Source organism: Pseudophryne corroboree, chromosome 3, assembly GCF_028390025.1.
Source record: "Pseudophryne corroboree isolate aPseCor3 chromosome 3, aPseCor3.hap2, whole genome shotgun sequence".
Taxonomy (NCBI): Eukaryota; Metazoa; Chordata; class Amphibia; order Anura; family Myobatrachidae; genus Pseudophryne; species Pseudophryne corroboree.
In genome coordinates, this window is record NC_086446.1 from 62,458,314 (window position 1) to 62,746,671 (window position 288,358).

Genomic DNA, 288,358 nt, shown 5'->3' on the forward strand with positions numbered 1-288,358 from the left:
GTACACAGGGACCTGAGATGGTGGATTCCAGTGGGTACAAATTAATACTCTGTGAGGAGGGGGATGTACACAGTGAAAGGGGTGAGGCATCAGACGATGAGTAGGTGGACATCTTGCCTCTGTAGAGGCAGTTTGAGCAAGGAGAGATTGATTGCTTCTTTTTTTGGTGGGGGCCCAAACCAACCAGTCATTTCAGCCACAGTCATGTGGCAGACCCTGTCGCTGAAATGATGGGTTTGTTAAAATGTGCATGTCCTGTTTATACAACATAAGGGTGGGTGGGAGGGCCCAATGACAATTCCATCTTGCACCTCTTTTTTTCTTTGCATCATGTGCTGTTTGGGGACTATTTTTTTAAGTGACACTGCAGTGCCACTCCTAGATGTGCCAGGTGTTTGTACTGCACACTTGTGTCTCTTAGCTTAGTCATCCAGCGACCACAGTGCACCTCTTTTTCTCTTTTCTTTGCATCATGTGCTGTTTGGGGCCAATTTTTAGAAAGTGCCATCCTGTCTGACACTGCAGTGCCACTCCTAGATGGGCCAGGTGTTTGTGCCGCCCACTTGGGTCGTTTAGCTTAGTCATCCAGTGACCTCTGTGCAAATTTTAGGACTAAAAATTATTTTGTGAGGTGTGAGGTATTCAGAATAGACTGGAAATGAGTGGAAATTATGGTTATTGAGGTTAATAATACTATAGGATCAAAATTACCCCCAAATTCTATGATTTAAGCTGTTTTTGAGGGGTTTTTGAAAAAAACCACCCGAATCCAAAACACACCCGAATCCGACAAAAAAATTTCAGGGAGGTTTTGCCAAAACGCGTCCGAATCCAAAACACGGCCGCGGAACCAAATCCAAAACCAAAACACATAACCCAAAAAAATTCTGGTGCAGGGGTAAGGACGTTAACCACCTCGGAACATCCTCCCTTATACGTCACCTGCAGCGCATTGATCATAAGTCAGTGACAAGTTCAAAAACTTTGGGCGACAGCGGAAGCAGTCCACTGACCAGTAAATCCCTTCATCTTGTAACCAAGCTCCCGCAAACCACACCACCAACTCCCTCAGTGTCAATTTCCTCCTTACCCAGGAAAGCCAATAGTCCTGCAGGCTATATCACTGGCAAGTCTGACGAGTCCTCTCCTGCCTGGGATTCCTCCGATGCATCCTTGAGTGTAACGCCTACTGCTGCTGGCGCTGCTGTTGTTACTGCTGGGAGTCGATCGTCATCCCAGAGGGGAAGTCGGAAGACCACTTGTACTACTTCCAGTAAGCAATTGACTGTCCAACAGTCCTTTGCGAGGAAGATGAAATATCACAGCAGTCATCCTGCTGCAAAGTGGATAACTGAGGCCTTGGCAGCCTGGGCAGTGAGAAATGTGGTTCCGGTATCCATCGTTACTTCAGAGCCAACTATAGACTTGATTGAGGTACTTTGTCCCCGGTACCAAATACCATCTAGGTTCCATTTCTCTAGGCAGGCGATACCGAAAATGTACACAGACCTCAGAAAAAGCGTCACCAGTGTCCTAAAAAATGCAGTTGTACCCAATGTCCACTTAACCACGGACATGTGGACAAGTGGAGCAGGGCAGACTCAGGACTATATGACTGTGACAGCCCACTGGGTAGATGTATTGCCTCCCGCTGCAAGAACAGCAGCGGCAGCACCAGTAGCAGCATCTCGCAAACGCCAACTCGTTCCTAGGCAGGCTACTCTTTGTATCACCGCTTTCCAGAATACGCACACAGCTGAAAACCTCTTACGGCAACTGAGGAAGATCATCGCAGAATGGCTTACCACAATTGGACTCTCCTGGGGATTTGTGGCATCGGACAACGCCAGCAATATTGTGCGTGCACTACATGTGGCAAATTCCAGCACGTCCCATGTTTTGCACAAACCTTGAATTTGGTGGTGCAGAATAATTTAAAAAACGTCAGGGGCGTGCAAGAGATGCTGTCGGTGGCCAGAAGAATTGCGGGCCACTTTCGGCATACAGGCACCGCGTACAGAAGACTGGAGCACCACCAAAAACACCTGAACCTGCCCTGCCATCATCTGAAGCAAGAGGTGGTAACGAGGTGGAATTCAACCCTCTATATGCTTCAGAGGATGGAGGAGCAGCAAAAGGCCATTCAAGCCTATACATCTGGCCACGATATAGGCAAAGGAGGTGGAATGCACCTGTCTCAAGCGCAGTGGAGAATGATTTCAACGTTGTGCAAGGTTCTGCAATCTTTTGAACTTGCCACACGTGAAGTCAGTTCAGACACTGCCAGCCTGAGTCAGGTCATTCCCCTCATCAGGCTTTTGCAGAAGAAGCTGGAGACATTGAAGGAGTAGCTAAAACAGAGCGATTCCGCTAGGCATGTGGGACTTGTGGATGGAGCCCTTCATTCGCTTAACCAGGATTCACGGGTGGTCAATCTGTTGAAATCAGAGCACTACATTTTGGCCACCGTGCTTGATCCTAGATTTAAAACCTACGTTGTATCTCTCTTTCCGGCAGACACAAGTCTGCAGGGGTTCAAAGACCTGCTGGTGTGAAAATTGTCAAGTCAAGCGGAACGTGACCCGTCAACAGCTCCTCCTTCACATTCTCCCGCAACTGGGGGTGCGAGGAAAAGGCTAAGAATTCCGAGCCCACCCGCTGGCGGTGATGCAGGGCAGTCTGGAGCGAGTGCTGACATCTGGTCCGGACTGAAGGACCTGCCAACGATTACTGACATGTCGTCTACTGTCACTGCATATGATTCTGTCACCATTGAAAGAATGGTGGAGGATTATATGAGTGACCGCATCCAAGTAGGCACGTCAGACAGTCCGTACGTATACTGGCAGGAAAAAGAGGCAATTTGGAGGCCCTTGCACAAACTGGCTTTATTCTACCTAAGTTGCCCTCCCTCCAGTGTGTACTCCGAAAGAGTGTTTAGTGCCGCCGGTCACCTTGTCAGCAATCGGCGTACGAGGTTACTTCCAGAAAATGTGGAGAAGATGATGTTCATTAAAATTAATTATAATCAATTCCTCCGTTGAGACTTTCACCAGCAGCAATTGCCTCCAGAAAGTACACAGGGACCTGAGATGGTGGATTTCAGCAGTGGGGATGAATTAATAATCTGTGAGGAGGGGGATTTAAACAGTGAAAGGGGTGATGAATCCGACGATGATGATGAGGTGGACATCTTGGCTCTGTAGAGCCAGTTTGTGCAAGGAGAGATTGATTGCTTCTTTTTTGGTGGGGGCCCAAACCAACCAGTCATTTCAGTCACAGTCGTGTGGCAGACCCTGTCGCTGAAATGATGGGTTCGTTAAAGTGTGCATGTCCTGTTTGCGTCATGTGCTGTTTGGGGAGTATTTTTTTGAAGGGCCATACTGCGTGACACTGCAGTGCCACTCCTAGGTGGGCCAGGTGTTTGTGTCGGCCACTTGGTTCGCTTATCTTAGTCACACAGCTACCTCATTGCGCCTCTTTTTTTCTTTGCGTCATGTGCTGTTTGGGGAGTATTTTTTTGAAGGGCCATCCTGCGTGACACTGCAGTGCCACTCCTAGGTGGGCCAGGTGTTTGTGTCGGCCACTTGGGTCGCTTATCTTAGTCACACAGCTACCTCATTGCGCCTCTTTTTTTCTTTGCGTCATGTGCTGTTTGGGGAGTATTTTTTGAAGGGCCATCCTGCGTGACACTGCAGTGCCACTCCTAGATGGGCCAGGTGTTTGTGTCGGCCCCTTGGGTCACTTAGCTTAGCCATCCAGCTACCTCATTGCGCCTCTTTTTTTCTTTGCGTCATGTGCTGTTTGGGGAGTATTTTTTTGAAGGGCCATCCTGCGTGACACTGCAGTGCCACTCCTAGGTGGGCCAGGTGTTTGTGTCGGCCACTTGGGTCGCTTATCTTAGTCACACAGCTACCTCATTGCGCCTCTTTTTTTCTTTGCGTCATGTGCTGTTTGGGGAGTATTTTTTTAAAAGGGTCATCCTGCGTGACACTGCAGTGCCACTCCTAGATGGGCCAGGTGTTTGTGTCGGCCACTTGGGTCGCTTAGCTTAGCCATCCAGCGACCTCGGTGGAAATTTTAGGACTAAAAATAATATTGTGAGGTGTGAGGTGTTCAGAATAGACTGGAAATGAGTGGAAATTATGGTTATTGAGGTTAATAATACTATGGGATCAAAATGACCCCCAAATTCTATGATTTAAGCTGTTTTTGAGGGTTTTTTTAAAAAAACACCCGAATCCAAAACACACCCGAATCCGACAAAAAAATTTCGGTGAGGTTTTGTCAAAACGCGTCCGAACCCAAAACACGGCCGCTGAATCGAACCCAAAACAAAAACACAAAACCCGAAAAATTTCCAGTGCACATCACTAGTTACTACAGCCCTATGAGAATCGATTATGAGCTCTTCTGAATGTTCTGTACTAAGTAATGTTTCAATGTGCCTATCGGGCAATTAACACAAATTGTGTCCAGTTGTTCTGAAGCTACACTATTACCACTGGCATTTATATAATGGGTGCAGTGTATGCAGTGCACACGGGCCCCTGAGTCCAGAGCAGGCCCCCACCGCACACACTGCACCCATTTTTAAAATACTCCCTCCCCCCCCCCCGAAGTCCAGCGGCGGCATCCGCAGCGCTGTTAGAACACAGTGAAAATGGCTCAGCGGCCATTTTCACGGAGATCTGCGCATGCGCAGTAGAGTCAGCCCTCTAGTGCTCAAGCTCTACAGCGCTCCGGGCAGAGAGGAGGGGGCCCGAGTGGAGGAGACTAAACACGGGCCTCCTCCTCTCTTAAAACACCCCTGACTGTTACCATCCGATTAAGCCTCATTATACTGTATATGTTTTAATAAATACTTTTAATTAACCTGTCTGCAGTAATAGTTATAAAGCGCTGTTTCTTTCCTATTGTATTTGCATTTTGTGTGGAGTGACTATCCAGTGTAAACAGCTGCTAGGGAAATCAGCCCTGACAAAACGCCTGTTAGGATAAGTCCATCTGGACCCATCCTCATTTACTCATTGATCTCACAAAGGGCTACTGGCAGATTCAGTGGCGGAACTAGCGAGCGGTGGGCCCAGGTGCGACAAAATGCTTTGGGGACCCCCCCTTGTCCCATCCAAGTCCACCCCCTCACCCCTGGAGAGGATCTGGTGAGGGGGACCTGCTCAGGGCCAGAGAAATGGATACCTAGTAACAGTGCCGTAACTAGACATTTTCGCACCGTGTACAAGAAACAGCATCGGAGCCCCACCCCTGCATGCAAAACAGGGGCAGTGCGCGCCGTTGGTGCATGCAAATATACATAGGGCGTGGCTTCATGGGGAAGGGGTGTTGCCACAAAATAATACCAATTCATAAAACGGTGCACAGTAGTATCCATTATTCAAATTACGCCGCACAGTAGCACCACTACACCAGGTAGAGACCCTTTTACACCTTACGGCAGACAGATTCCCCTTTTTACACATAACGGCAGACAGTGTCCCCTTTTTACACATTACGGCAGACAGCATCCCCCTTTTTACACATTACGGCAGACAGCATCCCCCTTTTTACATATTACGGCAGACAGCGCCCCCTTTTTACACATAATGGCAGACAGCACCCCCCATTTTACACATAACGGCAGACAGCGTCCCCTTTTTACACATAACGACAGACAGCGTGCCCTTGTTACACATAACGGCAGACAGCGTGCCCTTTTTACACATAACGGCAGACAGCATCCCCCTTTTTACACATTACGGCTGACAGCGTACCCTTGTTACACAACATAACAGCAGACAGCGTGCCTTTTTACACATTACGGCAGACAGCGTGCCCTTGTTACACATAAAGGCAGACAGCGTGCCTTTTTACACATTACGGCAGACAGCGTGCCCTTGTTACACATTACAGCAGACAGCGTGCCCTTGTTACACATTACGGCAGACAGCGTGCCCTTGTTACACATTACGGCAGACAACGTGCCCTTTTTACACATTACGACAGACAGCGTGCCCTTGTTACACATAACAGCAGACAGCGTGCCCTTTTTACACATAACGGCAGACAGCATCCCCCTTTTTACACATTACAGCTGACAGCGTGCCCTTGTTACACAACATAACAGCAGACAGCGTGCCTTTTTACACATTACGGCAGACAGCGTGCCCTTGTTACACATAACGGCAGACAGCGTGCCTTTTTACACATTACGGCAGACAGCGTGCCCTTGTTACACATTACAGCAGACAGCGTGCCCTTGTTACACATTACGGCTGACAGCGTGCCCTTGTTACACATTACGGCAGACAGCGTGCCCTTTTTACACATTACGGCAGACAGCGTGTCCTTGTTACACATAACGGCAGATAGCGTGCTTTTTTACACATTACGGCAGACAGCGTGCCCTTGTTACACATTACGGCAGACATTGTGCCCTTGTTACACATTACGGCAGACAGCGTGCCCTTTTTACACATTACGGCAGACAGCATGCCCTTGTTACACATAACGGAAGACAGCGTACACTTTTTACACATTGCGGCAGACAGCGTGCCCTTGTTACACATAACGGCAGACAGCGTGCCCTTTGTACACATAACGGCAGACAGCATCCCCCTTTTTACACAGTACGGCAGACAGCATCCCCCTTTTTACACAGTATGGCAGACAGCGTGCCCTTGTAAAACAGTACGGCAGACAGCCCCCCCGCCACAAAACGCGCCCCCTGCAAATAATCAATCGTATATTGAGGTGTCATGAAATAATCGTTTCAGGGCCCATGTGACAAGCTCTAGGACAAATAGGCAGATTTGAGCATAATGAACATCTGTGCACATGTGCATATTCTGGGTGTATAACTGAACTATACCATAATGCACAGACCTATTTTATCTGGAGGCAAGGCTAAAAATATATAGTAATCCCTCCAGTATAATAGAAATATACATTTATATCTTCAGTATAATAGACATATATAGTAAAGCCCCCGATTTAATAACAATATATAGTAATGCCTCCATTATAACAGGAAAATACAGACACTGTCGCACTCCCAGTCAGTAGCGGATCTTGCCACGGGCAAGCAGGACTTTTGCCCGTGGCGCCGCCTTACGGAGGGCGCCGGCGCCATCCGGAGGGCACCGCACCATGGCAAGATCTGCTACTGCTGTGCCCTCCGCTGCCCGCTGTGTCCCCCGGCTGTGTCCCCCTGTGAAGGGAACTAGACGCTACGCGTCTAGTTTCCCTTCGTGGAGAGGACCTTTGCTGTGCTGTGCGCAATGACGTCATCGCGCACCGCTCAGCATTTCAGCAGCGCTGCTACTGTACAGGGGGCGTAACTGACCACGCCCCCTGTATGAAACCACACCCCTATGTCCTGCCCGGGGGGCGCAAAAAGGGCTCGAACCGGCCCTGCTTTCAGTAACCCTGACAAAGTGGGAGGAGCTGTCATGCTGACAAGCACCATGATCTTGTTGCTTTGTGGCACATTATAATTGTGGTAATAGCATAGTGTGTGGCAGGTGGTACTGCGTACCCACTGCCAAATTCTTATGAGTACTCTGTACCCGAGCGTACCCGCATACTTGCACCGCTGATTGTACTTCAGCAGCAAATTGTTGCTGAGGGAACAAAACTATATACTACTGTACAGAAGGAGTGCCTGGCCATAAAGTGGGCCATAGAGGCACTTCGGTACTCTTTGCTGGGGAGAGTTCTCCATAATCATAATTCCATAATTCCCATGTGGTCTTCCATCCAAGCACTAACCATGCCCAACACTGCATAGCTTTATCATCATCATTATTATTATTATTATTAGGCCAGCGTAAACATTCCAAATGCCGATGCCGGTGTTCCCTCTCAAGAGCAGTACACCTTTCACCAATCCTACTATTTAATCTGCCACCGAAAAGCAATATTTTCCCATCAATCAGTGAACAAACCTACAAACACAAAAACAACTAAAAATAATCATATATACAGTACATATACACTACACACCAGTGTTTCCCAACTCCAGACCCCAGGGATCTATAAACATTTATGATTTGCTGTTCTGCTAGTTGCTGCACAGGTGTATTCATTACTCGATGACACATTTTAGAAGATCCATAAGTGGTGCTAATTATTTCGCTTGTGCTACTGAGCATATATGGAAAACATGTACACCCTGATCGCTGGAGTTGGGAAACATTTGGCTATACACAATACCCCAGCCTATTAATGCAGGGCATATCCTAACTATAACTCCTAATAGCCCCAAGCTGTATCCTTGCCCCCAAGCCCATGAGTTTATGTGACATCAAGCTTTTATGAGAAATTACTTAACTTGCATTAGGATGAAGGACGATGATAACAAGTACGACTAAGTTTTTTTATTGCTACAAAACTTGTATTACTGGTTATTTTTGTATACACCAATAATGGCCAATTGTGAAATCTGTGGTGTTCATGAAGTATGGTAGCAATGCACGTTCCTTATTTTATTCTTGAGTTAATGGCTGTTTAAGAGGACTTTAACCTTGAAAATATTTTTCACTGTTAGTTACACGTAGGAAAGTAAACAAAATCTGTTTTGCAGATGTGTTTTGAATTGCTCAGGGAAGAACAACTTGTTGTCACTAAAATGTCTTCCTGCAGCACAGAGTATATCAGGAGATACAAATGCTTGTTACTGTATATGGAGCTGGTGATTTGTCCACTAATGTCATTTTAGTGATATTGGCCCTCATTCCGAGTTGTTCGCTCGCAAGCTGCTTTTAGCAGCATTGCACACGCTAAGCCGCCGCCTACTGGGAGTGAATCTTAGCTTAGCAAAATTGCGAACGAAAGATTCTCTAAATTGCGAATAGAAATTTCTTTGCAGTTTCTGAGTAGCTCGATACTTACTCTGCCATTGCGATCAGTTCAGTCAGTTTCGTTCCTGGTTTGACATCACAAACACACCCAGCGTTCGCCCAGACGCTCCCCCGTTTCTTCAGACACTCCCGCGTTTTTCCCAGAAACAGCAGAGTTTTTTCACACACACCCATAAAACGGCCAGTTTCCGCCCAGAAACACCCACTTCCTGTCAATCACACTCCGATCACCGGAACAAAGAAAAAACCTTGTAATGCCGTGAGTAAAATAGCAAACTTCTTAGCAAATTTACTTGGCGCAGTCACAGTGCGAACATTGCGCATGCGCAATTAGCAGAAAATCGCTGCGATGCGAAGAAAATTACCGAGCGAACAACTCGGAATGAGGGCCATTGTGGCTACATATGACAGGGGCAGTGTTATATACAGCATGGGCCTGGGGCAATTTTTGCGACCAATGATGGCATTTAAAGGTTCACCAAGTGGTATTACAGCATCTACATATGCTCAAATTGGGCCGCTCAGTCCTTGCACATTCGGACGCAGACTTTTACACCAGGGGAGGGGGATGATACTAGATAATAGAGGCGTCACTGACTTAAATGACACCTGGTGCGGCTTCTTTAAAAATGGGGGCGTGTCTTCATGGGTCATCACAGAAGTGCCATGACTTCACTGCACGGAGGCGTGGCTATGCTTCCCGACCTGCATTTCCGTTACTACGGGGGTACGGGAGATGCTGTCTGACCCTGGAGACTGCAGTGCCTGGCTTCTACATGGTGACAGAAGCCAGGCACTGCATGTACTGTTACAGTGCAGCACCCGGCTTCTGTCACTGAGCGTGAACCGACATTTTGGTGATACCCCTCAGCTGGAGACACCCGGGCGTGAGTCGCACCCCCCGTACCCCCCTTGTGACACCACTGACTATACCAATGCCTGTTTTATGTATCTGTAGGAAGACAAAATACTGTCATTAATACTGTTACATTTAAATTAATATAATTTATCAATTATTCACTCTCAATTGCACAGTACACAAATATATTGCTATATGAGCTGTTAGGGATGACATTAGAGATGGACACAGAAGCACAGCTGCAGACGCAGCTACAATATTGTGTGATAATATGCTAATGCTGCAGGAGGCACCTTGTGTAAATAGATGACTCCTGTCAGCTTCTCTGATCTGCTGCTGCATCCAAAGATGCAGCATCAGATCATCTGCATGTACATCAGTCATCGGAGTCACCCTAAGGTTATTCAGGGTGGTTGGTGTTTTTACGGGGCCAGCGAAGCTGCATTGAAAGATGCAGACCCATGGTCTAAGCATACGCAGAGAGCGGGGCTATCACGCCCTCATCTTCAGGAACGCAGTGTATTGCCACCCCTTCCCTGCCCCTAAATATCAGCAGCATATCGATCATGGTGTGGCTTAGGGGGCACGAAGACCGTCGTTGCAGACACAGATCTCCACATGCGCAGGTTAACAAACTTCGGAGATGTACTTAAATCATCATGTTTATGTACATCTCGGAATCTGACCCCGTATTGCGTTGTAATATGCGTAGTTGTGACCTTGGGGGAAAAGCAGAAAATATCTCAGGACTTCGTCCTCCTGGTGGGGATGTGGAATTTTTATTTGATTGCCTTTCTTCATTTCAGGTGTTGTAATTCTTTTTACTGCGGATTCTCTTTCAGTTTAAGCTTTACCTATTTCTGTCATATTCAGAAAATCAGAGTCAGAGCTGACCGTGCTGTCCCTCAGGTAAGACTCAGCCTTAATGTTTCTGGAGCTATATTCTAAATAGCGATCCTTTCATTGAATACCTATGTAAGGCTTTAATATTATTTTATTCACCTACTTATTTGGGACCTTATTCATCATTGGTGGCTGGGAAGTTTGCGAGGGTGGATACTTACCTATCTGTCCCCGCTATTCTTAACACTGCTAGTGAAGTAGCAGTGTTACTTACCACCTCTGTGATGGCCATCTGCATATGTATAACCTGAGTTCATGTATACAGTACACACAGCCACGGTGCACACATTGCCGAGATGGTGGAGGGATCCGATTGTATCCATTAGCGCAACCCGGACCTCCTTCCGATATGTAGAAGCCAGGATTCAGGAACCAACACCATCTGAAGGTGGCATTGGTTCCACCCGGAAAACTCCCAAAACTTTCGGTTTGCTGACAACTAGGCAGCCCCAGCGGGCCCTTTATAATGAATGAGCCCATTACTTAAAACATGCAGTATCTAGCGTTTCCACTAAGGATAATGAAAATGCCCCTTGGATTATGTCTCTAGAAGTACATCTAAGGGTCTAATTCAGACCTGATCGCAAAAGCAAAAAATTTCTCAAATGGTAAAAACCATGTGCAGTACAGGTGGGGCAGATGTAACATGTGCAGAGAGAGTTAGATTTGGGTGGGTTATTTTGTTTCTGTGCAGTGTAAATACTGGCTGCTTTATTTTTACACTGCAATTTAGATTTCAGTTTGAACACACCCCACCCAAGTCTAACTCTCTCTGCACATGTTGTATCTTCCCACCTGCAGTGCACATGGTTTTTCCCATTAGAGAAAAATGTTGCTGTTGCGATCAGATCTGCATTATGCCCCAAAATTGGTCAGTGCACAGTAAAAGTTTTGAAAAGATGCCCAGATTTATCTAGAATAATCTGCTTTGTATTTTCTACCAGGACATATAGAACCGGATTTTCTCCAGCGAGATGGCCACGTCCTCCTTACTAAGTGAGTGACAGTTTTTTAAACATTTTATTAATATTAACAAACTAGCAATTCATAACGAAGAGTCCAGCAGCCACATCAAACAGTGGAGGCCTTGGGATAAAGTTTAATAAATCTATGTTTAAATAATGTTTTCCCTGAGCGACTGGTTGTTGTAATTTCTGTGGATTTAGCTGGTCTTTTTCTTGATTTTTCCATAAAACAAGTTACTCTAATATATGAGAAATACTGTAAATTGCCAGAGCAATTATTATACAAAAAAAACAGCAAACCTTTCACCCTCTTTCTGTGGTAATCCACAACAACACACACACACACACACACACACACACACACACACACACACACACACACACACACACACACACACACACACACACACACACACACACACACACACCCCCGAGTCTTGGGTGAGACAACCAGCGACTTCTCCCCTATTGTGCAGCTACAAATTCTAATTTTATAGAACTACAGTACAAGTGCCAGCAAGACTTATGTCTTACTACAGCCTAAAAACCATAGATTGCCTAAGGCTACAATAACCAATAATACATTTACACTAGGCAGGCAATCAATTAATCAACACTGCAGCTTTTACTCTTGTTAGAAATTGTAAATATACACAAGTTCTCTGTATGGAATGACTTTGACCAAAATGTTTATCGATTGTCATTTAGTGGCTGTTTGTGCCCTCCTGCTGCTTCATTGCAAGTATCTTCCTAGTCCAGTGCTTTTCAATCCTGTGTTTATATTATAATATCAAGTAAAACTATATTTCAGGGCAATGGGATAAACGCGTAGGCTCTGATGTGGTTCTCAATGATTGCTGTGTATTATATTCGTCAGGTGGTGGGAAGGAGTATCTCTGTATAACAGTTACCAGACATTATTCTCTTCTCACCAGGGGCTCGGTGTGAGAGGAGCAGGACCCCTGGAGACATTCTTTGTGATGCTCTGGAAGATCTGATTCAATATGACTTTCAGCGATTTAAGGACAGGTTGTCTGAATTCCCCAATAGAAGACAATCACTCATCCCACGTGGGCGCCTGGAAGACGCACATTGTGTTACAACAAAAAATCTTCCCATAGATGCTTATGGGGAGGAAGCAGCTCTAGATGTGACTATAAAAGTCTTCAAGCTGATCAACCTTATGGGTCCCGCAGAGGCTCTCCATCGCAGAGTGACACAGCATGGTAAGCTCCAGTAAGGAATAAAGGTAAAGTGGGCTGCGTCTCCCATGTGGCTGATTATGACGATGAGCCTCACTCTTTCAGAATGTCCTGCAGAGGTCTGAATTTTTGGTGAGTGCCACAGACTTTTGGAAGAGTTGGGCATCCTCCAACATGCCACCCACTTCCTGCACAAATGGTTTATTGGTTAGCAGTGCTGCCGCACAAGCACTGTTGTCATGGGTTCCCATCCCGGCCTTGTGTAGAGTTATATTCTCCACGTGTTTCTGTGGGCTTCCTCCAGGATCTTGGTTTCCTCCCACAATCCCCCCAAAAATATATACTTGCAGGTTAATCGGATCCCAACGAAAAATTAACCCTAGCTTCCATGCACATGTGTTTAGATAAGACTAGATGGACCAAGTGCAAAGCAAATCTCATCCCCTGTACGCTATGTGGCAGTTCTCAGCTTTTCATCGGGGTGGGGGGGGGGGGGGGGTTGCCGCCTCAGCAGCCAACTCCATCTCACTCTCTAGGAAGTCTCGCGTAGATAGAGTTTTACAATATTGGCACGTATGTGATGAGCACAATCAGTGTTTGCACTATTAGGAATGCCAGACATTTTGGAGTATTTTGAGTATTTTTGCAATGAATTAGACAGTGGTGCTTTTGTCACAGGCACACATTACAGGATGTATAATATTCAAAAAGATGTGTCTATGTGCACTAGCTTTTATACATTCTTACAAGTTCACCATCCCATGAAGATCCCTTTTCAAATACAATCTCTGCCTATATGACTGTATTTGTTTAGGGGCGCTAATAGAAATTGACTCTGATTTCAACATAAATTCCAAAAGAGGTAAAAAAAACAATAGAGAGACTATGGGGTATATTCAATTCCTGTCTGATCCTCTCCAACTGAGAGAATACGGCAGTTCCTTATTCAATTTGTGTGCGTTTTTGACTACTTTTGTCCTGTTTTTGCCCATGCCAATCCGACTTTTTTTAAATCGGCAATTCCATCAGGAGTTGAATGTACCCCAAAGTGGGATTTGTGCATAATATTGTATTGTATTCTTACTGACTTAAAAAATAACTTTTTACATGTTTCATTATACAGTACGTAATAGTTTCTTCTTTTAATTCATGCCAGCAAAATGATTAATCAAAATAATAGATGATACTGATAAGGATTGTGAAGTAGAGTGTGAATTTAAAACAAGTGACCAGATTCACAATGTAAAATGTGTCCTTATCTTATAAATCAATTATAAAGACTGCTGTGGCTGAAATGTAAGCTGGCCATACACTACCCAACCATCCAATTCCAACTAACCAAATGTCCAACTCTGTCGAACCAAAACCCCATACACACTAGATGAGACAGTAAAAGATATTGCACAGAGGGGCCATTCTGAGCGATAACTTTTACTATCTCGTCTTGTGTGTACACTCAATGGCCCTCATTCCGAGTTGTTCGCTCGCAAGCTGCTTTTAGCAGCATTGCACACGCTAAGCCGCCGCCTACTGGGAGTGAATCTTAGCATAGTAAAATTGCGAACGAAAGATTCGCAATATAGCGAAAAGACTTCTCTGTGCAGTTTCTGAGTAGCTGTAGACTTACTCTGCCAGTGCGATCAGTTCAGTGCTTGTCGTTCCTGGTTTGACGTCACAAACACACCCAGCGTTTGCCCAGACACTCCTCCGTTTCTCCAGCCACTCCCGCGTTTTTCCCAGAAACGGTAGCGTTTTTTCACACACACCCATAAAACGGACAGTTTCCGCCCAGAAACACCCACTTCCTGTCAATCACATTACGATCATCAGAACGAAGAAAAAACCTCGTAATGCCGTGAGTAAAATTCCTAACTGCATAGCAATTTTACTTGGCGCAGTCGCACTGCGGACATTGCGCATGCGCATCAGCGACTAATCGCTCCGTTGCGAGAAAAAAATAACGACCGAACAACTCGGAATGACCCCCAATGTCATTAACTATGCACGCTCCCTCGCATCATTAACAACCTCCTCCCACATCTGAACAGTTCAGCTGCAGCATGGCCCCTATCCCCCCCATCCCTCCCCCCATCATCGGCAAGTGTGTATGTTTGGGGAGATGTCTAATCACTTGTTGGTACCCGAATCATGCAGAAAGGCATAAAGACAGAAGAAGTTTCAAGGTCCTAGCATGCTGTGGGTAGACTGGCCCAGTTTGGTCATAAATCAACTGTCTGCTGCCCTTCGCTCCATAACATCTGCTGTTCTACTTGATGATCCAGTGCTTGCACTGGATTCATCATCCTTCTTGACCCTGTCATGTTCTGTGTAGCTAGCACTTGTTTGCTGCCTCCTTCACCAGCAATGCACCAATGGACAGCAAGAGGCATTCCCTCCTTGCCTGTCCGTTACCTCTCTGACCTTTGTGAGTACTCATACCCTTTAATTCGGTTGCATTTTTGCTCAAATCATTAATGAGTTAATGAGATTTAGTGAGATCCTAAGGGTCTATGTACTAAGCCTTGGAGAGTAATAAAGTGGATGGAGACAAAGTACCAGCCAACCAGCTCGCTCCTGTCATTTTTCAAAGCACAGAAAGATTGCCACTGCGCTAATGGTGGTTTTAGTGTGTGCAGCAGCTCCGTTTATATTGAATAGCCATAGACAAGAAACAATAGGAGCCCTCGTTGTTGTTAGTAGTAATGCAATAATGTAAAAAAAAGTTTGTTGTTAAGGTATAAATGTTTGCCAGCTCTTTTAATTATTTAGTTAAAATCACAGTCCATAAAAAGTGGAAGGAACGGGGTTCCAATGTTCATTGCTGGCTTTAGCCACACTATGGAAGTCACTCGGGAGCACGCTATCTAAGCTTTCCTTGCTGCCTCCTACCTTAATTGTTTCACCGGTTCCCCTGTCGGCTGGTTTCCGCAGGTGTTTGTCTGCTTGTTGCCCATTGGAGCGGTGCAATGATGTCACCGTTAACTCCACTGGCCGAAACAAGGCCAAGCAACTCAACTATGCATGAAAACATCGGAACTGGGGTGCAGAAACATGGCAGCGGGTGTTCTGGACTGATGAGTCAAAATGTGAAATATTTGGCTGTAACAGAAGGCAGTTTGTTCATGGAGGGGCTGAAGAGTGATACAATAATGAGTGTCTGTAGGCAACAGTGAAGCATGGTTGAGGTTCCTTGCTGCATTTCAGCAAATGGAGTTGGGGATTTGGTCAGGATTAATGGTGTCCTCAAATGCTGAATACTGAGAAATACAGGCAGGTATTTATCCAACATGCAATACCATCAGTCTGATTGGCTCCAAACTTATTCTGCAGCAGGACAATGACTCCAAGCATACAGCCAATGTCACTAAGAACTATCTTCAGCATAAAGAAGAACAAGGAGTCCTGGAAGTTATGATATGGTCCCAACAGAGCCCTGATCCCAACATCATCGAGTCTATCTGGGATTACATGAAGACACAGAAAGATTTGAGCAAGCCTACATCCACAGAAGATCTGTTGCTAGCTCTTCAAGATGTTTGGAACAACCTCCCTGCCCAGTTCCTTCAAAAACTCTGTGCAAGTGTACCTAGAAGAATTGATGCTGTTTTGAAGGCAGAGTGGTCTCACCAAATACTGATTTGATTTAGATTTCTCTTCTGATCATTCACTTTGCATTTTGTTAATTGATAAGAATAAACTACTAACACTTCTATTTTTGAAAGCATTCTTACTTTGCAGCATTTTGTCTACATCTGCCTAAAACTTTTGCACAGTACTAATATACAGATGGAGCCGCACTCATCCAGTGTGGCTCCATCGCAGGCGTGCACTCCCGGCGTGACTAGGAGATCCGTCCACCTAGCCCCGCCAGGAGTGCACAGAGACGCTCTCCCATTCTAGTAACTGGGGCGCGTCTCCATCAGGAGCACGCACACCCGCCCGGACAGAGACGCTCTCTCATTCTAGTGATTGGGGCGCGTCTCCATCACGGATGCATGGATGGAGATGCCTCATCTATAGGCAATCTGTATACATATATTCTCCCTTTCTCTACAACTAACACCATACACTGACATCAGAGCATCAACAGTTCTGATGGATGTTTCACTGTATACTTGAGGCAATATACTGTATATTGTTTAGCAACAAAAGTGATTTAAAAGTGATCTAACCATTTTTGGTAACATCAAAGTATCTTGTTTTCAAATTTAGTTTCTGATCTTTCTCACTATAAGCTATTATTTTACTGGTTGAATTACAAGAATATATACAGAAAAATAATCGGAGTTCATTCTTAAGGCCCATACACACTGGGCAATTTTGAGCTCAAAGTAGGTAACTTTTGGCATTTTGAGCCACTCTGAACTCAAACTCGGCCAGTGTGTATGGCCGGGCGATGAGCGGTGTGTGCTGATGTGCGCTCCCGCATTATCGCTGGCCGCCGCTGGCCGTCGGGCTGTTTGAATATCTGAGTGAAACACTTTCCACAGTCTCCTACTATGGAAAGTAGAGATGAGCGCCTGAAATTTTTCGGGTTTTGTGTTTTGGTTTTGGGTTCGGTTCCGCGGCCGTGTTTTGGGTTCGAACGCGTTTTGGCAAAACCTCACCGAATTTTTTTTGTCGGATTCGGGTGTGTTTTGGATTCGGGTGTTTTTTTCCAAAAACACTAAAAAACAGCTTAAATCATAGAATTTGGGGGTCATTTTGATCCCAAAGTATTATTAACCTCAAAAACCATAATTTACACTCATTTTCAGTCTATTCTGAATACCTCACACCTCACAATATTATTTTTAGTCCTAAAATTTGCACCGAGGTCGCTGTGTGAGTAAGATAAGCGACCCTAGTGGCCGACACAAACACCGGGCCCATCTAGGAGTGGCACTGCAGTGTCACGCAGGATGTCCCTTCCAAAAAACCCTCCCCAAACAGCACATGACGCAAAGAAAAAAAGAGACGCAATGAGGTAGCTGTGTGAGTAAGATTAGCGACCCTAGTGGCCGACACAAACACCGGGCCCATCTAGGAGTGGCACTGCAGTGTCACGCAGGATGGCCCTTCCAAAAAACCCTCCCCAAACAGCACATGACGCAAAGAAAAAAAGAGGCGCAATGAGGTAGCTGTGTGAGTAAGATTAGCGACCCTAGTGGCCGACACAAACACCGGGCCCATCTAGGAGTGGCACTGCAGTGTCACGCAGGATGGCCCTTCCAAAAAACCCTCCCCAAACAGCACATGACGCAAAGAAAAAAAGAGGCGCAATGAGGTAGCTGACTGTGTGAGTAAGATTAGCGACCCTAGTGGCCGACACAAACACCGGGCCCATCTAGGAGTGGCACTGCAGTGTCACGCAGGATGTCCCTTCCAAAAAACCCTCCCCAAACAGCACATGACGCAAAGAAAAAAAGAGGCGCAATGAGGTAGCTGTGTGAGTAAGATTAGCGACCCTAGTGGCCGACACAAACACCGGGCCCATCTAGGAGTGGCACTGCAGTGTCACGCAGGATGTCCCTTCCAAAAAACCCTCCCCAAACAGCACATGACGCAAAGAAAAAAAGAGGCGCAATGAGGTAGCTGACTGTGTGAGTAAGATTAGCGACCCTAGTGGCCGACACAAACACCGGGCCCATCTAGGAGTGGCACTGCAGTGTCACGCAGGATGTCCCTTCCAAAAAACCCTCCCCAAACAGCACATGACGCAAAGAAAAAAAGAGGCGCAATGAGGTAGCTGACTGTGTGAGTAAGATTAGCGACCCTAGTGGCCGACACAAACACCGGGCCCATCTAGGAGTGGCACTGCAGTGTCACGCAGGATGTCCCTTCCAAAAAAACCTCCCCAATCAGCACATGATGCAAAGAAAAAGAAAAGAAAAAAGAGGTGCAAGATGGAATTGTCCTTGGGCCCTCCCACCCACCCTTATGTTGTATAAACAAAACAGGACATGCACACTTTAACCAACCCATCATTTCAGTGACAGGGTCTGCCACACGACTGTGACTGATATGACGGGTTGGTTTGGACCCCCCCCAAAAAAGAAGCAATTAATCTCTCCTTGCACAAACTGGCTCTACAGAGGCAAGATGTCCACCTCATCTTCACCCTCCGATATATCACCGTGTACATCCCCCTCCTCACAGATTATCAATTCGTCCCCACTGGAATCCACCATCTCAGCTCCCTGTGTACTTTGTGGAGGCAATTGCTGCTGGTCAATGTCTCCGCGGAGGAATTGATTATAATTCATTTTAATGAACATCATCTTCTCCACATTTTCTGGATGTAACCTCGTACGCCGATTGCTGACAAGGTGAGCGGCGGCACTAAACACTCTTTCGGAGTACACACTTGTGGGAGGGCAACTTAGGTAGAATAAAGCCAGTTTGTGCAAGGGCCTCCAAATTGCCTCTTTTTCCTGCCAGTATAAGTACGGACTGTGTGACGTGCCTACTTGGATGCGGTCACTCATATAATCCTCCACCATTCTATCAATGTTGAGAGAATCATATGCAGTGACAGTAGACGACATGTCCGTAATCGTTGTCAGGTCCTTCAGTCCGGACCAGATGTCAGCATCAGCAGTCGCTCCAGACTGCCCTGCATCACCGCCAGCGGGTGGGCTCGGAATTCTGAGCCTTTTCCTCGCACCCCCAGTTGCGGGAGAATGTGAAGGAGGAGATGTTGACAGGTCGCGTTCCGCTTGACTTGACAATTTTGTCACCAGCAGGTCTTTCAACCCCAGCAGACCTGTGTCTGCCGGAAAGAGAGATCCAAGGTAGGCTTTAAATCTAGGATCGAGCACGGTGGCCAAAATGTAGTGCTCTGATTTCAACAGATTGACCACCCGTGAATCCTTGTTAAGCGAATTAAGGGCTGCATCCACAAGTCCCACATGCCTAGCGGAATCGCTCCCTTTTAGCTCCTTCTTCAATGCCTCCAGCTTCTTCTGCAAAAGCCTGATGAGGGGAATGACCTGACTCAGGCTGGCAGTGTCTGAACTGACTTCACGTGTGGCAAGTTCAAAGGGCATCAGAACCTTGCACAACGTTGAAATCATTCTCCACTGCACTTGAGACAGGTGCATTCCACCTACTATATCGTGCTCAATTGTATAGGCTTGAATGGCCTTTTGCTGCTCCTCCAACCTCTGAAGCATATAGAGGGTTGAATTCCACCTCGTTACCACTTCTTGCTTCAGATGATGGCAGGGCAGGTTCAGTAGTTTTTGGTGGTGCTCCAGTCTTCTGTACGTGGTGCCTGTACGCCGAAAGTGTCCCGCAATTCTTCTGGCCACCGACAGCATCTCTTGCACGCCCCTGTCGTTTTTTAAAAAATTCTGCACCACCAAATTCAAGGTATGTGCAAAACATGGGACGTGCTGGAATTTGCCCATATTTAATGCACACACAATATTGCTGGCGTTGTCCGATGCCACAAATCCACAGGAGAGTCCAATTGGGGTAAGCCATTCCGCGATGATCTTCCTCAGTTGCCGTAAGAGGTTTTCAGCTGTGTGCGTATTCTGGAAAGCGGTGATACAAAGCGTAGCCTGCCTAGGAAAGAGTTGGCGTTTGCGAGATGCTGCTACTGGTGCCGCCGCTGCTGTTCTTGCGGCGGGAGTCCATACATCTACCCAGTGGGCTGTCACAGTCATATAGTCCTGACCCTGCCCTGCTCCACTTGTCCACATGTCCGTGGTTAAGTGGACATTGGGTACAACTGCATTTTTTAGGACACTGGTGAGTCTTTTTCTGACGTCCGTGTACATTCTCGGTATCGCCTGCCTAGAGAAGTGGAACCTAGATGGTATTTGGTAACGGGGGCACACTGCCTCAATAAATTGTCTAGTTCCCTGTGAACTAACGGCGGATACCGGACGCACGTCTAACACCAACATAGTTGTCAAGGACTCAGTTATCCGCTTTGCAGTAGGATGACTGCTGTGATATTTCATCTTCCTCGCAAAGGACTGTTGAACAGTCAATTGCTTACTGGAAGTAGTACAAGTGGGCTTACGACTTCCCCTCTGGGATGACCATCGACTCCCAGCGGCAACAACAGCAGCGCCAGCAGCAGTAGGCGTTACACGCAAGGATGCATCGGAGGAATCCCAGGCAGGAGAGGACTCGTCAGAATTGCCAGTGACATGGCCTGCAGGACTATTGGCATTCCTGGGGAAGGAGGAAATTGACACTGAGGGAGTTGGTGGGGTGGTTTGCGTGAGCTTGGTTACAAGAGGAAGGGATTTACTGGTCAGTGGACTGCTTCCGCTGTCACCCAAAGTTTTTGAACTTGTCACTGACTTATTATGAATGCGCTGCAGGTGACGTATAAGGGAGGATGTTCCGAGGTGGTTAACGTCCTTACCCCTACTTATTACAGCTTGACAAAGGGAACACACGGCTTGACACCTGTTGTCCGCATTTCTGGTGAAATACCTCCACACCGAAGAGCTGATTTTTTTGGTATTTTCACCTGGCATGTCAACGGCCATATTCCTCCCACGGACAACAGGTGTCTCCCCGGGTGCCTGACTTAAACAAACCACCTCACCATCAGAATCCTCCTGGTCAATTTCCTCCCCAGCGCCAGCAACACCCATATCCTCCTCATCCTGGTGTACTTCAACACTGACATCTTCAATCTGACTATCAGGAACTGGACTGCGGGTGCTCCTTCCAGCACTTGCAGGGGGCGTGCAAATGGTGGAAGGCGCATGCTCTTCACGTCCAGTGTTGGGAAGGTCAGGCATCGCAACCGACACAATTGGACTCTCCTTGTGGATTTGGGATTTCAAAGAACGCACAGTTCTTTGCGGTGCTTTTGCCAGCTTGAGTCTTTTCAGTTTTCTAGCGAGAGGCTGAGTGCTTCCATCCTCATGTGAAGCTGAACCACTAGCCATGAACATAGGCCAGGGCCTCAGCCGTTCCTTGCCACTCCGTGTGGTAAATGGCATATTGGCAAGTTTACGCTTCTCCTCCGACAATTTTATTTTAGGTTTTGGAGTCCTTTTTTTACTGATATTTGGTGTTTTGGTTTTGACATGCTCTGTACTATGCCATTGGGCATCGGCCTTGGCAGACGACGTTGCTGGCATTTCATCGTCTCGGCCATGACTAGTGGCAGCAGCTTCAGCACGAGGTGGAAGTGGATCTTGATCTTTCCCTAATTTTGGAACCTCAACATTTTTGTTCTCCATATTTTAATAGGCACAACTAAAAGGCACCTCAGGTAAACAATGGAGATGGATGGATTGGATACTAGTATACAATTATGGACGGGCTGCCGAGTGCCGACACAGAGGTAGCCACAGCCGTGAACTACCGCACTGTACTGTGTCTGCTGCTAATATATAGACTGGTTGATAAAGAGATAGTATACTCGTAACTAGTATGTATGTATAAAGAAAGAAAAAAAAACCACGGTTAGGTGGTAAATACAATTATGGACGGGCTGCCGAGTGCCGACACAGAGGTAGCCACAGCCGTGAACTACCGCACTGTACTGTGTCTGCTGCTAATATATAGACTGGTTGATAAAGAGATAGTATACTCGTAACTAGTATGTATGTATAAAGAAAGAAAAAAAAACCACGGTTAGGTGGTATATACAATTATGGACGGGCTGCCGAGTGCCGACACAGAGGTAGCCACAGCCGTGAACTACCGCACTGTACTGTGTCTGCTGCTAATATAGACTGGTTGATAAAGAGATAGTATACTCGTAACTAGTATGTATGTATAAAGAATGAAAAAAAAAACACGGTTAGGTGGTATATACAATTATGGACGGGCTGCCGAGTGCCGACACAGAGGTAGCCACAGCCGTGAACTACCGCACTGTACTGTGTCTGCTGCTAATATATAGACTGGTTGATGATAAAGAGATAGTATACTCGTAACTAGTATGTATGTATAAAGAAAGAAAAAAAAACCACGGTTAGGTGGTATATACAATTATGGACGGGCTGCCGAGTGCCGACACAGAGGTAGCCACAGCCGTGAACTACCGCACTGTACTGTGTCTGCTGCTAATATAGACTGGTTGATAAAGAGATAGTATACTCGTAACTAGTATGTATGTATAAAGAATGAAAAAAAAACCACGGTTAGGTGGTATATACAATTATGGACGGGCTGCCGAGTGCCGACACAGAGGTAGCCACAGCCGTGAACTACCGCACTGTACTGTGTCTGCTGCTAATATATAGACTGGTTGATAAAGAGATAGTATACTCGTAACTAGTATGTATGTATAAAGAAAGAAAAAAAAACCACGGTTAGGTGGTATATACAATTATGGACGGGCTGCCGAGTGCCGACACAGAGGTAGCCACAGCCGTGAACTACCGCACTGTACTGTGTCTGCTGCTAATATATAGACTGGTTGATAAAGAGATAGTATACTCGTAACTAGTATGTATGTATAAAGAAAGAAAAAAAAACCACGGTTAGGTGGTATATACAATTATGGACGGGCTGCCGAGTGCCGACACAGAGGTAGCCACAGCCGTGAACTACCGCACTGTACTGTGTCTGCTGCTAATATATAGACTGGTTGATAAAGAGATAGTATACTCGTAACTAGTATGTATGTATAAAGAAAGAAAAAAAAACCACGGTTAGGTGGTATATACAATTATGGACGGGCTGCCGAGTGCCGACACAGAGGTAGCCACAGCCGTGAACTACCGCACTGTACTGTGTCTGCTGCTAATATAGACTGGTTGATAAAGAGATAGTATACTCGTAACTAGTATGTATGTATAAAGAATGAAAAAAAAACCACGGTTAGGTGGTATATACAATTATGGACGGGCTGCCGAGTGCCGACACAGAGGTAGCCACAGCCGTGAACTACCGCACTGTACTGTGTCTGCTGCTAATATATAGACTGGTTGATAAAGAGATAGTATACTCGTAACTAGTATGTATGTATAAAGAAAGAAAAAAAAACCACGGTTAGGTGGTATATACAATTATGGACGGGCTGCCGAGTGCCGACACAGAGGTAGCCACAGCCGTGAACTACCGCACTGTACTGTGTCTGCTGCTAATATATAGACTGGTTGATAAAGAGATAGTATACTCGTAACTAGTATGTATGTATAAAGAAAGAAAAAAAAACCACGGTTAGGTGGTATATACAATTATGGACGGGCTGCCGAGTGCCGACACAGAGGTAGCCACAGCCGTGAACTACCGCACTGTACTGTGTCTGCTGCTAATATATAGACTGGTTGATAAAGAGATAGTATACTACTAATATTATATACTGGTGGTCAGGTCACTGGTCACTAGTCACACTGGCAGTGGCACTCCTGCAGCAAAAGTGTGCACTGTTTAATTTTAATATAATATTATGTACTCCTGGCTCCTGCTATAACCTATAACTGGCACTGCAGTAGTGCTCCCCAGTCTCCCCCACAATTATAAGCTGTGTGAGCTGAGCAGTCAGACAGATATATAATATATATAGATGATGCAGCACACTGGCCTGAGCCTGAGCAGTGCACACAGATATGGTATGTGACTGACTGAGTCACTGTGTGTATCGCTTTTTTCAGGCAGAGAACGGATATATTAAATAAACTGCACTGTGTGTCTGGTGGTCACTCACTATATAATATATTATGTACTCCTGGCTCCTGCTATAACCTATAACTGGCACTGCAGTAGTGCTCCCCAGTCTCCCCCACAATTATAAGCTGTGTGAGCTGAGCAGTCAGACAGATATATATAATATTATATATAGATAATAGATGATGCAGCACACTGGCCTGAGCCTGAGCAGTGCACACAGATATGGTATGTGACTGAGTCACTGTGTGCTGTGTATCGCTTTTTTCAGGCAGAGAACGGATTATATTATGTACTCCTGGCTCCTGCTATAACCTATAACTGGCACTGCAGTAGTGCTCCCCAGTCTCCCCCACAATTATAAGCTGTGTGAGCTGAGCAGTCAGACAGATATATATAATATTATATATAGATAATAGATGATGCAGCACACTGGCCTGAGCCTGAGCAGTGCACACAGATATGGTATGTGACTGAGTCACTGTGTGCTGTGTATCGCTTTTTTCAGGCAGAGAACGGATTATAAATAAAAGTGGTGGTCACTGGTCACTATCAGCAAAACTCTGCACTGTACACTACTGAGTACTCCTAATGCTCCCCAAAATTAGTAAATCAAGTGTCTCTCTAATCTATTCTAATTCTAAACGGAGAGGACGCCAGCCACGTCCTCTCCCTATCAATCTCAATGCACGTGTGAAAATGGCGGCGACGCGCGGCTCCTTATATAGAATCCGAGTCTCGCGATAGAATCCGAGCCTCGCAAGAATCCGACAGCGTCATGATGACGTTCGGGCGCTCTCGGGTTAACCGAGCAAGGCGGGAAGATCCGAGTCGCTCGGACCCGTGAAAAAAAACATGAAGTTCTGGCGGGTTCGGATTCAGAGAAACCGAACCCGCTCATCTCTAATGGAAAGTGCTTCACACCCCCATGAACATCGCTGGGCACAGGGAAAATAGCTCAGTGTGTATGCACTGAGCTATTTTCCTGCCAACGCTGTTCCCGATCATCACTGTGCATACACGCTGGGCAAAAACGTCCAGTGTGTATATGCACCTTCAATGAGAATAAAGAATACAAGGGTGCACAAATCCTAGTATGTTTCTCCTATCCAGTGTTTTTTTTTCTCTCTAATATAGATATAATATACAACTAATGCAAATCAAAGTATAATATATTTGTATAATTAATATGTTTTGATGTCATCACTTTAGTGTTCTGTAGGATAACCTGGCCTACAGCCATATGCTTTTTCCTGATCACAGGACTTCTAAGTAACTGTAGGGTGATTCAAAAGTCGCAGTACACCCTTTTGTTTCAAAAACTGTGCAGGAAATGCGAAAACTGAATACTCCAGTAAGGTATGGGTGAGTTGGGCTATCTTTTAGGGTATATACCAAACATGGACGCCATCTTGAAATCGGCCATCTTAAAACTAAGTCAGTTTTTGAAACAAAAGTGTGTACTGAACAGGGACGTGCAGTCAGGGGAGGCAGGGGAGGCAGTGCCTCCCCTGTCATTATTTAGTAAAATAATAGAAGGAAGATACTTATGACATGTTCTGTGTCATAAGTAACTTCGTAATATTATTTTAACCATTGTAAGAAATGGAAGTAGCAGGTTAGGAGGCACTGATAACAGTTCCTCCCGTTGTGAATGGGACGGAGGAGAAAGCAGGGGGCGTGGCCAAGCACTGGGCTGTAAAAGCCCATAGAAAATCAACGAGGAAGCGGCACTAATAGAAGTGCCGCGACGATAGGGCTAGATGTGATTGGACAGCGGATCCAGGGCTGGATCCGCTAGTCCAATCACCTATAAGCTGAAAAATGAGTGCTCACCTCCCCCAGCATGGCCGCTTCCTTGTCAGGCACAGTCCCCCTCCTGGCGCATGTTCCCCCTCCTTCTCTGTCCACGCCGGGCGCCGCTAAGAAGAGCCGCTGTCGCCGCTGAGCAGAGCCGCTGTCAGACCTGCTCAGCAGGAGCAGTTGGAGGGCGGAAATGAGTTAGCCGAGGTTCGTGCTGCCGCATGTCCCCCCTCCTTGTCTGTCCACGCCGGGCGTCGCAGAGAAGAGCCGCTATCAGTGGCAGGTCTGCTGAGAAGATCCCCTGCTGTCAGTGTCAGAGCTGCTCCCTCCGCCGGCAAGTGCAGCTGGAGGGCGCAAACAGATTCAATCCAGGTTTGTCTCTCTCTCTCTCTCTCTCTCTCTCTTTCTCTCTCTCCCTCTCCCCTCTCCAGTGGTGCACGCAGGGGGGGTTTCCAACTACCTGGAACCCCCCCTGATGAGCTGAATCTTCTGTTTTTGAGACGGAGACAGTGACACAGTTGTCTCCATCTCAGGTAAAAGACGCGTTCGCGATCGTGACCGCGGAGCCGCTGCACTGCAGCAGTAACAGAGAGCTACCATAGCTCTCTACTACAGACAGTCTGGAGTGAATGGGGGAGCTGCTGGCTGCGCAAGTTCCCTCCGTCTGCAAACTGCTGCTAGCGCCTGGTGGAAAGGTATGCACATACTGTAACTGTGTGTATGTTTGCATTTGTAGTAATTTATGTATGTGTGTATGTGATTGTGTGTGTGTGTGTATGTGTGTATGTATGTATGTATGTATGTATATGTATGTATGTTCGGGTGTGTGTTTGTGTATATGTGTTTGTGTGTCACTCTGTGTATATGGTGCAATAGTTCCCTGGGTGAAGACTGGCATGCACCCCTCCGTGAAGTGGAAACCAGGTGGCACTTAGTAGTCTTTGTGAGTAAATCAATGTATTAAAGTACAAAAGGCATAGTGTACTGACGTTTCAATGGCCGTTTTTTTCAAGGTGCTTTACTATAGGCTTGAAGAAAAAAAAAACGCTTTGTGTGGCGTTGAAACGTCGGTACACTATGCCTTTTGTACTTTAATACATTGATTTACTCACAGAGACCGCTGAGTGCCGCCTGGTTTCTACTGCACGGAGAGGGGCATGCCATATATTACATATAAGGAGGATATATATATATATATATATATATATATATATACACACATACGCACACACACACACACACACACACACACACACGTGCGTACGATATATATATATATATACATACATACATACACACATACACATACATACATACATACACACACACACACGCACACACACACACACACACATACATACTGTACATACATACACACATACACACACCCCCACATGGAAACCCCCCTCACTGAATCCTGCGTTTGCCCCTGCTCTCCCCTCTCTCTCTCTCTCTCTCTCTCTCTCTCTCTCTCTCTCTCTCTCTCTCTCTCTTTCCAAACTCCTAAATGCATATGCCTGAGTGTATAGGTAAGTAAGTCTGCCGAAGAACAAATTGTGTGCCCTCTCTCCTCTACAGGTACCGGCCCTATTGGATTCTACTGGACAAGTGGACGTGATCGGCGTGGGATGTAGGTAAGTAATCTGTCTCTCATTTTTACAGGTACCGGCCCTATTGGATTCTACTGGACAAGTGGACGTGACCGGCGTGGGATGTAGGTAAGTATGTGTGAGTGTGTAAGTGTGTTTTTAATAAACTTTTACTGTCACGCTGTGTGAGTTGTGTTTTTATTTGGGTATTTTTGTTGTTGTAGAATTACAGGTACCAGTGGCCCCGTTATTTCCCCGAATGCTGGTACTTGAGGTTCTCCAAGTACCAGCAAGCGGGGGAGGCTTGCTGGGCCTTGTAGTTCCACAACAACAAAAACAATATTCTTTTTTTACACACATGGCTATCAGCCTCCCATCCACCGCCCACGGATGGGGGGGACAGCCCCGGGCTTCACCCCTGGCCCTTGGGTGGCTGGAGGGGGGGACCCCTTGATTAAAGGGGTCACCACTCCTCCAGGGAACCCCGGCTAGGGGTGACTAGTTGGGGGGGTAATGCCACGGCCGCAGGGACCTACATAAATGTGTCCCCCGGCTGTGGCATTATGTCCCTGGCTAGTGGAGCCCGGTGCTGGTTTTAAAAATACGGGGGACCCCTACGTCTTTTGTCCCCCGTATTTTTGGAACCAGGACCGGACTAAGAGCCCGGTGCTGGTTGTCTAAATACGGGGAAACCCCGTCCAATTTTTTCCCAGTATTTAAACAACCAGGACCGGCTCAAAGAGCCCGAGACTGGTTATACTTAGGCGGGGGGACCTCACGCATTTCTTTTTTTAAATTTTAACCAATTCATAGCCTTTTCCACAGATAAGCATGCACGGATCTCGCTGATCCGTGCATGACTATCACAACAAGCAGCAAAAAGCAGGTCTATTTGAAAGCTCCATTTTTTTTTTACAAATTCTATGCTTTCGCGGCAGTGTTTGTCTTCTATTAACTTAATAACGCTGCATCCACGGTGCTATTAAGTTAATGGAAGCCCTGGACAACAAAATTGCATTCATGTCCTCCTCCCACCCCTTCCCAGTCCCAAACACTAATTTTTTTTTCTATAAAAATGTACAATATATCACAAGTATAATGAGCAGGCAGGCAGCGGGCATTGGCGGCAGTGGTGGTAGGGGTCATCAGCAGGATTTGGTGGACATTATGGCTGCAGTGCCTCACCAGCCACTGACCTCACCGCACGCCACTGGTACTGCAACTTTTGAATCACCCTGTACTAATATTACAATAATTTACAGTTAGGAGTTTGTTATCCCATGTATAAAATCCTTCAATATCTGTATACAGGGCTGCCAAGAGAAATCCTGGGCCCCGGTACAACAACTTCCTGGGCCCGTCCGCCCCCACTGGAGGGGGTGTGACCACAGCATGCTGGGGGAATAGCCACACCTCTTTGGGGGCATGTCTAGCACATGAAAAGCACCCACTCACAGGAGCATGGCATGGCTCTCAGCCAGGGCAGTAGAAAGCCTCAGCTGGCTGCGCCCAGGTCCTTTTCAGGGGGCGTGGTCTACTCACAGGAGGCGTGGCCATGCACCCTTAGAAGAAAATAAGGAAACAAATTGTATTTTAAGCACTTTCCAAACCACATTGCAGCCCAACACATAGCAGCATGTAACTGCTGCTTCCAGGTGCCCCACAATCAGACTTGGGCCCAGATAATTTGTACCCTTTCCCCACCTCTCACGGTGCCACTGTCTGTATAAACTGCAAGTAATTACTTGCATAATTGGTGACAAGTGATGTCATCACTTCAGCATTCATTACAAACTTGTACAGTTCTTTGTCGTTTATATATAAATCCCCCCACGTATAGGTGTGCGCAGGGGGGGTGCCTGGTGCGCACAGGCACCCCCTAATGTCTGGCACCCCGATCTCACATGCCTGATGCAGCAATCACCGAGCAGGCAGATTACTGTCCCCTCTGCGCTGCACCCTGTCAGGACTGCATTACTGACCGGATGCCTGGGTTAATCAAGGGTGCCACTGCCACCGGCTTTCAAATTCCCAGCTCCACCTCCACGTACAAAAACAGTGTGATGCTCGCACGCCCACCTGTCACACCCGTCACATGCCCACCTCTCTCCTTCTTTGCTATGCCAACGCCAGCCACTGATGAGGAGCAGCATGCAGCCAGCGTTCCTCTTAGGAAGACAAGTTCAATACTGGCAGGCGGTCTGCAGCAGCATTGACACGTCACTTGTTTTTCCAGCAGCAGCAGTAACTAGTCTGCGACTGTCAGTGTCAGTTCAGTTACCGACTTGTAAGTAAGTTGCTGCAGCTTGCAGGGGAAAGAGAGGGGGAGCCAGACCAGGCTGAGTAGGAGCAGTGTAATTGCAGTGAGTGCCATCAGGGGTGTTTGTTTGGTGCACACCACAACATCTGACAATGTATCTGCTTTATTAGGATTGGTACAAGGGTGGATATTTTATATGCGTTGATCATCAATAGATGTGCTAGACATGCCCAAAAGGCGGTGCTAGACACACCCCTCCGACAGTGCACCCCCTAATAAAATGTGCTGCGCACGCCAGTGCCCCCACGTCCTGTACAAATCTGATCACCTGCTGCCTTGTCCCTTTTATCTGGTCCTTGAAATTCTCATTGACTTTTATTATCATTATTATTTACCTGAGTAAATGTTACCTTCTATAATAATTTGTTTCTTTTTTCTGTTTTTATCTTTTCAGTTCAATCAGAGAAGATGTACTTAAATAAAACACTTGACGATTAGTAAAATATTCTCTTTACATACTTTAACAAGGAGCTACAATGTATCTATAGTAAAAAGAATACAGGATCTGGGCAGTGACAGGAGAATTGGTTGCAGACTTTGAAGACATTGTGAAAGGGCAGTGATATTGCTGGTGGTTCCTTCCTTCATGATCTTTCAGCTCTTACTTTAGTGTACAGTATATTACAATTGTATGTATTCTGCAGGGATTTTTAATAAATCTGTCTAGATTTCCTTGCAGAAAAAGTGATTTTCAGGTGAGAGTGAGAGCGGGATCATTGGTCATGGATAGGTTTTATTTCCATTGAAACACGTACCTATAGGGCCAAATGTAATGCAGTGCGATTTTGCACAAATGTGTGAGTTTAGCGCTAAACCCGCACATTTACAAACTCGACCAATGTAATGGGGTGCGGAGACATGCAAACTCGCATGTTTCCTGTAGTCCCAAAACTCGCAATGACAAAACTCACATCCAGATGTTTTGTCGTAGCAAACATACAACTCAGGCAATGTAATAGGATGCGAGTTTACAACTCACACCTAATACATTACCAAAATCTCGCCAACAAATAGACCAGCTTCTGGCTGGCAAGATTGACAGAAACATGCACAGATCAGTGAGATCCGTGCACGCTTCTGTATGTAAAAGTAAAGAAAGCGTTAAAAAGTAAAAAAAATCCTGACATGCAGGTCCCCCCCAAAAGCATAACCAGCCCTGGGGCTCTTTGAGCTGGTCCAGGTTGCTAAAATACAGGGAAAAATTGTACAGGGGGTTCCACGTAGTTTAACAACCAGCACCAGGCTCTTGAACCAGTTCTGGTTACAAAAATACGGGGGTAAAAAAGAAGTAGGGGTCCCCACGTATTTTTGGAACCAGCATCCACTAGCCAGGGAGGTAATGCCACAGCCGAGGGAAACACATTTATACAAGTCCCTGGGGCCACAGCATCACCCCCGTCCAACTAGTCACCCCTGGCCAGGGTTCCCTGGGGGAGTGGAGACCAACCCAATAAAGCACCCCCCTCCAGGCACCACTGGGCTGTGAGTAGCAACTTCATAGATTGTCTTTTACTGTGGAACTACAAGTCCCAGCAAACCTCCCCCACACGCTGGTACTTGGAGAACCACAAGTGCCAGCATGTGGGGCATTAAAAGGCTCACTGATACCTGTAGTTCCACAACAAAAGAAATATTTAAATAAAGACACACACACCGTGACTGTATAACTTTAATAAATCACACTTGCACACTCACACTTACATATACTTACCTACATCCCACGCTGCCATTCATGTCCACTTGTCCAGTAGAATCCATTAGGGTTCCTGTAAAAAAAAAAATAATATATATATATATATATATATATATATATATACTCACCTATTTACAGTGTAGTTTGGCATCCAGGGGTTAAAAAAAATGCAAACAACCCGGTACACTGCACTGTACACATGGATCCCCTTTCCCCAAATGCCGGGGCCCAGTGTCGGACCAGTGTCGGACTGGGGCATGAAGGGCCCACCGGGGAAATGCATTGGTAGGGGCCCATTCTTACAGGTTTGTCTGACCATTAGTGCTTGGTCTGGGCCCCTTGATAAATAATATATATATTAAATTATACTGCTAGTGCATGCATGATAATGTACCAGAATAATAACAGCAATGCACTGTACAAAAATACACCATTGCCCTGTGCAGTATAATTAGTGATGTGCACCGGACATTTTTCGGGTTTTGTGTTTTGGTTTTGGATTCGGTTTCCGCGGCCGTGTTTTGGATTCGGATGTGTTTTGGCAAAACCTCCCTGAAAAATTTTTGTCGGATTCAGGTGTGTTTTGGATTCGGGTTTTTTTTTTTTTTTTTCAAAAACCCCTCAAAAACAGCTTAAATCATAGAATTTTGGGGTAATTTTGATCCCATAGTATTATTAACCTCAATAACCATAATTTCCACTCATTTCCAGTCTATTCTGAACACCTCACACCTCACAATATTATTTTTAGTCATAAAATTTGCACCGAGGTCGCTGGATGACTAAGCTAAGCGACCCAAGTGGCCGACACAAACACCTGGCCCATCTAGGAGTGGCACTGCAGTGTCAAACAGGATGGCACTTAAAAAAAATGGCCCTAAACATCACAAGATGCAAAGATAAATAAAATAAAAAAGAGGTGCAAGATGGAATTGTCCTTGGGCCCTCCCACCCACACTTATGTTGTATAAACAGGACATGCACACTTTAACAAACCCATCATTTCAGCGACAGGGTCTGCCACACGACTGTGGCTGAAATAACTGGTTGGTTTGGACCCCCACCAAAAAATAAGCAGTCTCTCCTTGCACAAACTGGCTCTACAGAGGCAAGATGTCCATCTCCTCATCATCATCCGATTCCTCACCCCTTTCACTGTGTACATCCTCCTCCTCACAGAGTATTAATTCGTCCCCACTGGAATCCACCATCACAGGTCCCTGTGTACTTTCTGGAGGCAATTGCTGGTGAATGTCTCCACGGAGGAATTGATTATAATTCATGTTGATGAACATCATCTTCTCCATATTTTCTGGAAGTAACCTCGTACGCTGATTGCTGACAAGGGGACCGGCTGCACTAAACACTCTTTTGGAGTACACACTGGAGGGGGGAGGGTGGGGGTAACTTAGGTAAAATAAAGCCAGTTTGTGCAAGGGCCTCCAAATTGCCTCTTTTTCCTGCCAGTATACGTACGGACTGTCTGACATGCCTACTTGGATGCTGTCACTCACATAATCCTTTACCATTCTTTCAATGGTGACAGAATCATATGCAGTGACAGTAGCTATATGTCAGTAATCGTTGGCAGGTCCTTTTGTCCGGACCAGATGTCAGCTATCGCTCCTGACTGCCCTGCATCACCGCCAGCGTGTGGATTTGGAAATTTGATCCTTTTCCTGGCAGCTCCAGTGGCGGTAGAAAATGAAGGAGGAGCTGTTGGCGGGTCACGTTCTGCTTGACTTGACAATTGTCTCACCAGCTGGTCTTTGAACATCTGCAGACTTGTGTTTGCATGAAAGAGAGATACAATGTAGGCTTTAAACCTAGGATCGAGCATGGTGGCCAAAATGTAGTACTCTGATTTCAATAGATTGACCACCCATGAATCCTGGTTAAGTGAATAAAGGGCTCCATCCACAAGTCACACATGCTTAGCGGAATCGCTCCATTTTAGCTCCTCCTTCAATCTCTCCAGCTGCTTCTGCAAAAGCCTGATTAGGGGAATGACCTGACTTAGGCTGGCAGTGTCTGAACTGACTTCACGTGTGGCAAGGTCAAAGGGTTGCAGAGCCTTGCACAACGTCGAAATCATTCTCCACTGCACTTGAGTCAGGTGCAATCCCCCTCCTTTGCCTATATCGTAGGCAGATGTATAGGCTTGAATGGCCTTTTGCTGCTCCTCCATCCTCTGAAGCATATAGAGGGTTGAATTCCACCTCGTTACCACCTCTTGCTTCAACTGATGGCGGGGCAGGTTCAGGAGTGTTTGCTGGTGCTCCAGTCTTGGCATGCAGTGGCTGAATACCGAAAGTGGCCCGCAATTCTTCGGGCCACCGACAGCATCTCTTGCACACCCCTGTCGTTTTAAAAAAAATTCTGCACCACCAAATTAATTTTATGTGCAAAACATGGAACATGCTGGAATTTGCCCACATGTAATGCACGCACAATATTGGTGGCATTGTCCGATGTCACAAATCCCCAGGAGAGTCCAATTGGGGTAAGCCAATCTGCGATGATGTTCCTCAGTTTCCGTAACAGGTTGTCAGCTGTGTGCCTCTTATGGAAAGCGGTAATACAAAGTGTAGCCTGCCTAGGAACGAGTTGGCATTTGCGAGATGCTGCTACTGGTGCTGCCGCTGCTGCTGTTGTTGCTGCGGGAGGCAATACATCTACCCAGTGGGCTGTCACAGTCATATAGTCCTTAGTCTGCCCTGCTCCACTTGTCCACATGTCCGTGGTTAAGTGGACATTGGATACAACTGCATTTTTAGGACACTGGTGACTCTTTTTCTGACGTCTGTGTACATTCTCGGTATCGCCTGCCTAGAGAAGTGGAATCTAGATGGTATTTCGTACCGGGGACACACTACCTCAAGAAATTCTCTAAGTCCCTGTGAACTAACGGCTGATACCGGATGCACGTCTAACACCAACAAAGTAGTCAAGACCTGAGTTATCCGCTTTGCAACAGGATGACTGCTGTAATATTTAATCTTCCTCGCAAAGGACTGTTGGACAGTCAATTGCTTACTGGAAGTAGTACAAGTGGTCTTCCGACTTCCCCTCTGGGATGACGATCGACTCCCAGCAGCAACAACAGCAGCGCCAGCAGCAGTAGGCGTTACACTCAAGGATGCATCAGAGGAATCCCACTTAGGAGAGGACTCGTCAGACTTACCAGTGACATGGCCGACAGGACTATAGGCGTTCCTGTCTAAGGAGGAAATTGACACTGAGGGAGTTGGTGGTGTGGTTTGCAGGAGCTTGGGTAGAAGAGGAAGAAGGGATTTAGTTGTCACTGTCAGTGAACTGCTTCCGCTGTCACCCAAAGTTTTTGAACTTGTCAATGACTTCTGATGAATGCGCTCCAGGTGACATATAAGGGAGGCTGTTCCTAGGTGGTTAACGTCCTTGCCTCTACTTATTACAGCTTGACAAAGGCAACACACGGCTTGACACCAGTTGTCCGCATTTCTGTTGAAATAATTCCACACCGAAGAAGTGGGGTTTTTTTTGTATTTTGACCAGTCATGTCAATGGCCTTATTCATCCCATGGACAACAGGTGTCTCCGCAGATGCCTGACTTAAACAAACCACCTCTCCATCAGAATCCTCCTTGTCAATTTCCTCCTCAGCGCCAGCAACACCCATATCCTCATCCTGGTGTACTTCCACAGTGACACCTTCAATTTGAATATCAGGAACTGTACTGTGGGTGCTCCTTCCAGAACTTGCAGGGGGCGTGCAAATGGTGGAAGGAGCCACCTCTTCCCGTATAGTGTTGGGAAGGTCAGGCATCGCAACCGACACAATTGGACTCACCTTGGGGATTTGTGATTTAGAAGAACGCACAGTTCTTTGCTGTGCTTTTGCCAGCTTAACGCTTTTCATTTTTCTAGCGGGAGGATGAGTGCTTCCTACCTCCTGTGAAGCTGACCCACTAGTCATGACGAACATAGGAGAGAGCCTTAGCAGTTCCTTGCCACTACGTGTCGTAAATGGCATATTGGCAAGTTTACGCTTCTCCTCAGACACTTTTAATTTAGATTTTTGGGTCATTTTACTGAACTTTTGTTTTTTGGATTTTACATGCTCTCTACTATGACACTGGGCATCGGCCTTGGCAGACGACGTTGATGGCATTTAATTGTCTCGGCCATGACTAGTGGCAGCAGCTTCAGCACTCGGGGGAAGTGGATCTTGACCTTTCCCTATTTTACCCTCCACATTTTTGTTCTCCATTTTTTAAAGTGTGGGATTATATGCCAGTAATATATCTGGAAATAGACGGCAGTAATGTCTGGAATTAGATACCACTAGATAGATACCAGATGCCACTGTGACTGGAATGATGATGACCTATGCACAGTGACAGGACACTACCAAGGCACCCTACAGAAGCAAGATGCAGCACAAGATACTGGACTTTTAGTCACCACAATGCAGCACTGATAATAATGAGCACAGATACACTGTGCACTGTTCAGGCTAATAGAACTGAGTGACACTGGGCAGCGAGAACAGCACTGGACTACTGTACTGTACTACCATATACTGGTCAGTGGTCAACAGAATGCAGCAATGATAATAATGAGCACAGATACATTGTGCACTGTTCAGGATAATAGAACTGAGTGACACTCGGCAGCGAGAACAGCACTGAACTACTGTACTGTACTACCATATACTGGTCAGTGGTCACCACAATGCAGCAATGATAATATAATGAGCACAGATACTGAGCACTATTAATGTCCAGACAAGTCTGCATGGCGGTTCTCGCCCACTACGGCCTCTTGCACCAGCTCTGTGAATCAAGTGTGCAAGTTGGCATCCACTGTCCTGCGATGCCGCCGCCGCCATTGCTATAATTCCTCACATGGTGCAACAAGCTAGATTTCCCTCCAAAATGCTAGTATTGGCGCAGCCATGTTGGTTCTAGTCACATGACACTATCTCACCAATCCATAGCACTGCTGAACTCTGCCTGATTGACCATCCAATCCCTGCACTGCTGCAGGTATAAAGGTTCCGTTCCTGAACCAGGAAGTTGTCAGTGCTTTGGTTGTCAACCCAGTGTTACCAGTCTCCTTGCTTGTGGTTGTTTGCTATTCCAGGTATTCCAGATCCTGCTTCTAACTCCACCAGAGACCCGCACCAGTTCAACATCTAGCAGTGCAGCCTGACTCCACAGCGTCCTTACGCTGTCAGCTGCAATTGGCAGTGCCCAAACACCGGCTTCCAGCAGTGTGCTTCCAATATCATCGGTGCTCCTCCATCGACTACCAGTAATCATCGGTGCTCCGTCATCGAATCCCAACAATCATCGGTGCTTCATCATCGAACACCAGCCATCATCTGTGTTCTGTCACCATCTTCTCAGATCCAACGATCTCTAGCATCTTCTGTGTATCAAGTTGTTCACCATCTACATCTAACACTCTGTTCACATCATCATTCAGTCCGGTTCCGTCCAGCTTACCCAGCAACTAACTCATCTTCCCTACAATACTACCAGCTTCTAGGGAACCATCTGCTGGTCAGTTCCTGTTCTCTTTGCACCACTCTGCAACTGGGTGTATATCAAGGACATTCCAACTCCCAAGTCTATATAGACGTATACCTATTGTGCCACACCCAGTACCATCTGCATCTCTGTTGTATCCACAGGAACTGTGTATTGCAAATCCTTTTATCATATCTCATGTTGCTGTTGATGTACCACCTGAACAGTGCTTGAAATAAACTTTTAAACTTTACTTCTGTTGTCGTGGTCATGCCTTCGAGCTGGGATTCTGCATGTCCAAGAGTCCCATATTACCACCCAGGTTTCACTATACCTCTGCCCCTTCCTCCTCTCAGCTCCAGCCCTCAGTTGTGACAAGTACAGCATCATGGCACAGACTTGTGTCCTGAAATATTGGTCAGGAATCATTGTCCCAGAGAAGGATCCATAACGAACTGCTACTCCTGAGTAACGGGTTATGATCCAAAACACAGTATCTTCAAATTAGTGATCTCTCAGTCCAGCATACTGTTTTTCCTAGCCCAGTTCCAAGTACATATAGTGCATCTGGAAAGTATTCACAGCGCTTCACTTTTTCCACATTTTGTTATGTTACAGCCTTAGAATAAATACTAAATGCACTATGCGCTCCTTAATTGGGATGAAACGTGAAAAAAGTTTTTTTGAGATTTTTGCAAATGTATTAAAAATACAATAATAAGAAATCACATGTACATAAGTATTCACAGCCTTTGCCATGAAGCTCAAAATTGAGCTCAGGTGCATCCTGTTTCCACTGACCATCCTTGAGATGTTCCTACAGCTTAATTAGAGTCCACCGGGGGTAAACTCAGTTGATTGGGCATGATTTGAAAAGGCACAAACCTGTCTATATAAGGTCCCTCACTTGACAGTGTATGTCTGAGCACAAACCAAGCATGAAGTCAAAGGAATTGTCTGTAGACCTTCCGATACGGGATTGTCTCCAGGCACAAATCTGGGGAAGGGTACAGAAAAATATCTGCTGCTTTGACGGTCCCAATGAGCACAGTGGCCTCCATCATCCGTAAATGGAAGAAGTTTGGAACCACCAGGGCTCTTCCTGTGGAAAAAGGGAAGCGCTGTGAATACTTTCCGGATGCACTGTACAAACCAATGCCCACTTATACAATGGTCCCCATACAAAATTGCCCACTCGAGTCTGGTACTGCTGCCTTTGACACGCTCCAACTGCAGCCAGGAGACAGAGCCTGGCTATTACTGACCCTCCGTCATACACTGGGACTAGTTCAGACCTGATCGCTCGCTAGCAGTTTTTGCAGTCCTACGGTCAGATAGTCGATGCCTACAGGGGAGTGTATTTTAGCTGTGCAAGTGAACGCATGTGCAACCGAGCAGTACAAAAAATCTTTGTGCAGTTTCTGAGTTGCCCAGGACTTACTCAGCCACTGAGATCACTTCAGCCTGTCCGGGACCGGAATTAACATCAGACACCCGCCCTGCGAACGCTTGGACATGCCTGCGTTTCCCCAGCCACTCCCAGGAAATGGTCAGTTGACACCCAAAATTGCCTTCTTCCTGTCAATCTCCTTGCGATCGGTTGTGCGAATGGATTCTTCGTAAAACCCATCGCACAGCAACAATCCGCTTTGTACCTGTGTGACGCACCTGCGCATTGTGGTGCATATGCATGCGCAGTTCTGACCTGATCGCAGCGCTGCAAAAAAAGTTAACATGCGATCAGGTCTGAATTAGGCCCGCTGTCTTTAGCTAGTATTTATTTCTAATTGTTCGAAAATATTTTTGTGTATGTTGAGACCCTTTCTTAGGTTAATGTATTAGATTTGTTTTCAAATACGGTCACCCAAAGCCTCACTGTGTCAGCTGTATGGAGCCTTGGGTTGTCAAAGTATTTACATTTTAATAATAATATATACTTTTAAATCCTTTTCAGGCTGCAGATTAAAATGTATGCGTCATATTCAAAATAGATACCATCTAATTGAAGATTACAACGCAAGGTTGGGGGAATCAACCAAACTGAAGAAAAGATTCACCACTCTTTTATATATTAAGATTCATCGGGATGAAGAAGAGAGACAACATGAAATAACAGCCTCAGGCCAGAGGCATTTACAGATGATGGCAAACAGAGCTTCAGATAAATATTCCCCAACCACTATACAAATTCTCTTTGATCCTGAAGAAGATGGAGTTGTTTCTAATATTGTGGTGTTACAGGGACCTGCTGGGATAGGAAAGACTATGACATGCCAGAAGATCATGCTGGACTGGGCCTCCGGGGATCTGTATAAGAACAAGTTTCAGTTTGCGTTCTACATAAACTGTAGAGAAGTCAGCACTATCACTGGTAAAATAAGTCTTGCTGGATATCTATCCAGCTTTTGTGGTCTCAAATGTCCATCAGACTTGTTGCAATCAATCTTCCTTAACTCTGAAGGAATACTCTTTATTGTTGATGGGTTTGATGAATTAAAATGGTCATCAACGAATGACATGGAGGTTTGTGATGACCCATTTCAGGAGATCTCCAAAGAAATCCTTCTAAACAGTTTGTTTAGGAAAAAGCTGCTCTGGGACTGTTCATTAATCATTACCACAAGACCATTCTCATGGATGAAATTGAAGAACCTTCTTGAATATCCTCAATATGTGGAAATTCTGGGGTTTACAGGGCTTTATCGTGAAGAATATTTCTATAATTTCTTTGAAAGAAAAGAGCAAGCATACCTGGCTTTTAGTACAGTTAAGGACAATGATACTCTGCTTACTCTGTGTGTTGTCCCTCTAACTTGCTGGATTCTATGTACTGTAATGAAACAGCTACTGAAAGAGGGATCGTTGATAATTGAATGTAAGACTTCCACATCAATTTACCTGTTGTACCTAAAGACGTTAATAGATTTCCACAGAAGGAACTCAGCCCAGTCTACAAACACATGTATACAGAAGTTGTGTGCGTTGGCCATCGAAGGAGTTTGGGACCAGAGAACTCTATTTGAAGAATCAGATCTTGTAAGACATGGACTCTCTGTGTCAGAGCTGGAGTCTGTGTTTTTGAGTGAGAACATCTTCCAAAGGGAAGTTGGGACCTACACCTGCTACAGCTTCATCCATCTGAGTGTGCAGGAGTTCTTTGCTGCTCTCTACTATGTCCTGGATAAGAAATCAGTGAATACAATTGTTGACTTTGAAATTAGGAAAGTGAAAGACTTACTGGAGGCATCAGAAGATCAGCCACATCTAACAGTAACTGTAAGATTCTTATTTGGACTTTCAAATGAAAAAAAAATTCAGGAGATGCAGAGAACCATTGGTTGTCCAATTTCCTTCAGCGATAAAACAGACTTGGAGGAATGGCTGAAGATACATGTACCAGATATCATAATGAGATACTGTGCTGCCTATATGAGACACAGGATGAGGACTTCGTCAAGAGTATGATGTCTCACTTTCCATTTGTGGAAATTAAAGGATTCCTTAATGTTATAAAAAAGGACCAGGAGAATTTTAGTTGCTGGGCTGTAGCCTACTGCTTGGAGAGAAGTACAATAGGACATTCGGTTTATTTGGAGCTCTATACAATAGGACCAAAGGCTCGGATGGTTCTATCTAAAGCACTTTCTAAGTGTTCACAACTTTGGTACGTATTTAACATATAATTAAAAACAATGTTTCCTGTTCAGAGAGTAATTTAAAGATTTGAAGCAAATATAATTTAATAAGTGGAAGATAATATTTAAGTTGCTGTACTTTATATATGAGTGGTCAAGGGGACAAGCGGAATTGTTCTGGAGATACCTAGAAAAATCATTGAAATATTGGAAAGATGTTAGAATAAAAAGAAAGAGATGATTGAAAGAATTACTGAAACTCGAAAGTATCGTTTTGTTTACATTTCCTCTCTGGCCAACTGGACCTAGATTTAATTTGAGCAGTGTTATAATAGTCACTCTCCTGCTTAACTTATGAGCCTATAGTAAAAATCCTCCAAACTTTCCAATAAATTAGATTTTTCAAATCCATTATACAGGGTAACAACCTGCCACAAAATTCACCTTGTGCTTGTTAGCAGGGGCGCCACAAGGCAGGGTGGTGGAGCAGATACTAATTACCAGAGCATAGGCTTGTTGGAGAGGCCGGCATGTCCCCTTTTCCAGCACTGCTGAGGGAGACAAATTTCTCCAGATGTGGCTGCCCCGCCATTTCTCTCTCCTTGCCGCCTCCATTTCTCTCTCCATGCCCGCTCCATATTTCTCTCCCTGCCCCCTCCATATCTTTCTCCCTGCCCCTCCATTTCTCTCTCCCTGCCCCCTTCATATCTTTCTCCCTGCACCCTCCATATCTTTCTCCCTGACCCCTCCCTTTCTCTCTCCCTGCCCGCTCCATATCTCTCTCCCTGCCCCCTCCATATCTTTCTCCTTGCCCACTCCATATCGCTCTCCCTGCCCTCTCCATATCTTTCTCCCTGCCCACTCCATTTCTCTCTCCATGCCCGTTCCATATCTCCCTCCCTGCCCCCTCCATTTCTCTATCCATGCCCGCACCATATCTTTCTCTCTGCCCCCTCCATTTCTCTCTCCCTGCCCCCTCCATTTCTCTCTCCCTGCCCCCTCCATTTCTCTCTCCATGCCCGCTCCATATCTCTCCCTGCCCCCTCCATTTCTGTCTCCATGCCCTCTCCATATCTCTCTCCCTGCCCCCTCCATTTCTCTCTCCATGCCCGCTCCATATTTATCTCCCTGCCCCCTCCATTTCTCTCTCCATGCCCACTCCATATCTCTCTCCCTGCCCCCTCCATTTCTCTCTCCATGCCCGCTCCATATCTTTCTCCCTGCCCCCTCCATTTCTCTCTGCCTGCCCCCTCCATTTCTCCCTGCCTGCCTCCACCATATCTCTCTCCATGCCCCCTCCATTTCTCTCTCCATGCCCGCTCCATATCTTTCTCCCTGCCCTCTCCATTTCTCTCTCCATGTCCCCTCCATATCTTTCTCCCTGCACCTTCCATATTTCTCTCCCTGTCCTCTCCATATCTCTCTCCCTGCCCCTCCATTTCTCTCTCCCTGTCCTCTCCATATCTCTCTCCCTGCCCCATCCTTATCTTTCTTCATGCGCCCTTCTTACCTCTCTTCCTGCCCCATCCATATATCTCTCCCTGCCCCCTCCATATCTCGAATCCAGCCCATCCATATCTTTCTCTCTGCCACTCCATTTCTCTCTCCCTGCCCCCTCCATATCTTTTACCCTGCCCCCTACATATCAATTTCCCGGCCCCCTCCATATCTCTCTCCCTGCACCCTCCATATCTCTCTCCCTGCCCCCTCAATATCTCTTTCCCTGCCACATCCATATCTCTCTCACTGCCCCTGCTATAACTCTCGCCCTGTCCCTTCCATATCTCTCTTCCTGCGCCCTCTATATCTCTCTCACTGACCCCTCCATATCTCTCTCCCTGTCCCCTCCATATCTCTCTCACTGCCCCCTCCATAACTCTCTCCCTGTCCCCTCCATAACTCTCTCCCTGTCCCCTCCATATCTCTCTCACTGCCCCCTACATATCTCTCTCCCTGTCCCATCCATATCTCTCTCCCTGCCCCCTCCATAACTCTCTCCCTGTCCCCTACATATCTCTCTCACTGCCGCCTCCATATCTCTCTCCCTGTCCCATCCATATCTCTCTCCCTATCCCATCCATATCTCTCTCCCTGCCCTCTCCATAACTCTCTCTCTGTCCCCTCCATATCTCTCTCCCTGCCCCCTTCTTATCTCTCTGCCAGCCACCTCCATATCTCTATCCCTGCCCCTCCATATCTCTCTCCCTGCCCCATCCATATATCTCTCCCTGCACCCTCCTTATCTCTCTCCTAGCCCCCTCCATGTCTTTCTCCCTGCCCCCTTCTTATCTCTCTCCCAGCCCCTCCATATGTCTCTCACTGCCACCTCCATATCTCTCTCACTGCCCCCTCTATTTCTCTCTCCCTGTCGCCTCCATATCTCTCTCCCTGTCCCCTCCATATCTCTCTCCCAGCCCCCTCCATATCTCTCTCCCAGTCCCCTCCATATCTCTCTCCCAGCCCCCTCCATATCTCTCTCCCTGCCCCCTCCATGTCTCTCTCCCTTACCCCTCCATATCTCCCTCCCAGCCCCCTCCAGATCTCTCTCCCAGTGCCCTCCATATCTCTCTACCTGCCTCCTCCTTATCTCTCTCCCTGACCCTCCATATCTCTCTCACTGCCCCCTTCATATCTCTCTCCCAGCACCCTCCATATCTCTCTCCCTGCCCCCTCAATTTCTCTCTCCCTTACCCCTCCAAATCTGTCTCCCAGCCCCCTCCAGATCTCTTTCCCATCCCCCTCCAGATCTCTCTCCCAGCCCCCTCCAGATCTCTATCCCAGCGCCCTCCATATCTCTCTCCCTGCCCCCTCCATATCTCTCACTGCCCCTTCATATCTCTCTCACTGCCCCCACCATATCTTTCTCCTTGACCCCTCCATATCTCTCTTCCAGCCCCCTCCATATCTCTCTCACTGTCCCTTCCATATCTCTTTCCCTGTCCCCTCCATATCTCTCTCCCAGCCCCCTCCATATCTCTCTCCCAGCCCCCTCCTTATCTCTCTCCCAGCCCCCTCCATATCTCTCTCCCTGCCCCCTCCATTTCTCTCTCCCTGCCCCCTCCATTTCTCTCTCCCTTACCCCTCCATATCTCTCTCCCAGCCCCCTCCAGATCTCTCTCCCAGTACCCTCCATATCTCTCTCCCTGCCTCCTCCTTATCTCTCTCCCTGACCCTCCATATCTCTCTCACTGCCCCTTCATATCTCTCTCCCAGCACCCTCCATATCTCTCTCCCTGCCCCCTCAATTTCTCTCTCCCTTACCCCTCCATATCTGTCTCCCAGCCCCCTCCAGATCTCTTTCCCAGCCCCCTCCATATCTCTCTCCCAGCCCCCTCCATATCTCTCTCCCTGCCCCCTCCATTTCTCTCTCCCTTACCCCTCCATATCTCTCTCCCAGCCCCCTCCAGATCTCTCTCCCAGTGCCCTCCATATCTCTCTCCCTGCCTCCTCCTTATCTCTCTCCCTGACCCTCCATATCTCTCTCACTGCCCCCTTCATATCTCTCTCCCAGCACCCTCCATATCTCTCTCCCTGCCCCCTCAATTTCTCTCTTCCTTACCCCTCCATATCTGTCTCCCAGCCCCCTCCAGATCTCTTTCCCAGCCCCCTCCAGATCTCTCTCCCAGCCCCCTCCAGATCTCTATCCCAGCCCCCTGCAGATCTCTCTCCCTGCCCCCTCCATATCTCTCACTGCCCCTTCATATCTCTCTCACTGCCTCCACCATATCTTTCTCCTTGACCCCTCCATATCTCTCTTCCAGCCCCCTCCATATCTCTCTCACTGTCCCTTCCATATCTCTTTCCCTGTCCCCTCCATATCTCTCTCCCAGCCCCCTCCATATCTCTCCCAGCCCCCTCCTTATCTCTCTCCCAGCCCCCTCCATATCTCTCTCCCTGCCCCCTCCATTTCTCTCTCCCTGCCCCCTCCATTTCTCTCTCCCTTACCCCTCCATATCTCTCTCCCAGCCCTCTCCAGATCTCTCTCCCAGTACCCTCCATATCTCTCTCCCTGCCTCCTCCTTATCTCTCTCCCTGACCCTTCATATCTCTCTCACTGCCCCTTCATATCTCTCTCCCAGCACCCTCCATATCTCTCTCCCTGCCCCCTCAATTTCTCTCTCCCTTACCCCTCCATATCTGTCTCCCAGCCCCCTCCAGATCTCTTTCCCAGCCCCCTCCATATCTCTCTCCCAGCCCCCTCCATATCTCTCTCCCTGCCCCCTCCATTTCTCTCTCCCTTACCCCTCCATATCTCTCCCAGCCCCCTCCAGATCTCTCTCCCAGTGCCCTCCATATCTCTCTCCCTGCCTCCTCCTTATCTCTCTCCCTGACCCTCCATATCTCTCTCACTGCCCCCTTCATATCTCTCTCCCAGCACCCTCCATATCTCTCTCCCTGCCCCCTCAATTTCTCTCTTCCTTACCCCTCCATATCTGTCTCCCAGCCCCCTCCAGATCTCTTTCCCAGCCCCCTCCAGATCTCTCTCCCAGCCCCCTCCAGATCTCTATCCCAGCCCCCTGCAGATCTCTCTCCCTGCCCCCTCCATATCTCTCACTGCCCCTTCATATCTCTCTCACTGCCTCCACCATATCTTTCTCCTTGACCCCTCAATATCTCTCTTCCAGCCCCCTCCATATCTCTCTCACTGCCCCCTCCATATCTCTCTCCCAGTCCCATCCACATCTCTCTCCCTGCCCTCTCCATTTATCTCTCCCTGTCCCATCCACATCTCTCTCCCTGCCCTCTCCATTTATCTCTCCTTGTCCCATCCATATCTCTCTCCCTGCCCCCTCCATATCTCTCTCACTGCCCCTTCCATATCTCTCTCACTGCCCCTCCATATCTCTTTCCCAGCCCCATCCACATATCTCTCCCTGCCCTCTCCATTTATCTCTCCCTGACCCCTCCTTATCTCTATCCCTGCCCTCTCCATTTCTCTCTCCCTGACCCCTCCATATCTCTCTCACTGCCCCCTCCATATCTCTCTCACTGCCCCCTCCATATCTCTCTCCCAGCCCCATCCACAACTCTCTCACTGCCCCTTCATATCTCTCTCCCTGCCCCATCCATATATCTCTCCCTGCCCCCTTCTTATCTCTATCCCATCCCCCTCCATATCTCTGTCCTTACCCTCTCCATAGCTCCCTCTTTGCCTCCTCCATAGCTATGTCACTGCCCCCTCCATATCTCTGTCCTTACCCTCTCCATAGCTCCCTCTTTGCCTCCTCCATAGCTATGTCACTGCCCCCTCCATGTCTCTCTCCCTGCCCCATCCATATATCTCTCCCTGCCCCCTTCTTATCTCTATCCCATCCCCCTCCATATCTCTGTCCCTACCCTCTCCATAGCTCCCTCTTTGCCTCCTCCATAGCTATGTCACTGCCCTTCCCTTTACTGTATAACTTCACCCTCCACAGAATCAATATATGTATAGTTTATTACCTTTAAAATGTAATATATATATATGTTGGCATGTGCTTTATGGTTTTATGGTTTTGTATAAGTAAATGCTAATAAATGATTTAATTACATTGTTACAGTAAATATTGCTTGTGTTTTATCGACTTTTCTGTAGTTTCAAGACCTGTGGATTCCCAGATACAGAAGACGACATAGATGAGAGTGAAACCAGTTTATCTGGTTTGTTTAAAGACTGTCAGATGGACGAATTGCTGTAAGTCGATTGAGCTATAAAATAAGGTGAAAAACAAAAGATTTCACAGCAAGCCCAGTAACTAGCAAAGTGCTGTATATTATACCGTGACCCATAATGCACCAGTCCTGATACTGAGGAGGACACAAAGCCAATGTTGGGTAGAGCACTACGGTGCATGTGTCCCATGTGTTCCACAAAGGAGCAGTTGCCATTGATGGTATCAGAAATGTGGGAAATTTCAGGGGCATTCATGACGCACACACAGACATGGTCCATTTCATGGGCTTACTTTGGGAGAGTCGCAGGTGTGTCAGTGAAAGCGGCTGCACACACAGATACAGATGTAGGAGGCCGTAGCCAGATGGAGTCACTGCCCCTGCCATAGGGCTGCAGCAAGTTTCGATGGTGTGACCGATGGTGGTCAATAAAGCATACACATAGTTATTACAGCACGTACAGATGCTCAAATTGGATTCCTCAGTCCTTGGCAGAAAGTCGCAGACACAACAGATGCTAAAGAGGTCGCTGCTGCGTCCGCCTCTGAGGCCCTATATATGCTATAACACTCATAAAGGCTCCCAGCAAGCTCTAATTCACTGCAACTAGATTTGTCTGTGGCTACCAAGGGGGCATAGCAAGGATTTCTTTCACTCAGGTCAAAAGCTCACCATGATGCCACCCCCTCTCTCATTGCTCTTTCCATATTATCTCACTGGCTCTCCATATCTCCCTCATTTCCTCCTCCATATACAATATTCTTCAATGTCCCCACAGTATCACTCACTGCACCTCCATATCTCTCTTACTGCTCCTCCATAGTTCTTTTACTGCCTACTTGATATCACTCTCACTACCCCCTCCATTTCTCTTTCCACAGCCGTCTCACTGCCAGTGGAGGGCTGGGCCAGGGGGCAGGATGCCATCTGCCCACCAAGCTGGTACAATTCAGCAGAAATAGGGCCACCTGTGTGCTGTGTCAGCATATACCTGATAGCCGTGAAGGATGCGGCTGCTACACACACTGCTATGTCAGGCAACTAGCATGAGAAGTGGCCGGGCAGATTCAGATGGGGCCACAATAAGGGGGGAGGGGGGCTACAGAACTCTGCTGCAGGGACAGATTATGATGCAGGAACCTCTCATGGGAAACCCCTCTCATAGACCAGTTTCCCCCCTCAGGCACGCTCTCCACCAGATCAGCTTTCCTTCCCAGGATCTGCAGTAGCCCCGACCGCAACTCTCTTCCTCTTGTGGAGAGACTGAGCTGACGATGGCGGGGTGCGGTGCCAGGGCAGTTGAGAGCCCCTCTGAGCGTGCAGTCACACCTTAGTGTCTGCGGGCAGCAGTAATAGAGGCAGCCGGGGTGCAGTGTTTTATCCCTTCAGACCACTGACACCTACCCCACACAGCCAGCGGGGTCTCCATCAGTCCCCCCTTATCCAACTCCGGAGCAGCATTGTATTTAACCAAACAAGAGGTGAAATCACTCTCTGAGATTGGCATTTGGCTTTATTCACAGCTACCTCCATAGTGGTGCTCATTATCAGAAGGGGTAAGATAGAATTTCTGTAGTGCAGTGATTGCAGTATCCTGTAGTGCTACTGCTGCTGGTAAATATATATTCCCTGTGCCAGCTGTAGAAAAAAACCTGCACTTTTGACCGTGTTTGTGTGGCACCCTGGAAAATGGTGTGTATGCCCCTTTAAGAAAGTCTTGCTTGCAGCTCCGCAGCAGCAGAAGAGGTGCTGGCATAGGAAGAGTTAAGTGTAACCCATGGTTTCAGGGTGAGAGCAGCGCTGCTGAAGGAGAACAGTGGGGTGTTGTCTTAGATGCTAAGTGCTGAAGAGCAGGTATTGACATGCCGCAACCGGGTACTGGACACCGCCAGGCCTGTTGAGAAGCGCGGACATTGCAGCCATCTTGAGACATTGAGTAGCCATTTTTAGCAGGTGCATCCAGCTTATACCTCCGTTGCCTGGGTCAGAGTGAGTACTGTAAGAAATTGACAGCCCAGCCACAGGCAAAGTGTGCCCTTCAGCCTCCTCCACCCTTGTTACAGACTGAGCAGTGTTTAAAGGGTGCGTCTAGCAGTGCCATATTTTGCAAGTTAAAACCCACGCAAGGGGTGCTTAAAAGACTGAGTTTTATGTGAAATCCAAGGGAGATATTTGTTCTGAAAGTTACTTATGCAAATACACTTCAAGCCCTGTAACTGAGACTGAGTGTGTTCTACCCCAAAACCCCTCATTGTGAGTTTCTGTTGCTAGGGGACCCTACCATTCCTTCGCTAGCTACAACCTCTTTGAATAAAAGAACTGAGTATCTTTGACATTTTGCCTATTCCAGGATTCCCCCATTGTGCCCATTCTCCCATTAACACGCTGTGGCACAGTAGTCTTCAACCTAAGCTCCAGCGATATTTGCCGGTGAAGATATTTGTTACCTTGGCTAGGGAAAACTAGAAAGTTATTATTTAGGATTACTGAGTGCATTTCTATCATTCTGCTTGTCATCACATTAGAGAATGGAATGCACAGTGTCGGATATTATTCCGTCATGCCAATGATTTTATGTTAATTTGTGATTCCAATTGTTCTTCATCTTGATTCCAATTACTGTTAATACATGATTTAAATTACTTGTTTTTTTTGTACACTGGCTGATCTTTCATGGTGGGAACTGTAGTGAATTGTATATTCCTGTTCTTCTGGCATGCCAAATTCTTCTTTCTGTGATTTCAAACAAAAGTACTGTCATTTAATCACTCACTTCTGATTCTTATCAATCTCTCCTACCACTCTGAGCAAGGTACTACAAGACAAGGTATGGGGAACAATGTTTCAGGGGAAAGGTCCATCACATAGCCATACCGGGTGGTCTTCTGTTTGCCAGCGACTGGGTTCCCGACGAGCAGCATACCGATGCCGGAATCCCAACCACTGGCATGCCGACATCTTTTCTCCCTGTTGAGGGTCCACGCTCCCCTGGAGGGAGAGTAGATAGCGTGGCGCGCGTAGCGCTCCACCATGCCCGCAGCTTGGCGAGCACAGCGAGCCCGCAAGGGGCTCATTTGCGCTCGCCCAGCTGTCAGTATGCTGGCAGTCGGGATTCCAGCGCCGATATGCTGGTCGCCGGGAGCCCGGCCGCCAGCATACCCTACTACACCCGCCATACCACAACTGTGATTCCTCTCTCAACCACTTATACCCCTTTTCCACTAGCTCAAAAAACACAGGTAAATGCACGGGGGCACACATTCACCCGTGTTTTTTGCAAGTGGAAAAGGGTCCCCCCGCAAAAAACCCGGTTCAAGCGACCCGTGAATCCTACCCGGGTAGCTGCTACCTGGGTAGGACACGGGAATTATCCGGGTAGGGTTGTAGTGTAAACGGGATCCGTGTCGATGCGACACGGCTCCCGTTTACATTGTATGGAAGGGCGGCACTGGGAGATCATGTGATCTCCCAGCACCGCACCTGCCACGTCACTAGAAGCGTCACCAACCCGGCAATATGCCGGGTTGGTGACTGCTGGTGGGAAAGGGGCTGAGCACGGGTCGCAGCAGGGCAGCTCCCGTGTCAGGCTCCCAGCTGCGACTCGTGCTCATAGGTGGAAAAGGGGTACTAGCCATACCCTGCCAACCCAGGGGGTGTTATATTTACGGCTAAAATTTAAAAGGACAATTACTTTATTAGCCATGTTTCGCTAGTAAAATCATTGCCCTTTTAAATTTCAGGCATAAACAACAACTGAAGTGCCAAGTTTTAAAATGCAATGCTTAGTAAATAATCCCCCTAGAGTATAATATATCTGATATATTCATTAATAATTGTATCTACTTTCACACTTCATTCTGTCAGTAACAATGTCATGCTGAGTGCGGTCTTAATCAGAATCTCTCATCTCTCGTCAGGTTTCTGGACTGTGCTCTGACCTCCTCCTGCTGTAATGATCTCCGCTCTGTTATTACTACAAACCGCTCTCTGACCACACTGGCCCTCTCTAGGAATGCTCTGGAGGACTCTGGAATAAAACTTCTGAGTGAGGGTCTAAGATCTTCAGCCTGTGCCATAGAAGAGGTTTGGTAAGTTCTGTCCTCTACACTGGCAAAATTAAAATAATGGGTGCAAGGTGTATGGTGCACGGGATCCGGTCTCTAGGTCGACAGTAACTAGGTCGACACTATCTAGGTCGACCACTGTTGGTCGACAGTAACTAGGTTGACAGGGTTTCTAAGTCAACAGGGTCTCTAGGTCGACATGTTCTAGGTCGACAGGTCAAAAGGTCGACATGAGTTTTTCACAATTTTTTTCTTTGTTTGAACCTTTTCATACTTAACGATCAACGCGGACTATGATTGGGAATAGTAACCTGTGTCGAGCACAGCGAGGAACTTTGCCCGAAGCATGGCAAGCGAAGCGAGCCATGCGAAGTGACACGGTGCACTAATTGGGGTTCCCGGTCACTCTACGAAGAAAACGACACCAAAAAGCCATAAAAACTCATGTCGACCTTTTGACCTGTTGACCTGGAACATGTTGTCCTAGAGACCCTGTTGACCTAGCATCCCTGTCAACCTAGTACTGTCGACCAATAGTGGTCAACCTAGACACTGTCGACCTAGATGCTATCTACCTTCCATACCACACCCATGGTGCACACAGGCCCCTGGGTCCAGGGGGGCCACACACCGCACACCCTTCACCTATTATATTATAATTACTGCTCTGTCTGCCTGGCGCTGGCTGCAGATCGGCAGATATCACTAGGAAAATGGTGACTGCAACCATTTTACGTTGATTTGCGCATGTGCAGTAGAGATGTCCCCGGGAACGCAGCAAGGGCGCTATGTTCTCGGAGACCTGCACATGCACAGTAGACTCTGGCACAATGCACTGCTGGAGTGGCCGATGAGGGCAAACAAGTGGGCCACCTCCTCTCTTAAAGTGCCTCTGGTCGTCTCTATACAAGAAATAGATATCACAGGGGGAAAAACATTGAAACATGTACATTTTATGTCTAATAATAATAAAAATAATAATAATGTTCAAGTATATATGTAACGCTTACCATTATTTTATTAAATTACAACCAATGTTTTATTATAAACTGTCAATCTAACGAATCATGTGGACATTTTTCATCTCGTTAGAGTCACGATATCCAGGCCGATGGCAAACACTCCCACACCAGATTAACATTGACTAGGCTCCCTTTCATCTACCATCTGCGGCATCACTAGGGAGGTGCGGGGGGTGCAGGCTGCTCCCAGATGTCACCCTACGAGTGGTGACATCAAAATGCCAGCTCCTACTCAGTGACAGGATGTGGGTGCTGCACTGTAACATTAAATGCAGCACATAGCTTCTGTAACAGTGCACAGGGGCAGACCGACATCTTACGGACGCCTGGAGTGATGAAAGCGGGGGGTCGGGCCGTATCCAATGCAGGCTTGGTCTAATGCTGCATAGAGTTCTTGTCTCTTGCACTGCACCCTACTATACTTCCCTCTCTGCAGAGTCATCCACAGATATCCTTGTAAAATGATGCAGGCGCCATATTCTCAGAGACCTGCACATGTGCAGTAGAGAGATCACTTAATAGTATGGGCGCCATGTTCCCAGAGATCTGTGTGAGTGCTCTAGTCTATGGCACTAAGCCAGAGTATACTCAGAGAATGGAGAGAGGTAGGGGAGTGCCCCCTCCTCTCTTAAACTGCCCTGTTGCTGGCATGCAAATAACCCAGACCTGCAGGTATTACAGATCCAGAAAGTAGACTTGCTGATTCTTGTAGTCCTTCAGTAACACTCATATGTTTCAGTCAGTCCAGCAGAAGCCATAATCCCTCACCAGCCCCTAACCTATCCGGAACCTACGCAAGATACTGTTTTGTGGTCCCCACTACTTCATTCAATAACCATTAGCTATGGCGCCTGACCTCCTTTCAGCAGGACAGGACAGATGTGTAGAGTCATGAAGCGTGGACCAATGTTAGCAGAGCTGCAGAAACTTATCGTGAAGCTTTGTGTGTAGCTGCATGCAGTTCAATAGTAAATCTGGTGTAACCCCCACATACAAACATTAAACATCCTAGTGATATTTGGTGGACCCCCTTCTTTAAAGTAAAACCTTCATTACCTTCACAACCAGAAATAAAGACACGGAGACTAGAATTTTGGCAGAAAAATTGCTAGCTATTTATTTGTCCCTAACCAATAGCAAACCTGTAATAGAAATTTTTATTAAGATGCTGATCCAGCCGGCATATGGTGGCAGCAAAAAGAACGGCTCTATTAACCTAAATGAACCTTAAATTACTAAAACTTCGAAACGATCCTAATTTTAATACAACTATCACACACCGGTAATAGGTGACAACTCAACCCCCACAGTGACTACCCACCGCTCCTGGGTGCCCTGCCGCTGCCTTCCCGGACGGGTGGTCAAGCGGCCAATAAGTCGATGGAGGTGAGTGCACCTAAACCACACTAAACTGTAAAACACTACAGTTTACCATACAAATAGAAAACTGCCGTTCTTTTCCGCCAATAAATAGCCAACGATAAAACCAGCCAACAACTTAACGCCAAGGCACCACGTGCCAGGATCTCTGACCACAAGGGCGGGAGGGTGGGAAGGCAAATCACCACAAGAGAGAGCTAAAATGGCCTCACCTTTCTTATATATAACAAACCCTCCCCTTCAAAAAAGGCTGTACTTTCCTCACAGCTAGGTCCACCCCTCACCAGATGTTTAACTCTTTCCTTTCCTATGCAGTCAATTCTCTCTCCTAAACATCCTAGTGATATTTGGTGGACCCCCTTCTTTAAAGTAAAACCTTCATTACCTTCACAACCAGAAATAAAGACACGGAGACTTGAATTTTGGCAGAAAAATTGCTAGCTATTTATTTGTCCCTAACCAATAGCAAACCTGTAATAGAAATTTTTATTAAGATGCCGATCCAGCCGGCATATGGTGGCAGCAAAAAGAACGGCTCTATTAACCTAAATTAACCTTAAATGACTAAAACTTCGAAACGATCCTAATTTTAATACAACAATCACACACCGGTAATAGGTGACAACTCAACCCCCACAGTGACTACCCACCGCTCCTGGGTGCCCTGCCGCTGCCTTCCCGGACGGGTGGTCAAGCGGCCAATAAGTCGATGGAGGTGAGTGCACCTAAACCACACTAAACTGTAAAACACTACAGTTTACCATACAAATAGAAAACTGCCGTTCTTTTCCGCCAACAGCGAAAGACTCATCCCCAAAGTCTTCGCACCGCCACCATAACCTACCCTAACTCCTGCAAAACGAAACCCAGATCCTCCAGAAAAAACATCATCCCCTCATTGGATAGATGTACCCCATCAGGCCGGAAAAGGTGGCTGTCTCTGAACCGAATCCTAGGGTGGCGAACCACCCTACCCCCGTGGGACAGCACCCACTTCGCCACCGCCCCGTTCACCTTTTTCCGGGCCTCATCAATCTGGCGACCATCCGCCACACCCCTCCACCTCAACCTTGGCACCATCAAGGAGAAAACCAATACGCAATTGGTCCATGCTGCGGCCACACTTGCCAGATCTTGTATCATGGCCCACCGCAGATCCAAGGATGTCCTCTTCCCCAGGTCGTTGCCACCTAAATGGACAACCAAAACCCTAGGGACTCCATGCTTGCTGGCCTGACTGACTAGCCTACTCTTCAGCTCGCTCCACATCATCCCTCGCCAGCCAAGCCATCTAACACGCCATGCTCCAGGCAACGCCTGAGCCCCTTCCGATGCCACAAACTTGGCTGCCCAGTATACATAAGAGTGGCCGACCACCCAAATAGCCAAATCGTCTTCAAACCAACCTGAAGGGGAAAAGAGGGGTGAAATTGATTACTAAAAGGCTCCCTTAATTGCTTACACCTGAAGGATCTGCCAAAAAGAAAAAACTTTAGATCTCGCCATTGCAGCAGTCACGGCCTAGCCGATCTGCACCATGCTTCGTTGCCAATTTGAAGCGAACATAGACAGACAAAGGGGAAGTTCAAATAAAATCAAACGAAATTAAAACAGGGGGGGGGGTATAAAATGGGAAACACATGTAATAACTCAGCTGGAAGTGAAAGCGTAAAGACCTGCTGAGGGACTCTGATTAGAACAGATTAGCCGAATTGTAGATTAGAATTCAGTCCGTCAAGTCAGGCAAAAAATCGCAAAATAACTCCAGACCCCCGCTGCCGACTCATGCCAGCAACGACGAGTAGCTAATCCCTGAGTAGGATAAAAAGGGGGAACACCAACAGACGCACAATACCATACTGACAGAACTGTAACAACATAATACAAACGCAAATAAACACAGCACCACGCGCAATCCGACCTCTCATGCAACGGGGCGAATATATCGTCTGTAACTTGACGACTTCCATCGCCCCACCGCCTGGATTTCAGTTCTGGACAAACCCGCCGCCGCAGCCGACGTCGCAGCGCCTATTCGGAAGGAATGGGTACCGAACGCAGCGGGTGGGAGGCCCAAGCTCGCCAAACAACGGCTCAGCATCCAACGAAACTGGTATTTCGTCACCGGCAGCCCGTCATAGTGCAATAGCCATGACCCCCTCCTAATGGGTCGCACCGCCACATATTGCACAGCTAGACCTACTGGGCAAACGCTCTCCTCCTGCGCCGGAACCAAAGTGACCCAGCGTCCTCTCCCCACTTGGTCCGTCTTAGAGCGCCGCAATCTGCACAGCAAGGACCTCTCACCCACTACCACGTCTCCGACCAGCATGCGCGAATCCGCTCTCTTGGAAGGCGCTACCAACTCCGAAACACTAAAGGCCCCGTGGTAGGCCATTGAGAACGCCAAACTGAACAAAAGCGTCTCAAACCTGGACGACGCGACTCGCCCCACCGCCGCGATGACGGCCGGCAACAAAGCCGCATCGATGGGCCGCCTCCTATCCGGTGGCGTCGGCGCTACTCGCGCCCACCCTTTCATTGCCTTCCGAAGAACATCGCTTTTTGTCACATCTGGGACGCCCCGCAGCTTACAGAAAAACGAGACCCCAGCCAAGTACCGGGATACCACCGCTCGGGACCTACCCGAAACATACAGCTGCCAAATAAAAGAAAGCATCAGCCGATGCCTGCTCTTACCTTGTTGCTGACGACCTTGGACAAACTCCTCCCACTCGCTCCAAGCTTGTCCGTAAGCCCTGAGCGTGGCTGGCGCGACTGACCGCAACGCTATACCCTCGAGTCCGGCCCGATCACCTGCCAAACATAACCGGGACAATGAAAACCTTGCTCGTCGGCCTCGGGTACCAACAACCAAAACCTCTCCCACTGTCCTCGCGACAAAGCGTCGGCAATCCCATTCTCCAAACCGGGCACATGCTGCGCGCGGAACCACAGGTTCCTACGCAAGCATGTCAAAAGCAATTGCCCGAGCACTCGCAGAACCACCAACGACTTTGCCCTCTGGTTATTAATCGCATGTACCAATCCCAGATTATCGCATCTAAACAATATGCTGCGATTAGCCAGCCGATCGCCCCAGACCTCCAACGCCACCATAATGGGAAAAAGCTCCAGAAGCACCAGATCTTTAGTTAGACCCTCGCTATGCCATTTTGCCGGCCAGGATGCCGCGCACCAAGATCCCTCCAGAAAGCACCCGAATCCAGAGGCACCCGCTGCGTCGGTGAACAGCTGCAACCGTTTGCTGTCCACCGCTGGTGCTTGCCATATACACACCCCGTTGAAATCCTCCAGGAACGAGGCCCATATGGCCAAATCCCTTTTTATTTCGGAGGACAAACGCACAAAATGATGTGGCCTGGCACACCCCGCCGTCGCCCTTTCAAGCTTCCGGCAGAAAACCCTGCCCATCGGTATTACCCGACAAGCAAAGTTCAACATGCCCAGCAAGGACTGCGCCTGCCGCAGCGTGACTTTACGCGAACCTTCGAACCGGCAAATGGTCTCACGGAGCTTCGAAACCTTGTCCCGGGGCAGCCGACACTCTCCCGCCACCGTGTCGATTTCAATCCCCAAAAATGACAAGCAGGAGGCCGGACCCTCTGTTTTGTCCACGGCCACGGGAACACCGAAGTGGTAAAAGAGAGCTCGTATGCTAAAAAGCAAGTCACCGCACCTTGTAGCATTAGCCGGACCTGCACACAGAGAGTCATCGAGGTAATGGGCAACCCCATGACCCCCTGACGAAGACTCAACGCACCAATGAAGAAACGTGCTAAAGCGCTCGAAAAATGAGCATGAAACGGAGCATCCCATCGGCAAGCATTTGTCGATGAAATACTCCGCCCCAATCCGGAAACCCATAAAACGAAATGAGTCCGGATGCAACGGCAATAACCTAAAAGCTGATTCAACATCAATCTTAGCCATAAGGGCCCCGGTCCCGTAGCTGCGGACCATCTCTAGCGCCTCATCGAATGACTGATACACCACCGAGCAATAAGCCGGTGGTATTGCGTCATTGACCGACGCCCCTAACGGGTAAGAAAGATGCTGGATGAGCCGGAAAGCGCCTGGAGTCTTCTTAGGAACCACCCCGACCGGAGAGATGACCAAATCATCGACCGGGGGTGCCATAAACGGTCCCTCCATCCTGCCCAACCTGACCTCCTTATCCACTTTCTCCCGTAGCACTCCCGGCAAGGCTCGGGCAGATTGGAGGTTCCTCTGTGCCCGCACGGACACCTCACTCGCAACAGGCAAGCGAAAGCCAAACTTAAAACCGTCAAGCAAAAAATTTGCATCCTCTCTATTCGGATACAATTCCAACCACCGGCCCATAGTCCCCAACTTAATTGGTGTTGGAGCTCTGCGGAGCGGTCCCGCTCGCGGCCTGCCTGGGGTACGCTTGCTTAACCCGCGCCCCCTGTCTACTGCCTTTGAAACAGGAGGAGGCTGGGTGGGCTCCGCCACACTGCTGGCAGGAGTGTCGAAAACGACACTGCTTGCCAAAGGAACATGTTCCGCTGTTAAACGCGAAACACTTTCCTCTCGTGGCGGAACGCCCACCTGCACGGACGGCCGATCCACCAGCTTTGGCAAATCCGCCGTCCGCGCCGGACCCCTGGGCTGCTGACCCTGCGCGTCGCCCGTCCGTCCCCTGTTTCCGGGGTTCCTCCTCCTGTTGCGAGGCCCGGGTTACTTTGAGCCAGACCTCCACATCCTTGAATCCGAAGTCCATGACCCGCAAGCCATCCTGCTTCTCCCGAAACTCCTGATCATACCGACGCCACTCCGAGCCGGAGGATGTGCGCTGCATGTCGTGTACGAGATGCAGATACCGGATTACATTCATGTGCTCTTCCGGCCTATCCTCCAAGTAGCACGCCGCAAATACGCAGAACCCGGCCAGCCAATTATCGAAGGACCGGAAAGCCTCAGCCCCCATGCCCTTCTTTGCGGCCGCTGCCTTATAATCCTTCTTCATGGCCTTTGTTAAAACGAAAACGTCCACGAAGTCACCCCTACGAATCTTCGTGCGGCAGCTATCCCGCAGCCCCCGCATTACTGCGGTGTAGTCGCAGCGAACGACCCCGGGCAAATCGCGGCGCTTCTTGGCCCTACGAGCTTCCTCGCTAACCCGCTTGCGCCGCTTACGCCTCTTCTGCTGCTTTGCCGCCCGCTTGGCAAATTTCGCCGCCCTCTTTTTCGCCCTAGTAGTGCTACTTACTTCGGACGCCTGCGACGACAAAGAAGATGAAGAGGAGGAAGAAGAAGAGCTGCGAAAACTAGAGCTCGCGGAGGACCCCGATACCGACTGCACCACCTCACCAGATGCCGTCGACCGCTCTGACATGGAATCCTCTGGCGCGTCAACCTCGACGTCTTCATCCATGAAGCCTGCCATCCCTTCGTCCTCGTGTTCTACAAAAGACAAAGAAGAGGGGGACCCAGCTCGCACTCGCGGCGCATGCCGAGCCCTACGAGCGGGGGGCGCTGCGGCCGCGCGCCCCTACCCATCCCGTCCTTGCCCTAGCTCCAATTCCGCAGTGGCTGCTCCAAGCTCCCGGCAGGCGCGTGCCACCCGCGGCGCCGCTGAGGCCCTCCGCCTGCCGAACCCGCCTGCCTCCGCAGACGCGCCGGAACTTGCTGCCGCCCTCGGGGAGGCCACCGCGGCAAGCGGCCCCAACGCCTCCACCACTGTGGCCAGGGCCGACGCCAGTGCCCCGGGAGGGTTCCGACCGCCGCGAAAACCGGTAACTTACCCCGAAGGACCCCCGGCCAGCGCCCGGGCGCGATCCCGCGCCCGCCGCCCGACGGTCGTGCTCCGGGCACTCGACGTCGGCCGCCCAGGCGGGAAAGCGGGGGCACCCCTGTCGGAACCCCCACTCTCCCCATCAGAAAACACCTCCTCCCCTTGGAACTCAGAGCTATCCCCCGAACCTGGGGAGGAGCCGCCGTCCTGCCACGCAGCGCGTGCTGTGGCCCTCCGGCCGCCAACCCATTCCCTGTCGCCCCTCCTCCCCCGGAAGCCACTGTATTCTGGCTCCGGTGGAGTATTTTGGGTAGACAGGGAGGACCGCGGTCGCGCGCGCACAGCCCCGCCCGCGGTGGGCACGCGCGCACTCCGTGTACGCACCCCAGCACCGCTCACTGAAATGTCCTCGTGCCCCTGCCTTGGCCTCTCCTGCCCAGCGCTGCCTTCAGCTGACACGCGCTGCACCCCCTTGTCCTTCTCCCTCCCCCGGCCCCTGCCAGCCTCCGGCTGCCGGGGAGCTATGAGAGGGGACAGAAGCGTTGGCGGCGCCCCTGCGCGCCCCCGTGCGCGGTTGAGGCCACTTGCGGTGAGCGCGGGCGCACCTCGTGCGCGCGTCCCACTGCCGCCCGCCGTGAAGATCCCAGCCGCCGCACCAACTGCTGCTGCCGCGCGAGGCTCAGATACAGGCCCCGCGCGGCGAACAGGCGCCCTCCGTCCGGCCCTCTCCCCCCACCCGGCACTTCCACCCGGCCGCGGCAAGGGGGGAGAGATAGAGGCCGGGTCTGCCCGCACAACCTGGCGCCCGCCGCGGCGCGCGTGCGTGCGCCTGCGTGCGCCCGACGCCGACACTGACTCCGCCGCACCCGGGCGTCCTGGACGGACCTCCGGCACTCCCCGCCGCCCGAACCTAGCCGGCAACGCCGGCCCGGCCCCAAGCGGCGAGGCCGATCCGGCCCGCCGAGTCGCTCTCCTACCCGCGCCCGTGGAGGCTCCGGGGGACGGGGCCCTGTCCTCCAGGCCAACCACCCCTTCCCCTGGCCCAGCTCCACCGCTAGAAACGCGGTACCGAGCTGGAGGCCCAGCGGAACGGTGAGGGCGGGTAGACATGGCTGAATACTGAAAGATGGCACAGGCAGGGGGGGACACAGCAGAATTGCACCCAAAAAGTTTACACAAAATATGTGTGGACAAAGTAATGTCTGCACAGCAGCACTCACCAAACCAAGGCAAATCACCACAAGAGAGAGCTAAAATGGCCTCACCTTTCTTATATATAACAAACCCTCCCCTTCAAAAAAGGCTGTACTTTCCTCACAGCTAGGTCCACCCCTCACCAGATGTTTAACTCTTTCCTTTCCTATGCAGTCAATTCTCTCTCCAAACGTAAATTGCTCTCACTCACATATCCCCAAATCCTAATTTTGCACCAAAACACCTCCCATTTTCCACCTGCACAGACCCCGTTCCTGCTCTTGTGCCCACACCTGGTCAGTGATTTGAGGTCAATGTCTGAGGAGACACTGGCTAATACCAAAGACAGATTTACTGTATACACCGCCATATGTACAGCTCATCCCCCGGCAAACAGCACAGTAATGGAGAACAATCACAGGCTTTTAGGCAGACAGTCTTGAGATGACGTTACATGCTCCTCATAGATCACACTGTTTCCACACAGTGCCCCCTCATATCACACTGCTTTCACACATCCCCGCTCCCTCATATCTCACTACCGCCACACAGCCCCCCTCCTCACAAATTACACTGCCTCCACACAGCCCCAATCAGATCACACTGCTTTTACACAGTGCCCCCTCATATCACACTGCCTCCAAACAGCCCCCCTCCTCACAGATAGCACTGCCTCCACACAGCCCCCTCGTATCACACCACCTCCACACTGCCCCCCTCCCCTCATATCACACTGCCTCCACACATCCCCCCTCCTCACAAATTACACTGCCTCCACACAGCCCCCTCGTATCACACCACCTCCACACTGCCCCACTCCCCTCATATCACACTGCCTCCAAACAGCCCCCCTCCTCACAGATAACACTGCCTCCACACAGCCCCCTCGTATCACACCACCTCCACACTGCCCCCCTCCCCTCATATCACACTGCCTCCAAACAGTCCCCCTCCTCACAGATAACACTGCCTCCACACAGCCCCCTCGTATCACACCACCTCCACACTGCCCCCTCCCCTCATATCACACTGCCTCCACACAGCCCCCCTCCTCACAAATTACACTGCCTCCACACAGCCCCCTCGTATCACACCACCTCCACACTGCCCCCCACCCCTCATATCACACTGCCTCCAAACAGCCCCCCTCCTCACAGATAACACTGCCTCCACACAGCCCCCTCGTATCACACCATCTCCACACTGCCCCCTCCCCTCATATCACACTGCCTCCACACAGCCCCCCTCCTCACAAATTACACTGCCTCCACACAGCCCCCATCAGATCACACTGCTTTTACACAGTGCCCCCTCATCTCACACTGTCTCCAAACAGCCCCCCTCCTCAGAGATAGCACTGCCTCCACACAGCCCCCTCATATCACACCACCTCCACACTGCCCCCCTCCCCTCATATCACACTGCCTCCACACATCCCCCCTCCTCACAAATTACACTGCCTCCACACAGCCCCCTCGTATCACACCACCTCCACACTGCCCCACTCCCCTCATATCACACTGCCTCCAAACAGCCCCCCTCCTCACAGATAACACTGCCTCCACACAGCCCCCTCGTATCACACCACCTCCACACTGCCCCCCTCCCCTCATATCACACTGCCTCCACACAGCCCCCCTCCTCACAAATTACACTGCCTCCACACAGCCCCCATCAGATCACACTGCTTTTACACAGTGCCCCCTCATCTCACACTGTCTCCAAACAGCCCCCCTCCTCAGAGACAGCACTGCCTCCACACAGCCCCCTCATATCACACCACCTCCACACAGCCCTCCTCCCCTCATATCACACCACCTCCACACAGCCCTCCTCCCCTCATATCACACCACCTCCACACAGCCCTCCTCCCCTCATATCACACTGCCTCCTAGGGTTGCCACCTCATGCATCATTGATTCCTGGAGATCCACCCCCCCCCAATCCCACCCACTCACCCCATGACCCCACCCCACCCCCACGACACCAAGCAATGTTCATGTAAATAAAATGATGTACCATATTTATAAAATATTTTACGTACAATCTAAATGAAAGTGTATCTATATAAATAGGAATATAATAGTCGTCACTTGGATAAATTACAGTCATTTGGTGCCTTAAAACTAGATTGTGTGAAAGAGGGAAGAACCATGGAAGTGGAAGTGTTGCACACAACCTAATCAATATCAAGCTTCAACAGGTTAAATAAACAAATGCACTACTAAAAGGTGTCTGTTAGTGATTACAAAATATACATATATCTATGTGTAACGCGAGCCTCTATTTGTTTCATGCATGCTCATTATATTATAAATATATGTGTGACATGCCGGTCAGCTCTCGTTGCTCTTCTCACAGGAGCCGGGCCACCGTTACTTCACCACCGCAGCCCGGGAAACTGCTGAGGAAGAGCTGCTGATGGCAGCATCACGGCAGCTTCGGCTCAGTCTGCGGTCAACAGGCGCAGCCCGGGGAAACGCTGAGGAAGAGCTGCCGATGGCAGCATCACGGCAGCTTCGGCTCAGTCTGGGCTGAACACAGACTCGTGAGATTTGATGTCATCATCTCGCGAGACAGTCACTGTAGTTCACTGAGTTCCTCGGCTGCCAAGGAGCACTGCTGGTGCTCCCAGGGATGAATACTTGAAGAAGCAATCAATGGTAATCGATAGCAGTTGATTCGCAGCAATACCGATGAACTAGAAGATATTGGAAAAGCACTTAATGCCGACTGATGGCACTCAGTTCCTTGAAACACTGAGAGCTAGAAGATAATTGAATAAGCAATCGATGTTGACCGATGTCACTCAGTTCCTTGAAACACTGGAGAGCTAGAAGATAATTGAATAAGCAATCGATGTTGACCGATGTCACTCAGTTCCTTGAAACACTGGAGAACTAGAAGATAATTGAATAAGCAATCGATGTTGACCGATGGCACTCAGTTCCTTGAAACACTGGAGAACTAGAAGACAATACAATAAACAATCGATGTTGCATCAATGTTGTGTCAATGTTGAATAACTGAGCGATGATCAATGTGAGATCAATGTTGCACCGATGCTCTACCAATGTTGAATAACTGAGCAATAATCAATATAGAAACACTCTGGGAGACACTTGGAGACATGGGGGCTAATTCAGACCTGATCGCTGCTGTGTGTTTTCACACAGCGGGCAATCAGGTCTGTACTGCACATGCATATGCACCACAATGCACAGGCGCGACAGTCCGCAGTGACGGGGAACGCAGGTCAGCGACGGGATGGTGCGAAAAATCCGATCGCACCAGCGAATGCAAGGAGATTGACAGGAACAGGGCGTTTGTGGGTGGCAACTGACCATTTCTAGGGAGTGTCCGGAAAAATGTAGAAGGGACCCAGTGTTTTGTGGGAAGATTCCTGACGTCAGCTCCGGCCCCGATCATCGCAGCAGGTGAGTAAGTCCTGGGATGTGCAGAGATTGCACAAACTGCTATTTGTGCAGCTCTCCAGCACAAGCGTTCGCACACCTGCCCACAGCTAATACCCTCCCCCTGTAGGCGGCGACTACCTGATCGCAGGGATGCAAAAAATGCACCCTAGCGATCAGGTCTGAATTACCCCCACAGAGTGGAACCTGGAGCAGCATACCTAACAGCATGCACTGAAGGATCACAATTATATACCCTGAGGTAGTCTGCTATTGGCGAGAGTGGTCAGCTGAGCAATTCCAGGACTCTCATTGGAAATTGCTGTGGTCAGCTGACTCAGTAACATGGCTGCCCAGCATCCTGTATACTCTATGTCAGTGGTTCCCAAACTTTTTTGAATCATAGCGCCCTAGATTATCAGAATTTTTTTCACGGCGCCCCTAGGCCAATAGTTTCTAAACGAGAAATTTAGAATGAAATAAGGAGTGTTATGGTAGACTTAGCATGGTTAGCACTCTTTCTGAGAGGTACATTGGGTTCCACAGGGAAACATCGGGGTGTAGAGTGGATCTTGATCCAGAGGCACCAACAGGCTAAAGCTTTAGGTTGTCCCAGGATACAACAGGGGGGCCTCCTTTATAACCCGCCTCCAGGCACTAAGAGCTCAGTTTCATTAACCAGTCCATTGCAGGAGCAGGCAAGAGAGAAGGCAGATGTTAGTCACATAGAACCACATTCTCAGAAGGTACAAGTGGCTAATGCCATACAACCCAAAGAAGCTAGGTGCGTCAGGGTGGGAGCCCTGTGGAACCCAATGTACCTCGCAGAAAGAGAGTTAACAATGGTAAGTCAACCATATCTCTCCTTTTCTGCAGCAGGTTACATTGGTTTCCACAAGGAAAACATTGGTGATGTCCTAAAGCACTTCCTCAAGGGAGGGGATGCGCCTTAGCGGATGTGAGAATCTGGCGTCCAAAGGAAGCATCCTGGGAGGCGAAAGTATCAAAGGCATAGAACCTAAGAAATGTATTCACTGAGGACCACATAGCCGCCTTGCACAATTGTTCTGCGGACGCTCCACGGCGGTCCACCCAAAAAGGTCCAACAGACTGAGTAGAATGGGCTACAATAGCAGCAGGAGCTGGGAGTCCAGCCTGCACATAAGCTTGTGTAATTACCATTCTAATCCATCTGGTACAGAATAAAAAATAGTGTATTAACAGTAGCGCTCTCCAGCCACCAAGTTTGAATTAAAACACCAGGAGTGAAAAAAACAAGGAAACTGATTCACCCTGAGGGAATGGAGGGATCCTTCACCCTCCCTTTGCTTAGGTCTGTGTAAACAGCAGCAAAACACTTCTCTCTCTCGATCACAGACCAAATAGGAAAATTCTCCAAAGCCTCAGAGAAAATCCGTAACGGATGACAATGGGTTCACTTCTTAAAAAGCATCCTGAAACACTTTAAAGAGAGAGATACATAGTGTAGCAGTCCTTTAAGATAAAAGGTTGTTTTATTCCACAGACCGCACTTACAAGACAATGATTAAAAAGAGGCACATAAAATCAACTCCTATGGACATATCACCAAGATGACATCTTTCCTCCTCGGGAAACTCCTGCAACACCAGCTGGACACGGTGTATGGGGAAGCCTGGTTCCGGATCCACAACTTCCACCAAAGCCAAGAAGATCCTTCAGAGTGAATGGAGAAACGTCCACGGGTTGTAACAACAAGTGAAGCTCAACGCGTATCGGACATACCGTCCTTCATCAGGAGCATCTAATCCATCTGGCCAAGGTTTGCTTATTTGCAGGCCACCCACATTTGTGGAAACCAAACAGGACAAAAAGGGCATTTGACCTCCTGATAGAGGCAGTCCTCTCCACATAGAGACGGAGAGACCTAACCACATCCAAAGAACGTTCTTTGGGAGACAAGTCTGAAGAGATAAAGGCCGGAACCACAATCTCTTGCTAAAGGTGAAAAGATGACACCACCTTATGTAAATAACCCGGTCGAGTTCGTAGAACTGCCCGGTCACAGATAAATATCAAAAAGGATGTACGACAGGACAAGGCACCCAAGTCCGATACCAGTCTTGCAGAGGCAATAGCCAGCAAGAACAGGACCTTAGCCGTGGGCCATTTAAGGTCCACCAACTCAAAAAGTTCAAATGTAGACTCTTGCAGGGCCTTAAGTACAACAGTTAGATCCCATGGAGCCACAGGAGGGACATAGGGAGGCTGAACCCGAAGGACACCCTGAGTGAAGGTATGAACGTCAGGTATAGATGCAATTTTTCACTGAAATCATACCAACAAGTCAGATATGTGAACCTTGAGGGAGGCCAGACGAAGACCTAAGTCAAGGCCTCATTGCAGAAAAGCAATAATTCTAGAAGTTCTGAACCTAGAGACATCATAATTCTTATCAGCACAGCAGGTGAAGTAAGAATTCCAAACCCTGTAATAAATCCAGGCAGAGGCCGGTTTGCAGGCTTTCAACATAGTCTGAATAACCGCCTCAGAAAAACCTTTGGCCCTCAGGAGTGATGCTTCAAGAGCCATGCCGTCAAAGCAAGTCTGGCCAGGTCTGGGTAGACAAGAGGGCCCTGTACGAGGAGGTCTGGCCACTGAGGAAGTAGAAGGGGACGCCCTGTCGACATACCCTACAAGTTGGAAAACCAATGCCATCTGGGCCATGCTGGAGCAACTAGAAGAAACATTCCTCCTTCTTGCTTGAACTTCCATAAGACCCTGGGCAGGAGCGACACTGGAGGAAACACATAGGGCAGCCAAAAGTTCCATGGAATTGCCATTGCGTCCACGAACACTGCTTGAGGATTCCTGTTCCTTGATCCGAAGACTGGAATCTTGTGATTGTGTTGAGACGCCATGAGGTCTACGTCCGGTGTCCACTAGGAGTTGAAAGACTTCTGGATGAAGACTCCACTCTCCGGCTTGCACGTCCTGGCGACTGAGGAAGTCCGCTTCTCAGTTCAGGACACCCGGAATGAACACTGCCGATATGGCTGGCAGATGGCGTTCCACCCAACAAAGGATTTTTGACACTTCCATCATTGCCATGCGGCTTTGAGTGCCATCTTGGTGGTTTATGTATGCCACCGTAGTGGCATTGTCTGATCGTACTTGAACAGGCCTGTTCTGTACTAGAGGCAGTGTGAGAGATTGAGTGTGCATTGAACACTGCCATCAGCTCTAGGATGTTTATCGGGAGGAATGATTCCTCCTTGGTCCACTCCCCATCCCCTCAGACTGGCATCCATTGTCAGCAGGACCCATCGGGGATCCAGAGGGGATGGCTCCTGCTTAATTGCTGGTCCTGGAGCCACCAGGTCAGCGACAGACGAACCTCCGGAGTCAAAGTAATCATGTGAGATCTGATCCACTGAGGTAGGCCGTCCCACTTGGAAAGAATTAACTTCTGTAGAGGGCAGGAATGAAATTGAGCGTACTCTACCATGTCGAATGTCGACACCATCAGACCAAGTACTTGCATCGCCGAGTATATCAACCCTCTGGGGCGACAAAGGAAGCATCTTATCCTGTCCTGAAGCTTCAGGACTTTTTCCAGAGACAGAAACAGCCACTGGCTGTGTGTGTCCAAGAGTGCCCCCAGGTGCACCATGCTCTGAGCTGGGACCAGCGAGGACTTCATCCAATTGATAAGCCACCCGTGGGCTTGCAGTAAGGTTATCGTCAGTTGCAGATGACTGAGGTGGACATTGTGGGAATTTGCCAGAATCAGCAGGTTATACAGATACGGCAGGATTCTGACACCCTGACGACGGAGATGAGCCGTCATCAAGGGCATGTGACCTTGGTGAAGATCCGAGGCCCGCCCCATCATGCAGCAGGCTTGTCTTGTTTAGAAGCAGGCTGATGGCCCGCCCCAGCTTGTTTTGCCTCGGGCTTGGTGGTTTTGTGAGCACGAGACTGTCTCGGATATGCCTGACCTTTTGCTTTCCCTTAGGGCCGAAAGGAATGAAAGATGGTACCTTTTGCCTTCTGTGCAGAAGGATTAGTATTTGTGAGAAAGGCAGTCTTAGCAGCCGCTAATTCAGACACAATTTTATTTTGGTCTTCTCAAAAAAAATGTCACCAGTGAAGGGGAGTACCTCCAAGGTCTTTTTGGAGTCCAGGTCCACCTTCCATGACCTCAACCACAGAATACGGCAAGTCAAGACAGATGTAGTCGACACCTTGGCTGCCAACACACCGCCCTCAGAGGACGCCTCCTGAATGTAATTGGCGGCCGTGGAAATGTGAAACAGGAATTGTCTGGTAGTGTCATAGATATCCTCAGACAGCTCCTCCTCTACTGCCTGAACCCATGCTTCAATACCTTTTGCAGCCCAAGAAGCAACAATAGTGGGCCTATGTAAGGGAGTAAATAGATTTCAGGCATTCCTCCACACGCTTATCTGTCGAATCCTTCACTGAAGTGACAGTGGATACAGGCAGAGTGGACGACACCACAAGGCGGTTGACGTGAGAATCAACCAGTGGTGAATTTTCCCACTTGTTACATAACTCTGCAGGGAGAGGATAGCGAGCTAAGGCCCATTTAGACAGGGGGAATTTCTTCCCTGGATTAGACCAGGGTTCCCGACTGATGTCCACTAAATGGTCTGAATGGGGTAACAGATTTATAACCACCTTCTGCCATTTAAACATATCAGTGTTCTTAGCCACAGTAGTGGAATCCTCATCATCAGTGATTTGTAGGATTTGCTTAATAGCAACCACTAGGGCAGGGACATCGATTTGCAAGGGAGAATCCTCATCAGAAGCATCTGATTCAGTGTCTGACAGGACAGTATGTTCCCCCTCCTCTTCAGATGAAACATCAGAGAGGTATGTGGATTGTGAGGAGGAAGCAGCCCGCTTAGATGACCCAGAGACACGGGAGCAGGGCCGGACTGGCCATCTGGCACTTCTGGCAGATGCCAGAAGGGCCGATGGCCACGTGGGCCGGTCCAGCGGTCACTGAGACGCGCTGCCGCTCAGTACGACGGCAGCGCGTCTCAGCTGACAGGATAGGAGAGCTGTGAGGGACGGGGGTGAGAGCGCCGGGCGCCCGCCAGCACGGCTGTGTCTGGCGCGGCGCGTATAGCAGACTTCAAAGCAGCCGCCGGTTCGTGAGCCAATCAGAGCTCGCGGACCGGCAGCCAATCAGAAGCCGCCGGTCCGCGAGCTCTGATTGGCTCACGAACCGGCGGCTGCTTTGAATGCTATACGCTGCCGCACCAGAAACAGCCGCGCTGGCGGGCGCCCGGCGCTCTCACCCCCGTCCCTCACAGCCCGGAGGAGGAGGAGGAGCAGCAGCAGCAGCAGCAGTGCAGCAGCGGTAAGTAGCTGCAGCACTGGCTGCTGTGGGGGCAATTGTATACCTGGCACTGTGGGGGCAATTGTATACCTGGCACTGTGGGGGCAATTGTATACCTGGCACTGTGGGGGCAATTTGCTGGCACTGTGGGGCATTTGTATACCTGGCACTGTGGGGGCAATTGGCTGGCACTGTGGGGCATTTGTATACCTGGCACTGTGGGGGCAATTGTATACCTGGCAGTGTGGGGGCATCTGTATACATGGCACTGTGGGGGCAATTGTATACCTGGCAGTGTGGGGGCATCTGTATACATGGCACTGTGGGGGAATCTGTATAACTGGCACTGTGGGGGCATCTGTATACCTGGCACTGTGGGGGCATTTGTATACCTTGCACTGTGGGGGCATTTGTATATCTGGCACTGTGGGGGCATTTGTATATCTGGCACTGTGGGGGCATTTGTGGATCTGGCACTGTGGGGGCATCTGTATACCTGGCACTGTGGGGGCATTTGTTTACCTGGCACTGTGAGGGGCATTTGTTTACCTGGCACTGTGGGGGAATCTGTATACCTGGCACTGTGGGGGCATTTGTATACCTGGCACTGTGGGGGCATTTGTATACCTGGCACTGTGTGGGCATTTGTATACCTGGCACTGTGTGGGCATTTGTATACCTGGCACTGTGGGGGGCATTTGTGGATCTGGCACTGTGGGGGCATTTGTATACCTGGCACTGTGGGGGCATCTGTATACCTGGCACTGTGGGGGCATTTGTATACCTGGCACTGTGGGGGCATTTGTATACCTGGCACTGCACTATCGGGGGCATATAATGTAAATTTCAGCTCATACCGGGTGCTGTAATGTGAATTTTGGCTCATACTGTGTGGTATAATGTGAAAGGGGCAGCAGTACTAGATAGTATAAGGGGTCCTACTATCGTGGTGCATAATGCGTATAAGGGGTGTATGGTGTGGTAAACTACACTGAAGACCACGCCCCTTTTGAGTGACCATGCCCCCTTTAAGTGGCCACGCCCCCTTTTCCGGAGCGCGCGCCTTCGGCGCGCGCTTAATTACAAACCTCACATTTCCTTGCCCCCACTTACAAATTTCCACTTCAACCACTGGTTGAGTATATTTTAATAGAGAATGATGTACGCCTGTATGTTGTTAGAATATTAATTATATTTGCAAGAACATAGACGACTAAGTGGGAGGAGTCAGGAATAGTAAGGGGAGGAGTCACAGAGGTGGGCCTGTGTGCTTCAAAAATGCCAGGGCCTATTTTTTGTCCCAGTCCGGCCCTGCACGGGAGTGACCTGAGGTGGATTTCTGTCTAACCAATGACTTGATTTAATTGCTGCAGCTGGTTAGATAAATTTTCCGCCCGAGGCAAATTAACCAAAGGGTCAATTTGGGGATAACCTTAACTGGTTATCCCCTGATGAAGGAGACACACCGAAAACGGCTGTTTGGGATTTTGCCAGTGGTCTACATTTGTCACGATGAGTATTTGCTGAGCCTAAATGTTTGTACATTTTTGTCGCATGGAGTAAAAAAAGCTATTTGAATATTGAGCAGTGTGCTGGTCCTGTCTATACCCTAACCTGTGAGTTGCGGATGGACATGTGATAGTATATCATTAACTTTAACCGGACACCTGCAACCAGTTACATGAGAGTGTCAGTGCGGCTTACCGGGACTTTGTTCTGTGACTATATATATATATATATATATATATATATATATATATATTTACATATATCACAGCGCGGTCAGTGACCAGAGGATATATCAGAATACTCGTACAGTATATTCTAGAAACAGTACACTCTCTCAATTAATGCTGTCTGTATAAAGACGGGATGCGGTCAAGATCCCGCCGGACGGGATCCCGGTGGTCGGAATACCGACACCGGGATCCCGACCGGCACAATCCGACATATTCTCTCTCTGTGGGTGTCCACGACACACATAGAGGGAGAATAAATTAGTGTGCCGAGCGTAGCGAGGAGCCGTGCCTGCAGCGTGGCGAGGCACTAAGTCCGCAAGGGGCTGCATTGCGCTCGCACCCCTTTTGGGATTGTCTGGTCGGTATCCCGGTGTCGGTATTCCGACCACCGGGATCCCGTCCGGCGGGATCTCGTACTGATTCCTTAAAGACATGTAGGATACTTAAGTGTTTGTTAAGTCACAATGCTGTATACAGGCGGCTTTACAAGGGAGACCTTGCCCTGCAGTCCCAGAGACCAGCTGCAGCTATGCTCAGAAGATGGCGCCCAACATCTCAGTCAGAGAATGAGGGAGAGTGTGAGGCAGCTCCAGGGTGGGAAATCTGCTAGGAGATGGCGCCTTGGGCCGTGGGAGTGGCTAAAGGTCAAGCGCCAAATCCCCTATGCTGGACTTTCACCCTGGGTACTGTGAGCCTTATTAAAGGGGTGTTAGTACACCCGACCTGTACTCAGACAGGTCTAGTGGGGTCCCTGCTTGGTCACAGTGTCCATGCCAGCACTGTAGCCCATCTCCCTAGGTCGCAGACAGAACGCAATTTAATGGCAGGTCCCGTCTGGGGCACCCTCTTACCTCCTCCGCGTAGCAGCCATGCGAACCATACTGTAGAGTAATTTGTAGTTCTCAAATATTTGCATGGGTCATTACTGTAATAGTGTTCCCACTATAAATAACACAGGACAGGTGGCCTCCTGCCAGAAAAAGGAATGTAGTTGTCATGAGATTATATTTGTATACGACTTAGGAGGAGATTTATCAAATCTTGGAGGGAGACAAAGCAGAGCAGTTGCCCATAGCAACCAATAAGCTTCTGTCATTTTACAGGCTGTGCTACAGTAAACCAAATAAAACAAATATTTGAAAAGCGCTGATATTCAGCAGAAACTCCATACACATTTATATACTAATGTTTTATTAAAACAACTGTATTCAAAAACAATGCATATCGCATATATAAAAAAAAAGATTCACCGGACAGTGATCCCAAAAATAAAATTATATTAGCATTATTCTAATTCAAAAAATAGATAGTAAAAGCTGATTCCTAAATGTCAGCTAGAGACAATGGGGGTCATTCCGACTCGTTTGCACGCTTCTTTTTTTTCGCAGCCATGCGAACAGGTCGGAACTGCAGCAACGGCAGCTACGATGGAGAATGCTGGAAGATTGAAAGCAGGAAGGCATAACTGGGAAGCAACTGACCGTTTTCTGGGAGTGTTGAGGCAAACACAGGCGTGTCGCGGCGTTTGCAAGTTGGGCGTCTGACGTCAATTCCAGGACCGGACAGGCAGAAGTGACCACAGTGACTGAGTAAGTTCAGAGCTACTCAGAAACTGCACAAACAGTTTGTGCACAGCTCCCCTTCAAAAGCGTTCGCACCCATGCTAAGCTAAAGTACACTTCCCCATAGGCGGCGACTATCTGATTGCACGGCTGCAAAAAACTGCTACCATGCGATCATAGGCGTGCGCAGCTAATTTTATTAGGGGGTGCACTGCTGGAAGGGCGTGTGTAGCACCGCCTTTTTGGGGCATGTCTAGCACCGCCCTTTGGGCATATCTAGCACCACCCAGGGACATGTCTAGCACTATTTTACATTCTCTCAGTAAAATCACATAGCTTAATCTAATTTCTACCTAGCTCCTAATAATAAAGTAGATAAAATACACCAGAGATATAAAATTAAACATAGTGGTGCGACCACCAGCTGGTACTGCCTGCCAATATGGCATAATCCTGAGTCCTAGCTGCTGCTTACACTTTCTCAACTTATCCCTGACCCAGTGGCGGAACAAGAGAGTGGTGGGCCTAGGTGCAAAATTCACATTACGCCACACAGTATGAGCCGAAATTCACAATATGCCACACAGTATGAGCCGAAATTCACAATACGCCACACGGTATGAGCCGAAATTCACAATACGCCACACGGTATGAGCCGAAATTCACAATACGCCACACAGTATGAGCCGAAATTCACAATATGCCACACAGTATGAGCCGAAATTCACAATACGCCACACGGTATGAGCCGAAATTCACAATACGCCACACAGTATGAGCCGAAATTCACAATATGCCACACAGTATAAGCCGAAATTCACAATATGCCACACAGTATGAGCCGAAATTCACAATACGCCACACGGTATGAGCCGAAATTCACAATACGCCACACAGTATGAGCCGAAATTCACAATATGCCACACAGTATAAGCCGAAATTCACAATATGCCACACAGTATGAGCCGAAATTCACAATATGCCACACAGTATGAGCCGAAATTCACATTACACCACATGGTATGAGCCGAAATTCACAATATGCTACATAGTATGAGCCGAAATTCACGTTACGCCACACAGTATGAGCCGAAATTCACAATATGCCACACAGTATAAGCCGAAATTCACAATATGCCACACAGTATGAGCCGAAATTCACAATACGCCACACGGTATGAGCCGAAATTCACAATACGCCACACAGTATGAGCCGAAATTCACAATATGCCACACAGTATAAGCCGAAATTCACAATATGCCACACAGTATGAGCCGAAATTCACAATATGCCACACAGTATGAGCCGAAATTCACATTACACCACATGGTATGAGCCGAAATTCACAATATGCTACATAGTATGAGCCGAAATTCACGTTACACCACACAGTATGAGCTGTCACTACTGTTGAACAACTGCTGGCTGATTCATTAAGTCAATGAATTTGATTGAATTTGTGCTCCTCTGGCTCCATCCTAGGAGGAACGCTGTATGCTGCTCCTCCACAGTGGCGTTGGTGTGGCACACGTGGAGTGAGAGCGTGGGTGGACGGGAGGACGCAAGGTGTGACAGCATTACTTCACATTGCGCAGTTAGAGGTGGAGCCAAGAGGTTTACATGCACCCATGATTAACCCGGGCGTCTGGCCATCCGTCGGCCAGTAATACAGTACTGACTGTGAGGACCGGCAACAGAAATCTTAGAGCCCTATACACACATCGTTTTGGGGATCCCATCCCTTCCTTGCAGATACATGTGAATACTATAGCACCAAAGATAACATGCTCAGATTATTCACGCTGTAACTCATACAATGTGTCAACTACACGTTATATGCCACACAGCGCCCCCCAAACACATTATGTGCCACACAGCACCCTCCAGACACATTATATGCCACACAGCGCCCCCCAAACACATTACGTGCCACACAGCACCCTCCAGACACATTATATGCCACACAGCGCCTCCAAACACATTATGTGCCACACAGCGCCCCCAACACATTATGTGCCACACAGTGCCCCACAAACACATTGTGCCACACAGCGCCCCCCAAACACATTGTGCCACACAGCACCCTCCAAACACATTATATGCCACACAGCGCTCCCCAAACACATTATATGCCACACAGCACACCCAAACACATTATATGCCACACAGCGCGCCCCAAACACATTATAAGCATCAAAGTGCCCCCAAACACATTATGTGGCAATTAATGCTCCACAAACACTTTATATAATACACATTATAAAGTACAAATATAATACATTAGTTCTGTGTGGCTCACCGCTGAGCGCTTCTCAGCTCCGGCCACTTCATATAGACAACACCTCCCTCCTTCCTGGATGGCTTGTTTATAGGTCGCGTCGGTTCCTCCTGTATAGAGACTGAGAGTGCAGCGCTACATCTGTCCTCCTGTCGCCGGGCCTGCTGACCAGGTGGCATAGTGAGGGAGAGTTGGCGGTAGCGAGTGGGTGGGAGGGCGGCCGGGGGAACACAGGAATAGATTGGCACGCTCGCTGATCACTTGCAGCTGCCGACGTCTGTGAGGGGTACCGCACATTAGGGGGTGCCTGTGCGCACCAGGCACCCCCCGTGCGCACGCCTATGCATGCGATCAACTCTGAATGACCCCCTATGGGCCTAATTCAGAGTTGATCACAGCAGCAAATTTGTTAGCAGTTGGGCAAAACCATGTGCACTGCAGGGGGGGCAGATATAACATGTGCAGAGAGAGTTAGATTTGGGTGGGGTGTGTTCAAACTGAAATGTAAATTGCAGTGTAAAAATAAAGCAGCCAGTATTTACCCTGCACAGAAACAAAATAACCCACCCAAATCTAACTCTCTCTGCGCATGTTTTATCTGCCCCCCCCCCTGCAGTGCACATAGTTTTGCCCAACTGCTAACAAATTTGCTGCTGCGATAAACTCTGAATTACCCCCAATGTTATACTTTGTTGCAGCTGTGCAAAAATTGTTTGCATATTAACATTGCTCTAATCCAAAAGGTAATGACTGATTCCTGTGTGTCAACTGGAAACAATATTATACTTTGTTGCAGCTGTGCAAAGTTATTTGTACTTCAAAAACAGTTCCAATAGTCTGTTACCTTAATGGTATGCAGTGACTCCAAGGTGTGTGGAGCTTCTATGAGCCAAATGATGGCATACCAATGATTAGCTGCTCTATTGTGCTTGCAAATATATTTAGACTTAGCCAGTGGCGCCGAGAGAGGGGTGAGAGGGTACAAATTACCAGGGCCCAGTTCTGATGGAGGGGCCCAGTGAGGGCCCAGTGGAGAGCCCCTGGGCTTCCTTCCCCTTAACTGACAGCAGCACCTGCAGCTTTTCTCCTCAGCCCAGCACACGCTGCTGTGTGCTGGGCAGGAGTGTGGCCATGGTGGCAGTTAAAAAACAATTTTTTTCGGTATTTTTCTAAGGATGCCTGGCCACACCTCCTGTGATTAGGCCATGCCCCCTGAAAAGTGCCTGGGCCCAACCAGGCTCTCGACTGCCCTGGACTTATATATATATATGTATATATAAATAAAAGGGGTTACCCTTAGTTATGATTCACCCCACATTCCTCTAGCCGTTTATGAATGTATGCAGAATGAACTTATCCAAGAGATATTCACTACTGAGGCGGTTTCCTCTGTGTCCAGGAGGATGACCGCCACTCCTCAGTTTAAAGCACTTAGTAGTAATCACTGTAAAATATGTTATATATGGGCTCATTCATCCCCACAAAAGATCCAATTCTTAGAAGTCCTTACACACTGCTGCCAGTAAATATGTACTTGGGTTGTTTCCGTTCACAGAGTGCACAGCGTGCATACAGCGGGATTACCTCCTGCAACAGCACAGAGCTTACACGGGCTCCCTCTCACTGCTGCACGGTGATGGGTACAGTACCTCCATCCCCCCATTCCTCCTGATGGTATCCCGTGAGAGTGGATGGAGCCAAAGATAGCTCGGATAGCCCTTCCAATCTGCCATGATGACCTGCCAAACATAAGAAGGGCAGGGCAAACTCGCTGAATCAGCCTCCGGGGCCAACAAACGGAACCTATCCCACTGCTCCCTGGACAATGCATCGGCGATCCCATTATCAACCCCGGGGACGTGCTGAGCCCGAAACATAATATTACATTGCATACAAGTCAGCACGAGCCGCGACAACACCCGGAGGACCCGCAGGGCCATAGCCCTCTGGTTGTTAACAGCGTGCACAACCCCTAAATTGTCGCAGCGAAAAAGAATACTGCGATCGCGAAGCCGCTCCCCCCAAACCTCCAAGGCCACCATGATGGGAAAGAGCTCCAGCAACAACAGGTCGCTGGTCAGCCCCTCCCGCGACCAAGACTCGGGCCACGAAGCCGCGCACCAAGCCCCGTCGAGATAACAACCGAACCCCGACGAGCCCGCCGCGTCCGTGAACAACTGCAGGTCGAAATTGTCAACGAACGGGGCCATCCAGATCAGCACACCATTGAAGTCCGCCAGAAACGAAACCCACACAGAGAGGTCTCTCCTAATCTCAGCCGAGAAACAGACAAAATGGTGCGGTCTGGACACCCCAGCCGTGGACCACTCCAACTTCCGACAAAAAACCCTGCCCATGGGAATCATCTGACAGGCAAAGTTCAACAGCTCTAGGAGGGATTGAGCCTCCCTCAACGTCACCTTACGCCGCTCCAAGCACCACGCTATGGACTCCTGAAGCTTCGCAACCTTGTCCCGAGGCAGTCGGCAAGCCCCTGCGACAGTATCAATCTCGATACCCAAAAAGGACAAACAGGAGAGAGGCCCCTCCGTCTTGTCCTCGGCCACAGGTACGCCAAAATGCCCCAACAAGGCACGCAGCGAAAACAACAGGAAACCGCAGCAAGGAGAATGTGCGGGCCCCATACACAAAAAGTCGTCAAGGTAATGCGCGATCCCGCTACCTCCGCAAGAAAACTCCACACACCAATGTAAAAAGGTGCTGAACTTTTCGAAAAAGGCACACGAAACGGAACACCCCATAGGCAGACACTTGTCTACAAAATATTCCTCCCCGACGCGGAAATCCATGAATCGAAACGACTCCGGGTGCAAAGGGAGCAAGCGAAAGGCCGATTCAACATCAAGCTTAGCCATGAGGGCCCCAGGGCTGCAGCCCCGTATCATGCCCAGAGCATCCTCGTAAGACTGATACACCACCGAACAACACTCCGCGGGAATTGCATCGTTAACCGAGGACCCTGATGGGTAAGACAAATGCTGAATGAGCCGGAACTTACCCGGGGCTTTTTTGGGCACGACCCCCACCGGGGAAATAATCAAATCCTCAACAGGCGGCAGCGCAAAGGGGCCCGCCATTCTCCCCATGCGAACCTCCTGCTCAACCTTCTCCCGAAGAACGTCGGTGAAATCCCGGGCAGACTGCAGGTTCCTGGCGGACCGAACTAAAACTTCCCCCTCCACCGGCAATCGAAAATGCGACGCAAACCCATCATGCAGAAATTTAGCGTCGTCCCTGTTTGGGTACCACCCCAACCATTTGAGCATGGCCCCCAAATGAACCGGGGACGGCGCCCTAACTAGCTGCAACCCTCCCAGTTGCTTTTCCGGCCGTGCCCCCGGCCGCCTTAGCTCCCGGCCGCCCTGCGCGAAAGCAATTGGAAGCCGGGTGGGATCCATTACATCGCAAGCAGAGGTGTCGAAAACGACACCGTTGACCGAGGGGGCACGCGGAATTGTTGAACGCGAAGCACTTCCCTTTCGATGGCGCCTGCTACGCAGAACAGGCCGCGCTCCAAGGGCAGCGTGGCGCAGCCTCAAAGGCTGGCCGTAACTGACCCGCCACTGCGGTCTGAGCCACGGACCCCCCTTTAGCCACCATTTTCATATCCTGCGCCCGCGTGACCCGAAGCCATACCTCCACATCCTTGCACCCGAAGTCAATGATGTGCAGGCAATTGTGCTTCTGACGGAACTGCTTATCATAATGCAGCCACGTATTGTCCTTAGACTGACGCTGCATGTCATGCACGAGGGGAATGTACCTGACGACGTTGATGTGCTCATCAGGGTGATCCTCCAAGTAGCACGCCGCGAACACGCAGAAACCCGCCAACCAATTGTCGTACGAGTGAAAGGCCTCCGCCCCAACACCGCCCTTCACAAGCGCTTCCTTACCTTCCCTCTTGGTGTCCTCCGTCAACGTTAAAAGGTCGACGTATTCCCCCCGCCTAATCTTCCTGCAACCCCCGCAACACTGCCGTGTAATCGCAGCGAACTACACCCGGCAAATTACGGCGCCTCCTTTCCCTACGGGAACTACTACCGCTCTTCCTAGACCGCTTATCCTGGTGCTACGCCTCACGCCGTGCGTACTTGCAAGCCCTCTTTTTAGCCTTTGTGGAGCTACTAGCTGCCGACTGCAACGAGGAAGAAGAGGAAGAAGACCTACTGGACCTACTGCCGGAAGAGGATTAAGAAGACCCACGAGACACAGCAACTGTATCAGTGTCCCACTAACCGGTTGGCCCGCTTCCTGAAGGCGAAAAGTCCGCCACGACCGGCTCCTCTTCCCGATCATCACCCGCATTCTAAAACTGAAAAAGAAGGGAAAGCCGCCACGGGTGCCGAAGCCCCCCCAGCGGGGATGAAAGCAGACGCCCCTGCAGGCGACAGGGCAGCGCCACCCAGCAACGCAGCCGCTGAGCCCATAGAGCGACACACCTGGAGAAACTGCGCCATGGCGGGGACAGAAGCACCAGTGAGAGCGGCCGCATCGACCGAAGCGGGAGCCACGGAAACACCACCCGGGGACAAAGCCGACAAAAATGGAGCAAACACCGCCATCATCGCCGACATTGCTGCCGCAACGGCAGAGGGATACGGATCCGCAGCCGCAGCCCCAACGGTCCCCCTGCTCCCCGGGTCTGCAGCAGGGACGGCCCTCTCTTCGCTGCCGCGACGTCCCAGTCAGCCCCGACTGGGACCGGCGCCAGACAGCCTCCGCAGACCCGCAATCTCCTGCGATGCGCCAGCCGCCCCCACCCTGCCCTGGCCCCTTTTTTACACATTACGGCAGAGAGCGACCCCCTTTTTACCCATTATGGCAGACAGCGTCCCCCTTTATTACACATTACGGCAGACAGCGTCCCCTTTGTTACATGCTACGGCAGACAACGTCCCCTTTGTTACATGCTACGACAAACAACGTCCCCTTTGTTACACGTTACGGCAGAAAGCGTCCCCTCAGTTACACATTGCGGCAGACAGCGTCCCCCTTTTTATTTTTTTTACACATTACATCAGCAGACGAGAGAGAAAGAGAGAGTGAGTGAGAGACAGTGAGAGTGAGTGTGTGTGTTGTTGGTAATCGCCTTGAGGGGGGGTCACGATCCACCATCCACAAACACTCTCCTCGTGTACTGGCAGCTGCGGCGACGCTCCGGACCAGATAGCCGGCGGCAGCAGGAAGCAGGTCTCAGGGGCTGAGTAGGGACGGCGGCGGCGGGACTCAGGTACGGCGGCGGCGGCGGGACAAGTCAAGAGGAAGGCGCGCCGCACAGTCGTAACGGCGGCGGGACAGAGACTTGGGCAGAGACCGGGACTCGCAGCTCCCCTCCTGCTCTGCGGATCCCGGCCTGACAGAGGCACCGCTGCTGCTGCTGTTGTGGTCAGTCTTAGCGACAGGGGCATGCTATGGGTTTAAAGCACGCCCCTGTCACTCCCCTGTCAAAGCGGCACTTCCACTAAGTGCCGCTTCAGCTTCATTTTTTAATGGGCTTTCACTGCCCAATTCTTGGTCCCGCCTCCCCGCTTCCTGCCCTCTGCACTGACAGCGGGAGGCACCGACAGCGGTGCCTCCTAACCTCATTTAAACAAGTATTTTACACACTAGGAATCATTAAAATAATATAAAGCCTAACGCACATACTTATGACACAGAATATGTGTCATAAGTATTTTCTTTATATTATTTTAATGATTATGACAGGGGAGGCACTGCCTCCCCTGACTGCACGTCCCTGGCGTATGGGCTGCAATGCGCACGCGTGACGTACTTTCACAAAAAACTATGCAGTTTTACACAAGGTCGAACGACTCTTTTCCGTTGCTATGTTGATCGGTGAGTGATTGAGAGGAAGTGGGTGTTTCAGGGTGGTAACTGACCGTTTTCCGGGAGTGTGCTAAAAAACGCAGGCGTGTCAGGTAAAAACGCGGGAGTGGCTGGCCGAACGCAGGGCGTGTTTGTGACGTCAAACCAGGAACTAAACAGTCTGAAGTGATCGCAAGGTAGGAGTAAGTTTCGAGCTGCTCAGAAACTGCAATATTTTTTTTAGTAGCAGAGCTGCGATCCTTTCGTTCGCACTTCTGCTAAGCTAAGATACACTCCCAGAGGGCGGCGGCTTAGAGTTTGCACTGCTGCTAAAAGCAGCTAGCGAGCGAACAACTCGGAATGAGGGCCATTGTCTCTAGCTGACATTTAGGAATCAGCTTTTACTACATACTTGCCTACCTGACCCTCTCCATGAGGGAGAAAATGTTCTGTTCCTGGACTTTCCTGGTAATGTATGATTGCCATCACCTGTGGTGAAACACCTTTCTTATCAATTAACTAGCTCACCACAGGTGATGCCAGTACCATAACTACGTGTGTGCCTGGTGTACTGGGAGCGCAATGGCCAGCGGCTTGTAATGAGTCAATTTGACTCATTACAAGCCGCCTGTGCCGGAGGAGTGGGAGCAGGGAGCCGCAGCAGCGCTATGTAACTGGTAGCGGCGCCGCTGCAGCAGACTCCTCTCCTTCCACATCTCACTGCACCCAATAGGAATCCTCAGGCTCGTCTCCCACCCAATCAGTGCTGCATCCCATCCAAACTGTTCCCCACGCTCCCATTAGGCCCCGACCCCTCACGGATAGGCCGATGCTGGGCACTGACTGAGTCCCGTGGATGTGGAGGCCACTGTAGCTTCTGCCGCCGCCGATCCTTGGCCTTGACACCTCCCGCATGGGGGAGACTCCTTCTTTCCACAGACCGGGGAGACGCCGGAGGGATCAGAGTGGACTGGGCACCCTCCTCCCCCCGCCCACCTCCAGCAGCGCACACAGTCTCCACAGCATACGGAACTGCCAAGAGTGACTCAGTCTCCGGTGAGTGAATCATGTAGCAGTGGTGACTGCCGTATATCCGCGGGTGAGTCCTAATGCTGTGGCAGTGAGCGGCTCACAAACGGGTGGGGGTTCCCGCGGCATCTGGGGGTCTGGGGAGGTGGCTGGGCCTGCTGTAATGCGTCTGGGAGTTCCTGCGGGAGTGGTGTGGTTGGACTTGCTGGGGGGTTCGCTGAATGCCAATAATTTGCATGCCAATGAGGGGTCTGGGTCATTTCAGGCTGTGCACCTTGCTGTGGATTGTGGAGCTGCCTGCTGGTATCCTGATAAGAGCACAGACCTCATTGTTTGCCCAAATAACCCACTCACCAGTTGCTCTTGACAATCCATTGTTACTATGGGAACCCTGCAACCATCCAGTGGGAGTTATGACCCCCGCCCCCTGGATTTTCTCACTAACCCCTCCAATGCCGCTCTCCCTGATACTGAGATGTAATGCGACCTGCAAGCGAGATTCCTTTGTCAGCACAGTTAATGTGAATGATCCCGTCATGTATCCCAAACAATATATAAATACCCTTCTGTTTGCATTGCTGTATGTTACGTGTAGCTATTAGTGCTTCTCTGTGTAGTGAAGTTATGAAGTAGGCAATTTATACATAACTAATAAGTGCTCTACCTGGCGCAGTGTGTATAACGTGCTCTACCTGGTGCAGTGTGTATAATGTGCTCTACCTTGCGCAATGTGTATAATGTGCTCTACCTGGCGCAATGTGTATAATGTGCTCTACCTGGCGCAGTGTGTATAATGTGCTCTACCTGGCGCAATGTGTATAATGTGCTCTACCTGGCGCAATGTGTATAACGGGCTCTACCTGGCGCAATGTGTATAATGTGCTCTACCTGGCGCAGTGTGTATAATGTGCTCTACCTGGCGCAATGTGTATAATGTGCTCTACCTGGCGCAATGTGTATAATGTGCTCTACCTGGCGCAGTGTGTTTAATGTGCTCTACCTGGCGCAATGTGTATAAGTAGCACTGCTGTGTGGTGTAATGTGAATTGGTTCTATTATGTGACCACGCCCCATGAATATCCATCTATTGTTTAAAAAAGGGGACGCTGTCTGCTGTAATGTGTAAAAAGGGGGACTCTGTCTGCCATAATGTGTAAAGAGGGGGATGCTGTCTGCCGTAATGTGGAAAAAGGGGGATGCTGTCTGCCGTAATGTGTAAAAAGGGGGACGCTGTCTGCCGTAATGTGTAAAAAGAGGACGCTGTCTGCCGTAATGTGTAAAAAGGGGACGCTGTCTGCCGTAATGTGTATAAAGGGGGGACGCTGTCTGCCGTAATGTGTAAAAAGGGGACTCTGTCTGCCGTAATGTGTAAAAAGGGGACGCTGTCTGCCGTAATGTTTAAAAAGGGAACGCTGTCTGCCATAATGTGTAAAAAGGGGACGCTGTCTGCCGTAATGTGTAAAAAGGGAGACTGGCTGCCGTAATGTGTAAAAAGGGGAAGCTGTCTGCAGTAATGTGTAAAAAGGGGAATCTGTCCACCGTAATGTGTAAGAGGGGCTGTACCTGGTGTAGTGGTGCTACTGTGTGGCGTAATTTGAATAATGGAGACTACTATAATATGTAATGTGAATTGGTATTATTTTGTTGCCACACCCATTCCCCATGAAGCCATGCCCATACGGCGCACACTGCCCCTTTTTTACATAGAGGGGGGGCGCCGATGCCCTATCTTGCACACAGCGCTAAAATGTCTAGTTACAGCACTGGGTGATGGCAATCATACATTACCAGGAAAGTCCAGGAACAGAGCATTTTCTCCCTCATGGAGAGGGTCAGGTAGGCAAGTATGTTTTACTATCTATCTTTTGAATTAGAATAATGCTAATATAATTGTATTTTTGAGATCACTGTCCGTTTTTTTTTTTTTTTATATACAGTATATGCGATATACATTGTTTGTGAATACAGTTGTTTTAATAAAACATTAGTACAGTGGTTTCCAAACTTTTTTGAATCACGGCGCCCTAGAATATCAGAATTTTTTTCAAGGCACCCCTAGGCCAAAAATTTCTTATTGAGAAATTTAGAAAGAAATATTACATTAAGTAGATTGCGTTTATATGTCATCCTTAGGGTCAGTTGTGTGGTGAGGGACAAGATTTGCTTCTGTTTGGCCACATATTTTATGACTGGCAGCCACCAGAACTGGTTTTACCTATTATATTGACCATGAATAATTTGAATTGGTCCGGGACCACCAAACCAAGGCACCCCTGCAAGTGTCCCGAGGCACCCCAGGGAGCCATGGCACACAGTTTGGGAACCTCTGCATTAGTATATAAATGTGTATGGTGTTTGTGCTAAACATCAGCACTTTTCATATATTTGTTTTATTTGGTTTGCTTCTTCTGGGCTGAGTATACCCACTGAAAAGCAGCAGCTATTCAGTCACTAATAGGCGCTGGGTTATTTATTTATTTTTTTTCTTATCTGTGTGCTACAGTAGTATCTCTCACCAAGTTTCGAAAATATCTCCAGAAAAATCTTATGTTTTCAGTGAATAAAAGCAGAGTTGTCTTTTGGGAAGATTTTGGCAGATCTGGCTGAAACTGGGGTAGCCTTCTTCATGGATATTCAGTAAAATATCATTCACTGACTACAGCTACAGCCTAATGGCTGATATAGTACATACAGTACATTAGTGATGTGCACCGGACATTTTTAGAGTTTTGTGTTTTGGTATTGGATTTGGTTTCGCGGACGCGTTTTGGCAAAACCTCCCTGAAAATTTTTGGGCGGATTCGGGTGTGTTTTGGATTCGGGTGTTTTTTTACAAAAAACCTTCAAAAACAGCTTAAATCATAGAATTTGGGGGTCATTTTGATCCCATAGTATTATTAACCTCAATAACCATAATTTCCACTCATTTCCAGTCTATTCTGAACACCTCACACCTCACAATATTATTTTTAGTACTAAAATTTGCACCGAGGTCGCTGGATGGCTAAGCTAAGCGACCCAAGTGGCCGACACAAACACCTGGCCCATCTAGTAGTGTTACTGCAGTCTCAGACAGGATGGCAGATGAAAAAAAATTGTCCCCAAACAGCACATGATGCAAAGAAAAAAAGAGGCGCAATGAGGTAGCTGTGTGACTAAGCTAAGTGACCCAAGTGGCCGACACAAACACCTGGCGCATCTAGGAGTGGCACTGCAGTGTCAGACAGGATGGCACTTCAAAAAAATAGTCCCCAAACAGCACATGATGCAAAGAAAAATTAAAGAAAAAAGAGGTGCAAGATGGAATTGTCCTTGGGCCCTCCCACCCATCCTTATGTTGTATAAACAGGACATGCACACTTTAACAAACCCATCATTTCAGCCACAGGGTCTGCCACACGACTGTGACTGAAATGACTGGTTGGTTTGGGCCCCCACCAAAAAAGAAGCAATCAATCTCTCCTTGCACAAACTGGCTCTACAGAGGCAAGATGTCCACCTCCTCCTCATCCTCCGATTCCTCACCCCTTTCACTGTGTACATCCCCCTCCTCACAGATTATTAATTCGTCCCCACTGGAATCCACCATCTCAGGTCCCTGTGTACTTTCTGGAGGCAATTGCTGGTGAATGTCTCCACGGAGGAATTGATTATAATTCCTTTTGATGAACATCATCTTCTCCACATTTTGTGGAAGTAACCTCGTACGCCGATTGCTGACAAGGTGAGCGGCTGCACTAAACACTCTTTCGGAGTACACACTGGAGGGGGGGCAACTTAGGTAAAATAAAGCCAGTTTCTGCAAGGGCCTCCAAATTGCCTCTTTTTCCTGCCAGTACAAGTACGGACTGTCTGACGTGCCTACTTGGATGCGGTCACTCATATAATCCTCCACCATTCTTTCAATGGTGACAGAATCATATGCAGTGACAGTAGACGACATGTCAGTAATCGTTGGCAGGTCCTTCAGTCCGGACCAGATGTCAGCACTCGCTCCAGACTGCGCTGCATCACCGCCAGCGGGTGGACTTGGAATTCTTAGCCTTTTCCTCGCACCCCCAGTTGCGGGAGAATGTGAAGGATGAGCTGTTGACGGGTCACGTTCCGCTTGACTTGACAATTTTCTCACCAACAGGTCTTTGAACCTCTGCAGACTTGTGTCTGCCGGAAAGAAAGATACAACGTAGGTTTTAAATCTAGGATCGAGCACGGTGGCCAAAATGTAGTGCTCTGATTTCAACAGATTACCCGTGAATCCTGGTTAAGTGAATTAAGGGCTCCATCCACAAGTCCCACATGCCTAGCGGAATCGCTCTGTTTTAGCTCCTCCTTCAATGTCTCCAGCTTCTTCTGCAAAAGCCTGATGAGGGGAATGACCTGACTCAGGCTGGCAGTGTCTGAACTGACTTGTGTGGCAAGTTCAAAGGGTTGCAGAACCTTGCACAACGTTGAAATCATTCTCCACTGCGCTTGATTCAGGTGCATTCCCCCTCCTTTGCCTATATCGTAGGTAGCTGTATAGGTTTGAATGGCCTTTTGCTGCTCCTCCATCCTCTGAAGCATATAGAGGGTTGAATTCCACCTCGTTACCACCTCTTGCTTCAGATGATGGCAGGGCAGGTTCAGGACTGTTTGCTGGTGCTCCAGTCTTCGGCACGTGGTGGCTGAATGCCGAAAGCGGCCCGCAATTCTTCGGGCCACCGACAGCATCTCTTGCATGCCTCTGTCATTTTTTAAATAATTCTGCACCACCAAATTCAATGTATGTACAAAACATGGGGCGTGCTGGAATTTGCCCACATATAATGCACGCACAATATTGGTGGCGTTGTCTGATGTCACAAATCCCCAGGAGAATCCAATTGGGGTAAGCCATTCTGCGATGATGTTCCTCAGTTTCCGTAATAGGTTGTCAGCTGTGTGCCTCTTATGGAAAGTGGTGATACAAAGTGTAGCCTGCCTAGGAACGAGTTGGCGTTTGCGAGATGCTGCTACTGGTGCCGCCGCTGCTGTTCTTGCTGTGGGAGGCAGAACATCAACCCAGTGTGCTGTCACACTCATATAGTCCTGAGTCTGCCCTGCTCCACTTGTCCACATGTCCGTGGTTAAGTGGACATTGGGTACAACTGCATTTTTTAGGACACTGGTGACTCTTTTTCTGAGGTCTGTGTACATTTTCGGTATCGCTTGCCTAGAGAAATGGAACCTAGATGGTATTTGGTACCGGGGACACAGTACCTCAATCAAGTCTCTAGTTGCCTGTGAATTAACGGTGGATACCGGAAACACGTTTCTCACCGCCCAGGCTGCCACGGCCTGAGTTATCCGCTTAGCAGCAGGATGACTGCTGTGATATTTCATCATCCTCGCAAAGGACTGTTGGACAGTCAGTTGTTTACTGGAAGTAGTACAAGTGGTCTTCCGACTTCCCCTCTGGGATGCCGATCGACTCCCAGCAGCAACAACAGCAGTGCCAGCAGCAGTAGGCGTTACACTCAAGGATGCATCAAAGGAATCCCAGGCAGGAGAGGACTCGTCAGACTTGACAGTGACATGGCCTGCAGGACTATTGGCTTTCCTGTGTAAGGAGGAAATTGACACTGAGGGAGTTGGTGTGGTTTGCAGGAGCTTGGTTACAAGAGGGAGGGATTTAGTGGTCAGTGGACTGCTTCCGCTGTCATCCAAAGTTTTTGAACTTGTCACTGACTTCTGATGAATGCGGTCCAGGTGACGTATAAGGGAGGATGTTCCTAGGTGGTTAACGTCCTTACCCCTACTTATTACAGCTTGACAAAGGCAACACACGGCTTGACACCAGTTGTCCGCATTTCTGTTTAAATAATTCCACACCGAAGAGGTGATTTTTTTTGTATTTTCACCAGGCATGTCAATGTCCATATTCGTCCCACGGACAACAGGTGTCTCCCCGGGTGCCTGACTTAAACAAACCACATCACCATCAGAATCCTCCTTGTCAATTTCCTCCCCAGCGCCAGCAACACCCATATCCTCATCCTGGTGTACTTCAACAGTGACATCTTCAATTTGACTATCAGGAACTGGACTGCGGGTGCTCCTTCCAGCACTTGCAGGGGGCGTGCAAATGGTGGCAGGCGCAACCTCTTCCCGTCCAGTGTTGGGAAGGTCAGGCATCGCAACCGACACAATTGGACTCTCCTTGGGGATTTGTGATTTAGAAGAATGCACAGTTCTTTGCTGTGCTTTTGCCATCTTAACTCTTTTAAGTTTTCTAGCAGGAGGATGACTGCTTCCATCCTCAGGTGAAGCTGAACCACTAGCCTTGAACATAGGCCAGGGCCTCAGCCGTTCCTTGCCACTCCGTGTCGTAAATGGCACATTGGCAAGTTTACGCTTCTCAGACGATTTTGATTTAGATTTTTGGGTCATTTTACAGAGCTTTATTTTTGGGGGGGATTTTACATGCTCTCTACTATGACATTGTGCATCGGCCTTGGCAGACGACATTGATCGCATTTCATCGTCTCGGCCATGACTAGTGGCATCAGCTTCAGCACGAGGTGGAAGTGGATCTTGATCTTTCCCTATTTTACCCTCCACATTTTTGTTCTCCATTTTTTAATGTGTGGAATTATCTGCCAGTAATAGATCAACGTATAATACTGGTGGACACTGGTCAGCAAAACTCTGCACTGTACTCCTCCTATATAATATACTGTTGTTAACCAGTCCCCACAATAAAGCAGTGTGAACACAGATATATGCAGCACACTGAGCACAGATATGGAGTGTTTTTCAGGCAGACAATGTATACTGGTGGTCACTGGTCAGCAAAACTCTGCACTGTACACCTCCTATATAATATACTGGTGGTCCCCAGTCCCCACAATAAAGCAGTGTGAGCACAGATATATGCAGCACACTGAGCACAGATATGGAGTTTTTTTCAGGCAGACAACGTATACTGGTGGTCACTGGTCAGCAAAACTCTGCACTGTACTCCTCCTATATAATATACTGGTGGTCCCCAGTCCCCACAATAAAGCAGTGTGAGCACAGATATATGCAGCACACTGAGCACAGATATGGAGTGTTTTTCAGGCAACAACGTATACGGTGGTCACTGGTCAGCAAAACTCTGCACTGTACTCCTCCTATATAAAATATACTGGTGGTTCCCAGTCCCCACAATAAAGCAGTGTGAGCACAGATATATGCAGCACACTGTGCACAGATATGGAGCATTTTTCAGGCAGACAACGTATACTGGTGGTCACTGGTCAGCAAAACTCTGCACTGTACTCCTCCTATATAATATACTGGTGGTCCCCAGTCCCCACAATAAAGCAGTGTGAGCACAGATATATGCAGCACACTGTGCACAGATATGGAGCGCTTTTCAGGCAGACAACGTATACTGGTGGTCACTGGTCAGCAAAACTCTGCACTGTACTCCTCCTATAATACTGCTGGCCCCGGAATAAAGATATTTTTGCAGCCCCCTGAAACAAAGTGAGAGGACGCCAGCCACATCCTCTCACTATCATTTCAAATGCACAAGTGAAAAATGCCGGCGACGCGCGGCTTTATATAGAATCCGAATTTCGCGAGAATCCGACAGCGGGATGATGACGTTCGGGCGCGCTCGGGTTAGCCGAGCAAGGCGGGAGGATCCGAGTCTGCTCGGAACCGTGTAAAAAAGGGTGAAGTTCGGGGGGGGGTCGGATTCCGAGGATCCGAACCCGCTCATCTCTACAGTACATCAACAATTAGATCTACTACACAGTTTTATTCTTTCGGTTATGACTTCATGTAAATGTGAATCTGATAAAATTATAACAATCTAACGCAAATCCCTCATCTCTCATCAGTTTTGATGGCTGTGGTCTGACCTCGTCCAGCTGCAATGATCTCTGTTCTGTTCTTATTGCAAACCGCTCTCTGACCAGACTGGACTTGTCAGAGAACAATCTAAGGGACTACGGAGTAAAACTTCTGTGTCAGGGACTGAGACACCCAGCGTGTACCTTAGAAGAACTTAGGTAAAAACGGACTCGGAATTGATATAGAATAATTGACCCTTCATTACAAGACATACAGTACGGGCACAAATGAACAAATCACAGAGCAGTTACACTATACGTTGATATTTTGGGGGGCCCATTAATCAAGAAATATTTGTAGAATATCCAACACAAATATAAACGAGCACTGTCCGCACAGCCAGGCGCACCCATGCCTAGCCGCACCGAGCTGCAGCAATTGCCACTCCCATTCATGAGCATGTGGCGAGTGCGCATCTAAGACGCACATGTGCCCCAGACGTACACGTGGTCACCCCTAACAAGGCGCGATCGCGGCAAGATGTAACCATGACAAGCATGGCTACGTCTCTATCCCTGGGATGTATGTATAAGGGACCACAATCTGAGATACTAATTGTTGCGATCAACCTTTACAATCACAAAAGCAGCCCCCATAATTTCTATGGGGGCTGCTTACTTGCCGAGTTTACCAAGTTCCAGAGCCCCTACCTTTCATTTCTTAATACATTAAGGCAATCTTTAATTTCTTATTGTTAATCCCTACACGGACCCTGAATTTAATGTGAAATGCAACTTGGAGTGTATTTAGGTGAGTGCAGAGCACGTTAACTGCTAGGTCACATAAAACACATCTATATGTACAGTATTATGAAACATCATATAACATACCTTATACTCTGTTTCGTTATATAGTAGAGGCATCCTGTCAAGTCTGCCAGGGGCGCTTTAAGAGAGGAGGAGGCCAGCATTCAGCCTCCTCCGTTCGGGCCCCCTCCTCTCTATCGGCAGCAGCACAGTAATGAGATTCTGAGCACTAGAGGGATCAGACTCTACTGCGCATGCTCAGATCTCCGGGAAAATGGCGCAGTGGCCATTCTCCCAGTGATTTCTCTACTGCACATGCGCAATTTTCTCAGTGATTTAACGGCACTGCTGATGTCGGCATAGGACTCCGGAGGTGTTAGAATTATAAAACAAATGGGTGCAGCGTGTGCGGTGTGGGCTCCCCCAGACTCAGCACACATTGCACTCATTATAAATACACCAGTAAAGTAGAGATGAGCGCCTGAAATTTTTCGGGTTTTGTGTTTTGGTTTTGGGTTCGGTTCCGCGGCCGTGTTTTGGGTTCGAACGCGTTTTGGCAAAACCTCACCGAATTTTTTTTGTCGGATTCGGGTGTGTTTTGGATTCGGGTGTTTTTTTCCAAAAACACTAAAAAACAGCTTAAATCATAGAATTTGGGGGTCATTTTGATCCCAAAGTATTATTAACCTCAAAAACCATAATTTACACTCATTTTCAGTCTATTCTGAATACCTCACACCTCACAATATTATTTTTAGTCCTAAAATTTGCACCGAGGTCGCTGTGTGAGTAAGATAAGCGACCCTAGTGGCCGACACAAACACCGGGCCCATCTAGGAGTGGCACTGCAGTGTCACGCAGGATGTCCCTTCCAAAAAACCCTCCCCAAACAGCACATGACGCAAAGAAAAAAAGAGGCGCAATGAGGTAGCTGTGTGAGTAAGATTAGCGACCCTAGTGGCCGACACAAACACCGGGCCCATCTAGGAGTGGCACTGCAGTGTCACGCAGGATGGCCCTTCCAAAAAACCCTCCCCAAACAGCACATGACGCAAAGAAAAAAAGAGGCGCAATGAGGTAGCTGTGTGAGTAAGATTAGCGACCCTAGTGGCCGACACAAACACCGGGCCCATCTAGGAGTGGCACTGCAGTGTCACGCAGGATGGCCCTTCCAAAAAACCCTCCCCAAACAGCACATGACGCAAAGAAAAAAAGAGGCGCAATGAGGTAGCTGACTGTGTGAGTAAGATTAGCGACCCTAGTGGCCGACACAAACACCGGGCCCATCTAGGAGTGGCACTGCAGTGTCACGCAGGATGTCCCTTCCAAAAAACCCTCCCCAAACAGCACATGACGCAAAGAAAAAAAGAGGCGCAATGAGGTAGCTGTGTGAGTAAGATTAGCGACCCTAGTGGCCGACACAAACACCGGGCCCATCTAGGAGTGGCACTGCAGTGTCACGCAGGATGTCCCTTCCAAAAAACCCTCCCCAAACAGCACATGACGCAAAGAAAAAAAGAGGCGCAATGAGGTAGCTGTGTGAGTAAGATTAGCGACCCTAGTGGCCGACACAAACACCGGGCCCATCTAGGAGTGGCACTGCAGTGTCACGCAGGATGGCCCTTCCAAAAAACCCTCCCCAAACAGCACATGACGCAAAGAAAAAAAAGAGGCACAATGAGGTAGCTGTGTGAGTAAGATTAGCGACCCTAGTGGCCGACACAAACACCGGGCACATCTAGGAGTGGCACTGCAGTGTCACGCAGGATGTCCCTTCCAAAAAAACCTCCCCAAACAGCACATGATGCAAAGAAAAAGAAAAGAAAAAAGAGGTGCAAGATGGAATTGTCCTTGGGCCCTCCCACCCACCCTTATGTTGTATAAACAAAACAGGACATGCACACTTTAACCAACCCATCATTTCAGTGACAGGGTCTGCCACACGACAGTGACTGATATGACGGGTTGGTTTGGACCCCCCCCAAAAAAGAAGCAATTAATCTCTCCTTGCACAAACTGGCTCTACAGAGGCAAGATGTCCACCTCATCTTCACCCTCCGATATATCACCGTGTACATCCCCCTCCTCACAGATTATCAATTCGTCCCCACTGGAATCCACCATCTCAGCTCCCTGTGTACTTTGTGGAGGCAATTGCTGCTGGTCAATGTCTCCGCGGAGGAATTGATTATAATTCATTTTAATGAACATCATCTTCTCCACATTTTCTGGATGTAACCTCGTACGCCGATTGCTGACAAGGTGAGCGGCGGCACTAAACACTCTTTCGGAGTACACACTTGTGGGAGGGCAACTTAGGTAGAATAAAGCCAGTTTGTGCAAGGGCCTCCAAATTGCCTCTTTTTCCTGCCAGTATAAGTACGGACTGTGTGACGTGCCTACTTGGATGCGGTCACTCATATAATCCTCCACCATTCTATCAATGTTGAGAGAATCATATGCAGTGACAGTAGACGACATGTCCGTAATCGTTGTCAGGTCCTTCAGTCCGGACCAGATGTCAGCATCAGCAGTCGCTCCAGACAGCCCTGCATCACCGCCAGCGGGTGGGCTCGGAATTCTGAGCCTTTTCCTCGCACCCCCAGTTGCGGGAGAATGTGAAGGAGGAGATGTTGACAGGTCGCGTTCCGCTTGACTTGACAATTTTGTCACCAGCAGGTCTTTCAACCCCAGCAGACCTGTGTCTGCCGGAAAGAGAGATCCAAGGTAGGCTTTAAATCTAGGATCGAGCACGGTGGCCAAAATGTAGTGCTCTGATTTCAACAGATTGACCACCCGTGAATCCTTGTTAAGCGAATTAAGGGCTGCATCCACAAGTCCCACATGCCTAGCGGAATCGCTCCCTTTTAGCTCCTTCTTCAATGCCTCCAGCTTCTTCTGCAAAAGCCTGATGAGGAGAATGACCTGACTCAGGCTGGCAGTGTCTGAACTGACTTCACGTGTGGCAAGTTCAAAGGGCATCAGAACCTTGCACAACGTTGAAATCATTCTCCACTGCACTTGAGACAGGTGCATTCCACCTACTATATCGTGCTCAATTGTATAGGCTTGAATGGCCTTTTGCTGCTCCTCCAACCTCTGAAGCATATAGAGGGTTGAATTCCACCTCGTTACCACTTCTTGCTTCAGATGATGGCAGGGCAGGTTCAGTAGTTTTTGGTGGTGCTCCAGTCTTCTGTACGTGGTGCCTGTACGCCGAAAGTGTCCCGCAATTTTTCTGGCCACCGACAGCATCTCTTGCACGCCCCTGTCGTTTTTTAAAAAATTCTGCACCACCAAATTCAAGGTATGTGCAAAACATGGGACGTGCTGGAATTTGCCCATATTTAATGCACACACAATATTGCTGGCGTTGTCCGATGCCACAAATCCACAGGAGAGTCCAATTGGGGTAAGCCATTCCGCGATGATCTTCCTCAGTTGCCGTAAGAGGTTTTCAGCTGTGTGCGTATTCTGGAAAGCGGTGATACAAAGCGTAGCCTGCCTAGGAAAGAGTTGGCGTTTGCGAGATGCTGCTACTGGTGCCGCCGCTGCTGTTCTTGCGGCGGGAGTCCATACATCTACCCAGTGGGCTGTCACAGTCATATAGTCCTGACCCTGCCCTGCTCCACTTGTCCACATGTCCGTGGTTAAGTGGACATTGGGTACAACTGCATTTTTTAGGACACTGGTGAGTCTTTTTCTGACGTCCGTGTACATTCTCGGTATCGCCTGCCTAGAGAAGTGGAACCTAGATGGTATTTGGTAACGGGGGCACACTGCCTCAATAAATTGTCTAGTTCCCTGTGAACTAACGGCGGATACCGGACGCACGTCTAACACCAACATAGTTGTCAAGGACTCAGTTATCCGCTTTGCAGTAGGATGACTGCTGTGATATTTCATCTTCCTCGCAAAGGACTGTTGAACAGTCAATTGCTTACTGGAAGTAGTACAAGTGGGCTTACGACTTCCCCTCTGGGATGACCATCGACTCCCAGCGGCAACAACAGCAGCGCCAGCAGCAGTAGGCGTTACACGCAAGGATGCATCGGAGGAATCCCAGGCAGGAGAGGACTCGTCAGAATTGCCAGTGACATGGCCTGCAGGACTATTGGCATTCCTGGGGAAGGAGGAAATTGACACTGAGGGAGTTGGTGGGGTGGTTTGCGTGAGCTTGGTTACAAGAGGAAGGGATTTACTGGTCAGTGGACTGCTTCCGCTGTCACCCAAAGTTTTTGAACTTGTCACTGACTTATTATGAATGCGCTGCAGGTGACGTATAAGGGAGGATGTTCCGAGGTGGTTAACGTCCTTACCCCTACTTATTACAGCTTGACAAAGGGAACACACGGCTTGACACCTGTTGTCCGCATTTCTGGTGAAATACCTCCACACCGAAGAGCTGATTTTTTTGGTATTTTCACCTGGCATGTCAACGGCCATATTCCTCCCACGGACAACAGGTGTCTCCCCGGGTGCCTGACTTAAACAAACCACCTCACCATCAGAATCCTCCTGGTCAATTTCCTCCCCAGCGCCAGCAACACCCATATCCTCCTCATCCTGGTGTACTTCAACACTGACATCTTCAATCTGACTATCAGGAACTGGACTGCGGGTGCTCCTTCCAGCACTTGCAGGGGGCGTGCAAATGGTGGAAGGCGCATGCTCTTCACGTCCAGTGTTGGGAAGGTCAGGCATCGCAACCGACACAATTGGACTCTCCTTGTGGATTTGGGATTTCAAAGAACGCACAGTTCTTTGCGGTGCTTTTGCCAGCTTGAGTCTTTTCAGTTTTCTAGCGAGAGGCTGAGTGCTTCCATCCTCATGTGAAGCTGAACCACTAGCCATGAACATAGGCCAGGGCCTCAGCCGTTCCTTGCCACTCCGTGTGGTAAATGGCATATTGGCAAGTTTACGCTTCTCCTCCGACAATTTTATTTTAGGTTTTGGAGTCCTTTTTTTACTGATATTTGGTGTTTTGGTTTTGACATGCTCTGTACTATGCCATTGGGCATCGGCCTTGGCAGACGACGTTGCTGGCATTTCATCGTCTCGGCCATGACTAGTGGCAGCAGCTTCAGCACGAGGTGGAAGTGGATCTTGATCTTTCCCTAATTTTGGAACCTCAACATTTTTGTTCTCCATATTTTAATAGGCACAACTAAAAGGCACCTCAGGTAAACAATGGAGATGGATGGATTGGATACTAGTATACAATTATGGACGGGCTGCCGAGTGCCGACACAGAGGTAGCTACAGCCGTGAACTACCGCACTGTACTGTGTCTGCTGCTAATATATAGACTGGTTGATAAAGAGATAGTATACTCGTAACTAGTATGTATGTATAAAGAAAGAAAAAAAAACCACGGTTAGGTGGTATATACAATTATGGACGGGCTGCCGAGTGCCGACACAGAGGTAGCCACAGCCGTGAACTACCGCACTGTACTGTGTCTGCTGCTAATATATAGACTGGTTGATAAAGAGATAGTATACTCGTAACTAGTATGTATGTATAAAGAAAGAAAAAAAAACCACGGTTAGGTGGTATATACAATTATGGACGGGCTGCCGAATGCCGACACAGAGGTAGCCACAGCCGTGAACTACCGCACTGTACTGTGTCTGCTGCTAATATATAGACTGGTTGATAAAGAGATAGTATACTCGTAACTAGTATGTATGTATAAAGAAAGAAAAAAAAACCACGGTTAGGTGGTATATACAATTATGGACGGGCTGCCGAGTGCCGACACAGAGGTAGCCACAGCCGTGAACTACCGCACTGTACTGTGTCTGCTGCTAATATATAGACTGGTTGATAAAGAGATAGTATACTCGTAACTAGTATGTATGTATAAAGAAAGAAAAAAAAACCACGGTTAGGTCACTGGTATATACAATTATGGACGGGCTGCCGAGTGCCGACACAGAGGTAGCCACAGCCGTGAACTACCGCACTGTACTGTGTCTGCTGCTAATATAGACTGGTTGATAAAGAGATAGTATACTACTAATATTATATACTGGTGGTCAGGTCACTGGTCACTAGTCACACTGGCAGTGGCACTCCTGCAGCAAAAGTGTGCACTGTTTAATTTTAATATAATATTATGTACTCCTGGCTCCTACTATAACCTATAACTGGCACTGCAGTAGTGCTCCCCAGTCTCCCCCACAATTATAAGCTGTGTGAGCTGAGCAGTCAGACAGATATATAATATATATAGATGATGCAGCACACTGGCCTGAGCCTGAGCAGTGCACACAGATATGGTATGTGACTGACTGAGTCACTGTGTGTATCGCTTTTTTCAGGCAGAGAACGGATATATTAAATAAACTGCACTGTGTGTCTGGTGGTCACTCACTATATAATATATTATGTACTCCTGGCTCCTGCTATAACCTATAACTGGCACTGCAGTAGTGCTCCCCAGTCTCCCCCACAATTATAAGCTGTGTGAGCTGAGCAGTCAGACAGATATATATAATATTATTTATATATAGATAATAGATGATGCAGCACACTGGCCTGAGCCTGAGCAGTGCACACAGATATGGTATGTGACTGAGTCACTGTGTGCTGTGTATCGCTTTTTTCAGGCAGAGAACGGATTATATTATGTACTCCTGGCTCCTGCTATAACCTATAACTGGCACTGCAGTAGTGCTCCCCAGTCTCCCCCACAATTATAAGCTGTGTGAGCTGAGCAGTCAGACAGATATATATAATATTATATATAGATAATAGATGATGCAGCACACTGGCCTGAGCCTGAGCAGTGCACACAGATATGGTATGTGACTGAGTCACTGTGTGCTGTGTATCGCTTTTTTCAGGCAGAGAACGGATTATAAATAAAAGTGGTGGTCACTGGTCACTATCAGCAAAACTCTGCACTGTACACTACTGAGTACTCCTAATGCTCCCCAAAATTAGTAAATCAAGTGTCTCTCTAATCTATTCTAATTCTAAACGGAGAGGACGCCAGCCACGTCCTCTCCCTATCAATCTCAATGCACGTGTGAAAATGGCGGCGACGCGCGGCTCCTTATATAGAATCCGAGTCTCGCGATAGAATCCGAGCCTCGCGAGAATCCGACAGCGTCATGATGACGTTCGGGCGCGCTCGGGTTAACCGAGCAAGGCGGGAAGATCCGAGTCGCTCGGACCCGTGAAAAAAAACATGAAGTTCTGGCGGGTTCGGATTCAGAGAAACCGAACCCGCTCATCTCTACAGTAAAGTCCGCCCTCCTTTGAGTATTACTATATTTTCTGTTTATTATATTGTCACTCTGCTGCTTTGTGATTGGATTTAGAGTCTCTGTATATTGTTATTACCAATTTTATTAGGGAGTGCACCATCAGAGGGGTGTGTCTAACATCACCTACTAGGCATGTCTAGCTCCGACTATTGGCATTCCTTTCCAATCCATATGCACATTACATATATGGTGGTTTCTTACAACGGGAATCCTCTGAAGAAATGTATCTTTCCTGTAGGATATCACATAGTCCGGAAGATACCTGTTTCTGAAGGAATATAACCAATGTCATCATCATACGACCGAGGTGCAACCCGACTCGTGTCACCTTCATCCCTCTGCATCTCTCAGCCATACATACCATCATCCACTCCCTGCATCTCTCAGCCACACTGTCATCTCCTCCCTTTGTCATCTCTCAGCCACACCATCACCTCCCACCTGCGTTGTCTCTCATCCAAACCATCATAAGCCGCCTGTGTCTATCTGCCATACCATCATCTCCCATCTGCATCACTCACCATCCCCCTCACTTTGAGTTTCTCAGCCTTTCCCCTTCACTGTGCCACTCGGCCTCCCACCTTTCAATCTGTGTCTCTCAGCCTGCCCCCTTCACTTTTTGCCTCTCAGCCTTCCCCTCCTTCACTCTGTGCCTCTCATCCTCCCCATTCACTCTTTGCCTCAGCCTGCCACCTTTCACTCTTTGCCTCTCAGTCTCACCCCTTCACTCTGTGCCTCTCAGCCCTTTCTGTGCCTTTTGCATCCCAGCCTTCCCTCTGTGCCTCTAGTCTCAGCCACCCACCTTTCACTCTGTCTCACAGCCTCCCACCCTTCACACTGTGCCTCTAAGCCTCCCCCTTCACTCTGTGCCTCTCAGCATCACCCCTTCACTCTGTGCCTCTCAGCTTCACCCAGTGGCGTCACAAGGGGGGTGCGGGGGGTGCGGCCCGCTCCCAGGTGTCACCCGCCGAGGGGTGACACCAAAATGCCGGCTCCTGCAGAGTGACAGACACTGTTATATTATGTGCAGCACTCGGCTCCTGTCACTGTGTAGGAGCCGGCACTGCAGGGACAGCACCTCCCGGGAGTCAGCCCTCACCTCCCACACCCCCCAGTGAAAAAAAAAAACGGGTGTCAGGACGCGAAGCCACGTTTCTCTGCAAAGCCCCGCACCCTTTGCGTGCCTGCAATGGTCTAAAAACGGGTTCCGCCCGCGAAGCCCCGCCCCTATATTTAAGCCACGCCCATTCCCGTGAAGCCCCACCCCCTTTATCCTCGCTGCCGCACCGGGTGTCACAGAGGTGAGTGACGCCTCTGGCTTCACCCCTTCACTCTGTGCATCCCATCCTTCACTCTGTGTCTCTCAGCCTACCCTCCCCTTCACTTTGTGCCTCTCAGCCTGCCCTCCTATTTACTCTGTGCCTCTCAGACTTCAATATGTGTCTCTAAGCCTGCCCCTTCACTCTGTGCCTCTCAGGCTCCCATCCTTCACTCTGTGTCTCTCAGCCTACCCTCCCCTTCACTTTGTGCCTCTCAGCCTGCCCTCCCATTTACTCTGTGCCTCTCAGACTTCACTATGTGTCTCTAAGCCTGCCCCTTCACTCTGTGCCTCTCAGGCTCCCATCCTTCACTCTGTGTCTCTCAGCCTACCCTCCCTTTCACTTTGTGCCTCTCAGCCTCCCCTCCCATTTACTCTGTGCCTCTCAGACTTCACTATGTGTCTCTAAGCCTGCCCCTTCACTCTGTGCCTCTCAGGCTCCCATCCTTCACTCTGTGTCTCTCAGCCTACCCTCCCCTTCACTTTGTGCCTCTCAGCCTGCCCTCCCATTTACTCTGTGCCTCTCAGACTTCACTATGTGTCTCTAAGCCTGCCCCTTCACTCTGTGCCTCTCAGGCTCGCATCTTTCACTCTGTGTCTCTCAGCCTACCCTTCCCTTCACTTTGTGCCTCTCAGCCTGCCCTCCCATTTACTCTGTGCATCTCAGACTTCACTATGTGTCTCTAAGCCTGCCCCTTCACTCTGTGCCTCTCAGGCTCCCATCCTTCACTCTGTGTCTCTCAGCCTACCCTCCCCTTCACTTTGTGCCTCTCAGCCTGCCCTCCCATTTACTCTGTTTTTCTCAGACTTCACTATGTGTCTCTAAGCCTGCCCCTTCACTCTGTGCCTCTCAGTCTCCCATCCTTCACTCTGTGTCTCTCAGCCTACCCTCCCCTTCACTTTGTGCCTCTCAGCCTGCCCTCCCATTTACTCTGTGCCTCTCAGACTTCACTATGTGTCTCTAAGCCTGCCCCTTCACTCTGTGCCTCTCAGGCTCCCCTCCCATTTACTCTGTGCATCCCATCCTTCGCTCTGTGTCTCTCAGCCTACCCTCTTCACTCTGTGCCTCTCATCCTACCATCCTTCACTATGTCTCTCAGCCTGCACCCCCCCCCCCCCCCTTCACTCGGTGTCTTTCAGCCTTCACCTCCCTTGTCTCTCAGCCTCCCCCCTTCATTCTGAGTCTTTCAGCCTGCATCTCCCTTTGATCTGTGTCTTTCAACATCCTGCCCCACTTCTTTCCTATCTGTTCACTGCAGGGCAGGGAGTGTGGCTATGATGTAATATTGTCATTACACTCCCGCCTCTCTGCATCCCTTGCAAGTTGGGAAGCAGTAGTAAGGTGGATCACAGGGTACAAAGTGTGTGCGGACGGTACCCACATACTTGCACCACTGGCGGGTGGCTTTCTTTTTCTGAACAATGAGGGAGACCTGATCGCTGGGCTGCTAACTTTGCTGTCCTGTGATCATATAGTAGCCGCCCAAGCGGGAGAGTGTAAATTCACAGTGCAAGTGTGCGCTCGCATGTGTATGCCGAGCTGCAAAACACTTGGGAACTAGAAATTTACTTTTCGTGTTTTGTGTTTTGGTTTTGGATCTGTATCCCAGTTCATGTTTTGGATCTTGATTGGTTTTGCCAAAACCACCCTTTCATGTTTTGGTTTTGGATCTGGATGATTTAAAAAAAAACACAAACACAAAAACAGCTAAAATCACAGAATTTGGGGGTAATTTTAATCCTACGGTATTATTAACCTCAATAACATTCATTTCCAGTCTATTCTGAACAGAAAAAAAGAAGTGCACCGAGGTTGCTGGATAACTAAGCTAAGCGACACAAGTGTGCGGCACAAACACCTGGCCCATCTAGGAGTGGCACTCCAGTGTCAGACAAGATGGCACTCTTAAAAACTAGGCTCCAAACAGCACATCATGCAAAGAAAAAAAGAGGTGCACCAAGGTAGCTGGATGACTTTGCTAAGTGATACAAGTGTGCGGCACAAACACCTGGCCCATCTAGGAGTGATAAAGCTAAATATTTATTTTATAACATTCACTATATGTGGGTAAGAGACTCAGTACGCAATTGGCGTATGGGGTACCGTAAGGGTATGCAATTAGCGTAGCAGATGCTTAGCCGTGGTCGAGACGCACATGCGGCACGCTCGCTCACAGCTTAACGCTTTACGTCGAGCACGCTATAGGCGGCCGACTACCGTAATGCTACGCTACCAGCGTAGCGGACGCTCGTGACCACGAGGGGAACACGAGCGGCGCAGATGCTCACGGGATGACACTCAGTAAACCTTGTATGCAACACAATGAAAGGCTGAGCCTATACTGTAAACCTTGGTTTTGTAATGTGAGCACAATGCAATGCTAATTAACCTCTATTGTATGAAAGCCTCTTGAGCGATTGAGACGCTCTGAATACTCTCAGCAATGTAATAAACACACAATACCTTGCTAAGGTTCCAACACCTTTACTAACAATATCTAGCTATGTAAAAAAAAGGAAAACAGTTAACAGTTCATACACTACAGGCTAACATCAATATCTAAACATAATAACTACACATATACAATATACAACAGTTTAACAATAACAGAGAGAGGGAGATAGTATGGCAAATACAAACAGAGAATAAGTTGGTTACAGAGAGTACTTACACACTGGGGAATGATTCGCAGGCGCAATCTGGTTACCAGCTCCTGGTTAGTCAATGATGATAACCTTGTGGAGAGTAATGTCTTGTGTCCCCAAGCCTATTGCAAACTATATTTATGTACTAGCTCAAGACATACTACAATAGATACTGTTGTGCCCTCTTTCCATTGGTTAGGGGGTGGGACATGTACTGCATCTGGGATCATTGGTTAGTTCAAGAAGTGGGCGCTGGCTAGGACTTTTTAGTATTCTAAATTCCTCTCTGGTTGTATTGTGGAAACCTATTGTTTGGATCTTCCAAACAAACTCTGTCTCTGGGCTTTGTTTACCCCACGGTCACCTCTTTCAGTTGAGACAATGACATCTCAGCACTCATTATTCTGGAGAGAAACCTGGACCTATTCATAAACAAAGGTGTAAGCCCTCTTCATAGAATCTCAAAGCTTAGTGTAAATAAGGCTATTTGTTTTCAGTCTGTGGGAAAGAGGTGACTGAATTCTAGTCACCCACCCTGCATTTATGTGTAATTTATTCTGAATGCAATTAATCTTATGTTCTACTTCTGTGCATAACCATGAGCAGGAACTATGCGAATCCCTCCCAACTGTCATAGACACAACACCTCTTCAATACCCCACAGCTGGACACCATACACTACCCTCCAACCTTTGTCTGAGCCCTCCCAGCATGCAAAGAGGAATCTCTCTGTCTAAGAGGTTTTAAACTTACCATACTTGCTGACATTATGAAGGGGAATATTAACTATAAAACGCATTATATTGGTTAAATATGTAGCGATCGAGTCGCTCGCTAGTCGCACACAAACACCGCCGTAAATACCCATCTCCATGCGCAGGCGATGTCAGAGCGTCCCCTACGCAACCTGAGGGGATGCGTACGCACGGGGTAGTCGGTGCGCGAGCAGCGGGCACATGCATTGGGGTTAGTACAAGGCATCATAGGTCGCTATATTTTTCGACTTTGACAGTCGACCCCTTGGCAGTCATCAATAACTGCCACTTAACAATTCAAACAGAAAAATATATGTCATCATGGAATACCTTTTTATGATTGGGTAGAGGGAGGAGAGGAGAAGGTGGGAAAGGTATGACCTAGTGAGATAGTAGAAGCATGTGTGTATGGATCCATGTTTGAGGGGTCATGTATCATCGTGCCGTACGTGTTTTAAATCAAGCTTCGAGGTATTGCAAAGTATACATTTGAATTCCTTCTTATCCCGTATTAAGGGTCTGTGGATGGGCTATCAAACTTTACCGAGCTCTTTTCGGCTTTTGGTTGCAACAAATGGGGAGCACATTTAGTTGATGATACATGAATGGGGGGGTATGTGAGTGCTGATATCTGTGTCTATATTCCCTATCGACTATGTGTGTCATTACCTGAAGGTTGTAGAAATGAAGGTAAGAAGCAATTATTATAAATGCAGTCATAAACTATGTGAGTTTAATATGCATTTGCCGATTGAGGTCTTGTCTGATGTCTTGTCTTGATGTATTTGTTGTCTGATGTCTCTCGGTGCTTTTGCTATAAATAGCGAGCAAAAGTTGTTCCATTGTCCATAAAGTTACAGTCTCTAAAGTATTTGGGCTATCGTAAAAATTTAAAGTCACTAGGGATATTGGGGGTTTGTGGCATAGTTCATCAATGGTCTGTATAAAAGAGGTTGTCAAATTCTTCTTCCAAGCGGATGTCTTTGTACCTTGGAGGAAAACAAAGGAGAAACGGGTGAAAGAAACGGACCGTGGATTCACATTTTCATCACAACATTGTCTCTATCGTTGGGTCATAAATCATATTAGTTGTTGTTATTACAGTGTCTTCGCTCCTTAAACTCATCACTCTGGTATTACCTTTACACTTCGTTAAAGTCCGAACGCATCTAAATATCAGTCCAACCAATATGACGACTCCCAGAATACACAAGAGAAATTTCCCTACGTCCATTATAATACCTTGGGTCCATTCTCCTAAACCAGAGAACCATTTTCGTGGGTTCAACCATGACACCCAACTGGTCAGCTCATTACCCACAGCAGCGAGTGTGAGATTGTGTTTCCTTCGAAACTTCAATTGCAAAATGTCATCCATCTTTTGGTCTATGACCTCGGCCGGGTCCTCAGTGCTGTTTGTAATATACTTTATTCCATATTGAGTTGCTAGGGTAACACAATACCCGCCTGTCACTGCTGTGACAGGCGGGTATTGTGTTACCCTAGCAACTCAATATGGAATAAAGTAATAAAGTATATTACAAACACTGCTGCAACTTTATTCCATATTGAGTTGCTAGGGTAACACAATACCCGCCTGTCACTGCTGTGAGGTAATTGAGAATCATCTGTTCTGTTTTGTAGGCTTGTAACTCTCTCCCAGTATATCTGAATGTGTCGTCATACATTTCGGTGATATTGTCTAATAAATTTGCAAGCGCAGATATATATCTATAATTTATCACTCCTCTGGCGGTACGAGTGATATCTAACGCGAGTAGGAAATGAATCCCGGTGGATTCATGGATCAGATCAGAGGCCGAATGCTCTGTCCTCTCTATCAGGTGCCGTTTAACGACGTGCTCGTAATGAGTGTGAGTATAAGGAGCTTGGGCACCATGGTGAATGTCTTTCATCTTGATATGGGACACAGTCATTACTTCAGGCAGTACTTTTCCAATATAGCACAATCCCTCTGAGTTTGGGGCAAGCCACTTATACGCCTTCCTCCCGCATATGAAATATGCATCATCGGGGAGAACATATGGGACGGAGTATGACATAACCATGTTACAAATTTTCCATGTGAAATCTCCTAACCCTAATTCTCCCATCTGTTTAGTACACGTATCTGTTTGTACGATATGTGCACAGTATCCTGGTGATACTTCTCCAACTCGCATGGTCCTACTTCCTAGAGTGTACCTATACCGGAAAAATTTTCTATTGTCGACTATCTGGCGTATAAGCTCTGTGTCTATGGGCATTTTGTCGGCTCTATGTGAGAATGTCATGGTTTGATTACTCCATGACACTTCCCAATTTCCCGGCTTTCGGGGATTGGAAATGTTAAAGCATGCTAAGGACCTATCCACATGATATTGGTGGAGCTTCAAACTAGGAGGACTAGAGATATTAAACCTCTTGTCCACTGGCCTCCCACCACTTAGCTCAAGTACCTCTCCTATAGTTAAAGGGAATGGTACTAGTCCTGATTTGCTATGACCTTGAGGTACTTGAGAGCATACCCAACAGTCTGTCTGGTTTAACACTTTACCCACTAAGGAGTGATAGTCACTCAATGGATGCCGGTCCATGTGGACATTAAAACTGTACTGACATTTCTTGATGCACCCATCCTCAACTATATTGTCACAATGCCTACAGATGCAGTTCTCTTTAGCTAACAATCCTTCACAATGTCTACAAATAACATGGCTGCTAGATCGTTTACTGTAACCTCAGGCTTACTATCAGTCCTAATGATCACCTTTCATGATTGCATATTACAGGTGCGGCCCAAACTCCTTCCTATATGATCCCTGATTAAAATTTTGTGTGTCATAACTTTGCTCATGTCTTTGTCTAGGGGGTTTATATACCTTCTGTGGTTCTTTAAACCTACAATCTCGTGCATAATGACCTTCCTTCTGGCAATTATAACACCTTATCACCTTTGACTTACCCACAGGGATCTGAGGCCTCTTACCTCTCTGTGCTTCCCTGTGCTTGCTGATGTTTTGCTCATGCCCAACAGCGGACTTTCTTAATGCAGTCACCGAGATATTCCTCCAGTTTGGGTTAGTGGTCTGTACCCTTGTTTTCAATACTTCCTTTAAACCATGCATTAATACCTTAACCGCTATCTCTCTATGCGGTGCATTTGTTTTGATGTCTGTGATCCCAGTGTCTCTAGCCATTACTTGCAGTGCTCGATTGAAGTAATCAGAAGTACTTTCCCCTTCTCCTTGTCTTATGGAGAGGATTTTGTTCCACTTGACAATGGCTGGGAAATATACTCCTAACTGCCGGTTGATCTGCTTAATACATTCCTGATTGTGTTCCTCCGTACGAGGTACCTCTGTGTCTAATTTACAATCAGCAATAAATTTCGCAGGGTCAACGCTGGAGGGCAAACATGCCCTCAGCACTGTCCGCCAATCTTTGTTGGTGGGTTCCGTGGAGTTTCCTAGTTCTTTAAAAAATCTCTGACATGCAACTAGATCTTTCCTAGGATCAGGGAATTCAGACCTGATTGCTCTCAATTCCATCCGGGACCAGGGACGGCGCATTGCACTGTCCCTGGCGGAAATGATTCCCTGAGCGTCAGTTTTCCCATTGGGGACTGTGATCACCCTTACAGTATTAAGTTCAACTACATCATCTTGTGTTGGCTCTACAATATGAGGTACATTTGTTTGTGCGTGATATATAACACCGTACGTACCTGTGGACACGACCTCACCTGACCCTCCGTTAGGGGGTTTGATTACTGCCTTTACCGATTTGGTCGCGTCCACCTGGATGTCTTGTGTGATGGCTGCTGGAAACGGTGCCGACATCGTGCTGGGCTCACTTTCTTGCTTGTAATCCTGAGGGAAGTTTAACATGGAGTGCGACTTGCACAGGTTAACAGTTGTACATTTAACAGTTTTACTTTTATCATTGTTACATTTGTTACAATTACTCTTATCGTCTATAATACAGTTGCTATGTGCATTTTTATCATACACCAGTGTGCCACTCTCTATAACCACCTTCTCTCTTGTTGCCATATTTTCCTTACCAACATGAGAGTCAGCTAATCCTCCTTGTATTTCACCTTCCCGTTGCCATAACTGTAAATAATCATAATGTTTGATCCGTCTCTTTGCAGATTTAATGAGACATATCCTTCTCCTTAGATTTTGTAACACCTCGGGACTAAAACTGCCTACCCGTGGGAACTTTTCCCCATCATGCACAGTCATTCTTTCCCATTCATCGCACAAAACCTCTGTGTGTGAACAGTATTTCTCACCCATGATATACCTTGCCGACCCGATTGGTCGGTTTACTAAGTCAACCTGAACCGAGGTTGATCGCCCCCTACCTGAACAACTGGCCCCCATCTTTGCAGGTGTTGCTTTCACTACCTCTGACCTTCAAATCAGGGTCTTCAGCGAACCTTTACAAAAACCAAGATGTCCGGGGTAGGCCGGCGGCGGAAGTTTACCGAGTACCTCCACTCACTCCTCGCCCACGTTGGCCAGTACTGCAATCACTGACTCAGAGCTGCTGTACCCAACCTAGGGCCCCTATAAACCTTTATTTACTGGGGCGTGTTGGACCTACCAGTCCCCAGCAAGTATCGGTTGTTAGAGAATTCCCGAGTGACCAGCGAACCTCCCTTAAAATAAAAAAAATTACACAAATCACGTTAGAATGTACAAATAGCGCTTATGACCCCTCTAGCGTACGCAAATGGTACTGGGTCAAGTTACTAACTAATGCACACAATTACGTGCGGTACAATCATTCTGCACATAAGCAACTAATCTTATGTGCGGAGCGACCAGTGGAATCGAAAATTGTGGCTGCGAATTCCTTCAGCCAGAGCTTAATGGCCTATATGGGTACCGCACCAACCCTTCCTGGTGTTGTGCTCCTTTACTCTTTATCTATAGCGGACTTCCTAGTCTGCTGTACCTAGACCTCCTGGTCTGTTTCTGGACCTCCTGGTCCGTGACCTCCTGGTCTGTGTCTACAGTGGACCTCCTAATCTGCTATACTCTAATGCTCTTATTTCAATATTTAACAAGGGATGCCTCCCAAGCCACCACGCGCCGTCACTTTCACGGGTGTACATTGAAGGGTTAAACATGCTATATGAATTGTTATGTGTTTGAATAGACACGTACGCACTCTCTACAAGATGCCTTTGTCTGTTCATATAATATAAGGCTTGTGTGTGTCTTATCTTCAAGGACAATTACATACTAGATCAAAACTGTTACTTCTTTGTGTTACTAAAATATCCCGCATGTAATGTCGTATGCTACTTCTATTTATCCAATCATATGCTTGCACATATTGTATACACCCATGTTTCTCTTCTATATAGTACGCTGTAATTTATTAAATAAACAGAGTGATTCTTAACTACATGGTGTCGTGTATTATCTGTAACGTTAAGGATTGCTCTCACTGACGTCAGTGGCCATCACATCGAGGTAATCAAAGAGAGGTAGGGATCCTTTCATACCTCACGAGAACTCGATGATTTCCTGTGGTTCAACCCAAAAATTAGAAACTTATATATATGTATATACACTCTTTCACCTCATATACTCTTTACTTTCGTTTCTGCGCAGAAATCCCTTTCATTCAGTATCGCAGGCTAATCCCGAGGAGTTGCAACTAGAGAAGGATCTATTAGCTTAAAATTTTGGACACTGGGATTGATTTGCGCTATTATCGTGTTGCCTCCGTATCGCCTACTAAAAACAATACTATCGTGTGATTTGTATCATGTGGGTGTACCCAGACGCTCCGTTGCGTAATATACGCTCCGTGCGTCGGCCCTCGCGTCGCGTACACTAGTCCCACCCCTTGTTAGAGACACGTGTACGCAAGCCAGGTATATCCACAGAAATACAACTAACACGTTTATATCAATGTAAATGATTTTTAACTGTAATCATCTACCAAACACCACACAGATCTTTCCTTGTATCTTTAGGCAAAGCCGTGTGCGTGTTTTACATTTTACTCCTTAACGTATTAATATTACTTTTAACTACCAATAGCAACAAATCTTTCTCAGCACGTTATCAATGATAAATGGCAAACAGGAAAGTGAGATGTGAAAATTACACAAATGAAAATGCAATTCTAAATTAATCTAATAACATACATTGATGTAAGCATGCACATATAGATATTACATATATGTACTAATCACTATTACATATATGAGACCCTATTCAGTGCTTCTAATTTGCATATGAATGTGTGATTTCTTTCACTCCTGGGAGAGGGAAAAAAAAACAAAACCTAGTTATACAGGTTAATTTGCACTTCAATGGCTATCCTACACCAAGCAGAGAATCCTAGAATAGGGAGGTAAAGAAACAAAAAAAAACAAAAAAAAAAAACTTTGTTTTATCTGTGTATCGTTTTTAAATCAAATACTCATTCCACTATTAACTTATATCAAACTCTATCTGAACCACTCATGATTGACTATGATATGGATTAAACAAATGCATTAAAAACTCATTAAATGATGATTTCTTTTTGACAATGGATGGCTGATTATTTCCTGAGTCAACTGAAAATCAACCGCTTAGACAAAAAAAAAATTGACCTTCCCAAAATGGCCGCTGCTCCTCCCCCTTCCATATCCATGAGGGTTACACAAAATGGAGGACAGACCATGCGGCTCCTTTTGTCACAAAGAAAATCATCATGCCAGCTCCTGAAGTTATTTTTAAGCCTGGGTAAAAACTATCACGCTATGCAGAGCGATTAAAAATACTTTTAAACCTATTTAAAGAGACAAGCCATCCAATCTGCGTGTGCAGTTGGCACCAAATAGAAATAAAAACCAGATTTACAAAGACAATAGCTTAATGTTCCTACCTTCTCCGGTTTCCACCAGCATCCCTACAAGCCAAAAGAATCAGACGCAGACTCTCATCTGATCAGCACTACAAGATACTACCTTTCCTCCCTTTGCTGATCGATAAAGTCTGCGCATTTTCGCCTGACTGCGGATATGAGATGGACCGGACTTGCCCCCAATTGATAAAGCTAAATATTTATCTTATAACATTCACTATATGTGGGTAAGAGACTCAGTACGCAATTGGCGTATGGGGTACCGTAAGGGTACGCAATTAGCGTAGCAGATGCTTAGCCGTGGTCGAGACGCACATGCGGCACGCTCGCTCACAGCTTAACGCTTGGTGTCGAGCACGCTATAGGCGGCCAACTACCGTAATGCTACGCTACCAGCGTAGCGGACGCTCGTGACCACGAGGGGAACACGAGCGGCGCAGGCGCTCACGGGATGACACTCAGTAAACCTTGTATGCAACACAATGAAAGGCTGAGCCTATACTGTAAACCTTGGTTTTGTAATGTGAGCACAATGCAATGCTAATTAACCTCTATTGTATGAAAGCCTCTTGAGCGATTGAGACGCTCTGAATACTCTCAGCAATGTAATAAACACACAATACCTTGCTAAGGTTCCAACACCTTTACTAACAATATCTAGCTATGTAAAAAAAAAGGAAAACAGTTAACAGTTCATACACTACAGGCTAACATCAATATCTAAACATAATAACTACACATATACAATATACAACAGTTTAACAATAACAGAGAGAGGGAGATAGTATGGCAAATACAAACAGAGAATAAGTTGGTTACAGAGAGTACTTACACACTGGGGAATGATTCGCAGGCGCAATCTGGTTACCAGCTCCTGGTTAGTCAATGATGAAAACCTTGTGGAGAGTAGAGTCTTGTGTCCCCAAGCCTATTGCAAACTATTTTTATGTACTAGCTCAAGACATACTACAATAGATACTGTTGTGCCCTCTTTCCATTGGTTAGGGGGTGGGACATGTACTGCACCTGGGATCATTGGTTAGTTCAAGAAGTGGGCGCTGGCTAGGACTTTTTAGTATTCTAAATTCCTCTCTGGTTGTATTGTGGAAACCTATTGTTTGGATCTTCCAAACAAACTCTGTCTCTTGGCTTTATTTACCCCACGGTCACCTCTTTCAGTTGAGACAATGACATCTCAGCACTCATTATTCTGGAGAGAAACCTGGACCTACTCATAAACAAAGGTGTAAGCCCTCTTCATAGAATCTCAAAGCTTAGTGTAAATAAGGCTATTTGTTTTCAGTCTGTGGGAAAGAGGTGACTGAATTCCAGTCACCCACCCTGCATTTATGTGTAATTTATTCTGAATGCAATTAATCTTATGTTCTACTTCTGTGCATAACCATGAGCAGGAACTATGCGAATCCCTCCCAACTGTCATAGACACAACACCTCTTCAATACCCCACAGCTGGACACCATACACTACCCTCCAACCTTTGTCTGAGCCCTCCCAGCATGCAAAGAGGAATCTCTCTGTCTAAGAGGTTTTAAACTTACCATACTTGCTGACATTATGAAGGGGAATATTAACTATGAAACGCATTATATTGGTTAAATATGTAGCGATCGAGTCGCTCGCTAGTCGCACACAAACACCGCCGTAAATACCCATCTCCTTGCACAGGCGACGTCAGAGCGTCCCCTACGCAACCTGAGGGGATGCGTACGCACGGGGGAGTCGGTGCGCGAGCAGTGGGCACGTGCATTGGGGTTAGTACAAGGCATCATAGGTCGCTATATTTTTCGACTTTGACAGGAGTGGCACTGCAGTGACAGACAGGATGGCACTTTTAAAAACTAGGCTCCTAAAACAGCACATGATGCAAAGAAAAAAAGAGGTGCACCAATGTTGCTGGATGACTAAGCTAAGCAACACAAGTGTGCGGCACAAACACCTGGTCCATCTAGGAGTGGCAATGCAGTGTCAGACAGGATGGCACTGTTAAACACTAGGCCCCAAACAGTACATGATCCAAATAAAAAAAGAGGTGCAATAAGGTAGCTGGATGACTAAGCTAAGCGACACAAGTATGCGGCACAAACACCTGGCCCATATAGGAGTGACACTGCAGTGTCAGACAGGATGGCACGTTTCAAAAACTGGGCCCCGAACAGCACATCATGCAAAGAAGAAAAAGAGGTGCAATGAGGTAACTGGATGACTAAGCTAAGCGACACAAGTGTGTGGCACAAACACCTGGCCCATCTAGGAGTGGCACGCAGTGGATGAATGTCGAAAGTGGCCCGCAAATTTTTGGGCCACTGACAGCATCTCCTGCACGCCCCTGTCATTTTTTTTTAAATGCTGCACTACCAAATTAATTGTATGTGCAAAACATGGGACATGCTGGAATTTTCCCAGATGTAATGCACGCACAATATTGGTGGCGTTGTCTGATATCACAAATCCCCTAGGATTATGTGCTGTGTGTGGAATCTATGTATGTGCTGGGAGTGGGGGAGACTACTACTACATGCTAAGGGCAGACTACAATTATGTGCTGGGAGGGGGATGGGGACTATGGCTATGTGCTTGGGGAGGTGATGGGCTATGTGCAGGGAGGGGGACTATGGCTGTCTATGTTGGCAGGGAACTATTGTTATGTGATGAGAGGGAGGTGGGGACTACTGTATGACTGTGTTGGGAGAGGTGGAGACCACAGCTATGTGCTGGGTGGACTATGGCTATTGCTTGGGGAAGTGGGGGCTATGGCTATTTACTGGGAGGGGACTAGGTCTATGTGCTGGGAGAGGGATGGGGACTATAACTATATGACTGTGGGGGCATATCTGGCACCATGGGGGCATGTGTATCTGGCAAATTGGGGGCATATCTGGCAACATGGGGGAATATGGGTATTTGGCACTGTGGGGGCATATCTAGCACTGTGGGGGCATATCTGGCACTGTGGAGGCATATCTGGCACTGTGGGGGCATGTGTTTCTGGCACTATTGGGGACATATGTGTATCTGGTACTACACTATTGGGGTCATATGTGTATCATGCCCCCATTTTCATTGGCCACGCCCCATGTGGCATGTGGCCACACCCATTTTTTGGTGCACGCACACAGTATCACTAACAAAAAAAATTCTACTTGCACCACTGGGTAGTGCGTTGCACTGTACTTTGCACTACTATTTGATTATACTACCTGGCCTTGGGGTGGCATTGCCTCCTCAGCCAGAGCAGGCACTGCTGATGTCTCCTCAGTGTTATAAGAATGACTGTGTGGGCATAAAGTGTAAAAGGAACTGCTACTGTGTGGGCATGATGTGTATAAGCGTTACTACTATGTAGCGTAATTTGAATTGTGGGAACTATTGTATGGTCATGCCCCTTTCAAACAAGATCATGTCCCTTTTTTGTACATGCACCTTCCCTATTTCAAACATGGGGGGCACCAGTCTGTTACTTTGCCAGGGGCACTCGGATCCCTAGATACACCCCTGGTCAGCGGTGTGCCTCTTATGGAAACCGATACACAGCGTAGCATGCCTAGCAACGAGCTGGTGTTTGTGAGATACTGCTACTGTTGCCGCTGCTGCTGCTGCTGTTGTTGCTTCGGGAGGCAATACATCTACCCAGTGGGCTGTCACAGGCGTATAGTCCTTATTCTGCCCTGTTCCACTTGTCCACATGTCCGTGGTTTAGTGGACAGTGGCTACAACTGCATTTTTTAGGACACTGAGGACACTTTTTCTGACGTCTCTGTACATTCTCGGTATCGCCTGCCTAGTGAAGTTGAACCTAGATGGGATTTGATACCAGGGAGACAATACCTCAAACAGTTCTCTAAGTCCCACAGAACTAATGGCGGATACCGGCCGCACGTCTAACACCAACATAGCTGTCTGGGCCTCAGTTATCCACTTTGCAAAAGGGTGACTGCTGTGATATTTCATCTTCCTCACAAAGGACTGTTGGACAGTCATTTGCTTAGTTGAAGTAGTATAAGTGGTCTTCCAACTTCCCCTCTGGGATGACGATCAACTCCCAGCAGCAACAACATCAGCGGCAGCAGCATCAGTAGGAGGAAGTGGTTCTTGATCTTTCCCTATTTTATCCTCCAAAAAAATTTTTCTCCATTATTTTTCTGGAGTTATATAACAATATGCGGCACAGGAGAGCGTACCCCTAAACCACACACACACGGCAAACCCTGTAAAAAATATTTGGATAATAATATAACCCTTTAATTTGGAGTTATTTTTATAATAATATGCAGCACAGGAGAGCATACCCCTAAACCACACATGGCAAACCCTGTAAAAATTATTTGGATAATAATATAAATATATAACCCTTTTATTTGGAGTAAATAATGTAGAGCACAGGACACTACCACTGGACTGATGCAGCACATGACACCACCACTGGACTGATGCAGCACATGACACCACCACTGGACTGGACTTATACAGCAGCACTGGACTTATGGCAGCACAGTGACACCACCACTGGACTGATGCAGCACATGACACCACCACTGGACTGATGCAGCACATGACACCACCACTGGACTGGACTTATACAGCAGCACTGGACTTATGGCAGCACAGTGACACCACCACTGGACTGATGCAGCACATGACACCACCACTGGACTGATGCAGCACATGACACCACCACTGGACTGGACTTATACAGCAGCACTGGACTTATGGCAGCACAGTGACACCACCACTGGACTGATGCAGCACAAGACACCACCACTGGACTGGACTTATAAAGCAGCACTGGACTTATGGCAGTACAGGACACCACCGCTGTGACTGGACTGATGCAGCACAAGACAGCACCACTGGAATGATACAAAAGAGCAGGTCGCCACCCCACACCACACTCCACTTTCACACACAGACACTGAGGAGACACATCCTCTCGCTACACTCTCCAGGACTGGAGTGAAAATGGCGGCGACGCGCGGCTCCTTATATGGAATCCAAAACCCGCGAGAATCCGACAGCGGGATGATGATGTTTTACCTTGTTCTGGTTTCCGAGTCGATCGGGACGTGATGTTTAGTAGGGTTCGGTTCTCAGTAAACCGAACCCGCTCATCCCTATTGGGCAGGGACGGATCTAGACTTTTCATTAGGGGGGCGGTTTACTGTTTAATATTGACTCCTCCCTCTACAGGCCCAACTCCTCCCATCTGCAATCCTAACTCCTCCTCCTCCTCCTCTCAATTCTGACTGAACTTTTTGAGTGCGACTGAGATAGAGCTTTGTGATTGTTCTATGTACATGTGACTGTGCTATGGTGTAATTGTATTTATTAGCCCTAGTACCCACACACCAGCAAGTGAGGGGCAAATGCTCTGTAACCCTTGCTCTCCTGGCTTCTCTGTGCTGCTGTGGTATAAGCTGCAGCACATCGTTCTGTCTCAGGCTCTCCCCGGAGAGCTCTCTTCTGCTCAAAAGTGGGCATGGCTATGACTGTGTTAGGGGGGGCGGTCGCCCCCTTCGCCCCCCCTAGATCCGGCCCTGCTATTGGGAACGTCTGCGTTTTTCCAGACACTCTCAATAAACGACCAGTTACCACCCACAAATGGCTCCTTCCTGTCAATCACCTTGCGAATGCCCATGTAATTGGAATTTTCGCACCATCCTGTCACTGCCCGGCGATGTCCGTTGTTGTTGGCCAACACTCATGCACTTTGCAGTGCATACGCATGCAAAGCTATTACCTGATCACCCGCTGTGCAAGAACTCACAGCAGCAATCAGGACTGAATCACCCCCAATGTTGTATGTGTGTAATTACTTGCAATTGTATGTGAAAATATAAAGTATGTGTCTCTCTAATCAATTCAGTGGTAATGTTGAAGAACATCTGTTAAGGGTGAAGAAATGTGTTTTTTTGAATTTTTCAAATTATGTATCTATGGTCCCATGAAATATTTTTATTTTATTTGAGTTTTTTTATTTTTTTATCCAATATTAAAAGTGTCAGGCTTAGCAACAAATCTATGACTACACACTGGCCCTCATTTAGATGTGGTTGGAGTTGCTATTGCTGCTGCTCACATGGAAACAGCAGCAATATCACTTATATGGTAATGAAGCGTGTGACATCACGCCTCCTGCTGCATTACTGACCCGAACTGTATCCAAGGACACAGTATCGGATCTTCCCCGACACCATCAGGTGGCTTGTGGCACTTATGGAGACATGCAAGCGCCCATCACACAGAGACCAGAAAATCTCTATGCAACGACGGAGATCCCTGGCCTCTTCACTCACCCTAAACAGTGGCGACATACCTCCGTTTTCACAAATGGAGGCAGTTGCTGCCCCCTCCCTGTCCCCAAATGGGTCTTGTGACACAGGATGCAGGGACGGCATCAGACTGTCACAGTCTAATACCGTCTTTGCATCCTGTGTCCCAGGACCCATTTGCACAGAACGGGTCCTGCGCATGTGCAATTTTTACTTTGTGCATCAGAGCGCACCTCCAACCACATCTGCAGAGCTGTCCTAACCAATATGATGCCTTAGGCAAGATTTTGGCTAGTGCCCCCTAGCACTGGCGCAAATTCCCCCTCTTACCCTGCACCCCTTTCCAGCACCATCACCCCTCACCCATAGTAGACCTCCTTTTGGTGCCCTGTGCCAGCAAGAGCACTGGTGCCCCCAACTTCTATATTTTAAAAAGGAGAGGTGTGTTCTAGCTGGGAAGGGGCATGGCCACACTATAGTACCCTAAATTCAAATGATGCCACACAGTAGTGCCAACCTTATTCACATTTTATCATCCAATAGTGTCTCTTATACATGTTACTCCTCACAGCAGTGCTCCTTACACACATTACACTGAATCGCTTCTTATACACATTACACCACACTGTATCTCTCCTTATTCACCTTACACCCCACCATATTGTTCCTTATTCACATTACACTGCACCGTGTTGCTCCTTATACACATTACACCTCACCGTGTTGCTCCTTATACACATTACACCACACCGCATTGTTCCTTATTCACATTACACTGCACCGTAAAACTTCTTATTCATATTACACCGCACCATATCACTCCTTATACACATTACACCACACTGTATCTCTTCTTATTCACATTACTCCATACCGTATCTCTTCTTCTACACATTGCACCACACCGTATTGCTACTTATACACATTACACCACACTGTACCACTCCTTATACACATTACACCACACCGTATCGCTCCTTATTCACATTACACCGCACCCTATTGCTACTTATTCACATAATTATCTCCAGGAATGACCGAGCAACTGCCATTGCTTGTCTGCTTGTGTGTGAGAGGCATTGAATGGGAGCAGTATTTGGAAGGCATGATGTTCCTTGTAGTGCCAATGGAAGATCCTGGGGCTGGCTCCCGGGTAAGTTAGCTCTCTGTCTGGAGGTGTTTTAGTAATAGCCTTTATCATGAGTCCTACTGTGACAAATTACATGGTCCTATGTAGGCACTGCTATTATGTAGTGTTAGGACTGCTTATATTGGAGAAGCCATGAAGCGGCTCAGCAGCTAAACATGCATTTGCAAACATGCGTGACTAATTCTCTGAATTTCTATTACCAGATAGGTTCAGGTATGGTTACAGGTAATTTTTTGTGTGCTGGGGGGAAATCCAGGGGTGGGGATTTGCCCCCCCCCCCTCTCTGTCTGTTGTTTGTCTGTGACCCCCTCCCCCTTTCTAGCACCTGATATATAATTATCTCCAGGAATGACCGAGCAACTGCCATTGTTTGTCTGCTTGTGTGTGAGAGGCATTGAATGGGAGCAGTATTTGGAAGGCATGCTGTTCCTTGTAGTGCAAATGGGAGATCCTGGGGGTGGCTCCCGGGTAAGTTAGCTCTCTGTCTGGATGTGTTTTAGTAATAGCCTTTATCATGAGGCCTACTGTGACAAATTACATCCCCGTATGTGGGCACTGCTATTATGTAGTGTCAGGACTGCTTATATCGGAGAAGCTGTGAAGTGGCTAAGCAGCTAAACATGCGTTTGCAAACATGTGTGACTAATTTTCTGAATTTCTATTACCAGACAGGTTCAGGTATGGTTACAGGTCATTTTTAGTGTACTGGGGGGAAATCCAGGGATGGGGATTTGCCCTCATTCCGAGTTGATCGCTAGCTGCTTTCGGTCGCAGCGCAGCAATTAGGTCGCAGCGCAGCAATTAGGTGAAAAAGCGGCATTTCTGCGCATGCGTACGGGCCGTAGTACGCATGCGCGAAGTACTTTTACACAAAACTATGCAGTTTTACACAAGGGTGAGCGACGCTTTTCTGTTGATCGTGAGTGATTGGCAGGAAGGGGGTGTTTCTAGGTGGTAACTGACCGTTTTCAGGGAGAGTGCTAAAAAGCGCAGGCGTGACAGGTAAAAACGCAGACGTGCCTGGGGAAACAGGGGAGTGGCTGGCCGAATGCAGGGCGTGTTTGTGACGTCAAAGCAGGAACTAAACTGAGTGAAGTGATCGCAAGGTAGAAGTAGGTCTGGAGCTGCTCAGAAACTGCATGAAAATATTTACGAGCAGTTCTGCTAACCTTTCGTTCGCACTTCTGCTAAGCTAAGATACACTCCCCAAGGGCGGTGGCCTAGCGTTTGCACTGCTGCTAACAGCAGCTAGCGAGCGATCAACTCGGAATGAGGGCCAAAGTACGCTTGTGAACCCACATACACAGATTTTGCATAGGACGCCGCAGCACAAACCCTCCAAATGCCCATATTTATGAAGCCTATGTTGTGGTTTGTGCAACAGCTTAAGTGATTGCCCTTCTCCCTGCACTGTGCTTTTCACATATGCGCAGTAAGGAATTCTTCAGCTTTGGCGCATGTGCAGCCGCAAAAAGAGTGCTCCACTGCCTCCAACAATGCAATTGCATGCACCTCTGAATCACACTCATAATGAGAGATTTCTGGGGCCATGTTCTTTTACTGATCAATCATCTAACGAGAGGTTACCCGATACACATCCAATTACCCTCATCTATAGTGAGTAAATAAATAACATATACAGATGTGGCCAGCCTCATCTTTGCCGCAAATGGGTCACAGGTGCATTTCATTGTAATTATTCGCACCTGCCAGTTACCCGTTCGTGGCGGACATCCGCACGATGCAATCCTATGAATCGCAGGTGCGTGCTAGGACTATAGTCTTATAGCTGAAATACACACTGTGAACTGTAACTACTTCACAGTTGCAGTCTTTAGCTCATGATGTCATACTGAGTGTTGGACTGGAAATGATAAGAAATTACCTAATGCAATCCCTCCTCTCTCATCAGGTTACGGTGTTGTGGTCTGACCTCCTCCTGCTGTGATGATCTCCACTCTGTTCTTATTACAAACCACTCTCTGACTAGGCTGGAGCTGTCATGGAACATTCTGGAAGACCGTGGATTTAAACGTCTGTGTGATGCTTTACAATGGCCCTCATTCCGAGTTGTTCGCTCGTTCTTTTTCATCGCATCGCAGTGAAAATCCGCTTAGTACGCATGCGCAAAGTTCGCACTGCGACTGCGCCAAGTAACTTTACTATGAAGAAAGTATTTTTACTCACGGCTTTTTCTTCGCTCCGGCGATCGTAATGTGATTGACAGGAAATGGGTGTTACTGGGCGGAAACACGGCGTTTCAGGGGCGTGTGGCTGAAAACGCTACCGTTTACGGAAAAAACGCTGGAGTGGCCGGAGAAACGGTGGGAGTGCCTGGGCGAACGCTGGGTGTGTTTGTGACGTCAACCAGGAACGACAAGCACTGAACTGATCGCACAGGCAGAGTAAGTCTGGAGCTACTCTGAAACTGCTAAGTAGTTAGTAATCGCAATATTGCGAATACATCGGTCGCAATTTTAAGAAGCTAAGATTCACTCCCAGTAGGCGGCGGCTTAGCGTGTGTAACTCTGCTAAATTCGCCTTGCGACCGATCAACTCGGAATGAGGGCCAATATCCAGACTGTACCCTACAAGAATTTAGGTAACAACTGTCTTAAACTGGACGTACACTACTAACTTTTTTTTAATCAAATTAACCAATTGTTATTCAAAAAATTCTGGGGTCTATTCATGAAGCAGTGAAAACAGTGGAGAAGTGAGCCAGTGGAGAAGTTGCCCATGGCAACCAATCAGCTGCTCCGTACAATTGTATAGTATGCAAATTATAAATGTTACTTCAATGCTGAATGGTTGCCATGGGCAACTTCTCCACTGGCTCACTTCTCCACACTGTTCACTGCTTCATGAATAGTCCCCTCTGCCTCTCGAAGTTGTTTGTCACAGATCTTTGCCCCATACATTCATTAGATTATTGTTTGAATCCTAGCAAAATTTAAATAAAGCGCTGGATAGTATGAACTTGATAAGAAGTAAGCGCAAACTCATGTATGAGGATTTTCCTACTCCCACCTAGTGATGAGCACCGGAAATTTTTCAGGTTTTGTGTTTTGGTTTTGGGTTCGGTTCCGCGGCCGTGTTTTGGGTTCGAACGCGTTTTGGCAAAACCTCACCGAATTTTTTTTGTCGGATTCAGGTGTGTTTTGGATTCGGGTGTTTTTTTCAAAAAACCCTAAAAAACAGCTTAAATCATAGAATTTGGGGGTCATTTTGATCCCAAAGTATTATTAACCTCAATAACCATAATTTCCACTCATTTTCAGTCTATTCTGAACACCTCACACCTCACAATATTATTTTTAGTCCTAAAATTTGCACCGAGGTCGCTGGATGGCTAAGCTAAGCGACCCAAGTGGCCGACACAAACACCTGGCCCATCTAGGAGTGGCACTGCAGTGTCACGCAGGATGGCCCTTCCAAAAAACACTCCCCAAACAGCACATGACGCAAAGAAAAAAAGAGGCGCAACGAGGTAGCTGTGTGAGTAAGCTAAGCGACCCTAGTGGCCGACACAAACACCTGGCCCATCTAGGAGTGGCACTGCAGTGTCACGCAGGATGGCCCTTCCAAAAAACACTCCCCAAACAGCACATGACGCAAAGAAAAAAAGAGGCGCAATGAGGTAGCTGTGTGAGTAAGCTAAGCGAGCCTAGTGGCCGACACAAACACCTGGCCCATCTAGGAGTGGCACTGCAGTGTCACGCAGGATGGCCCTTCCAAAAAACACCCCCCAAACAGCACATGACGCAAAGAAAAATGAAAGAAAAAAGAGGTGCAAGATGGAATTGTCCTTGGGCCCTCCCACCCACCCTTATGTTGTATAAACAGGACATGCACACTTTAACCAACCCATCATTTCAGTGACAGGGTCTGCCACACGACTGTGACTGAAATGATGGGTTGGTTTGGACCCCCACCAAAAAAGAAGCAATTAATCTCTCCTTGCACAAACTGGCTCTACAGAGGCAAGATGTCCACCTCATCATCATCCTCCGATATATCACCGTGTACATCCCCCTCCTCACAGATTATCAATTCTACCCCACTGGAATCCACCATCTCAGCTCCCTGTGTACTTTGTGGAGGCAATTGCTGCTGGTCAATGTCTCCACGGAGGAATTGATTATAATTCATTTTAATGAACATCATCTTCTCCACATTTTCTGGATGTAACCTCGTACGCCGATTGCTGACAAGGTGAGCGGCGGCACTAAACACTCTTTCGGAGTACACACTTGTGGGAGGGCAACTTAGGTAGAATAAAGCCAGTTTGTGCAAGGGCCTCCAAATTGCCTCTTTGTCCTGCCAGTATAAGTACGGACTGTCTGACGTGCCTACTTGGATGCGGTCACTCATATAATCCTCCACCATTCTTTCAATGGGGAGAGAATCATATGCAGTGACAGTAGACGACATGTCCGTAATCGTTGTCAGGTCCTTCAGTCCGGACCAGATGTCAGCATCAGCAGTCGCTCCAGACTGCCCTGCATCACCGCCAGCGGGTGGGCTCAGAATTCTGAGCCTTTTCCTCGCACCCCCAGTTGCGGGAGAATGTGAAGGAGGAGATGTTGACAGGTCGCGTTCCGCTTGACTTGACAATTTTGTCACCAGCAGTTCTTTGAACCCCAGCAGACTTGTGTCTGCCGGAAAGAGAGATCCAAGGTAGGTTTTAAATCTAGGATCGAGCACGGTGGACAAAATGTAGTGCTCTGATTTCAACAGATTGACCACCCGTGAATCCTTGTTAAGCGAATTAAGGGCTCCATCCACAAGTCCCACATGCCTAGCGGAATCGCTCTGTGTTAGCTCCTCCTTCAATATCTCCAGCTTCTTCTGCAAAAGCCTGATGAGGGGAATGACCTGACTCAGGCTGGCAGTGTCTGAACTGACTTCACGTGTGGCAAGTTCAAAAGGTTGCAGAACCTTGCACAACGTTGAAATCATTCTCCACTGCGCTTGAGACAGGTGCATTCCACCTCCTATATCGTGCTCAGTTGTATAGGCTTGAATGGCCTTTTGCTGCTCCTCCAACCTCTGAAGCATATAGAGGGTTGAATTCCACCTCGTTACCACTTCTTGCTTCAGATGATGGCAGGGCAGGTTCAGGCGTTTTTGGTGGTGTTCCAGTCTTCTGTACGTGGTGCCTGTATGCCAAAAGTGTCCCGCAATTCTTCTGGCCACCGACAGCATCTCTTGCACGCCCCTCTCGTTTTTTAAATAATTCTGCACCACCAAATTCAAGGTATGTGCAAAACATGGGACGTGCTGGAATTTGCCCAGATTTAATGCACACACAATATTGCTGGCGTTGTCCGATGCCACAAATCCACAGGAGAGTCCAATTGGGGTAAGCCATTCTGCGATGATCTTCCTCAGTTGCCGTAAGAGGTTTTTAGCTGTGTGCGTATTCTGGAAAGCGGTGATACAAAGCGAAGCCTGCCTAGGAAAGAGTTGGCGTTTGCAAGATGCTGCTACTGGTTCCGCTTCTGCTGTTCTTGCGGCGGGAGTCCATACATCTACCCAGTGGGCTGTCACAGTCATATAGTCCTGAGCCTGCCCTGCTCCACTTGTCCACATGTCCGTGGTTAAGTGGACATTGGGTACAACTGCATTTTTTAGGACACTGGTGAGTCTTTTTCTGAGGTCTGTGTACATTTTCGGTATCGCCTGCCTAGAGAAATGGAACCTAGATGGTATTTGGTACCGGGGACACAGTACCTCCAACAAGTCTCTAGTTGCCTCTGCAGTAATGATGGATACCGGAACCACGTTTCTCACCGCCCAGGATGCCAAGGCCTTAGTTATCCGCTTTGCAGCAGGATGACTGCTGTGATATTTCATCTTCCTCGCAAAGGACTGTTGGACAGTCAATTGCTTGGTGGAAGTAGTAAAAGTGGTCTTACGAGTACGACTTCCCCTCTGGGATGACCATCGACTCCCAGCAGCAACAACAGCAGCGCCAGCAGCAGTAGGCGTTACACGCAAGGATGCATCGGAGGAATCCCAGGCAGGAGAGGACTCGTCATAATTGCCAGTGACATGGCCTGCAGGACTATTGGCATTCCTGGGGAAGGAGGAAATTGACACTGAGGGAGTTGGTGGGGTGGTTTGCGTGAGCTTGGTTACAAGAGGAAGGGATTTACTGGTCAGTGGACTGCTTCCGCTGTCGCCCAAAGTTTTTGAACTTGTCACTGACTTATGATGAATGCGCTGCAGGTGACGTATAAGGGAGGATGTTCCGAGGTGGTTAACGTCCTTACCCCTACTTATTACAGCTTGACAAAGGCAACACACGGCTTGACAAATGTTGTCCGCATTTCTGTTGAAATACTTCCACACCGAAGAGCTGATTTTTTTGGTATTTTCACCAGGCATGTCAATGGCCCTATTCCTCCCACGGACAACAGGTGTCTCCCCGGGTGCCTGACTTAAACAAACCACCTCACCATCAGAATCCTCCTGGTCAATTTCCTCCCCAGCGCCAGCAACACCCATATCCTCCTCATCCTGGTGTACTTCAACACTGACATCTTCAATCTGACTATCAGGAACTGGACTGCGGGTGCTCCTTCCAGCACTTGCAGGGGGCGTGCAAATGGTGGAAGGCGCATGCTCTTCACGTCCAGTGTTGGGAAGGTCAGGCATCGCAAACGACACAATTGGACTCTCCTTGTGGATTTGTGATTTCGAAGAACGCTCAGTTCTTTGCTGTGCTTTTGCCAGCTTGAGTCTTTTCATTTTTCTAGCGAGAGGCTGAGTGCTTCCATCCTCATGTGAAGCTGAACCACTAGCCATGAACATAGGCCAGGGCCTCAGCCGTTCCTTGCCACTCCGTGTGGTAAATGGCATATTGGCAAGTTTACGCTTCTCCGACGACAATTTTATTTTAGATTTTTGAGTCCTTTTTTTACTGATATTTGGTGTTTTGGATTTTACATGCTCTGTACTATGACATTGGGCATCGGCCTTGGCAGACGACGTTGCTGGCATTTCATCGTCTCGGCCATGACTAGTGGCAGCAGCTTCAGCACGAGGTGGAAGTCGATCTTGATCTTTCCCTATTTTTGGAACCTCAACATTTTTGTTCTCCATATTTTAATAGGCACAACTAAAAGGCACCTCAGGTAAACAATGGAGATGGATGGATACTAGTATACTTATGGATTGACGAGCGACTGCCGACACAGAGGTAGCTACAGCCGTGGACTACCGTACTGCGTCTGCTGCTAATATAGACTGGATGATAATGATATAAAAAATATATATATATATCACTACTGCAGCCGGACAGTATATATTATATAATGACGGACCTGCTGGACACTGTCAGCTCAGCACAGCAGACTCCTAAAGTAAGCTACTAGTAGTATCAAGAAGATAGAAAAAAAAAAAACACCACAGGTAGGTGGTATACAATTATGGATGGACTAGCGACTGCCGACACAGAGGTAGCTACAGCCGTGGACTACCGTACTGCGTCTGCTGCTAATATAGACTGGATGATAATGATATAAAAAATATATATATCACTACTGCAGCCGGACAGGTATATATTATATAATGACGGACCTGCTGGACACTGTCAGCTCAGCACTGCAGACTCCTAAAGTAAGCTACTAGTATCAAGAAGATAGAAAAAAAAAAAACACCACGGGTAGGTGGTATACAATTATGGATGGACCAGCGACTGCCGACACAGAGGTAGCTACAGCCGTGGACTACCGTACTGCGTCTGCTGCTAATATAGACTGGATGATAATGATATAAAAAATATATATCTATATCACTACTGCAGCCTGACAGGTATATATTATATAATGACAGACCTGCTGGACACTGTCAGCTCAGCACTGCAGACTCCTAAAGTAAGCTTCTAGTAGTATCAAGAAGATAGAAAAAAAAAAAAACACCACAGGTAGGTGGTATACAATTATGGATGGACTAGTGACTGTCGACACAGAGGTAGCAACAGCCGTGGACTACCGTACTGCGTCTGCTGCTAATATAGACTGGATGATAATGAGATATAAAATATATATATATCACTACTGCAGCCGGACAGGTATATATTATATAATGACGGACCTGCTGGACACTGTCAGCTCAGCACTGCAGACTCCTAAAGTAAGCTACTAGTATCAAGAAGATAGAAAAAAAAAAAAACCACCACGGGTAGGTGGTATACAATTATGGATAGACGAGCGACTGCCGACACAGAGGTAGCTACAGCCGTGGACTACCGTACTGCATCTGCTGCTAATATAGACTGGATGATAATGATATAAAAATATATATATATATATCACTACTGCAGCCGGACAGGTATATATTATATAATGACGGACCTGCTGGACACTGTCAGCTCAGCACTGCAGACTCCTAAAGTAAGCTACTAGTAGTATCAAGAAGATAGAAAAAAAAACACCACAGGTAGGTGGTATACAATTATGGATGGACTAGCGACTGCCGACACAGAGGTAGCTACAGCCGTGGACTACCGTACTGCGTCTGCTGCTAATATAGTGTTATGCACACCAGTGCCTGCAGGAAAGTACTGGTGTCAGAACTGTTATGCACTCCAGTGTCTGCAGGAATGTACTGGTGTTTGAACTGTTATGCAAAACAAATGGACTCACAGACAAACTGGGGAATATGACATAACGTACACAGAAGGTAATAGGGTAAAAAAATACACACAAAGTGAACAGAGAAGCCCAGAGGCTAAGGAACTGGGTATCTCCTTTGTATTAGAACTGCACAGATGGAAAAAGCAAGATGTTGTGTTTTAATACATAGAGAACCCGAAATGCTGTTGCTAAGGGCAACAGCAAAACCCTAAAGGGTTACCAACGGGTGTGGCAGTAAACTCCTTGGTCAGAGATGGAATGATAGACACAAGGAGAGTCTCCACAATCCTATTTCTCACTTGCAGTGCACAGGTTTTAGCTTACTGCCACTAAACTGACCCCTGACACCTAGCACAGTGAGACAGGATTAGACAGGCAAGTCTTAGAATACAGCCGCAAACTTGCTAAGTTCACAGAGTGGTAACAGAACCCCAGCAAGCTAAACGACTGACTCCAGTCTTACTGCTAGGTCTGGATTGGCAGAGTGTAATACCAAATCCCCAGGCCTATTTGCAGTAAGCAACAAACAAATACAAAGCTACACAGTACTGGCTAACTTTCATGAACTGACTAACCAACAAAGATTCAGCAGCATCTGCTTACCCTGAAAAGAGGCCTTATAAAGCAGGTGCTGTCCACGCCCCACTCAGACCTCACAGACTGTGAGCACAAAAACCAGCACCGGATCCCCTGCCGTGCACAGAGCCTATAACCACTGCACAGCAAAAGACCCGAACCGGAGTATCAGCTGCGCTCAGGTTACTCCACTAGCACTTGTCTCCCGGTTGCCATGACGGCGTGGCAGCACAGGGCAGGAGACCCTAACAGTACCCCCCCTCTGACGAGGGGTCAAAGAACCCCTACCACCGGGTTTATCGGGGAACTGCGAGAAGAAAGAGCGTATCAGTCTGGGGGCATGAAGATCACAACTGCGCACCCACGACCGCTCCTCCGGGCCATACCCCTTCCAGTGCACCAAAAATGACAGCCGACCCCGAACCACCTTGGAGTCAAGAATCCTTTCAACAACAAACTCCCTCTGGCCACGTATCAGAAGAGGGGAAGGTCTTCCACTGGAAGAAGGATTACTAATTGCCCGTTTTAAAAGGGAACAATGAAATGTTTTATTGATACCCAAAGAACGGGGCAGATCTAACTGAAATGCCACCGGATTGATAACCCTGGTGATCTTATAAGGGCCGATGAACCGGGGCCCTAACTTATGAGATGGCTGTCTCAACTTCAAATTCTTGGTAGACAACCAGACGAAGTCTCCTAATTTGAAGCTGCAGGGTCTTTTCCACTTATCAAAAACCCTTTTGGTCACTAATGACACAGACACAAGGGCTTTCTTCACTTTCCGCCAAATACCTCTAAGGACCGAAACCACAGAGGAACCACCAGGCGTGGAGTCCAGGGGGTCAAAAGAATTGGCCTTAGGATGATGCCCATACACACAAAGGAAGGGAGAGATCCCTGTAGCAGAGTGAGCCGCGTTGTTATAGGCAAACTCCGCCATGGACAGATGAGCAACCCAGTCAGTCTGACACTTGGAGACATAACACCTGAGGAACTGCTCCAAGGACTGGTTCACCCTTTCAGTCTGCCCATTAGACTGCGGATGGTAGCCTGACGACAAGCTGACAGAAATCTGGAGATCGGAACAAAATGCCCTCCAGAATTTGGCCACAAACTGGGATCCGCGGTCAGAGACCACATCAAGTGGCAACCCGTGGAGACGCACAACATGCAGCATAAATAATTCAGACAGGCGTCTGGCTGATGGCAGCCCAACCAGTGGAACGAAGTGCGCCATCTTCGAAAACCTGTCAACGACAACCCAGATGGCTGTCATCCCCGAGGATTTGGGCAAGTCCACCACAAAATCCATTGAAATGTGGGTCCATGGCTTAGATGGGATAGAGAGTGGATGTAATGGGCCAACAGGAACCCCTCTAGGAGTCTTATTTCGGGCACAGATGTCACATGCCCGAACCCACTGATCCACATCCTTAGCCACCGAGGGCCACCACACCGCCATAGATAGCAACTCCCGAGTTCTGGCAATACCCGGGTGACCTGCCGACTTCTTGGCATGGAATTCCAGGAACACTCGCTGTCTTAACCTAGGAGGCACAAACAAAAGACCTACCGGAAGGTCTGGAGGAGCCTGCTCCTGTGCTCTAAGGACTAATGATAAGAGGTCCTGGGTAATGCCCACTTTAATACATGATGGGGAAACAATGGGCAACGGCTCCTCGTTGGTCTCCTGGATTGGAGCAAAACTCCGCGAGAGCGCATCAGCCTTGATGTTTTTTGACCCAGGGCGATATGTTATCAAAAAATTAAAGCGAGCAAAAAACAAAGCCCATCGTGCCTGCCTGGCATTGAGACGCTTCGCTGACTCTAAATATGCCAGATTCTTATGGTCAGTGAGAATTGAGACCACAAACTTAGCCCCCTCAAGCCAGTGTCTCCACTCCTCGAGTGCATCCTTAATAGCCAACAATTCCCGGTTACCCACGTCATAATTCATCTCGGCAGGCGAAAATTTACAGGAAAAGTAAGCACAGGGATGAAGGCGATTATCAGACACTCCCATCTGAGAAAGCACTGCCCCAATACCCATCTCAGAGGCATCCACCTCCACCACAAAAGGACGCTCTGGATCTGGGTGTCGCAGCACCTTGGCCGAAACAAATGCCCTTTTGAGACGGGCAAAAGCCGCTTTAGCCTCACAAGACCAGTGAGCAACATCCGCCCCTTTCTTAGTGAGTGCCACCAAGGGCGCCACTATAGACGAAAATCCAGCGATAAATCGTCTATAAAAATTCGCAAAGCCCAGGAAATGCTGAAGCGCCTTCAAACTAGTGGGCTGCACCCAATCCAGGACTGCCTGTACCTTGGAACCCTCCATTTGGAAACCTTCTGGGGAGATAATATATCCTAGAAATGCGATTTGCTGAACTTCAAATTCGCACTTCTCCAGCTTCGCCCCAAGCCGGTGGTCTCTGAGTTTCTGGAGGACTAAGCGTACATGCTTCCGATGTTCCTCCAGGGAATGGGAGAAGATTATGATGTCATCTAAGTATACAACTAAGAATCTATCCAAATATTCCCTGAGCACATCATTCATGAAATCCTGGAAGACTGCCGGGGCATTACAGAGCCCAAAAGGCATCACCAAATATTCATAATGCCCTGAGTGGGTATTAAAGGCAGTCTTCCATTCATCCCCCTCTCTTATTCGGATTAGATTGTACGCACCGCGTAGGTCAATCTTAGAAAAAATGGTGGCAGTACGAAGCTGGTCAAACAAGACCGAAATGAGAGGCAGTGGGTATGAGTTTTTAATCGTGATACGGTTCAATTCCCTGAAGTCGATGCAGGGTCGCAACGAACCGTCCATTTTACCCACGAAGAAGAACCCCGACCCAACTGGAGACTGTGAAGGTCTGATAAATCCCTTAGCCAAGTTCTCCTGAATGTACTCTGCCATAGCCTGAGTCTCAGGACGTGACAGGGAGTACAACCTGCTCTTGGGAAGCTTAGCATTTGGCAACAAATCAATGGCACAGTCATAGGGGCGATGGGGAGGTAGTACCTCTGCAACTTTTTTGGAGAACACGTCCGCAAAATCTGCATAACACCCTGGCAATCCTGGCAAACTTAGCTGCGAGAGCCTGACTGGAAGGCTCAAGCAACTCCTGAAACAATCAGTACCCCAACTAAGAATCTCCCTAGAGACCCAGTCAAATTGAGGATTGTGGGCCCTTAACCAGGGTAACCCCAACACCAATGGGGCAAAAGTACAGACAGTCACATAAAAGGACAATTTTTCAGAGTGTGTGGCTCCAATAAACAAAGAAATCTGGCTAGTGCAAGAGGTAATTTTACCTTGGGATAATGGTTCCCCGTTTAACCCACAAATCTCAATTTCCGATGCCAAGGGTACTAAGGGAACAGAGTGTTTCAGGGCGAATTGGCGGTCCATAAAAACCCCGTCGGCCCCACTGTCCACAAAGGCCTCAGTCTTGACAGTTTGACCGAGGATCTTCAAGGTCACCGGAATGATAAAAGTCTTCTTGGGAAATTCTGACTTCTGGCCTGACAGGATATTTCCCATCACCCTCAGGCCCTGAAGTTTTCCGGCTTTTCTGGGCATGATACTACCACATGACCTTTATTCCCACAGTACAAACACAACCCCTGCTGTCTCCTCCGCGTCTTCTCACGCGAGGAGAGGCGGGTAGCCCCAATCTGCATAGGCTCCTCAGAAAATTCCTCAGAGTCTGAGGTTCCCTTGGGAAGGAAGGAAATCTCAGTCTCCCTTTCAAGCCTACGCTCTCTCAGCCGTCTATCCACCCGGATGGATAACTGCATGAGCTGATCCAAGCTATCAGGCAAGGGATATTGTACCAGTTGGTCCTTTATCTGGTTAGAAAGACCTCTTCGGTACTGGTGTCTCAGGGCTGGGTCATTCCACTGGGTATCATGGGCCAACCTCCGAAACTCCGTACAGTAAACCTCAACTGGCCTTCGCCCTTGCTTAAGGATCGAAATCTGAGCCTCGGCTGAGGCCGTCTTGTCAGGGTCATCATACAACATGCCCAGTGCCGTAAAAAAAGCATCAACACTTTTAAGCGACGGACAGTCAGGCTGCAACCCATATGCCCAGACCTGTGGGTCTCCTTGTAGCAAGGAAATCACTATGCCCACCCGCTGAATCTCCGACCCAGAAGACTGAGGCCTAAGCCGGAAGTATAGCTTGCAGCTCTCCTTGAAACAAAAGAACTGAGAGCGATCTCCAGAAAAACGATCCGGGAGATTTACTTTCGGCTCCTTAACCCCTGCAGGTGCTGCTGCTGCGGGAGCTCCACCAGCAGCCTGGGAGGTGTGCATTTTAATGGACAAATCATTAAATTGTCGAGTCAGGACCTGCACCTGATCGACCACCTGTTGCAACGTATTTTGAGGGGTATGCTCCATATTCCCACAAAATTTCAACAGGAGTATTAGGCTGCTGAATATGTTATGCACACCAGTGCCTGCAGGAAAGTACTGGTGTCAGAACTGTTATGCACTCCAGTGTCTGCAGGAATGTACTGGTGTTTGAACTGTTATGCAAAACAAATGGACTCACAGACAAACTGGGGAATATGACATAACGTACACAGAAGGTAATAGGGTAACAAAATACACACAAAGTGAACAGAGAAGCCCAGAGGCTAAGGAACTGGGTATCTCCTTTGTATTAGAACTGCACAGATGGAAAAAGCAAGATGTTGTGTTTTAATACATAGAGAACCCGAAATGCTGTTGCTAAGGGCAACAGCAAAACCCTAAAGGGTTACCAACGGGTGTGGCAGTAAACTCCTTGGTCAGAGATGGAATGATAGACACAAGGAGAGTCTCCACAATCCTATTTCTCACTTGCAGTGCACAGGTTTTAGCTTACTGCCACTAAACTGACCCCTGACACCTAGCACAGTGAGACAGGATTAGACAGGCAAGTCTTAGAATACAGCCGCAAACTTGCTAAGTTCACAGAGTGGTAACAGAACCCCAGCAAGCTAAACGACTGACTCCAGTCTTACTGCTAGGTCTGGATTGGCAGAGTGTAATACCAAATCCCCAGGCCTATTTGCAGTAAGCAACAAACAAATACAAAGCTACACAGTACTGGCTAACTTTCATGAACTGACTAACCAACAAAGATTCAGCAGCATCTGCTTACCCTGAAAAGAGGCCTTATAAAGCAGGTGCTGTCCACGCCCCACTCAGACCTCACAGACTGTGAGCACAAAAACCAGCACCGGATCCCCTGCCGTGCACAGAGCCTATAACCACTGCACAGCAAAAGACCCGAACCGGAGTATCAGCTGCGCTCAGGTTACTCCACTAGCACTTGTCTCCCGGTTGCCATGACGACGTGGCAGCACAGGGCAGGAGACCCTAACATATAGACTGGATGATAATGAGATATAAAATATATATATATCACTACTGCAGCCGGACAGGTATATATTATATAATGACGGACCTGCTGGACACTGTCAGCTCAGCACTGCAGACTCCTAAAGTAAGCTACTAGTATCAAGAAGATAGGAAAAAAAAAACACCACAGGTAGGTGGTATACAATTATGGATGGACGAGCGACTGCCGACACAGAGGTAGCTACAGCCGTGGACTACCGTACTGCGTCTGCTGCAGTGCTAATATAGACTGGATGATAATGATATAAAAAATATATATATATCACTACTGCAGCCGGACAGGTATATATTATATAATGACGGACCTGCTGGACACTGTCAGCAGAATGCGTTTATAGAATAAAAACACCACACGACGAGTGTTTAACTTTTTCAGGCAGACAATCACAATATACTGGTGGTCAGTGGTCACTGGTCAGTCACACTGGCACTGGCAGTGGCACTCTGGCAGCAAAAGTGTGCACTGTTAAAATATGTACTCCTGCTATAACTGCTCCCCAGTCTCCCCCACAATTAAGCTGTGTGAGCAGTGAGCACTCAGCACAGTCAGATATACAGTATTACATAGATGATGCAGCACACTGAGGGCACACTGAGGCTGAGCACAGATATGGTATGTGACTGTGTCACACTGTATCGTTTTTTTTCAGGCAGAGAACGGATTAATTAAACTGGTGGTCACTGGTCACACTATCAGCAAGTAGTACTCCGTCCTAATATGCTCCCCAAAATTAGTAAATCAAGTGTCTCTACTCTCTACTACTCTCTAGTCTACTCTAAACGGAGAGGACGCCAGCCACGTCCTCTCCCTATCAATCTCAATGCACGTGTGAAAATGGCGGCGACGCGCGGCTCCTTATATAGAATCTGAGTCTCGCGATAGAATACGAGCCTCGCGAGAATCCGACAGCGGGATGATGACGTTCGGGCGCGCTCGGGTTAGCCGAGCAAGGCGGGAAGATCCGAGTCTGCCTCGGACCCGTGTAAAAAGCGTGAAGTTCGGGGGGGTTCGGTTTCCGAGAAACCGAACCCGCTCATCACTACTCCCACCCCATAACTCTTAACCAGCACCACTACCATTTCAGCCTCTTGCTGGTTACGCAAATATTAGTGGACAAACCAATGTGGGGTCCACTCTGATTTTCAGGTGCCCAAAAATAGGCCTTGAAATCCTGGGCTGGTGGAGACCATAGAGTGGAGACCCACAAGGTTTCCTTCAGGGCTTGCACCCCCAAGGGAATTGAGCATGAGAAAATACATGTGGGCTCCCCCTCCTTGGTATAACCAGTCCTTGCGCCAATAGTACTAGGGCTCTTCACGTATCTGTAAGTAGGGAGTCACATGTGGTTAAAAATTAGATTTATGGAACTGCCTTTGGCGCACTACAGATACCAGAATGGGTGGGTGCCAAAAATGGCTACTGGAGCATGCTGGCACTTGGAGAGCCACACGTGCCAGCATGCCCTGAGCCTCCTGGCTTTAATATTTATCAACAGACTCATAAATGCTAATAAAAACAGACACAACTTTAATGAAAAAAAGGACCCCAACAACTGCAATAGACCTCGGAGACCCCTCTTAGCACAGTCATGTTCTATTTGTTTAATGAGGAGACTGCTGTCTAATGTGATATGTGACACTTGTATGTATGCTTTTTTCCAATACAAGTTCTGTTGTGCCCTGTATACAGACCAGTGATGTGTGGTGAGGTGAGGCAGAGCCTTTCCTGTCATACTAACGTATACACCAGAGTTTTAACTATATAAAAAATATGAAAAATACAAATAATATATTAGAAATATCTTCTTTGTATTATTCTAATCTTTGTATTATTCTAATTATCTAATCTTCTTTGTATTATATAACTCTGGAGTAAAAAGTATATGACAGGTGAGGCAGTGCCTCCTGTGTATCTTTTCTGCACATCTCTGATCAAAACTCACCAAATTTCCTTCAGTATATACTGCTGCACCTGTGTATAATGCCCACATGAACCCTTTGGCTGGGTTGGGTATGTGTGACCAGCGGTCAGGAGACCGCCAGTCACCATACCAATGCTTCGAGATGGCCGGCAGGGGGAGGAGGGGCATGAACGCATCGAAGCCCCTTGCAGGCTCACTGCGCTCGCCACGCTGCCGGCTTGGTGGCGAGCTGCACCGTGGCGAGCGCAGGTTCTATGGGTGCCGTGGACACCCACGAGTGGGAATAGTCCCTGTTAGTCGACTATCGGGATTGTTAGGGGGCGGGATCCCGACATCGGTATTGTGACCAGCGGACTCCTGACCGCCAGTCACATAACTACATCCCCTTTGGCTCATATATTGGGCGGGATGTACTAATGTACATCGCCGCCCTGCGCCACGATGCTGATCGTTTATGTACTAACATATGCGATCAGCATTGCGGAGGACAGCTCTTCCGATAAGAGCTGTCCTCCGCGATGCACAGCGGCAGCTTGACTTCCGGGATTCGGACCCAGGAGTCAGTCTGCGCATGCGCGGGGTGATGGAAGCAGCCGCAGGGCATGCTGGGAGGGATCCGATCGGATCCCTCACACAGCGCCGTGGAGAGTAGCCCATAGGCTTCTATGGACTATCGCCAACTAAAGCTGGTGAACCCCGCCGTGGCGCTGACCTACCGGACGTGGGTTAGTACATCAGGAAAATGCGGTAAACAGGGGGTCTACCGCATTTTCCGCTTAGTACATCCCACCCACTGTGTGTAAATCTAGCTCTTGTACTAGTCCGTGCCTCCTGAGACATTTACCTCACCGCACGTCCCTGATACAGACTCAGACACACACACACACACACACACACACACACACACACACACACACACACACACACACACACACACGTGTCACATATCAATTTACTCAGCACAGTCCCCTGGTGCTACCTAGTCAGATCAAGTTGTGACTAAGATGCACTTCTGACAAAAAAAAATGCAAAAAAGACACCAGACGCTAGCAGAGTTGCACGGGACACAGTATTGAGGCTAAATATATGAAGACACATCTGTAGATTTTGTTCCGCGGACTCAGCAAGTCCTACCTGTTTTTTAATCGCTTCACGTACTTCTATCTGGTGATAGCCTCTCTTCGTGAAGTTCTGCTTCATTTGATTCAAGGGCCCGTGGGAGTTTGCTTTTGTCCAAGGTAATCCTCACCACTCTGATCAATAGTGAATAGGGAAAACCTCTCTTAAGAGGTTGCGGATGAAAACTGCTATTGGCCAGCATTAAGGGAGTGTCAGCACTGCTCTGTCATTGTTGCTGTGAATGATCACATGTTACTAAAGGGGGTTACTCACGGAGCGACAATCTAAGCAATCTGACTAAATTGCTTAGATTTTAAGCATGATCTCTCCGTGTGTACCCCCCACAGCGATAGCGATGGGCGGCACCACGCGTCGCTATCGCTGGTGCTAGATTGGCCTGCAGGCTCAATCTAGCTGGTCGCTCATTCCACCCGCCGGGTGAAATGAGCGCCCCCCCCCCCTCCCCCCCGCACGCTCAGCACACATCGCGCTGTGCAGAGCGGGGGGGAAGATATGTGCTGAGCGGTTCGCTCAGCGCACATCTCTCCCCACATCTGCCCGTGAATACGGCCCTTCACAGTGTTATTTAATCCTTTTATCCTGTGAGAGATGTATGCTTTCTACAGTCTGATATATTTATTTGTGACATTTGCACATAATCACTTGGAGATCCTGTTCTCAAGTGGCCCTACCTAGGTCAGTATTTAAGTGCAGCACTTCTAAACAAGGCATGGATCAATTTCTAACAATAGTGGTTACCATGAGCAACAGTTGCTATTAACCTATATGTGTGTGCAGAGCCATTTATAGACAATTTGGCTCCCAGTGTGAACAGTAAAAAATGTGCCCCCGCCCCATGCGCATTACTAAAAGTAAACATTAGTGTGCATCTTTGAAGGGGTGTGGCCTCACTGCAAGGGGTGTGACCTTGCAGAGAAGGACTAATATGCATCTTAGTTTTGCACCCTACACATTGGCTACCACAGAAAAAATAAAAGTTCCTGATTCATGCCTCTTACATTATATGTAATTTTTCCTCCTCATTGTATTGCCTCTTACATGTTCTGCACCACACTGTAATGCCCCTTACACAATGTTTGCCATGAATAGACCTTAAGATGAAACTGGAAACATCTGTACATGAACAGGTTTGCATATGACCGTACCATATTAGACCCCATTGCAGATCTCCTGATCTGTAAATAAAATGAACTGTCAAATAAAAAATAATTTTTGTGAAAAATAATTAAAAAAGCAAGAACTCTATTGGAGGGCCATTATGGTGAGTGCTAGTAGAATTTACCTTCCTTACAGCTTCCATCCCATCACAGTGATTAATGTCAGTATATAGGCTGTTAATATCAAAGGCTAAATGTAATAGGGTGCGATTTCGGAAAACGTGCTATTTTTACCACAAATTTGCACATTTTCCGAAGATTGCAAATGTTATAGCTTGCGATTTTGCTAAAAATCACAAGTTTTAACATATACCAAAAATTGCAAGTGAAAAATTGCATCCAGATATTTTCCCATTGAAAACAATAAAAATTGCAAATGTAATAGGATGCAATTTTTTCACTTGCATACAAAACCTTACCAAAAATCACGAGAATAATAGACCAGGCTTTTAGACTGGCGATTTTTGGAGAAGCAGTGTGATCCGTGTATGTTTCTGTCTTTAAAAGTAAAGAAAGTGTTAAAATATAAAAAAAAAACGACGTGCAAGTCCCCCCCAAAAGCATAACCAGCGTCTGGCTTTTTGAGCCGGTCCTGGTTGCGGAAATACAGGGAAAAAATTGATTGGGGGTTCCCCATATTTAAAATAGAGATGTGCGGCTGGCACTTTTCGTGTTTTGTGTTTTGGTTTTGGTTCTAATTCCACTTTCGTGTTCTGGTTTTGGCTTGGTTTTGCCAAAACCACCCTTTCGTGTTTTGGTATTGGTTTTGGATCTTGATGATTTTTGAAAAAAACATAAAAACAGCTAAAATCACAGAATTTGAGGGCAAATTTGCTCCTACAGTATTATTAACCTCAATAACAATCATTTCCACTCATTTCCAGTCTATTCTGAACACCTCACACCTCACAATATTGTTATTAGGCCAAAAGGTTGCACCGAGGTTGCTGGATGACTAAGCTAAGTGACACAAGAGGACAACACAAACACCTGGCCCATCTAGGTGTGGCACTGCAGTGGCAGACAGGAGGGCAGATAAAAAAAAAGGCCCCAAACAGCACATCATGCAAAGAAGAAAAAGAATTGCAATGAGGTAGTTGTATGACTTACCAAGCAACACAAACAATTGGCCCATCTAGGCGTGGCACTGCAGTGGCAGACAGGAGGGCAGATAATAAAAAAGGCTCCAAACAGCACATCATGCAAAGATGTAGAAGAGGTGCAATGAGGTAGCTGTATGACTAAGCCAAGCGACACAAACAATTGGCCCATCTAGGAGTGGCACTGCAGTGGCAGAGAGGAGGGCAGATATCAAAAAAGGCCCCTGAGTAACAACACATGATGCAAAGAAGAAAAAAAGGTGCACTGAGGTTGCTGTATGACTAAGCTAAGCGACACAACAACCTGGCCCATCTAGTAGTGTCACGCAGTGGCTGAATGTCGAGAGTGGGCCGCAATTGTTCGGTCCACTGACAGCATCTCCAGCACGCTCCAGTCATTTTTAAAAAATTCTGCAATTGGTGGACTTATACGGCAGTACCCCAGGACTAATACAGCAGTACCCCTTGACTCATACGGCAGTGTCACACAGGATGGCACTTTTCAAAAACTAGGCCCCAAACAGCACCTCATGCAAAGATATCGAAGAGGTGCAATGAGGTAGCTGTATGACTAAGCCAAGCGACACAAACAATTCCAACTGGAATTATACGTCCAAATCACCGGAATTAATTGGCAAAATCACTGGAATTATACATCTAAATCACTGGAATTAATTGGCAAGATCACTGTAATTAATAATTATACGTCCAAATCACTGGAATTAATTTTGCGAAATCACTGTAATTATACATCCAAATCATTGGAATTAATTGGCAAAATCACTGTAAATAATAATCATACGTCCAAATCACTGGAATTAATTGGCAAAATCACTGTAATTATACATCCAAATCACTGGACTTAATTGGCAAAATCACTGTAATTATTAATTATACTTCCAAATCACTGGAATTAATTGGCAAACTCACTGTAATTAATAATTATACTTCCAAATCACTGGGATTAATTGGCTAAATCACTGTAATTATACGTCCAAATCACTGGAATTAATTGGCAAAATCACTGTAATTAATAATTATACGTCCAAATCTCTGGAATTAATTGGCAAAATCACTGTAATTAATAATTATACGTCCAAATCACTGGAATTAATTTTGCGAAATCACTGTAATTATAAATCCAAATCATTGGAATTAATTGGCAAAATCACTGTAAATAATAATCATACGTCCAAATCACTGGAATTAATTGGCAAAATCACTGTAATTATACATCCAAATCACTGGAATTAATTGGCAAAATCACTGTAATTAATAATTATACTTCCAAATCACTGGAATTAATTGGCAAGATCACTGTAATTAATAGTTGTATGTCCAAATCACTGGAATTAATTGGCAAAATCACTGTAATTATACATCCAAATCACTGGAATTAATTGGCAAAATCGCTGTAATTAATAATTATACGTCCAAATCACTGGAATTAATTGGCAAGATCACTGTAATTAATAATTATACGTCCAAATCACTGGAATTAATTGGCAAAATCACTGTGATTATTAATTATACTTCCAAATCACTGGAATTAATTGGCAAACTCACTGTAATTAATAATTATACTTCCAAATCACTGGGATTAATTGGCTAAATCACTGTAATTATACGTCCAAATCACTGGAATTAATTGGCAAAATCACTGTAATTAATAATTATACGTCCAAATCTCTGGAATTAATTGGCAAAATCACTGTAATTATACGTCCAAATCACTGGAATTAATTGGCAAAATCACTGTAATTAATATATTATACGTCCAAATCACTGGAATTAATAGGCAAAATCACTGTAATTATATGTCCAAATCACTGGAATTAAATGTCAAAATCTTGTTATCGCCTGCTTAGTGAAGTGGAATCTAGATGGGATTTGGTATCGGGTACACAATACCTCCATCAATTGTCTAAATCCCACTGCACTAATGGCGGATACCGGATGCATGTCTTACACGAACATAAGTGTCAAGGCCTCAGTTATGAGGGCTTCCATCGTCATGTGAAGCTGAACCACTAGTCATGAACATAGGCCAGGGCCTTAGCCGTTACTTGCCACTCCGTGTCGTAAATGGCATATTGGCAAGTTTACGTTTCTCCTCAGACCACTTAAATTTATTTTTTGGGGGTCTTTTTACTGAACTTTGGCTTTTTGAATTTTACATGCCCTCTACTATCACAATGGGCATTGGATTTTGATGACGACGTTGATGGCATTTCATCGTCTATGTCATGGCTAGTGGCATCAGCTTCAGCACTAGGAGGAAGTGGTTATTGATCTTTCCCTATTCTATCCTCCAAATGTTTGTTCTCCATTATTTTTCTGGAGTTATATAACACAATATGCGGCACAAGAGAGCGTACCCCTACACTTCACAGGGCAAACCCTGTAAAAATTATTTGGATTAAATATTAATAACCACTTTATTTGGAGTAAATAATATACAACACAGGACAGCACCACTGAATTTATATGGCTGCTCCACTGGACTGTATTTATACGGAATTATATGGATTTATATGGAATTATACAGCAGGATAACTGGAATTATACGGCAGTATTCTGAGAATTATACGGCAATATCACAGGAATTATACGCCAGTATTCCGAGAATTATATGGCAATATCACATGAATTGTACGCCAATATCATTGGAATTATACGCCAATATTCCGAGAATTATACAGCAATATTACAGGAATTATACGCCATTATCACAGGAATTATACCCCAGTATTCCGAGAATTATATGGCAATGTCACAGGAATTATACGCCAGTACTCCGAGAATTATACGGTAATATCACAGAAATTATATGCCAGTATTCCGAGAATTATATAGCAATATCACAGGAATTATATGGCAATATCATAGGAATTATACGCCAATGTCACAGGAATTAAATGCCTTTATCACGGGAATTATACGGCAATATCACAGGAAATATACGCCAGTATCACAGGAATTATACGGCAGTAGCACTGGATATATGGCAGCAGAGGACACTACCACTGTGACTGGTCACTGGACTGATGCTGCACAAGACACTTCCCCATGTCTAATGCAGGACAACACTGCACCACTGAAAGGGATTTATACAGCTACACTGGATATATGGCAGCAGAGGACACCACCACTGTGACTGGTCACTGGACGGATTCTGCACAAGACACTACCCCTGGTCTGATGCAAGACAACACAGCACAGCTGAAAGGTACTTATACAGCTACACTGGATATATGGCAGCAGAGGACACCACCACTGTGACTAGTCACTGGACTGATGCTGCACAAGACACTACCCCTGGTCTGATGCAAGACAACACAGCACCGCTGAAAGGTACTTATACAGCTACACTGGATATATGGCAGCAGAGGACACCACCACTGTGACTGGTCACTGGACTGATGCAGCACAAGACACTTTCCCTGGTCTAATGCAGGACAACACAGCAAAAATGCAAGGGACTTATACTGCAGCCAGCAGCACTGGGGACATATAGCAGCAGGGGACACCAACACTGTGACTGGCTGGACTGATGCAGCATAAGACACTGACTACACTGGACTAGACTGAGCAGCACAAGACTCGACACCCCACTTTCCCGCCCCCACACAGACACTGAGGATGGAGACACGTTCTTTCACTACACTCTCCGAGACTGGAGTGAAAATGGCCGCGACACGCGGCTCCTTATATGGAATCCAAATCCCGTGAGAATCCGACCGCGGGATGTTGACGTTTTGCCTGGCTCGGAACCGGACTCTAATGGTGAAGTTCGGTACGGTTCGGTTCTCTGAGAACCAAACCCGCTCATCTCTAATTTAAACAACCAGCATCGGACTCTTGAACCGGTCCTGGTTCCAAAAATACAGGGGACAAAAGAAGTAGAAGTCCCCTGTATTTTTGAAACCAGCACCAGGCTCCACTAGCCAGGAAGGTGATGCCGCAGCCGGGGGACACTTTTATATAGGTCCCTGTGGCCGCAGCATCCCTCCCCCCAACTAGTCATCCCTGGCCAGGGTTCCCTGGGGGAGTGGGGACTACTAAAACAAAGGGTTCCCCCCCTCCAGGCACCCAAGGGCCAGGGATGAAACCTGGGGCTGTCCCCAGCACCCCTGGGTGGTGGGTGCTGGGCTGATAGCCGTGAAAGTGTTAAAAAACAATATTGTCTTTTGCTGTGGAACTATAAGTCTCAGAAAGCCTCCCCCGCATGCTGGTACTCGGAGAACCACAAGTACCAGCATGCAGGATTTAACGGGCCCGCTGGTATCTGTAGTTCTACAACAAAAGAAATATTAAAATAAACACACAGAAACCGTGATAGTAAAACTTTAATAAAACAAACTTGCACACTCACATACATACACACACTTACACATACTTACCTACATCCAACGTAGCCATTCATGTCCACTTGTCCCGTAGCATCCACAATCTCTGTAAAGAAAAATAAAATACTCACCTACTCCTTGTATCTAGTCCTCTTCTTTTCAGTAGGCATCCCAGGGATTAACACAAAAACCAAGAAACTCGAACCCGCAAACTAAAGGGGGTCCATGTTTACACATGGATCCCCTTTATGCGAATGCCAGGACCCCCGTGACTCCTGTCACTTCAGGGCCGCCAGCCAATCAGGGAGCATCCTAGTGCTCTCCTGATTGGCTGGCGGATCCCAGCCTGTCAGTCAAGCGGAGGCCATAGTGTCTAATGGAGGAGCGCACTATCCATTATGCTCTATGGTGGGAATCCTGCAGTCTGCGGTAGACTGCAGGGTTAATTGAGGTCACCCACAAGAGACCCACCTTTACATTATTTTATCTGGGAGAAGTCCAAAGGAGAGATGCAGGTGATGGGGGTGGGTGGGGCTGGAAACTTTGTGTCATTAGGCTCCACCCCTTGCACTGAAATGTCATGAATCACATGTCATGCCCATGAAGTCTCCTGGATGTATTATCCATCTCCATATACCATCATATATATTCAATAAATTATCCGGGCCATAACTAGGGTGGTGCTGATGTGCTTGGAACACAGCGCGTATGCTTTGTGGATAGAGAACCCAGTGGCAGCACCTGCAATGGCACCAGTGCTACTCATGCCCCACCACCACTAGATGCTGCGATGCACACTTCCCTGCTGGGTGCACATTGCTACATACATTACAGTGGACAGAACTGCAGCTGCCCATCCATATGCTCCGCCCTCTCCCGGCTCCCCTGTCTCTGGACGCAGCATCTCCTGGGTTATTCAGCCCTGGGGTCAGTCAAGTGACTGAGAAGTGACCAGGGGCTGAGGGCTGTGGAAGTTGATCAGAGGCTGAGGGCTGAGGAACATGATTAGGGGCTGAGGGCTATGGAAAGTGATCAGGGGCTGAGGGCTGTGGAAAGTGATCAGGGGCTGAAAGCTGTGGAAGGTAATCAGGGGCTGAAGGCTGTGGAAGTTGATCAAAGGCTGAGGGCTGAGGGACATGATCAGGGGCTGAGGCCTATGGAAAGTGATTGAGGGCTGAGGGCTGTGGAAGGTGATCAGGGGCTAAAAGCTGTGGAAGGTGATATGGGGCTGAGGGCTGTGGAAGGTGATATGGGGCTGAGGGCTGTGGAAGGTGATATGGGGCTGAGGGCTTTGGAAGGTGATCAGGGGCCGATGGCTGTGGAAGGTGATCAGGGGCTGAGGGCTGTCGAAGGTGATCAGGGGCTGAGGGCTGTAGAAAGTGATCACGGGCTGAGGGCTGTAGAATGTGATCAGGGGCCGATGGCTGTGGAAGGTGATCAGGGGCTGAGGGCTGTCGAAGGTGATCAGGGGCTGAGGGCTGTAGAAAGTGATCACGGGCTGAGGGCTGTGGAATGTGATCAGGGGCTGAGGAAGGTGATGAGGTAATGAGGGATTGGGAGGGTGAGTGCTTTACAATGAGTGTTATTTAATATAAAATGTATTATCAGTGCAGTCATTTAAACCATGACATCCTTGAGTGGAGGGGATGGGGATAACAATGCTCTTTCTTGCATAGAGATGAGCGGGTTCGGATCTCAGAGAACTGAACCCCCCCAAACTTCATGATCTGAGCCAGGAACCGAGTCCAGCTCGGGACTTCCTGCCAGACTCGGATCCCAGAACGAGGCAAAATGTCATCATCCCGCTGTCAGATTCTTGTGGGTTTTGGATTCCATATAAACAGTCGCGAATCGCCACCATTTTCACTCTGCACTTGGAGAGTCAGGGAGACAGACCTCTGTCTCTCTGTGGGTGGTGGCATTGGGTGGGGTCAGTGTGTGCTCTCTTGGGGGGCTGTCCTGTCACTGTGGTGTCCTGTGCTGTTAGGGGTGCTGTCCTGTCACTGTGGTGTCCTGTGCTGTTAGGGGTGCTGTCCTGTCACTGTGGTGCCCTGTGCTGTTAGGGGTGCTGTCCTGTCACTGTGGTGCACTGTGCTGTTAGGGGTGCTGTCCTGTCACTGTGGTGTCCTGTGCTGTTAGGGGTGCTGTCCTGTCACTGTGGTGCCCTGTGCTGTTAGGGGTGCTGTCCTGTCACTGTGGTGCCCTGTGCTGTTATGGGTGCTGTCCTGTCACTGTGGTGTCCTGTGCTGTTAGGGGTGCTGTCCTGTCACTGTGGTGCCATGTGCTTTTAGGGGTGCTGTCCTGTCACTGTAGTGTCCTGTGCTCTTAAGGGTGCTGCAGCTGTACATGGATGTTGCTGTCCTGTTACTGTGCTAGACAAGGGCACTGTCCTGTATGCTGTGAAAATACAGGGGTGTGGTGAAAATACAAGGGTGCTGGTTCTGTCCTGTATTCTGTAAAACATTCAGGGGTGTTGTAAAGGTACACTGGCCCTGTCTTGTATGCTGTAAAATTACAGGGGTGCTGTTGTTAAAATAAAGGTACACTGGCCCTGTCTTGTATGCTGAAAATTTCAGGGGTGTTGATAAAATACAGGGGTGCTGGCCCTGTCCTGTATGCTGTAAAATTACAGGGGTGCTGTTGTTAAAATAAAGGTATACTGGACCTGTCTTGTATGCTGTAAAATTACTGTGGTGTTGTTAAAATACAGGGGCGCTGGCCCTGTCCTGTATGCTGTAAAAATACAGGGGTGCTGTTGTTAAAATTAAGGTACACTGGCCTTGTCCTGTATGCTGTAAAAATACAGGGGTGCTGTTGTTAAAATAAAGGTACACTGTCCCTGTCTTGTATCCTGTTAAATTACAGAGGTTTCATTAAAATACAAGGGTGCTGGCCCTGTCCCATATGCTGTAAAAATACATCTGTGCTGTGGTTAAAATAAAGGTACACTGGCCCTGTCTTGTATGCTGTAAACTTACTGGGGTGTTGTTAAAATACAGGGGTGCTGGCCCTGTCCTGTATGCTGTAAAAATACAGGGGTGCTGTTATTAAAATAAAGCACTGGCATTGTCCTGAGTAGAGAAAGACCACCTTTCTGTTAAAGTGACAGTTGCCACACCCCTTTCTCCTCCTTTCTCCTAGGGAAAGCCCCCTTTAATATTAAATGATAGTGTTTGATATCGCTTTTATATAAAATTTAATATAAAATTTATAGAGTTCGATATTAAACTGTATTAAAAGATAATGGCTTTGAAAAGAGTGTTTGATATCGCTTTTATATAAAATTTTATTTAAAATTTATAGAGTTCGATATTAAACCATATTAAAAGATAATGGCTTTGAAAAGAGTGTCACGTAACACCAGTCGCAGAATGTCAAGCAACGCACGCGTCAAATCAAGTGGCTGAAAGACGCATATTACACAGTGTTAAAACCAGGTAGTTTTAGCGGCATTGATAAATATTATGGGTCAGTTAAAAATAAATTTAAAAGATCCGACGTAAGAAAGTGGTTACAAGAACAAGACGCATACACGTTGCACAAACCAGCAAGAGAAAACTATAAAAGGAACATGATTTGTGTATCGGGTGTAAATCAACAGTGGCAATGCGATTTGGTTTCGCTGATAGACCTGTCAAAATACAACAATGGTATTAAATACATATTAACAGTCATCGATATATTCAGTAAGAGGGCCTTGGCTGAAAGTCTGACTGCTAAGAACGCCGCAACAGTCGCTAATGCTTTTGAAAAAATATTCCAGCGGGATGCTGTGCCGATGAAGCTACAAACCGATAACGGTAAAGAGTTTCTAAACTGAAAACTAAAAAAGGTGTTAGAAAAATACGTTATAAATCATTTCACCGCCAATAACGATGTGAAAGCGGCTGTTATAGAGTGCTTCAATAGGACTTTAAAAACACGAATATGGCGCTATTTCACGGCAATGAATACCTACAGATATATAGACGTTTTACAAGACTTTATACGCAGCTATAATGACACATACCATAGAACGATTAAGTGCGCTCCAAACGATGTGAATGACTCTAATGCATTGAGTGTCTTCAAAACGACCTACGGTGATTACTTTAGAAGTAAGAAAGCCCCCGTTTGTTTAGGAATCGGTGACCACGTCCGTATTTCTAAATATAAGGACATATTTCAGAAAGGCTATGAACAGAGTTTTTCTGAGGAGATATTTGTTGTACATAGTGTGAACACTAATGGGCTTAAGCCGCTTTATAAGTTGACAGATCTGTACGGTGAAGTTATAACCGGTAGTTTTTACCCCGAAGAGCTTCAAAGCATACCAAAAAACTATAACAGGGTTTACAAAGTAGAAAAGATTTTAAAAAATAAGATGGTCAGAGGCCGAAAATATGCGTTAGTCAAGTGGCGCGGGTACCCCGCAAAATTTAACAGTTGGGTCGCGGCATCGGTGATAAAAGACATATAAAGCTCATCACTATCTAAACAAGACGAGCGATGGATGACAAGTCGTTCTACATAACCTTGCCCAGCAACGCCTCGGCGGTTACTTTCCCGCAAAATAAGATTTCTAACTATACGACAAAATTGGCTAAACCGATAGACTTAAATGGCGAATGGGAAGTAGCACTTACTGAGATACAATATCCGCACATGTGGAATACATTGGATTTACAAGATTGTAGACTGCAATTATCATGGGATGGAATGGCAGATCAGCCGGTGGCGAGAGTTGCGAGTTTGTGCATTAAACCAGGTTTTTATGAAACAATCGAAGCGTTACTGAACGTAATCAACGCTGAAATTGTACAACTGAAACTGGACGTTGGATTAAGACTAACGTACGATCCATTTGCACGCGTTGTAACATGCGACTGTAAGCTGTTGTATCAAATCCACGCCGGTTCTAAGCTGACATGGATACTGGGTTTACAACCTAAAACTAAGATTTCTAAACCATGCGCCGACATCAAAGGCGGCCAATATACGATGTACGTGTACACAGACATTATCGAACACCAACGGGTCGGGGATAGTTATGTACCGCTACTTCGCACTGTTGAAATGAAGGGTTATAACAATGAGGTGGTCAAAATACGATACGAGAAGCCCGATTATGTACCATTGTGCAAAACACATTTTGACACGATAGCCAGAGGCGGAACTACCGGCAGTGCAAGCAGTGCACTGCACTGGGGCCCGCCTCTGTCCAGGGGCCCAAGCATGTAATGAGTCAAACTGACTCATTACATGCCGCTGTGCGCTGCGGGCAACCGCTGCCCGCAGCGCACAGCCGCCCGCAGATGAGAGGAGAGGAGCAGCGGCACGGATGTAGGACGGGGAAGGAGGAGGAGGGAGGCGGAGAAGGGAGCCGCAGCAGCGCTTTGTTACTGGTGGAGGCGCTGCTGCTGCTGCCCCTCTGCTTCCCTATAGGATGTCTTCCGAGAACAGCCTATAGGGAAGCAGAGGGGCAGCAGCAGCAGCGCCTCCACCAGTAACAAAGCGCTGCTGCGGCTCCCTCCTTCACCTCCGTCCACCACCTCCTCTGCTGCCCGGGAATCGTCTCTGACGCTGCACCGAGGAGCCTGAGGCGGAGAGGGTAAGTATAATTCTTCTTTCTTTCTTTCTCTTTCTTTCTTTTTCTTTCCTTCTTTCTTGCTTGTGCCTGGCTGCCTGCCGCAATGTGTAAAAAGGGGGGACTACCTGCCGCAATATGTAAAAAGGGGGGACTACCTGCCGCAATGTGTAAAAAGGGGGGACTGCCTGCCGCAATGTGTAAAAAGGGGGGACTGCCTGCCGCAATGTGTAAAAAGGGGGGACTGCCTGCCGCAATGTGTAAAAAGGGGGGACTGGCTGCCGCAATGTGTAAAAAGGGGGGACTGCCTGCCGCAATGTGTAAAAAGGGGGGACTGCCTGCCACCATGTGTAAAAAGGGGGAATCAGCCTGCCGCAATGTGCAAAAATGGGGGACTGCCTGCCGCTATGTGTAAAAAGGGGTAATCTGCCCGACGCAATGTGTAAAAATGGGGGACTGCCTGCCGCTATGTGTAAAAAGGGGAATCTGCCTGCCGTAATGTGTAAAAAAGGGGGACTGCCTGACGCTATGTGTAAAAATGGGGAATCTGCCTGCTGCTATGTGTAAAAAGGAGGAATCTGCCTGCCGTAATGTGTAAATATGGGGACGCTGTCTGCCGTAATGTGTAACAAGGGCACGCTGTCTGCCGTAATGTGTAAAAAGGGCACGCTGTCTGCCGTAATGTGTAACAAGGGCACGCGGTCTGCCGTTATGTGTAAAAAAGGGTAATCTGCCCGTCGCTATGTGTAAAAATGGGGAATCTGCCTGCTGTAATGTGTAAAAAAGGGGGACTGCCTGACGCTATGTGTAAAAATGGGGAATCTGCCTGCTGCTATGTGTAAAAAGGAGGAATCTGCCTGCCGTAATGTGTAAAAATGGGCACGCTGTCTGCCGTAATGTGTAACAAGGGCACGCTGTCTGCCGTAATGTGTAAAAAGGGCACGCTGTCTGCCGTAATGTGTAACAAGGGCACGCGGTCTGCCGTTATGTGTAAAAAGGGTACGCTGTCTGCCGTTATGTGTAAAAAGGGCACGCTGTCTGCTGTAATGTGTAAAAAGAGGAATCTGTTCGCTGTAAGGTGTAAAAGGGTCTCTACCTGGTGTAGTGGTGCTACTGTGCGGCGTAATTTGAATAATGGAGACTACTGTGTTGGTATTATTTTGTGGCCACACCCCTTCCCCACGAAGCCACGCCACTATGTATTTTTGCGCGCGCCTACGGCGCGCACTGCCCCTGGGGTGGACTTGGATGGGGGGGGGGGCCCCAAAGCATTTTGTCGCACCTGGGCCCACCGCTTGCTTGTTCCGCCACTGACGATAGCCATAGAGATAAAGAACCTCCAGAACGAGAACATGGCATTTAAGTTTGGGAAAGCGATCGTGAAGCTACACTTCAGACGCCGCAAAACTGAATTTTATTAACTAAGCAGAATGGTCGCTGTTAAAAATTATGGCGATCCGGTTCTCTACGCGCAATATTATAAAGCTCAAGCCGGTAATGGATTACCAGGTTTTCACGGCAGCGCATACATGTACGGCTGCGGTTTAGGCAGTATGTTTCGAAGTCTTTTCAGAAAAGCTGTTCCTCTTTTCCGGAGAGGTTTAGAGTTAGCTAAACCGCATATGAAGACCGCGGCACGTAATATAGCGAAAGATGTTACAGGTTGAGTATCCCTTATCCAAAATACTTGGGACCAGAGGTATTTTGGATAACGGATTTTTCCGTATTTTGGAATAATTAGATACCATAAGGAGATATCATGGTAATGGGACCTAAATCTGAGCACAGAATGCATTTATGTTTCATATACACCTTATACACACAGCCTGAAGGTAATTTTTGCCAATATTTTTTATAACTTTGTGCATTAAGCAAAGTGTGTGTACATACACACAATTCATTTATGTTTCATATACACCTTGTACACACAGCCTGAAGGTCATTTAATACAATATTATTAATAACTTTGTGTATTAAACAAAGTTTGTGTACATTGAGCCATCAAAAAACAAAGGTTTCACTATCTCACTCTCACTCAAAAAAGTCCGTATTTCAGAATATTCCGTATTTCGGAATATATGGATATGGGATACTCAACCTGTATCGGGCAAGCCACAACGGCCGTGGTGAATAAGATACACGAGGCGAACCAAGCAAAGCAAGACGGTTCAGGACTAATATATGCAAGAAAAGGCGTGTCTAAAAGAAAACGGAAGCGTATGATAGCGCTTCCGCCTTGGGACATACCCTTTTTAAATAAAAAACAGAGACGACGCAACTCAAAGAAGAAGAGAAAGCCGAAGCGCTCCATTGGCGATATTTTTTAAACATGTCTTTCATACACCACGAGTCCATTGAATGTGCAAAAACAGAGCTGGATCTTTTTGACGTGCCCCCGACACAAACTAGCATAGAGAAAAGTCTATACGTCGAAGTTCAACCTTTAGCGGCGTTATCCGACACAGCTCCGCTTGAATTTTATATAGCAGTCAGCGGTGAACACTACTACGATCTGAACAACACGCTGTTGTACGTGACGTGCAAGATCGTACGAACCGATAACACACCGATACCGCAAGGTGCGCGGGTCGCACTTATTAATTACCCAATAGCAACTTTATTCAACCAAGTGGATGTAACTTTGGGCGACAGGCTCATATCACAATCCAACAATCTTTACGCATACCGCGCGTACATTGAGACTATATTGAATTACAGCTCGGATGCATTGTCAACAAAACACACAACAGGATTGTTTTACAAAGATTCGGATGGTGAATTTAACAACACGGCGCTGGACGGTCCGAATACGGGGTTCAAAAAACGAGCAGGAGCAACAGAGCAGAGTCGCACGGTTGAATTGCTAGGACCGCTTCACTGCGACCTTTTCCATCAACATAAACTAATTTTAAACGCCGTTGATCTGAAGATTAAACTAACCAGAAACAAAGACGCATTCTGCTTAATGTTGTCTGAAGCGGATGCCTTTAAAATACAGATCACAGCGGCGTCCCTGTTCGTGAAAAGAGTTCAGGTCTCACCAGCCGTGCGGATTGGGCACGCGCAGGCCCTGTTAAACGGTAACACGAAATACGCGATTGACCGCGTTGGGATGAAAATCTACAGCGTACCAACAGGCAGTAGAGTATTTAATCTAGAAAATCTATTTTTAGGTCAAGTGCCGAAAACAGTTATAGCCCGTTCGTTAAGATAAGCGGCCAACCAGTGCTCACTCGGCTGCCCGCTGCTATGCGTATTGATTACAAATGCACAGGGGTATTGCGCCAGTTTACTGACCGGTAACATATCGCACGGATACGTTCCTTTAAAAATATGCCGTGTGCTTTGCACAGCGTACAGAATACAGTTTATCTGTAATGTGTTCATTTTTTCAGCAGCGTAGTGATAGTTTATTTCATTTATAGATAATCGTACAGCACATCGCGCCTTTGATTAATCTTGATGATGTTATCAAATAGAGCATATATTATCACATTGACTGTCCGGTCCAACGCTTCTGCAAAGCGGAATTCGGCACGTAGATTGCCTGTTCTTATCAGGGAAAGGTGTTTTCCACACTCCTGTTCTGGTGAAAGGTCAAAAGCAAATAGCGTGTAGCCTCTGAGGTACTCTTCGCGGTCAATCAGTATACCATTGTCAGATTTCTGTTTATTTGTGATCTGTATGAGTGACATATACTCTCTTACAGCATTATCGCGTTCAAAGTCGGGTTGAAATGGTTTGGCGGGGTGCGGTGTTCCATCCAGATAAAGGGACGCAAAACTTACATTTTTATGTTCAAAGCAAAGGGGATTCCGGTTATGGATTCCTGAAAATGATTCGATATCCACAAAACAGGCTATAACTGTTTTCGGCACTTGACCTAAAAATTGATTTTCTAGATTAAATACTCTACTGCCTGTTGGTACGCAGTAGATTTTCATCCCAACGCGGTCAATCGCGTATTTCGCGTTACCGTTTAACAGGGCCTGCGCGTGCCCAATCCGCACGGCTGGTGAGACCTGAACTCTTTTCATGAACAGGGACGCCGCTGTGATCTGTATTTTAAAGGCATCCGCTTCAGACGACATTAAGCAGAATGCGTCTTTGTTTCTGGTTAGTTTAATCTTCAGATCAACGGCGTTTAAAATTAGTTTATGTTGATGGAAAAGGTCGCAGTGAAGCGGTCCTAGCAATTCAACCGTGCGACTCTGCTCTGTTGCTCCTGCTCGTTTTTTGAACCCCGTATTCGGACCGTCCAGCGCCGTGTTGTTAAATTCACCAGCCGAATCTTGTAAAATAATCCTGTTGTGTGTTTTGTTGACAATGTATCCGAGCTGTAATTCAATATAGTCTCAATGTACGCGCGGTATGCGTAAAGATTGTTGGATTGTGATATGAGCCTGCCGCCAAAAGTTACATCCACTTGGTTGAATAAAGTCGCTATTGGGTAATTAATAAGTGCGACCCGCGCACCTTGCGGTATCGGTGTGTTATCGGTTCGTACGATCTTGCATGTCACGTACAACAGCGTGTTGTTCAGATCGTAGTAGTGTTCACCGCTGGCTGCTATATAAAATTCAAGCGGAGCTGTGTCGGATAACGCCGCTAAAGGTTGAACTTCGACGTATAGACTTTTCTCTATGCTAGTTTGTGTCGGGGGCACGTCAAAAAGATCCAGCTCTGTTTTTGCACATTCAATGGACTCGTGGTGTATGAAAGACATGTTTAAAAAATATCGCCAACGGAGCGCTTCGGCTTTCTCTTCTTCTTTGAGTTGCGTTGTCTCTGTTTTTTATTTAAAAAGGGTATGTCCCAAGGCGGAAGCACTATCATACGCTTCCGTTTTCTTTTAGACATGCCTTTTCTTGTATATATTAGTCCTGAACCGTCTTGCTTTGCTTGGTTCGCCTCATGTATCTTATTCAACACGCCCATTGATGCTTGCCCGATAACATCTTTCGCTATATTACGTGCCGCGGTCTTCATATGCGGTTTAACTAACTCTAAACCTCTCCGGAAAAGAGGAACAGCTTTTCTGAAAAGACTTCGAAAAATACCGCCTAAACTGCAGCCGTACATGTACGCGCTGCCGTGAAAACCTGGTAATCCATTACCGGCTTGAGATTTATAATATTGCGCGTAGAGACCCGGATCGCCATAATTTTTAACAGCGACCATTCTGCTTAGTTAATAAAATTCAGTTTTGCGGCGTCTGAAGTGTAGCTTCATGATCGCTTTCCCAAACTTAAATGCCATGTTCTCGTTCTGGTCGTTCTTTATCTCTATGGCTATCGTGTCAAAATGTGTTTTGCACAATGGCACATAATCAGGCTTCTCGTATCGTATTGTGACCACCTCATTGTTATAACCCTTCATTTCAACAGTGCGAAGTAGCGGTACATAACTATCCCCGACCCGTTGGTGTTCGATAATGTCTGTGTACACGTACATCGTATATTGGCCACCTTTGATGTCAGCACAAGGTTTAGAAATCTTAGTTTTAGGTTGTAAACCCAGTTTCCATGTCAGCTTAGAACCGGCGTGGATTTGATACAACAGCTTACTGTCGCATGTTACAACACGTGCAAATGGATCGTACGTTAGTCTTAATCCAACATCCAGTTTCAGTTGTACAATTTCAGCGTTGATTACGTTCAGTAACGCTTTGATTGTTTCATAAAAACCCGGTTTAATGCACAAACTCGTGACTCTCGCCACCGGCTGATCCGCCGTTCCATCCCATGATAATTGCAGTCTACAATCTTGTAAATCCAATTTATTCCATGTGTGCGGATATTGTATCTCAGTAAGTGCTACTTCCTATTCGCCATTTAAGTCTATCGGTTTAGCCAATTTTGTCGTATAGTTAGAAATCTTATTTTGCGGGAAAGTAACCGCCGAGGCGTTTCTGGGTAAGGTTATGTAGAACGACTTGTCATCCATCGCTCGTCTTGTTTAGATAGTGATGAGCTTTATATGTCTTTTATCACCGATGCCGCGACCCAACTGTTACATTTTGCGGGGTACCTGCGCCACTTGACTAACGCGTATTTTCGGCCTCTGACCGTCTTATTTTTTTAAATCTTTTCCACTTTGTAAACCCTGTTATAGTTTTTTGGTATGCTTTGAAGCTCTTCGGGGTAAAAACTACCGGTTATAACTTCACCGTACAGATCTGTCAACTTATAAAGCGGCTTAAGCCCATTAGTGTTCACACTATGTACAACAAATATCTCCTCAGAAAAACTCTGTTCGTAGCCTTTCCGAAATATGTCCTTATATTTAGAAATACGGACGTGGTCACCGATTCCTAAACAAACGGGGGCTTTCTTACTTCTAAAGTAATCACCGTAGGTCGTTTTGAAGACACTCAATGCATTAGAGTCATTCACATCGTTTGGAGCGCACTTAATCGTTCTATGGTATGTGTCATTATAGCTGCGTATAAAGTCTTGTAAAACGTCTATATATCTGTAGGTATTCTTTGCCGTGAAATAGCGCCATATTCGTGTTTTTAAAGTCCTATTGAAGCGCTCTATAACAGCCGCTTTCACATCGTTATTGGTGGTGAAATGATTTATAATGTATTTTTGTAACACCTTTTATAGTTTTCTGTTTAGAAACTCTTTACCGTTATCGGTTTGTAGCTTCATCGGCACAGCACCCCGCTGGAATATTTTTTCAAAAGCATTAGCGACTGTTGCGGCGTTCTTAGCGGTCAGACTTTCAGCCAAGGCCCTCTTACTGAATATATCGATGACTGTTAATATGTATTTAATACCATCGTTGTATTTTGACAGGTCTATCAGTGAAACCAAATCGCATTGCCACTGTTGATTTACACCCGATACACAAATCATGTTCCTTTTATCGTTTTTTCTTGCCGGTTTGTGCAACGTGTATGCGTCTTGTTCTTGTAACCACTTTCTTACGTCGGATCTTTTAAATTTATTTTTAACCGACCCATAATATTTATCAATGCCGCTAAAACCACCTGGTTTTAACACTGTGTAATATGCGTCTTTCAGCCGCTTGATTTGACGCGCTGCATTGCGTGACATTCTGCGACTGGTGTTACGTTACACTCTTTTCAAAGCCATTATCTTTTAATACGGTTTAATATCGAACTCAATAAATTTTATATTAAATTTTATATAAAAGCGATATCAAACACTAACATTTAATATTAAAGGAGGCGTTCCCCAGGAGAAAGGAGGAGAAAGGGGTGTGGCAACTGTCACTTTGACAGAAAGGTGGTCTTTCTCTACTACTGTCCTGTATGCTGTAAATATACAAGGGTGCTGTTGTTAAAATAAACGTACAGTGGCCCTGTCTTGTATGCTGTAAAATTAAAGGGGTGTCTATTAAAATATGGGGGTGCTGGCCCTGTCCTGTTTGCCGTTAAATTACAGGAGTGCTGTTGTTAAAATAAAGGTACACTGACCCTGTCCTGTATGCTGTAAAATTACAGGGGTGCATTTGTTAAAATAAAGGTACGCTGGCCCTGTCTTGTATGCTGTAAAATTACAGGGGTGTTGCTAAAATAAAGGGGAGCTGGCCCTGTCTTGTGTGCTGTAAAAATACAGGGGTGCTGTTGGTAAAATAAGGGAACACTGGCCCCGTCTTGTATGCTGTAAAATTACAGGGGTGCTGTTGAAATACAGGGATGCTGGCTCTGTTTTTGTGCTGTAAATATACAGGGGTGTTGTTAAAATACAGGGGTGCTGGCCCTGTAATGTATGCTGTAAAAATATAGGGGTGCTGTTGTCAAAATAAAGGAACACTGGCCCCGTCTTGTATGCTGTAAAATTACAGGGGTGTTGTTAAAATACAGGGGTGCTGGCCCTGTCCTGTGTGCTGTAAAAATACAGGGGTGTTGTTAAAATACAGGGGTGCTGGCCCTGTCCTGTATGCTGTAAAAATACAGGGGTGTTGTTATTAAAATAAATTTACACTGGCCCTGTCTTGTATGCTGTAAAAATACTGGGGTGCTGTGAAAATATATGTTCACTAGCCCTGTCCTGTATGCTGTAAAAGTACAGGGGTGCTGTGGTTAAAATAAAGGTACACTGGCCCTGTCTTGTATGCTGCACAATTACAGGGGTGCTGTGAAAATAAAGGGGAACTGTTCTTTGTGCTGTAATAATAAAGGAGTGCTGTCCTGTGAAATGGAGAACAAAAATGTGGAGGAAAAAATAGTGAAAGATCAGTAACTACTTCCAGTTCCTAGTACTATTGCTGAAGCTGCTGCTGCCACCAGTCATGACATTGACGAAGCAATTCCATCCACTTTGTCTGCTAAGGCTGATGCCCAATGTCATAGAGGGCATGTAAAATCCAAGAAGCAAGAATTAATAATCAGGGGGAAAAAGGAAATTATCTGATGAAAAACATAAAATTGCCAATTTGCCATTCATGACACGAAGTGGCAAGGAAAGGCTAAGGCCTAGGCTTATGTTCATGACTGGTGGTTCAGCTTCTCATGAAGATGGAAGCCTTCCTCCCTCTCAAAAAAAAAAAAAAATAAGCTTGATAAAGCACAGGAAATAACAACTGTGCGTTCAGAGAGATCACAAATCCCCAAGGAGAGTCCAAGTGTGTCCGCGGTTGTGATATCTAGGCCTGACTTTCCCAAGACTGTATGGGAAGAAGAGGCTCCTACCATCATTTGCAAGCCCCCTGCAAGTGCTGGGAGGAGCACCGCCAGTCCAGTTGCTGATATTGAGATTGAGGATGTCACTGTAGAAGTACAGCAGGATGAGGAGGATATTGGTGTAGCTGGCGCTGCAAAGGAAGTTGACGATGAGGATTCTGATGGTGATGTGGTTTGTTTGAATAAGGCACCAGTGGAGACAGTTGTTGGCCATGGGATGAAAAAGCCCATTGTCATGCCTGGGAAAATACCAAAACATCCACCTCTATGGTGTGGAATTATTTCTCCACAAATCCGGACAACAGGTGTCAAGCCATGTGTTGCCTTCGTCAATCCATAATAAGTAGGGGTAAGGATGTTAACCACCAAGGAACATCCTCCCTTATACGTCAAAATAATTCTCAATACAAGAACAGAGGAAGCGCATACAGTATAAAACTTTGATTTTTAAAAAGAAAATACACACATAGTCAGCGGCAGGACGCGGCCACCCTCCGCCGTCCTCACAGCAGCATGATGCGGCCACCGCCGCTTTCATACCCTCACTGCACGGGACACGGGACTGTGAGCCTCTCGAAGCCAGCGCTGCCACTGCCTGCTGTCATCTCAAGGGCGGCCAATCGGGGACAAGGCACACAATGCGCTCCAAGTAGAAGTGCGCTGTGTGCAATGCACACAGCGCACACATGTAGTTACGGCTCTGTTGGCATGACTGATGAGTCCTCTCCTAACTGGGATTCCTCCGGAGGATCCTTGAGTGGTACGCCTAACTGAAGGCGGAACCAGTTCCGCTCTGTCCGGCCAGTAACATCTGGTCCCGGCTACAGTGCACTTTAAAGCTAGCAGCGGCCGCCAGCCAATCCTGGATCATGGGCGGGCCGACTGACAATTAAAAGACAGCAAGGCTTTTCTTTTTTTAAACTGTGTAAGCCAATCACGGCTCATGCACCGCCAACCATTGAGAAGCTGCCAAGTGGCAGCTTCTCATTGGCTGGCGGTCTGCCAGCCATGATTGGCGCGTGGATTCAAAGAGCGGCCTCTTCTTCTGATCAGCAGCACCGGTCTACAGAAATGGCTGGCAGCCACTGACAACTTAAACTGAACTGCAGCTGTGACCCAGCTGATGCTCCCTGCTCCACTTCCGTACCACTCCTAGAGAGACTGTGTCTCATCTAAATGCTAGGAGCAGGAGGTGATATGGGGGGAGGTGAGGCACAGGGGGAGTGATGCATAGGAGATGATATGGGTGACTGAGGCAGAGGAGGTGATATGGGGAGTGTTGCATAGGAGATGATATGGGGGACTGAGGCAGAGGAGGTGATATGGGGGAGTGGGGCAGAGGAGGTGATATGGGGGAGTGGGGCACAGGAGGTGAGATGGAGGAGTGAGGCACAGGAAGTGAGATGGGGGAATAAGAGGAGCAGGGAGTGAGGCACAGGAGTGAGAGGTGCAGGGGTTAAGATAGAAGCAGAGGCTGAAGTGGTAGCAGGGAGTGAGAGGAGAAGTGGGTGAGATGGAGTGAGGCACAGGGAGTGAGATGGGTAAGTGAGGCACAGGGGTGAGATAGGGATATGAGAGGAGCAGGGGGTGAGGTAGGAGAGTGAGGCACAGTAGTGAGATGTGCAGGATTTAAGATGGAAGCAGAGGCTGAAGGTATAGCAGGGAGGGAGAGGTGTAGGGGGTAAGTAAAGGAGAAAAATATGCAGGTGATCAGACACAAAGGAGAGTATATAGGGAGTGAGAGGGTTGCCTAGGATGAAGATATGGACACATGAGGAAAGTGACAGACAAAGGAAACAGAACGGACACATTGAAGACAGAAGATCAGTGAGCAAAGGTTGTTCAACATATCCTGCTACATTGCAAATCACATCTAAAATTGTGTGTGTGGGGGGAGAACTGCTGTGGGCTTAAGTGGCACTGCTACTGTGGGCATTGTGTGTGTAAGCAGCACTGCTACTGTGGGCATTGTGTGTGTAAGCGGCACTTCTACTGTGGCAATGTGAATACAATTGTGCTACTGTGAGGCGTTATTTTGAATTGGGGGTACTATTGTGTTGCCACGCCCCTTCCTAGTGATGCCACACACCCTTTTGCAGCACGCACGGCTGGTGAGGGAGATGAGTTCTCCCACCTCTCCAGGATCACTTGAAGCCTTTGGCGAGGAAGATGAAATATGACAGTAGTCACCTTGTTGCAAAGCGGATTACTGAGGCCATAACAACTATGCTGGTGTTAGTCGTGCATCCGGTATCCACCATTAGTGCAGTGGGATTTAGACAGTTGAGGGACGCACTGTGTCCCCGGTACCGATTCCACTAGGCAAGCGATTCCCGGACTGTACAGGGACATTAAGAAAAGTGTCCTCTGTGTCCTGAAAAATGCGGTTGTACCCAGGGTCCAGTTAACCACGGACATGTGGACAAGTGGAACAGAGCAGACTAAGGACTATATGACTGTGACAGCACACTGGGTAGATGTATTGCCTTCCGCAGCAACAACAGCAGCGGCACCAGTAGCAGCATCTCACAAACACCAGCTCGTTCCTAGGCAGGCTACGCTGTGTATCACCACTTTCCGTAAGAAGCACACTGCTGACAACCTCTTACGGAAACTGAGGGACATCATCGCACAATGGCTTACTCCACTTAGAATCTCCTGGGGATTTGTAATATCTGACAATGCCACCAATATTGTGCATGCATTACATCTGGGCAAATTCCAGCATGTCCCATGATTTGCATATACAATTTATTTGGTGGTGCAGAATTTTACAAAAATGACAGGGGCATGCAGGAGATGCTGTTGGTGGCCTAAAAAATTGATTTCTGTGTTGTGCAAGGTTCTCCAACCTTCGAACTTGCCACACATGAAGTCAGTTCAGACACTGCCAGCTTGAGTCAGGTCATTCCCCTCATCAGGCTTTTGCAGAAGCAGCTGGAGAAATTGAAGGAGGAGCTAAGGTGGAGCGATTCCGCTAAGTATGTGGGACTTGTGGATGGAACCATTCATTCGCTTTGCCAGGATTCAAGGGTGGTCAATCTGTTGAAATCAGAGCACTACATTTTGGCCACTGTGCTTGATCCTAGGTTTAAAGCCTACATTGTATCTCTCTTTCCAGCAGACACAAGTCTGCAGAGGTGCAAAGACCTGCTGGTGAGAAAATTGTCAACTCAAGCGGAACGTGACCCGTCAACAGCTCCTCCTTCATTTTCTCCTGCAACTGGGGCTGCGAGGAAAATAATAAAATTTAGGGCAGTCAGGAGCAAGTGTTGACATCTGGTCCGGACTGAAGGAGCTGCCAACAATTACTGACATGTCTACTGTCACTGCATAGGATGCTGTCACCATTGAAAGAATGGTGGAGGATTATATATCGGTGACAGTATCCAAGTAGGCATGTCAGACAGTCCGTATGTATACTGGCAGGAAAAATAGGCAATTTGGAGGACCTTGCACAAACTGGCTTTATTTTACCTAAGTTGTCTCCCCTCCAGTGTGTACTCCGAAAGAGTAGTGCAGCCGGTAACCTTGTCAGCGATCAGCGTAGGAGGTTACTTCCACAAAATGTGGAGAAGATGATGTTCATCAAAATGAATGATAAATCCCTCCAGGGAGACCTTTACCAGCAATTGCCTCCACAAAGTACACAGGGACCTGTGATGGTGGATTCCCGTGGGGATGAATTAATACTCTGTGAAGATGAGGATGTACACACTGAAAGGGGTGAGGAATTGGAGGAGGAGGATAAGGACGACATCTTGCCTCTGTAGAGCCAGTTTGTCCAAGGAGAGATTAATTGCTTATTTTTTGGTGGGGGCCCAAACAAACCAATCAATTCAGCCACAGTCATGTGGCAGACCCTGTCACATAAATGATTGGTTTGTTAAAGTGTGCATGTCCTGTTTATACAACATAAGGGTGGGTGGGAGGGCCCAAGGACTATTCCATCTTGCACCTCTTTTTTTCTTTGCATTATGTGCTCTTTGGGGCCTAGTTTTTAAAACTGCCATCCTATCTGACACTGCAATTCCACTCCTAGATGGGCCAGGTGCAGAGCCGGATTAAGGGGGGGGCCCGGGGGATACTTTCCAAAAGGGCCCCCTGCTACACCGCAGATCGGATCTCTCTTCCGATCCGATCTGCGGTGCTGTGCTCCGCTCCCCGGCTCCAGAACAGATTGACATGCGGACGAGCGTCCGCATGTCAATCTGCGGTCTCCTCTCCCTCCCTGCTGTGTTGGAGGGACACGGAGCGCATCGCGCGTCTCTCCTGTGTCCCTCCCTGGCTCTCCCCCAGCCGGTCTAAGGAAGTGCCGTTCGTGAGCTCTGATTGGCTCACGAACCGGCACTTCCTGTATTAGACCAGCCAGGGGAGAGCCAGGAGGGACATAGGAGAGACGCGCGATGCGCTCCGTGTCCCTCCAACACATGGGGGGGTTGGGAAGCAGGCACTGTGGGGGGGGGGAGAGATCTGGCACTGGGGGCATATACCTGGCACTGTGGGGGGCAGATCTGGCACTGGGGGCATATACCTGGCACTGGGGGGAAGATCTGGCACTGGGGGCATATACCTGGCACTGTGGGGGGCAGATCTGGCACTGGGGGTATATACCTGGCACTGTGGGGGCAGATCTGGCACTGGGGGCATATACCTGGCACTGTGGGGGGAAGATCTGGCACTGGAGGCATATACCTGGCACTGTGGGGGAATATCTGGCACTGGGGGCATATACCTGGCACTGTGGGGGAATATTTGGCACTGGGGGGAGCAGGCACTGAGGGGGCATATGTGGCACTGGGGGGGGGGGTATATGTGGCACTGGGGGCATGTACCTGGCACTGTGGGGGAATATCTGGCACTAGGGGCATATACCTGGCACTGTAGGGGAATATCTGGCACCGGGGGCATATGTGGCACTGGGAGCATGGCCCTAGCAACAAGCACTACCCCTAGCAACGAGCATGACAGCCAGTGCATGAAACCCCTTGCAACGAGCATGACACCCTGATCATAAAAACCCCTGGCACCGTGCATGGAACCAAGAGCATGAAACCCCTGGCAACGAGCAGGTAATTTAAAAGTAATTAGAAGCCTTACTGTAGAACTTAATGTGTAATGGGCATTACGGTGTGTGGCATAATGTATCACGGACATTGCGGTGTGTGTCATAATGTATCAGGCATTACGGTGTGTTGTATACTATATCACGGGCATTGTGGTATGTGGTATAATGTCTCAGGATCATTGTGGTGTGTGTCATACTGTGTCACAGACATTGTATGTGCTATAATGTATCAGGGGCATTGCAGTGTGTAGCATAATGTATAACGGGCATTGCGATTCCTGTCATAATGTGTCACAGGCATTATGGTGTGTGGCATAATGTGTCGGGGGCATTACGGTGTGTGCATTATTGTGTGTGGCATAATGTCTAAGGGCCATTGCAGTATGTGGCATAATGTATACTGGGCATTACTATAAGGAGGAAAAATGACAAATAATGTAAGGGGCATGAATCAGGATTATTTTTCTTTCCTGTGGTGGCCAACGTCTGGGCGTGCAGGTTGCAAAACTGGGGTATAAGGTAGTCTTTTCCTGCAATGCCACGCCCTCCACGCAAAGCCACGCCCATTTCGACAAAGCCACACACCCTTTTTGCCGGCGCGCGCCTGCGTCGTGCACATTTTTCTACCTTTGCTAGTGCCAATTACGGGGGGTATGGGGGGGGGGGGGCGCCGAAGGATTTTTTGGCTTGAGGGAGAAAAATTTCTAGTTACGCCACTGGGCTCAGCTGTCCAATAATGTATCAATGAAACAGCCTGCGTGCCCAGCCAATGACTGAGCGGCAGGCTGCTTCATTCATACTTTATTGGACAGCTGAGCCGTCGCTCAGCTCAGCTGTCCTGTCTGTGCGCCCGCTGCTGCAGTGAGGACGGGATCCGGGGAGCACAGCACCGCAGATTGGATCGGAAGAGAGATCCGATCTGCGGTGTGGCAGGGGGTGTGCTGCTTGGGGAGGCAAATATATATATATATATATATGTGTGTGTGTATATATATATATGTATATGTGTGTGTATATATATATATGTATATATATATATATATATATATATATATATATTTTCTGCCTTCTCTATTAGGGGCCCCACTCTCTTAAGTGCCCCGGGCCCCCCATGGTCTTAATCCGGCTCTGGCCAGGTGTTTGTGCCGCCAACTTGTGTCGCATAGCTTAGTCATACAGCGACCTCAGTGCAACCTTTAGGCATAAAAACAATATTGTGAGGTGTTTAGAATAGACTGGAAATGAGTGGAAATGAATGTTATTGAGGTTAATAATACCGTAGGATCAAAATGACCCCCAAATTCTGTGATGTTAGCTGTTTTTATGTTTGTTTGTTTGTTTGTTTGTTTGTTTGTTTGTTTGTTTGTTTTGGTTTTTTTTAAATCCAGATCCAAAACCAAAACCCCGAAAGGGTGGTTTTGTCAAAACCAATCCAGATCCAAAACATGAATCGAGATCCAGATCCAAAACACAAAACCTGAAAAGAGTCCGCACATCTCTATTCTTGCACATGGCACTAAAATGTCTAGTTATGGCTCTGCAAATTATTAGCAACATTCAGCCTAATAGGTGTATATGTACAATACAGTACAGTAACAGTATATGAACAATTTTACTGTGTATACTGTATTCAGTTTTATATTGTGGTTATGACGTCATGCTGAGTGTGAGGCTTACAATGACAATAAATGAATTAATCCAAATCCCTCATCTCTCATCAGGTTACAGCACTGTGCTCTGACCTCCTCCTGCTGTAATGATCTCCGCTCTGTTCTTATTACAAACCGCTCTCTGACCAGACTGGAGCTGGCATGGAACAAACTGATGGACTCTGGAGTAAAACTTCTGTGTGAGGGCCTAATGCATCCAGACTGTACCCTGGAGGAACTAATGTAAGACCTGCCTTAGCATTTATGTACAGTAATCACTGGCGGCTGCAGCGCCGACCACACAGTGCGTCGAGGGGAGGGGGCGCTGGCTGGTTATCCCGGGGATGGACGGTGCTGTGTGTATTACAGCTGGGACTCGGCGTTAGGCTTCTCTTCTCCTTATAGGTCTGCCCCCAGACTCCCATTGGTTAGTTTCACAGGAGTACATTTTTAAGGAACCCTTCATTCATACTTTTTGTTTCAATAATTGCTTGTTTTATTATATGTTGTTTTTTTGGTCATTAATTTTCTTGTATTAGATATAATTAAGTTAGTCATTAAATTATAAGCCCTGGACGACATGGGCAGTAGTTGGTTTCAGCAGCAGCTCTGACTCTGTGCTCCATTAATACAGTCAATGGGCCAATCACACTATATTGGTTGATCAGCCCAATCATTGTATATGTGTGCATGCACGAGCATTAGCCAATGAATGCTCCCGCAAATGGTCCGATCTGGAGGTCACATCTTATGCGCAGTTTAATATTCATCCATTGGTGAACGTACACACTGAGCCAGAAATATCTTGGTGTGTACGGAGCTCCAAGTACCGGAATGTTTGTCTAATCTGCCGACTGGTCTGCATAGAATGGAAGCCTGAATGAAAGCCACTGGTTTCCACATCATGGGAACTTTTCTGCACACTGCTGTTAAACACCAAAGTGGATTATGAGGAGGTAGTGCAGTGGGGATCATATGAATGACCGATGGACGGAATGCCGACACTGGCATCCCGCCCATCATAATCCCAACAGTCCCCTAGTAAGTCCGATAACCCTCACCCTTTCCCTACCCTAACCCTCCCTTGTGGGTGCCTAACCCTAACCCTCCCTTCCCTACTGCCTAAACCTAACCCTCCCCGCTTGATGCCTATCCATAACCCTCCCTCCCCGGTCCCTAACCGTAACCTTCCCTAAGCTTCCCCCTAATCCTAGTCCCCCGTCCTCATACTAAACCTAACTCCCCCCCCCCCCCCCGCGTCAGGATGCCAGCGCGTCCCACTGTCAGGACGTTCGGGATGCCGGCATTGTGATGCCGGCATTCCGTTTGGCATCAGTATGTAGATGTCGAGATAGCGTCCTTTATCGGGATGCCGGCGTCGGTATAGTGACCGCCGGTATCCCGGGAGTCAGTTAGGTAACTGCTTCACGTGCAGTGTGCTCTCTATACTTTGTCTACAGGCGCTGGCTGGGAAGGAAAACATGTTAGGCTTGGTGAGTAAAGAACATGTGAGAAGATGTGAATGGCATGTGTCTTGACCAATTGGCGGACCTTGGAAGGGTTCCATGTAAATGAGAGGGATTTATCTTGCCCCAGTATTACCTTTACACATTTTAAGAAGTATATGAGTGGCATGCGGGGGGTCTGAGCTGCTGTATGCTCCATTCAAAGAGGGTAATTCAGACCTGATCTCTCCTCTGCGAATTTGCAGAGGCTTGCAATCAGATAGTCGCCGCCCAGACAAAGTGAAAAACCGCCCCGTGCAAGTCTGCGTACACCGTGCAAAAAGCTTTGCAAACGCCGGTCAGCTGCAAATCCTTTCGCAAATCACTCACCATCGAATGATTGTTCCATACTTGCCGACTTTTGGGCTGCTCTCTCTGGGAGAGAGTAGCCGGTTGGCTCAGCAGGGCAGGCGGGCAGTGAGGTGACGTGCAGAGGGGGCGGGCCAGAGGCTTGATGGGGGCGTGGCTGCTGGATCGCATCATGTAAGCCACGCCCTCCACTGTGCAATGCCGCTATTACAGCAGGAGGCGTGGCTATGATGACGCGATTCATCAAGAATCGCGTCATCGCCTGCCCGGACCGCCCACTTTACTCGCTAAGTGGGCGGCCGGGCAGTGGTGACCCCTGAAATCGGGAGACTTGCCTGCTCTTCCGGGGGGCCGGGAGGGTCACCCGATTTTCGGGAGCCTCCCGGCCATTCCGGGAGGGTCGGCAAGTATGGATTGTTCCAGTCTGTGCAGACTGTGCGTAGTCCAGGACTTACTCCTCCAGTGCCATACAAACTGGCTGATTGGGTCCGGAGCTGACGTCACACACCCTCCCTGAAAACACTTGGGCAGCCTGCATTTTACCTGACACTCCCAGAAAACAGCCAGTTACCTGGTGATTGACAGGAAGCGGCCAAACGGCCGCTTCCTGTCAATCACCTTGCGATCAAAAGAGTTGCTGGATTTTTTTTACAGTTTGGCCTCTCGCATGTGCACTACAATCCGTACGCATGCACAGTCGATCGATAATCCTCAGCCTTGCAAATTCGCACAACAGCGAACAGGTCTGAATCGGGCCCAATCTCTGCTCAATGCTGTATAAACAACTGTGAGTACGGCTGTACAAATCCCATTACTACTGAATAAACCAGCCCATTGTTTACTGGGCTGTTTGTTGACTCCGCTGGTGTGTACCTACACTCTGCCATAACCCTGCAAGTCATACACACATAATCCAACAGCTACACATACAGCCTAATAGCATTGGACCTGCTTTATATAGTGTTAGTCTTTCTGTTATGACATCATGCTGCATGTGAGGCTGGTTATTATAAGATATAAACTAAACAAGAGGTCTCATATTTCATCAGGTTAAAGTTCTGTGGTCTGACCTCCTCCTGCTGTGATGATCTCCGCTCTGTTCTTATTACAAACCGCTCTCTGATCTCATTGAATATGTCATGGAACCACCTGCAGAACAATGGAATAAAACTTCTGTGTGAGGGACTGAAACATCCAAACTGTACACTACTGGAACTTAAGTAAGAAGTATCTACTGTATACAGTGGCGTAAGCTCGCCCCAGTCGCCCGGAGGCATGATAAAATGTTGGTGCCCCCCTTCCCCCCCCCCACACACATATATGCCATATGTAGATATCTGGTACTCAGGGTGAACAGTAGCAGTGTACTCAGATGCCTTTCACAATAGTAGTATAGACATACACACACACATCTTTCACTTACACACACATATGCCTCTTTTCCTTGAACACACACATGCTTTTTTCACTTAAAACACACACATCTTTCACTTACACATGCCTTTTTCACTTAAAACACACATACCTCTTTCACTTACACAAACATACCTTTTTCACTAACTCACATGCCTCTTTTACTTGCGCACACACACTTCTTTTACTTACACACACACACGCCTTTATCATTTACACACATGCCTTTTTCAGTTACACACACATGCCTTTTTCACTTACACGTGCCTTTTTCACTTACACACACACACACACACACACACACACCTTTTCACTTACACAAACCTTTTTCACTTACACACATGTGCCTGTTTCACTTAGACACGCACACACACCTTTTTCACTTACACACACGCCGCTTTCACTTACACACACACACCTTTTTCACTTACACACACACACGTCACTTTCACTTACACACACAATTACACACACACACATGCCACTTTCAGTTACACACACATGCCACTTTCACTTACACACAATTACACACACGTCACTTTCACTTACACACAAACACACGTGCCACTTTCACTTACATACAATTACACCCACACACACACACACACACGTCACTTTCACATGCACAATTACACACACACATGCCTCTTTCACTTACACACACAATTACACGCACGCCACTTTCACTTACACACACACGTGCCACTTTCACTTACACACAATTACACACGTCACTTTCACACAAACACACGTGCCACTTTCACTTACATACAATTACACCCACACACACACGTCACTTTCACATGCACAATTATACACACACACATGCCTCTTTCACTTACACACACAATTACATGCACGCCACTTTCACTTACACACACACGTGCCACTTTCACTTACACACAATTACACCCTCACACACGTCACTTTCACTTACACATGCACAATTACACACACACATGCCTCTTTCACTTACACACACACAATTACACGCATGCCACTTTCACATGCCACTTTCACTTACAAACAATTACACACACATCACTTACACACACACACATGCCTATTTCATTTATACACACACACAATTACACGCACATGACACTTTCACTTAGACACGCACAATTACACACACACATGCCACTTTCACTTACACACACACACACACACACGCCTCTTTTACTTAAACACACAACTTTCTTTTAAAAAACACAGACATACACACCTCACTTAAAACCATTCACACACATAAACACATTGCTGCCAACATTTATTAAAGATACCCTCGGTAATTACCCCCCCTCCCCACACAAACACACACACACACACACACACACACACACACACACACACACACACACAATGCAACAGGTGGTGCCAGTGCCTACCTGTTGCTATCACCAGGACGGAGGAAGAGAGAGCTTCAGCCGGCCAGCTCAATTGGAAGTCTCTGTGAGCAGCTGTGTGCTGGAGCTCCCCCTAGCTGCAGCCAGCTGTCAGCTCATTACTCTGCATACGAGGAGGCAGCTGCTGCTGTCGTGTCATGACATTGACACGCTCCTCCGCCCAGTCAGATGCAGGGATGGATTGTCGGGCAGTGGGAGGCAATGGAGAAGTGCCCCCTGCAGGTCAGGAGCCCAGCGGCAGCCGACTCCATTGCCTCCCACAATTCAGCCTCTGACTGTATATATAGTTGATGTAATCACTTACAGGTGGAGCTCCACACACTGCTACAGAGAGTATGTGAGGAATGCACAGTATGAATAGATACTGATAGCTGCAGACTAAAGTGCACCATGAGGAATGGTTATTTGTGCTAGCAGACTAGTTAGTACATAGGCCCTCATTCCGAGTTGATCGCTCGCTAGCTGCTTTTAGCAGCAGTGCAAACGCTAGGCCGCCGCCCTCTGGGAGTGTATCTTAGCTTAGCAGAAGTGCGAACGAAAGGTTAGCAGAACTGCTCATAAAAATTTTCATGCAGTTTCTGAGCAGCTCCAAACCTACTTCTGCCTTGCGATCACTTCAGTCAGTTTAGTTCCTGCTTTGACATCACAAACACGCCCTGCGTTTGGCCTGCCACTCCCCCATTTCCTCAGGCACGCCTGCGTTTTTGCCTGACACACCTGCGTTTTTTAGCACACTCCCGGAAAACGGCCAGTTACCACCCAGAAACACCCACTTCCTGTCAATCACTCCCCAATCAACAGAGCGACAGCAAAGCGTCGCTCGCCCTTGTGTAAAACTGCATAGTTTTGTGTGAAAGTATTTAGTGCGTGCATACTGCGGCCCGTACGCATGAGCAGAAATGCAGATTATTAGCCTGATCGCTGTGCTGCGAACAACAGCTCCTAGCGATCAACTCGGAATGAGGGCCACTGTGTGGAATGGATACTGGAGCTTGAAAAGTGAGTGCACTGTGAGGAATAGATACTGATAATAGCAGACTGAAGTGCACTGTGTAGAATGAATACAGATGATTGCAGACTGAGGTGCACTGTGTAGAATGAATACCGATGAATGCAGACTGAAATGCACTGTTTAGAATTAATACCAACAGGGGTTAAAGTGGGGGGGAACGAGGTGGAACTGAGTTCCCCCACCTGTAATGGAAGGGGGAACTAGTTCCACCACCTTCATTGACCTGAACAGTAATTCCAACAGAAAAACCTGGCCCATCACCTACATCAATAAATGATGCAGGTTGTAATAGTGTTATTGATGAGCTGCAGCCCCTCCCCCTTCCTCAGGTTCTGGTGGCTCCATGGTCCTCCTCCATTTACAGCTCACCCCTCTTGGTACTTACACACGCTGTGTCTGTTGGACAGTATTCATCCCCTTTCAGGTCCTAGTGGCTTCCTATTCCTGCATAACGTATATGTTATGTCATGCTATTACCTTTGCTGAAGTGAAGAGGAGCCATGAAGAGGAGCAGGCTCTGTGTATCTTGAAGATGAGAGAGGGCTGGAAGAAAACAGAGGCAGGGAAGCTGCTGGAGGGATACAGGGTATGGAGCTGCTGGAGGGACACAGGCAGTGAGCTGCTGGAGTGGCAGAAGCAGAGATGTGTATAAGGGGCACTACTGTGGTCATTATGTGTAAGGGGCACTACTATTGTGGGCATTATGTGTAATGGGCACTACTACTGTGGGCATTCTGTACATAAGCAGCACTACTACTGTGGGCATTTTTTGTATAAGTAGCACTACTGTGGTCATTATGTGTAAGGGGCACTACAAATGTGCGCATTATGTGTAAGGGGCACTATTTTGTGGGATTTGTGAATAAGGGCACTACTGTGGGCATTGTATATAAGGGGCACTACTGTGTGGCATAACATGCATAGAGGGTCATTACTATGTGGTGTAATATGAATCAAGGGCACTACATGCGGTGTAATGTGACTAAGATTGTGCTACTGTGTGGTGTAATTTGAATTGGGGGTACTATTACTGTATGTGACCATGTTGCATCTTTGTGAGATCAATGTCCCTTTATAAAGTATGGGAAGCAGGGCACAAATTTATAGTTTGCAGGGGGGTACCGAAAACACTAGCACTGGCCCTGGCCCCTCTAAATGTGAGAGAAGGGGGGATGGGGTGGTTACGGGTATATGAGTTCCACCACCTCTCTAGGACCACTTAAAGCCCTGAATACCAATGATTGCAGACTGAAGTCCTCTGTGTAGAATGAATGCCGATGATTGCAGACTAAAGTGCACTGTGTAGAATGAATACAGATGATTGCAGACTGAAGTGCACTGTGTAGAATGAATACCGATGATTGCACACTGAAGTGCACTGTGTAGAATGAATACAGATGATTGCAGACTGAAGTGCACTGTGTAGAATGAATACCGATGATTGCAGACTGAGGTGCACTGTGTAGAATGAATACTGATGATTGTAGACTGAGGTGCACTGTGTAGAATGAATACCAATGATTGCAGACTGAAGTGCACTGTGTAGAATGAATACAGATGATTACAGACTGAGGTGCACTGGGTAGAATGAATACCGATGATTGCAGACTGAAGTGCACTCTGTAGAATTAATACAGATGATTACAGACTGAGGTGCACTGTGTAGAATGAATACCGATGATTGCAGACTTAGGTGCACTGTGCAGAATGAATACCGATGATTGCAGACTGAAGTGCACTGGGTAGAATGAATACTGATGATTGCAGACTGAAGTGCACTGTGTAGAATGAATACAGATGATTGCAGACTGAGGTGCACTGTCTAGAATGAATACTGATGAATGCAGACTGAAGTACACTGTGTAGAATGAATGCCGATGATTGCAGACTAAAGTGCACTGTGTAGAATGAATACAGATGATTGCAGACTGAAGTACACTGTGTAGAATGAATACAGATGATTGCAGACTGAGGTGCATTGGGTAGAATGAATACCGATGATTGCAGACTGAAGTGCACTGTGTAGAATGAATACCAATGATTGCAGACTGAAGTGCATTGTGTAGAATGAATACCGATGATTGCAGACTGAGGTGCACTGTGTAGAATGAATACCGATGATTGCAGACTAAAGTGCACTGTGTAGAATGAATACAGATGATTGCAGACTGAGGTGCACTGTGTAGAATGAATACCGATGATTGCAGACTGAGGTGCACTGTGTAGAATGAATCCAGATGATTGCAGACTGAAGTGCACTGTGTAGAATGAATACAGATGATTGCAGACTGAGGTGCACTGTGTGGAATGAATACTGATGATTGCAGACTGAAGTGCACTCTGTATGATGAATACCGATGATTGCAGACTGAAGTGCACTGCGTAAAATGAATACAGATGATTGAAGACTGACGTGCACGGTGTATAATGAATACTGATGATTGCAGCTGAAGTTCACTGTGTAGAATGAATACTAATGATTGCAGACTGAAGTGCACTGCGTCGAATGAATACCGATGACTAAAGACTGAAGTGCACAGTGTAGAATGAATACCGATGATTGCAGACTGAGGTGCACTGTGTAGAATAAATACTGATGATTGCAGACTGAGTTGCACTGTGTAGAATGAATACAGATGATTGCAGACTGAAGTGCACTGTGTAGAATGAATACAGATGATTGCAGACTGAAGTGAACTGTGTAGAATGAATACAGATGATTGCAAACTGAAGTGCACTGCGTAGAATGAATACCTATGATTGCAGACTGAGGTGCACTGTGTGTAGTGAATACTGATTATTGCAGACTGAAGTGCACTGTGTAGAATGAATACAGATGATTGAAGACTGAAGTGCACTGTGTAGAATGAATACCGATGATTGCAGACTGAGGTGCACTGTGTAGAATAAATACTGATGATTGCAGACTGAGGTGCACTGTGTAGAATGAATACAGATGATTGCAGACTGAAGTGCACTGTGTAGAATGAATACTGATGATTGCAGACTGAGGAGCACTGTGTAGAATGAATACAGATGATTGCAGACTGAAGTGCACTGTGTAGAATGAATACAGATGATTGCAGACTGAAGTGCACTGTGTATAATGAATACAAATGATTGGAGACTGAGGTGCACTGTGTAGAATGAATTCTGATGATTGCAGACTGAGGTGCACTGTGTAGAATGTATACTGATGATTGCAGACTGAGGTGCACTGCGTAGAATGAATACCGATGATTGCAGACTGAAGTGCACTGTGTAGAATGAATACAGATGATTGCAGACTGAGGTGCACTGTGTAGAATGAAGTCCGATGATTGCAGACTGAAGTGCACTGTGTAGAATGAAAACCGATGATTGCAGACTGAGGTGCACTGTGTAGAATGAATACCGATGATTGCAGACTGAAGTGCACTGTGTAGAATGAATACCGATGATTGCAGACTGAAGTGCACTCTGTAGAATGAATACAGATGATTGAAGACTGAAGTGCACTGTGTAGAATGAATACAGATGATTGCAGACTGAGGTGCACTGTCTAGAATGAATACAGATGAATGCAGACTGAAGTTCACTGTGTAGAATGAATGCCAATGATTGCAGACTAAAGTGCACTGTGTAGAATGAATACAGATGATTGCAGACTGAAGTACACTGTGTAGAATGAATACAGATGATTGCAGACTGAGGTGCATTGGGTAGAATGAATACAGATGAATGCAGACTGAAGTACACTGTGTAGAATGAATGCCGATGATTGCAGACTAAAGTGCACTGTGTAGAATGAATACAGATGATTGCAGACTGAAGTACACTGTGTAGAATTAATACAGATGATTGCAGACTGAGGTGCACTGTCTAGAATGAATACAGATGAATGCAGACTGAAGTACACTGTGTAGAATGAATACCGATGATTGCAGACTAAAGTGCACTGTGTAGAATGAATACAGATGATTGCAGACTGAAGTACACTGTGTAGAATGAATACAGATGATTGCAGACTGAGGTGCACAGTGTAGAATGAATACCGATGATTGCAGACTGAGGTGCACTGTGTAGAATAAATACTGATGATTGCAGACTGAGGTGCACAGTGTAGAATGAATACCGATGACTGCAGACTGAAGTGCACAGTGTAGAATGAATACCGATGATTGCAGACTGAGGTGCACTGTGTAGAATAAATACTGATGATTGCAGACTGAGGTGCACTGTGTAGAATGAATACAGATGATTGCAGACTGAAGTGCACTGTGTAAGAATGAATACAGATGATTGCAGACTGAAGTGAACTGTGTAGAATGAATACCGATGATTGCAGACTGAAGTGCACTGCGTAGAATGAATACCTATGATTGCAGACTGAAGTGCACTGTGTGTAGTGAATACTGATTATTGCAGACTGAAGTGCACTGTGTAGAATGAATACAGATGATTGAAGACTGAAGTGCACTGTGTAGAATGAATACCGATGATTGCAGACTGAGGTGCACTGTGTAGAATAAATACTGATGATTGCAGACTGAGGTGCACTGTGTAGAATGAATACAGATGATTGCAGACTGAAGTGCACTGTGTAGAATGAATACTGATGATTGCAGACTGAGGAGCACTGTGTAGAATGAATACAGATGATTGCAGACTAAAGTGCACTGTGTAGAATGAATACAGATGATTGCAGACTGAAGTGCACTGTGTAGAATAAATACAAATGATTGGAGACTGAGGTGCACTGTGTAGAATGAATTCTGATGATTGCAGACTGAGGTGCACTGTGTAGAATGAATACTGATGATTGCAGACTGAGGTGCACTGCGTAGAATGAATACAGATGATTGCAGACTGAAGTGCACTGTGTAGAATGAATACAGATGATTGCAGACTGAGGTGCACTGTGTAGAATGAAGTCCGATGATTGCAGACTGAAGTGCACTGTGTAGAATGAATACCGATGATTGCAGACTGAGGTGCACTGTGTAGAATGAATACCGATGATTGCAGACTGAAGTGCACTGTGTAGAATGAATACCGATGATTGCAGACTGAAGTGCACTGTGTAGAATGAATACAGATGATTGCAGACTGAAGTGCACTGTGTAGAATGAATACAGATGATTGAAGACTGAAGTGCACTGTGCAGAATGAATACAGAAGATTGCAGACTGAGGTGCACTGCGTAGAATGAATACTGATGATTGCAGACTGAAGTGCACTGTGTAGAATGAATACAGATGATTGCAGATGGAAGTGCACTGTGTAGAATGAATACAGATGATTGCAGACTGAGGTGCACTGTGTAGAATGAATACAGATGATTGCAGACTATAGTACTCTGTGTAGAATGAATACCGATGATTGCAGACTGAAGTGCACTGTGTAGAATGAATACCAGTGATTGCAGACTGAGGTGCACTGTGTAGAATGAATACAGATGATTGCAGACTGAAGTGCACTGTGTAGAATGAATACAGATGATTGCAGACTGAGGTGCACTGTGTAGAATGTACACCGATGATTACAGACTGAGGTGCACTGTGTAGAATGAATACTGATGATTGCAGACTGAGGTGCACTGCGTAGAATGAATACAGTTGATTGCAGACTGAAGTGCACTGCGTAGAATGAATACCGATGATTGCAGACTGAAGTGCACTGCGTAGAATGAATACCGATGATTGCAGACTGAAGTGCACTGCGTAGAATGAATACCTATGATTGCAGACTGAGGTGCACTGTGTGTAGTATATACTGATTATTGCAGACTGAAGTGCACTGTGTAGAATGAATACAGATGATTGAAGACTGAAGTGCACTGTGTAGAATGAATACAGATGATTGCAGACTGAGGTGCACTGTGTAGAATGAATACTGATGATTGCAGACTAAAGTGTACTGTGTAGAATGAATACCGATGATTGCAGACTGAGGTGCACTGTGTAGAATGAATACAGATGATTGCAGACTGACGTGCACTGTGTAGAATGAATACAGATGATTGCAGACTGAGGTGCACTGTGTAGAATGAACACTGATGATTGCAGACTGAGGTGCACTGTGTAGAATGAATACAGATGATTGCAGACTGAAGTGCACTGTGTAGAATGAATACAGATGATTGCAGACTGAGGTGCACTGTGTAGAATGAATACCGATGATTACAGACTGAGGTGCACTGCGTAGAATGAATTCAGATGATTGCAGACTGAAGTGCACTGTGTAAAATGAATACAGATGATTGCAGACTGAGGTGCACTGTGTGGAATGAATACTGATGATTGCAGACTGAAGTGCACTCTGTATAATGAATACAGATGATTGCAGACTGAAGTGCACTGCGTAGAATGAATACAGATGATTGAAGACTGAAGTGCACGGTGTATAATGAATACTGATGATTGCAGCTGAAGTTCACTGTGTAGAATGAATACTGATGATTGCAGACTGAAGTGCACTGCTTAGAATGAATACCGATGACTGAAGACTGAAGTGCACAGTGTAGAATGAATACCGATGATTGCAGACTGAGGTGCACTGTGTAGAATGAATACAGATAATTGCAGACTGAGGTGCACTGTGTAGAATAAATACTGATGATTGCAGACTGAGGTGCACTGTGTAGAATGAATACAGATGATTGCAGACTGAAGTGCATTGTGTAGAATGAATACCGATGATTGCAGACTGAGGTGCACTGTGTAGAATGAATACCGATGATTGCAGACTAAAGTGCACTGTGTAGAATGAATACAGATGATTGCAGACTGACGTGCACTGTGTAGAATGAATACAGATGATTGCAGACTGAGGTGCACTGTGTAGAATGAATACCGATGATTGCAGACTGAGGTGCACTGTGTAGAATGAATACAGATGATTGCATACTGAGGTGCACTGTGTGGAATGAATACTGATGATTGCAGACTGAAGTGCACTCTGTATAATGAATACAGATGATTGCAGACTGAAGTGCACTGCGTAGAATGAATACTGATAATTACAGACTGAGGTGCACTGTGTAGAATGAATACCGATGATTGCAGACTGAGGTGCACTGTGTAGAATGAATACAGATGATTGCATACTGAAGTGCACTGTGTGGAATGAATACTGATGATTGCAGACTGAAGTGCACTCTGTATAATGAATACTGATTCTTGCAGCTGAAGTGCACTGTGTAGAATGAATACTAATAATTGCAGACTGAGGTGCACTGTGTAGAATAAATACTGATGATTGCAGACTGAGGTGCACTGTGTAGAATGAATACAGATGATTGCAGATTGAAGTGCATTGTGTAGAATGAATACCGATGATTGCAGACTGAGGTGCACTGTGTAGAATGAATACCGATGATTGCAGACTGAAGTGCACTGCGTAGAATGAATACAGATGATTGAAGACTGAAGTGCACGGTGTATAATGAATACTGATGATTGCAGCTGAAGTTCACTGTGTAGAATGAATACTGATGATTGCAGACTGAAGTGCACTGCGTAGAATGAATACTGATGACTAAAGACTGAAGTGCACAGTGTAGAATGAATACCGATGATTGCAGACTGAGGTGCACTGTGTAGAATAAATACTGATGATTGCAGACTCAGGTGCACTGTGTAGAATGAATACAGATGATTGCAGACTGAAGTGCACTGTGTAGAATGAATACAGATGATTGCAGACTGAAGTGCACTGTGTAGAATGAATACCGATGATTGCAGACTGAAGTGCACTGCGTAGAATGAATACCTATGATTGCAGACTGAGGTGCACTGTGTGTAGTGAATACTGATTATTGCAGACTGAAGTGCACTGTGTAGAATGAATACAGATGATTGAAGACTGAAGTGCACTGTGTAGAATGAATACAGATGATTGCAGACTGAGGTGCACTGTGTAGAATAAATACTGATGATTGCAGACTGAGGTGCACTGTGTAGAATGAATACAGATGATTGCAGACTGAAGTGCACTGTGTAGAATGAATACTGATGATTGCAGACTGAGGTGCACTGTCTAGAATGAATACAGATGATTGCAGACTGAAGTGCACTGTGTAGAATGAATACAGATGATTGCAGACTGAGGTGCACTGTGTAGAATGAATTCCGATGATTGCAGACTGAAGTGCACTGTGTAGAATGAATACCGATGATTGCAGACTGAGGTGCACTGTGTAGAATGAATACCGATGATTGCAGACTGAAGTGCACTGTGTAGAATGAATACCGATGATTGCAGACTGAAGTGCACTGTGTAGAATGAATACAGATGATTGCAGACTGAAGTGCACTGTGTAGAATGAATACAGATGATTGAAGACTGAAGTGCACTGTGTAGAATGAATACAGAAGATTGCAGACTGAGGTGCACTGTGTAGAATGAATACTGATGATTGCAGACTGAAGTGCACTGTGTAGAATGAATACAGATGATTGCAGATGGAAGTGCACTGTGTAGAATGAATACAGATGATTGCAGACTGAGGTGCACTGTGTAGAATGAATACAGATGATTGCAGACTGAAGTGCTCTGTGTAGAATGAATACCGATGATTGCAGACTGAAGTGCACTGTGTAGAATGAATACCAGTGATTGCAGACTGAGGTGCACTGTGTAGAATGAATACAGATGATTGCAGACTGAAGTGCACTGTGTAGAATGAATACAGATGATTGCAGACTGAGGTGCACTGTGTAGAATGAATACCGATGATTACAGACTGAGGTGCACTGTGTAGTATGAATACTGATGATTGCAGACTGAGGTGCACTGCGTAGAATGAAATCAGATGATTGCAGACTGAAGTGCACTGCGTAGAATGAATACTGATGATTGCAGACTGAAGTGCACTGCTTAGAATGAATACCGATGATTGCAGACTGAAGTGCACTGCGTAGAATTAATACCTATGATTGCAGACTGAGGTGCACTGGATGTAGTGAATACTGATTATTGCAGACTGAAGTGCACTGTGTAGAATGAATACAGATGATTGAAGACTGAAGTGCACTGTGTAAAATGAATACAGATGATTGCAGACTGAGGTGCACTGTGTAGAATGAATACTGATGATTGCAGACTAAAGTGCACTGTGTAGAATGAATACCGATGATTGCAGACTGAGGTGCACTGTGTAGAATGAATACAGATGATTGCAGACTGACGTGCACTGTGTAGAATGAATACCGATGATTGCAGACTGAAGTGCACTGCGTAGAATGAATACCGATGACTGAAGACTGAAGTGCACAGTGTAGAATGAATACCGATGATTGCAGACTGAGGTGCACTGTGTAGAATGAATACTGATTATTGCAGCTGAAGTGCACTGTGTAGAATGAATACTGATAATTGCAGACTGAGGTGCACTGTGTAGAATAAATACAGATGATTGCAGACTGAGGTGCATTGTGTAGAATGTATACCGATGATTGCAGACTGAGGTGCACTGTGTAGAATGAATACCGATGATTGCAGACTAAAGTGCACTGTGTAGAATGAATACAGATGATTGCAGACTGACGTGCACTGTGTAGAATGAATACAGATGATTGCAGACTGAGGTGCACTGTGTAGAATGAATACCGATGATTACAGACTGAGGTGCACTGTGTAGAATGAATACTGATGATTGCAGACTGAGGTGCACTGCGTAGAATGAATACAGATGATTGCAGACTGAAGTGCACTGCGTAGAATGAATACCGATGATTGCAGACTGAAGTGCACTGCGTAGAATGAATACCGATAATTGCAGACTGAAGTGCACTGCGTAGAATGAATACCTATGATTGCAGACTGAGGTGCACTGGATGTAGTGAATACTGATTATTGCAGACTGAAGTGCACTGTGTAGAATGAATACAGATGATTGAAGACTGAAGTGCACTGTGTAAAATGAATACAGATGATTGCAGACTGAGGTGCACTGTGTAGAATGAATTCCGATGATTGCAGACTGAAGTGCACTGTGTAGAATGAATACCGATGATTGCAGACTGAGGTGCACTGTGTAGAATGAATACCGATGATTGCAGACTGAGGTGCACTGTGTAGAATGAATACAGATGATTGCAGACTGAAGTGCACTGTGTAGAATGAATACAGATGATTGCAGACTGAAGTGCACTGTGTAGAATGAATACAAATGATTGGAGACTGAGGTGCACTGTGTAGAATGAATTCTGATGATTGCAGAATGAGGTGCACTGTGTAGAATGAATACTGATGATTGCAGACTGAGGTGCACTGCGTAGAATGAATACCGATGATTGCAGACTGAGGTGCACTGTGTAGAATGAATACCGATGATTGCAGACTGAAATGCACTGTGTAGAATGAATACAGATGATTGCAAACTGAAGTGCACTGTGTTGAATGAATACAGATGATTGCAGACTGAACTGCTCTGTGTAGAATGAATACCGATGATTGCAGACTGAAGTGCACTGTGTAGAATGAATACCGATGATTACAGACTGAGGTACACTGTGTAGAATGAATACTGATGATTGCAGACTGAGGTGCACTGCGTAGAATGAATACAGATGATTGCAGACTGAAGTGCACTGCGTAGAAAGAATACCGATGATTGCAGACTGAAGTGCACTGCGTAGAATGAATACCGATGATTGCAGACTGAAGTGCACTGCGTAGAATGAATACCTATGATTGCAGACTGAGGTGCACTGTGTGTAGTGAATACTGATTATTGCAGACTGAAGTGCACTGTGTAGAATGAATACGGATGATTGAAGACTGAAGTGCACTGTGTAGAATGAATACAGATGATTGCAGACTGAGGTGCACTGTGCAGAATGAATACTGATGATTGCAGACTAAAGTGTACTGTGTAGAATAAATACCGATGATTGCAAACTAAAGTGCACTGTGTAGAATGAATACAGATGATTGCAGACTGACGTGCACTGTGTAGAATGAATACAGATGATTGCAGACTGAGGTGCACTGTGTAGAATGAATACCGATGATTGCAGACTGAGGTGCACTGTGTAGAATGAATACAGATGATTGCAGACTGAAGTGCACTGTGTAGAATGAATACAGATGATTGCAGACTGAGGTGCACTGTGTAGAATGAATACCGATGATTGCAGACTAAAGTGCACTGTGTAGAATGAATACCGATGATTGCAGACTAAAGTGCACTGTGTAGAATGAATACAGATGATTGCAGACTGAGGTGCACTGTGTAGAATGAATACAGATGATTGCAGACTGAAGTGCTCTGTGTAGAATGAATACCGATGATTGCAGATTGAAGTGCACTGTGTAGAATGAATACCAGTGATTGCAGACTGAGGTGCACTGTGTAGAATGAATACAGATGATTGCAGACTGTAGTGCACTGTGTAGAATGAATACAGATGATTGCAGACTGAGGTGCACTGTGTAGAATGAATACCAGTGATTGCAGACTGAGGTGCACTGTGTAGAATGAATACAGATGATTGCAGACTGTAGTGCACTGTGTAGAATGAATACCGATGATTACAGACTGAGGTGCACTGTGTAGAATGAATACTGATGATTGCAGACTGAGGTGCACTGCGTAGAATGAATACAGATGATTGCAGACTGAAGTGCACTGCGTAGAATGAATACCGATGATTGCAGACTGAAGTGCACTGCGTAGAATGAATACCGATGATTGCAGACTGAAGTGCACTGCGTAGAATGAATACCTATGATTGCAGACTGAGGTGCACTGTGTGTAGTGAATACTGATTATTGCAGACTGAAGTGCACTGTGTAGAATGAATACAGATGATTGAAGACTGAAGTGCACTGTGTAAAATGAATACCGATGATTGCAGACTGCGGTGCACTGTGTAGAATAAATACTGATGATTGCAGACTGAGGTGCACTGTGTAGAATGAATACAGATGATTGCAGACTGAAGTGCACTGTATAGAATGAATACAGATGATTGCAGACTGAAGTGCACTGTGTAGAATGAATACCGATGATTGCAGACTGAAGTGCACTGCGTAGAATGAATACCTATGATTGCAGACTAAGGTGCACTGTGTGTAGTGAATACTGATTATTGCAGACTGAAGTGCACTGTGTAGAATGAATACAGATGATTGAAGACTGAAGTGCACTGTGTAGAATGAATACAGAAGATTGCAGACTGAGGTGCACTGCGTAGAATGAATACTGATGATTGCAGACTGAAGTGCACTGTGTAGAATGAATACAGATGATTGCAGATGGAAGTGCACTGTGTAGAATGAATACAGATGATTGCAGACTGAGGTGCACTGTGTAGAATGAATACAGATGATTGCAGACTGAAGTGCTCTGTGTAGAATGAATACCGATGATTGCAGATTGAAGTGCACTGTGTAGAATGAATACCAGTGATTGCAGACTGAGGTGCACTGTGTAGAATGAATACAGATGATTGCAGACTGTAGTGCACTGTGTAGAATGAATACAGATGATTGCAGACTGAGGTGCACTGTGTAGAATGAGTACCAGAGATTGCAGACTGAGGTGCACTGTGTAGAATGAATACAGATGATTGCAGACTGTAGTGCACTGTGTAGAATGAATACCGATGATTACAGACTGAGGTGCACTGTGTAGAATGAATACAGATGATTGCAGACTGAGGTGCACTGTGTAGAATGAATACTGATGATTGCAGACTGAGGTGCACTGTGTAGAATGAATACAGATGATTGCAGACTGAAGTGCACTGTGTAGAATGAATACAGATGATTAAAGACTGAAGTGCACTGTGTAGAATGAATACAAATGATTGGAGACTGAGGTACACTGTGTAGAATGAATACTGATGATTGCAGACTGAGGTGCACTGTGTAGAATGAATACAGATGATTGCAGACTGTAGTGCACTGTGTAGAATGAATACAGATGATTAAAGACTGAAGTGCACTGTGTAGAATGAATACAAATGATTGCAGACTGAGGTTCACTGTGTAGAATGAATTCCGATGATTGCAGACTGAAGTGCACTGTGTAGAATGAATACCGATGATTGCAGACTGAGGTGCACTGTGTAGAATGAATACCGATGATTGCAGACTGAAGTGCACTGTGTAGAATGAATACCGATGATTGCAGACTGAAGTGCACTGTGTAGAATGAATACAGATGATTGCAGACTGAAGTGCACTGTGTAGAATGAATACAGATGATTGAAGACTGAAGTGCACTGTGTAGAATGAATACAGAAGATTGCAGACTGAGGTGCACTGCGTAGAATGAATACTGATGATTGCAGACTGAAGTGCACTGTGAAGAATGAATACAGATGATTGCAGACTGAGGAGCACTGTGCAGAATGAATACAGATGATTGCAGACTGAAGTGCTCTGTGTAGAATGAATACCGATGATTGCAGACTGAAGTGCACTGTGTAGAATGAATACCAGTGATTGCAGACTGAGGTGCACTGTGTAGAATGAATACAGATGATTGCAGACTAAGTGCACTGTGTAGAATGAATACAGATGATTGCAGACTGATGTGCACTGTGTAGAATGAATACCGATGATTACAGACTGAGGTGCACTGTGTAGAATGAATACTGATGATTGCAGACTGAGGTGCACTGCGAAGAATGAATACAGATGATTGCAGACTGAAGTGCACTGCGTAGAATGAATACCGATGATTGCAGACTGAAGTGCACTGCGTAGAATGAATACCGATGATTGCAGACTGAAGTGCACTGCGTAGAATGAATACCTATGATTGCAGACTGAGGTGCACTGTGTGTAGTGAATACTGATTATTGCAGACTGAAGTGCACTGTGTAGAATGAATGCAGATGATTGAAGACTGAAGTGCACTGTGTAAAATGAATACAGATGATTGCAGACTAAAGTGTACTGTGTAGAATGAATACCGATGATTGCAGACTGAGGTGCACTGTGTAGAATGAATACTGATGATTGCAGACTGACGTGCACTGTGTAGAATGAATACAGATGATTGCAGACTGAGGTGCACTGTGTAGAATGAATACAGATGATTGCAGACTGAGGTGCACTGTGTAGAATGAATACAGATGATTGCAGATGGAAGTGCACTGTGTAGAATGAATACAGATGATTGCAGACTGAGGTGCACTGTGTAGAATGAATACAGATGATTGCAGACTGAAGTGCTCTGTGTAGAATGAATACAGATGATTGCAGACTGAAGTGCACTGTGTAGAATGAATACAGATGATTGCAGACTGAGGTGCACTGTGTAGAATGAATACAGATGATTGCAGACTAAAGTGTACTGTGTAGAATGAATACCGATGATTGCAGACTGAGGTGCACTGTGTAGAATGAATACTGATGATTGCAGACTGACGTGCACTGTGTAGAATGAATACAGATGATTGCAGACTGAGGTGCACTGTGTAGAAAGAATACCGATGATTGCAGACTGAGGTGCACTGTGTAGAATGAATACAGATGATTGCAGACTGAAGTGCACTGTGTAGAATGAATACAGATGATTGCAGACTGAGGTGCACTGTGTAGAATGAATACCGATGATTACAGACTGAGGTGCACTGCGTAGAATGAATTCATATGATTGCAGACTGAAGTGCACTGTGTAGAATGAATACAGATGATTGCAGACGGCGGTGCACTGTGTGGAATAAATACTGATGATTGCAGACTGAGGTGCACTGTGTAGAATGAATACAGATGATTGCAGACTGAAGTGCTCTGTGTAGAATGAATACCGATGATTGCAGACTGAAGTGCACTGTGTAGAATGAATACCAGTGATTGCAGACTGAGGTGCACTGTGTAGAATGAATACAGATGATTGCAGACTGAAGTGCACTGTGTAGAATGAATACTGATGATTGCAGACTGAAGTGCACTGCGTAGAATGAATACCGATGACTGAAGACTGAAGTGCACAGTGTATAATGAATACCGATGATTGCAGACTGAGGTGCACTGTGTAGAATGAATACTGATAATTGCAGACTGAGGTGCACTGTGTAGAATAAATACTGATGATTGCAGACTGAGGTGCACTGTGTAGAATGAATACAGATGATTGCAGACTGAAGTGCACTGCGTATAATGAATACAGATGATTGAAGACTGAAGTGCACGGTGTATAATGAATACTGATGATTGCAGCTGAAGCTCACTGTGTAGAATGAATACTGATGATTGCAGACTGAAGTGCACTGCGTAGAATGAATACCGATGACTGAAGACTGAAGTGCACAGTGTAGAATGAATACCGATGATTGCAGACTGAGGTGCACTGTGTAGAATGAATACTGATTCTTGCAGCTGAAGTGCACTGTGTAGAATGAATACTGATAATTGCAGACTGAGGTGCACTGTGTAGAATAAATACTGATGATTGCAGACTGAGGTGCACTGTGTAGAATGAATACCGATGATTGCAGACTAAAGTGCACTATGTAGAATGAATACAGATAATTGCAGACTGACGTGCACTGTGTAGAATGAATACAGATGATTGCAGACTGAGGTGCACTGTGTAGAATGAATACCGATGATTGCAGACTGAGGTGCACTGTGTAGAATGAATACAGATGATTGCATACTGAGGTGCACTGTGTGGAATGAATACTGATGATTGCAGACTGAAGTGTACTCTGTATAATGAATACAGATGATTGCAGACTGAAGTGCACTGCGTAGAATGAATACAGATGATTGAAGACTGAAGTGCACGGTGTATAATGAATACTGATGATTGCAGCTGAAGTTCACTGTGTAGAATGAATACTGATGATTGCAGACTGAAGTGCACTGCGTAGAATGAATACCGATGACTAAAGACTGATGTGCACAGTGTAGAATGAATACCGATGATTGCAGACTGAGGTGTACTGTGTAGAATAAATACTGATGATTGCAGACTCAGGTGCACTGTGTAGAATGAATACAGATGATTGCAGACTGAAGTGCACTGTGTAGAATGAATACAGATGATTGCAGACTGAAGCGCACTGTGTAGAATGAATACTTATGATTGCAGACTGAAGTGCACTGCGTAGAATGAATACCTATGATTGCAGACTGAGGTGCACTGTGTGTTGTGAACACTGATTATTGCAGACTGAAGTGCACTGTGTAGAATGAATACAGATGATTGAAGACTGAAGTGCACTGTGTAGAATGAATACAGATGATTGCAGACTGAGGTGCACTGTGTAGAATAAATACTGATGATTGCAGACTGAGGTGCACTGTGTAGAATGAATACATATGATTGCAGACTGAAGTGCACTGTGTAGAATGAATACTGATGATTGCAGACTGAGGTGCACTGTATAGAATGAATACAGATGATTGCAGACTGAAGTGCACTGTAGAATGAATACAGATGATTAAAGACTGAAGTGCACTGTGTAGAATGAATACAAATGATTGGAGACTGAGGTACACTGTGTAGAATGAATTCTGATGATTGCAGACTGAGGTGCACTGTGTAGAATGAATACAGATGATTGCAGACTGAGGTGCACTGTGTAGAATAAATACCGATGATTGCAGACTGAGGTGCACTGTGTAGAATGAATACCGATGATTGCAGACTGAAGTGCACTGTGTAGAATGAATACAGATGATTGAAGACTGAAGTGCACTGTGTAGAATGAATACAGAAGATTGCAGACTGAGGTGCACTGCGTAGAATGAATACTAATGATTGCAGACTGAAGTGCACTGTGTAGAATGAATACAGATGATTGCAGATGGAAGTGCACTGTGTAGAATGAATACAGATGATTGCAGACTGAGGTGCACTGTGTAGAATGAATACAGATGATTGCAGACTGAAGTGCTCTGTGTAGAATGAATACCGATGATTGCAGATTGAAGTGCACTGTGTAGAATGAATACCAGTGATTGCAGACTGAGGTGCACTGTGTAGAATGAATACAGATGATTGCAGAATGTAGTGCACTGTGTAGAATGAATACAGATGATTGCAGACTGAGGTGCACTGTGTAGAATGAATACCAGTGATTGCAGACTGAGGTGCACTGTGTAGAATGAATACAGATGATTGCAGACTGTAGTGCACTGTGTAGAATGAATACCGATGATTACAGACTGAGGTGCACTGTGTAGAATGAATACTGATGATTGCAGTCTGAGGTGCACTGCGTAGAATGAATACAGATGATTGCAGACTGAAGTGCACTGCGTAGAATGAATACCGATGATTGCAGACTGAAGTGCACTGCGTAGAATGAATACCGATGATTGCAGACTGAAGTGCACTGCGTAGAATGAATACCTATGATTGCAGACTGAGGTGCACTGTGTGTAGTGAATACTGATTATTGCAGACTGAAGTGCACTGTGTAAAATGAATACCGATGATTGCAGACTGCGGTGCACTGTGTAGAATAAATACTGATGATTGCAGACTGAGGTGCACTGTGTAGAATGAATACAGATGATTGCAGACTGAAGTGCACTGTATAGAATGAATACAGATGATTGCAGACTGAAGTGCACTGTGTAGAATGAATACCGATGATTGCAGACTGAAGTGCACTGCGTAGAATGAATACCTATGATTGCAGACTAAGGTGCACTGTGTGTAGTGAATACTGATTATTGCAGACTGAAGTGCACTGTGTAGAATGAATACAGATGATTGAAGACTGAAGTGCACTGTGTAGAATGAATACAGAAGATTGCAGACTGAGGTGCACTGCGTAGAATGAATACAGATGATTGCAGATGGAAGTGCACTGTGTAGAATGAATACAGATGATTGCAGACTGAGGTGCACTGTGTAGAATGAATACAGATGATTGCAGACTGAAGTGCTCTGTGTAGAATGAATACCGATGATTGCAGATTGAAGTGCACTGTGTAGAATGAATACCAGTGATTGCAGACTGAGGTGCACTGTGTAGAATGAATACAGATGATTGCAGACTGTAGTGCACTGTGTAGAATGAATACAGATGATTGCAGACTGAGGTGCACTGTGTAGAATGAATACCAGAGATTGCAGACTGAGGTGCACTGTGTAGAATGAATACAGATGATTGCAGACTGTAGTGCACTGTGTAGAATGAATACCGATGATTACAGACTGAGGTGCACTGTGTAGAATGAATACAGATGATTGCAGACTGAGGTGCACTGTGTAGAATGAATATTGATGATTGCAGACTGAGGTGCACTGTGTAGAATGAATACAGATGATTGCAGACTGAAGTGCACTGTGTAGAATGAATACAGATGATTAAAGACTGAAGTGCACTGTGTAGAATGAATACAAATGATTGGAGACTGAGGTACACTGTGTAGAATGAATACTGATGATTGCAGACTGAGGTGCACTGTGTAGAATGAATACAGATGATTGCAGACTGTAGTGCACTGTGTAGAATGAATACAGATGATTAAAGACTGAAGTGCACTGTGTACAATGAATACAAATGATTGCAGACTGAGGTTCACTGTGTAGAATGAATTCCGATGATTGCAGACTGAAGTGCACTGTGTAGAATGAATACCGATGATTGCAGACTGAGGTGCACTGTGTAGAATGAATACCGATGATTGCAGACTGAAGTGCACTGTGTAGAATGAATACCGATGATTGCAGACTGAAGTGCACTGTGTAGAATGAATACAGATGATTGCAGACTGAAGTGCACTGTGTAGAATGAATACAGATGATTGAAGACTGAAGTGCACTGTGTAGAATGAATACAGAAGATTGCAGACTGAGGTGCACTGTGTAGAATGAATACCGATGATTACAGACTGAGGTGCACTGTGTAGAATGAATACTGATGATTGCAGACTGAGGTGCACTGCGAAGAATGAATACAGATGATTGCAGACTGAAGTGCACTGCGTAGAATGAATACCGATGATTGCAGACTGAAGTGCACTGCGTAGAATGAATACCGATGATTGCAGACTGAAGTGCACTGCGTAGAATGAATACCTATGATTGCAGACTGAGGTGCACTGTGTGTAGTGAATACTGATTATTGCAGACTGAAGTGCACTGTGTAGAATGAATGCAGATGATTGAAAACTGAAGTGCACTGTGTAAAATGAATACAGATGATTGCAGACTTAAGTGTACTGTGTAGAATGAATACCGATGATTGCAGACTGAGGTGCACTGTGTAGAATGAATACTGATGATTGCAGACTGACCTGCACTGTGTAGAATGAATACCGATGATTGCAGACTGAAGTGCACTGTGTAGAATGAATACAGATGATTGCAGACTGAGGTGCACTGTGTAGAATGAATACAGATGATTGCAGATGGAAGTGCACTGTGTAGAATGAATACAGATGATTGCAGACTGAGGTGCACTGTGTAGAATGAATACAGATGATTGCAGACTGAAGTGCTCTGTGTAGAATGAATACCGATGATTGCAGACTGAAGTGCACTGTGTAGAATGAATACCAGTGATTGCAGACTGAGGTGCACTGTGTAGAATGAATACAGATGATTGCAGACTGAGGTGCACTGTGTAGAATGAATACAGATGATTGCAGACTAAAGTGTACTGTGTAGAATGAATACAGAAGATTGCAGACTGAGGTGCACTGCGTAGAATGAATACTGATGATTGCAGACTGAAGTGCACTGTGTAGAATGAATACAGATGATTGCAGATGGAAGTGCACTGTGTAGAATGAATACAGATGATTGCAGACTGAGGTGCACTGTGTAGAATGAATACAGATGATTGCAGACTGAAGTGCTCTGTGTAGAATGAATACCGATGATTGCAGATTGAAGTGCACTGTGTAGAATGAATACCAGTGATTGCAGACTGAAGTGCTCTGTGTAGAATGAATACCGATGATTGCAGATTGAAGTGCACTGTGTAGAATGAATACCAGTGATTGCAGACTGAGGTGCACTGTGTAGAATGAATACAGATGATTGCAGACTGTAGTGCACTGTGTAGAATGAATACCGATGATTACAGACTGAGGTGCACTGTGTAGAATGAATACTGATGATTGCAGACTGAGGTGCACTGCGTAGAATGAATACAGATGATTGCAGACTGAAGTGCACTGCGTAGAATGAATACCGATGATTGCAGACTGAAGTGCACTGCGTAGAATGAATACCGATGATTGCAGACTGAAGTGCACTGCGTAGAATGAATACCTATGATTGCAGACTGAGGTGCACTGTGTGTAGTGAATACTGATTATTGCAGACTGAAGTGCACTGTGTAAAATGAATACCGATGATTGCAGACTGCGGTGCACTGTGTAGAATAAATACTGATGATTGCAGACTGAGGTGCACTGTGTAGAATGAATACAGATGATTGCAGACTGAAGTGCACTGTATAGAATGAATACAGATGATTGCAGACTGAAGTGCACTGTGTAGAATGAATACCGATGATTGCAGACTGAAGTGCACTGCGTAGAATGAATACCTATGATTGCAGACTAAGGTGCACTGTGTGTAGTGAATACTGATTATTGCAGACTGAAGTGCACTGTGTAGAATGAATACAGATGATTGAAGACTGAAGTGCACTGTGTAGAATGAATACAGATGATTGCAGACTGAGGTGCACTGTGTAGAATAAATACTGATGATTGCAGACTGAGGTGCACTGTGTAGAATGAATACAGATGATTGCAGACTGAAGTGCACTGTGTAGAATGAATACCGATGATTGCAGACTGAAGTGCACTGTGTAGAATAAATACAGATGATTGCAGACTGAAGTGCACTGTGTAGAATGAATACAGATGATTGAAGACTGAAGTGCACTGTGTAGAATGAATACAGAAGATTGCAGACTGAGGTGCACTGCGTAGAATGAATACAGATGATTGCAGATGGAAGTGCACTGTGTAGAATGAATACAGATGATTGCAGACTGAGGTGCACTGTGTAGAATGAATACAGATGATTGCAGACTGAAGTGCTCTGTGTAGAATGAATACCGATGATTGCAGATTGAAGTGCACTGTGTAGAATGAATACCAGTGATTGCAGACTGAGGTGCACTGTGTAGAATGAATACAGATGATTGCAGACTGTAGTGCACTGTGTAGAATGAATACAGATGATTGCAGACTGAGGTGCACTGTGTAGAATGAATACCAGAGATTGCAGACTGAGGTGCACTGTGTAGAATGAATACAGATGATTGCAGACTGTAGTGCACTGTGTAGAATGAATACCGATGATTACAGACTGAGGTGCACTGTGTAGAATGAATACAGATGATTGCAGACTGAGGTGCACTGTGTAGAATGAATACTGATGATTGCAGACTGAGGTGCACTGTGTAGAATGAATACAGATGATTGCAGACTGAAGTGCACTGTGTAGAATGAATACAGATGATTAAAGACTGAAGTGCACTGTGTAGAATGAATACAAATGATTGGAGACTGAGGTACACTGTGTGGAATGAATACTGATGATTGCAGACTGAGGTGCACTGTGTAGAATGAATACAGATGATTGCAGACTGTAGTGCACTGTGTAGAATGAATACAGATGATTAAAGACTGAAGTGCACTGTGTACAATGAATACAAATGATTGCAGACTGAGGTTCACTGTGTAGAATGAATTCCGATGATTGCAGACTGAAGTGCACTGTGTAGAATGAATACCGATGATTGCAGACTGAGGTGCACTGTGTAGAATGAATACCGATGATTGCAGACTGAAGTGCACTGTGTAGAATGAATACCGATGATTGCAGACTGAAGTGCACTGTGTAGAATGAATACAGATGATTGCAGACTGAAGTGCACTGTGTAGAATGAATACAGATGATTGAAGACTGAAGTGCACTGCGTAAAATGAATACCGATGACTAAAGACTGAAGTGCACAGTGTAGAATGAATACCGATGATTGCAGACTGCGGTGCACTGTGTAGAATAAATACTGATGATTGCAGACTGAGGTGCACTGTGTAGAATGAATACAGATGATTGCAGACTGAAGTGCACTGTATAGAATGAATACAGATGCTTGCAGACTGAAGTGCACTGTGTAGAATGAATACCGATGATTGCAGACTGAAGTGCACTGCGTAGAATGAATACCTATGATTGCAGACTGAGGTGCACTGTGTGTAGTGAATACTGATTATTGCAGACTGAAGTGCACTGTGTAGAATGAATACAGATGATTGAAGACTGAAGTGCACTGTGTAGAATGAATACAGATGATTGCAGACTGAGGTGCACTGTGTAGAATAAATACTGATGATTGCAGACTGAGGTGCACTGTGTAGAATGAATACAGATGATTGCAGACTGAAGTGCACTGTGTAGAATGAATACTGATGATTGCAGACTGAGGTGCACTGTGTAGAATGAATACAGATGATTGCAGACTGAAGTGCACTGTGTAGAATGAATACAGATGATTAAAGACTGAAGTGCACTGTGTAGAATGAATACAAATGATTGGAGACTGAGGTACACTGTGTAGAATGAATACTGATGATTGCAGACTGAGGTGCACTGTGTAGAATGAATACAGATGATTGCAGACTGTAGTGCACTGTGTAGAATGAATACAGATGATTAAAGACTGAAGTGCACTGTGTAGAATGAATACAAATGATTGCAGACTGAGGTTCACTGTGTAGAATGAATTCCGATGATTGCAGACTGAAGTGCACTGTGTAGAATGAATACCGATGATTGCAGACTGAGGTGCACTGTGTAGAATGAATAACGATGATTGCAGACTGAAGTGCACTGTGTAGAATGAATACCGATGATTGCAGACTGAAGTGCACTGTGTAGAATGAATACAGATGATTGCAGACTGAAGTGCACTGTGTAGAATGAATACAGATGATTGAAGACTGAAGTGCACTGTGTAGAATGAATACAGAAGATTGCAGACTGAGGTGCACTGCGTAGAATGAATACTGATGATTGCAGACTGAAGTGCACTGTGAAGAATGAATACAGATGATTGCAGACTGAGGAGCACTGTGCAGAATGAATACAGATGATTGCAGACTGAAGTGCTCTGTGTAGAATGAATACCGATGATTGCAGACTGAAGTGCACTGTGTAGAATGAATACCAGTGATTGCAGACTGAGGTGCACTGTGTAGAATGAATACAGATGATTGCAGACTAAGTGCACTGTGTAGAATGAATACAGATGATTGCAGACTGATGTGCACTGTGTAGAATGAATACCGATGATTACAGACTGAGGTGCACTGTGTAGAATGAATACTGATGATTGCAGACTGAGGTGCACTGCGAAGAATGAATACAGATGATTGCAGACTGAAGTGCACTGCGTAGAATGAATACCGATGATTGCAGACTGAAGTGCACTGCGTAGAATGAATACCGATGATTGCAGACTGAAGTGCACTGCGTAGAATGAATACCTATGATTGCAGACTGAGGTGCACTGTGTGTAGTGAATACTGATTATTGCAGACTGAAGTGCACTGTGTAGAATGAATGCAGATGATTGAAGACTGAAGTGCACTGTGTAAAATGAATACAGATGATTGCAGACTAAAGTGTACTGTGTAGAATGAATACCGATGATTGCAGACTGAGGTGCACTGTGTAGAATGAATACTGATGATTGCAGACTGACGTGCACTGTGTAGAATGAATACAGATGATTGCAGACTGAGGTGCACTGTGTAGAATGAATACAGATGATTGCAGACTGAGGTGCACTGTGTAGAATGAATACAGATGATTGCAGATGGAAGTGCACTGTGTAGAATGAATACAGATGATTGCAGACTGAGGTGCACTGTGTAGAATGAATACAGATGATTGCAGACTGAAGTGCTCTGTGTAGAATGAATACCGATGATTGCAGACTGAAGTGCACTGTGTAGAATGAATACAGATGATTGCAGACTGAGGTGCACTGTGTAGAATGAATACAGATGATTGCAGACTAAAGTGTACTGTGTAGAATGAATACCGATGATTGCAGACTGAGGTGCACTGTGTAGAATGAATACTGATGATTGCAGACTGACGTGCACTGTGTAGAATGAATACAGATGATTGCAGACTGAGGTGCACTGTGTAGAAAGAATACCGATGATTGCAGACTGAGGTGCACTGTGTAGAATGAATACAGATGATTGCAGACTGAAGTGCACTGTGTAGAATGAATACAGATGATTGCAGACTGAGGTGCACTGTGTAGAATGAATACCGATGATTACAGACTGAGGTGCACTGCGTAGAATGAATTCATATGATTGCAGACTGAAGTGCACTGTGTAGAATGAATACAGATGATTGCAGACGGAGGTGCACTGTGTGGAATAAATACTGATGATTGCAGACTGAGGTGCACTGTGTAGAATGAATACAGATGATTGCAGACTGAAGTGCTCTGTGTAGAATGAATACCGATGATTGCAGACTGAAGTGCACTGTGTAGAATGAATACCAGTGATTGCAGACTGAGGTGCACTGTGTAGAATGAATACAGATGATTGCAGACTGAAGTGCACTGTGTAGAATGAATACTGATGATTGCAGACTGAAGTGCACTGCGTAGAATGAATACCGATGACTGAAGACTGAAGTGCACAGTGTATAATGAATACCGATGATTGCAGACTGAGGTGCACTGTGTAGAATGAATACTGATAATTGCAGACTGAGGTGCACTGTGTAGAATAAATACTGATGATTGCAGACTGAGGTGCACTGTGTAGAATGAATACAGATGATTGCAGACTGAAGTGCACTGCGTATAATGAATACAGATGATTGAAGACTGAAGTGCACGGTGTATAATGAATACTGATGATTGCAGCTGAAGCTCACTGTGTAGAATGAATACTGATGATTGCAGACTGAAGTGCACTGCGTAGAATGAATACCGATGACTGAAGACTGAAGTGCACAGTGTAGAATGAATACCGATGATTGCAGACTGAGGTGCACTGTGTAGAATGAATACTGATTCTTGCAGCTGAAGTGCACTGTGTAGAATGAATACTGATAATTGCAGACTGAGGTGCACTGTGTAGAATAAATACTGATGATTGCAGACTGAGGTGCACTGTGTAGAATGAATACCGATGATTGCAGACTAAAGTGCACTATGTAGAATGAATACAGATGATTGCAGACTGACGTGCACTGTGTAGAATGAATACAGATGATTGCAGACTGAGGTGCACTGTGTAGAATGAATACCGATGATTGCAGACTGAGGTGCACTGTGTAGAATGAATACAGATGATTGCATACTGAGGTGCACTGTGTGGAATGAATACTGATGATTGCAGACTGAAGTGTACTCTGTATAATGAATACAGATGATTGCAGACTGAAGTGCACTGCGTAGAATGAATACAGATGATTGAAGACTGAAGTGCACGGTGTATAATGAATACTGATGATTGCAGCTGAAGTTCACTGTGTAGAATGAATACTGATGATTGCAGACTGAAGTGCACTGCGTAGAATGAATACCGATGACTAAAGACTGATGTGCACAGTGTAGAATGAATACCGATGATTGCAGACTGAGGTGTACTGTGTAGAATAAATACTGATGATTGCAGACTCAGGTGCACTGTGTAGAATGAATACAGATGATTGCAGACTGAAGTGCACTGTGTAGAATGAATACAGATGATTGCAGACTGAAGCGCACTGTGTAGAATGAATACTTATGATTGCAGACTGAAGTGCACTGCGTAGAATGAATACCTATGATTGCAGACTGAGGTGCACTGTGTGTTGTGAACACTGATTATTGCAGACTGAAGTGCACTGTGTAGAATGAATACAGATGATTGAAGACTGAAGTGCACTGTGTAGAATGAATACAGATGATTGCAGACTGAGGTGCACTGTGTAGAATAAATACTGATGATTGCAGACTGAGGTGCACTGTGTAGAATGAATACAGATGATTGCAGACTGAAGTGCACTGTGTAGAATGAATACTGATGATTGCAGACTGAGGTGCACTGTATAGAATGAATACAGATGATTGCAGACTGAAGTGCACTGTAGAATGAATACAGATGATTAAAGACTGAAGTGCACTGTGTAGAATGAATACAAATGATTGGAGACTGAGGTACACTGTGTAGAATGAATTCTGATGATTGCAGACTGAGGTGCACTGTGTAGAATGAATACAGATGATTGCAGACTGAGGTGCACTGTGTAGAATAAATACCGATGATTGCAGACTGAGGTGCACTGTGTAGAATGAATACCGATGATTGCAGACTGAAGTGCACTGTGTAGAATGAATACAGATGATTGAAGACTGAAGTGCACTGTGTAGAATGAATACAGAAGATTGCAGACTGAGGTGCACTGCGTAGAATGAATACTGATGATTGCAGACTGAAGTGCACTGTGTAGAATGAATACAGATGATTGCAGATGGAAGTGCACTGTGTAGAATGAATACAGATGATTGCAGACTGAGGTGCACTGTGTAGAATGAATACAGATGATTGCAGACTGAAGTGCTCTGTGTAGAATGAATACCGATGATTGCAGATTGAAGTGCACTGTGTAGAATGAATACCAGTGATTGCAGACTGAGGTGCACTGTGTAGAATGAATACAGATGATTGCAGACTGTAGTGCACTGTGTAGAATGAATACCGATGATTACAGACTGAGGTGCACTGTGTAGAATGAATACTGATGATTGCAGACTGAGGTGCACTGCGTAGAATGAATACAGATGATTGCAGACTGAAGTGCACTGCGTAGAATGAATACCGATGATTGCAGACTGAAGTGCACTGCGTAGAATGAATACCGATGATTGCAGACTGAAGTGCACTGCGTAGAATGAATACCTATGATTGCAGACTGAGGTGCACTGTGTGTAGTGAATACTGATTATTGCAGACTGAAGTGCACTGTGTAAAATGAATACCGATGATTGCAGACTGCGGTGCACTGTGTAGAATAAATACTGATGATTGCAGACTGAGGTGCACTGTGTAGAATGAATACAGATGATTGCAGACTGAAGTGCACTGTATAGAATGAATACAGATGATTGCAGACTGAAGTGCACTGTGTAGAATGAATACCGATGATTGCAGACTGAAGTGCACTGCGTAGAATGAATACCTATGATTGCAGACTAAGGTGCACTGTGTGTAGTGAATACTGATTATTGCAGACTGAAGTGCACTGTGTAGAATGAATACAGATGATTGAAGACTGAAGTGCACTGTGTAGAATGAATACAGATGATTGCAGACTGAGGTGCACTGTGTAGAATAAATACTGATGATTGCAGACTGAGGTGCACTGTGTAGAATGAATACAGATGATTGCAGACTGAAGTGCACTGTGTAGAATGAATACCGATGATTGCAGACTGAAGTGCACTGTGTAGAATAAATACAGATGATTGCAGACTGAAGTGCACTGTGTAGAATGAATACAGATGATTGAAGACTAAAGTGCACTGTGTAGAATGAATACAGAAGATTGCAGACTGAGGTGCACTGCGTAGAATGAATACAGATGATTGCAGATGGAAGTGCACTGTGTAGAATGAATACAGATGATTGCAGACTGAGGTGCACTGTGTAGAATGAATACAGATGATTGCAGACTGAAGTGCTCTGTGTAGAATGAATACCGATGATTGCAGATTGAAGTGCACTGTGTAGAATGAATACCAGTGATTGCAGACTGAGGTGCACTGTGTAGAATGAATACAGATGATTGCAGACTGTAGTGCACTGTGTAGAATGAATACAGATGATTGCAGACTGAGGTGCACTGTGTAGAATGAATACCAGAGATTGCAGACTGAGGTGCACTGTGTAGAATGAATACAGATGATTGCAGACTGTAGTGCACTGTGTAGAATGAATACCGATGATTACAGACTGAGGTGCACTGTGTAGAATGAATACAGATGATTGCAGACTGAGGTGCACTGTGTAGAATGAATATTGATGATTGCAGACTGAGGTGCACTGTGTAGAATGAATACAGATGATTGCAGACTGAAGTGCACTGTGTAGAATGAATACAGATGATTAAAGACTGAAGTGCACTGTGTAGAATGAATACAAATGATTGGAGACTGAGGTACACTGTGTAGAATGAATACTGATGATTGCAGACTGAGGTGCACTGTGTAGAATGAATACAGATGATTGCAGACTGTAGTGCACTGTGTAGAATGAATACAGATGATTAAAGACTGAAGTGCACTGTGTACAATGAATACAAATGATTGCAGACTGAGGTTCACTGTGTAGAATGAATTCCGATGATTGCAGACTGAAGTGCACTGTGTAGAATGAATACCGATGATTGCAGACTGAGGTGCACTGTGTAGAATGAATACCGATGATTGCAGACTGAAGTGCACTGTGTAGAATGAATACCGATGATTGCAGACTGAAGTGCACTGTGTAGAATGAATACAGATGATTGCAGACTGAAGTGCACTGTGTAGAATGAATACAGATGATTGAAGACTGAAGTGCACTGTGTAGAATGAATACAGAAGATTGCAGACTGAGGTGCACTGTGTAGAATGAATACCGATGATTACAGACTGAGGTGCACTGTGTAGAATGAATACTGATGATTGCAGACTGAGGTGCACTGCGAAGAATGAATACAGATGATTGCAGACTGAAGTGCACTGCGTAGAATGAATACCGATGATTGCAGACTGAAGTGCACTGCGTAGAATGAATACCGATGATTGCAGACTGAAGTGCACTGCGTAGAATGAATACCTATGATTGCAGACTGAGGTGCACTGTGTGTAGTGAATACTGATTATTGCAGACTGAAGTGCACTGTGTAGAATGAATGCAGATGATTGAAAACTGAAGTGCACTGTGTAAAATGAATACAGATGATTGCAGACTTAAGTGTACTGTGTAGAATGAATACCGATGATTGCAGACTGAGGTGCACTGTGTAGAATGAATACTGATGATTGCAGACTGACCTGCACTGTGTAGAATGAATACAGATGATTGCAGACTGAGGTGCACTGTGTAGAATGAATACAGATGATTGCAGACTGAGGTGCACTGTGTAGAATGAATACAGATGATTGCAGATGGAAGTGCACTGTGTAGAATGAATACAGATGATTGCAGACTGAGGTGCACTGTGTAGAATGAATACAGATGATTGCAGACTGAAGTGCTCTGTGTAGAATGAATACCGATGATTGCAGACTGAAGTGCACTGTGTAGAATGAATACCAGTGATTGCAGACTGAGGTGCACTGTGTAGAATGAATACAGATGATTGCAGACTGAGGTGCACTGTGTAGAATGAATACAGATGATTGCAGACTAAAGTGTACTGTGTAGAATGAATACAGAAGATTGCAGACTGAGGTGCACTGTGTAGAATGAATACAGATGATTGCAGACTGAAGTGCTCTGTGTTGAATGAATACCGATGATTGCAGATTGAAGTGCACTGTGTAGAATGAATACCAGTGATTGCAGACTGAAGTGCTCTGTGTAGAATGAATACCGATGATTGCAGATTGAAGTGCACTGTGTAGAATGAATACCAGTGATTGCAGACTGAGGTGCACTGTGTAAAATGAATACAGATGATTGCAGACTGTAGTGCACTGTGTAGAATAAATACCGATGATTACAGACTGAGGTGCACTGTGTAGAATGAATACTGATGATTGCAGACTGAGGTGCACTGCGTAGAATGAATACAGATGATTGCAGACTGAAGTGCACTGCGTAGAATGAATACCGATGATTGCAGACTGAAGTGCACTGCGTAGAATGAATACCGATGATTGCAGACTGAAGTGCACTGCGTAGAATGAATACCTATGATTGCAGACTGAGGTGCACTGTGTGTAGTGAATACTGATTATTGCAGACTGAAGTGCACTGTGTAAAATGAATACCGATGATTGCAGACTGCGGTGCACTGTGTAGAATAAATACTGATGATTGCAGACTGAGGTGCACTGTGTAGAATGAATACAGATGATTGCAGACTGAAGTGCACTGTATAGAATGAATACAGATGATTGCAGACTGAAGTGCACTGTGTAGAATGAATACCGATGATTGCAGACTGAAGTGCACTGCGTAGAATGAATACCTATGATTGCAGACTAAGGTGCACTGTGTGTAGTGAATACTGATTATTGCAGACTGAAGTGCACTGTGTAGAATGAATACAGATGATTGAAGACTGAAGTGCACTGTGTAGAATGAATACAGATGATTGCAGACTGAGGTGCACTGTGTAGAATAAATACTGATGATTGCAGACTGAGGTGCACTGTGTAGAATGAATACAGATGATTGCAGACTGAAGTGCACTGTGTAGAATGAATACCGATGATTGCAGACTGAAGTGCACTGTGTAGAATAAATACAGATGATTGCAGACTGAAGTGCACTGTGTAGAATGAATACAGATGATTGAAGACTGAAGTGCACTGTGTAGAATGAATACAGAAGATTGCAGACTGAGGTGCACTGCGTAGAATGAATACAGATGATTGCAGATGGAAGTGCACTGTGTAGAATGAATACAGATGATTGCAGACTGAGGTGCACTGTGTAGAATGAATACAGATGATTGCAGACTGAAGTGCTCTGTGTAGAATGAATACCGATGATTGCAGATTGAAGTGCACTGTGTAGAATGAATACCAGTGATTGCAGACTGAGGTGCACTGTGTAGAATGAATACAGATGATTGCAGACTGTAGTGCACTGTGTAGAATGAATACAGATGATTGCAGACTGAGGTGCACTGTGTAGAATGAATACCAGAGATTGCAGACTGAGGTGCACTGTGTAGAATGAATACAGATGATTGCAGACTGTAGTGCACTGTGTAGAATGAATACCGATGATTACAGACTGAGGTGCACTGTGTAGAATGAATACAGATGATTGCAGACTGAGGTGCACTGTGTAGAATGAATACTGATGATTGCAGACTGAGGTGCACTGTGTAGAATGAATACAGATGATTGCAGACTGAAGTGCACTGTGTAGAATGAATACAGATGATTAAAGACTGAAGTGCACTGTGTAGAATGAATACAAATGATTGGAGACTGAGGTACACTGTGTAGAATGAATACTGATGATTGCAGACTGAGGTGCACTGTGTAGAATGAATACAGATGATTGCAGACTGTAGTGCACTGTGTAGAATGAATACAGATGATTAAAGACTGAAGTGCACTGTGTACAATGAATACAAATGATTGCAGACTGAGGTTCACTGTGTAGAATGAATTCCGATGATTGCAGACTGAAGTGCACTGTGTAGAATGAATACCGATGATTGCAGACTGAGGTGCACTGTGTAGAATGAATACCGATGATTGCAGACTGAAGTGCACTGTGTAGAATGAATACCGATGATTGCAGACTGAAGTGCACTGTGTAGAATGAATACAGATGATTGCAGACTGAAGTGCACTGTGTAGAATGAATACAGATGATTGAAGACTGAAGTGCACTGTGTAGAATGAATACAGAAGATTGCAGACTGAGGTGCACTGTGTAGAATGAATACCGATGATTACAGACTGAGGTGCACTGTGTAGAATGAATACTGATGATTGCAGACTGAGGTGCACTGCGAAGAATGAATACAGATGATTGCAGACTGAAGTGCACTGCGTAGAATGAATACCGATGATTGCAGACTGAAGTGCACTGCGTAGAATGAATACCGATGATTGCAGACTGAAGTGCACTGCGTAGAATGAATACCTATGATTGCAGACTGAGGTGCACTGTGTGTAGTGAATACTGATTATTGCAGACTGAAGTGCACTGTGTAGAATGAATGCAGATGATTGAAAACTGAAGTGCACTGTGTAAAATGAATACAGATGATTGCAGACTTAAGTGTACTGTGTAGAATGAATACCGATGATTGCAGACTGAGGTGCACTGTGTAGAATGAATACTGATGATTGCAGACTGACCTGCACTGTGTAGAATGAATACAGATGATTGCAGACTGAGGTGCACTGTGTAGAATGAATACAGATGATTGCAGACTGAGGTGCACTGTGTAGAATGAATACAGATGATTGCAGATGGAAGTGCACTGTGTAGAATGAATACAGATGATTGCAGACTGAGGTGCACTGTGTAGAATGAATACAGATGATTGCAGACTGAAGTGCTCTGTGTAGAATGAATACCGATGATTGCAGACTGAAGTGCACTGTGTAGAATGAATACCAGTGATTGCAGACTGAGGTGCACTGTGTAGAATGAATACAGATGATTGCAGACTGAGGTGCACTGTGTAGAATGAATACAGATGATTGCAGACTAAAGTGTACTGTGTAGAATGAATACAGATGATTGCAGACTGAGGTGCACTGTGTAGAATGAATACCGATGATTGCAGACTGAGGTGCACTGTGTAGAATGAATACAGATGATTGCAGACTGAAGTGCACTGTGTAGAATGAATACAGATGATTGCAGACTGAGGTGCACTGTGTAGAATGAATACCGATGATTACAGACTGAGGTGCACTGCGTAGAATGAATTCATATGATTGCAGACTGAAGTGCACTGTGTAGAATGAATACAGATGATTGCAGACTGAGGTGCACTGTGTGGAATAAATACTGATGATTGCAGACTGAAGTGCACTCTGTATAATGAATACCGATGATTGCAGACTGAAGTGCACTGCGTAGAATGAATACAGATGATTGAAGACTGAAGAGCACGGTGTATAATGAATACTGATTATTGCAGCTGAAGTGCACTGTGTAGAATGAATACTGATAATTGCAGACTGAGGTGCACTGTGTAGAAAAAATACTGATGATTGCAGACTGAGGTGCACTGTGTAGAATGAATACAGATGATTGCAGACTGAAGTGCACTGTGTAGAATGAATACTGATGATTGCAGACTGAAGTGCACTGCGTAGAATGAATACCGATGACTGAAGACTGAAGTGCACAGTGTAGAATGAATACCGATGATTGCAGACTGAGGTGCACTGTGTATAATGAATACTGATTATTGCAGCTGAAGTGCACTGTGTAGAATGAATACTGATAATTGCAGACTGAGGTGCACTGTGTAGAATAAATACTGATGATTGCAGACTGAGGTGCACTGTGTAGAATGAATACAGATGATTGCAGACTGAAGTGCACTGTGTAGAATGAATACTGATGATTGCAGACTGAAGTGCACTGCGTAGAATGAAAACCGATGACTGAAGACTGAAGTGCACAGTGTAGAATGAATACCGATGATTGGAGACTGAGGTGCACTGTGTAGAATGAATTCTGATGATTGCAGACTGAAGTGCACTGTGTAGAATGAATACAGATGATTGCAGACTAAGGTGCACTGTGTAGAATGAATTCCGATGATTGAATACTGAAGTGCACTGTGTAAAATGAATACCGATGATTGCAGACTGAGGTGCACTGTGTAGAATGAATACCGATTATTGCAGACTGAAGTGCACTGTGTAGAATGAATACAGATGATTGCAAACTGAAGTGCACTGTGTAGAATGAATACAGATGATTGCAGACTGAAGTGCACTGTGTAGAATGAATACAGAAGATTGCAGACTGAGGTGCACTGCGTAGAATGAATACTGATGATTGCAGACTAAAGTGCACTGTGTAGAATGAATACAGATGATTGCAGATGGAAGTGCACTGTGTAGAATGAATACAGATGATTGCAGACTGAAGTGCTCTGTGTAGAATGAATACCGATGATTGCAGACTGAAGTGCACTGTGTAGAATGAATACCGATGATTGCAGACTGAAGTGCACTGTGTAGAATGAATACAGATGATTGCAGACTGAAGTGCACTGTGTTGAATGAATACTGATGATTGCAGACTAAAGTGTACTGTGTAGAATGAATACCGATGATTGCAGACTGAGGTGCACTGTGTAGAATGAATACTGATGATTGCAGACTAAAGTGTACTGTGTAGAATGAATACCGATTATTGCAGACTGAAGTGCACTGTGTAGAATGAATACAGATGATTGCAGACTGACGTGCACTGTGTAGAATGAATACAGATGATTGCAGACTGAGGTGCACTGTGTAGAATGAATACCGATGATTACATACTGAGGTGCACTGTGTAGAATGAATACAGATGATTGCAGACTGAAGTGCACTGTGTAGAATGAATACAGATGATTGCAGACTGAGGTGCACTGTGTAGAATGAATACCGATGATTACAGACTGAGGTGCACTGCGTAGAATGAATTCAGATGATTGCAGACTGAAGTGCACTGTGTAGAATGAATACAGATGATTGCAGACTGAGGTGCACTGTGTGGAATGAATACTGATGATTGCAGACTGAAGTGCACTCTGTATAATGAATACCGATGATTGCAGACTGAAGTGCACTGCGTAGAATGAATACAGATGATTGAAGACTGAATAGCATGGTGTATAATGAATACTGATTATTGCAGCTGAAGTGCACTGTGTAGAATGAATACTGATAATTGCAGACTGAGGTGCACTGTGTAGAATGAATACTGATGATTGCAGACTGAGGTGCACTGTGTAGAATGAATACAGATGATTGCAGACTGAAGTGCACTGTGTAGAATGAATACTGATGATTGCAGACTGAAGTGCACTGCGTAGAATGAATACCGATGACTGAAGACTGAAGTGCACAGTGTAGAATGAATACCGATGATTGCAGACTGAGGTGCACTGTGTAGAATGAATACTGATTATTGCAGCTGAAGTGCACTGTGTAGAATGAATACTGATAATTGCAGACTGAGGTGCACTGTGTAGAATAGATACTGATGATTGCAGACTGAGGTGCACTGTGTAGAATGAATACAGATGATTGCAGACTGAAGTGCACTGTGTAGAATGAATACTGATGATTGCAGACTGAGGTGCACTGTGTAGAATGAATACAGGTGATTGCAGACTGAAGTGCACTGTGTAGAATGAATACAGATGATTCAGACTGAAGTGCACTGTGTAGAATGAATACAGATGATTGCAGACTGAGGTGCACTGTGTGGAATGAATACTGATGATTGCAGACTGAAGTGCACTCTGTATAATGAATACCGATGATTGCAGACTGAAGTGCACTGCGTAGAATGAATACAGATGATTGAAGACTGAAGAGCACGGTGTATAATGAATACTGATTATTGCAGCTGAAGTGCACTGTGTAGAATGAATACTGATGATTGCAGACTGAGGTGCACTGTATAGAATGAATACAGATGATTGCAGACTGAAGTGCACTGTGTAGAATGAATACTGATGATTGCAGACTGAAGTGCACTGTGTAGAATGAATACCGATGACTGAAGACTGAAGTGCACAGTGTAGAATGATTACCGATGATTGCAGACTGAGGTGCACTGTGTAGAATGAATACTGATTATTGCAGCTGAAGTGCACTGCGTAGAATGAATACAGATGATTGAAGACTGAAGAGCACGGTGTATAATGAATACTGATTATTGCAGCTGAAGTGCACTGTGTAGAATGAATACAGATGATTGCAGACTGAGGTGCACTGTATAGAATGAATACAGATGATTGCAGACTGAAGTGCACTGTGTAGAATGAATACTGATGATTGCAGACTGAAGTGCACTGTGTAGAATGAATACAGATGATTGCAGACTGAAGTGCACTGTGTAGAAATGATTGGAGACTGAGGTGCACTGTGTAGAATGAATTCTGATGATTGCAGACTGAGGTGCACTGTGTAGAATGAATACTGATGATTGCAGACTGAGGTGCACTGTGTAGAATGAATACTGATGATTGCAGACTAAAGTGTACTGTGTAGAATGAATACCGATGATTGCAGACTGAGGTGCACTGTGTAGAATGAATACTGATGATTGCAGACTAAAGTGTACTGTGTAGAATGAATACCGATTATTGCAGACTGAAGTGCACTGTGTAGAATGAATACAGATGATTGCAGACTGACGTGCACTGTGTAGAATGAATACAGATGATTGCAGACTGAGGTGCACTGTGTAGAATGAATACCGATGATTACATACTGAGGTGCACTGTGTAGAATGAATACAGATGATTGCAGACTGAAGTGCACTGTGTAGAATGAATACAGATGATTGCAGACTGAGGTGCACTGTGTAGAATGAATACCGATGATTACAGACTGAGGTGCACTGCGTAGAATGAATTCAGATGATTGCAGACTGAAGTGCACTATGTAGAATGAATACAGATGATTGCAGACTGAGGTGCACTGTGTGGAATGAATACTGATGATTGCAGACTGAAGTGCACTCTGTATAATGAATACCGATGATTGCAGACTGAAGTGCACTGCGTAGAATGAATACAGATGATTGAAGACTGAATAGCATGGTGTATAATGAATACTGATTATTGCAGCTGAAGTGCACTGTGTAGAATGAATACTGATAATTGCAGACTGAGGTGCACTGTGTAGAATGAATACTGATGATTGCAGACTGAGGTGCACTGTGTAGAATGAATACAGATGATTGCAGACTGAAGTGCACTGTGTAGAATGAATACTGATGATTGCAGACTGAAGTGCACTGCGTAGAATGAATACCGATGACTGAAGACTGAAGTGCACAGTGTAGAATGAATACCGATGATTGCAGACTGAGGTGCACTGTGTAGAATGAATACTGATTATTGCAGCTGAAGTGCACTGTGTAGAATGAATACTGATAATTGCAGACTGAGGTGCACTGTGTAGAATAGATACTGATGATTGCAGACTGATGTGCACTGTGTAGAATGAATACAGATGATTGCAGACTGAAGTGCACTGTGTAGAATGAATACTGATGATTGCAGACTGAGGTGCACTGTGTAGAATGAATACAGATGATTGCAGACTGAAGTGCACTGTGTAGAATGAATACAGATGATTCAGACTGAAGTGCACTGTGTAGAATGAATACAAATGATTGGAGACTGAGGTGCACTGTGTAGAATGAATTCTGATGATTGCATGGTGAGGTGCACTGTGTAGAATGAATACTGATGATTGCAGACTGAGGTGCACTGCGTAGAATGAATACCGATGATTGCAGACTGAAGTGCACTGTGTAGAATGAGTACAGATGATTGCAGACTGAGGTGCACTGTGTAGAATGAATTCCGATGATTGCAGACTGAAGTGCACTGTGTAGAATGAATACCGATGATTGCAGACTGAGGTGCACTGTGTAGAATAAATACCGATGATTGCAGACTGAAGTGCACTGTGTGGAATGAATACAGATGATTGCAAAGAGAAGTGCACTGTGTAGAATGAATACAGATGATTGCAGACTGAAGTGCACTGTGTAGAATGAATACAGAAGATTGCAGACTGAGGTGCACTGCGTAGAATGAATACTGATGATTGAAGACTAAAGTGCACTGTGTAGAATGAATACAGATGATTGCAGATGGAAGTGCACTGTGTAGAATGAATACAGATGATTGCAGACTGCAGTGCTCTGTGTAGAATGAATACCGATGATTGCAGACTGAAGTGCACTGTGTAGAATGAATACCGATGATTGCAGACTGAAGTGCACTGTGTAGAATGAATACAGATGATTGCAGACTGAAGTGCACTGTGTAGAATGAATACCGATGATTGCAGACTGAAGTGCACTGTGTAGAATGAATACAGATGATTGCAAACTGAAGTGCACTGTGTAGAATGAATACAGATGATTGCAGACTGAAGTGCACTGTGTAGAATGAATACAGAAGATTGCTGACTGAGGTGCACTGCGTAGAATGAATACTGATGATTGCAGACTGAAGTGCACTGTGTAGAATGAATACAGATGATTGCAGATGGAAGTGCACTGTGTAGAATGAATACAGATGATTGCAGACTGAGGTGCACTGTGTAGAATGAATACAGATGATTGCAGACTGAAGTGCTCTGTGTAGAATGAATACCGATAATTGCAGACTGAAGTGCACTGTGTAGAATGAATACCAGTGATTGCAGACTGAGGTGCACTGTGTAGAATGAATACAGATGATTGCAGACTGAAGTGCACTGTGTAGAATGAATACAGATGATTGCAGACTGAGGTGCACTGTGTAGAATGAATACCGATGATTACAGACTGAGGTGCACTGTGTAGAATGAATACTGATGATTGCAGACTGAGGTGCACTGCGTAGAATGAATACAGATGATTGCAGACTGAAGTGCACTGCGTAGAATGAATACAGATGATTGCAGACTGAAGTGCATTGCGTAGAATGAATACCAATGATTGCAGACTGAAGTGCACTGCGTAGAATGAATACTTATGATTGCAGACTGAGGTGCACTGTATGTAGTGAATACTGATTATTGCAGACTGAGGTGCACTGTGTAGAATGAATACAGATGATTGAAGACTGTAGTGCACTGTGTAGAATGAATACAGATGATTGGAGACTGAGGTGCACTGTGTAGAATGAATACTGATGATTGCAGACTAAAGTGTACTGTGTAGAATGAATACCGATGATTGCAGACTGAAGTGCACTGTGTAGAATGAATACAGATGATTGCAAACTGAAGTGCACTGTGTAGAATGAATACAGATGATTGCAGACTGAAGTGCACTGTGTAGAATGAATACAGAAGATTGCTGACTGAGGTGCACTGCGTAGAATGAATACTGATGATTGCAGACTGAAGTGCACTGTGTAGAATGAATACAGATGATTGCAGATGGAAGTGCACTGTGTAGAATGAATACAGATGATTGCAGACTGAGGTGCACTGTGTAGAATGAATACAGATGATTGCAGACTGAAGTGCTCTGTGTAGAATGAATACCGATAATTGCAGACTGAAGTGCACTGTGTAGAATGAATACCAGTGATTGCAGACTGAGGTGCACTGTGTAGAATGAATACAGATGATTGCAGACTGAAGTGCACTGTGTAGAATGAATACAGATGATTGCAGACTGAGGTGCACTGTGTAGAATGAATACCGATGATTACAGACTGAGGTGCACTGTGTAGAATGAATACTGATGATTGCAGACTGAGGTGCACTGCGTAGAATGAATACAGATGATTGCAGACTGAAGTGCACTGCGTAGAATGAATACAGATGATTGCAGACTGAAGTGCATTGCGTAGAATGAATACCAATGATTGCAGACTGAAGTGCACTGCGTAGAATGAATACTTATGATTGCAGACTGAGGTGCACTGTATGTAGTGAATACTGATTATTGCAGACTGAAGTGCACTGTGTAGAATGAATACAGATGATTGAAGACTGTAGTGCACTGTGTAGAATGAATACAGATGATTGGAGACTGAGGTGCACTGTGTAGAATGAATACTGATGATTGCAGACTAAAGTGTACTGTGTAGAATGAATACCGATGATTGCAGACTGAGGTGCACTGTGTAGAATGAATACAGATGATTGCAGACTGACGTGCACTGTGTAGAATGAATACAGATGATTGCAGACTGAGGTGCACTGTGTAGAATGAATACTGATGATTACAGACTGAGGTGCACTGCGAAGAATGAATTCAGATGATTGCAGACTGAAGTGCACTGTGTAGAATGAATACAGATGATTGCAGACTGAGGTGCACTGTGTGGAATGAATACTGATGATTGCAGACTGAAGTGCACTCTGTATAATGAATACAGATGATTGCAGACTGAAGTGCACTGCGTAGAATGAATACAGATGATTGAAGACTGAAGAGCACGGTGTATAATGAATACTGATTATTGCAGCTGAAGTGCACTGTGTAGAATGAATACTGATGATTGCAGACTGAGGTGCACTGTGTAGAATAAATACTGATGATTGCAGACTGAGGTGCACTGTGTAGAATGAATACAGATGATTGCAGACTGAAGTGCACTGTGTAGAATGAATACTGATGATTACAGACTGAAGTGCACTGCGTAGAATGAATACCGATGACTGAAGTCTGAAGTGCACAGTGTAGAATGAATACCGATGATTGCGGACTGAGGTGCACTGTGTAGAATCAATACTGATTATTGCAGCTGAAGTGCACTGTGTAGAATGAATACTGATAATTGCAGACTGAGGTGCACTGTGTAGAATAAATACTGATGATTGCAGACTGAGGTGCACTGTGTAGAATGAATACAGATGATTGCAGACTGAAGTGCACTGTGTAGAATGAATACTGATGATTGCAGACTGAGGTGCACTGTGTAGAATGAATACAGATGATTGCAGACTGAAGTGCACTGTGTAGAATGAATACAGATGATTGCAGACTGAAGTGCACTGTGTAGAATGAATACAAATGATTGGAGACTGAGGTGCACTGTGTAGAATGAATTCTGATGATTGCAGAATGAGGTGCACTGTGTAGAATGAATACTGATGATTGCAGACTGAGGTGCACTGCGTAGAATGAATACCGATGATTGCAGACTGAGGTGCACTGTGTAGAATGAATACCGATGATTGCAGACTGAAATGCACTGTGTAGAATGAATACAGATGATTGCAAACTGAAGTGCACTGTGTTGAATGAATACAGATGATTGCAGACTGAAGTGCACTGTGTAGAATGAATACCGATGATTGCAGACTGAAGTGCACTGTGTAGAATGAATACCGATGATTACAGACTGAGGTACACTGTGTAGAATGAATACTGATGATTGCAGACTGAAGTGCACTGTGTAGAATGAATACAGAAGATTGCAGACTGAGGTGCACTGCGTAGAATGAATACTGATGATTGCAGACTAAAGTGCACTGTGTAGAATGAATACAGATGATTGCAGATGGAAGTGCACTGTGTAGAATGAATACGGATGATTGAAGACTGAAGTGCACTGTGTAGAATGAATACAGATGATTGCAGTGCACTGCGCAGACTGAGGTGCACTGTGCAGAATGAATACTGATGATTGCAGACTAAAGTGTACTGTGTAGAATGAATACCGATGATTGCAGACTAAAGTGCACTGTGTAGAATGAATACAGATGATTGCAGACTGAGGTGCACTGTGTAGAATGAATACCGATGATTGCAGACTGAGGTGCACTGTGTAGAATGAATACAGATGATTGCAGACTGAAGTGCACTGTGTAGAATGAATACAGATGATTGCAGACTGAATTGCACTGCGTAGAATGAATACCGATGACTAAAGACTGAAGTGCACAGTGTAGAATGAATACCGATGATTGCAGACTGAGGTGCACTGTGTAGAATAAATACTGATGATTGCACACTGAGGTGCACTGTGTAGAATGAATACAGATGATTGCAGACTGAAGTGTACTGTGTAAAATGAATACAGATGATTGCAGACTGAAGTGCACTGTGTAGAATGAATACCGATGATTGCAGACTGAAGTGCACTGCGTAGAATGAATACCTATGATTGCAGACTGAGGTGCACTGTGTGTAGTGAATACTGATTATTGCAGACTGAAGTGCACTGTGTAGAATGAATACAGATGATTGAAGACTGAAGTGCACTGTGTAGAATGAATACAGATGATTGCAGACTGAGGTGCACTGTGTAGAATGAATTCCGATGATTGCAGACTGAAGTGCACTGTGTAGAATGAATACCGATGATTGCAGACTGAGGTGCACTGTGTAGAATGAATACCGATGATTGCAGACTGAGGTGCACTGTGTAGAATGAATACAGATGATTGCAGACTGAAGTGCACTGTGTAGAATGAATACAGATGATTGCAGACTGAAGTGCACTGTGTAGAATGAATACAAATGATTGGAGACTGAGGTGCACTGTGTAGAATGAATTCTGATGATTGCAGAATGAGGTGCACTGTGTAGAATGCATACTGATGATTGCAGACTGAGGTGCACTGCGTAGAATGAATACCGATGATTGCAGACTGAGGTGCACTGTGTAGAATGAATACCGATGATTGCAGACTGAAATGCACTGTGTAGAATGAATACAGATGATTGCAAACTGAAGTGCACTGTGTTGAATGAATACAGATGATTGCAGACTGAAGTGCTCTGTGTAGAATGAATACCGATGATTGCAGACTGAAGTGCACTGTGTAGAATGAATACCGATGATTACAGACTGAGGTACACTGTGTAGAATGAATACTGATGATTGCAGACTGAGGTGCACTGCGTAGAATGAATACAGATGATTGCAGACTGAAGTGCACTGCGTAGAAAGAATACCGATGATTGCAGACTGAAGTGCACTGCGTAGAATGAATACCGATGATTGCAGACTGAAGTGCACTGCGTAGAATGAATACCTATGATTGCAGACTGAGGTGCACTGTGTGTAGTGAATACTGATTATTGCAGACTGAAGTGCACTGTGTAGAATGAATACGGATGATTGAAGACTGAAGTGCACTGTGTAGAATGAATACAGATGATTGCAGACTGAGGTGCACTGTGCAGAATGAATACTGATGATTGCAGACTAAAGTGTACTGTGTAGAATAAATACCGATGATTGCAGACTAAAGTGCACTGTGTAGAATGAATACAGATGATTGCAGACTGACGTGCACTGTGTAGAATGAATACAGATGATTGCAGACTGAGGTGCACTGTGTAGAATGAATACCGATGATTGCAGACTGAGGTGCACTGTGTAGAATGAATACAGATGATTGCAGACTGAAGTGCACTGTGTAGAATGAATACAGATGATTGCAGACTGAGGTGCACTGTGTAGAATGAATACCGATGATTGCAGACTAAAGTGCACTGTGTAGAATGAATACCGATGATTGCAGACTAAAGTGCACTGTGTAGAATGAATACAGATGATTGCAGACTGAGGTGCACTGTGTAGAATGAATACCGATGATTGCAGACTGAAGTGCACTGTGTAGAATGAATACAGATGATTGCATACTGAGGTGCACTGTGTGGAATGAATACTGATGATTGCAGACTGAAGTGCACTCTGTATAATGAATACAGATGATTGCAGACTGAAGTGCACTGCGTAGAATGAATACAGATGATTGAAGACTGAAGTGCACGGTGTAGAATGAATACTGATGATTGCAGCTGAAGTTCACTGTGTAGAATGAATACTGATGATTGCAGACTGAAGTGCACTGCGTAGAATGAATACCGATGACTAAAGACTGAAGTGCACAGTGTAGAATGAATACCGATGATTGCAGACTGAGGTGCACTGTGTAGAATAAATACTGATGATTGCAGACTGAGGTGCACTGTGTAGAATGAATACAGATGATTGCAGACTGAAGTGTACTGTGTAGAATGAATACAGATGATTGCAGACTGAAGTGCACTGTGTAGAATGAATACCGATGATTGCAGACTGAAGTGCACTGTGTAGAATGAATACAGATGATTGCAGACTGAAGTGCACTGTGTAGAATGAACACAAATGATTGGAGACTGAGGTGCACTGTGTAGAATGAATTCTGATGATTGCAGAATGAGGTGCACTGTGTAGAATGAATACTGATGATTGCAGACTGAGGTGCACTGCGTAGAATGAATACCGATGATTGCAGACTGAGGTGCACTGTGTAGAATGAATACCGATGATTGCAGACTGAAATGCACTGTGTAGAATGAATACAGATGATTGCAAACTGAAGTGCACTGTGTTGAATGAATACAGATGATTGCAGACTGAAGTGCACTGTGTAGAATGAATACCGATGATTGCAGACTGAAGTGCACTGTGTAGAATGAATACCGATGATTACAGACTGAGGTACACTGTGTAGAATGAATACTGATGATTGCAGACTGAAGTGCACTGTGTAGAATGAATACAGAAGATTGCAGACTGAGGTGCACTGCGTAGAATGAATACTGATGATTGCAGACTAAAGTGCACTGTGTAGAATGAATACAGATGATTGCAGATGGAAGTGCACTGTGTAGAATGAATACGGATGATTGAAGACTGAAGTGCACTGTGTAGAATGAATACAGATGATTGCAGTGCACTGTGCAGACTGAGGTGCACTGTGCAGAATGAATACTGATGATTGCAGACTAAAGTGTACTGTGTAGAATGAATACCGATGATTGCAGACTAAAGTGCACTGTGTAGAATGAATACAGATGATTGCAGACTGACGTGCACTGTGTAGAATGAATACAGATGATTGCAGACTGAGGTGCACTGTGTAGAATGAATACCGATGATTGCAGACTGAGGTGCACTGTGTAGAATGAATACAGATGATTGCAGACTGAAGTGCACTGTGTAGAATGAATACAGATGATTGCAGACTGAGGTGCACTGTGTAGAATGAATACCGATGATTGCAGACTAAAGTGCACTGTGTAGAATGAATACCGATGATTGCAGACTAAAGTGCACTGTGTAGAATGAATACAGATGATTGCAGACTGAGGTGCACTGTGTAGAATGAATACCGATGATTGCAGACTGAGGTGCACTGTGTAGAATGAATACAGATGATTGCAGACTGAAGTGCACTGTGTAGAATGAATACAAATGATTGCATACTGAGGTGCACTGTGTGGAATGAATACTGATGATTGCAGACTGAAGTGCACTCTGTATAATGAATACAGATGATTGCAGACTGAAGTGCACTGCGTAGAATGAATACAGATGATTGAAGACTGAAGTGCACGGTGTATAATGAATACTGATGATTGCAGCTGAAGTTCACTGTGTAGAATGAATACTGATGATTGCAGACTGAAGTGCACTGCGTAGAATGAATACCGATGACTGAAGACTGAAGTGCACAGTGTAGAATGAATACCGATGATTGCAGACTGAGGTGCACTGTGTAGAATAAACACTGATGATTGCAGACTGAGGTGCACTGTGTAGAATGAATACAGATGATTGCAGACTGAAGTGTACTGTGTAGAATGAATACAGATGATTGCAGACTGAAGTGCACTGTGTAGAATGAATACCGATGATTGCAGACTGAAGTGCACTGCGTAGAATGAATACCTATGATTGCAGACTGAGGTGCACTGTGTGTAGTGAATACTGATTATTGCAGACTGAAGTGCACTGTGTAGAATGAATACAGATGATTGAAGACTGAAGTGCACTGTGTAGAATGAATACAGATGATTGCAGACTGAGGTGCACTGTGTAGAATGAATTCCGATGATTGCAGACTGAAGTGCACTGTGTAGAATGAATACCGATGATTGCAGACTGAGGTGCACTGTGTAGAATGAATACCGATGATTGCAGACTGAGGTGCACTGTGTAGAATGAATACAGATGATTGCAGACTGAAGTGCACTGTGTAGAATGAATACAGATGATTGCAGACTGAAGTGCACTGTGTAGAATGAATACAAATGATTGGAGACTGAGGTGCACTGTGTAGAATGAATTCTGATGATTGCAGAATGAGGTGCACTGTGTAGAATGAATACTGATGATTGCAGACTGAGGTGCACTGCGTAGAATGAATACCGATGATTGCAGACTGAGGTGCACTGTGTAGAATGAATACCGATGATTGCAGACTGAAATGCACTGTGTAGAATGAATACCGATGACTAAAGACTGAAGTGCACAGTGTAGAATGAATACCGATGATTGCAGACTGAGGTGCACTGTGTAGAATAAATACTGATGATTGCACACTGAGGTGCACTGTGTAGAATGAATACAGATGATTGCAGACTGAAGTGTACTGTGTAAAATGAATACAGATGATTGCAGACTGAAGTGCACTGTGTAGAATGAATACCGATGATTGCAGACTGAAGTGCACTGCGTAGAATGAATACCTATGATTGCAGACTGAGGTGCACTGTGTGTAGTGAATACTGATTATTGCAGACTGAAGTGCACTGTGTAGAATGAATACAGATGATTGAAGACTGAAGTGCACTGTGTAGAATGAATACAGATGATTGCAGACTGAGGTGCACTGTGTAGAATGAATTCCGATGATTGCAGACTGAAGTGCACTGTGTAGAATGAATACCGATGATTGCAGACTGAGGTGCACTGTGTAGAATGAATACCGATGATTGCAGACTGAGGTGCACTGTGTAGAATGAATACAGATGATTGCAGACTGAAGTGCACTGTGTAGAATGAATACAGATGATTGCAGACTGAAGTGCACTGTGTAGAATGAATACAAATGATTGGAGACTGAGGTGCACTGTGTAGAATGAATTCTGATGATTGCAGAATGAGGTGCACTGTGTAGAATGAATACTGATGATTGCAGACTGAGGTGCACTGCGTAGAATGAATACCGATGATTGCAGACTGAGGTGCACTGTGTAGAATGAATACCGATGATTGCAGACTGAAATGCACTGTGTAGAATGAATACAGATGATTGCAAACTGAAGTGCACTGTGTTGAATGAATACAGATGATTGCAGACTGAAGTGCTCTGTGTAGAATGAATACCGATGATTGCAGACTGAAGTGCACTGTGTAGAATGAATACCGATGATTACAGACTGAGGTACACTGTGTAGAATGAATACTGATGATTGCAGACTGAGGTGCACTGCGTAGAATGAATACAGATGATTGCAGACTGAAGTGCACTGCGTAGAAAGAATACCGATGATTGCAGACTGAAGTGCACTGCGTAGAATGAATACCGATGATTGCAGACTGAAGTGCACTGCGTAGAATGAATACCTATGATTGCAGACTGAGGTGCACTGTGTGTAGTGAATACTGATTATTGCAGACTGAAGTGCACTGTGTAGAATGAATACGGATGATTGAAGACTGAAGTGCACTGTGTAGAATGAATACAGATGATTGCAGACTGAGGTGCACTGTGCAGAATGAATACTGATGATTGCAGACTAAAGTGTACTGTGTAGAATAAATACCGATGATTGCAAACTAAAGTGCACTGTGTAGAATGAATACAGATGATTGCAGACTGACGTGCACTGTGTAGAATGAATACAGATGATTGCAGACTGAGGTGCACTGTGTAGAATGAATACCGATGATTGCAGACTGAGGTGCACTGTGTAGAATGAATACAGATGATTGCAGACTGAAGTGCACTGTGTAGAATGAATACAGATGATTGCAGACTGAGGTGCACTGTGTAGAATGAATACCGATGATTGCAGACTAAAGTGCACTGTGTAGAATGAATACCGATGATTGCAGACTAAAGTGCACTGTGTAGAATGAATACAGATGATTGCAGACTGAGGTGCACTGTGTAGAATGAATACCGATGATTGCAGACTGAAGTGCACTGTGTAGAATGAATACAGATGATTGCATACTGAGGTGCACTGTGTGGAATGAATACTGATGATTGCAGACTGAAGTGCACTCTGTATAATGAATACAGATGATTGCAGACTGAAGTGCACTGCGTAGAATGAATACAGATGATTGAAGACTGAAGTGCACGGTGTAGAATGAATACTGATGATTGCAGCTGAAGTTCACTGTGTAGAATGAATACTGATGATTGCAGACTGAAGTGCACTGCGTAGAATGAATACCGATGACTAAAGACTGAAGTGCACAGTGTAGAATGAATACCGATGATTGCAGACTGAGGTGCACTGTGTAGAATAAATACTGATGATTGCAGACTGAGGTGCACTGTGTAGAATGAATACAGATGATTGCAGACTGAAGTGTACTGTGTAGAATGAATACAGATGATTGCAGACTGAAGTGCACTGTGTAGAATGAATACCGATGATTGCAGACTGAAGTGCACTGTGTAGAATGAATACAGATGATTGCAGACTGAAGTGCACTGTGTAGAATGAACACAAATGATTGGAGACTGAGGTGCACTGTGTAGAATGAATTCTGATGATTGCAGAATGAGGTGCACTGTGTAGAATGAATACTGATGATTGCAGACTGAGGTGCACTGCGTAGAATGAATACCGATGATTGCAGACTGAGGTGCACTGTGTAGAATGAATACCGATGATTGCAGACTGAAATGCACTGTGTAGAATGAATACAGATGATTGCAAACTGAAGTGCACTGTGTTGAATGAATACAGATGATTGCAGACTGAAGTGCACTGTGTAGAATGAATACCGATGATTGCAGACTGAAGTGCACTGTGTAGAATGAATACCGATGATTACAGACTGAGGTACACTGTGTAGAATGAATACTGATGATTGCAGACTGAAGTGCACTGTGTAGAATGAATACAGAAGATTGCAGACTGAGGTGCACTGCGTAGAATGAATACTGATGATTGCAGACTAAAGTGCACTGTGTAGAATGAATACAGATGATTGCAGATGGAAGTGCACTGTGTAGAATGAATACGGATGATTGAAGACTGAAGTGCACTGTGTAGAATGAATACAGATGATTGCAGTGCACTGTGCAGACTGAGGTGCACTGTGCAGAATGAATACTGATGATTGCAGACTAAAGTGTACTGTGTAGAATGAATACCGATGATTGCAGACTAAAGTGCACTGTGTAGAATGAATACAGATGATTGCAGACTGACGTGCACTGTGTAGAATGAATACAGATGATTGCAGACTGAGGTGCACTGTGTAGAATGAATACCGATGATTGCAGACAGAGGTGCACTGTGTAGAATGAATACAGATGATTGCAGACTGAAGTGCACTGTGTAGAATGAATACAGATGATTGCAGACTGAGGTGCACTGTGTAGAATGAATACCGATGATTGCAGACTAAAGTGCACTGTGTAGAATGAATACCGATGATTGCAGACTAAAGTGCACTGTGTAGAATGAATACAGATGATTGCAGACTGAGGTGCACTGTGTAGAATGAATACCGATGATTGCAGACTGAGGTGCACTGTGTAGAATGAATACAGATGATTGCAGACTGAAGTGCACTGTGTAGAATGAATACAAATGATTGCATACTGAGGTGCACTGTGTGGAATGAATACTGATGATTGCAGACTGAAGTGCACTCTGTATAATGAATACAGATGATTGCAGACTGAAGTGCACTGCGTAGAATGAATACAGATGATTGAAGACTGAAGTGCACGGTGTATAATGAATACTGATGATTGCAGCTGAAGTTCACTGTGTAGAATGAATACTGATGATTGCAGACTGAAGTGCACTGCGTAGAATGAATACCGATGACTAAAGACTGAAGTGCACAGTGTAGAATGAATACCGATGATTGCAGACTGAGGTGCACTGTGTAGAATAAACACTGATGATTGCAGACTGAGGTGCACTGTGTAGAATGAATACAGATGATTGCAGACTGAAGTGTACTGTGTAGAATGAATACAGATGATTGCAGACTGAAGTGCACTGTGTAGAATGAATACCGATGATTGCAGACTGAAGTGCACTGCGTAGAATGAATACCTATGATTGCAGACTGAGGTGCACTGTGTGTAGTGAATACTGATTATTGCAGACTGAAGTGCACTGTGTAGAATGAATACAGATGATTGAAGACTGAAGTGCACTGTGTAGAATGAATACAGATGATTGCAGACTGAGGTGCACTGTGTAGAATGAATTCCGATGATTGCAGACTGAAGTGCACTGTGTAGAATGAATACCGATGATTGCAGACTGAGGTGCACTGTGTGTAGTGAATACTGATTATTGCAGACTGAAGTGCACTGTGTAGAATGAATACAGATGATTGAAGACTGAAGTGCACTGTGTAGAATGAATACAGATGATTGCAGACTGAGGTGCTCTGTGTAGAATGAATACCGATAATTGCAGACTGAAGTGCACTGTGTAGAATGAATACCAGTGATTGCAGACTGAGGTGCACTGTGTAGAATGAATACAGATGATTGCAGACTGAAGTGCACTGTGTAGAATGAATACAGATGATTGCAGACTGAGGTGCACTGTGTAGAATGAATACCGATGATTACAGACTGAGGTGCACTGTGTAGAATGAATACTGATGATTGCAGACTGAGGTGCACTGCGTAGAATGAATACAGATGATTGCAGACTGAAGTGCACTGCGTAGAATGAATACAGATGATTGCAGACTGAAGTGCATTGCGTAGAATGAATACCAATGATTGCAGACTGAAGTGCACTGCGTAGAATGAATACTTATGATTGCAGACTGAGGTGCACTGTATGTAGTGAATACTGATTATTGCAGACTGAAGTGCACTGTGTAGAATGAATACAGATGATTGAAGACTGTAGTGCACTGTGTAGAATGAATACAGATGATTGGAGACTGAGGTGCACTGTGTAGAATGAATACTGATGATTGCAGACTAAAGTGTACTGTGTAGAATGAATACCGATGATTGCAGACTGAGGTGCACTGTGTAGAATGAATACAGATGATTGCAGACTGACGTGCACTGTGTAGAATGAATACAGATGATTGCAGACTGAGGTGCACTGTGTAGAATGAATACTGATGATTACAGACTGAGGTGCACTGCGAAGAATGAATTCAGATGATTGCAGACTGAAGTGCACTGTGTAGAATGAATACAGATGATTGCAGACTGAGGTGCACTGTGTGGAATGAATACTGATGATTGCAGACTGAAGTGCACTCTGTATAATGAATACCGATGATTGCAGACTGAAGTGCACTGCGTAGAATGAATACAGATGATTGAAGACTGAAGAGCACGGTGTATAATGAATACTGATTATTGCAGCTGAAGTGCACTGTGTAGAATGAATACTGATGATTGCAGACTGAGGTGCACTGTGTAGAATAAATACTGATGATTGCAGACTGAGGTGCACTGTGTAGAATGAATACAGATGATTGCAGACTGAAGTGCACTGTGTAGAATGAATACTGATGATTACAGACTGAAGTGCACTGCGTAGAATGAATACCGATGACTGAAGTCTGAAGTGCACAGTGTAGAATGAATACCGATGATTGCGGACTGAGGTGCACTGTGTAGAATCAATACTGATTATTGCAGCTGAAGTGCACTGTGTAGAATGAATACTGATAATTGCAGACTGAGGTGCACTGTGTAGAATAAATACTGATGATTGCAGACTGAGGTGCACTGTGTAGAATGAATACAGATGATTGCAGACTGAAGTGCACTGTGTAGAATGAATACTGATGATTGCAGACTGAGGTGCACTGTGTAGAATGAATACAGATGATTGCAGACTGAAGTGCACTGTGTAGAATGAATACAGATGATTGCAGACTGAAGTGCACTGTGTAGAATGAATACAAATGATTGGAGACTGAGGTGCACTGTGTAGAATGAATTCTGATGATTGCAGAATGAGGTGCACTGTGTAGAATGAATACTGATGATTGCAGACTGAGGTGCACTGCGTAGAATGAATACCGATGATTGCAGACTGAGGTGCACTGTGTAGAATGAATACCGATGATTGCAGACTGAAATGCACTGTGTAGAATGAATACAGATGATTGCAAACTGAAGTGCACTGTGTTGAATGAATACAGATGATTGCAGACTGAAGTGCACTGTGTAGAATGAATACCGATGATTGCAGACTGAAGTGCACTGTGTAGAATGAATACCGATGATTACAGACTGAGGTACACTGTGTAGAATGAATACTGATGATTGCAGACTGAAGTGCACTGTGTAGAATGAATACAGAAGATTGCAGACTGAGGTGCACTGCGTAGAATGAATACTGATGATTGCAGACTAAAGTGCACTGTGTAGAATGAATACAGATGATTGCAGATGGAAGTGCACTGTGTAGAATGAATACGGATGATTGAAGACTGAAGTGCACTGTGTAGAATGAATACAGATGATTGCAGTGCACTGCGCAGACTGAGGTGCACTGTGCAGAATGAATACTGATGATTGCAGACTAAAGTGTACTGTGTAGAATGAATACCGATGATTGCAGACTAAAGTGCACTGTGTAGAATGAATACAGATGATTGCAGACTGACGTGCACTGTGTAGAATGAATACAGATGATTGCAGACTGAGGTGCACTGTGTAGAATGAATACCGATGATTGCAGACTGAGGTGCACTGTGTAGAATGAATACAGATGATTGCAGACTGAAGTGCACTGTGTAGAATGAATACAGATGATTGCAGACTGAGGTGCACTGTGTAGAATGAATACCGATGATTGCAGACTAAAGTGCACTGTGTAGAATGAATACCGATGATTGCAGACTAAAGTGCACTGTGTAGAATGAATACAGATGATGGCAGACTGAGGTGCACTGTGTAGAATGAATACCGATGATTGCAGACTGAGGTGCACTGTGTAGAATGAATACAGATGATTGCAGACTGAAGTGCACTGTGTAGAATGAATACAAATGATTGCATACTGAGGTGCACTGTGTGGAATGAATACTGATGATTGCAGACTGAAGTGCACTCTGTATAATGAATACAGATGATTGCAGACTGAAGTGCACTGCGTAGAATGAATACAGATGATTGAAGACTGAAGTGCACGGTGTATAATGAATACTGATGATTGCAGCTGAAGTTCACTGTGTAGAATGAATACTGATGATTGCAGACTGAATTGCACTGCGTAGAATGAATACCGATGACTAAAGACTGAAGTGCACAGTGTAGAATGAATACCGATGATTGCAGACTGAGGTGCACTGTGTAGAATAAATACTGATGATTGCACACTGAGGTGCACTGTGTAGAATGAATACAGATGATTGCAGACTGAAGTGTACTGTGTAAAATGAATACAGATGATTGCAGACTGAAGTGCACTGTGTAGAATGAATACCGATGATTGCAGACTGAAGTGCACTGCGTAGAATGAATACCTATGATTGCAGACTGAGGTGCACTGTGTGTAGTGAATACTGATTATTGCAGACTGAAGTGCACTGTGTAGAATGAATACAGATGATTGAAGACTGAAGTGCACTGTGTAGAATGAATACAGATGATTGCAGACTGAGGTGCACTGTGTAGAATGAATTCCGATGATTGCAGACTGAAGTGCACTGTGTAGAATGAATACCGATGATTGCAGACTGAGGTGCACTATGTAGAATGAATACCGATGATTGCAGACTGAGGTGCACTGTGTAGAATGAATACAGATGATTGCAGACTGAAGTGCACTGTGTAGAATGAATACAGATGATTGCAGACTGAAGTGCACTGTGTAGAATGAATACAAATGATTGGAGACTGAGGTGCACTGTGTAGAATGAATTCTGATGATTGCAGAATGAGGTGCACTGTGTAGAATGAATACTGATGATTGCAGACTGAGGTGCACTGCGTAGAATGAATACCGATGATTGCAGACTGAGGTGCACTGTGTAGAATGAATACCGATGATTGCAGACTGAAATGCACTGTGTAGAATGAATACAGATGATTGCAAACTGAAGTGCACTGTGTTGAATGAATACAGATGATTGCAGACTGAAGTGCTCTGTGTAGAATGAATACCGATGATTGCAGACTGAAGTGCACTGTGTAGAATGAATACCGATGATTACAGACTGAGGTACACTGTGTAGAATGAATACTGATGATTGCAGACTGAGGTGCACTGCGTAGAATGAATACAGATGATTGCAGACTGAAGTGCACTGCGTAGAAAGAATACCGATGATTGCAGACTGAAGTGCACTGCGTAGAATGAATACCGATGATTGCAGACTGAAGTGCACTGCGTAGAATGAATACCTATGATTGCAGACTGAGGTGCACTGTGTGTAGTGAATACTGATTATTGCAGACTGAAGTGCACTGTGTAGAATGAATACGGATGATTGAAGACTGAAGTGCACTGTGTAGAATGAATACAGATGATTGCAGACTGAGGTGCACTGTGCAGAATGAATACTGATGATTGCAGACTAAAGTGTACTGTGTAGAATAAATACCGATGATTGCAGACTAAAGTGCACTGTGTAGAATGAATACAGATGATTGCAGACTGACGTGCACTGTGTAGAATGAATACAGATGATTGCAGACTGAGGTGCACTGTGTAGAATGAATACCGATGATTGCAGACTGAGGTGCACTGTGTAGAATGAATACAGATGATTGCAGACTGAAGTGCACTGTGTAGAATGAATACAGATGATTGCAGACTGAGGTGCACTGTGTAGAATGAATACCGATGATTGCAGACTAAAGTGCACTGTGTAGAATGAATACCGATGATTGCAGACTAAAGTGCACTGTGTAGAATGAATACAGATGATTGCAGACTGAGGTGCACTGTGTAGAATGAATACCGATGATTGCAGACTGAAGTGCACTGTGTAGAATGAATACAGATGATTGCATACTGAGGTGCACTGTGTGGAATGAATACTGATGATTGCAGACTGAAGTGCACTCTGTATAATGAATACAGATGATTGCAGACTGAAGTGCACTGCGTAGAATGAATACAGATGATTGAAGACTGAAGTGCACGGTGTAGAATGAATACTGATGATTGCAGCTGAAGTTCACTGTGTAGAATGAATACTGATGATTGCAGACTGAGGTGCACTGTGTAGAATGAATACCGATGATTGCAGACTGAGGTGCACTGTGTAGAATAAATACTGATGATTGCAGACTGAGGTGCACTGTGTAGAATGAATACAGATGATTGCAGACTGAAGTGTACTGTGTAGAATGAATACAGATGATTGCAGACTGAAGTGCACTGTGTAGAATGAATACCGATGATTGCAGACTGAAGTGCACTGTGTAGAATGAATACAGATGATTGCAGACTGAAGTGCACTGTGTAGAATGAACACAAATGATTGGAGACTGAGGTGCACTGTGTAGAATGAATTCTGATGATTGCAGAATGAGGTGCACTGTGTAGAATGAATACTGATGATTGCAGACTGAGGTGCACTGCGTAGAATGAATACCGATGATTGCAGACTGAGGTGCACTGTGTAGAATGAATACCGATGATTGCAGACTGAAATGCACTGTGTAGAATGAATACAGATGATTGCAAACTGAAGTGCACTGTGTTGAATGAATACAGATGATTGCAGACTGAAGTGCACTGTGTAGAATGAATACCGATGATTGCAGACTGAAGTGCACTGTGTAGAATGAATACCGATGATTACAGACTGAGGTACACTGTGTAGAATGAATACTGATGATTGCAGACTGAAGTGCACTGTGTAGAATGAATACAGAAGATTGCAGACTGAGGTGCACTGCGTAGAATGAATACTGATGATTGCAGACTAAAGTGCACTGTGTAGAATGAATACAGATGATTGCAGATGGAAGTGCACTGTGTAGAATGAATACGGATGATTGAAGACTGAAGTGCACTGTGTAGAATGAATACAGATGATTGCAGTGCACTGTGCAGACTGAGGTGCACTGTGCAGAATGAATACTGATGATTGCAGACTAAAGTGTACTGTGTCGAATGAATACCGATGATTGCAGACTAAAGTGCACTGTGTAGAATGAATACAGATGATTGCAGACTGACGTGCACTGTGTAGAATGAATACAGATGATTGCAGACTGAGGTGCACTGTGTAGAATGAATACCGATGATTGCAGACTGAGGTGCACTGTGTAGAATGAATACAGATGATTGCAGACTGAAGTGCACTGTGTAGAATGAATACAGATGATTGCAGACTGAGGTGCACTGTGTAGAATGAATACCGATGATTGCAGACTAAAGTGCACTGTGTAGAATGAATACCGATGATTGCAGACTAAAGTGCACTGTGTAGAATGAATACAGATGATTGCAGACTGAGGTGCACTGTGTAGAATGAATACCGATGATTGCAGACTGAGGTGCACTGTGTAGAATGAATACAGATGATTGCAGACTGAAGTGCACTGTGTAGAATGAATACAAATGATTGCATACTGAGGTGCTCTGTGTGGAATGAATACTGATGATTGCAGACTGAAGTGCACTCTGTATAATGAATACAGATGATTGCAGACTGAAGTGCACTGCGTAGAATGAATACAGATGATTGAAGACTGAAGTGCACGGTGTATAATGAATACTGATGATTGCAGCTGAAGTTCACTGTGTAGAATGAATACTGATGATTGCAGACTGAAGTGCACTGCGTAGAATGAATACCGATGACTAAAGACTGAAGTGCACAGTGTAGAATGAATACCGATGATTGCAGACTGAGGTGCACTGTGTAGAATAAACACTGATGATTGCAGACTGAGGTGCACTGTGTAGAATGAATACAGATGATTGCAGACTGAAGTGTACTGTGTAGAATGAATACAGATGATTGCAGACTGAAGTGCACTGTGTAGAATGAATACCGATGATTGCAGACTGAAGTGCACTGCGTAGAATGAATACCTATGATTGCAGACTGAGGTGCACTGTGTGTAGTGAATACTGATTATTGCAGACTGAAGTGCACTGTGTAGAATGAATACAGATGATTGAAGACTGAAGTGCACTGTGTAGAATGAATACAGATGATTGCAGACTGAGGTGCACTGTGTAGAATGAATTCCGATGATTGCAGACTGAAGTGCACTGTGTAGAATGAATACCGATGATTGCAGACTGAGGTGCACTGTGTAGAATGAATACCGATGATTGCTGACTGAGGTGCACTGTGTAGAATGAATACAGATGATTGCAGACTGAAGTGCACTGTGTAGAATGAATACAGATGATTGCAGACTGAAGTGCACTGTGTAGAATGAATACAAATGATTGGAGACTGAGGTGCACTGTGTAGAATGAATTCTGATGATTGCAGAATGAGGTGCACTGTGTAGAATGAATACTGATGATTGCAGACTGAGGTGCACTGCGTAGAATGAATACCGATGATTGCAGACTGAGGTGCACTGTGTAGAATGAATACCGATGATTGCAGACTGAAATGCACTGTGTAGAATGAATACCGATGACTAAAGACTGAAGTGCACAGTGTAGAATGAATACCGATGATTGCAGACTGAGGTGCACTGTGTAGAATAAATACTGATGATTGCACACTGAGGTGCACTGTGTAGAATGAATACAGATGATTGCAGACTGAAGTGTACTGTGTAAAATGAATACAGATGATTGCAGACTGAAGTGCACTGTGTAGAATGAATACCGATGATTGCAGACTGAAGTGCACTGCGTAGAATGAATACCTATGATTGCAGACTGAGGTGCACTGTGTGTAGTGAATACTGATTATTGCAGACTGAAGTGCACTGTGTAGAATGAATACAGATGATTGAAGACTGAAGTGCACTGTGTAGAATGAATACAGATGATTGCAGACTGAGGTGCACTGTGTAGAATGAATTCCGATGATTGCAGACTGAAGTGCACTGTGTAGAATGAATACCGATGATTGCAGACTGAGGTGCACTGTGTAGAATGAATACCGATGATTGCAGACTGAGGTGCACTGTGTAGAATGAATACAGATGATTGCAGACTGAAGTGCACTGTGTAGAATGAATACAGATGATTGCAGACTGAAGTGCACTGTGTAGAATGAATACAAATGATTGGAGACTGAGGTGCACTGTGTAGAATGAATTCTGATGATTGCAGAATGAGGTGCACTGTGTAGAATGAATACTGATGATTGCAGACTGAGGTGCACTGCGTAGAATGAATACCGATGATTGCAGACTGAGGTGCACTGTGTAGAATGAATACCGATGATTGCAGACTGAAATGCACTGTGTAGAATGAATACAGATGATTGCAAACTGAAGTGCACTGTGTTGAATGAATACAGATGATTGCAGACTGAAGTGCTCTGTGTAGAATGAATACCGATGATTGCAGACTGAAGTGCACTGTGTAGAATGAATACCGATGATTACAGACTGAGGTACACTGTGTAGAATGAATACTGATGATTGCAGACTGAGGTGCACTGCGTAGAATGAATACAGATGATTGCAGACTGAAGTGCACTGCGTAGAAAGAATACCGATGATTGCAGACTGAAGTGCACTGCGTAGAATGAATACCGATGATTGCAGACTGAAGTGCACTGCGTAGAATGAATACCTATGATTGCAGACTGAGGTGCACTGTGTGTAGTGAATACTGATTATTGCAGACTGAAGTGCACTGTGTAGAATGAATACGGATGATTGAAGACTGAAGTGCACTGTGTAGAATGAATACAGATGATTGCAGACTGAGGTGCACTGTGCAGAATGAATACTGATGATTGCAGACTAAAGTGTACTGTGTAGAATAAATACCGATGATTGCAGACTAAAGTGCACTGTGTAGAATGAATACAGATGATTGCAGACTGACGTGCACTGTGTAGAATGAATACAGATGATTGCAGACTGAGGTGCACTGTGTAGAATGAATACCGATGATTGCAGACTGAGGTGCACTGTGTAGAATGAATACAGATGATTGCAGACTGAAGTGCACTGTGTAGAATGAATACAGATGATTGCAGACTGAGGTGCACTGTGTAGAATGAATACCGATGATTGCAGACTAAAGTGCACTGTGTAGAATGAATACCGATGATTGCAGACTAAAGTGCACTGTGTAGAATGAATACAGATGATTGCAGACTGAGGTGCACTGTGTAGAATGAATACCGATGATTGCAGACTGAAGTGCACTGTGTAGAATGAATACAGATGATTGCATACTGAGGTGCACTGTGTGGAATGAATACTGATGATTGCAGACTGAAGTGCACTCTGTATAATGAATACAGATGATTGCAGACTGAAGTGCACTGCGTAGAATGAATACAGATGATTGAAGACTGAAGTGCACGGTGTAGAATGAATACTGATGATTGCAGCTGAAGTTCACTGTGTAGAATGAATACTGATGATTGCAGACTGAAGTGCACTGCGTAGAATGAATACCGATGACTAAAGACTGAAGTGCACAGTGTAGAATGAATACCGATGATTGCAGACTGAGGTGCACTGTGTAGAATAAATACTGATGATTGCAGACTGAGGTGCACTGTGTAGAATGAATACAGATGATTGCAGACTGAAGTGTACTGTGTAGAATGAATACAGATGATTGCAGACTGAAGTGCACTGTGTAGAATGAATACCGATGATTGCAGACTGAAGTGCACTGTGTAGAATGAATACAGATGATTGCAGACTGAAGTGCACTGTGTAGAATGAACACAAATGATTGGAGACTGAGGTGCACTGTGTAGAATGAATTCTGATGATTGCAGAATGAGGTGCACTGTGTAGAATGAATACTGATGATTGCAGACTGAGGTGCACTGCGTAGAATGAATACCGATGATTGCAGACTGAGGTGCACTGTGTAGAATGAATACCGATGATTGCAGACTGAAATGCACTGTGTAGAATGAATACAGATGATTGCAAACTGAAGTGCACTGTGTTGAATGAATACAGATGATTGCAGACTGAAGTGCACTGTGTAGAATGAATACCGATGATTGCAGACTGAAGTGCACTGTGTAGAATGAATACCGATGATTACAGACTGAGGTACACTGTGTAGAATGAATACTGATGATTGCAGACTGAAGTGCACTGTGTAGAATGAATACAGAAGATTGCAGACTGAGGTGCACTGCGTAGAATGAATACTGATGATTGCAGACTAAAGTGCACTGTGTAGAATGAATACAGATGATTGCAGATGGAAGTGCACTGTGTAGAATGAATACGGATGATTGAAGACTGAAGTGCACTGTGTAGAATGAATACAGATGATTGCAGTGCACTGTGCAGACTGAGGTGCACTGTGCAGAATGAATACTGATGATTGCAGACTAAAGTGTACTGTGTAGAATGAATACCGATGATTGCAGACTAAAGTGCACTGTGTAGAATGAATACAGATGATTGCAGACTGACGTGCACTGTGTAGAATGAATACAGATGATTGCAGACTGAGGTGCACTGTGTAGAATGAATACCGATGATTGCAGACTGAGGTGCACTGTGTAGAATGAATACAGATGATTGCAGACTGAAGTGCACTGTGTAGAATGAATACAGATGATTGCAGACTGAGGTGCACTGTGTAGAATGAATACCGATGATTGCAGACTAAAGTGCACTGTGTAGAATGAATACCGATGATTGCAGACTAAAGTGCACTGTGTAGAATGAATACAGATGATTGCAGACTGAGGTGCACTGTGTAGAATGAATACCGATGATTGCAGACTGAGGTGCACTGTGTAGAATGAATACAGATGATTGCAGACTGAAGTGCACTGTGTAGAATGAATACAAATGATTGCATACTGAGGTGCACTGTGTGGAATGAATAATGATGATTGCAGACTGAAGTGCACTCTGTATAATGAATACAGATGATTGCAGACTGAAGTGCACTGCGTAGAATGAATACAGATGATTGAAGACTGAAGTGCACGGTGTATAATGAATACTGATGATTGCAGCTGAAGTTCACTGTGTAGAATGAATACTGATGATTGCAGACTGAAGTGCACTGCGTAGAATGAATACCGATGACTAAAGACTGAAGTGCACAGTGTAGAATGAATACCGATGATTGCAGACTGAGGTGCACTGTGTAGAATAAACACTGATGATTGCAGACTGAGGTGCACTGTGTAGAATGAATACAGATGATTGCAGACTGAAGTGTACTGTGTAGAATGAATACAGATGATTGCAGACTGAAGTGCACTGTGTAGAATGAATACCGATGATTGCAGACTGAAGTGCACTGCGTAGAATGAATACCTATGATTGCAGACTGAGGTGCACTGTGTGTAGTGAATACTGATTATTGCAGACTGAAGTGCACTGTGTAGAATGAATACAGATGATTGAAGACTGAAGTGCACTGTGTAGAATGAATACAGATGATTGCAGACTGAGGTGCACTGTGTAGAATGAATTCCGATGATTGCAGACTGAAGTGCACTGTGTAGAATGAATACCGATGATTGCAGACTGAGGTGCACTGTGTAGAATGAATACCGATGATTGCAGACTGAGGTGCACTGTGTAGAATGAATACAGATGATTGCAGACTGAAGTGCACTGTGTAGAATGAATACAAATGATTGGAGACTGAGGTGCACTGTGTAGAATGAATTCTGATGATTGCAGAATGAGGTGCACTGTGTAGAATGAATACTGATGATTGCAGACTGAGGTGCACTGCGTAGAATGAATACCGATGATTGCAGACTGAGGTGCACTGTGTAGAATGAATACCGATGATTGCAGACTGAAATGCACTGTGTAGAATGAATACAGATGATTGCAAACTGAAGTGCACTGTGTTGAATGAATACAGATGATTGCAGACTGAAGTGCACTGTGTAGAATGAATACCGATGATTGCAGACTGAAGTGCACTGTGTAGAATGAATACCGATGATTACAGACTGAGGTACACTGTGTAGAATGAATACTGATGATTGCAGACTGAGGTGCACTGCGTAGAATTAATACAGATGATTGCAGACTGAAGTGCACTGCGTAGAAAGAATACCGATGATTGCAGACTGAAGTGCACTGCATAGAATGAATACCGATGATTGCAGACTGAAGTGCACTGCGTAGAATGAATACCTATGATTGCAGACTGAGGTGCACTGTGTGTAGTGAATACTGATTATTGCAGACTGAAGTGCACTGTGTAGAATGAATACGGATGATTGAAGACTGAAGTGCACTGTGTAGAATGAATACAGATGATTGCAGACTGAGGTGCACTGTGCAGAATGAATACTGATGATTGCAGACTAAAGTGTACTGTGTAGAATAAATACAGATAATTGCAGACTAAAGTGCACTGTGTAGAATGAATACAGATGATTGCAGACTGACGTACACTGTGTAGAATGAATACAGATGATTGCAGACTGAGGTGCACTGTGTAGAATGAATACCGATGATTGCAGACTGAGGTGCACTGTGTAGAATGAATACAGATGATTGCAGACTGAAGTGCACTGTGTAGAATGAATACAGATGATTGCAGACTGAGGTGCACTGTGTAGAATGAATACCGATGATTGCAGACTAAAGTGCACTGTGTAGAATGAATACCGATGATTGCAGACTAAAGTGCACTGTGTAGAATGAATACAGATGATTGCAGACTGAGGTGCACTGTGTAGAATGAATACCGATGATTGCAGACTGAGGTGCACTGTGTAGAATGAATACAGATGATTGCAGACTGAAGTGCACTGTGTAGAATGAATACAGATGATTGCATACTGAGGTGCACTGTGTGGAATGAATACTGATGATTGCAGACTGAAGTGCACTCTGTATAATGAATACAGATGATTGCAGACTGAAGTGCACTGCGTAGAATGAATACAGATGATTGAAGACTGAAGTGCACGGTGTAGAATGAATACTGATGATTGCAGCTGAAGTTCACTGTGTAGAATGAATACTGATGATTGCAGACTGAAGTGCACTGCGTAGAATGAATACCGATGACTAAAGACTGAAGTGCACAGTGTAGAATGAATACCGATGATTGCAGACTGAGGTGCACTGTGTAGAATAAATACTGATGATTGCAGACTGAGGTGCACTGTGTAGAATGAATACAGATGATTGCAGACTGAAGTGCACTGTGTAGAATGAATACAGATGATTGCAGACTGAAGTGCACTGTGTAGAATGAATACCGATGATTGCAGACTGAAGTGCACTGCGTAGAATGAATACCTATGATTGCAGACTGAGGTGCACTGTGTGTAGTGAATACTGATTATTGCAGACTGAAGTGCACTGTGTAGAATGAATACAGATGATTGAAGACTGAAGTGCACTGTGTAGAATGAATACAGATGATTGCAGACTGAGGTGCACTGTGTAGAATGAATTCCGATGATTGCAGACTGAAGCGCACTGTGTAGAATAAATACCGATGATTGCAGACTGAGGTGCACTGTGTAGAATGAATACCGATGATTGCAGACTGAAATGCACTGTGTAGAATGAATACAGATGATTGCAAACTGAAGTGCACTGTGTAGAATGAATACAGATGATTGCAGACTGAAGTGCACTGTGTAGAATGAATACCGATTATTGCAGACTGAAGTGCACTGTGTAGAATGAATACCAGTGATTACAGACTGAGGTACACTGTGTAGAATGAATACTGATGATTGCAGACTGAGGTGCACTGCGTAGAATGAATACCGATGATTGCAGACTGAAGTGCACTGCGTAGAATGAATACCTATGATTGCAGACTGAGGTGCACTGTGTGTAGTGAATACTGATTATTGCAGACTGAAGTGCACTGTGTAGAATGAATACGGATGATTGAAGACTGAAGTGCACTGTGTAGAATGAATACAGATGATTGCAGACTGAGGTGCACTGTGCAGAATGAATACTGATGATTGCAGACTAAAGTGTACTGTGTAGAATGAATACTGATGATTGCAGACTAAAGTGCACTGTGTAGAATGAATACAGATGATTGCAGACTGACGTGCACTGTGTAGAATGAATACAGATGATTGCAGACTGAGGTGCACTGTGTAGAATGAATACCGATGATTGCAGACTGAGGTGCACTGTGTAGAATGAATACAGATGATTGCAGACTGAAGTGCACTGTGTAGAATGAATACAGATGATTGCAGACTGAGGTGCACTGTGTAGAATGAATACCGATGATTGCAGACTAAAGTGCACTTTGTAGAATGAATACCGATGATTGCAGACTGATGTGCACTGTGTAGAATGAATACAGATGATTGCAGACTGAAGTGCACTGTGTAGAATGAATACAGATGATTGCAGACTGAGGTGCACTGTGTAGAATGAATAACGATGATTGCAGACTGAGGTGCACTGTGTAGAATGAATACAGATGATTGCAGACTGAAGTGCACTGTGTAGAATGAATACAGATGATTGTATACTGAGGTGCACTGTGTGGAATGAATACTGATGATTGCAGAATGAAGTGCACTCTGTATAATGAATACAGATGATTGCAGACTGAAGTGCACTGCGTAGAATGAATACAGATGATTGAAGACTGAAGTGCACGGTGTATAATGAATACTGATGATTGCAGCTGAAGTTCACTGTGTAGAATGAATACTGATGATTGCAGACTGAAGTGCACTGCGTAGAATGAATACAGATGACTAAAGACTGAAGTGCACAGTGTAGAATGAATACTGATGATTGCAGACTGAGGTGCACTGTGTAGAATAAATACTGATGATTGCAGACTGAGGTGCACTGTGTAGAATGAATACAGATGATTGCAGACTGAAGTGTACTGTGTAGAATGAATACCTATGATTGCAGACTGAGGTGCACTGTGTGTAGTGAATACTGATTATTGCAGACTGAAGTGCACTGTGTAGAATGAATACAGATGATTGAACACTGAAGTGCACTGTGTAGAATGAATACAGATGATTACAGACTGAGGTGCACTGTGTAGAATAAATACTGATGATTGCAGACTGAGGTGCACTGTGTAGAATGAATACAGATGATTGCAGACTGAAGTGCACTGTGTAGAATGAATACTGATGATTGCAGACTGAGGTGCACTGTGTAGAATGAATACAGATGATTGCAGACTGAAGTGCACTGTGTAGAATGAATACAGATGATTAAAGACTGAAGTGCACTGTGTAGAATGAATACAAATGATTGGAGACTGAGGTACACTGTGTAGAATGAATTCTGATGATTGCAGACTAAGGTGCACTGTGTAGAATGAATACTGATGATTGCAGACTGAGGTGCACTGCGTAGAATGAATACCGATGATTGCAGACTGAAGTGCACTGTGTAGCATGAATACAGATGATTGCAGACTGAGGTGCACTGTGTAGAATGAATTCCAATGATTGCAGACTGAAGTGCACTGTGTAGAATGAATACCGATGATTGCAGACTGAGGTGCACTGTGTAGAATGAATACCGATGATTGCAGACTGAAGTGCACTGTGTAGAATGAATACAGATGATTGCAGACTGAAGTGCACTGTGTAGAATGAATACAGATGATTGAAGACTGAAGTGCACTGTGTAGAATGAATACAGAAGATTGCAGACTGAGGTGCACTGCGTTGAATGAATACTGATGATTGCAGACTGAAGTGCACTGTGTAGAATGAATACAGATGATTGCAGATGGAAGTGCACTGTGTAGAATGAATACAGATGATTGCAGACTGAGGTGCACTGTGTAGAATGAATACAGATGATTGCAGACTGAAGTGCTCTGTGTAGAATGAATACAGATGATTGCAGACTGAAGTGCACTGTGTAGAATGAATAACGATGATTGCAGACTGAGGTGCACTGTGTAGAATGAATACAGATGATTGCAGACTGAAGTGCACTGTGTAGAATGAATACAGATGATTGCATACTGAGGTGCACTGTGTGGAATGAATACTGATGATTGCAGACTGAAGTGCACTCTGTATAATGAATACAGATGATTGCAGACTGAAGTGCACTGCGTAGAATGAATACAGATGATTGAAGACTGAAGTGCACTGTGTAGAATGAATACAGAAGATTGCAGACTGAGGTGCACTGCGTTGAATGAATACTGATGATTGCAGACTGAAGTGCACTGTGTAGAATGAATACAGATGATTGCAGATGGAAGTGCACTGTGTAGAATGAATACAGATGATTGCAGACTGAGGTGCACTGTGTAGAATGAATACAGATGATTGCAGACTGAAGTGCTCTGTGTAGAATGAATACAGATGATTGCAGACTGAAGTGCACTGTGTAGAATGAATAACGATGATTGCAGACTGAGGTGCACTGTGTAGAATGAATACAGATGATTGCAGACTGAAGTGCACTGTGTAGAATGAATACAGATGATTGCATACTGAGGTGCACTGTGTGGAATGAATACTGATGATTGCAGACTGAAGTGCACTCTGTATAATGAATACAGATGATTGCAGACTGAAGTGCACTGCGTAGAATGAATACAGATGATTGAAGACTGAAGCGCACGGTGTATAATGAATACTGATGATTGCAGCTGAAGTTCACTGTGTAGAATGAATACTGATGATTGCAGACTGAAGTGCACTGCGTAGAATGAATACAGATGACTAAAGACTGAAGTGCACAGTGTAGAATGAATACCGATGATTGCAGACTGAGGTGCACTGTGTAGAATAAATACTGATGATTGCAGACTGAGGTGCACTGTGTAGAATGAATACAGATGATTGCAGACTGAAGTGTACTGTGTAGAATGAATACCTATGATTGCAGACTGAGGTGCACTGTGTGTAGTGAATACTGATTATTGCAGACTGAAGTGCACTGTGTAGAATGAATACAGATGATTGAACACTGAAGTGCACTGTGTAGAATGAATACAGATGATTACAGACTGAGGTGCACTGTGTAGAATAAATACTGATGATTGCAGACTGAGGTGCACTGTGTAGAATGAATACAGATGATTGCAGACTGAAGTGCACTGTGTAGAATGAATACTGATGATTGCAGACTGAGGTGCACTGTGTAGAATGAATACAGATGATTGCAGACTGAAGTGCACTGTGTAGAATGAATACAGATGATTAAAGACTGAAGTGCACTGTGTAGAATGAATACAAATGATTGGAGACTGAGGTACACTGTGTAGAATGAATTCTGATGATTGCAGACTAAGGTGCACTGTGTAGAATGAATACTGATGATTGCAGACTGAGGTGCACTGCGTAGAATGAATACCGATGATTGCAGACTGAAGTGCACTGTGTAGCATGAATACAGATGATTGCAGACTGAGGTGCACTGTGTAGAATGAATTCCAATGATTGCAGACTGAAGTGCACTGTGTAGAATGAATACCGATGATTGCAGACTGAGGTGCACTGTGTAGAATGAATACCGATGATTGCAGACTGAAGTGCACTGTGTAGAATGAATACCGATGATTGCAGACTGAAGTGCACTGTGTAGAATGAATACAGATGATTGCAGACTGAAGTGCACTGTGTAGAATGAATACAGATGATTGAAGACTGAAGTGCACTGTGTAGAATGAATACTGAAGATTGCAGACTGAGGTGCACTGCGTTGAATGAATACTGATGATTGCAGACTGAAGTGCACTGTGTAGAATGAATACAGATGATTGCAGATGGAAGTGCACTGTGTAGAATGAATACAGATGATTGCAGACTGAGGTGCACTGTGTAGAATGAATACAGATGATTGCAGACTGAAGTGCTCTGTGTAGAATGAATACAGATGATTGCAGACTGAAGTGCACTGTGTAGAATGAATACCAGTGATTGCAGACTGAGGTGCACTGTGTAGAATGAATACAGATGATTGCAGACTGAAGTGCACTGTGTTGAATGAATACAGATGATTGCAGACTGAGGTGCACTGTGTAGAATGAATACCGATGATTACAGACTGAGGTGCACTGTGTAGAATGAATACTGATGATTGCAGACTGAGGTGCACTGCGTAGAATGAATACAGATGATTGCAGACTGAAGTGCACTGCGTAGAATGAATACCGATGATTGCAGACTGAAGTGCACTGCGTAGAATGAATACCGATGATTGCAGAATGAAGTGCACTGCGTAGAATAAATACCTATGATTGCAGACTGAGGTGCACTGTCTGTAGTGAATACTGATTATTGCAGACTGAAGTGCACTGTGTAGAATGAATACCAGTGATTGCAGACTGAGGTGCACTGTGTAGAATGAATACAGATGATTGCAGACTAAAGTGCACTGTGTAGAATGAATACAGATGATTGCAGACTGAGGTGCACTGTTTAGAATGAATACAGATGATTGCAGACTGAGGTGCACTGTGTAGAATGAATACCGATGATTGCAGACTGAGGTGCACTGTGTAGAATGAATACAGATGATTGCAGACTGAAGTGCACTGTGTAGAATGAATACAGATGATTGCAGACTGAGGTGCACTGTGTAGAATGAATACCGATGATTGCAGACTAAAGTGCACTGTGTAGAATGAATACCGATGATTGCAGACTAAAGTGCACTGTGTAGAATGAATACAGATGATTGCAGACTGAGGTGCACTGTGTAGAATGAATACCGATGATTGCAGACTGAGGTGCACTGTGTAGAATGAATACAGATGATTGCAGACTGAAGTGCACTGTGTAGAATGAATACAAATGATTGCATACTGAGGTACACTGTGTGGAATGAATACTGATGATTGCAGACTGAAGTGCACTCTGTATAATGAATACAGATGATTGCAGACTGAAGTGCACTGCGTAGAATGAATACAGATGATTGAAGACTGAAGTACACGGTGTATAATGAATACTGATGATTGCAGCTGAAGTTCACTGTGTAGAATGAATACTGATGATTGCAGACTGAAGTGCACTGCGTAGAATGAATACCGATGACTAAAGACTGAAGTGCACAGTGTAGAATGAATACCGATGATTGCAGACTGAGGTGCACTGTGTAGAATAAATACTGATGATTGCAGACTGAGGTGCACTGTGTAGAATGAATACAGATGATTGCAGACTGAAGTGTACTGTGTAGAATGAATACAGATGATTGCAGACTGAAGTGCACTGTGTAGAATGAATACCGATGATTGCAGACTGAAGTGCACTGTGTAGAATGAATACAGATGATTGCAGACTGACGTGCACTGTGTAGAATGAATACAGATGATTGCAGACTGAGGTGCACTGTGTAGAATGAATACCGATGATTGCAGACTGAGGTGCACTGTGTAGAATGAATACAGATGATTGCAGACTGAAGTGCACTGTGTAGAATGAATACAGATGATTGCAGACTGAGGTGCACTGTGTAGAATGAATACCGATGATTGCAGACTAAAGTGCACTGTGTAGAATGAATACAGATGATTGCAGACTGAGGTGCACTGTGTAGAATGAATACCGATGATTGCAGACTGAGGTGCACTGTGTAGAATGAATACAGATGATTGCAGACTGAAGTGCACTGTGTAGAATGAATACAAATGATTGCATACTGAGGTGCACTGTGTGGAATGAATACTGATGATTGCAGACTGAAGTGCACTCTGTATAATGAATACAGATGATTGCAGACTGAAGTGCACTGCGTAGAATGAATACAGATGATTGAAGACTGAAGTGCACGGTGTATAATGAATACTGATGATTGCAGCTGAAGTTCACTGTGTAGAATGAATACTGATGATTGCAGACTGAAGTGCACTGTGTAGAATGAATACCGATGACTAAAGACTGAAGTGCACAGTGTAGAATGAATACCGATGATTGCAGACTGAGGTGCACTGTGTAGAATAAATACTGATGATTGCAGACTGAGGTGCACTGTGTAGAATGAATACAGATGATTGCAGACTGAAGTGCACTGTGTAGAATGAATACAGATGATTGCAGACTGAAGTGCACTGTGTAGAATGAATACAGATGATTGAAGACTGAAGTGCACTGTGTAGAATGAATACAGATGATTGCAGACTGAGGTGCACTGTGTAGAATGAATTCCGATGATTGCAGACTGAAGTGCACTGTGTAGAATGAATACCGATGATTGCAGACTGAGGTGCACTGTGTAGAATGAATACCGATGATTGCAGACTGAGGTGCACTGTGTAGAATGAATACAGATGATTGCAGACTGAGGTGCACTGTGTAGAATGAATACAGATGATTGCAGACTGAAGTGCACTGTGTAGAATGAATACAAATGATTGGAGACTGAGGTGCACTGTGTAGAATGAATTCTGATGATTGCAGAATGAGGTGCACTGTGTAGAATGAATACTGATGATTGCAGACTGAGGTGCACTGCGTAGAATGAATACCGATGATTGCAGACTGAGGTGCACTGTGTAGAATGAATACAGATGATTGCAGACTGAAATGCACTGTGTAGAATGAATACAGATGATTGCAAACTAAAGTGCACTGTGTTGAATGAATACAGATGATTGCAGACTGAAGTGCACTGTGTAGAATGAATACCGATGATTGCAGACTGAAGTGCACTGTGTAGAATGAATACCGATGATTACAGACTGAGGTACACTGTGTAGAATGAATACTGATGATTGCAGACTGAGGTGCACTGCGTAGAATGAATACAGATGATTGCAGACTGAAGTGCACTGCGTAGAAAGAATACCGATGAGTGCAGACTGAAGTGCACTGCGTAGAATGAATACCGATGATTGCAGACTGAAGTGCACTGCGTAGAATGAATACCTATGATTGCAGACTGAGGTGCACTGTGTGTAGTGAATACTGATTATTGCAGACTGAAGTGCACTGTGTAGAATGAATATGGATGATTGAAGACTGAAGTGCACTGTGTAGAATGAATACAGATGATTGCAGACTGAGGTGCACTGTGCAGAATGAATACTGATGATTGCAGACTAAAGTGTACTGTGTAGAATAAATACCGATGATTGCAGACTAAAGTGCACTGTGTAGAATGAATACAGATGATTGCAGACTTACGTGCACTGTGTAGAATGAATACAGATGATTGCAGACTGAGGTGCACTGTGTAGAATGAATACCGATGATTGCAGACTGAGGTGCACTGTGTAGAATGAATACAGATGATTGCAGACTGAAGTGCACTGTGTAGAATGAATACAGATGATTGCAGACTGAGGTGCACTGTGTAGAATGAATACCGATGATTGCAGACTAAAGTGCACTGTGTAGAATGAATACCGATGATTGCAGACTAAAGTGCACTGTGTAGAATGAATACAGATGATTGCAGACTGAGGTGCACTGTGTAGAATGAATACCGATGATTGCAGACTGAGGTGCACTGTGTAGAATGAATACAGATGATTGCAGACTGAAGTGCACTGTGTAGAATGAATACAGATGATTGCATACTGAGGTGCACTGTGTGGAATGAATACTGATGATTGCAGACTGAAGTGCACTCTGTATAATGAATACAGATGATTGCAGACTGAAGTGCACTGCGTAGAATGAATACAGATGATTGAAGACTGAAGTTCACTGTGTAGAATGAATACTGATGATTGCAGACTGAAGTGCACTGCGTAGAATGAATACCGATGACTAAAGACTGAAGTGCACAGTGTAGAATGAATACCGATGATTGCAGACTGAGGTGCACTGTGTAGAATAAATACTGATGATTGCAGACTGAGGTGCACTGTGTAGAATGAATACAGATGATTGCAGACTGAAGTGTACTGTGTAGAATGAATACAGATGATTGCAGACTGAAGTGCACTGTGTAGAATGAATACCGATGATTGCAGACTGAAGTGCACTGCGTAGAATGAATACCTATGATTGCAGACTGAGGTGCACTGTGTGTAGTGAATACTGATTATTGCAGACTGAAGTGCACTGTGTAGAATGAATACAGATGATTGAAGACTGAAGTGCACTGTGTAGAATGAATACAGATGATTGCAGACTGAGGTGCACTGTGTAGAATGAATTCCGATGATTGCAGACTGAAGTGCACTGTGTAGAATGAATACCGATGATTGCAGACTGAGGTGCACTGTGTAGAATGAATACTGATGATTGCAGACTGAGGTGCACTGTGTAGAATGAATACAGATGATTGCAGACTGAAGTGTACTGTGTAGAATGAATACAGATGATTGCAGACTGAAGTGCACTGTGTAGAATGAATACCGATGATTGCAGACTGAAGTGCACTGCGTAGAATGAATACCTATGATTGCAGACTGAGGTGCACTGTGTGTAGTGAATACTGATTATTGCAGACTGAAGTGCACTGTGTAGAATGAATACAGATGATTGAAGACTGAAGTGCACTGTGTAGAATGAATACAGATGATTGCAGACTGAGGTGCACTGTGTAGAATGAATTCCGATGATTGCAGACTGAAGTGCACTGTGTAGAATGAATACCGATGATTGCAGACTGAGGTGCACTGTGTAGAATGAATAAAGATGATTGCAAACTGAAGTGCACTGTGTAGAATGAATACAGATGATTGCAGACTGAAGTGCACTGTGTAGAATGAATACCGATTATTGCAGACTGAAGTGCACTGTGTAGAATGAATACCAGTGATTACAGACTGAGGTACACTGTGTAGAATGAATACTGATGATTGCAGACTGAGGTGCACTGCGTAGAATGAATACCGATGATTGCAGACTGAAGTGCACTGCGTAGAATGAATACCTATGATTGCAGACTGAGGTGCACTGTGTGTAGTGAATACTGATTATTGCAGACTGAAGTGCACTGTGTAGAATGAATACGGATGATTGAAGACTGAAGTGCACTGTGTAGAATGAATACAGATGATTGCAGACTGAGGTGCACTGTGTAGAATGAATACCGATGATTGCAGACTAAAGTGCACTGTGTAGAATGAATACAGATGATTGCAGACTGACGTGCACTGTGTAGAATGAATACAGATGATTGCAGACTGAGGTGCACTGTGTAGAATGAATACCGATGATTGCAGACTGAGGTGCACTGTGTAGAATGAATACAGGTGATTGCAGACTGAAGTGCACTGTGTAGAATGAATACAGATGATTGCAGACTGAGGTGCACTGTGTAGAATGAATACCGATGATTGCAGACTAAAGTGCACTGTGTAGAATGAATACCGATGATTGCAGACTGATGTGCACTGTGTAGAATGAATACAGATGATTGCAGACTGAAGTGCACTGTGTAGAATGAATACAGATGATTGCAGACTGAGGTGCACTGTGTAGAATGAATAACGATGATTGCAGACTGAGGTGCACTGTGTAGAATGAATACAGATGATTGCAGACTGAAGTGCACTGTGTAGAATGAATACAGATGATTGCATACTGAGGTGCACTGTGTGGAATGAATACTGATGATTGCAGACTGAAGTGCACTCTGTATAATGAATACAGATGATTGCAGACTGAAGTGCACTGCGTAGAATGAATACAGATGATTGAAGACTGAAGTGCACGGTGTATAATGAATACTGATGATTGCAGCTGAAGTTCACTGTGTAGAATGAATACTGATGATTGCAGACTGAAGTGCACTGCTTAGAATGAATACAGATGACTAAAGACTGAAGTGCACAGTGTAGAATGAATACCGATGATTGCAGACTGAGGTGCACTGTGTAGAATAAATACTGATGATTGCAGACTGAGGTGCACTGTGTAGAATGAATACAGATGATTGCAGACTGAAGTGTACTGTGTAGAATGAATACCTATGATTGCAGACTGAGGTGCACTGTGTGTAGTGAATACTGATTATTGCAGACTGAAGTGCACTGTGTAGAATGAATACAGATGATTGAACACTGAAGTGCACTGTGTAGAATGAATACAGATGATTACAGACTGAGGTGCACTGTGTAGAATAAATACTGATGATTGCAGACTGAGGTGCACTGTGTAGAATGAATACAGATGATTGCAGACTGAGGTGCACTGTGTAGAATGAATACAGATGATTGCAGACTGAAGTGCACTGTGTAGAATGAATACAGATGATTAAAGACTGAAGTGCACTGTGTAGAATGAATACAAATGATTGGAGACTGAGGTACACTGTGTAGAATGAATTCTGATGATTGCAGACTAAGGTGCACTGTGTAGAATGAATACTGATGATTGCAGACTGAGGTGCACTGCGTAGAATGAATACCGATGATTGCAGACTGAAGTGCACTGTGTAGCATGAATACAGATGATTGCAGACTGAGGTGCACTGTGTAGAATGAATTCCGATGATTGCAGACTGAAGTGCACTGTGTAGAATGAATACCGATGATTGCAGACTGAGGTGCACTGTGTAGAATGAATACCGATGATTGCAGACTGAAGTGCACTGTGTAGAATGAATACCGATGATTGCAGACTGAAGTGCACTGTGTAGAATGAATACAGATGATTGCAGACTGAAGTGCACTGTGTAGAATGAATACAGATGATTGAAGACTGAAGTGCACTGTGTAGAATGAATACAGAAGATTGCAGACTGAGGTGCACTGCGTTGAATGAATACTGATGATTGCAGACTGAAGTGCACTGTGTAGAATGAATACAGATGATTGCAGATGGAAGTGCACTGTGTAGAATGAATACAGATGATTGCAGACTGAGGTGCACTGTGTAGAATGAATACAGATGATTGCAGACTGAAGTGCTCTGTGTAGAATGAATACAGATGATTGCAGACTGAAGTGTACTGTGTAGAATGAATACCAGTGATTGCAGACTGAGGTGCACTGTGTAGAATGAATACAGATGATTGCAGACTGAAGTGCACTGTGTAGAATGAATACAGATGATTGCAGACTGAGGTGCACTGTGTAGAATGAATACCGATGATTACAGACTGAGGTGCACTGTGTAGAATGAATACTGATGATTGCAGACTGAGGTGCACTGCGTAGAATGAATACAGATGATTGCAGACTGAAGTGCACTGCGTAGAATGAATACCGATGATTGCAGACTGAAGTGCACTGCGTAGAATGAATACCGATGATTGCAGACTGAAGTGCACTGCGTAGAATGAATACCTATGATTGCAGACTGAGGTGCACTGTCTGTAGTGAATACTGATTATTGCAGACTGAAGTGCACTGTGTAGAATGAATACCAGTGATTGCAGACTGAGGTGCACTGTGTAGAATGAATACAGATGATTGCAGACTGAAGTGCACTGTGTAGAATGAATACAGATGATTGCAGACTGAGGTGCACTGTTTAGAATGAATACCGATGATTACAGACTGAGGTGCACTGTGTAGAATGAATACTGATGATTGCAGACTGAGGTGCACTGCGTAGAATGAATACAGATGATTGCAGACTGAAGTGCACTGCGTAGAATGAATACTGATGATTGCAGACTGAAGTGCACTGTGTAGAATGAATACCGATGATTGCAGACTGAAGTGCACTGCGTAGAATGAATACCTATGATTGCAGACTGAGGTGCACTGTGTGTAGTGAATACTGATTATTGCAGACTGAAGTGCACTGTGTAGAATGAATACAGATGATTGAAGACTGAAGTGCACTGTGTAAAATGAATACAGATGATTGCAGACTGAGGTGCACTGTGTAGAATGAATACTGATGATTGCAGACTAAAGTGTACTGTGTAGAATGAATACCGATGATTGCGGACTGAGGTGCACTTTGTAGAATGAATACAGATGATTGCAAACTGACGTGCACTGTGTAAAATGAATACAGATGATTGCAGACTGAGGTGCACTGTGTAGAATGAATACAGATGATTGCAGACTGAGGTGCACTGTGTAGAATGAATACCGATGATTGCAGACTGAGGTGCACTGTGTAGAATGAATACAGATGATTGCAGACTGAAGTGCACTGTGTAGAATGAATACAGATGATTGCAGACTGAGGTGCACTGTGTAGAATGAATACCGATGATTACAGACTGAGGTGCACTGCGTAGAATGAATTCAGATGATTGCAGACTGAAGTGCACTGTGTAGAATGAATACAGATGATTGCAGACTGAGGTGCACTGTGTGGAATGAATACTGATGATTGCAGACTGAAGTGCACTGCGTAGAATGAATACAGATGATTGAAGACTGAAGAGCACGGTGTATAATGAATACTGATTATTGCAGCTGAAGTGCACTGTGTAGAATGAATACTGATAATTGCAGACTGAGGTGCACTGTGTAGAATAAATACTGATGATTGCAGACTAAGGTGCACTGTGTAGAATGAATACAGATGATTGCAGACTGAAGTGCACTGTGTAGAATGAATACTGATGATTACAGACTGAAGTGCACTGCGTAGAATGAATACCGATGACTGAAGACTGAAGTGCACAGTGTAGAATGAATACCGAAGATTGCAGACTGAGGTGCACTGTGTAGAATGAATACTGATTAATGCAGCTGAAGTGCACTGTGTAGAATGAATACTGATAATTGCAGACTGAGGTGCACTGTGTAGAATAAATACTGATGATTGCAGACTGAGGTGCACTGTGTAGAATGAATACAGATGATTGCAGACTGAAGTGCACTGTGTAGAATGAATACAGATGATTGCATACTGAGGTGCACTGTGTGGAATGAATACTGATGATTGGAGACTGAAGTGCACTCTGTATAATGAATACAGATGATTGCAGACTGAAGTGCACTGCGTAGAATGAATACAGATGATTGAAGACTGAAGTGCACATTGTATAATGAATACTGATGATTGCAGCTGAAGTTCACTGTGTAGAATGAATACTGATGATTGCAGACTGAAGTGCACTGCGTAGAATGAATACCGATGACTAAAGACTGAAGTGCACAGTGTAGAATGAATACCGATGATTGCAGACTGAGGTGCACTGTGTAGAATAAATACTGATGATTGCAGACTGAGGTGCACTGTGTAGAATGAATACAGATGATTGCAGACTGAAGTGTACTGTGTATAATGAATACAGATGATTGCAGACTGAAGTGCACTTTGTAGAATGAATACTGATGATTGCAGACTGAAGTGCACTGCGTAGAATGAATACCTATGATTGCAGACTGAGGTGCACTGTGTGTAGTGAATACTGTTTATTGCAGACTGAAGTGCACTGTGTAGAATGAATACAGATGATTGAAGACTGAGGTGCACTGTGTAGAATAAATACTGATGATTGCAGACTGAGGTGCACTGTGTAGAATGAATACAGATGATTGCAGACTGAAGTGCACTGTGTAGAATGAATACTGATGATTGCAGACTGAGGTGCACTGTGTAGAATGAATACAGATGATTGCAGACTGAAGTGCACTGTGTAGAATGAATACAGATGATTAAAGACTGAAGTGCACTGTGTTGAATGAATACAAATGATTGGAGACTGAGGTACACTGTGAAGAATGAATTCTGATGATTGCAGACTGAGGTGCACTGTGTAGAATGAATACTGATGATTGCAGACTGAGGTGCACTGCGTAGAATGAATACCGATGATTGCAGACTGAAGTGCACTGTGTAGAATGAATACAGATGATTGCAGACTGAGGTGCACTGTGTAGAATGAATACCGATGATTGCAGACTGAAGTGCACTGTGTAGAATGAATACCGATGATTGCAGACTGAAGTGCACTGTGTAGAATGAATACAGATGATTGCAGACTGAAGTGCACTGTGTAGAATGAATACAGATGATTTAAGACTGAAGTGCACTGTGTAGAATGAATACAGAAGATTGCAGACTGAGGTGCACTGCGTAGAATGAATACTGATGATTGCAGACTGAAGTGCACTGTGTAGAATGAATACAGATGATTGGAGGTGGAAGTGCACTGTGTAGAATGAATACAGATGATTGCAGACTGAGGTGCACTGTGTAGAATGAATACAGATGATTGCAGACTGAAGTGCTCTGTGTAGAATAAATACAGATGATTGCAGACTGAAGTGCACTGTGTAGAATGAATACCAGTGATTGCAGACTGAGGTGCACTGTGTAGAATGAATACAGATGATTGCAGACTGAAGTGCACTGTGTAGAATGAATACAGATGATTGCAGACTGAAGTGCACTGTGTAGAATGAATACAGATGATTGCAGACTGAAGTGCACTGTGTAGAATGAATACCGATGATTACAGACTGAGGTGCACTGTGTAGAATGAATACTGATGATTGCAGACTGAGGTGCACTGCGTAGAATGAATACAGATGATTGCAGACTGAAGTGCACTGTGTAGAATGAATACAGATGATTGCATACTGAGGTGCACTGTGTGGAATGAATACTGATGATTGCAGACTGAAGTGCACTCTGTATAATGAATACAGATGATTGCAGACTGAAGTGCACTGCGTAGAATGAATACAGATGATTGAAGACTGAAGTGCACATTGTATAATGAATACTGATGATTGCAGCTGAAGTTCACTGTGTAGAATGAATACTGATGATTGCAGACTGAAGTGCACTGCGTAGAATGAATACCGATGACTAAAGACTGAAGTGCACAGTGTAGAATGAATACCGATGATTGCAGACTGAGGTGCACTGTGTAGAATAAATACTGATGATTGCAGACTGAGGTGCACTGTGTAGAATGAATACAGATGATTGCAGACTGAAGTGTACTGTGTATAATGAATACAGATGATTGCAGACTGAAGTGCACTTTGTAGAATGAATACTGATGATTGCAGACTGAAGTGCACTGCGTAGAATGAATACCTATGATTGCAGACTGAGGTGCACTGTGTGTAGTGAATACTGTTTATTGCAGACTGAAGTGCACTGTGTAGAATGAATACAGATGATTGAAGACTGAGGTGCACTGTGTAGAATAAATACTGATGATTGCAGACTGAGGTGCACTGTGTAGAATGAATACAGATGATTGCAGACTGAAGTGCACTGTGTAGAATGAATACTGATGATTGCAGACTGAGGTGCACTGTGTAGAATGAATACAGATGATTGCAGACTGAAGTGCACTGTGTAGAATGAATACAGATGATTAAAGACTGAAGTGCACTGTGTAGAATGAATACAAATGATTGGAGACTGAGGTACACTGTGAAGAATGAATTCTGATGATTGCAGACTGAGGTGCACTGTGTAGAATGAATACTGATGATTGCAGACTGAGGTGCACTGCGTAGAATGAATACCGATGATTGCAGACTGAAGTGCACTGTGTAGAATGAATACAGATGATTGCAGACTGAGGTGCACTGTGTAGAATGAATACCGATGATTGCAGACTGAAGTGCACTGTGTAGAATGAATACCGATGATTGCAGACTGAAGTGCACTGTGTAGAATGAATACAGATGATTGCAGACTGAAGTGCACTGTGTAGAATGAATACAGATGATTTAAGACTGAAGTGCACTGTGTAGAATGAATACAGAAGATTGCAGACTGAGGTGCACTGCGTAGAATGAATACTGATGATTGCAGACTGAAGTGCACTGTGTAGAATGAATACAGATGATTGGAGGTGGAAGTGCACTGTGTAGAATGAATACAGATGATTGCAGACTGAGGTGCACTGTGTAGAATGAATACAGATGATTGCAGACTGAAGTGCTCTGTGTAGAATAAATACAGATGATTGCAGACTGAAGTGCACTGTGTAGAATGAATACCAGTGATTGCAGACTGAGGTGCACTGTGTAGAATGAATACAGATGATTGCAGACTGAAGTGCACTGTGTAGAATGAATACAGATGATTGCAGACTGAAGTGCACTGTGTAGAATGAATACAGATGATTGCAGACTGAAGTGCACTGTGTAGAATGAATACCGATGATTACAGACTGAGGTGCACTGTGTAGAATGAATACTGATGATTGCAGACTGAGGTGCACTGCGTAGAATGAATACACATGATTGCATACTGAAGTGCACTGCGTAGAATGAATACCGATGATTGCAGACTGAAGTGCACTGCGTAGAATGAATACCGATGATTGCAGACTGAAGTGCACTGCGTAGAATGAATACCTATGATTGCAGACTGAGGTGCACTGTGTGTAGTGAATACTGATTATTGCAGACTGAAGTGCACTGTGTAGAATGAATACCAGTGATTGCAGACTGAGGTGCACTGTGTAGAATGAATACAGATGATTGCAGACTGAAGTGCACTGTGTAGAATGAATACAGATGATTGCAGACTGAGGTGCACTGTGTAGAATGAATACCGATGATTACAGACTGAGGTGCACTGTGTAGAATGAATACTGATGATTGCAGACTGAGGTGCACTGCGTAAAATGAATACAGATGATTGCAGACTGAAGTGCACTGCGTAGAATGAATACCGATGATTGCAGACTGAAGTGCACTGCGTAGAATGAATACCGATGATTGCAGACTGAAGTGCACTGCATAGAATGAATACCTATGATTGCAGACTGAGGTGCACTGTGTGTAGTGAATACTGATTATTGCAGACTGAAGTGCACTGTGTAGAATGAATACAGATGATTGCAGACTGAAGTGCACTGTGTAAAATGAATACAGATGATTGCAGACTGAGGTGCACTGTGTAGAATGAATACTGATGATTGCAGACTAAAGTGTATTGTGTAGAATGAATACCGATGATTGCGGACTGAGGTGCACTGTGTAGAATGAATACAGATGATTGCAGACTGACGTGCACTGTTTAGAATGAATACAGATGATTGCAGACTGAGGTGAACTGTGTAGAATGAATACAGATGATTGCAGACTGAGGTGCACTGTGTAGAATGAATACCGATGATTGCAGACTGAGGTGCACTGTGTAGAATGAATACAGATGATTGCAGACAGAAGTGCACTGTGTAGAATGAATACAGATGATTGCAGACTGAGGTGCACTGTGTAGAATGAATACCGATGATTACTGACTGAGGTGCACTGCGTAGAATGAATTCAGATGATTGCAGACTGAAGTGCACTGTGTAGAATGAATATAGATGATTGCAGACTGAGGTGCACTGTGTGGAATGAATACTGATGATTGCAGACTGAAGTGCACTGCGTAGAATGAATACAGATGATTGAAGACTGAAGAGCACGGTGTATAATGAATACTGATTATTACAGCTGAAGTGCACTGTGTAGAATGAATACTGATAATTGCAGACTGAGGTGCACTGTGTAGAATAAATACTTATGATTGCAGACTGAGGTGCACTGTGTAGAATGAATACAGATGATTGCAGACTGAAGTGCACTGTATAGAATGAATACAGATGATTGCAGACTGAGGTGCACTGTGTAGAATGAATACCAATGATTACAGACTGAGGTGCACTGTGTAGAATGAATACTGATGATTGCAGACTGAGGTGCACTGCGTAAAATGAATACAGATGATTGCAGACTGAAGTGCACTGCGTAGAATGAATACCGATGATTGCAGACTGAAGTGCACTGCGTAGAATGAATACCGATGATTGCAGACTGAAGTGCACTGCGTAGAATGAATACCTATGATTGCAGACTGAGGTGCACTGTGTGTAGTGAATACTGATTATTGCAGACTGAAGTGCACTGTGTAGAATGAATACAGATGATTGCAGGCTGAAGTGCACTGTGTAAAATGAATACAGATGATTGCAGACTGAGGTGCACTGTGTAGAATGAATACTGATGATTGCAGACTAAAGAGTATTGTGTAGAATGAATACCGATGATTGCGGACTGAGGTGCACTGTGTAGAATGAATACAGATGATTGCAGACTGACGTGCACTGTTTAGAATGAATACAGATGATTGCAGACTGAGGTGCACTGTGTAGAATGAATACAGATGATTGCAGACTGAGGTGCACTGTGTAGAATGAATACCGATGATTGCAGACTGAGGTGCACTGTGTAGAATGAATACAGATGATTGCAGACAGAAGTGCACTGTGTAGAATGAATACAGATGATTGCAGACTGAGGTGCACTGTGTAGAATGAATACCGATGATTGCAGACTGAGGTGCACTGTGTAGAATGAATACAGATGATTGCAGACTGAAGTGCACTGTGTAGAATGAATACAGATGATTGCAGACTGAGGTGCACTGTGTAGAATGAATACCGATGATTACAGACTGAGGTGCACTGCGTAGAATGAATTCAGATGATTGCAGACTGAAGTGCACTGTGTAGAATGAATACAGATGATTGCAGACTGAGGTGCACTGTGTGGAATGAATACTGATGATTGCAGACTGAAGTGCACTGCGTAGAATGAATACAGATGATTGAAGACTGAAGAGCACGGTGTATAATGAATACTGATTATTGCAGCTGAAGTGCACTGTGTAGAATGAATACTGATAATTGCAGACTGAGGTGCACTGTGTAGAATAAATACTGATGATTGCAGACTAAGGTGCACTGTGTAGAATGAATACAGATGATTGCAGACTGAAGTGCACTGTGTAGAATGAATACTGATGATTACAGACTGAAGTGCACTGCGTAGAATGAATACCGATGACTGAAGACTGAAGTGCACAGTGTAGAATGAATACCGAAGATTGCAGACTGAGGTGCACTGTGTAGAATGAATACTGATTAATGCAGCTGAAGTGCACTGTGTAGAATGAATACTGATAATTGCAGACTGAGGTGCACTGTGTAGAATAAATACTGATGATTGCAGACTGAGGTGCACTGTGTAGAATGAATACAGATGATTGCAGACTGAAGTGCACTGTGTAGAATGAATACAGATGATTGCATACTGAGGTGCACTGTGTGGAATGAATACTGATGATTGCAGACTGAAGTGCACTCTGTATAATGAATACAGATGATTGCAGACTGAAGTGCACTGCGTAGAATGAATACAGATGATTGAAGACTGAAGTGCACATTGTATAATGAATACTGATGATTGCAGCTGAAGTTCACTGTGTAGAATGAATACTGATGATTGCAGACTGAAGTGCACTGCGTAGAATGAATACCGATGACTAAAGACTGAAGTGCACAGTGTAGAATGAATACCGATGATTGCAGACTGAGGTGCACTGTGTAGAATAAATACTGATGATTGCAGACTGAGGTGCACTGTGTAGAATGAATACAGATGATTGCAGACTGAAGTGTACTGTGTATAATGAATACAGATGATTGCAGACTGAAGTGCACTTTGTAGAATGAATACTGATGATTGCAGACTGAAGTGCACTGCGTAGAATGAATACCTATGATTGCAGACTGAGGTGCACTGTGTGTAGTGAATACTGTTTATTGCAGACTGAAGTGCACTGTGTAGAATGAATACAGATGATTGAAGACTGAGGTGCACTGTGTAGAATAAATACTGATGATTGCAGACTGAGGTGCACAGTGTAGAATGAATACAGATGATTGCAGACTGAAGTGCACTGTGTAGAATGAATACTGTTGATTGCAGACTGAGGTGCACTGTGTAGAATGAATACAGATGATTGCAGACTGAAGTGCACTGTGTAGAATGAATACAGATGATTAAAGACTGAAGTGCACTGTGTAGAATGAATACAAATGATTGGAGACTGAGGTACACTGTGAAGAATGAATTCTGATGATTGCAGACTGAGGTGCACTGTGTAGAATGAATACTGATGATTGCAGACTGAGGTGCACTGCGTAGAATGAATACCGATGATTGCAGACTGAAGTGCACTGTGTAGAATGAATACAGATGATTGCAGACTGAGGTGCACTGTGTAGAATGAATTCCGATGATTGCAGACTGAAGTGCACTGTGTAGAATGAATACCGATGATTGCAGACTGAGGTGCACTGTGTAGAATGAATACCGATGATTGCAGACTGAAGTGCACTGTGTAGAATGAATACCGATGATTGCAGACTGAAGTGCACTGTGTAGAATGAATACAGATGATTGCAGACTGAAGTGCACTGTGTAGAATGAATACAGATGATTTAAGACTGAAGTGCACTGTGTAGAATGAATACAGAAGATTGCAGACTGAGGTGCACTGCGTAGAATGAATACTGATGATTGCAGACTGAAGTGCACTGTGTAGAATGAATACAGATGATTGGAGGTGGAAGTGCACTGTGTAGAATGAATACAGATGATTGCAGACTGAGGTGCACTGTGTAGAATGAATACAGATGATTGCAGACTGAAGTGCTCTGTGTAGAATAAATACAGATGATTGCAGACTGAAGTGCACTGTGTAGAATGAATACCAGTGATTGCAGACTGAGGTGCACTGTGTAGAATGAATACAGATGATTGCAGACTGAAGTGCACTGTGTAGAATGAATACAGATGATTGCAGACTGAAGTGCACTGTGTAGAATGAATACAGATGATTGCAGACTGAAGTGCACTGTGTAGAATGAATACCGATGATTACAGACTGAGGTGCACTGTGTAGAATGAATACTGATGATTGCAGACTGAGGTGCACTGCGTAGAATGAATACACATGATTGCATACTGAAGTGCACTGCGTAGAATGAATACCGATGATTGCAGACTGAAGTGCACTGCGTAGAATGAATACCGATGATTGCAGACTGAAGTGCACTGCGTAGAATGAATACCTATGATTGCAGACTGAGGTGCACTGTGTGTAGTGAATACTGATTATTGCAGACTGAAGTGCACTGTGTAGAATGAATACCAGTGATTGCAGACTGAGGTGCACTGTGTAGAATGAATACAGATGATTGCAGACTGAAGTGCACTGTGTAGAATGAATACAGATGATTGCAGACTGAGGTGCACTGTGTAGAATGAATACCGATGATTACAGACTGAGGTGCACTGTGTAGAATGAATACTGATGATTGCAGACTGAGGTGCACTGCGTAAAATGAATACAGATGATTGCAGACTGAAGTGCACTGCGTAGAATGAATACCGATGATTGCAGACTGAAGTGCACTGCGTAGAATGAATACCGATGATTGCAGACTGAAGTGCACTGCGTAGAATGAATACCTATGATTGCAGACTGAGGTGCACTGTGTGTAGTGAATACTGATTATTGCAGACTGAAGTGCACTGTGTAGAATGAATACAGATGATTGCAGACTGAAGTGCACTGTGTAAAATGAATACAGATGATTGCAGACTGAGGTGCACTGTGTAGAATGAATACTGATGATTGCAGACTAAAGTGTATTGTGTAGAATGAATACCGATGATTGCGGACTGAGGTGCACTGTGTAGAATGAATACAGATGATTGCAGACTGACGTGCACTGTTTAGAATGAATACAGATGATTGCAGACTGAGGTGCACTGTGTAGAATGAATACAGATGATTGCAGACTGAGGTGCACTGTGTAGAATGAATACCGATGATTGCAGACTGAGGTGCACTGTGTAGAATGAATACAGATGATTGCAGACAGAAGTGCACTGTGTAGAATGAATACAGATGATTGCAGACTGAGGTGCACTGTGTAGAATGAATACCGATGATTACAGACTGAGGTGCACTGCGTAGAATGAATTCAGATGATTGCAGACTGAAGTGCACTGTGTAGAATGAATATAGATGATTGCAGACTGAGGTGCACTGTGTGGAATGAATACTGATGATTGCAGACTGAAGTGCACTGCGTAGAATGAATACAGATGATTGAAGACTGAAGAGCACGGTGTATAATGAATACTGATTATTACAGCTGAAGTGCACTGTGTAGAATGAAAACTGATAATTGCAGACTGAGGTGCACTGTGTAGAATAAATACTGATGATTGCAGACTGAGGTGCACTGTGTAGAATGAATACAGATGATTGCAGACTGAAGTGCACTGTATAGAATGAATACAGATGATTGCAGACTGAGGTGCACTGTGTAGAATGAATACCAATGATTACAGACTGAGGTGCACTGTGTAGAATGAATACTGATGATTGCAGACTGAGGTGCACTGCGTAAAATGAATACAGATGATTGCAGACTGAAGTGCACTGCGTAGAATGAATACCGATGATTGCAGACTGAAGTGCACTGCGTAGAATGAATACCGATGATTGCAGACTGAAGTGCACTGCGTAGAATGAATACCTATGATTGCAGACTGAGGTGCACTGTGTGTAGTGAATACTGATTATTGCAGACTGAAGTGCACTGTGTAGAATGAATACAGATGATTGCAGGCTGAAGTGCACTGTGTAAAATGAATACAGATGATTGCAGACTGAGGTGCACTGTGTAGAATGAATACTGATGATTGCAGACTAAAGAGTATTGTGTAGAATGAATACCGATGATTGCGGACTGAGGTGCACTGTGTAGAATGAATACAGATGATTGCAGACTGACGTGCACTGTTTAGAATGAATACAGATGATTGCAGACTGAGGTGCACTGTGTAGAATGAATACAGATGATTGCAGACTGAGGTGCACTGTGTAGAATGAATACCGATGATTGCAGACTGAGGTGCACTGTGTAGAATGAATACAGATGATTGCAGACAGAAGTGCACTGTGTAGAATGAATACAGATGATTGCAGACTGAGGTGCACTGTGTAGAATGAATACCGAAGATTACAGACTGAGGTGCACTGCGTAGAATGAATTCAGATGATTGCAGACTGAAGTGCACTGTGTAGAATGAATATAGATGATTGCAGACTGAGGTGCACTGTTTGGAATGAATACTGATGATTGCAGACTGAATTGCACTGCGTAGAATGAATACAGATGATTGAAGACTGAAGAGCACGGTGTATAATGAATACTGATTATTACAGCTGAAGTACACTGTGTAGAATGAATACTGATAATTGCAGACTGAGGTGCACTGTGTAGAATAAATACTGATGATTGCAGACTGAGGTGCACTGTGTAGAATGAATACAGATGATTGCAGACTGAAGTGCACTGTGTAGAATGAATACTGATGATTACAGACTGAAGTGCACTGCGTAGAATGAATACCGATGACTGAAGACTGAAATGCACAGTGTAGAATGAATACCGATGATTGCAGACTGAGGTGCACTGTGTAGAATGAATACTGATTATTGCAGCTGAAGTGCACTGTGTAGAATGAATACTGATAATTGCAGACTGAGGTGCACTGTGTAGAATAAATACTGATGATTGCAGACTGAGGTGCACTGTGTAGAATGAATACAGATGATTGCAGACTGAAGTGCACTGTGTAGAATGAATACTGATGATTGCAGACTGAGGTGCACTGTGTAGAATGAATACAGATGATTGCAGACTGAAGTGCACTGTGTAGAATGAATACAGATGATTCAGACTGAAGTGCACTGTGTAGAATGAATACAAATTATTGGAGACTGAGGTGCACTGTGTAGAATGAATTCTGATGATTGCAGACTGAGGTGCACTGTGTAGAATGAATACTGATGATTGCAGACTGAGGTGCACTGCGTAGAATGAATACCGATGATTGCAGACTGAAGTGCACTGTGTAGAATGAATACAGATGATTGCAGACTGAGGTGCACTGTGTAGAATGAATACTGATGATTGCAGACTAAAGTGTACTGTGTAGAATGAATACCGATGATTGCAGACTGAGGTGCACTGTGTAGAATAAATACAGATGATTGCAGACTGACGTGCACTGTGTAGAATGAATACAGATGATTGCAGACTGAGGTGCACTGTGTAGAATGAATACAGATGATTGCAGACTGAGGTGCACTGTGTAGAATGAATACCGATGATTGCAGACTGAGGTGCACTGTGTAGAATGAATACAGATGATTGCAGACTGAAGTGCACTGTGTAGAATGAATACAGATGATTGCAGACTGAGGTGCACTGTGTAGAATGAATACCGATGATTACAGACTGAGGTGCACTGCGTAGAATGAATTCAGATGATTGCAGACTGAAGTGCACTGTGTAAAATGAATACAGATAATTGCAGACTGAGGTGCACTGTGTGGAATGAATACTGATGATTGCAGACTGAAGTGCACTCTGTATAATGAATACCGATGATTGCAGACTGAAGTGCACTGCGTAGAATGAATACAGATGATTGAAGACTGAAGAGCACGGTGTACAATGAATACTGATTATTGCAGCTGAAGTGCACTGTGTAGAATGAATACTGATAATTGCAGACTGAGGTGCACTGTGTAGAATAAATACTGATGATTGCAGACTGAGGTGCACTGTGTAGAATGAATACAGATGATTGCAGACTGAAGTGCACTGTGTAGAATGAATACTGATGATTGCAGACTGAAGTGCACTGCGTAGAATGAATACCAATGACTAAAGACTGAAGTGCACAGTGTAGAATGAATACCGATGATTGCAGACTGAGGTGCACTGTGTAGAATGAATACTGATTATTGCAGCTGAAGTGCACTGTGTAGAATGAATACTGATAATTGCAGACTGAGGTGCACTGTGTAGAATAAATACTGATGATTGCAGACTGAGGTGCACTGTGTAGAATGAATACAGATGATTGCAGACTGAAGTGCACTGTGTAGAATGAATACAGATTATTCAGACTGAAGTGCACTGTGTAGAATGAATACAAATGATTGGAGACTGAGGTGCACTGTGTAGAATGAATTCTGATGATTGCAGACTGAGGTGCACTGTGTAGAATGAATACTGATGATTGCAGACTGAGGTGCACTGCGTAGAATGAATACCGATGATTGCAGACTGAAGTGCACTGTGTAGAATGAATACCGATGATTGCAGACTGAGGTGCACTGTGTAGAATGAATTCCGATGATTGCAGACTGAAGTGCACTGTGTAGAATGAATACCGATGATTGCAGACTGAGGTGCACTGTGTAGAATGAATACCGATGATTGCAGACTGAAGTGCACTGTGTAGAATGAATACAGATGATTGCAGACTGAGGTGCACTGTGTAGAATGAATACCGATGATTGCAGACTGAAGTGCACTGTGTAGAATGAATACAGATGATTGCAAACTGAAGTGCACTGTGTAGAATGAATACAGATGATTGCAGACTGAAGTGCACTGCGTAGAATGAATACTGATGACTGAAGACTGAAGTGCACAGTGTAGAATGAATACCGATGATTGCAGACTGAGGTGCACTGTGTACAATGAATACTGATTATTGCAGCTGAAGTGCACTGTGTAGAATGAATACTGATAATTGCAGACTGAGGTGCACTGTGTAGAATGAATTCCGATGATTGCAGACTGAAGTGCACTGTGTAGAATGAATACCGATGATTGCAGACTGAGGTGCACTGTGTAGAATGAATACCGATGATTGCAGACTGAAGTGCACTGTGTAGAATGAATACAGATGATTGCAAACTGAAGTGCACTGTGTAGAATGAATACAGATGATTGCAGACTGAAGTGCACTGTGTAGAATGAATACAGAAGATTGCAGACTGAGGAGCACTGCATAGAATGAATACTGATGATTGCAGACTAAAGTGCACTGTGTAGAATGAATACAGATGATTGCAGATGGAAGTGCACTGTGTAGAATGAATACAGATGATTGCAGACTGAGGTGCACTGTGTAGAATGAATACAGATGATTGCAGACTGAAGTGCACTGTGTAGAATGAATACAGATGATTGCAGACTGAGGTGCACTGTGTAGAATGAATACCGATGATTACAGACTGAGGTGCACTGTGTAGAATGAATACTGATGATTGCAGACTGAGGTGCACTGCGTAGAATGAATACAGATGATTGCAGACTGAAGTGCACTGCGTAGAATGAATACCGATGATTGCAGACTGAAGTGCACTGCGTAGAATGAATACCGATGATTGCAGACTGAAGTGCACTGCGTAGAATGAATACAAATGATTGCAGACTGAGGTGCACTGTGTAGAATGAATACTGATGATTGCAGACTAAAGTGTACTGTGTAGAATGAATACCGATGATTGCAGACTGAGGTGCACTGTGTAGAAGAAGAGAGTATTGACTGCATAGGAGAGAAAAGAGTTAAACATCTGGGGAGGGGTGGACCTAGCTGTGAGGAAAGTACAGCCTTCTTTAAGGGTAGGGCTTGATATATATAGGGAAGGTGAAGCCATCTTAAGTCTCTTGGTGATCTGGTTTTGGTGAGTGCTGCAGTGCCAGCAAATCTTATTATTGTGGTACGCTTGCTGTGTCACTAGGATATACTGCCCCCTCTCTTTGGTACTCTCCTCTCCAGTATCCCAGGGGTCCCTTACTATTTTAATTATAACTAAAGTATTTGTGGCTGCTGGTATGGCCGCTCGCCCCCAGCGCGTGCTAAGGGCCCCGGCTCGGTTCCGTGGGTCGGACGGCCGAGCGGGCCCTGAGGCGGCGGTGGGCGGTGTGGGGGACGGGGCTCCGTCCCCTAGGGCCTCATCAGATGCGCCCACAGGCAGCGCTGGCGGGGCCCGGGCGGACTCGCCGCCGGGTGCCGAGTCGGGCACTCCGGCCAGACGAGGGCGGCGTGGGGGACCAGGGGTCCATGCAGGCCGCTCGAGTGTCGGCGGGCGGCGGCCGTCCCCGCCGGGAGCCGCCGAGCCCGGGTTCATGGCGGGCGCCTGCGGGCGCGCGCGTGCGCGCCGCGGGGGGCGCCAGTGTGCAGCAGGCACAGTCTCTCCTTCCCCGCCACGGTCGGCTGTTCGGGCCGGGCGGGGGGAGAGGACGTTGCAGGGAGCTGGCGGTCGCCGCGCGGGGACTATTCAGGAGCCTCGCGCGGCGGCCGAACAGGAGGAGCAGTCCGGGAGGCCGTTGGCGGGTGGACGTGGGGCGCGCGCTCGAGGTGCGCGCGCGCCCACGCTCGCTCCGGGCGCCGCTGGCCGCGCAGCGGCGCCAGCATTGCAGGATCAACGGGGGCAGAGATCAACCTCTTCTTCTCCCCGGATGCCGGAGTTCGGCGGGGGGGGAGAGACAGGTTGAGGGGGGTGCAGCGTGTGCCTCAAGGAGGCAGCGCTGGGAGCATGGTCAGCAATATAAATGACGGGGGCACAGCAGGACCGGCAAGGGGTGGCAGCCAGCAGCATGCGGGTGCACCCTCCGCTGGTCAGGTGACACGCGGGGGAGCACCGTCGCAGGACGCAGCGGGGCCCGCGGCAGGAGGGGTGACAGAGAATGGGTCAGCGGCCGCAGGGCCGCGGCCCGGGCCGATGCGCGCGTCAGCAGGTCCTCCCCAGGATCAGGGGATTCTTCTCCTTCCCTGGATAGGGAAGGGGAAGGATCGGAGAGGGAGAGCCACTGGGCCGGCCGGGGGGCTCTTGCCTTCGGGTTGGAGCATGAAGGGCGGGACCCCCGGGGCGCGTCGGGCGGTCAGGGGGCGCGGGCTCGCGCCCAACCAAGGTCCGGTCGTCCTTTGGGCGGCGCTTCCGGGGGTCGTGCCGCATGGGATCCTCCTGGGTCCATAGCGTCGGCGCTGGCCACGGTGGTGCAGGCTCTTGGGCCATTGGCTGCAGTGGCCTCCCCCAGGGCAACGGCGGATTCCGGCCAAGCTGCGGGACGCAGGGGGTCAGGCAATGTCAGGGCATCAGCGGCGCAGCGAGTGGCACGAGCCTGCCGAGAGCTGGGGGCTGCCGCGGCGGAGCTGGAGCTAGGATCAGACCGTGAGCGGCAGGGAGGCTCGGCCACTGCGCATTCCACACGGGGTGCCCGGCGTGCGCCGCATGCGCGGGCCGGGCCCTCTTTTGTTTTGTCTTCCACAGAGGAACAAGGTGAAAGGGACTCGGCAGACTTCGCGGTGGACGATGATTGGAATAAAGACGACGAACAATCCGAGTCGGAGAGGTCGACGGCATCCGGTGAGTTGGTGCAGTCTTTATCAAATTCCACCGCGAGCTCGAGTTCGCGTAGCTCTTCGTCCTCCTCCTCATCCTCCTCTTTCGCGTCGCAAGCGTCCGACGCTGATAGTACTGCTAGGGCAAGGAAGGAGGCCGAGAAACTTGCCAAAAGGGCGGCAAAGCAGCAGAAGAGGCGTAAGCGGCGCAGGCGAATTAGTGAAGAGGAGCGTAGGGCTAAGAAGAGGCGAGATCTTCCGGGGGTAGTGCGCTGCGAGTACACCGCAGTGATGCGGGGCCTGCGAGATAGCTGCCGCAAAAAGATACGTAGGGGTGACTTTGTAGACTTATTTGGTTTGACTAAGGCCATGAAGAAGGATTACAAAGCGGCGGCCGCTACGAAGGGCATGGGGGCGGAAGCTTTCAGGTCTTTTGATAACTGGCTGGCCGGATTTTGGGTGTTTGCGGCTTGCTATTTGGAGGACAGGCCGGAAGAGCACATGAATATCATCCGGCACCTTCATCTCGTGCACGACATGCAGCGCACATCCTCGGGTTCGGAATGGCGGCGATATGACCAGGAGTTTCGGGAGAAGCAGGACGGGTTACGGCCCGGGTCATGGACTTTGGGTTCAAAGACGTGGAGGTCTGGCTCAAAGTGACCCGGGCATCCCAGCGGGAGGATGAGACCCTGAAACAAGGAACGGGGGGGCGCCGCGGGGGGTCGTCAGCGCAGGGAGCGGGCGCGGACGGGGGATTCGCCAAGACAGGCGGATTGGCCGTTCGCATGGGCGGGCGGTCTGCCCCTCGGGGGAAATGCTTCGCTTTTAACAGCGGAACATGTTCATTTGGCAAACAGTGCCGTTTTCGCCACTCTTGCCAGCAGTGCGGTGGAACCCACCCAGCCTCCTCTTGTTTCAAAGGGGGACGACAAGGCAATCGGGGGAAACAACCCTACCCTAAGCAGGCCGCGAGCGGGACCGCTCAGCAGGGCACCAACGCCAGTTAAGTTGGAAACTATGGGTAAATGGTTGGGTCTTTATCCTAATAAAAGGGATGCAAAGTTTTTGTTAGACGGTTTTAAGTTCGGTTTCCGCTTGCCTGTTGCAAGCGAAGTGTCCGTGCGTGCGCACAAGAACCTTCAATCCGCCCGAGCCTTGCCGACTGTGTTACGGGAAAAAGTAGATAAGGAGGTCAGGTTGGGCAGGATGGAGGGGCCGTTTAAGTCACCCCCGGTGGATGACTTGGTCATCTCCCCGGTTGGGGTGGTACCAAAGAAGACTCCGGGCGCCTTCCGGCTCATTCAGCATCTTTCTTACCCGCCAGGGGCATCGGTCAACGACGCAATACCACCGGCTCATTGCTCGGTGGTGTATCAGTCATTTGACGAGGCGCTAGGGATGGTCCGCAGCTACGGGAGCGGGGCCCTCATGGCTAAGATTGATGTTGAGTCAGCTTTTAGATTACTGCCATTGCATCCGGACTCATTTCGTTTTATGGGTTTCCGGATTGGGGCGGAGTATTTCATCGACAAATGTCTGCCGATGGGATGTTCCGTTTCATGCTCGTTTTTCGAGCGCTTTAGCACTTTTCTTCATTGGTGCGTGGAGTCTGCGTCAGGCGGTCACGGGGTTGCGCATTACCTCGATGATTTCCTGTGCGCGGGGCCGGCTACTGGCACAAGATGCGGCGACTTGCTGTTTAGCACACGAGCCCTTTTTTACCACTTCGGTGTTCCGGTAGCCAGGGATAAAACGGAGGGTCCGGCCTCCTGTCTATCATTTTTGGGGATTGAAATTGACACCGTGGCGGGAGAGTGTCGCCTGCCCCAGGACAAAGTGTCAAAGCTCCGCGAAACTATTGGCCGTTTCAACGGCTCGCGTAAAGTCACGCTGCGGCAGGCTCAGTCCTTGCTGGGCATGCTGAACTTTGCTTGTCGGGTGATACCGATGGGCAGGGTTTTCTGCCGGAAGCTCGAAAGGGCAACAGCGGGGTGTGCCAGGCCGCATCATTTCGTTCGATTGTCCTCTGAGTTAAAAAGGGATTTGGCCGTCTGGGCTTCATTCCTGGAGGATTTCAACGGGGTGAGCATATGGCAAGCGCCAGCCGTTGACAGCGAGAGTTTGCAGCTTTTTACCGATGCTGCAGGTTCCTCTGGATTCGGCTGTTTTCTGGAGGGATCGTGGTGTGCGGCATCTTGGCCGGCGAGTTGGCATAGCGAGGGTCTTACAAGGGATCTGGTGCTGCTGGAGCTTTTTCCCATTATGGTAGCGTTGGAAGTTTGGGGCGATCGGTTGGCTAACCGCAGCATAGTGTTCAGGTGCGATAATCTGGGCGTGGTACATGCGATTAATAACCAAAGGGCGAAATCGCTGGTGGTACTACGGGTTCTTGGACAATTGCTTTTGACTTGCTTGCGTAGGAACCTATGGTTCCGGGCGCAGCACGTGCCCGGGTTGGAAAACGAAATCGCAGACGCGTTGTCGCGTGGACAGTGGGAGAGATTTTGGGGTTTGGCACCTGAGGCCGAAGAACAAGGTTTTCACTGTCCCGGTTATGTTTGGCAGGTGATCGGACCGGACTGGAGGGTTTAGCGTTGCGGTCAATCGCGCCGGCCACGCTCAAGGCGTACGGACAAGCTTGGAGTGAATGGGAGGAGTTTGTCCGGGGGCGTCGGCATCAAGGTAAGAGCAGGCATCGGCTGATGCTTTCTTTTATGTGGCAGCTTTACGTCTCCGGTAGGTCACGAGCAGTGGTTTCGCGGTATTTAGCAGGCATTTCGTTTTTCTGCAAGCTGCGAGGCGTCCCGGACGTAACAAAAAGCGAAGTTCTGCGGAAAGCAATGAAAGGGTGGGCGCGAGTTGCGCCGTCGCCACCAGATAGGAGGCGGCCCATCGATGCGGCGTTGTTGCCGGCCGTCATCGAGGCAGTAGGGCGAGTCGCGTCGTCCAGGTTTGAGACGCTTTTGTTTAGTTTGGCGTTCTCAATGGCTTTCCACGGAGCCTTTCGGGTTTCTGAGTTGGTAGCGCCTTCCAAGAGAGTAGATTCGCGTATGCTGGTCGAGGACGTGGTAGTGGGTGAGAGGTCCTTGCTGTGCAGGTTACGACGCTCCAAAACGGATCAAGTGGGGAGAGGGCGCTGGGTTACAATGGTTACAGCGCTGGAGGAGAGCGTTTGCCCGGTGAGGCTGGCAATGCAATACGTGGTGGTGCGACCCGTTAAGGAGGGGTCTTGGCTGTTGCATTATGATGGGCTGCCAGTCACAAAATACCAGTTTCGATGGATGCTGAGTCGCTGTTTGGCGGGCCTGGGCCTCCCACCCACTGCTTTCGGTACCCATTCCTTTCGAATAGGCGCAGCGACGTCGGCTGCTGCGGCGGGTTGCTCCAGAACTGAAATACAGGCGGTGGGGCGATGGAAATCAGCAAGTTATAGACGATATATTCGCCCCATCACATGAGAGGTCGGTTTGCGCTTGGTGCTTTGTTTAGATTGCAATGTTGTTACAGTTCTGTTGAATTTATGGTGTTGTGCGTCTGTTGGTGTTACCCCCCTTTTTTCTCCTACTCAGGGATTAGCTACTCGCCGTTGCTGGCATGAGCCGGCAGCGGGGGTCTGGAGTTATTTGCGATTTTTTGCCTGACTTGACGGACTGAATTCTAATCCATAATTCGGCTAATTTGATCTAATCAGAGTCCCTCAGCAGGTCTTTACGTTTCACCTCCAGCTGAGTTATTACATGTGTTTCCCATTTTATACCCCCCCCCCCCCTGTTTTTATTTCGTTTAATTTTATTTGATCTTCCCCCTTTGTGTCTTTAATTGCACTTCTAAATTGGCGACAAAACATGGTGCAGTCGGCTAGGCCGTGACTGCTGCAACAGCGAGTCCTAAAGTTTTCTTTTTTGGCAGATCCTTCAGTATAAACAATGAATAAGCCTCTTAGTAATCAATTCTACCCCTCTTTTTCCCTTCAGGTTGGTTTGAAGACAATTTGACCATTTGGGTGGTTGGCCACTCTTACATTTACTGGGCGGCCAGGTTTGTGGCCTCGGAAGGGTCTCAGGCATTGTTTGGAAAACAGGGTGTCAGATGGCTTGGCTGGCGCGGAATGATGTGGGGTGAGCTGAGGAGTAGGTTAGTGAGTCAGGCCAGCAAGCATGGAGTCCCTAAGGTTTTGGTTGTCCATCTAGGTGGCAACGACCTGGGGAAGAGGACATCCTTGGATCTGCGGTGGGCCATGATACAGGATCTGGCAAGTGTGACCGCGGCATGGACCGATTGTGTGTTGGTTTTTTCCATGATGGTGCCAAGATTGTGTTGGAGGGGTGTGGCGGATGGTCGCCAGATTGATGAGGCCCGGAAAAAGGTGAACGGAGCGGTGGCAAAGTGGGTGCTGTCCCACGGTGGGAGGGTGGTTCGCCACCCGAGGATACGGTTCAGAGACAGCCACCTTTTCCGGCGCGATGGAGTACATCTATCCGATGAGGGGATGATGTTTTTTCTGGAGGATCTAGGTTTCGCTTTGCAGGAGTTAGGGTAGGTTTATGGTGGCGGTGCGAAAGACTGTGGGGATGAGTCTTTAGCTGTTGGCGGAAAAGAACAGCAGTTTCGTATTGTAGTGAAAACTGTAGTGTTTTACAGTTTGTTGTGGTTTAGGTGCACTCACCTCCATCGACTTATGGCCGCTTGACCACCCGTCCGGGAAGGCAGCGGCAGGGCACCCAGGAGCGGTGGGTAGTCACTGTGGGGGTTGAGTTGTCACCTATTACCGGTTTATGGTAAGTTTTTAGTAAATTTATAGGGTTGAGTTATTTAAGTTTAATTTAGATTAAGTGAGCCGTTCTTTTGGGCCGCCACCATATGCCAGCTGGAGCGGCATATTAAATTAATCTCTTTATTACAGGTTTCCCAATGGTTAGGGACAAATAAATAGCTAGCAATTTTCTGCCAAAATTCAAGTCTCAGTGTCGTTATTTCTGGTATGGTTATGAATGCTTTACTTTCAAAGAAAGGGGTCCACCAAATATCACTAAGATGTTTAGAAGAGAGTATTGACTGCATAGGAGAGAAAAGAGTTAAACATCTGGGGAGGGGTGGACCTAGCTGTGAGGAAAGTACAGCCTTCTTTAAGGGTAGGGCTTGATATATATAGGGAAGGTGAAGCCATCTTAAGTCTCTTGGTGATCTGGTTTCCCACCCTCCCGCCCTGGTAGTTGGAAATTGTGGCACGTGGTGCTTTGGCTCTAAATTGTTGGCTGTTTTCGTTGGCTATTTATTGGCGGAAAAGAACGGCAGTTTCGTATTGTAGAGAAAACTGTAGTGTTTTACAGTTTGTTGTGGTTTAGGTGCACTCACCTCCATCGACTTATGGCCGCTTGACCACCCGTCCGGGAAGGCAGCGGCAGGGCACCCAGGAGCGGTGGGTAGTCACTGTGGGGGTTGAGTTGTCACCTATTACCGGTTTATGGTAAGTTTTTAGTAAATTTATAGGGTTGAGTTATTTAAGTTTAATTTAGATTAAGTGAGCCGTTCTTTTGGGCCGCCACCATATGCCAGCTGGAGCGGCATATTAAATTAATCTCTTTATTACAGGTTTCCAAATGGTTAGGGACAAATAAATAGCTAGCAATTTTCTGCCAAAATTCAAGTCTCAGTGTCGTTATTTCTGGTATGGTTATGAATGCTTTACTTTCAAAGAAAGGGGTCCACCAAATATCACTAAGATGTTTATGAATAAAGATGATTGCAGACTGACGTGCACTGTGTAGAATGAATACAGATGATTGCAGACTGAGGTGCACTGTGTAGAATGAATACCGATGATTGCAGACTGAGGTGCACTGTGTAGAATGAATACAGATGATTGCAGACTGAAGTGCACTGTGTAGAATGAATACAGATGATTGCAGACTGAGGGGCACTGTGTAGAATGAATACCGATGATTACAGACTGAGGTGCACTGCGTAGAATGAATACAGATGATTGCAGACTGAGGTGCACTGTGTAGAATGAATACAGATGATTGCAGACTGAGGTGCACTGTGTGGAATGAATACTGATGATTGCAGACTGAAGTGCACTCTGTATAATGAATACCGATGATTGCAGACTGAAGTGCACTGCGTAGAATGAATACAGATGATTGAAGACTGAAGAGCACGGTGTATAATGAATACTGATTATTGCAGCTGAAGTGCACTGTGTAGAATGAATACTGATAATTGCATACTGAGGATCACTGTGTAGAATAAATACTGAAGATTGCAGACTGAGGTGCACTGTGTAGAATGAATACAGATGATTGCAGACTGAAGTGCACTGTGTAGAATGAATACCGATGATTGCAGACTGAAGTGCACTGCGTAGAATGAATACCGATGACTGAAGACTGAAGTGCACAGTGTAGAATGAATACCGATGATTGCAGACTGAGGTGCACTGTGTAGAATGAATACTGATTATTGCAGCTGAAGTGCACTGTGTAGAATGAATACTGATAATTGCAGACTGAGGTGCACTGTGTAGAATAAATACTGATGATTGCAGACTGAGGTGCACTGTGTAGAATGAATACAGATGATTGCAGACTGAAGTGCACTGTGTAGAATGAATACTGATGATTGCAGACTAAGGTGCACTGTGTAGAATGAATACAGATGATTGCAGACTGAAGTGCACTGTGTAGAATTAATACAGATGATTGCAGACTGAAGTGCACTGTGTAGAATTAATACAAATGATTGGAGACTGAGGTGCACTGTGTAGAATGAATTCTGATGATTGCAGACTGAGGTGCACTGTGTAGAATGAATACTGATGATTGCAGACTGAGGTGCACTGTGTAGAATGAATACTGATGATTACAGACTAAAGTGTACTGTGTAGAATGAATACCGATGATTGCAGACTGAGGTGCACTGTGTAGAATGAATACTGATGATTGCAGACTAAAGTGTACTGTGTAGAATGAATACCGATGATTGCAGACTGAGGTGCACTGTGTAGAATGAATACAGATGATTGCAGACTGAGGTGCACTGTGTGGAATGAATACAGATGATTACAGACTGAGGTGCACTGTGTGGAATGAATACCGATGATTGCAGACTGAGGTGCACTGTGTAGAATTAATACAGATGATTGCAGACTGAAGTGCACTGTGTAGAATGAATACAGATGATTGCAGACTGAGGTGCACTGTGTAGAATGAATACCGATGATTACAGACTGAGGTGCACTGCGTAGAATGAATTCAGATGATTGCAGACTGAAGTGCACTGTGTAGAATGAATACAGATGATTGCAGACTGAGGTGCACTGTGTGGAATGAATTCTGATGATTGCAGAGTGAAGTGCACTCTGTATAATGAATACCGATGATTGCAGACTGAAGTGCACTGCGTAGAATGAATACAGATGATTACAGACTGAGGTGCACTGTGTAGAATGAATACTGATGATTGCAGACTGAGGTGCACTGCGTAGAATGAATACAGATGATTGCAGACTGAAGTGCACTGCGTAGAAAGAATACCGATGATTGCAGACTGAAGTGCACTGCGTAGAATGAATACCGATGATTGCAGACTGAAGTGCACTGCGTAGAATGAATACCTATGATTGCAGACTGAGGTGCACTGTGTGTAGTGAATACTGATTATTGCAGACTGAAGTGCACTGTGTAAAATGAATACAGATGATTGAAGACTGAAGTGCACTGTGTAGAATGAATACAGATGATTGCAGACTGAGATGCACTGTGTAGAATGAATACTGATGATTGCAGACTAAAGTGTACTGTGTAGAATGAATACCGATGATTGCAGACTAAAGTGCACTGTGTAGAATGAATACAGATGATTGCAGACTGACGTGCACTGTGTAGAATGAATACAGATGATTGCAGACTGAGGTGCACTGTGTAGAATGAATACCGATGATTGCAGACTGAGGTGCACTGTGTAGAATGAATACAGATGATTGCAGACTGAAGTGCACTGTTTAGAATGAATACAGATGATTGCAGACTGAGGTGCACTGTGTAGAATGAATACCGATGATTACAGACTGAGGTGCACTGCGTAGAATGAATTCAGATGATTGCAGACTGAAGTGCACTGTGTAGAATGAATACAGATGATTGCAGACTGAGGTGCACTGTGTGGAATGAATACTGATGATTGCAGACTGAAGTGCACTCTGTATAATGAATACCGATGATTGCAGACTGAAGTGCACTGCGTAGAATGAATACAGATGATTGAAGACTGAAGTGCACGGTGTATAATGAATACTGATGACTGCAGCTGAAGTTCACTGTGTAGAATGAATACTGATGATTGCAGACTGAAGTGTACTGCGTAGAATGGATACCGATGACTGAAGACTGAAGTGCACAGTGTAGAATGAATACCGATGATTGCAGACTGAGGTGCACTGTGTAGAATGAATACTGATTATTGCAGCTGAAGTGCACTGTGTAGAATAAATACTAATGATTGCAGACTGAGGTGCACTGTGTAGAATGAATACAGATGATTGCAGACTGAAGTGCACTGTGTAGAATGAATACAGATGATTGCAGACTGAGGTGCACTGTGTAGAATGAATACAGATGATTGCAGACTGAAGTGCACTGTGTAGAATTAATACAGAAGATTGCAGACTGAAGTGCACTGTGTAGAATGAATACAAATGATTGGAGACTGAGGTGCACTGTGTAGAATGAATTCTGGTGATTGCAGACTGAGGTGCACTGTGTAGAATGAATACAGATGATTGCAGACTGAAGTGCACTGCGTAGAATGAATACCGATGATTGCAGACTGAAGTGCACTGTGTAGAATGAATACAGATGATTGCAGACTGAGGTGCACTGTGTAGAATGAATTCCGATGATTGCAGACTGAAGTGCACTGTGTAGAATGAATACAGATGATTGCAGATGGAAGTGCACTGTGTAGAATGAATACAGATGATTGCAGACTGAGGTGCACTGTGTAGAATGAATAGAGATGATTGCAGACTTAAGTGCTCTGTGTAGAATGAATACCGATGATTGCAGACTGAAGTGCACTGTGTAGAATGAATACCGATAATTGCAGACTGAGGTGCACTGTGTAGAATTAATGCCGATGATTGCAGACTGAGGTGCATTGTGTAGAATGAATACCGATGATTACAGACTGAGGTGCACTGTGTAGAATGAATACCGATGATTGCAGACTGAGGTGCACTGTGTAGAATGAATACCGATGATTGCAGACTGAAGTGCACTGGATGGAATGAATACCGATGATTGCAGACTGAAGTGCACTGCGTAGAATGAATACCGATTATTGCAGACAGAGGTGCACTGTGTGGAGTGAATACTGATGATTGCAGACTGAAGTGCACTGTGTAGAATGAATACAGATGATTGCAGACTGAGGTGCACTGTGTAGAATGAATACTGATGATTGCAGACTGAGGTGCACTGTGTAGAATGAATACCGATGATTGCAGACTGAGGTGCACTGTGTTGAATGAATACCGATGATTGCAGACTGAAGTGCACTGCATGGAATGAATACCGATGATTGCAGACTGAAGTGCACTGCGCAGAATGAATACCGATTATTGCAGACAGAGGTGCACTGTGTGGAGTGAATACTGATGATTGCAGACTGAAGTGCACTGTGTAGAATGAATACAGATGATTGCAGACTGAGGTGCACTGTGTAGAATGAATACAGATGATTGCAGACTGAAGTGCACTGTGTAGAATGAATACAGAAGATTGCAGACTGAAGTGCACTGTGTAGAATGAATACAAATGATTGGAGACTGAGGTGCACTGTGTAGAATGAATTCTGATGATTGCAGACTGAGGTGCACTGTGTAGAATGAATACTTATGATTGCAGACTGAGGTGCACTGCGTAGAATGAATACCGATGATTGCAGACTGAAGTGCACTGTGTAGAATGAATACAGATGATTGCAGACTGAGGTGCACTGTGTAGAATGAATACCGATGATTGCAGACTGAAGTGCACTGTGTAGAATTAATGCCGATGATTGCAGACTGAGGTGCATTGTGTAGAATGAATACCGATGATTACAGACTGAGGTGCCATGTGTAGAATGAATACCGATGATTACAGACTGAGGTGCACTGTGTAGAATGAATACCGATGATTGCAGACTGAGGTGCACTGTGTAGAATGAATACCGATGATTGCAGACTGAAGTGCACTGCATGGAATGAATACCGATGATTGCAGACTGAAGTGCACTGCGTAGAATGAATACCGATTATTGCAGACAGAGGTGCACTGTGTGGAGTGAATACTGATGATTGCAGACTGAAGTGCACTGTGTAGAATGAATACAGATGATTGCAGACTGAGGTGCACTGTGTAGAATGAATACTGATGATTGCAGACTGAGGTGCACTGTGTAGAATGAATACCGATGATTGCAGACTGAGGTGCACTGTGTTGAATGAATACCGATGATTGCAGACTGAAGTGCACTGCATGGAATGAATACCGATGATTGCAGACTGAAGTGCACTGCGTAGAATGAATACCGATTATTGCAGACAGAGGTGCACTGTGTGGAGTGAATACTGATGATTGCAGACTGAAGTGCACTGTGTAGAATGAATACAGATGATTGCAGACTGAGGTGCACTGTGTAGAATGAATACAGATGATTGCAGACTGAAGTGCACTGTGTTGAATGAATACAGAAGATTGCAGACTGAAGTGCACTGTGTAGAATGAATACAAATGATTGGAGACTGAGGTGCACTGTGTAGAATGAATTCTGATGATTGCAGACTGAGGTGCACTGTGTAGAATGAATACTTATGATTGCAGACTGAGGTGCACTGCGTAGAATGAATACCGATGATTGCAGACAGAGGTGCACTGTGTGGAGTGAATACTGATGATTGCAGACTGAAGTGCACTGTGTAGAATGAATACAGATGATTGCAGACTGAGGTGCACTGTGTAGAATGAATACAGATGATTGCAGACTGAAGTGCACTGTGTTGAATGAATACAGAAGATTGCAGACTGAAGTGCACTGTGTAGAATGAATACCGATGATTGCAGACTGAGGTGCACTGTGTTGAATGAATACCGATGATTGCAGACTGAAGTGCACTGCATGGAATGAATACCGATGATTGCAGACTGAAGTGCACTGCGTAGAATGAATACCGATTATTGCAGACAGAGGTGCACTGTGTGGAGTGAATACTGATGATTGCAGACTGAAGTGCACTGTGTAGAAAGACTGCGTAGGGAACATACTGTGACCGCAGCAGCATAAACGCACCGTCAGGGATTCCGCAGCGCCGCTCTGTGCATCACCTTGGCTTGGAAGGGGTTAATGTTTTGTGGTGGGAGGAACGTGGACAGAGTGTCCGAGGGGCTGATTGGCTGGATCATGTATAGGGGCTGGCCTGTCATACATATAGGCTGCTGACAGGGTACTTCCTCCCTCTTTTCAGCTCTTCTCGTGACACTGATAAGTAACCCTCTTTTGTTATCAAGTGAATTACTAAAAGTCTTTCCTTTTCCATTCACTTTATTCCTTTTTCTCCCTATATTATTCCTTCTACCCTCTCTCTGCTTTCCTTTTATCTCACCTTCTCCTACTTCTATCCCTGTCCTTGTATGTTCAGGCTCCCCTACCCCCCCTGCATTTCTCATCATGAATTCCTCTCAAGGCGCAGCGCAGGGCTCCCCGCACGGCTTATGGACGCTGATGGTGTCCGGCCGTCACGGGGTAGACCTGGGCGCCCTGCTGTGCTGGAGCTCCGGCGCGCGCGGCTGTGCACGGCACCCGCCCGCGCTCCCTGAGGCCTCACTCTCCTCTCCGTCACCGCCGCTGGCTGCGGCGCTAGACGGAGCGACGGGGGGTCCGCGGCTGTCTGATGCACGGCACCCGCCCGCGCTCCCTGAGGCCTCACTCTCCTCTCCGTCACCGCTGCTGGCTGCGGCGCTAGACGGAGCGACGGGGGGTCCGCGGCTGTCTGATGCACGGCACCCGCCCGCGCTCCCTGAGGCCTCACTCTCCTCTCCGTCACCGCCGCTGGCTGCGGCGCTAGACGGAGCGACGGGGGTCCGCGGCTGTCTGATGCGGCCTGCCAGGGACGGTGTCCTGCCGTCCCTGGATCCGCTCGAGGCTGCTGCTGGACGGGCTGGCCACGTGGGCGCCGGGAAACAGTCTCCCACCCTGCGCTCCGGCTGCCCGGGGGGGGGGGGGGGGGGGGGGGGGTGTTGTGGTAAGCGAGGGGGGACCCATGCGGCAATATATGGTTTCAGCAGGAGGGAGGGGGGACCGCGCGGCTGCCAGACGCCAGGGGTCTGGCCAGCGCGCGCGTGCCACTACCTCCACGGGGACTACTGGGACCCATATGAGGCCTGTTGCTGCGCCACGGGTGACACGCTCGCTGGCAGGCTCCCTCCTGTGGCAGGGCGGCGCAACACACGCTCTGCGGCTTCGGATGGCCTGCTGCTGGCGACGGCCATTGTAACAATCTGTCGCCCAGGGGCGTGCCGCGTCCGCCCGCGGTGTGACGGGCTGCCTGGCCTCTCCTGGCGCAGGCCGCTTCGTACTACCGCCAGCCGTGACCGTGTGGCCGCTACCGGTCTCATACGGGGACGGCGGGAGGCGTGCGTTCTGTCCCGCCCCGCGTCTGGTTGTCGGCTTCCGTCGCTGCAACGGATAGCCCTCAGTCCGACGTGGACATGCCTCTTTCTAGTGCTGGCGATTCTCCGGTTTCTCCTCCTGGGGCTACTGCTCGGGATGGGAGGAGGTCGCGGCGCGGGCTTTTCGATCGGGGGTTATCACAGCGGAGCGGACGTGCCATTGTACCTGACAGTGAGGGATCATCGGAGTCCTTGCTCCCGATGGGAGGTTTGCAATCATCCCGTGGGGCGCGCGACTCGCGTCCGGGTCTGATCTTCGAGCCATTTGTGCCTTTGTCGTGTCGGCGGTGGCTCCCTTGTTATCCTCCGTACCCGGGGGACCGTGTCTGGCCACCGCTTCTTTGGAGGATAGCATTGCGCAATCTCTTATCCCGCCCCTGTCCCCTGGCTCGTCGGTCGCCCCGCCTACCCCACTCCCGGCGGCTGCTGGTTCGATTAGGGAACAGGGGAACATTGTCTCTCTTTTGCTTCCCCAGCCGCGTACGTTGGGCCAGGAATGTAGTCAGTCGGCGCATCCACAAGTCGTACGTCAGCTGCTGGGAAGGATGATTTCCCCCTCGTACTGGTGAGTCTTCCTCGGACCCTGACTGGTCCAAGGGGAGCGCACTTTCCCCCCATAGTGGGGGGGGGGAAGCTAGTACTCAGTCCCGCTCCTATAGCAGCGCGTAAGGGTAACGGCAGGCGCGATAGGCGCAGGCATCGGGTCACGGACCCTTCCCTTGCCGCCACGTCCTCAGAGGGTGTCCTCCTAAGACGATGGTTGGGACAGGGTCAAGCGCCAAAAAACGGCGGCAGCGACGGCATTCCGCCTCGCACGTGTTGGCAGTGTCGGACTCCGTTACTGCGCCAACATGGCAATGCACAGTGGTCTCCGGCCCCGGGTCCAAGACTGGATCCGTAAGGGCCTATCTGTATATTTTGCCATTACTAGCGATGATCGTATAGCCTTGCTTTCAACTAAGCAAAGGACCGGGGCAGCGAGGACGCTTTGCGCTTCTACCCGACTTGAGTTAGATCATGTCGATCTTTGCGGCGTGTTAATCAGAGACGCGCCCGGACGAACACATGAACATCATGCGCCATCAATTCCATATACATGTGCGGTACCATCCTTGGCGGCGTTACTACAAGGACTTCCGTCGCGAACGGCATGGGCGGCAGATCTATACCTTCGGTTAGAAGTTGGTGGTATTGTGCTCGTAGCTGCCGAAGGGTTTAGGCGGTACAGCAGGAACGACGGGTTCCACGACCTGCCTCTCATTCTGCTGGCTTTGGAGGGGGTTCATGGCGCACGGGGCATGGTTAATGCTTCACTTTCAATCCTGCCCAATGCGGTTCTGGGCGGTGGTGTCACATTCGTCACTCCTGATCAGCTGTGGTGTAGGCCTCGGGATCAAGGACTGCCCCAGTACACGGCGCAGGGGTAATTCCGGCCCCCACCACAATTAGACTTGGGGTGGGGGCCGCGACGGTTTCCCGCGGCCAGTGGACGCCCTATTTTTACACTCGGGTTTGCGCACCACCTCGTTTTCTCTTGCCAATACATGGACTGGCGGGTCCCGGGGCTAGTACGAACTTGCATTCGGCTCGGGAGTTTCCGGACGTCCTCCGGCAGAAGGTTGCTGCCGCATTGTCGTTGGCCGGTATGATAGGCTTTCTCATCCATCTTTCCTGTCCTCTCGGGTCATCGGTTTATAGGCTGTCCCTATTATCAGGTAGGGTCGGTTACCTATCGGTATGTTTTGATTCGGCCATAGATGCCATTCGGTCGTTTGGTCCGGGGGCGGTGATGTGTGAATTGGACATCGAGTCAGCATTTTGCTCCTCCCGCTGCACCCTTTCGCCTTTCGATTTATGGGTTTTCAACTGGATGATGGCTAATACATCCATCGCTGCCTCCCTGTGGGGTTTTTCTCTCTCGTGTGCTGACTTTGCAAGGTGCAGTTCTTTCCTCCGCTGGGGCCTGCAGCAGGCGACGGGCGAGCGGGGTATGTCGCACTACTTGGGGGATTTTCTTTTGCTCGGCCCACCTGGCTTTGTTCGCTGCATCGTCTTACTGCGGTGACCATTGGCAGGTCCCTCCGCCTCCTTGTTTACCTCGAGATTCAGATGATGGTCTCTGTAGGCTCCTTGGGGACAAGGTGTTGCGTCTTCCTGATGGTTTCCTCTATGAGCTTGCCGCGGACAAGCTTACTCTACAACAGGCTCAATCCTTCTTGGGCCCGCTTCTTTTTGTTTGGAAGGTTATCCCAATGAGTAGAGTCTTTCTTTGGAAAATTGGAACGGGCGACAGTTGGGATTATACGCCCTCATCATTTTCTTAGTTTAGCACTCGAGGGGCTTACGTAGGTGGGACGGATTTCTAGTTCGTTTCACCTCCTCTTGGAATTTTTCACGGACACCTCTGTTGCTTGCGATTCTTGCGGTTGCTGTAAATTTTTCCCATGCTGGGCGCAGTGGCGCTTTGGCGCTATGCCCTGCGTAACAAACAGGTGGTCTTCTGGTGCGACAATTTAGGCTTGGTTTTTTGCCATCATTAGGCAGGGGTCCACATCCTTGCTGGACTGCGGGTCTTCGCGAGATAGTGTTGCTATGCTGGTTGACCAACATTACGTTGCGAGACAAGCATGTCCCGGCCGAGCGCAACAAACTTGATGATACCCTTTCGCGCGGCGACTTGCAGTGGTTTAGGCAGTTAGCTCCTGCAGCTCTAATCCAAGGGGATTTCCGTCCTGCGTCTGCGTGCGGATTGGACGATTTAGCCCAAAGGTCTTTGGTTCCTGCAACTTTTACGGACAGTTGGACCATAGTTGCATTGGATTCGGGATGTCTGGGATGGTGGCAGAAGGCCGATCCCATAACATCTGGGTAGCAGGCCCTCAGGGATGGTGGCAGAAGGCCGATCCCACAACATCTGGGTAGCAGGCCCTCAGGGATGGTGGCAGAAGGCCGATCCCATAACATCTGGGTAGCAGGCCCTCAGGGATGGTGGCAGAAGGCCGATCCCACAACATCTGGGTAGCAGGCCCTCAGGGATGGTGGCAGAAGGCCGATCCCATAACATCTGGGTAGCAGGCCCTCAGGGATGGTGGCAGAAGGCCGATCCCACACCATCTGGGTAGCAGGCCCTCAGGGATGGTGGCAGAAGGCCGATCCCATAACATCTGGGTAGCAGGCCCTCAGGGATGGTGGCAGAAGGCCGATCCCATAACATCGGGGTAGCAGGCCCTCAGGGATGGTGGCAGGAGGCCGATCCCAGAACATCGGGGCAGACGGCCCTCCAACATTTAGGATATTATTTAAATTATAATTCTGAGATATTTTATTTTCATGAGCTGTCTGCTTTCGGCTTAGTGGGACAGGGAGTATTTTCATTCGAGTTTAGATTTAATAGGCCTTCCTTTCAGTCAATAACGGCCGTCGACGTACGCCCCGAAGGTTTGGGGTGTTGGATTCAGCGCTCACGATACAAGGATACGGGGATACGATATGGGGATTCAAGGTTCGCCTCTACATGGTGGCCTTTCCGATGGCCTTCCACGGTGCCCTCAGGGGTGGGTGAGCTGGGGTCCGTCTCTCGGACTTCAGCCTCGCCCATGCTGGCGGCCCGCGTCGTCGTATGCCCCGTCGGTTTGTGGTGTCGGATTCAGCGCTCCAAGACGGACGTAGTCGGCAGGGGGCAGTGGGTTCGAGTGGGTCAGACTCGTGCGCGGGGCATTTGTCCAGAGCCGCGGCCCAGGCTTATTCGTCCCTACGGCCTCCACCGCCAACCGGGTGGCTCGTCCATCGTGACGGTTCCCCGTTGTCCAGATATCTCTCCCGGTCGGTTTTGGATCGTTGTCTTTTGTACCTGGGTCTATCTCCGGCCGACACTGGGACTCACTCTTTCCGCATCGGCGCTGCGTCAGCAGCCGCTGCGGCGGGTCGGTCCGAAGTCGAAGTCCGGGCACTGGGTAGCTGGGGGTCTGATATGCTATATCAGGCTCTTTCCTACCAGTGCGCCCCTTTGAGGACTAGCCGCTCGTCGCAGTTGCACTTTGCGATTGCGGGGGCCTTGAGGAATTTTTGTTTTATCGTTGGTTTTAATTACGGCTTTTGCCGGCTAACGAAGTTTTGTGTTTTTGCCTCAAGTCAAATTGGGCGACCCTTCCCCCCAAAACCCCCTCCCCGTTAGGGAAGCAGTTAGGTTGCCCATCTACCACTCATTTTATCTTTAGCTGGTTTATTAACCTGCGTCACACCCTTCCATTGCAGGACGGCGGTTAGATCCGCACTTTATATGATTTGACGGCCATTCATACATCTACGGGCTGTTCGTGTCTGCTCTGGCCTGTAACACAATGTGCGCTGGTGGAGGCCTCCGCTGAGGACGGCCTGCTGGACTGGCTTCGGGCGGCAGTTGGCCGATTTGGATACCCGCGGTTTCTGGTCTTGCATCTAGGTGGCATTGATCTGGTGCGCGCACTGGGCTCGACCTTCGCCTCGAGATCAGACGTCAGCTGTTGAAACTGAGGGCTGACTGGCCGTTTTGCCTGATCCTCTGGTAAGACATCGTCCCTCTGCGGTCTTTGCGTGGAGCCTGACCTAGTTCGGAGGCGGGTCAATGGGGTTGTCGGTCGTACTGTCCTCCAGCATGGCGGCCTCGGTGATATCTCCTTCCATGATCCGTCACAGTACTGGTATGACGGGGTGCATCTTGTCGTCGGCTGGTATGCTGATCTTCTTGGAGGTCATTATTCACATTTTTAGGCCCCTTTAGGTAGTTTTTTCTTGGGTTTCCGTTGCGTTAGTCCGTGTCCTACTTTTAGGTCTCTTTGGTTAGTTTCATTCTGCTTTTTAGATCCCTTTAGTTAGTCTTTTCGGAGTAGGTGGCGGTGGCAGGTTGGTAACCTGGCAGTTGGCCGGTTTCTGAACGGTTACTTAATTTTAATTATGAGTTCAAGGTTAGTAAGTTTGGGTGTACTCTTAGGGAAATTTTATAGTTTCATAATTAGTTTACGGGCATCGCTTTACCAAGTGGGTCCATATAACTGGTATAAACATATGTGGATGGTGGGGCCGGTGGCCCAATTTTTACCATGTAGGGGCGGAGCGTACCTCCGTCCCTGCAACTGTTGGTGGGGCAGGGGTAGTGGCAGAAGGCCGACCCCTGTCCTTGGATTTTTGATTTTCGATGTCTGGGATGGAGGCAGGAGGCCGATCCCGGAACATCTGGGGCAGAAGGCTCCCTCACACATATGTTTTTTATTGCTTGTTTTTCTGTATTATAACATTGATCACCCATGTTACGTTTATCATGCTTAACCGTTCTTCTCCCCGCCACCTTAGTTAGATAGGGAAGTCTGCATTTTAGTTTTAGTATTTAATAGGCCTCCCTATCAGTCAGAAAAATAAAAGCTGACCCCTTTCACGCCAATTACAGTTGTTGTGTCTTTATTTTATAAGATAAGTGTGCTTGAGTGGCGCATGGATGCATCTGACGTGTGAGGTTTAAGACTGCGTAGGGAACATACTGTGACCGCAGCAGCATAAACGCACCGTCAGGGATTCCGCAGCGCCGCTCTGTGCATCACCTTGGCTTGGAAGGGGTTAATGTTTTGTGGTGGGAGGAACGTGGACAGAGTGTCCGAGGGGCTGATTGGCTGGATCATGTATAGGGGCTGGCCTGTCATACATATAGGCTGCTGACAGGGTACTTCCTCCCTCTTTTCAGCTCTTCTCGTGACCCGCCCTCCCGCCCTGGGGACTTGGTTTTGTTTTTATTTCATTTGTTCTACAGTCAGGTTCATTGTGTCGGCTTTTGGTGGCCGGTTTCTGAACGGTTACTTAATTTTAATTATGAGTTCAAGGTTAGTAAGTTTGGGTGTACTCTTAGGGAAATTTTATAGTTTCATAATTAGTTTACGGGCATCGCTTTACCAAGTGGGTCCATATAACTGGTATAAACATATGTGGATGGTGGGGCCGGTGGCCCAATTTTTACCATGTAGGGGCGGAGCGTACCTCCGTCCCTGCAACTGTTGGTGGGGCAGGGGTAGTGGCAGAAGGCCGACCCCTGTCCTTGGATTTTTGATTTTCGATGTCTGGGATGGAGGCAGGAGGCCGATCCCGGAACATCTGGGGCAGAAGGCTCCCTCACACATATGTTTTTTATTGCTTGTTTTTCTGTATTATAACATTGATCACCCATGTTACGTTTATCATGCTTAACCGTTCTTCTCCCCGCCACCTTAGTTAGATAGGGAAGTCTGCATTTTAGTTTTAGTATTTAATAGGCCTCCCTATCAGTCAGAAAAATAAAAGCTGACCCCTTTCACGCCAATTACAGTTGTTGTGTCTTTATTTTATAAGATAAGTGTGCTTGAGTGGCGCATGGATGCATCTGACGTGTGAGGTTTATGAATACAGATGATTGCAGACTGAGGTGCACTGTGTAGAATGAATACAGATGATTGCAGACTGAAGTGCACTGTGTTGAATGAATACAGAAGATTGCAGACTGAAGTGCACTGTGTAGAATGAATACAAATGATTGGAGACTGAGGTGCACTGTGTAGAATGAATTCTGATGATTGCAGACTGAGGTGCACTGTGTAGAATGAATACTTATGATTGCAGACTGAGGTGCACTGCGTAGAATGAATACCGATGATTGCAGACTGAAGTGCACTGTGTAGAATGAATACAGATGATTGCAGACTGAGGTGCACTGTGTAGAATGAATACCGATGATTGCAGACTGAAGTGCACTGTGTAGAATTAATGCCGATGATTGCAGACTGAGGTGCATTGTGTAGAATGAATACCGATGATTACAGACTGAGGTGCCATGTGTAGAATGAATACCGATGATTACAGACTGAGGTGCACTGTGTAGAATGAATACCGATGATTGCAGACTGAGGTGCACTGTGTAGAATGAATACCGATGATTGCAGACTGAAGTGCACTGCATGGAATGAATACCGATGATTGCAGACTGAAGTGCACTGCGTAGAATGAATACCGATTATTGCAGACAGAGGTGCACTGTGTGGAGTGAATACTGATGATTGCAGACTGAAGTGCACTGTGTAGAATGAATACAGATGATTGCAGACTGAGGTGCACTGTGTAGAATGAATACTGATGATTGCAGACTGAGGTGCACTGTGTAGAATGAATACAGATGATTGAAGACTGAAGTGCACGGTGTATAATGAATACTGTTGATTGCAGCTGAAGTTCACTGTGTATAATGAATACTGATGATTGCAGCTGAAGTGCACTGTGTAGAATGAATACCGATGATTACAGACTAAAGTGCACTGCGTAGAATGAATACAGATGATTGAAGACTGAAGTGCACGGTGTATAATTAATACTGATGATTGCAGCTGAAGTTCACTGTGTAGAATGAATACTGATGATTGCAGACTGAAGTGCACTGCGTAGAATGAATACCGATGACTGAAGACTGTAGTGCACTGTGTAGAATGAATACCGATGACTGAAGACTGAAGTGCACTGTGTAGAATGAATACCGATGATTAAAGACTGAAGTGCACTGTGTAGAATGAATACTGATTATTGCAGCTGAAGTGCTCTGTGTAGAAAGAATACTGATAATTGCAGACTGAAGTGCACTGTGTAGAATGAATACTGATGATTGCAGACTGAAGTGCACGGTGTAGAATGAATACCGATGATTAAAGACTGAAGTGCACTGTGTAGAATGAATACTGATTATTGCAGCTGAAGTGCTCTGTGTAGAAAGAATACTGATAATTGCAGACTGAAGTGCACTGTGTAGAATGAATACTGATGATTGCAGACTGAAGTGCACGGTGTAGAATGAATACCGATGATTAAAGACTGAAGTGCACTGTGTAGAATGAATACTATCTAGAGTGCTCAGCGTATAATGAACGTAAATGTTGGAATGTCCGGACCGCGCCCCCGCAACAAATCCACCCCGACGGCTGTCGCTGTCAATCAAATTGTGATCGCATCCTACAGGAATGCGATTGCAATGCAGAAGTCCGCGCACACATGCCGCAGACTTCACGCATACGCAGACAGCCAAAAAGCAGCCATCGAAAAGGAGCCTTCTGAATTTTTGGCAAAATAGCGATCCAATCTGAATGAGGGCCTGTGTACTCATATATTTCAGCAACACACAGGCAGCTCTGCCCTAACACATCCATAAGACAGACCAGTAGATTCCCAATACATTCTGATACCGTGCATCCCAATTGGTGCTGCAGCCCTGTGCATGTAGTGAGTGTAACACGTGTCTAACTCAGTATTGTACACTACGCAGGCGCCCGGAGGCAAGACAAATGTTGGTGCCCCCCCTTAGAAAGATAGAGATAGACACACAAACACACACACTCACACACACACACACACAGTAACATGCAGCCTTTGTCTGAAACAGTACCCCGCCCCACACACACACACATAAACACACACACACACACACACACACACACACAGTAACATGCAGCCTATGTCTGAAACAAACAGTACCCCCCCCCCCCCCACATACACACAGTAACATGCAGCCTATGTCTGAAATAGTACCCCCCCCACCCCTCCACACACACACACACACACACACACAGTAACATGCAGACTATGTCTGAAACAGTAGACGCCCCCTCCTCTCCCCACACACACACACAGTAACGCCCAGCCTGTACTTTGGGGTATTATTATTATTATTATCCTTTATTTATATGGCGCCACAAGGGTTCCGCAGCGCCCAAATACAGAGTACATAAACAAATAATCAAGCAGAAAAACAGCAACTTACAGTTGATGACAGTATAGGACAAGTACAGGGTAAATAAACATAGCTACATCAGAAGATGACACTGGAATAAGTATCAGGTGGCAGAAGACTGCTGGATTTGGGGCAGTTGAATATTATTAAAGTAAGAAAAGGATAAGCACATGAGGGTATCTGGGTGTCTGTGATGGGAGCCGTCAGGGTGTCTTCGATGCGCAGGGTCTGAGGAGGGACAGGCGGCAGCAGAACACACAGAGGAGACTTAGGAGCCAGAAACCACCAGCAGAGACCTCCATCCTCCCTACACAGTGGCAGCCATAGGCCAGCAGCAGGTGACTGTAGTACTTGCAGGGGGAACTGGGCACAGAAGAGTGAGACAGCTTGCACCACTAAGGAATGTCAGTGGCTCTACCTCTCCATGGCTACAAATGCCTGCTGGGACTCCAGTCCCCAACATCCCTGAGGAGTGGTGCCCCCGACTCCATTGCCTCACAGAGTTACGCCTCTGCGCAGTTCCAGCTTTGGTGGCTGTTGCAGCTGCTATTGCTAAAATATGCTAATGCAGCAGGAGGCGCCTTGTGTTGATGGACACCTCTGCTGGCTTCTGTGATCTGCTGCTGTGTCCAAAGAAGCAGCGTTGCATCACTTGCATGAACATCAGCTATCTGAGTAACTTGAGGGTCTGGCTGTTCACGCTGCCGGGGCCAGTAAGTCTGAAAATACGCAGGCACTGGCCTTGGCACTCCTAGAATATGGGGACGACATGTGTCATGAACTTGATTTAAATCTCCTATGATGCAGTGAACAGCCCTGTGTCTTACTTCAGCCTCATGTCCTACAGTTCAGGATTTCCTGCAGTATCTCAGAGTTTACAAAGCCTTGTTTCAGAATTCCATATTGACTTTTGTTTCATTCTCCAGTATCTGCTGTGCATTCAGTAGACTGTGTAGCTGTTGCAGCACTGTTAGCATCAGCGTTGACTCCAGATTGCAGCACTGATCTCAGACCAGCTTGTAACTGTTTGTGTGCATGAGGTTTATGCAAGCTTCTGTGTGCAGTCCCAGTGGCGTAACTCCCAGAGACAATGGAGACATTTGCCGCCATGCTCAAGCTGTCAGAGAGGCCCTAAGAAAGAAAGACGAGGAAGCTTCTGAACTAGAAAAGATCTCTTGCCACTCATTTCATAGTGACTTGCTGCAGTCACGGCTGACTGCTATCTAAGCTCAGAAACCTTCTTCGAAGACCCCTTCAGCTGAAGAGACCGGAATGTATCTGATAACATATAAAAGTGTGTATTATGATCTACAGCTCTGCTGCTGTATCTTATATGAGGAAAGAAAGGAAAGCAGCAGTTGGTTTTAAGAAAATGCACTAATTATTATAATAAAACTTTTAAGAGAGGGTATTTCTCAGAGCTTGGAGAGAGATAAAATTGTGAGAGATAAATTACCAAACAATCCGCTCCTGTAATTTTTCAAATACCTGGTACTTTATCTCTCATAAATGTATCCCTCTCTGAGCTTTGATAAGGGCTCATTTGCAGCCAGCACCTAAAAATAAAGATTTTTATAACCACAATTAGCTTCAATAAAGAATCTTTATTCTCCCAGATGTACCATTGGCAAGTCACTGGGACATCAGCACATGTGCAAGCCGGAACCACTGGGGGGAAGGGAGGATGACACCACCTTCTATTTCACCTCCGGCTGCCTGGCATGAACTTAGGCCCTCTGCAGTATTCTTATTTATTTATTTATTTATTAACAGTTTCTTATATATAGCAGGAAATTCCGTTGCGCTTTACAATTGGAAATAACAATGATATAACAAAACTGGGTAATAACAAGCAGTCATAGAGGAAGGAAAGCCCTGCTCGCAAGCTTACAATCTACTCTGTAGTACTATGATACTACCTGTCATTGCTGCACCCCATGATCTCCAGCTGATCTCCACTTCACCAACTGTAGGCCTCAGTCCGGTCAGCTGACTTCACTGCACAGCAAGGGTTATAAGAGGATCTTCACTGGTACTAGCAAATGGCCTGAACAAGATCGCTTCCTGCTACGCTTCCAGGTCTCGGTTCTGCATTGTTATCAGCTCCAGAACAACCACTTACAATAAATGGTGCTGTTTGCTATATTCCTGGTCTCAGCCAGTCCCGTCCTCTGGTCCCAGTCGGTCCAGTCTCCCAATTCCAGACAGTCCAGTTCCCCGGTTCCAGTCGGTCCAGTACACCCGGAGCCAGACGGTTCAGCAATGTGGTGGTGCCTGCCAGTCCAGCGATACTCTTGGTTCCAGCCGGGCCAGCGATACTCCCGGTACCAGCCAGTTCAGCATTATTCCAAGCCCGGCTCCATTGCATTCCAGTCTGGTTCCAAGCTGGCTCCTTTCATTCCAGTTCAGTTCCATGACCGGTTCCATTGCAGTCAAGTCTGGTTCTTGTCCCAGAAGTGTTATCATTCCATTTCCAGCCCGGTCAGCACTCTAGTTCAGTTCTTGTCCAAGAAATTTCATCATTTCTGTTCCAACCTGGTCAACACTGCAGTCCGGCTCCAGTTCATGCAAAAAGGCTCTTAATTCACAATACCGACGCCGGAATCCTGGCAGGTGGTGAAATGCCGTCACTGGAATACCGTCAACACATGCTATTCTCTCCCGTAGTGTGGCGAGCACAACGAGCCCGCAAGGGGCTTTCTAGAGCTCACCTTGCTGCCGGCATACTGGTGGCCAGGATGCTGCTGTCGACATCATGACAGCTAGCATGCCATCCGCTGGAGAATCGAATGTATTCACTGTCAGCATGTGCAAAGTCTGCAATTGTACAAGTAATAAGAAATTATCTAATGCAGATCCCTCATCTCTTATCAGATTACGTAACTGTGCTTTGACCTCCTCCTGCTGTGATGATCTCCGCTCTGTACTTACTGTAAACCAGTCTCTGGTCAGACTGGACCTGGCGAAGAATGATTTGCTGGACTGTGAAGAAAAACTTCGGGAGTGTGTGAGGCCGCCTCTGGAGCTTGAGATGTAAGATTAATTATATCATAATCTGTTTTACATTCAAAAGTGTATTTATATTTGCACTGAATGTTTTGTATGTTTAGCTATAACTAGCTGTTCTACTCGTTCTTCACACGGGAGTTTCTGATTTTCATGGTTGTACATATACTTGAGTGTTAAAAATTAGGTAAATCTATAGAGCTGTAAATTTGAGACGTCTCAGTGTAAATAAATATTAATCCATGGTTCTTGGCGTTACTCGAGGAGCACCCGTAGCAGATACAGTAAAAAGTGACAGGAACATTTTTGTAGCTTGTTAAATTCTACACACTGGTGGTGCAAACAAAATTTTGACCCGATTATCCATTTGGGCGTTATCTTTAACGTAACGCAAGCCACGCATCGGTGATGATGTTATTATGTCATCCTCCTTTTCATCTCTTTAGGGAAGATTTTTTTAAATTTGAATTACGTAGTTTTCCTATTTTCCTATTTCCCACCTGAAGAATACGTTACATTTCAGCTTCCTAACATATGGGGAAGTAAGAGAATTAGGGGTATATTCAATAGAGATGAGCGGGTTCGGTTCCTCGGAATCCGAACCCGCCCGAACTTCATGTTTTTTTTCACGGGTCCGAGCGACTCGGATCTTCCCGCCTTGCTCGGTTAACCCGAGCGCGCCCGAACGTCATCATGACGCTGTCGGATTCTCGCGAGACTCGGATTCTATATAAGGAGCCGCGCGTCGCCGCCATTTTCACACGTGCATTGAGATTGATAGGGAGAGGACGTGGCTGGCGTCCTCTCCATTTAGATTAGAAGAGAGAGAGTGAGATTGATTTGAGACAGAGACACTTGATTTACTGGAGCTTAGGAGTACTGTAGAGAGTGCAGAGTTTAGTAGTGACTGACCACAGTGACCACCAGACAGTGCAGTTTTATTTAATATAATCCGTTCTCTGCCTGAAAAAAACGATACACAGTGACTCAGTCACATACCATATCTGTGTGCACTGCTCAGCCCAGTGTGCTGCATCATCTATGTATATATCTGACTGTGCTCACACAGCTTATAATTGTGGGGGAGACTGGGGAGCAGTGCCAGTTATAGGTTATAGCAGGAGCCAGGAGTACATATTATTAAAATTAAACAGTGCACACTTTTGCTGCAGGAGTGCCACTGCCAGTGTGACTGACCAGTGACCTGACCACACTGACCACCAGTATAGTTAGTAGTATACTATATTGTGATTGCCTGAAAAAGTTAAACACTCGTCGTGTGACTTGTGTGGTGTTTTTTTTTTTATTCTATAAAAAACTCATTCTGCTGACAGACAGTGTCCAGCAGGTCCGTCATTATATAATATATACCTGTCCGGCTGCAGTAGTGATATATATATATTTTTTATATCATTATTTATCATCCAGTCGCAGCAGACACAGTACGGTAGTTCACGGCTGTAGCTACCTCTGTGTCGGCACTCGGCAGTCCATCCATAATTGTATACCACCTACCCGTGGTTTTTTTTTCTTTCTTCTTTATACATACATACTACATCTCTTTATCAACCAGTCTATATTAGCAGCAGACACAGTACAGTAGTCCACGGCTGTAGCTACCTCTGTGTCGGCACTCGGCAGTCCATCCATAATTGTATACCACCTACCCGTGGTTTTTTTTTCTTTCTTCTTTATACATACATACTACATCTCTTTATCAACCAGTCTATATTAGCAGCAGACACAGTACAGTACGGTAGTCCACGGCTGTAGCTACCTCTGTGTCGGCACTCGGCAGTCCGTCCATAATTGTATACCACCTACCCGTGGTTTTTTTTTCTTTCTTCTTTATACATACATACTACATCTCTTTATCAACCAGTCTATATTAGCAGCAGACACAGTACAGTAGTCCACGGCTGTAGCTACCTCTGTGTCGGCACTCGGCAGTCCATCCATAATTGTATACCACCTACCCGTGGTTTTTTTTTCTTTCTTCTTTATACATACATACTACATCTCTTTATCAACCAGTCTATATTAGCAGCAGACACAGTACAGTACGGTAGTCCACGGCTGTAGCTACCTCTGTGTCGGCACTCGGCAGTCCGTCCATAATTGTATACCACCTACCCGTGGTTTTTTTTTCTTTCTTCTTTATACATACATACTACATCTCTTTATCAACCAGTCTATATTAGCAGCAGACACAGTACAGTAGTCCACGGCTGTAGCTACCTCTGTGTCGGCACTCGGCAGTCCATCCATAATTGTATACCACCTACCCGTGGTTTTTTTTTCTTTCTTCTTTATACATACATACTACATCTCTTTATCCACCAGTCTATATTAGCAGCAGACACAGTACAGTACGGTAGTCCACGGCTGTAGCTACCTCTGTGTCGGCACTCGGCAGTCCGTCCATAATTGTATACCACCTACCCGTGGTTTTTTTTTCTTTCTTCTTTATACATACTACATCTCATTATCATCCAGTCTATATTGGCAGCAGACACAGTACAGTACGGTAGTCCACGGCTGTAGCTACCTCTGTGTCGGCACTCGGCAGTCCGTCCATAATTGTATACCACCTACCCGTGGTTTTTTTTTTCTTTCTTCTTTATACATACTACATCTCATTATCAACCAGACTATATTAGCAGCAGACACAGTACGGTAGTCCACGGCTGTAGCTACCTCTGTGTCGGCACTCGGCAGTCCGTCCATAATTGTATACCACCTACCCGTGGTTTTTTTTTTTCTTTCTTCTTTATACATACTACATCTCATTATCAACCAGTCTATATTAGCAGCAGACACAGTACGGTAGTCCACGGCTGTAGCTACCTCTGTGTCGGCACTCGGCAGTCCATCCATAATTGTATACCACCTACCCGTGGTTTTTTTTTCTTTCTTCTTTATACATACATACTACATCTCATTATCATCCAGTCTATATTAGCAGCAGACACAGTACAGTACAATAGTCCACGGCTGTAGCTACCTCTGTGTCGGCACTCGGCAGTCCATCCATAATTGTATACTAGTATCCATCCATCTCCATTGTTTACCTGAGGTGCCTTTTAGTTGTGCCTATTAAAATATGGAGAACAAAAATGTTGAGGTTCCAAAATTAGGGAAAGATCAAGATCCACTTCCACCTCGTGCTGAAGCTGCTGCCACTAGTCATGGCCGAGACGATGAAATGCCAGCAACGTCGTCTGCCAAGGCCGATGCCCAATGTCATAGTACAGAGCATGTCAAATCCAAAACACCAAATATCAGTAAAAAAAGGACTCCTAAACCTAAAATAAAATTGTCGGAGGAGAAGCGTAAACTTGCCAATATGCCATTTACCACACGGAGTGGCAAGGAACGGCTGAGGCCCTGGCCTATGTTCATGGCTAGTGGTTCAGCTTCACATGAGGATGGAAGCACTCAGCCTCTCGCTAGAAAACTGAAAAGACTCAAGCTGGCAAAAGCACCGCAAAGAACTGTGCGTTCTTCGAAATCCCAAATCCACAAGGAGAGTCCAATTGTGTCGGTTGCGATGCCTGACCTTCCCAACACTGGACGTGAAGAGCATGCGCCTTCCACCATTTGCACGCCCCCTGCAAGTGCTGGAAGGAGCACCCGCAGTCCAGTTCCTGATAGTCAGATTGAAGATGTCAGTGTTGAAGTACACCAGGATGAGGAGGATATGGGTGTTGCTGGCGCTGGGGAGGAAATTGACCAGGAGGATTCTGATGGTGAGGTGGTTTGTTTAAGTCAGGCACCCGGGGAGACACCTGTTGTCCGTGGGAGGAATATGGCCGTTGACATGCCTGGTGAAAATACCAAAAAAATCAGCTCTTCGGTGTGGAAGTATTTCACCAGAAATGCGGACAACATTTGTCAAGCCGTGTGTTCCCTTTGTCAAGCTGTAATAAGTAGGGGTAAGGACGTTAACCACCTCGGAACATCCTCCCTTATACGTCACCTGCAGCGCATTCATAATAAGTCAGTGACAAGTTCAAAAACTTTGGGCGACAGCTGAAGCAGTCCACTGACCAGTAAATCCCTTCCTCTTGTAACCAAGCTCACGCAAACCACCCCACCAACTCCCTCAGTGTCAATTTCCTCCTTCCCCAGGAATGCCAATAGTCCTGCAGGCCATGTCACTGGCAATTCTGACGAGTCCTCTCCTGCCTGGGATTCCTCCGATGCATCCTTGCATGTAACGCCTACTGCTGCTGGCGCTGCTGTTGTTGCTGCTGGGAGTCAATGGTCATCCCAGAGGGGAAGTCGTAAGCCCACTTGTACAACTTCCAGTAAGCAATTGACTGTCCAACAGTCCTTTGCGAGGAAGATGAAATATCACAGCAGTCATCCTGCTGCAAAGCTGATAACTGAGGCCTTGACAACTATGTTGGTGTTAGACGTGCGTCCGGTATCCGCCGTTAGTTCACAGGGAACTAGACAATTTATTGAGGCAGTGTGCCCCCGTTACCAAATACCATCTAGGTTCCACTTCTGTAGGCAGGCGATACCGAGAATGTACACGGACGTCAGAAAAAGACTCACCAGTGTCCTAAAAAATGCAGTTGTACCCAATGTCCACTTAACCACGGACATGTGGACAAGTGGAGCAGGGCAGGGTCAGGACTATATGACTGTGACAGCCCACTGGGTAGATGTATGGACTCCCGCCGCAAGAACAGCAGCGGCGGCACCAGTAGCAGCATCTCGCAAACGCCAACTCTTTCCTAGGCAGGCTACGCTTTGTATCACCGCTTTCCAGAATACGCACACAGCTAAAAACCTCTTACGGCAACTGAGGAAGATCATCGCAGAATGGCTTACCCCAATTGGACTCTCCTGTGGATTTGTGGCATCGGACAACGCCAGCAATATTGTGTGTGCATTAAATATGGGCAAATTCCAGCACGTCCCATGTTTTGCACATACCTTGAATTTGGTGGTGCAGAATTTTTAAAAAAAACGACAGGGGCGTGCAAGAGATGCTGTCGGTGGCCAGAAGAATTGCGGGACACTTTCGGCGTACAGGCACCACGTACAGAAGACTGGAGCACCACCAAAAACTACTGAACCTGCCCTGCCATCATCTGAAGCAAGAAGTGGTAACGAGGTGGAATTCAACCCTCTATATGCTTCAGAGGTTGGAGGAGCAGCAAAAGGCCATTCAAGCCTATACAATTGAGCACGATATAGGAGGTGGAATGCACCTGTCTCAAGTGCAGTGGAGAATGATTTCAACGTTGTGCAAGGTTCTGATGCCCTTTGAACTTGCCACACGTGAAGTCAGTTCAGACACTGCCAGCCTGAGTCAGGTCATTCCCCTCATCAGGCTTTTGCAGAAGAAGCTGGAGACATTGAAGGAGGAGCTAACACGGAGCGATTCCGCTAGGCATGTGGGACTTGTGGATGGAGCCCTTAATTCGCTTAACAAGGATTCACGGGTGGTCATTCTGTTGAAATCAGAGCACTACATTTTGGCCACCGTGCTCGATCCTAGATTTAAAACCTACCTTGGATCTCTCTTTCCGGCAGATACAAGTCTGCTGGGGTTGAAAGACCTGCTGGTGAGAAAATTGTCAAGTCAAGCGGAACGCGACCTGTCAACATCTCCTCCTTCA

General features: G+C 45.9%; 1 protein-coding gene across 1 annotated transcript; it reads left to right on the forward strand.

The window, feature by feature from the left end:
- The first annotated feature begins 11,594 nt into the window (after positions 1-11,594).
- LOC135057163 (NACHT, LRR and PYD domains-containing protein 12-like) lies at positions 11,595-164,426 on the forward strand. The gene is made up of 10 exons (XM_063963062.1): positions 11,595-11,616; positions 12,521-12,811; positions 39,237-40,558; positions 40,696-40,946; positions 46,493-46,591; positions 50,487-50,657; positions 89,066-89,236; positions 118,052-118,177; positions 161,461-161,631; positions 164,252-164,426. The coding sequence occupies exons 1-10, from the start codon at positions 11,595-11,597 to the stop codon at positions 164,424-164,426; spliced, it is 2,799 nt and encodes a 932-aa protein (XP_063819132.1).
- The last annotated feature ends 123,932 nt before the right edge of the window (positions 164,427-288,358 follow it).

What these genes read in the sequence shown, in the direction of transcription:
- LOC135057163 (XM_063963062.1), top strand. Translation starts at nt 11,595, where the DNA reads ATGGCCACGTCCTCCTTACTAA. An exon ending in TCGCAGAGTGACACAGCATG is followed by an intron (nt 12,812 to 39,236) that starts GTAAGCTCCAGT and finishes AATCCTTTTCAG; the next exon opens with GCTGCAGATTAAAATGTATG. An exon ending in GACCGTGGATTTAAACGTCT is followed by an intron (nt 118,178 to 161,460) that starts GTGTGATGCTTT and finishes ATCTCTCATCAG; the next exon opens with GTTACAGCACTGTGCTCTGA.